The sequence below is a fragment of the Sinohyriopsis cumingii genome, unplaced genomic scaffold, assembly GCF_028554795.1.
Source record: "Sinohyriopsis cumingii isolate HCF-2022 unplaced genomic scaffold, ASM2855479v2 utg000069l, whole genome shotgun sequence".
NCBI lineage: Eukaryota > Metazoa > Mollusca > Bivalvia > Unionida > Unionidae > Sinohyriopsis > Sinohyriopsis cumingii.
In genome coordinates, this window is record NW_028315867.1 from 2,924,502 (window position 1) to 3,212,859 (window position 288,358).

Sequence of the window (288,358 nt, forward strand, 5' to 3'; positions counted from 1 at the left end):
ACTCTGAAGAGTGCCGTTTGTTTCATTATCGTATGTGAAGCTTAAACTTAAATCCTCTTCATCATCTCTTTTTCTTTTGTGGTTGTCTGTGGATCTGGTGTATTCGTCATACTCAGAGTGATGGAAGGATCGAAGGTGATTTATTAGAGCATAATTGCAATGGCAGTAGCTGGTACAGGAAAGTAACATTTTCATTGGCCAGAATGTTACCACGTGATCAAAATGAATTGCGTTCATTTCTGTATGAACTTTAAGGAGAACTACTTTTCAACTTCTATAAATAGAGTCACATGTACAGCGTAACATAAACACTGCCAGTGAAGGCAGACACGAAGTAAGCATTAAAGTAAAACAACATTCTTACATTTTTTTAATAAAAAAAATGAATAAATTTGGCTTCCATTGGTTGAAGGACTGGTATTATGATGACCTTATTACGATCAAGCAGGACAATATCAAGTGCTATATATAGCTACGTAACAGAAAAAAACCAAACATGTATTACTACGCTCAATTAAGATTTCTATTTTTTAATGATGCAAACAAAATAACATAACGAATAATTGAAATTTCAATTATAAGAGTTTAACATTGTTTTTTTCCGAGTTTATCGTGGTATAAACTGTCAGTTGTTGACGCACACAGTTTAAATAATGCCCTTCGGGCGTTATTTGCTGTGTGAATCGGCAACTGACAGTTTATACCACGATAAACTCAGAAAAAAAACAAAAAAAAAAAAACGTTAAACTCTTACTGAAGTTCCATATGAACGAACATTTTTGCTGCCTCATGTTAGCCTTTCACTGCAGACATCACAATTTGCCTTCGATTTGTCCACAGCATTTATAGTGAAAAAGTTCCAAATCTTGCTACTTAATTTTGGAGTAGACATTTTTCGATAAGTATTTTAACATATATATTTATTATTTATTAATTTTATTTTGAATACATAATAATTAAATTTTGTTAACATTTTTTTACAAATGGCATCTCTACACTCAAATATTTACTGGAAGCAGAAAAGTTACGCCACCTGGGGAATGCTAGTGAAATTACTAAAGGAAATTGAGTTAAATAAATTATCATCAATCATGATTCATGAAGTCCAATGGAATGTTAACTGTTTGTGTAATTATAATTTATTTTTAACTAAATTATTATGTATTAAAAAACTTTTTTTCAAGAGTTCGATATTTATTGAATTATTTTACTTGTAACCATTTGTGTATGTATTATTTGCCAAGGCGAATACTTCCGAATAGTACCGAAAAACGGCATATTCGGCCGAGGTGAATGTCCGAGGCAATTTCCGGTTAGGCCCTAGTTTCATAATAATAATAATAATTTTAATAATAATGATAATAATGATAATACTGATTGTAATAATAATATTAATACTACTGATAATAATTATGTGTATTTAGTATATAGCACCCAACCTTTAGAAACTCTTAAGTGCTTTAAAATATTAGTTAATACATAGAAACAAATGATGATTAAAAAGCAAACACCATGAAATTACAAAACAAAAACATGCTGACAATAATTAAGGAATTAAACATTATTAAGTCTTTAAGTCTGCACTTGTGGTTGAAAGAGGCGAGTTGTGAAAGTACTCTTGAATGAGATCACAGTGCCCTTGTGTCTAAGATCTATGGGCGAAACATTCCACATAGCTGGGCCCTTGGTATTCAGAAGAATGTTGTCCATATGACTTTGTTTTAACAGTGGGAACAATGAGAATGCAAGTATTGGAAGGGAAGCATACATTTCTAGTGTATTCATGGGTGAGGTGAGATAGGTATATTGGACTGGATCAAATCAACTAAATATAACATAGTGCACAGATTTTGTTTTTTTTTTTAAATTCTAGATCCTGTGGCTAGTGAATGGATAGCATGATGATTTGTGACTGAAAGCATGTTGATTAAAATCCTGCCATCAGATCAGCCAGTGTCAGTTACTCTAATTTGTCTTTAACCGATTCGGCTCTGATCCTGTCTGTAGGCGTGATGAGGCTGTACCCTACTTCAAAGCTCTGCGGCATCAAGGCCATTTAAGATACACCAACGTAGGTGGTATTAAAAAAAATGCAGACAGATATAGCTCTAAAATGATATCAAATAATCTGGAAGTTCTAGTTGCACTACAAAATACAAGAGAAAAACCTCATTTTTTGGACCCGGTTTTTTTTTCACCCAAAATTCGCTAGAGATTGGAATGCGATTTTGGATCCGGATTTTAGACCTTTGGCCGCAGATCTAAGGCATACCAGTCTTAACTGCACACAGACAGGTGAACCTTTGCAAACACTAGGATAAGGTGGGCATTTGGAATAAATTGTGGTCTCCATACGAAAATGATGGGTCCATTAAGCAAAAAAAAAAAAAGAAGAAAAAAACTCCAACTTTTACCCTTCTGCTCATGTGCAAGCAAAATAACCAATGGAAATGATGTTTCTAATACAACTAGGCATTATTCTCACGGAAAATCTGTTGAAAACCGCTGTATTACGATATATTCAGGAGTAGGCCCCCCTCCAAATGTCTTTCCTATGCACATTTCAGGCAAAAACGACAAAAACCTCTTCGGCTGAATGAGTTAAGGGAGGCACCTGGCTACAATATATTTGGTTCTACATAACCCACTTGTGTTGCTGTGCAATATAACACCAAACCATTTGTATTCTCAATTAAATTTTCAGCATATGACTGTCTTTGACATTCTTTAGCAGGTTACTGCCTGGAATATTTATTGGTAAACAACAAGGAAAAACTAAAAATAGAACTTTTTAACAGCAGTAGAAAGTTTAAATCGGGCAGAAGTAAAAATGTTTTGCATGGTAAGGTATCAGCAAACGGAAAGTCCTATTTTATGCATTCTACAATATGGATAAAGGTATTATCAACTATGGCATGTTTAATAGTAAATAATGCCCTTGATCCACCAAACATCCACCAAACATCGTATTTATAGACAGTTGTCCTCTGTACAAATATTATTTAAAGTTAAAATGAAATAAAAATAAAATCCTTATATGGATATGTTTATGAATTGAGTTTCACTTTACATTTTCCTTTCTGTTATACTTGGCGCTACATGATTAATTTAAGTGCTTGTAATGGCAATAATACTATTCTTGCTATACATGTACCATAACTTACTCAACAGTTTCACCGTTACTGCAATTGAGTTTTGTATTTTTCAGTTTATGTAAGCAACATTACTCTGGATCCTCCAGGGGACATTATTATCTTCCTTAATGGAACTGCCAAAAGCCTTATATGTAATGCAGGTCCCAGTAGACCACAGCCTGTCATACGATGGTGGCTAGATGGTAATGAGGTGACAAATCTCTCCATTACAAAGGTCACAGGAACTAGCACGCTATTCATTGCCTCTAGTGAACTTCGGCTCATCGTAGGCAAAGCACAACAAGGCAAGAATGTGTACTGTGATGCTAAAGTGAATGATCAAGCACATGCCATTGAATCAGTGAAGCCAGCAATAAATGTTTGGTGTAAGTAGCCAGCTTATTAATCTACTTTAAGAATTGTGTTGTTTGTATGTACATTACAGATATAATATTTCTGAAACAGATTTTTCTGAATTTCATTCTTTTAGAAAACTTGATCCACATTAGAGGAGTGAGTCAGGTGGTCCCCAGTTGCTTCACAGAGGTTCATTGCTAAAATATTTTGATCAGGGCTAAAACTAGGCTTTGAGACAAGTAGCAGCAGCACACCATAACTCAGTAAAGGATTGCCAAATATTTGTTAAGTCTTCCAGAAAAGGATCTAAATTGGCTTCATCAGTCATAGTGACTAAAATTAATCTTCTCAAATCAAGCACTTGTATCTTTCCAAACTGAACTCTTAACAAGATAGCATTCTAGGGGACAGTTTCATTACCAAAAACACAACGTACATTTTCACAGTCAAGAAGAAAATGGATGTGAACCTTGGGCTACAGGTTGCGCAGTATGTAAATATGCAATGACATGAGCATAGGCTTCTTTATAGGGCAGAGGGAAAGAAACACAAAATGCAATGCCATGGATTGTATATCTGGAACAATGTTCCCATTCTTATGAGAAATTGGACAACGTCCACAGTTGTGGCCTCAGAATTGTATTACATTTGAATGGGGACTTCATCCATAGAAAAAACAGGAAAAGATTTGTCATCTGATGGAAACAAAGACAAAATATTATGTACCTGAAGTTGACCAGAACATGGTTCCCTGCTACCCTTATTATATTAAACATTGTTTAATATTTAATATCTAATGTGTTTGATATCAAATGGTTGTAGTCTAGTAAATAGAGAATTTTCAACGCATGGAAAAAGCACCTAACTGCCAGGTAGCTTGTAGTGATGTCAAGCTCTCAACAAAAATATACAAGGCACCAGTTGCACAGGCTTTTATAAGTATAGGTCACATGGTCATGTGGTTAAAACTGGTTTTGTCTTATGATCTATAAATAGAGCCAGGTAGTCAATGCATTCAGAAATGTGCAACTTCAGTCCTACAGGCTTTTGGTCCAATATGGGAAAAGAATGGTTTATGACTCCCTAGCTTTCATCCTTGTCACAAGGCTTTCATTAGAGGAATGACTTCTAGACTGAAGTCATGTCATCAGTTAAATGTTGACCATAACATAACAACCTTCTATACAATGGCAGAAGTTCCCAAACAATTAAGTTCATTGCTACTCAAAAGACATGGGACAAAGATAAAGAAGATCAATAAAGATTTGTACAACTGTATTTTTTCTCAGTAGTGAAGAGGTATCAAATTGCTATGTAGTCAGTAACGTACGTAAGATGAACACACCCATGTGTCCTATTGTGTGGGGGTTAGGTTCTATTACCTTTCCTGCGTAAAAATACCTAGCAAAAGTGTTAGGTCATTTAGTTGCTTATCATATATCTCACATAAAAAAGTGCAGATTTTGTCCAGAAATTTCACAATTTGGAAGTCACTGCTGTGTAAAAGCTAGTATCCTATTATGTGAGCACCCTTTTTAACAGCATACATGTTGACAAGGTCTTATAAGTCGTTCAAAATAGACTCTTGAAAGATACCAGCTGGAACAAATGTACTACCTTTGTGTTAGAATAAATATTTACTCTGTTGCAATGGGTCTTAAACAATACTTATTTTGTCTATCAGGGAGAATTTTATCTACAGAAGTCCGAGGCAGCAATGGGCTCGCCGGTGTCTCCTACTGTGTCAAATTTGTATATGGAAAATTTTGAACTCTGTGCCATTTCCGCTGCAGCCCATCTTTCAGATGTGTGGTTTCATTATGTTGACGACACTTTAACAATGATGCATGAATTCAGTATTGAAGAATTTACAGAACATATCAATTCCATTTTCATCTAGAAATTATCCAGTTCACTTATGAAGTGGAAGAGAATATGAAGTTGCCATTTTTGGATACTTGTGTCCACATTTTAAATGAAGAGGTACCATTTACCGCAAACCGACCACACAGACCAGTATCTGAACTCCAGTTTCAACCACCATCTTGAACATAAGAGATCAGTGGTGAGAACTCTGCTGCATCAGGCGAACAGTATTGTTGGTGGTGAGGAGGACCAGGTGTCAGAGGTTGATCATATTAGGGTAGTTTTTGAGTTGGTGTTTAGAAAGATTAGATGTTTGTGTTTCCTGAAAAAGAACAGGGAAGAGAATAACATCTGAAGGAGAAAGGGGACAAATATGTAATGGTCCCTTTGATATATATATATATTCAGGTGGACTCAGCAAAAGATTACAAAAAGTCAGCTGAAAGCATTGAGCTAATGTGATCCACAAACCCTGTAACACCATCCGCTCAATCTTGGTAAATCCCAAAGACCACACTCCTTTGAATAAGAAGTGCTCAATCATCTTTAACCTTCAGTCCGCCTGTACAAAAACTTCCGCCCTGACTTTAACCAGATTCAAGGTGGAATTTTAAAGTGGATTTCACTTAAAGCCTAGATTCCACTTATTATAAATTTTAGGTGGGTTCAGGGCGGATTCAGGGTGGAATACAGCCCAAAATATGCAAATTAGTCCATCTCTTACTAGGTGGAATTTGTTTATTCCGCCTACTTGGTGGAATTGGTTTATTCCCGTCTACTAGGCGGAATCTGTTTATTCCACTTATTTAGCCTAGATTCCCCTTATTATCACTTTTAGGCAGGTTCAGGGTGGAATATTGCTTGAAATTACTGTTACTAGGCGGAATCTGTATTTCTGCCTAATTACATGGAATACCTGCAGAAACCCCATCCAATAATGAAAATGTCAAGGCAGATTTCAGACGGGTTTTTTAAGCATTTTCTGCCTAAACCATAAAAAATATACTTCAGATTTCTATTATGTATTAAACTGCCTAATGATTTTTAGATATTATTGGGAATCAATGACAAATATTCACAGTAATATTTAAAATGGATCATAAATTTTATTTTGACAGACATTATCAAATAAGATTTAGGTTTTACATGTCCTAAGGGGCAATGCCACTTTCTTTCTTGCATACAAAATCTAATCCAACATGGCATCCCTTAGTAATTTTCATTTCACTTTAAAGTTTGGTGAGATTTCACACACATTTTGACCAAAACTATCGTTGAAATTATGTTGAGGTCTCACTCAAATTTCTTTGAAATATTTGTGAGGTTTCACAAAAACAATTGACTAAAACTTTTGTAAGATTTGACTAAAATTTTGATCATTATATAGTATTTTACTGAATTTTTTTTTAGTGTTTCAGACGTTTCAGCAGGTTTCAAAGAAATAATGGATATGAATTAAACAGGACTTTATTATCCAAGGTGATATTTAAGTGTGCATTAAAACAGTTATACTGATGTTGTAATTATTTGACATCCAAGGCAAGAGAAATGGGAGTTAATACTAATAAAAATAATAATAATAATAATAATAATGACTTTATTTAGAGAAGGTAATTCAATTAGTTACATAACTAATCTACCTTGAGGCCTTCTATCTGTGATGTACAACATATACAGTATATACAACATGATATGAAGTATCTGACACTAAATAATTCAATGGTTTTAAAAATGAAAGTATCAAGCCTGGAACATATGCACAGGCATCTGTGAACACATTTAACATATATAACATATAAAATATTAATATGCATAGAAAAATTCAGCCGTGAAAATAATACAGAAATTACAGAAAAGCATCCATTTGAGACAATTTGATTATGAGAAGAAGAAAAGCTAGGAGCCTGATTTATGTCACTTGTAATGTAGACTGGATTTTTGATTGCACAAGCTATGATGCTGTTGTGGTCTCTCGAATTAGTCCTTGTTCCAAAAGCAGCCGTGACAAAGGTTTATCATGATATAATAACTCTTATTTTACACTGAATTCCAACACACCAAGAATATTTTGATAATATACACAATAATGCCTCACGAGATTGAAAGTAGATTCTACTTTTCGGCCAAGAAAATTCTGCAAAGATATGACTATCTTTGATAGACATGGATATCTGGCAACAATTCCCACCAGTGATCTACACGTTATCCCTCCTTAAATTCTGAAGTTAATCAGTTTGGAGTTGTATATTACATCGAAATCATCCCAATTCAATTCCTTATCCTATTTAGCATGTTAGCCGCTACTGTAAAGCTCTTTACGGCACAAAAAGCAAAATGCTTGTCCAGGCGTTCAGTTTTCATACAGATTGACCAGTTATGTTCCCATCAAATTTGCATTCAGGGTATTCTTATTGCCGCACATTTTTCAAATGGTTATTCAATCTCTTGTCCCACTCGAAAATTTGAATTGCCATGTTGAGTAAACATGCTGTTTCCCATCAGTTTCTGTTATGCGATGATTCATTGGGCAATTAAAACATTTTGACCAATCAGAAAGCTTTATACAACAATCCCCTGTTAAACATAAAATGGAACAAATACTTATTTGAAAGCTCGTTGTAGAATGGGACCGGATAGAGCATTATTTAAAAAAGAGTTTCGGAGATGATATTAAAAAATGGGTCCATATCAAGGAAATTCAGGTCAGGAGAAAAGCGAAATTATGTTTTAAAACGGAAAACAAGATGAAAACTTGTTTGAGGGCAGTTAAATCCAATTGAAGTTAAATAAAAATACAACAACAACAAAAAATTTGAAAAAGAAATTTAACAAGGAAAGCTGTGGAAAGAAGTTATAAATTGTGCCCAAAATAAACAATACAAATTTACAGCTATCAGACACAGGAAATATAAATGCTGCTGAAAATCATTCAAATTGTGCCAGAAACAATAAATTTTATTATATCTTATTAATATTTTTTATTGAACTGTCAGTGATATTACAATCACAAAATATGACTATATTTTCAGTCATTTAATTTTACAGACATACAAAAGCCAAGTCCTAATTATGCCTTTAACTGATGTAAATGACTAAGTTCTTCATTCCATATAGATGTTGGTTAGAAAATAAGCTAAGTCCAGATTCCTCCTTTCATATAATAGATGCCAGTGACTAAGTTCTAATTACACTTAGATGTGGGTGGAAAATCAACCAAGTCCAAAATTATGCCTAAAGATGAATTTATAGCAGGAATTTGACAAAAGTCCATCTTAGAGTTAGATGGACTCTAGATGGATTTGTCTTTGATTTCTCAAATTTTCCATGTCCGCTTTTGTATTAACCAGATTTTTTACATTTTAGGCAGATTCCACCTGGAGTCTGCTTAAGTTCCAGGTGGAATCTGCCTAATTATTTTGTACAGGCAGAAATCATTCCCCTGAAGACCATGTGATAAGGTTGAAAGCTTATACGGAGTCATAACCTATTACGCTACAGAAAGGTTTCTGTTCTTAGTTTCCTTATAGTTCATATGTCCTGTTTTCTTATACTATCAGGTACATATAAAATTCAAACACAGGAATGATAAATTAATTCATTGTTGTGGGGAATAATTGTTCATTCTTGTAAGGTGTAATTATTTAATTTTCAATAACTGGATATAGGTATCTCCTAATGTTGATTTACAGAGCAATATATCAAGGAAATAGGCATGTTGGTTATTGGGGTATGGATTTTTGGAGTCAAAAGTTGAATATTCTGTTTATAATGAAAAACAAATGTTGTTGTAGGGTTTGATGCCATTTTTCAGCATAAGATAGGAGATACATGGCAGCCAGTATAAATGGTGGAGGAATAACCCCAGAAAACCCCGGAAAGAACCACCGACCCATGAGAAGCAACTGGCAGTCTTTCTCGCATAACCCACTTTGGCGGAATCTGAGACCCGAACCGACACATTCATAGGTGAGAAGGCAACAATCTGTAACGGTGAATGCTTTAGACCACTCAGCCACTCAGCGCCCCACAGAAACAAATGACTATTAAATATATGTTACCATGTTTCTATAAAACCTGAACTTCCTTTGTAAGAAATGCTGTATCAGCTTTTATGACCTATGATTTATATTTAATTCACTTGATCATGGTTATTTTTGTGATGTATTTATTCTCAATTCTTATTTATACCCTGTACAGACCAGCCCTCCTTACCATCAGTTGAAGCATTTCAAGGTAATTTTCCTTGGCTAGAAAACCAAACTGGTACACTGCAATGTGTAATGGTAGACTTCGGCAGTCCAAAGGCTTCAGTAATGTGGAACAGTCCTAGGGGCACACTGGACATGTATGGTAACCTAGTGGTCAGAAATCTCAGCACCTATGATCATGGACAACAGGTGTATTGTCAAGCGCAGAACAACTTCACAAACATCAAGGGTTTAACGGTAGTGTCACCGACAATAGCACTTAATGTGGAATGTAAGATCTTATTTTATACCTTCGTTGTTACGACTGTATTAACATGAATTCACCCATTTATTATCAGCACAAATGTGTATTTAATCATTTAATATCCTTGAGTTTGCTTAATGTATCGTCTTGTCATACTGTAGATCATGTGTGCTATATCATAGCCCTTGTCCTTGTTCTGTTAATGTGCTATTTCAGCTTCTCTTATGTAACGACTGCTAATTTTCATCAGACTTAGTAAGAATGTTCCTTCAGACTTGTTTGAATACATTCTCCCATTATCTTGCGCTGGCAACATTAAAAATGTACAAGGGGTGATCTCTTTCAATCTTTTTCACTTGACTACATTTACTACCCATATCAACACATGCAGTAACACATCATGACATCACAGATAACATAATTTTAAGCAATGGAAAGGTATAACAACCAAGGCATCCATATATAATTCAAAGCAACTTCACTAAATATTCCATAGCGTGGTTGAATAAAATAAGTAATTTTTGTTTTGCAATAGTCAGAATCTTTCATTAGTACTCTTTTCAAATGAAATTTATGAAACTAAAGTCATGGACATGTTTTTAATCAATTTTGACAAGTTTAGTAGTATTGGGATTGGTATGTAGTTATTAACATCATCCTCAGAACCAGATTTGTGAATAGGCATTACTTTTGCAGTTTTCCATATTTTGGGGACAGATGAGGTTGCAATAAAGGTAAAACCTGTTATAATGCGATGCTGAGGGTCCAAAGAATAACATCGGGATCGCATACAAAAATGTTTCAAAAAACTTTCCCATAGATAATGTGCTTTGAAATTTTAATGTCATCAGTTTCAACTAACCTCTTGATCAGTAGTTTTGTTCACCGTGTTTACTTCCTCCAAACATTATACAGTGCCGACTGTATTAAAAAACCTTGTACATTATTTGAGCTTGATAGCTTTTCTTTATTTTGGTTAGCAAATACAACACTGCAATATGTTTTGGAAAATTTCGGAAGTTAAGGCAACATTAAACACAGTTATGGGATTAAAAATCTGCCTGGGATACAAATTATCAGCTTGTCCGAGAGCATGTATTTAGGATGTTAAAAAGGGAGGTCACCTTAAATAATAAAATGGGAGCCAAGCTGTCATTACATTATAAGCAGAATCGCGTTACAACGAATCACATTATAATGGGTTTTACCTGTATTTAGATTGATTTTGAATGCTATGCTGTGTGAAATAGCTGAGGCAGAAGTTTTAATGAGTTTTGTACCAATCTGATAAAGTCTTGTAGCTTTCTTGGTGTCAAGTTCAATGAGACACTTTTTAACAATGTTTATCGATACTGGTGGCATAGAGAAACATACCTCCTTAGAGATTTTACTGCTGCAGAACTTTTTCAGTTCATTAAAGTTGTTCTCAGTCACTGGTTCCTCTAACTTTGTGGTAATGTTGGTGGAAAATAAATCATTGAAAACATTGGCAATTTTGAGTACATGAAGACAAAACCAGTGTGAAATGCACTTGTATATTGACAAATTATGTTTTGGTAACCTTTGTTTAATAAAATCCACAATAAAATATTGCATCGGTCACATTCTGATATGAAAAACATTCTTTACAATATTCAATATCAGCATTAGCACATGGTTGCATAGTTGTTATTTACATGCTTCAAGTACATGTACTTAAATTGGCCTAGATTTTGGTCAGTCTGTCCCCATCTTATTGAGGCTATCAAGGTGATGGGGCTACTCGCAGGGAAATGAAAACCCGTCATCAAGCTGGTTTAAACAGTACATGTATTTAGTTACAGAAGTCATCGTGACAAGTACATAAAAGCGAACAAGAGATATGCGGCTGATATGATTAATGAAGGCATACTATTGTATACATTGACACATGTTAATGAGGTATTAAAGAAAATGATTCTTACAATACAATATTGTAACAATGTCAGCTCAAGTGGTGTACATTTAAAATACGTCCCAGAGATAACAAGTTATGAATTCTCTCAAAATACAAATACATGTAGCAGTAAAAGATTTTAATGTCAAATACATATATATGTAATTGAGATTATTATCTTTAGCATAATCAATGCATAAAATTACAATAAAACTTAATTTAATTTAATTTTAAATTAATTAAAATTAAATGTTGTTTTGCACAACAAGTGGGCATGGGAGATAACAAGAGTACATGCATTTCTGAACTTCATGCAAGCTTCTTTTGTTTGAGCCTTGATAGTTGTTCTCTCTGGAGAAGACGCTGCAACTTTTCCAAGTGACCATGCACATCTTCTGATATTACCAATGAGATTGATTGTGCAATTATTTTATCAAACCATAGCACATTGAAGAGGCCTCTGCATGAAACACATGGCAAAAAGGTAGTGTTTTTGATTTTTGTTAGCATCAGTATCAATTATGTTGTCTTCCATACCGTCTTTTAAAACGTAATCCATTTTTACTGCAGCAATAATGTCATCATCTGCTAGAGCTACTCAGCATTGTTCCTTGTCATCCGTTTCAATAGCCATCCGAACAAACTCATGCATCGGACTTCCAATAACTTCGTATAAGCCATCTTCTTCAAGACTATGTGTGATAGCTGATGGGAGAAACCATGAAATTCCTCGTTTTGGGGAAAGAAAGCATGCATAAAGCAGTTCTGTATGGTCTCTGGCATCACTAATCCCCAAGCCTTCCTCAAGTTGTACAGAGCCCCAAGCAACTCTTCCTTAAATTCTTGCTGATCAATTGCAGCCAGCTTTCATGGGCGAGAAGTTTTCGATAATGTAGTTTTAGATTCTGGATGATTCCTTGATCCATCGGCTGTATGAATGATGTGGTATTGGGCGGAAGAAAAATTAGTTGGACATGTTGGAGATCATTGGTGCACAGAACGATTATCCACAAACAAGGCAATTGTATTCCTTGCACTCTCATTTTTCTGTCAAGTTTCCTTATCCACTTCATAAAAATGTCTGACGTCATCCAAACTTTTGTGTTCACATAATAATCCACAGGAAGATGGTGCACATTTTTAAAACAGCAATGCTTCTTAGACTTGCCAGCAACTGGAAGTGGCATTTTATCATTGCTAATCATGTTCGATGTGACTAGAACAGAGTTGCGGTCTTTAGGCCGTTTCCCACCAACACATGGTTGACCTTTGATGCAGTATGTCTTATCTGGAGTACACTTAAAGAATAAAGCTGTTTCGTCCATATTGTATATATCCTCAGACTTATAATTCTGCAATATATCTTTAAGTTGGCCTTTCCATCCATCAAGCTATGATGTGTCTGCTGAGTTGGCTTCTCCACAAATCCTTTTGTATCCTATGTTATGACAAACTTTAACGCATTAACCCCTAGTGATGACTTAACTAGGCAGGAGGTAGTAGCTTACTGCCGAGCCTCTGTAGCATCATGGTCATGTATGATACACTATAGTGGGTGGTATTATAGAAAGGTAGACAGATGTAGCTCTACAATGATACCAAATAATCTGGAATATCTAGTTGCACTAGAAAATACAGATTAAAAAAACTCATTTTTTGGACCCAACATTTTTCTACCCAAAATTCGCCCATGGTCGGAATCTGATTTTGTGTCTGGATTTTAGACTTTTTGGTCTCAAATCTAAGGCAGTCTGGTATGAACTGCAAACAGACAGATGAGCCTTTGCAAAATGTAGGATAAGATGGGCATTTGGAATAAAGAGTGGTCTCGATACAAAAATAATGGCTCCGTTTAGCAAAAAAAGCAACAAAAAACTCCAAACTTTTACCCTTCTGCTCATGCGCGAGTCAAATAGCCAATGAAAAACGATGTTTCAAACACAGCTAGGCAGTATGTTATTGAAAGATCACTGGGGATTTGGTGTTTTCGGATCTATTCAGAAATAGCTTTCAAAATGTGTTTTCTACTCGATTTTCAGGCAGAAATGACAAAAACCTCCAAGGGTTAATGTGCTAAAGTGACTGAACCAACCACTTGTTGCAGCGAAGTTCTCCACACCAAGTTCTTTCACAAATTCTTTCACTTTTTCGATGATCATATCACGATCTATGGATAGGCTGGTATGTGCAATGTGGGTTTCATTGAATCATTTTGCTGTGGCCTCCTCCATTTCTTCAAATTTAGCAGTCTTCTGCTTCTTCCTTTGGGGAGCACAGTTACCTTCAACATAGTCTTTCTTTATAGACTCAGCAGCATTCATCCATCCTGACAGGGTGTTTGTGTTTAAGAGAAAAAATTTCACAGATATCTTTGCAAGATGCTTCACCCTCAACTTCCTTAACAGCCAGATATTTAGCTTCCAGAGACAGTAAATTTAATATGTGTTTTACACTGCCATTGGTAGCCATCATAAATGTAAATAAAGTTAAAAAGCAAACTTTCACAGCACAACAAACTTATTTTAATCACCGATCACTTTGGAAAATGCAAGAATCAATCAGATTTCATTGCTTTGTTTTAAGTCGACTTGAGAGGCCAACTTTATAGGACCAAACAAAAGTCTGTTTTTTATCAGACCATGACATTAAAGCCTGGCAGCAAGGACAACTAATTGTTAAATAAAGTACATATCAGAACTGGTTGCTTGCCGACATAAATGATTAGGTGGGAAAATTTAAGCCTGACGACAAGATCAACTAATTGTTGAACAAAGTATGTGTCGGAACTGGCAGCTTGTCGACATAAATGATTAGAAAACAAAGAAGTTAAGGCTGGGACCAAGGGCTTCTGTCAACATGTACATTTTGTTTTTTTATCTCAACATCAACATATGCATGACGATTTGGTAGTAATAGTGGGCCAAGGACCAGGACTTTGCTTTTGTGGTCAAAATAGGCGGCTTGTTAATATAAATGATGTCAATATAAGTGCATAGGATTGTACTTGTTATTTTATTTCTCCATACTTTATATTGTGCATGGTTTCCCACAGCCTTGAATTGATCTTGTGTTTTTATGGCATCTAGGATTTCATTAGTAAGCCAGTTAGGTTGGATTTCATTCTTTACTTGATGTTCTTTCAGCGGTGCATGCTCTGAGACTACATCTATAAAGAAATTAGTACACACCATCAGAGCTTCATTTTTCATCAAAACTTTGGACTATATTCCATGGAACTTTACATAGATCATCTAGAAATTGTTCTTTATTAAAAATTTTAAACAATCTGTAAGGAATAGTTTTGTGTGTATTTTTTCTATTTCTTGCATTTTATGTTACTTGTGAGAAAAGTAGGACAGTGGTCACTAAGACCAACATTCAGAACATTAGCATATGCCACTTTGTCTAGTAGGTTGGTATAAATGTGATCAATAAGAATGCTTGATTATTCTGTTACCCTTGTGTGTTCATGTACCAGCTGGACGAAGCCTAATGATTTAGTAAACTCCATCGAGTTGTTCCTTATTTGAATATTAAGTCCCAATTTACACTGGCTTGTATATATGTTTCTTTCTCCTGTGCAAGAACAACAGTTTCCATTTGTTTAAACAAGTTATGATTCCAAATTATATGGAGGAATGAAACCAACTAGGAAAGATTTTGTTTTATATTGAGAAATTTCCACTCAAATACTCTCAATTTCATGTGACTCAAAGTTAAGTTGCCTTTTTGCATTTACATCTTTCCTATTGTATACAACAAGATCTCCCCCTACTCTCTCTGTGTCCCAGCGTAATGTTTATTGTAGCCTTGATAGTGAAATAGATTATCATTGTGGTAATAGCATTTAATTTGGTTATATTGAGTCTTAAAATAAGTATATTATTTTCCTAGGAAGACAACATTACTTAATCTGGTCTTTTTTCCCCGCTATACCATGTACTTTTAAGTGACTGTCACGTGCCCCCTGTGGAATTATTACTAACATCATAAAGGACAAACAATTTAAAGATTAAATAGCTCCGAGCCCCCAGCCAGCAAGGCCGATGGTCTAGGTGACATATAACAATTTAATACACTATATCACGGTACAGTAAAACCTGTTATGAGAGACCGCCCCTTCTGCCAACCAAAAGCAGTCTCTCAAGACAGGTGGTCTCTCATAAGAGGTGTGTGAAAATGGACTGGTTTTCAGGGTCAATAGTTACCATTGTTGAAAGATAAATAATACCCATACTCACTGTACATGTATCATATTCTTTGTTCATAAATCTTGTTAAATATTGCATGCATTCCTATCAAAATATCTTTATATCATAAAGATATACATGTATCAAACAACGAGAATAAAATTTATATTTCAACATCACATTAATATGTAAAAAAAATGAACAGTTAGATATGATGTATATATCTTATTCTATACACTTATTCACTTGCTTTTTAAGAAATCCATTATACTTCTTTTTTGACATGTTTTACCCCCGCTGTCTGAACATGTACCTCCATTTCTGAGCAAAGAAGCAAAATTCGTTTCTAATGGACTCCTTGCCTTTGATTACATTTTGAACTTGCGTTTTACCGACGCTTAAGCTGACTAATATTTTTTTCATTTCTTTCAATGACATTAATCCTTTTTTCCAGTGTTAAAGTTTTTCTTTTTTTCAGCGGAGATTCTGCCATTGTTATTAGTGTTGATGTTATAAAGACTATCGGTTTTGATTAGGTTTTGGGGAATGTTGAATAAATATATATTATGTACCAAGGAATGAAACCAAAAGACATAGTTAACTCATCAAGAAACAATACATTTATTCTGAGACGAAGTTTAAATCAACAGCGTTATAGCTCGATAAACAAAGGTTGTGACCATCTGCACCCAGGTAAACAGATGATGGCTTGGTGAAACACTAACAAAAGAAATAAAAAATAATTAAAAAAACCCCCGGAAATGATTCTCACCTACTAGTATTAAAGACATTGAGCTCATTCACCCTCCAGGCATTATGGATTAACTGGAAAGACAAACGATGTACTGAAACCTACACTGAAGCCCTTTCAAACGATTTCTCACTGGGACATAAGGACTACAGGCGTTTTGTGAGTTTTCATAAAGATAAAGAAAAAATACAAACCTTTAAATTGACTGTGTATATCCATCATTACTCCCTTTGATGTTACTCTTACTGGCTATTCACATGACTTCAGCACTACAATGGCGGTTAGTGACATGTACTTTAGTCTGGTTTACTGCTGTTTACAAATGACACCGTACACTGGAGTTGTAAATTTCACAAAACTGGTACTGTAGCAAGACAAATTCTTTTAAATACTTGATTAGAGCAATCTTTGCTATTTATGCAGTCTTTGTTACAAAGGATTAAATGATGGTTAGAGGTGTTTATCTTGATATATGGTTGTTCATCTATATTGTTATTTAGTGTGCACTTTGTTTGCATACTACATTTATCCCAAGCTCTAGTGTTCACAAGGATTAAGTTAAGGTCAGTGGTGTCAATCTGTCTTTTTTTTTGGTGATGCGGTCGTTCATAGCAGTGTCAAAATGCATATTTTGCCAAGAAATCGCAGTCGCTGGTTGCGTTCAGCAGGTGGTCGTTCATAACAGAGCGTTTATATAGTAAAATCGATCCGTGCATTACGATTGTGGTCAGAAATGACAGGTGGTCGCTTATAGCAAAGGTCGTTCATGACAGGTTTTACTGTATTCAACAATTACAGGACATTTTTTTCAGTGCAGTTGCTTTCAGTTAATACAAGGCCTATTCAAATTTGCCAGTTATTTCATATTGTGAAATTAAAGGTGAGAGTGTTTCCCTTCCTTGTTCCTTCTATGTTACTTGCCTGCAACTTCCACCTTGTCGTTACTTCCGGTACCATTGTATCCATTCTCCCACCCTTCACCTTCACACAACTGCCTATTATTCTCCTGACCCTGCTCCTTCGCACAAACTTCCTATTCTCCCTTGCTCTCCATGTCTTCTCCTCTCGCTAATCTTCGAGTAGTGTCCTGATCCCACCCTGAAATCTTCCACAGAAGCTTTTGTTCCAAATCTTGTCCAAAGTTCCTTGAACTCCCATTTTTCTGCTCATTTATGAGTGCCCAATTTGCTCTCGGAGTACGTGATGTTTCTTTAGGCAAATCCAAAACTATACTGATCCCCCCAAAAGGAATGCAACAGTATGTCTACCTGCATGAAAAATCAGCCCCAAATTTGACTATCTTAGTTCTGATTGGATACCTGTGGTCTCTTTAAAAACTGTCTGGGATAGTAACACTGATATGTTATAATGTCAAGTTTTCCAGTATCTAAGCTTAGACCGACCAGTGACATCAATGACTGATGGCAAAAGAAACAGAGTTTCTCACCACTATGGCAAGGTTTTCTTTGAATTAACAGTGAACTTGCTTGTGAGACAAAGGCTAAGGCACAGACAGATGGTTTCAGAACTGGTCTAAAGTCGTAATATTATTTAACATGGATTAACATCACCCAAAGTACTTTGAATTATGAATTCTATCAGAAGACATTTGTAAACATGAGACAGGAATTGTTAGCAAATTTTCTCACAAAACGTGACACCACCATGCTGGAGAATACAATCAGGATTTTATTCACAGAAAATTTGCTCCTTCATGCAAATATATGTATTTTCACGTGATATGAATAGAATGAAATCCTAATGAGGTTACACGCTAACTATAGACATGAATATACAGCACGATATTCGATGATTCTGCTGGTCCAACTTAACATTTTTGGCAATCCTACTCATGATATCTGTACAGACATTTTCTGTGCCCTTAATATATCTGATCTGCATTCAGTACTGCTGTAAGAACAGTGACCACCTCATCAGGCGTCCATTTGTTAGCTTCACTTGTGTGAGATATGCGAGTGGCTGATGGTTGGTCTCTAATACAAACTTCGACCCATACAAATATCACTTGAACCATAATATACTGAATATGATTCCAAGGCATTCCCTCTCCAATACAGAGTAGTTTTTCTTGGCTGCAGACAGTTTCCGACTGCCATATGCGACAGGAAAAAGTATCCCCTCATATTCCTGTAGTAAGACTGCTCCAAGACCTGTATCACACCTGTGTCACACGCATCAGTGCATAACACAAATTCTTTGGATAAATCTGTTAGATGGACAACAGCATTGGTGGCCAGTCATAACTTCCCAAATTTTCTAAAACATACTGCAGTGTTATACTTGTTAATGAGTATATTTGATGTATGATGAAACCTGGTGAACAAAATAAACAATATACGATCAAGAGGTTAGTTAAAACTGATGATATTGAAATTTCAGAGGAAATTTTCTATGGGGAAGTTTTTCAACATTTTTTAATGTGATCCTGCTTATATTACGATGTTATTCTTTGGACCCTGAACATCACGTTATAACGGGTTTTACCTGATATAATAAAAAGGTTCCTGCATTTTTATGGGAAGATATGAACTAATTTTTTTTTGACTAATACTGTATTCCCAAGATCATGCAATATGACACAGAAAAACTTGTTCATATTTTCCCATACAATGCAGTAACCTTTTTATGTATGTCTTGTTTATTGAAATGGGAAATGCATAAAATAAGCACACAAGGAATAAGTATTGTTGTAAAGTTTGTTATCAGCAATATAATACTGACTCTTCCTCAGCAGGAACGATATCACAGCATGTAAACGGGGGGAAGATGATTAGTATAAAGTATCTGATTCTGTGAAATGGCTTTTGATCAAGGAAATTTGGAAGTACCTTGAAATGAATACATACTCCTTCGTATATTTGTATGCATTCACATTTTATTCTGTCCTCATTAATCATGCACAATGCATTCTTGCCATTTATCAGATAATTAATTCAATATACCCATGGAAAGCTTCATATATCTGTGGTTTGTTATATCATTTAATACCTTTAATTATACAAGGAAGATAACTTTGTTATGATAAACCCCTCAATAACAGCTACACTTACTTCTAGATTTAACAAAACTAGGTGCTAATTATTATGTTATGTGGATGTTGTATCCACTGAAAGAATGTTACAGTATGTAGTTTGTTCTAAATGAAATTGATGCTGACTAATGATGATTAATGTCCTCCATACTTAAATTACTACATATCTTGAAGGAATGGATATATTTTCACTAAAACATTTTTCAGCATATGTAGTTTGTATCAAAGAAAACTGATGCCTTTGTGACCTTCCAAGATTTGTTAAATCAGGTATTACCCGTAGTTACTTATTCTAAATCGATGACTATACCAGCCATCCAAAAGAAGAAAAATAAATGCTTTTGTATTTCATTTAGTTGTCAGGTCTCTCAGGTGCTCAACATGTTCACCACAAGAGTCATTTGGCATTTTGATATCCATCTAATCCCTTTTTATGCTGTTATTGATATTTTCTCACCAGTATTTGTTCATGTTTCATTTAGCTTTGTCTCATTGTGTTGAATTTGATGGTTTTTAATACATTGCCAGTCAAGCAGTGCTTTGTTGAGATATCTCTGCTAATATTGGTACATAATTCAAACAAGAAGTTAAAGGCTATTTAAATAAGATGGAATTGACCATTTTGAGTATTTTTCATGTTTCACTGATAATAATGAAGAAAAAGAAATTACACCTTTTTTGTTTCCTGGTCAAGTGAAAACCTTTTGAGGTATTTAAGCCATACCTGGTACACCTTTTTAACTGCATTAAACTGAATTGAAGCCTGTTTATTTGGTTTCTAGGAAGAGCATTTAGCTAGTGTGGCTGATCATTAAAGTTGTTTGAATGAGGTTTTAGCACTCAATTTAAAAATACCTTATAACTATGATTAAATCAAATTTTAATCCATGCTGACTTTTCATTAACAGACAGGCCTATTATTACTCTGAACCCTTCAGTACAGCCTTTGAGGATTAGGGAGGGGAGCAATCTGACAGTGACTTGCATGGCATCAGGAAACCCCCACCCCATTGTACAATGGAAGGACAGGAATCCCCCTGGCAACATTCTTCATATTCCTAGCATACTAAGAAACATCACAGGATCCTATACTTGTGTGGCCAGCAGCACCAGCACAAATTATAATCATGTTCTACTACAGAGAGAAGAATCAACCAGAGTAATTGTGGAACGTAAGTATATGTATACCCATTTCCCATTTGATTAGGCTATGAAGCAATTTTCAAAAAGACTGACACAGGATGCTTATTGCAACCGCCAATAATAACTCAATGGATAAACAAGCTGTTTCTTTTGTGCCTCTTCATTCATCTTCATGCCCTCACATTTTCTATATTTGATTTCTTCTCAAACAACACTTGACAGATTTTCACCAAATTGTACAAAGATATTGCTTGCATTAATACAATAATACTGTTTTGCATGAGGCAGCTGTAAACTCTTACCTTATATACTAGCGTATAAGCCCGTTCGCATATAAGCCGACCCCCAATCTGAACAGGTATAAAGACTAAAAAGTGCATGACCGGCACATAAGCCAACTTACAACTCCAAGACATCTCAAGATGCATGAGGTAAGTTCTATAATAATAATAATAACAATAATAATAATAAAGACTCTATTTAGAGAAGTTAGCTCAATTAGTTGCAGAACTAATCTACCTTGAGGCCTTCTATGTATTGTGTACAATATATACAATAAATACAACATGATGTGAAGAATCTGGCTTGACTCTAAATAATTAAGTAATTTTAAAATTCAAAGTATCAATCCTGGTACAGATGTTCAGGCATCAGTGAAAACATAAACATATATAAAACATAAAATATACCCCTGCATTGAAAAATTTAACTATGAAAATGATGTAAAATTACAGAAAAGCAGGCGGTATTTTTTGTACTAGAACTGTTCAGTTTACTAAAGATTTCATCCATTTAAGACATTGATTGTGAAAAGATGAAGTGCTAGGAGCCTGCCTTATGTCACTGGGAATGTTGTTCCATACCAGTGGACCAGAATATTGAACACATTTTTTTTAAAACAATTCCTTCTTTGACCTTGGTATAATGCAATTTTTTCTTCTTATGCACCTTAAATTTGGAATGCCATCAGCATCTCTTTGGTGATAGATATTGCTTAGATAGACAGGAATGTCTTTTCTAGATACTTTATACATCAATTTGGCCTTTCTAAGAAATATTCTTGCCTGTATTGTTAAAACCTTTATATTATTCATTGCATCCTGAAAATTGTCTATACTTTGATCTAGAATTAAATGGCAAGCCCTCTTTTGGAGTCTTAAAGTGTTGTTATGTTTGAATTAGAGGTATTACCCCAAATTACATTACAGTAGTCCAGATATGGCTGAATATAACTTTTATAAAAGATGACCCTATACTGAAGAGGAATGTATGTTTTGATTTCCTCAGTAGCCAAAGATAAGAATTAACATTTTTTGAAATATGTTTAACATTTCTGAAACATGTTTAATGTGATTAGACCAAGTAAGATTGTTATCTACAAATACACCGATAATTCTATCTGGAGAGGTCATATTGAGGCTCACGTTGAGAGCATCGTGTAAGTTATTTTCAAGTACGGTTTTGGTTCTACCAATCTCAGACAGTGTAGTATCTTCTGCATAGAGGTCAGTGGAAGAAATTGAAGTTCCAATCTTAAGAGGTAAATCATTGATAAATAGAATGAATAACAGAGGCCCAAGGATATAGCCTTGTGGTACTTCACAATTAATATTTTTACTTTCAGAAAGTTGACCATTTAATGATACTTTTTGCACTCTATCGGTTGTGTAAGAAGTAAACCAGTTTAGGGAGTTTTCACTGCATTGATAGATTTTTAGTTTTTGAAGCAAGATGTCATGTTCTACAACATCAAAAGCTTTACGAAAATCAACCATCATAGTGCCTACCATTTCTCCCTGATCTAATGCTTTCAGCCATTTATCAATCAAATGTGAATTCCTTTTTAATCTGTTCCAGGAACTGATGGAAAAATCCACTTGTCAAAAATGTTACTTAAAATAGGTTAAATTTAAATGTTTCACATTGTAGATAATACCCTCTAAATAGTCCATTTATCAACCAAAGATACAAGTGCAGTTTCACAGGAGTGATTCTGGCGAAAGCCAGACTGATTATCATGAATAAGATCATAAGTGTTCAGATAGTTGAGAAAAGAATCGTACATGTTTTTCTAGTAATTTGGAGAGACAAGGAAGGATAGAGATGGGTCTGTAGTTATTTACATCATCTTTTGTTCCTGCTTTATGCAATGGTATAACCTTGGCAGTTTTCCATGTTTGTGGAAATTTATTAGACCTAATACTTTCACTGCAAATGAAAAATATACTCTCAACAATTGCAGGTACAGCTACCTTTAGTAGCCTTGGTCCAATCATATCAAGTCCTGTAGCTTTACAATCATCCATTTTTTGAATATATTTCAACACAAATTCCGGAATCCATTTCAGGAATTTCAAACTTGATATTATTTGGTAGTTTTTTAGCACAAAAATGTTTGAGTTCCAGATGATCAGATGAAGTTCTGGGTTCTTTACGTTTTTCAGCAATTTGAACAAAAAAGTTGTTAAAAATATTTGAGATGTCAGTTGGATTATCAGTGTAAATGCCTCATGATTGAGGGATAAAATTTCAGCTTTACTCCTACATTGCCTGCACCAAACCCCGTAAACACTTTCCAGATAGCTTTGGGATTATTTTGGTTTTCATCAAGCACTTTTGTAATGTGTGCTTGTTTGGCTTGATGTATCATTTTATTAACTTTATTCCTCCAAACTCTATATTCAGTTTGATTTCCTACTGATTTTAGTTGGTCTCTTTGCTTTATTGCTTTATTGCTTAATTGCTTCTAATATTTCTGGGAAGATCCAGCCTGGCTGGTGGTCTTTCTTTAGCCTGTGTTTTTCTTAAAGAGGCATGCTAGATTACTATTCCAATGAACAGATCTGTCCAAGTATCTAAAGCATCATCAATATCTTCAAAGATTTGGACTGTATTCTATGTAATCTGTTTCAGATTTTCTAGGAATTTTACAGTATCAAAGTTTTGAAAGGATCTATAAGTAATGGATTTATAGATATTATTTTTTGTTGATTTGCCATTGACTTTACGTGTTAGAAAAATTGCAAAGTGGTCACTTATACCAATCTTTGGAACCATTACTTCCAAAACATTTTCTGTTGTATAAGTATAAATATGATCAACAATTGTTTTAGAGGTAGATGTTACTCTGGTAGGTTCATTTACTAGTTGCTCCATACCTAATGAAGCAATAAAATTCATCCAATTCACTCTAAATGCATTTATTTAGGCAAACTTGTATTTAAAAAATTACATGTATACTTATCTCGAGGTTGGCATGCATGGTTATTAAAAAGAAATGGTATAAACTTGTTTGAAAAGTAATTTATTTAATTTTCTGTTTTTTTATTGTTTTAATGTATTAACTTGCATATCTGCAAAGTACACAATTGTTTTATCTTCATGCCATAATTAATATTCTTGATAAGTAAGCACAAAAAGAAACCTAAGATATAACAAGAAGTCAATGACAACCACTGAATAGAGTGATTATATGCAAAGTGTACATAGGGTTTTACGTACCACCTATTTTTACTATAACTCCACTGAAGAACTTGCAACCCCGTTACATCTCCACTTCTCCGTTTATAGTGAAATCAGTCTTCATTTTCAGAGAGGGATTGCTTTTTGATACAACACTAAAGCTTTTATCTTCATGAAAGTAAATACAAGCAAACTTTGTTTATATCTGGAAAATGCTAGTCTTTGACTGCCAGAGTTAAAATTACAGTGATGATTTCAAATTTTGAACTACTGATGCATTATGGGATTCATAGAGTCCTCCTGAGGGGTCTTGAATATTTTTAAACAAACGGTCATTGTAAAATGGATTCAGTGCTAGTCAGCTTTTTGCTTAATCTGTGAAATGTATTCAGTGTAAAATTCTGTCTTTGATGTAATGATATAGTACTTTCAATATCTTTATAAATATAATTGTTATTTCAAGAATTAATGTAACTCCTTAAAGTGGCCTCGCACTCTGACCTCAGTCTGGGGGGAACAAACTCCAGTATCAAGTTACTGCAGTTTGGTATAGTTTTTGATGGACATGTGTTTATGTAATTAGAACAGAATAGCTAGATTGTGTGCAATTGGACAAAATGACTGCCCTAAGTTTCAAAAGACAAGGAGAGGACCTTATAGAAAGAAAAGAAAAGAAAAAGTAGTAGAAGATACTGGAAACTCAACACTGTAACCTAATGAAGTGGATCCAATGATGTTGGCACTGGATTATGCCATATAAATACCTCAGCCTGATCCACACCTCAGCCACCAGGCTAAACCTCTGACTGTAAGTACTGTTGAAATGATGTAACTCAAGAAAGAACATTTGGAACAGATTGTGACTTTCGTGCAAAAATTCTGTATGGTTAAGATCATAATACAAGTAAAAGAAAAAGTCAAATATTTGTATTACTTCATCCACTTTACAAATATTAATTTGGCAAAAGTTTTTAACTGTGCAATAATTCACTGAATGAAAATTCAATCCTTTCAAGAACTTTGATAGTACTGTCTGGCTTTCATTCATGTTCTGTTATTGTAAGAAGGTGCCATTACTATTATGTCTGCTGTATGTTTTAAATAATGGTTTTATTGTTAGCAGATTACTTGTGGTGCATGTTTGGTGAGACTTTGAGATAGTATTGTTTTAAATCAGTTTAGCAATAATAGTCGGCCAATATTTGCAAATAAATAAGAGCAAAAACTTCTTGTTAGTTGAGATTTAGCCATTACTTATCAATTTTCTATTTTCATTCATGAAATGTATATCAACATTGATGAAATTAATTTAATAAATTTCTTTCAGTTGAGCCATTTAATTGCTCCAGAATGTTTTGAAACTGAAAATAAGTCTCCTGATTTGAACATCTTCACCATGATGATTGTAAGTCAAATTACAATTTATGTTTGTAAGTTTTGACATTTCCAGGTTTACAGTAAATCTTTTGTGTAAACCAAACATTATATATTGCCCTGTATAAATTTGGAAACACTTTTAACATATGCTTTGTCCTTTGACGCTATATCTATTTACAACAAACACTTCATTAAAAAAGTAGGAACAAACAGAGTCTGACAAAAAGGTTGGAAAAAGAAGGAAAATACAAAAAATAGGATGGCTGGAAAGATAGTCTTGTAAATTGACCTTTTCATGGGTGTTTGTATTTTTTTTGGACATGCATGATTTCAATCATGACAGAACAACTTTCATTTGATATTTAAATTAAATAATATGAAGCATATAGACTGCTTCAAAATGAGCTCACAACTAATTAAAACAATTTTATAGTAATTAAATTATTTGCCAGCTTCTAATAAAACTATTTTTAAAAACTTATTTCAGATGCCAAATGATTCAAGATGTTGTGAGTCAGTACAAGGTATGTGTGCTGAAGATGAAACTCATGAGGAAGGGGAACTTTTTAGTTATGAGAATGCTTGCCACCAGGAATTTAAGCAACAATGAGGACAGACAGACCAAGAAACTGAGGAAGAAAAATACTGTGATTTGACATTAAGCCCAGATGATGGAATTCATTGTTTTGAAGATATATTTACTGAGGATATAGACAGTACTGAAGACGAAAACCAGTGTTTCACAGATGCCATTCCTGAAGAATCAATAAATAATATAATACCACTATATGAAGGTGCTGGCATTACAGTTGGTGCAGCCATGTTGCTTTTAGCAATTTTTGCAACAAAGCATAACCTTGTTGGTGATAGTATGCAACATTTACTGCAAATAATTGCATTTTTTCTGCCAAATGGACACAAGTTATGCACAAGTTTACACAGTTTTAAAATCTTCTTCAGAAATTAGAAAAACCCAATGAAATATCAATATTACTGTCCTTTCTGCCTTGGTGGTCCCAGTGATAATACAAAACTCCAACGTCCTAATGATGAATGCTCTAAAAGCCTTGAGAACATTAAAATTCCATACCTTTTAGAAATGACAGTGATTGATCAGCTAAAGACTTTTTTTGTCACAAGAGGGCTTTTTTGAATCCCATACAAATAGGTTTGAAAGACATTCTGTGAGTGGTAAAATTGGAGATATCTATGATGGAAATTTGTACAAAACGTATGTTGAAAATTCTGGACCTATAAGTAAACAAGAAAATGTATCCTTCACACTAAACATTGATGGTGCACCTGTGTTCCAAAGTAATAAGATGTCAATCTGGCCAATATTCCTCATTATAAATGAATTACCGTTTAAAATTAGGGCAAAAAGAAAACATGATCTTAGGATTTGGATACTCAACATTTAATAGTTTCTGTACATTTCAGCATTCAAGTGTCTTTGCATGTTATTATTAAATACATTAATCATGCAAATACAAAAAGATTTAACTGTGTCATTTATTTGAGACTTCTCAGTAGACTGGAATAAAATGAAGTGCGGAAATACGCCCCATGTTTTTTGTCAAAGTTTTATTTACACTTCATCAACAGCATGCAGATTTTCAAAGTTCAAAATTACATCTCATCTACCATATTGCAATTATCTAAGTTCCAAACTACGCCTTAACTAGTGAATTACAGTTTGCTAGGTGTCAAAATACGCCTTTCTTGCCAGTACAACAACATTGTTTTTGGAATACGCCTGTAATTTTCAAAATTCTTAGACAAATGATGCCTGTATTTCATACTAGTAGTATGCTTTTGGGTCTTATATGCCTGTAAAAGTTGCTTTACGCCTTTAAACTGAGCGTGTTGTGCCTTTTATACTGCTCCTGTACAGGCACAATACGCCCATACATTTTGTACAGGCGGTCATAAATGAATATTATTCTAGTGTGACTTCTAATACAGCTGCTACATTGTGCATCAATGCATCTTCAAGATGGCTCGCTATATTGACATTGTGCATTCACCATAAGACTTTATATGATATCTAGTTGGTACTAAATTTAGATTGTGCCAGTATGGCATTCAACATAGATACCATGGCAACCAGTTTGGAAATCTGTTATCATTACTCTTCAAAAATGGAAAGCCATGTCAACATGAGGTTGGCACCAGAAGTCTTCTTATAATGTCTTGTTTGTTCTAAATGAAAATTGTGCCAATCTTTCATTTAGTATGACCACACCATCATCTAATTTGAACACCGTGTTGGACTCTGAAAAATAACAGAGATGTTTGCAGCACTTCACAGTTAAATGGAAGAAATGGTCTCACCTTAACTACTAGAAATTCTTTTCAGCACTTAGAGTGTCATTCCTTTTGAGGAATTCTTGTTCTTGCATGTTCTCTCATTCAAACAACAGACAAGGCTTGTGTAATGTACCCCCCTCCCCAAGACTCTCAAATTCATGTGCTCATTTCTTTGTTTGCCACGTAAGGTATTGCTGTTTCAGGTAAAAACTTTGTGATTTTTCATATAATTTAGGTGATGCATATTTATAATGCATCTCTGGGCCATGTATGTTTTGCCATAAATATAGAGAGGGGGATTTAGGGTTAGGGTTAGATTTAGATGTTACAGAGTTGAACAGTGATCAGTACACATTCATTTTGTGTGCCTTGAATGCTCTGTTTAATATTCCTGGTGATACATACCTGTTACCAATAGATCCACAAACTGTTTCAGACAGAAATAATAAATATTGTTGTAGATCAATGCCCTCCCCTCCCATTTTCTGCACTGGCTGAAAAGGTCTTGTAGTCAGAATCAGTATCTCAAGTCAACAAGTTATTATGCTAAAAGGCAAAGAACTTACATTGCACCTAATTAATTCAGAGCAAGGAGACATTTTAGTTTTCGCTTGTGTTTTGCATTTTTTTATTTTATTTTCTTTCAATATTATATACAGTACCTATTCAGATTACTTACAAAAGCGGATCACACTTACACTTTGAGCATGGGTTTCTGACTCTGATAGTAAGCTCAGATATTAACTTCATAAGGTTTCCTTTATTGCAGATGCCCCAGATGTCAGAGTTAATATATCAGGATCTACTGTAGTTGGTTTTACTGCAGTCCTGATGTGTGCACCCAAAGGAGAACCACCACAGTATACATTTTATCAATGGATACATATAGTTGGACAGACAAAGGTCAGGAGGTTAGATGGAGTGAACACGGGTAGCCTCTCCACTCTTGCATTGTCTAACATCAGCATCCAAGATATGGGTACATACATTTGTACTGTAAACAACTCCATTACTAGCTCGGATGGACACATAAATCAGACGGGTGACACCAGTGTATATGTTCAAGGTAAGGTCTGTAATTTTTGTGGCAGTGTTAGTTCCATTCTTGGCTATCAGATGATTTGTAATATGTAGAAGAATGTAGCATACCAAAATCCAGACACTGCAACCTATGTCCTATAATTCTTTAATTATTCCATTAAAACATGTTTTGTTTTAATTTCAGAACCTCATCACTTATTTCTACCAAAATTGCATTTGTATCTTGGAATGAAGTTGCATAACATGAGAGTAAAAAAATGTTCAAAGATAAATTGTAACTCTTTTCTCTAATATCAGTCCGGATTAAGACCCAATCACTTCTGTGAACTGCTTTAATATCAATTGTAGCAAAGTGGCTGAAAACCCTTGGTGAAACTAAGTTTGTAGATAAAGTCTTCACAGATTTTAGAAAGGCATTTGACTTGGTAGAAAAATTCAAAATGTATAAACAGTAAGAAAACTTTGAGAAGTAAATGTTTTAAAACGTCATGGGATGCTCTCAGATGACCAGCTTGTACTATATGGTGTTGATGAGTATTCAATGTTAATTCCTCCTTAACTTCTAATCTTAATGATCTACTTCATTATCTGCAAAATGAGATTAAAACAACTGATTTATGTACCGATATGACTTCCCATGCATATTGACAATTTTTATAAGTTCTTTTTACCGTTTTTTGCTGAATCATATATTTAAAAACATTGAAAAATTAACTAGTCATGTTCAGAGTTAGATAATTACACTAACCTGGTCATCGATGGATAGTAAAAATATTGGGAAAATCTGCTGATTTTTTACAGTGCTTGAATTCAGAGTCAAAAAGACCCAGATATGTACATGTGGTCATTTATAGCAGTACATTAAGTAAACACTTTAGCTTTCATTATTGTCTTCATTTCCAAGTGTAGCAGAGTAAAGCAGAGTAAGCAGTGCATGTGACCTTGGAATCATGTTATGTTGAGACTTAGACTCGAATGAGTATTTTGGGTTCAACAGCAAACTGACGAAGATTGTAACGAGATTCAGGAGATTGCTAAAGTTGTTAGAACTGATAGTTTGGATGGGACAGTAGCCAAGTGTAAGAAAGTGTGTGATGCATAGCTTATTCCTTTGAATAAGACCTTGGATTAACAAAATTCAGACTCTGATGGACAAGCAAGAGCTATGTCAGTGTTATAAAGAATGTAGAAATTAAACTCAGTGGCAGCAAATAGTTCTTATAATTTGCATAGATTCCTGAGAGGAGACTGCAACATTTTTTTTTGTTGTTTGCTGGTGGAACTCTTATTTTTACCGAAATGGGAGTCCTGGACTCCTATTTAAAATCCTAATGAGACCTCTGGAAAACTTTTATTTTTTGGAACAGAGATATCCAAGAGAGAATACCCATGGGGCCATACCTGTGAGATGTTGAAAATTGCACAACCATAAAGAACATTAACTTGTTCAAGCTAGTTATGCATATGTGTTTCAGACAGCAGGCAATGAAAGGAGTTCTCAGCACAGAATAATATTCATACACAGAGGAGGAGGAGGAGAATCATATTAAATTCAAAAACAATTAACAGATTAATGCTCATAGGGAACATCAGAGAATCCCCATACAACATAATTACTTGTGTGTAGATCTTTAGCATGGCAACAAAAGAATAACTAGACAAACTTTCATATCTTGCAGATGTATTACTAAATGAAGTACATGCTATGTGCAAAAACCTAATTACATTAAACATAAGAGATTGACTGATCTGTGTAAACTCAATGCAAGATGGATACAATTTGTCTTGTTTGTACTTGGTTCTTCCGATGTATATTTTGATCATGGTGATATTTTCTGCAGACCTTTTGGCACTTAGTTCCAAGCCATCATTTGGTATTTATATTACAAACTGGATTACTATTATCTAGTACACAACATTTTGAAGCAGTGTCATTACCTAATGATGAAATTGATGAAAACGATGCTTGATGTCATTCTGATATATGGATTCTTTACTACACTACTAATCTGTTCAGTCCGATTCTTTTTTACCATCTCCTTTAGTTTTACTGGTACCAGTACTTTTATTAAAATTGTAATTTCTATTTTCTTGCAATCTAAATGTTTGTAATCAAGTATTATTGTCAAAAGGTAAAATGTGCTTAGTTTTGTTGTAAAATCTAAAAATATTAATTAACAAGGGACTAAAGTAAAAAGTGGGTCAACTTTATGTGTGCAGACATTATTGCCATATTACAGTGTTGTTAGAAACAACAGAATAGTTGTACAATATTATTTTGCAAAGTTGTAGAACCAGCACTTGTAAGAGTCATATTGTCACCACATATTCCATTTAAATAATTTAATTATTTTTGTATATTCCTATAAGTATTTTCCCAGCAGTATTAATTTTCTGATCTGATGTTATTCGTTTCTTGTGCAATTTTTACATATCAAGAATTCTCACAATATCATTAAAAAACAATATAATCTGCACCAAATTGAGTTGTTTGAGAAGAAATTCATTTTCTAACCCAAAAATCACTGAAGCTATGAGTTCTGGCATTAAAGTCTCACATTAAATAACATTTGAAGTAGCCATGATAGTAATTTTAGGATGCAACTGTTCTAATTTCACCTTGGTATATTCAAATCTTGAATGTGATGGAGGAACATGGCCCCAAAATAAACACATCAGTTTTAGAACCTGTTCATTGACTATGACTCAACTATTTAATCCAAGTCCAACTGAATTGTTAGAAATGTTTTAATTCTTTTGACAACATCGTTATTTGCTGTCAAATATGGAGTAAGCCTATGGTCTTTCTGCCATCCCAATCAAGACCCCACCACAGCCACATGACCATGCCCAATGATATCACAATAATAATCACAATAGAACTAGAGATGACATCTAAGTATTTTGATTTCAGCAGAGCCTTAACAGAGTGGAACAGTAAGAAAGAGTTACAGATGTTAGGGAGATATTTAGCAATAACTTTTCCTCCCACCACCACTTCTCATTGGAGATCATGCACACACAAAACTTCAAAAATCTAATTAATGTTATAAAAATGTTTGACTTGCTATATTTCTTTTGTTTTTTAAAACTTTATATTACTCTTGCAACAAGGATCAAAATAAGACATCGGTAACTGAAAGATATGTTCTTACAAGAGATGATATAGTGTAAAAGTAGGCAGAAATAATGTAACATCACTTCCACAGGCATTAATGGGTTTTATTTCCTGACAAATCATGTATTATAAGTTTACTCAAACATTTATTGAAAAATATAATAACAAGGAATCATAGCATCTGACCACACATTTAAAGCAATACAAGATTCAGCTACTATGCTAATCAAAAGCAGCATGCCTGAGAACAAAGAAAAATAGCAAGACATAGTGATCACTTTAGTAAACACACAGTTTAGTAAGGATACAAAATCATGATTTCTATATTTGAATAGAAATCCATATTATAAAATCTGTATTCTTGGATATTAGTAGGTATTAAGGGACTGATCAATGACATGTACAAATAATAAGCCACCTTGAAAATGTGTTATTTCACAGTATCCAAGACATACATGGCTGACAGATAAACAAACGAAAAGACAAAAGATTGATTATAATGAATGAATACAAATAAAAATATGCAGTAGATTATATGATCTATAAGAATTCAGTAGATTGCCTTCAGCCAGCTGTCGTTTAAATTGCTTCTGTCCCCAACCTAATATTAAGATTGCTTCTACCGCCCACTAACCCATAGCAAGAAATTATGTTAAAAAAATATGCTTCTGTAGGGGGCAGTGTTTTTCGATTAAAATACATCTGATGGTGGATCATCGTTTTTTTTAATTGCTTCTGTTGTGGGTTGGTTGAATTTGAAAGTGCCTTCCCCCAGGGGGTATATGTTTTACTGGAACAGCCCTAAGCAATATCTTTCACCAAAAGGATGATGATGGTACTTCAAATTTAAGGTCCAATAAGAAATAAAAATTACATTATACCAAGGCCAAAGAAAGAATTGTTTAAAACAAGTTTTCAATATACTGGTCCACTGGTATGGAACAACATTCCCAGTGACATAAGGGAGGCTCCTAGCATTTCATCTTTTCATAATCAATGTCTTAAATGGATGCAATCTTTAGAAAATTGAACAGTTCTAGTACAAAAAAATACCACCTGCTTTTCTGTAAGTTTGTATCATTTTCATAGTTGAATTTTTCAGTGCAGGATAATATTTTATGTTTTATATATGTTTATGTTTTCACAGATGCCTTTCCATGTGTTCCAGGCTTGATAATTTGAATTTTGATATTACCTAATTATTTAATGTCAAGCCAGTTTCTTCACATCATGTTGTATATACTGTATATATTGTACATAACATATAGAAGGCCTCAAGGCAGATTAGTTCTGTAACTAAATGAGATACCTTCTCTAAAAAAAGGTCTTTATTATCATTATTTTTATTATTACAGCAGCGATTCGTTATACAACCACAACTTAGGGAGAGAAAAAAAATCAGCTACTATTTAACAGCTCTGAAAAACCAATAATGGGGTATTTTTTATCAAGGTTAAAGCCAAAATTTCTAAAGTGCTTGTCCCAAGAATATTAGATGAACTTTCACATCAAAATAAACATATAATTGTTTATAACACTAAACATAAATATGAATACTTAGGTTTCATAATAAATAGTATAGATTTCATTGGAATATTCATTAAATTAATTATTTTTAGTAACAAATAAGTCTTTGAAATTGCTAAATACAATATGTCAATATAAATTTAAACAATGTCAGAGCAGCCCATAACCTTGATTTGACCCAGTGATTTCTGTGCTGCACGTGATATGTGGGTCAAACTTTGCTGCAAGTTGGAATAAAAAGAAAATGTACTGTGTAGCTGTACTGATTAGTAAATTTAAAGAGTTAAAACAAAAAGACTAATGTTTCTAAATGAGCCAAGAATAGATGAAAAGTTTAACTTAAAGTATCAAGAATCCTCCCTTTCAAAATATAAATCATCAGGAAAAGCATTAACTTCCTTTGCTTAACTTGCACTCTTCAGTCTGCATTGGTAGCGATACTTTGGTCTGATTTAATTGTTTATCCATCATCTTCTGTCCATGGTGGGTACCATCGTGAACTGGGCGTTGTACAGAAAAAAAGCAAACACAACACCCTTGGGTTGTGGGGTTTATTTTCCATTAAGGATACAAGACAAAATGAGAAACCAAAAGAAAAACCTACAATGAAAGGGAACAAATACTTGATATACGATACTAAAACAGGACAGAACAAATACTTAAATATACAATACTACAAATAAGACATATGATACACAACCCGCAGTCTGGTATTTCAAGATATAATGCAATAACACATAAATGACAACTTAACAGAAACGAAGACCCTAGACATTCAGATACTAAAATTCTCATGAATTGTATTCACCACCATAGATGTAGACAAAATTAATAAGATGTTGTTCATCCAGAGATGCTTCCACGAATGCCTAGGGCTTTTATTAGATGCCAGTCACTCTGCGTTATCATAACCTTCATGAGCCTTGTGTACTAATTGATCATTCATGCGTTCACTCATGACAGACACGCACCTGGGTCACACATGTCTAAATTGTTGACAGTGTCATTTCTTCAGTAAGTTTATTCTATGATTATTGCAAGAAAGATAAAAGTAAATATTTGATAGGATATGAATTTCAAAACTGTTGGAGTAGTTTTTTTTTACAAAGTTTGACTAGGGCATCCTAAAATTAGCTTGTATGCAAGTTTAATCCATGTGAACATTTTATAATTTCAGGACCTCCAGTTATTGGTGAAACAGACTTACCTTTTACAGGAGAGACTAACAAATTAGCAAGTATAGAGGTCCCTTTCTACAGCAATTCATCTGAAATGACAGTGAAGTTTAGTAAGCATTTGGATTCAGTTGAAATTTCCAATACATCAAATGTTTCCATTTACATCTCACCTTCAAATATCACACTGATGTTCTACACAAAGAAGGTGACAATACCTGGACATGTGGCAGTTCTTTTCTTCAGAAATGTGACAGACAGAGATTTTGATAACTACACACTTCAACTTTCCAATGAAAAGGGCAGTGTGACTATGGGATTTGATTTTGTTGCCTCAGGTAATTTTATTAACACATTATTCACCAGTGTATGTATGAATATTGCCCATGATTCCCCATGTTAGTATTTGAACATGACAAACCAGGTCAAGTAATAGCCTCAGATTGCCTGGGAAGTCTTGGTTCTTAAAATTATGGCATGTAAATTAGTCTCCATAATCAGTGGACGTGTTGGCATGTAAGAGTGGATTGCAAATGAAATGACAAGTTTAAATTCAGATTTTGGGCCTCATCACAACAGTGGTAGTAGTGGCCTATGTTGTTACCTTTGTCCTTCCAACCTGCATCATATCTTAAGATTTGCATATAGATATTTTTTACAAATATTTTTTTTTCGTATATCCAAGATGACTGATTTCCCCAATAACACTTGTAGCATACAGACAATGATATATTTTCCAGTTTACAAATTATTAATTGATTATTAACTTGAAATACATATTGTTAGTTTTTGTTAATCTCAAACTTCATCACCTACATATTTGGGGGATCCAGTTGAGAGCCCATGTTAAAATGTTGGGGAAGGAATTTTTTAAAATATTATTTACCAGACTTGCTACAGAATTGATGTTTGGAAGATTAAACTCACTCTTCAGCAAAACTTCCTCACACGCATCTCCTTTTTGTAAATTCACCTCACTTTCATAGGCTGATCACATAAATATACATGACTTATATATATCTATATTTTTAGTAACTCCTTTACATGACTTTATTTGATTTTTTTATCTTCATTCTTGGACATAAATTGTACAGAATATCTTTAGTTTTGCCTGCATGACCTGAGTCTCTTAAGAGTTTAGTAGTTAACATTGGATCTATAAATAGATGTTTACGGTATGTGTTGACAGTTATCAATAATAATCTTAATAATAAGACTTAATGGCACCTGTTGCTTAATTTCTCATTGGCTGATAGGGTTTCAATGTTTTTGGAAGAATTCAGCAAGTTCCTGTAGGTTGGGCTAGGTCACATGAATAGGCAAATTCAATGTAAAATGAGTATGTCCATCATGTGGAGTCTGTTGTGAATCATAGTCGCAATAGATTTGGTATATAAAGAGATAACTCAGTAATCAGTTTAATCCGATTTTTGGAGTCATTCAGACTTATTGTGTTCCTAGTTGTAAGTCTGCAGACATGTTTTATGTTGTACTCAGATATTATTCAAAAGTAAAAACATTTGTTTGGACTGTTGAGTGGAAATAGAAAGTGCTCATTATTTCCACTATAAAATTATTCTAGAATTGTAAATTACTCAGAATTATTTTGGACAATACAATCTTGACAATATCATGGTTCCTGAAGGACAAGTACATTTCCAGTTTTGAAATTTATAAGAAACTTTTCATTCATTTAGGACTTTCATAAATCTTTATAAGAATTAGTTTTTGAATTCACTTCATAATACTGTATATTTCTCTCACACTTTTCATTTATAACTTTGATAATTAAATTTTTTAATTTTATAAAAGTTTTTGGTGTTGCTTCATTCTTTTTCTTTGTTTCTGACCATAGAGTAATAACACATAAGAGAACTGTAGGATTGACCAATTCTGTTGCAGTAAATTACAGTTCTGTTATTTTGTAAACCACTTGACCCTCTCTGAAAACAATGCAATTCAGCAATGCATCATAGGGGTTTTATCATTGTTATCAAGGAAGTAAGGGAAATAACTTTAGAGAGACATGAATTGAATCTGGTAATTTATGACACTAGCAAATGGATGCATGTTCATGTTCCATTGACATCCATTTGAATTTGTTGCAATGCAATGGTAGTCGAGGTATGGCAAAGCATGTTTAAGTAGGTTTATGTGGGGGATATTTTCTTGAACGAAATGAAACATTGATTACAATTCCAATAGGCATAATATATTTTTATTCATTTCGTTAAAGAATAATATTTCCACTTAACCCGATTTCGGCATTCCCGACTTTCATCGTTTTCCAGCCAACTGAAATGTAGGCCAACAAAACTTGAAAACAGGTCCATTTCTTTTGTGAGAATTTGAATTTATTGAGAAAAGACATTAGAGTAAGTAAATTCTGACAAAAACATTATAACTTTACTTTGTAGAAAAGCGTTGTTATTGGTTGCCAGTTGTGTGTGATATTCCTGAAAATTTAACTTTTGTTACACTGTTAGTCATTGTCAAAACATGCTACATAGCATTGTTAGTTAGGCAGTAAGACCGGTCTAATCACCCCGAGCAGCAGAGAGGGCGATCAGACCACTTAAGGGAGTTGTCACCCTTGTGTTTGGACTAAAAAAAAAATAGTGACCCTTCATAGAGGTCAATACCATGTCTACGATTATTGTTTGTCCTAAACAGAATTGTAGATGCCCCCTCTCTGCTGCTATCCATGTTGTAAAAGAAATTTTAAGTTTGATGAATATTTTTCTTTTCATCTGAATCATGGGAATCTTCGGAATCTTCGGAATTTGTTCTATGTTTCAAGTAATATTCAAGTTCTGATGGTGGTTTTTCTATTTTTGGATTTATGTTCTTTCTGTGTTTATAATATATCATCAAACTTCTGTATCGATCTCCACCGCAATTTTTGCAAATCTGATATAATCCTCTAACGCCGTTGTTACATCCAACACAACTTCGTGGACCAGCATGAGGATTTTTCTTTATAAGATAATTATGTTTCTTGCAATATTCTCCACGGCATTTTTTATCACATTTGTTAGTGGTTCCTTGACGCAGCCACGCACAATTGTTCATTATATGAATGATATCTTTTTAATTAAATTTATTAATTTATCCAAATATTTTATCAAGACCCACATGATATCTTGTTCTTGGATCGTGTAAATTTATTGTTATAAATCCGTGCGGAGTAGCTTGCGCTCGTGAGAAGAAATTTTTGAATTTAATTATATCCATGTCACCACCACACCAAGTTTGATGAATATTTCTAAGTGTGTATGTGTCTATGCCATTAAACACAACTAAAATGTTGCAGTTGTCTCTAATCACCTTCGGAATTTGTGTATATCGTTGAGTAACATAGATCACATCTGTATTTTTATGTCTTCCTCGGGAAAATATTCTGGCTGGATTTGATTGTTTATCTAGCATCACATCGTCGTATACAACTAAATTATTAATAAATCCGTCTATGGAATCTACGGATGGTGCTTCATCAAACTCTATAACATCATTACCTTCATCCAGTAATCTTTGAAATCTTTTAACATCGTTGATCCCATCTCAAGTAATAATTGCGTCTTAATCATTGTGATGGAATTTGGTAATGCAGGATGGTTCTCACTGCCGTTGAATAAATAATCTAACTACAGTCGCAAATGTCTCGGCAACAATGGGGGTTGTGCATTTTATTTAATATCCTATTGTATCTTAAAAAATTCATCATCGAGGTGTCCGCGATCATCATCGAGGTGTCCGCAATCATGAGGGAACTTTCATAAATATGTTTTGGACAACAATTATTTTTTATGATGATAAATATTCTTCTAATGTTGGTATCGGTCGATTTCTTCTCGTAAGATACTCAACGAGTAATCGATATCTTGTTCCACCGCAATCTATACACAACGGAATTTTACCACGGACGCCTTTACCACAACTAATACATCTCTGAGGACCTTGCGAGTTATTTGATTTTCTTGATATTTTTTTATGATCACCACAAAAATCACCACGGCAGTTTCTTCCGCATAATTCTGTTGATCCTTGAAGAAGCCAAGCACATTTGTTGACCATCTTATATTTAAGATCCTATATATTTAATTGGAGATTAAAAATAACAATCAATTAAAGATATGGATATTAAGTATAATGAGCGAAAAAAAGTACGAGACAGAAATCAGCGGTAATACTATTAGTATTACAGACAAATTTCTAAATCAAAATTATTGTTGTCCCGAGAATGATCCAACATTCATAATAGAAACTCTATTCGACAATGTCACTGACTTTGACGCAAAAATCCTATCAGAGAGAAATTATCTCATGCTGCGTGATTATTACAGCATATTTCCCATATGTTCGTTAGATCAGTGTGTTTCAACAACAACGAAAAAATCAGCCATTGAATCATTCCAGAGTGGCGCTCATGAAAACTATTACTTACCAGGAATTATTATCCAGCATTTTAAAAACTTTTACTTATTCGCATCTGATGAGGATTTTGAGTCCATCGCGGATAAATTTGCCAATCAAACATCAGTCACAGAAATCATACCAAAATTTCGAAGCAGATATCCCGTGTTTGATATCGATTCGTTCTACGTGCTCCATCGAGAACATATCAATAAATACGACAAACAAGGAACGATAACAGAATCAGACGAGAAATTATCTACGGAGGAAATTATTGAACATTTTGCCAGATTATGCTGCTGTGACCGTGATAAAGTTTATCTAAATAATTATGTCGTCCAGATATATTAGATACGTTTTCCATTGTAAACCTGCTAAAATAGTCTCCATCAGCCTTTCGAAGGTGGAACCTGAATTGCATAATCCAAAAGGCATTACACGAAACTGATATAAGCCATTTGGTGTTATAAAAGCTGTTTTGGGTTTATCTTGTTCTTCCATTTCTACTTGCCAATATCCACTCATTAAATCAAGGGTAGAAAACCACGATACACCTGAAAGTCGGTCCAATGAATCATCTATACGTGGTAGAGGATACGCGTCCTTCACAGTCAGTTGATTGACTGCTCTATAGTCGACACAAAAACAAATCGTTCCATCCTTCTTACGCACTAGCACTATAGGAGAAGCCCAGGGGCTTAATGATGGCTCTATAATGCCTTGAGTTAACATAGTGTCAACATGGTCCTCAATTTCATCTCTTGAGTGAATCGAAATTCTTCGTAGCGGTTGTTTTACTGGTCTTGTGTCGCCTGTATTTATCTTGTGACATATTTGATTGGTTCTGCCAAGATCATCTTTTGATTTAGCAAATAAACCCGAGAACGTACATAGAAGTTGGTCAACTTTCTTGCATTGGGCCAATGTAAGACCCTTTTTCGTTTCTTGAGATAAAAACTTTTTCAGGTGTTCAGGCATTTGGAAGGTTTCTACTTGAGCCAATAATTCTCCAGAAACATCACCAACATCATCGTCATCCACCGGTACATAAAGACCCATAATAGTTCCAGCATGGACAACTTTTGTTTCGTCGGTAACGTTCATGACCCTTAGAGGAATGACATCGTCGGATGTAGCCCTAATAAGTACTTTTCCTACTAGAAGTTGCTTATTTTCAACAAATCGTCCCTCTGGTTCCACAACCCGATCGAACCGAACGCGTGGTTATCCTCTTCTGTTCGCAATTTGCAAGGAATGTTCATTTCGTGCCTTGCAGGGATCGATATTGTCTCTGATAACACAACTCTAGCGCACTCCATTGAAATTGATTTGATCACATCGTATGATAAAATGGCGTCCCCAATAGTTAAACTGTGATTCACAAAATCAATTTTGCTTCCTACCTTTTCTAGGAAATCCAATCCTAATACTCCTTCTGCTGTCAAGCCCATCGTTGCAACGATAACGCAATGCTCGTGACGTTTTCCTCCGAACGACAAGGTAAACTTTCCTTTCCCGACTAGTTCTGGCGGTTTCCCATCTGCACACAGAACATGCCCAGTAACCTCATGTAACCGAGGTTGATATTCCGGAGCCATCCTCTCATAGACACCCTTTGCTATCATGGTAACCGTAGCACCTGTGTCTATTAAGAAGTTGACACCCATTCCGTGTATAGATCCCGGAAGGTACATCCCAGCATCTTTCATCGTTGCCTGTCCAGTTATATTCCTAGGCCTGGAATCACGGTCCCACCCCTGGCCCTTGGGGTGGGCCCACCCTAGTTTTCCGACAGTTTGGGCTTGCTTTTTGGACAGTCTCTTTTGAAATGCCCTATTTCTCCACACTTGTAACAAGATCTTGCCTTCGTTTCGGTTTTCCCTGCAGATTTTGCCTTCAAATCCTTTAGTAATGTCTTGAGTTCCGCAACTTCTTTCTTAAGTTCCTGGATATCACTTAACCCTGCATCAGATATTGTAACGGTTCGTGCATATCTTCCCAAATCCTTTCGCTGAAGCTCGGCTCTATTAAAGGCTTCGAGTTCTACTCCAATCTGAATGGCTTCATCAAGGGTTTTAGGGCGTGCTTGCTGTATTCTTAACCTAAGTTCGCTGTCAGTTAAAGAATCGATAAATTGTTCCTTCGACAGTGTTTCGAGTAATTCTTCTGGCGCCTTTGGATATGCTTGGGAAGCGAGGCGGCGTATCGCTTGTCCCAATTCTGGAAGTGTTTCATGTTCCCTTCTAAGGCGGCTTTTTAGTTGTACTCGGTAAATTTCCGTTTGGTTTTTTGGCGCGAACCTTCTTTCTAGTGAATCCATGAGCCTGTCATAATCTGGAGTTCCAGATCCCAGTAGCTGTTGGGCCTGACCCCTGAGACTCACTGCTAGATAAAGCCCTTTCTCTTCTTGAGTCCATTTGTTTATCCTGGCACACGTACTAAAATGTGCTTGAAAGTCCATCAGTGGTGTGGAACCATCGAACGTTTGTGGCGTTACAAGTGGTTGTTTCAGTTTATTTTGTTCCGAAAATTCTAATCTTCTTTGGGGTGCTTCATTTCTTTCCCGGGGTCTCGATGGCGTTATTTGATGTTCAATACAGATAGTCCTACGTGTACTTTCTTCTATTTAATGTTCTAGTTGCCGAATTTCATGATTAATTCTTTCTTGTGCATCCATAATTGACGAGACTGTCTGTGATTGTGCCATTTTCATTTATTCTTAAGATTTTCCAGGGTTTGCAGCTACTTTATGAAAAAATGATCCCACCGCTGCCACCAAATTGTGTAGTATGCAACCCGGTCTAGATCTTACAATGGACTCTGTTCTACTAACCTAACTTCTAGATTTTCTCAGATTTTTCTATCCTCCCTATAACTTTTCCTGACAGTGACATATTACAATCTTTTCCAAGATCACAAGGTCATTAACCTTACATCTGAAGCCTATAACAGTATCACTGCCTAGAGAGCACGCACCAGTCAGCCTCTGTCCTTATCAGATCGTCTCTCCACTTTACGGCACCATTAGACAAACACACTGACCTAGTGTGACCTCTATCACTTAACAGGCTAGCTTTGGGAACTATTTACAAAGTCAGCAAAGATGCCTTGCTACAATCTTATAATTTATTAAATCTATCCTTTGTCTTAAAAATGTATCACCTGTAATCCACTTTTCTTGGTTTTGTAGCTTGACTGTCTTGAAATTAATAGGAGCATCAGTGTTCAGGGTGTTGGTAAACATATTTATCCATATTTCAAGACCATATGATGGGACAGCAAACAGATAATGGATATTTAGATGGCAAATTTTGAGACTTTTTTGCCCCAACCAGTGATTTGGAGAGAATACTAAGTTTCTATGGTTTGAGACGAATGATATGGAATATCGGAATTAATATTTTCACTATCAATATATGATCGATCATATTCCTCCAAATTCTCTTCTAAACAGTGTCCTCAATGATGACTATCAACTATTTTTTTCAAAAGATTTTTTTACTGAGTCTTTTAACATCTTAGTTAAGATTCTTTAAATACTTTTCTTTCTCAGCCATTTCAAATAGTTTAAGGCTATTCAGTGAGTATATTACTTTAAATTGTCTTTTGACGTGATCCTGAGGCCCAGGGTGGTTGAGTGGTCTAAGGTACTTACATCTCCATCTGCATGAGTTTGAGTTTCAGCTTTCTTCATGAATTCATCCTTCAACAAGCATACTGATTTTTCAGCATTCAGCATGACATAATTTACTGGAGTTATGCCCCTGATTGCTCATACTCCTTTATTTCCACAGCATAAATTTACAAATGAATATTGCATGTCAACCAGAATAATTATGTACCTATATATTAATGAGGTTTTCAATGCTATCGGTTTCTAGCATTTTGTGTCATCGCTTAGACGAGTTATATCTCCATATCACCCATTGTCCTAACTTGGGTTTCTGAGCACACGTACCACTGCTTAAGGCCCTCCAATCCAGATTGTAGTGACCCAGGGCCTGTTGTGATGACTCCAACACTGATAACTCAAGTTCATGTAAACATTTAGAATTTTCATTAGCACAGTATGGATACATTTGAACCATTTGACATATGGAGCAGTTTAAGCACATGGTTCATTCAATTTTGAGAAGTCCTTCAATTTGATGGTTTACCTTGAAAACCTTTGTTTTGAAACCAGCGGTTTTTGTCATGGAAATGTCATCAAATTTACTGAAAAACTCCAAATGTACTGGAGAATAAAACATTGAAACTAACTAAAATACTTTGCTTCTAAAATTATATTTTAAATATTTTTATCCACATATTTTCCAGAAATAAAACATGAAATAAACAACAAAAGGGAATAAAATCACATCTATCTATTTACTAGATGGAAGCGTGCTAATTTTTGGGGATGATATGCTGTTTGGTTCGGCTGTTGTATGCACTAATAAACAAAGTAATATCTGCAGAAATTTCAGTTTCCTTGAGAAAAGATAGTCCTTGATGACTGGAAATCCTTGAAATCTTGAAAAATCATTATGAAACAGTTTTCTGGGACTGTATGGACAATAAAACATGTTATCTAATCATGTTTGCTTTCAATATAACATTTGTTTCTTTAATATTTTGCAGCTCCACCTTCAGCACCCAAGAGATTTTTCTTCAGCCATATTGATGATGGCCTTCTTGTGTTTGGGATGGAGAAAGGATTTGATGGAGGTCATGAACAAACATTCATTGTGGAATATCAGCCATTTGGAATGCCTGAAGCAAAATGGTCTACTGTACTGAAGATTAATGAAACTGATTTAGACAGCCTATCCACAAATGGAATATACTATATTAAGATTCCAAAAATACAAGATGGCCAATACATATTTAGAGCCTATGCTGAAAATAAAATAGGAAGTAGTTCTGCCATTGACGGCGTGTATGCAGAGACAAAAGCAGGTTGGTATAATTTTTTTAGTTTTTATTTACAAATTATAGGTCATTTATAACTTTTATAATAACAATAATAATAATGAGGACTTTGTATAGCGCCTAATCTTTAAAAGCTATAAGTGCTTTACAACATTAGACAACACCTATAACATAAAAACGTATATAATGACATGATTACAAAAACAAACACCATGAAAGTAGAAAGCATGAAAAACATGCTGAAAATATTTAAGGTAGGAAACATTATTATATAACCAGATCAGCCCATTAGATACTTATCTCTTGAACAACATAATAGTAATGTGAATTTAATGTTCTGCTTTTTTTTCAACAGTCATTTCATTCTTTTAAATCTTTGTATATTTCTTTTAACAGTCAATTATTTTGCAATAGTAAAGAAATTCTTCATTCCAGATCAGTTATTTTGTATACTGTATAATCACCATTTTGAAACTGTCCTTGTCCTGTTGTTTTGATAAATGTTGATTGAGTTGAAGGTAGCCTGTGTCTGTTGTACTTTTTGTGATTGTAAACATGTGTTGACGTGTGTATCTGGTTACATCACACATTGCATTTCCCATCTATATACAGTAAATTTTTATCAACAGCAAATTTTTTTCGGTATCCTAAGTTAGTCATTTAGTTAATTGAGTTTAATAGATATTTATTTTTCTTCGAACAGATAATTAGTACACAGACAGAGCATACATTTCTAATTTCTTTTGTCACTTATGATTCATTATCAGTACTGTTATAAATCTCAAATTCTCAGGAAGACCAAAATGATACAGTGAACAATATAATATAACCTGAACAGAGTGTTTACCTTTATTACATGTATTATCCACTCCTGTTCTTGACTTTTTCTGTTTTTTCTTTGATTATATCTTAGTCTATTTCTTTGTCATCACACGCGCATAGGAAACCATAAATATCTGAACATAATAAAATTATTTCGATTTAAAAATATCACCACAACCATAAGAAATGGTTATGTCTTTAATCAACATAAGATACTTCACATCTAGTGGTGTTTTCATGTTTCTGGTGAGTTATATTTTACATGTGTTGTCTTCATATGCTTTCCTATTATTGTTGTTGTTGTTAGGTTTAACACCATTTTTCAGCACACAATAGGCTATACATGGTGGTCAGTATTAATGCAGGGATCGTCCTGGGCTTCGCCAGTGTCGCAAATTGCGATTTTTTTTCCTTATTGGCGACAAAAATATCCCATCTGGCAATTTTTTTGGCGACATACTTTTGGGTTATTTAATTTGTACATACAATCATGGATTTGGACTGGATAAATTAAAAGGGAGAACGAAAGGAAGCCACAAACTTGACTAAGCAATGCATTGGAATCAATCTGTTACACAAACGATCCTTTGTTCGTATTGACAACCCCATCTTTACAGTGCATTGTTACATCATAATCTGCTTATGCTGACATCTGGGCTGAGTACTGTATGCTGTGATACAATCATGCTACCGAACTATACCTAGAACTGACCGACTTCTGAAGACGCGAATAGAACAGATACAATTAATTGAATGGCTAATCCTTCTTTTTTTTTTTTTTGTTTTTTTTTTACATATACCAATACAATAGTTTTGCTGAAAATTCATAGAAAACTGATAACCTTTGAAGTACCGACTACTGTGTATAAATACAAAGCAAATGGAAAAAATCTCAATCACAATTATATCTGTCGCCAGTACAGCATTTTACTCATTGATCTTTTCCTTTTGCCATCAATCCATGTTACCGCTGCAGAGACTTAAATTCCGCAACAAGAAACAGCAAAAAAAAAAAAAAAAAAAAAAACGGTTTTGCATAATTAATAATAGTTATTTATTTCTCAAAATACAAGAGTGAAAGAATCCCTAAATTGGGTGTGAATTTATGCTTATATATACGATCCAATATTGCCAGGTGTTGACTCATATAAGTTTCATTCGTGGGAATGGAGATCCTATTTTGCTTGTCGAGAAAATTTATACAGCATTCAGTGATCATTCTTGGGATTTAGGAAGCAATTCACTACAAGTTTTGTGAAGCTAGCCATAAGGGGTTGGGGGGCTGCTGAGAGACTACTGGTGTCACCTGTCAGCACTGTAGACTGTAACATGGATTCAGTAAGATGAACCTCATAAAAACTGACATCAGAAATAAACTCTGCATCTCATCTTTCAAGAATTTAATGAGAATCAGCATGTACAGATGTGAAAATTTAGACTGAAACTACATTCAACAAGTGGGCAGCCCTAAAATCGCGACGGATCTTCATGTAACACTTTGTAACATTTTGTTAATGCTTGTTGTAATTAAAGTATTAACTAACCCATCTTTTGTAATTTTCATTGCCTGTTACATTAATAGACTAAATAAACACTTGAAAAAATGTGCACTACTTGTTCTGGCGACACTTTTTGAAAATTGGCGACAAAATATTGAGGTTGGCGATTTTTTTGGCGACAGCTTTTTAAAAGCCAGGACCATCCCTGTTAATGGTTGAGGAAGAACCCGAGAAAACACCAGGAAGAACCACTGACCCATTAAAAGCTACTGGCAAGCTTTCTCACATACCCACATTAGCCGAATCCTAGACTCGAACCCACGCAGACAGAGGTGAGATGGCAGTGATCCATAACGGAAAACGCTTTAGACTACTCGGCCACTCGTGACCCCCTTATGTTTTCCTAAGTTTTTGTGGTATTTATATTTTCAACATAAGCACTAGTGCCCATTACGAGTGCAATAAATAAATATTAATAAGTTATCTGCTTGCCAGACAGTTGATAGCAATTATTAAGTTACACTGGTCAACAGTGAAATCATTACTGACTTGAAAAGGCCCTAATCTGTAGTATTTTGGTGTGCCGAACACGAATATAACCGTGAAAAATTTGTATTGGCTCTCGTTTTGAAGATATTCATATACCTCATTTTCTATGTTTCACTGTGTAAATTTCTCCAGTAGGACTGCAGCAACATCCGGAATAATGATGTAACATTGCATAATACCATCATGCTCACATCATCCACAGTTGATTGCATCATTTTCTGATGCAATGCAATACTAATGCCATGCGGCTGCTGAAGTAAGTTGACGTCAGCAGTGTACTATACATGTGTAGGCCTATTATACTAATGCCAGGCGGCTGCTGAAGCTGACGTAAGCAGTGTACTATATAAAGCCCAATCAGATAGGTTCAGCATTTAAAATATTTTAGACGTTGTGCGAGACAGTTCAAGCTACTGTTACATAAAACTTATTATTTTATCCATTTACGTACAATAAAGAACAGTAATGCCTCGAAAGTGTGTTAATACCGCGGACAATTTTTGCTATATTTGTGGGGAAGTGACATTTGCCAACCAGAAGAAAAGTATCAATTCTCAAGTGAAGAAGGCATATCATCTTTACTTCGGATGCAAGGTTGGTGACCAAGACAAGCCTTGGGCTCCGCATATATGCTGTGCTACATGTACAACACAGCTTTCACAGTGGTTGAATTGCAAAAGGTCATCAATGCCGTTTGCAGTCCCAATGGTGTGGAGAGAGCCAAGCAACCACCTAAATGACTGTTACTTCTGCTTGGTTCCTCCTCTTTCCGGCGGAATAACGAAGCGAAAGAAGTCGAGAATAGTCTACCCAAACATTCCGTCTGCATTGAGACCAGTTCCACATGGTGAGGGACTTCCTATTCCAGAACCTCCAGCAGAATATTCTCTTGATTCATCTGACGAAGACAAAGGTGAGTCGACCTGTTCTTCTCCTGGTCCATCAGCATGCAGTGATCCAGATTTTCACTGTGGTGCATCATCAACCCCACACAGAATAACACAGGAAGAACTAAATGACCTGATTCGTGATTTGGACTTATCAAAGAACAAGGCAGAATTGCTAGGATCAAGACTCCAACAATGGAATCTTCTAGAAGAAGATGTCACAATTACTGCATATCGAAAGCGCCACCAGCAATTGGAGCCTTTCTTCAGAAAGGAAAGTAATCTGATATTCTGTTCCGATATTGAGGGCCTCATGAATGCTTTAAAAATCACTCATGACCCACAAGAATGGAGACTATTTGTGGACTCTTCGAAACTGAGTTTCAAGGCTGTGCTTTTGCACAATGGAAACATTTTTCCATCTATTCCAGTAGCGTATGCTGTCCACATGAAAGAGACATACGATAACTTAAGGCAGCTACTGAATTCCATTGAGTATAACAAGTACAGCTGGCACCTCTGTGGTGATTTGAAGGTAGTTGCCCTTTTAATGGGACTGCAGCAAGGATATACAAAATACATGTGTTTCTTATGCGAGTGGGATAGCCGAGCAAGGGAAATGCACTACATGAGGAAGGAATGGACTCACAGGCAGAATGTAGCCATTGGAGAGAAGAATATCCAACACCCAGCTCTGGTTGAGGCTCAGAAAATCTTGCTACCACCCCTTCACATCAAACTAGGTTTGATGAAGAACTTCGTGAAAGCCATTGACCGGACTTTGCCAGCATTCCGATACCTGCATGAAAAATTCCCTCGACTCAGCGAAGCAAAGATTAAAGAGGGAGTTTTTGTGGGTCCTCAGATTCGAGAGCTTTTCAAAGATGACCGGTTCAACAACTTGCTGGAAGGTGACGCGAAACAAGCATGGAATGCTTTTCGCCTAGTTTCTACAAACTTCCTCGGAAATGTTAGGGCAGAAAACTATAAGGAACTAGTAGAAGACATGTTGATGAAGTATAAGAAACTTGGCTGCAATATGTCTGTAAAGATTCACTTCCTTCATTCCCATTTGGATTTCTTTCCTAGCAACTGTGGTATTGTTAGTGATGAACACGGCGAACGTTTTCATCAAGATATCGCAACAATGGAACAAAGATACCAGGGAAAATGGTCCACTACAATGCTGGCTGACTACTGCTGGACACTCCTCAGAGATGCTCCCGAACAGCTGTACAAGAGACAGGCGAAGAAATCTAAGATGTAGTCAATGACTTGATTTTTTATAGGTAGGCTATTACAGTTGACCTTTTACTATTGGAATGCATTTCGTTATGTAAACATTAATTTCTTGCAGATTACAAAAAAACTAGAGCCAATTTTGCAATTTGACTGTCATATTCGTGTTCAGCACATAAAAATTGATAAGAATTGACTAATTTTATTTCAGTAACATGACTTTTGTAAAAATTTGTCGTCCAGTGTTACGGTTCCTAGGTTTCTCCAAAACAGTGTCAGGATAAGTAGAAGACTTAAAGGAGACCAGAAACCAATGGAAATATAGAATAATAATAAAAGTACTATAGCAGAAAACCTTATTCTGAAGTATCATCTGCGACTGTAATGCCAATATTTAAATATTGGCCTATCTTCTAGGAGCTGAATTTCCGTGACCTCGTATGCAAAATTTCCGCGCCTATTCGGTTACTTTTGGGATGTGACGTCATAGTAGCAACTCCAGCAGCCCAAGTGGGAGTTGCCAGAGTAAAAGACAATACCGTTTTGCGTTGCTTACAGGTGTAATAGAACATTAAGAAAAGCCTGTGGACATATTTTTTTTTTCTTTTCCGAAAGATAAAGGCATCATGAAAGAATGGGTACATTATTACAAACGAGTCGATTTCAAAGCAACACCATACAGCACTATGTGCTCGTTACATTTCTCAAAGGAATGTTATGAGAGGGATCATGAAAAAATAGCAGCTCAAAGATACGCAAATGCTAGGCCTAGACTAAAAGTTGGCGCTGTTCCAGACATACCTTTGGACATTTTAAATCCTGGGAAAAGAGTTAAACGTGTGAGTTACGAAAATAGGCAGAAGGACGAGTAAGTGACCACAAAATGCAAAATCAATCCATGTATCTTTTATCTAAAACAGCAGTGTTAAAAACAAATCTGATAGCCCGACACCCTGGGCCCCTTCTGGTTTTAGTTCCGGCCCATCCTGTATTCAAAGTGAGGTGCCCGTCAGGCTTGTCGAAACAAAACTTGTTTGCCTGAGGAAACTTTGATCGCACTGGTGAAATGAGTAAATGTATTTTCAAGATGTTGACATACATGCCTTAACACGGCACAATCTAAATCAAATCACCACTGTCATAGGTGAAATTTAGATTTGATTTTAATCAAACGGAAGCTTTGCTAAAAATAAGATTCTAAACCTGTCGTGTTTCGAGAAAACACAATTTTCAGTAATCTTTTAAAAATTAAATTTAAAAAAAAAAAATGCATTGTATACATGTAGTATGCATAAACGGTAATCTGTATTAATTGGAACTGATATAAAACTATTCCTTGGGCAGTTTAAAAAGGAGCGATTAAAAAAAAAGGTCAAAGTTTCACATTAACTGTCTGACAATAGAATGGTGGAGGGACTATTGACCCCCCCCCCCTTGCCCCAATGTGCGACCGCCCACTTGACGTGCCTTTCTCGCTGTGATACGCCTTATTATTCCCCCATGACAAGCCCCTTTTGCATATTCTGGTCAGTTCTGGCTAAATTGCAAAATAGCTAAAGTTTTGATTTAAGTACGCAAACAATAAAGCCGGTGTGACTAATGAACAGAATCCTTATCCTTACATTGATCTTGTGAAAAGGACTGCCCTTTGGACATACTTCAAAGAAACCATGTTCGACAGTGTGTGTATGTGTAAGCACCAGCAATTGATTACCAAATAAACGATGCCTATTTTGTTGTTACTTACGATGCCATAGACTTATTTTAACAGTTCAAATCTGCAGTCACAAGTTACCGTACATGTTGGCAACTGTTTTTCTCAAGTTTTATGCCCCACCTTATTTTCTTAGGTTTAAGTCTTAATGCATGTAACACTGTTTGCTGATTAAAATATTTATTCAGAATTAGTTCTTTAGGGCCACATATACTGCATGGTATATTTTGTTTTATTCCTTGTAATTTAATCATGGATATTAAACTTTTCATATATGGTAGAGGAATGTCAGGTGTTAACTGGCCGAGTTTCTTTGGCAGAAATAGAGATGCGATTTTGTTTGCAGAGAAAATTTCAACGTGATCATTCATTTAAGCTAATTGGTGACAATTTTATTGTTTTAATTATTTTTTTTTACTATAGTACTGTTGTCGTTGTTTAAAAAATCTGAAATTTACTTGAATAATGTTTAATCTTCACGTTCTATTTACTGAAGAAGAAAAAAAGAAGAAAAAAACTGTTGTATGATATTAATTATTTCGTCCAGTGCCGGGTTTAGACGTGTGTGCATGTGATTTGAATTTTTAACGTAGCTTTAACAATTTTTCAGTCATATCGCTACAATGTCAGCAGTGTGGCAGTTTAGACTGTGGATTGCATGCGTTATATTTAAAAATGGTTTGGGGTTGGGTTTTTTCTTCTGACAAATGAAAATTGACAGACATAATGTAATAATCAGGACTTCGCTGCGCAAAATTGAGAGATATTACGAGATCGGGATGTAGATGAGGAAATACACCCAAAATCGGGAGGTTTTTCTCCCGGCTTGAGAGTTGACAGGTATGAACTGTCCGGGCTTGTGGAATTTCATTCAGGACTTTAGTTTTTTTAAGTCACCAGCCCAGGGCCTGTGCCTAACAAATTTCTTTTAGTACTTACCAGTACAGTACATAAACTATTATATCAGACTGCAGATTCAACTTTTGAATGTGCAACCCAAATGTGGTCTCCTGTCTGCCTCGCTCGCCAATGTTTATGTTTGTATTTGAGGACTCACTAGTATAGCATCACGGTACCACGTGATCTGTCGTCTCATTAAAGCTCAGAAAAACTTGGCAATTTACGGAATCGTGGTATCTTCCACGCAATATAATCACTACCCGCTTGCGATATTTAATTTATAAACATTGTAGTCGAATTAAAATCTGTAGAGAATTACATACGTAAAAGGACAATTTTGATTTCTAGTCTCCTTTAAGAGAAAAAATCTTCATTGTAAAGCATTTCATTGTAGTAACATGTGACTTAGCTTTGTTTTCATTTAAATCGCTATTTTTTCCTGTATTTCTTAGTGTCTTATTTTTTCATCTGCTAGCAATTCTTCCATTTATTACTGTGGTGAGTGCCATTCTGTTTAATGATAGTGAGTGTTCTGCTACCTCCTACATAAGATTTTAATGCTACTAAATCAGTCAGCATAAGTACATGCAACTTTTATCAATAAAAAGAAAATAGTTTTTTTAAAATAGGTATTTGATTATTATACTGTTTGATATTTACAACTAACTATTGTAATTTGAATAATTTTTGTTACCAGTAGTTTGTTTGGGTTGGAATTCATTTTTCTCAAATTATTTAATTGTGATTATTTTCTCTGGAAATACAGAGTGCTCATATGAACTAATGTTGTTGGGCAGAGACATTCACAGGGATTTATAGTGAACCCAAACTTGGAATTATGTTACTGTGTTTCAACAAAAAGACTGTTGGCACATCAGCATTATACAGCTCATCACTGATACATCAAAACAAACGCTATGGACTTAATTTAGATTTCTACTAAAGTTTATTCAGAACTTTAAATTATTAGGACTTGTGTCTGTAATTCTAGGATTATATTGGTATGTATTTCACAATGCCATAAGTTCTGTTTTTCATTTTCACTTTGTATTATAGAGAAATAAATTATTTGTTGAATTTTACAAAGCTTGTTGCATTTTACTCTTTTCTGTTACTTATTTTAAGAGCATAGACTTGTAACATAAAATTGAACGCTTGTCTTTGGGATGCAGATTTCTCTATAACATTTCAGAAAGCTTTATTTTTTAAATTTATATTCACCGTGTTTTGGATATCTCTACGTGCCAAGTATTTTTTCACATTTTAGAAATCTTCAGTGTAACCAAAAAGCTTTTATGATATCACAAAATATTTTCAGCATGTTTTTTTTTTATGTTTTCTAATTTTATGGTGTCTGTTTTTGTAATCAAACCATTATATATGTTTTTTTATGTTATAGGTGTTGTCTAATGTTGTAAAGTGCTTAGAGCTTCTAAAGATTAGGCACTATACAAAGTCCTCATTATTGTTATTATTATTATTATCATCTAAAGTGAAGATCTTTATTTCAAATCCTACTCAGGAACAGTTAGACTCCTTGATAAAGGATGAATTACTCCAGCTGGCCAGATAATATTATCTTTCTAAGGCAAAGGCTTCTTTAACTAAGGAAGAAATACAAATAGTTTGGTCCAATATTTGATGGAAAATAATATTTGGGATAAAAGTGCTTTGGATTTGGTTAGTAAGTCTCCATCTGACTTAAAAGTTGGAATTTAAATTAAAATACAAGAATGAAATACAGTTAAGAAAGCTTAATCTTCAAGAAATTTGAATGCAATTAGATAAAGAGGAAACAGAGGAAAATTCAGTTCTAGAAGGAGAAAAGAAAGAAACAAATCCAAGTCCAATTGGAGAAAGAGGAGAGAGAGAGAGAGAAATGCAGTTACAGAAAGAAGAAAAACATGATTAGAGAAAGAGGAGAGAGAGAAAGGGAAAGAGAAACAGAAAAGGAAGAAAGGAATTTGTGTAGGTTAAAAGAATTAGATCTGTCAAGTGAAAATCACATTCCCACTTTTCACAGAAATTCAAGATTGATGTTACCAAGAATATTAGTTTATTACCCACTTTTAAGAAAAGGAAGTAGATAAACATTTTCCTCAGTTTACATAAAAACTGCTCAAAAGTTGAAATAGCCAAGATACCATTGGACTATTTTATTACAAAGTGCTTGTGATATCTATGCTTCGCCGTCAATACAACTAATTGCTGATCATGATCTGGTTAAAGAATGCATATTAAATGGTTATGATTTGGTATCTAAGGCTTATTGACAAAAGTTTAGGAAAAGAAACTGGACAAACTCGTCTCAAATTTGCAACAGAAAAAGAGCTATTTGATAGGTGATGCTTATCCAAGAATGTTGGCCAAGATTACAAAAATCTCGGACAACTCATTGTAATTGAAGAGTTTAAGAATTGCAATAGTAACATTACAATTTACCTTGATGAACATATGGTCAAAACTTTAGAAAATACTGCTTGTTCATCTGATGAGTATTCCTTAACTCATAAAGTAAGTCTTCCATTCAGCAGTTGTCTGGTAAAACACTATTTCAGTCTAACATGAGCACTTCTAAATTTCAAACTGGCACAACTTTTAGAAATCTCATTTCTCAGAGGTCAAGATCATGGTCATGGTCATGTATTGAAAGCAATACATTTTTTGGGGTCAAACAAAGTAATGTTTGATTTTATTATTTGAGAATCATGAACCATTCATGTCCATGGGTTCTATATCACTCATGGGTGATTTCTGCCAATCCTATTAATTTTAAAATTTTAAGTGACACAGAAGATTCTCAGAGTCTTTTATTATCTGGTACTTTGCCTTTTTCTGAAAAGTCTTCTTCTAATGAGAGTATTTTTATTAAGAGAGTAGAGGGCGGCTTTATTAATGTTCCTTTCCATTGTGTAAATTTGTCACCAGACTTAGTCTTAGGACCCATGACAGTTGGAACAGTGCCGTCTTTACCAATCAAGGGTATTCATTTATTATTAGGCATTGACATAGCAGGAGATAAGATAGTGGTTAATCCACTTGTAACTGACAAGCCTTGTTTGGATGAAAAAGGAATCAATGATTTATACCTGGCTTATACAGCTACTAGAACTATGGCAAAGAATGCTCATGAGAAAGATGTTGATGAGAAAGTATTCCTTTAGCTGACACTTGTATTGGTTGGGCTTTTGATGAGGTCACTTTTACTCCTCATTTGGATCAATCAGAAGGTGTTGATCACAGTGATCCTCTTGTAACTACTCACTCACTTTATTCCAATCAGGGTGACAGATGACAAGTACTTGTTATCAAACAGGAGAATGATCCTGACATCTCCTGTTTGTTTCAGAGGGCTATTAGCAAAACTGAATCCATAGAAGTTTGTTATTCTGTGCATCCATCCCTTATGAGAAAATGAAGACTATCTCAGGTACCTGCTGGTGATGAATGGTCAGTGAAAGTGAACTAACAAATTGTAGTTCCAAAATCATACAGACAGGAAATTCTCAGTTTGACTCGTGAAACTCCTTTGGATGGTCATTTAGGAATCAGACATATCATGAATCACTTTTATTAGCCAGAACTTAAACATAATGTTTGTAAATACTATGGATCTTGTCATACTTGGTAGGAAAACCCAATCAGAAGATACCTAAGGTTCATCTGCAGCCTATTCCTGCATTTGATGAACCATTTAGCAGAGTGGGGCCCCGATTGGCCTAGTGGTCTAAAGCGCTCTCCATTTCGGATCACTGCCATCTCACCTCTGCGTGGGTTCAAGTCTAGGATTCGGCCAATGTGGGTATGTGAGAAAGCTTGCCAGTAGCTTCTCGTGGGTCGGTGGTTCTTCCCAAGGTTTTCTCGGGTTCTTCCTCCACCATTACTACTGGCCGCCATGCATAACCTATCGTGTGCTGAAAAATGGCGTTAAACCCCACAACAACAACATTTAGCAGGATAATGGTAGATTGTGTCAGTCCATTACCTAACACCAAGTCAGGTAACCAATACCTTTAGACCATAATGTGTGTGTCATCAAGATTCCCAAATGTAATTCCATTGAGGAATATTAAACTAAAGCAATAGTAAAAGTTTGGATAAAGTTTTTTTTACTTATTTTGGAATTCCCAAATCTGTCCGATCTGATCAAGGGTCAGATTTTATGTCTGGAATTTTCCATCAAGTTATGTATGAGTTAGGCTGCCAATAATTCAATTCTGCCTGAAAGCTAAGGAACTTTAGAAAGATTTCATAAAACTGAGAAATATCATTCGGTCCTATTGTTATGATACTGGTAATGATTGGGATGAAGCTGTTCATTTACTGTTGTTTGCTGTTAGGGAATCAGTTAAAGAATCTTTAGGATTCAGTCCCTTTGTAATAGCTTTTAGACATTCTATCCATGGACCATTGTTGTTAAAAGAGAAACTTCTTTCAGATGACAATACAGAAATTAATTTTTCTGATTATGTTTTGAATTTTAAATACAAGTTGTCAAAGGTTTATGAGGTTGCAAGAACTAATCTGCACTCTACTCTGTAAGAGTGAAATGATTTATCAATCCTTTTGCTGTAACGATACACATATATTGATACAATAGATGGAGAATTGATACAAAACAGTACCGTACGTTTAGTGTTTAGCAGTCATGAATAATTATTATTAGTTTGCCTTGTTGTTCTTTAAGTAAAGAATTCATCTGAAACAGAATTTGCAGTCCTAGCCACTCATTTTTGTTAGTAAACATGAAAAAGAGCATTGAGAATACTCGCTTGTCATCAGCAAATTAACAAAGTGACAGGGCTTGTAAACTGCACCCCCCCCCATTCCATGCTAGGTATCTTAACCCAGAAGCATGTTCACCTTATAGGATACATTCCAGATGTGTTCCATGTGTATAATGAGGTACTTTACTCATCATTTAATAGCCACCTTTACATGAAGTTTCTACATTGAATTGTATCTTGTCTATTTTGGTCTATTTCAAAGCTACACTAACGGTGTGTCAAACAGTGAAATATGTTACAATGAATTATCATTGGTAGTTATTGCTTGTTCTGGTCCAGGTTAAATAATAACCACCAATCAGGAATTAGTGTAGCTTATTCCCTGCATGACAAACAGGAGATACTGGCATAGCAACAGAGAAACATTGCGCAAAAATCATCAATAATGATATGTAAAGTACTGAAACAGAGATGCTGTCAGTGTGTGTGATTGCATGAATGATGTAAAATTTGTATGAATTCACACACTTGGAGAACAGTGATGCATGAGAACTCCTGCAAATTAGTTGAAAGACCCACATATGAAATGTACTCAGCAAAGCATACAATTTTTATTTAACCTTGTCGCAACATCTGTTTTTCAGGTAGGCAACTGTTTACACATCTGGGTTATTCAAGCATGACATGAATTGTTGTTAAACTAAATTTGTCTGGCACACTGGCATACTATGGTGTGGTTTCAACCGTCCAAGAGGGAAGTTTTACAAATGCATGTTTAAAATGCTGGCTACCTGGAAAACCCAAAATGTCTAATTCCTGGCATGGTTTATTAAGTTTTCATTCAGCAGATACTGATAATGGTAATGATGATAATGATTTTTAAAGTTATGAAGTATGTCGGATTATTGGACCGGGGACATTTTTAATGGAGATACCACAGATGTATGTGTTAGATGGACAAAATAGATGGCATGATGGTCATTTCAAAATTAAATGTAGAAAGGGCAGAATACTGAGCCTAATTAAAATGCAGACAATTCAAAAGTAGAATGCATATTTCATTTTGTTTTATCAAGCAATTTAGCCCTGTGGATCATATGCTACAAAACCATATATCCATATTAGGTTATGATAAACCGAATAAACAAGAATAAAAAATGAAATTACCAGTAAGAAGTAAAGATATATGTTTGAATACCTCTGTCTGCACAAGCAGACTATGGCATCGATGGACTAAAAACCATAATACAGTATTATGAAACAGATAAGAAATCTGGGATAGTACATGTAGTTGGTAAACCACTAATTCAAGAAATTAAGTTTATGTTAGTGAACATTTTTATTTGGAAGCAGATGTATCCAAAAGATAATACATGTGAACTCTTGAAAATTGTACATAACAGCCACAAAGATGAGTTTCCAACATCTTCAAGCTGACAAAACTAGCTATGCATGTGGCTCTTTAGAAGAAGCAAAGAAAAATTACATTAATAAGGAACAGAATATACTCAGCAATAATTAAAAGATTAATGCTTATACAACCAGATTTGACACCTTTAAAGAGTTTGATTACACTACAGCTCTAAGAAAGTGGAGCAGGAAGAAAGAGATATTGAAGTGTTAGGCAAATACTGAACTATGAGCATTTCCTCCTCCACTTCCTTCTTTTCTACTCCCCACCTCTTTATTGCAGTGACAAAGGGTGAAGTCCCCCTTAAGATAAAATCATGGTATTATATCTCCTTAAATTGTACATGGGGAACACATTTGGAATTTTTCTTCTTATGCAGAGGTATTTGATCAGTGAGTCAAGGTACCAATGGAATAAATAAAATTAGCACAGAATCAGTAAAGGGGCAGATTTCAAACCACTTTAGTTTATCACCTTGTGTAAATTTTAAAAGAGAAATCATAGAATAGGACTAAGAATTGTTGCTATAATAATATTAATAATAATAATAATGCTTTATTTATAGAGGGTGACTCATTAGTCAAGGGCTATTCTCCCTTGAGGCCCTCTTAAGGAGAGTATAACAATGCACATTATAGGAAGATAGCAATAATTACTGTTTATTTTAACATGTTTAGTATTAAAATACTAAATTATATTATCTATTAGAAACACATACATGCACATGATATCTTTTCTTAAATACTCTAATATTTTCAGCAGATTTTACACATAGTGGAAGCTTGTTCTACATAACTTTCCCAGAGTATTAGAAGCTCTTTTTAAATTGCTCTTTTCTTGGTTTTGGTGGTAGAAGGTTTCCATGTGATATTGATCTTAACTAGTATTATGTTGAAAAAGGCCTGAATAAGTCCTGAAGATACTCTGGTGCAGTTCCATGTAGACATTTATATAAAAGAACTGCCTTGTGAAAATCTATCTTGTTATATATTGTGAACCATTTGAGTTCTGTAAATAATGTTTATGAGGGATGATCAATCGATGCATCTAAAATTATGCATGCTGCTCGTTTCTGAAGTTTATAAATCCTGTCAAGTTCAGATTTAGAACAGTTTCCCCATACATTTGAACAATAATCCATTGTTGGAAGAATGTTACAAAGATGGCGGCGCTATAACACTGTTGTCAAATGGCTGTGATAATGTTTTAAATGTTCTTAGTTATTATTTTAACCAATCCATTGAAATTTTAACTTAGACATGCAGTGTGAAGATTGTGGAACCTCTACTGGTCATTTGTGTCAGGGAGATTTATTTCTTTGTAAGAAATGTGAGCTTAAAAGATTTCCTAGGGTGACGAGAAGCATGGCAGCAGATTACCATCGACAGCGGTTCGTTGATAGCTCGTCAGTAATGGTGAATGAACTGCTTTGCTTTGTACAAAACAAAATTAACATCTTGCCATTTGATTATATTATGAAGCTGTGTGTGGACACATATTGTGACAGTGACATTGAGGCTGCTAAACAGACCCTGTTCTCAGTGGTGCAAACAGTTGAGAGAATGATAAAGAGAAAGGGTATGGATAAATCTATAAATAATATGAAAGATATTTTTAATTTATTTCTGTCCACAGACCCAAATGACATACCACATTTTTGTGCATTGGATCTATCAAAGTTGCCGCCTGTATCTTACAATTATGTGGACATGCCAATTTTATTAAAGGACTTGGAAAATGTGAAACATTCAGTGGACATACTTAAGTCAGTCCAGGTGGAAACGTTATGTGCAATGCAACATTTATGTGAACAAACCCATCCATTTTCAACAGTCAAAAGTACATTGCCTCCCCATGTTGACAATTCGAACACAGTTCAGTCTGACGTTGTACTTACTGAGAATTCATCTGCAAACCGAGGCTACAGTACAACAAATCATGAGCTGAAAAGTCAGCCATGTAGATCAACGAGGAATACTCCTGAACCCAGTCATCCAAAAGAAAGAACCGTTACTAGTAGCACACGCGAAGGTATGCTATGCACGGACTCAAACAGCATTGAGACTCGGGCTGGTGCAAACAAGACTTGCTCTGCTTTATGGGATACAACAGCAGAAATCAATTATAATAATACATCAGATGACGGTGAATTAAACCACAGCACAACTGCGTTAAAAATGGTCGCATGTTCAGAAGACACCAATGACCAGGACGATGATTTGAAAACGATAAAACTTTTGCTAAAGTCGCAAGTTCTCTGAGGAACAACGACCTCTATATGGCAGCATTTCAACATAAAACATCGCACACAAATCTGCATCAACGATGGCTTAATAAGTTTACGAATGTCCAATCCACGCACCAATTCTCAACAAGGCGTGGAAGTGTTATCATAGGAAAGGCAGCGTCTTCAAATTTGCGTACAGTGCGTCCAATGCGACAGCGATGCATATTCGTGACAAGACTTGCCCCCGAAATGCAGGAATCCGACATTTCCTCACATATCGAGCATCACTCTGGAGTTAAGCCCACATATGTGGAAAAGTTGCAAACGAAATTTAATACCTATGCCAGCTTCAAAATCACATGTGATAACCCTACGCACAATGCAATGGTGAACGTAGGTGCGTGGCCAAGAAACGCGTTAGTTAGAGACTACTATCAAATTCGTAATTGAACCATCATATCCACAAATCGGATTCAAATTATACATAATGGATACTTTACGCATTTCATTTTATAACTGTCGTTCATTAACAAGAAATATACAAAATGTAAGAACTTTATTGGATAGTTCTGATATTTGCTTTTTGCAAGAATTGTGGCTTCTCAACAGTGAGTTAGACTGTCTCTCATCCGTACATGACGAGTTCTATGGATCAGGGGAATCGCCAATCGAATCTTCTAACGATATTCATACAGGCAGACCTTACAGTGGTGTCAGGTACTGTACCATAGATCTCTCGCAAGTATTATAGAAGTACAACACCTCGATGATCCCAGATTAATAGGTATTAATATCCATACTGGGGATTCCTCTTTGCTTTTTGTCAATATCTATTTACCTTGTGATCTTGCGGAAAATTTTGGGGAATTTGAAAATTATTTGGGCAAAATTAATTCTATTGTAGAAAATTCTAATACTCAAAATGCTTATGTAGTAGGAGATTGGAATGCTAATACGCTCAAATCCACTCCCTTTGGAGATGAACTTCGTCTATTTTGTGACGAATATGGTTATCTCATATCGGACTTAAAACTAATCGTAGACCACACAACAAATTTTACTTACAGCAGTGATGCACACAATACAGTATCTTGGTTGGATCATTGTGTCTCTACACGATCTGCTCATTCCGCTATAACTGATATGAGAATACTTCACACCCTAGTAGGGTCCGACCATCGTCCTGCTTTAATGACTATAAAGACTGATCTACTTCCCAGATTTGATCCATGCCCCAGTGAACTCTTAAACTTTAAATACAACATCAATTGGTCAGACCTTACTTATGATGAAAAACTGAATTATACTCAGACATTTGCATTCTTATTAAGCAAGATTGAGATCCCACATTGTGTTGCGATCTGTAATGACCACGGCTGCACTAACCAGGTGCATATGAAACTGATAAATGGATTATACACTGATATAGTAAAAGCTTTGTCGAGCTCTGGTAATAACTTGACTAGTAAATCCAAACGCGGTCACCGGGTCATACCAGGCTAGAATGACTGTGTCAAAGAACTACATGAATTTGCACGAAATGCTTACCTTATGTGGCGTGATAATGGTAAACCTCGTCACGGCCATCTCAGTAACCAAATGCGTCAAACAAGAGCACAGTTTAAGTATGCTCTTAGATTATGTAAGATGGAGGAAGTAAAACATCAAGCAGACTCGTTAGCACAAAAATTTGAAAATGTCGACCAACGTAAATTCTGGAAGCAAGTTAAACAAAATACTATGACAACTTCCAATAAACTACCAATCTGCATTGATGGGAACCATGGTCAGAATAACATATGCAACATGTGGAAAAATCATTTTGAAGACTTACTCAATAGTGTTAAAAATGAATCGAATAAGAAGTGTGTGCTTTCAGTATTGAATAACCCTTCTGCTCCTACTGAGCAAATCACATTATCTGAGATCCAAAGTGCAATTACAAGACAAAAAGGTGGTAAATGTCCAGGATCAGATTTTTTATATGTGGAACATTTTAAATTTTCAGAAACTAGACTTCATGTGCTTTTGATGATTTTATTTAATTGTATGTTTGTGCATCACTTTGTACCAGATGATTTCACAAAAGTTACAATTATACCGCTACTAAAGAGCAAAATTGGTAACCTGTGGACAAAAATAACTACAGACCCATAGCTCTTATGACTATTATTTCAAAAATATTTGAATGCATCATACTGCAAAGATGTGTAGTCACAATCTCCGATAATCAGTTTGGTTTTAAAAAGCAGCATTCAACAGATTTATGCATATAAGTAGTGAAGGGGGTCACCCTAGCGACAATGGGAATTAGCATTACAGACCCCCCCTGGGTCACTCTAGCGACAATGGAAATTTAACATGGGGAAAAACCATGGGTCACTCTAGCGACAAGGGAAATTAACATGGGAATAAATCGTGGGTCTGTCTAGCGACAAGGGAAATTAACATGGGGAAAATTGTTGGGTCACTCTAGCGACAAGGGGAATTTAACATGGAACTATAGTGTGGGTCTGTCTAGCGACAAGGGAAATTAACATGAGGAATAGAGTTTGGGTCTGTCTAGGAAGGGGAATTGAACATGGGGAATAGAGTTTGGGCTTGTCTAGGGACAAGGGGAATTTAACATGGGATTTTTTTTTATAAATTTTTTTTAAAAAATGGGTAGGCAATCGAAAGTCAATCTCTTTTCGAGACCTATGAGTGGCCCTGAAAAGGGCCTTTGGGTTTCTTCTTCTTCTAATTTCTTCTATTTCTTCACCAACTTCTTATTTTCTGTCCTACACTCTTTCTCTTCTTTTCTTTCTTTTCTTCCTTTTTTTTCTCTTCTTTCTTCTTCTTCTCCTCCTCTTCTTTCTTCCTCTTCTCATTTTCTTCTTCTTTTTCAATTTTTTCATTCCATGCTCTTATCCTTATCCTTTCCTCTTCATCCTCCTTCTCCTCCTTTATTTCTTTCATCACATCACTTATCATGTCCTTTACTTTTCGTAAATTGTTAATCTCCATCTTCACTCAATGGGGACTATAAGAATAGTGATCTTCATTTAGCCTCACTAGCATTTGTTCCATCATGCCCAAATTGTCCAGGACGTCTTGTAATGTTTGCATTTTATCGAGGTGGTTTGAAGCCATCTTCTCTGTAGAATGGTTTGAACGACGAATACTCTGGGTTCTTATACAAAAAGCGCAGACGTGATGGAAAACATCCCCTATGACATAAATTTGATATTACCTAAATCATAACCAAACAATGCGCGCACGTGAAGGAAAACATACCCCTACTTTCTCATTTCATATAATCTACTATCCACATAAGTGAAGCAACATAACAAACCCCAAATCTACTATTTACACACTCAAATCATTAAAACAAAATCCATAATTTACTATCCACACAATCGTATGTGATCCATTACAAAACCCAAACTATACTCTCCACATACGCTAAGAAACAATAAACAAACCCATAATCTACTATTCACACAAACGTACGTGAGCGCTTACAAACACAAACACACAAACACAAACACATACACTCACACTATAAAAAAGAGTCAGTGTTTATATTCACACTACTCTACATACACACATTGGCAAATCGATTGTTATTTCTTTTCTAGAGTATTGGGTAGCCCTGAAAAGGGCTGTTTGTTTTTAACTCCAGATGCACCTATCTAATGCTGGCACCTTCTTGGCCTGGCGCCACACACACACATCTTCTTCCCCAGTCTCTTTTCACTCGTTTTGGGGGAAGAGCAGAGGCGGGATAAGTGGCTTCAGAATCCCAATTTTCTGTCTCTGGGATTCTGAAATTTCTTCTCTCCTTTTCCTCCTCTTCTTTTTTTCTTCTTTCCTCCTCCTCCTCTCTCATCCTTCCCTCTTCGACAATGGCCTCCGCGCCCAGTTCATTCAACAGGCGCCTGGCATATTCCAGGTGCATCTGGAGTTCTAGAAGCTTTACAATTCTGGTATTCATTCTCTTCATCAATCAACAAGGGTAGCTAGAGTGCTGAATGAGTTTCAATTTATACTGAAAGCGCGGACGTGATGGAAAACATCCCTCTATGACATAAAATTAATATTACCTAAATCATGACCAAACAACGCGCGGACCTAAAAGAAACACTCACTCACTTTTTTATACTACCCATCACTATTCTAAAAATTTTCATTAATCACTTCAATATACTACCCACATACGCAAAGCAATCCAATCAAACCCCAAATCTACTCTCCCCACACCTCTAACACCAAAAAGACATGATCTTAATCTACTATCCACACCAACGTACGTGAGCACTTACAAACACACAATCCTATACACAAACACATACCCTCTCACTATAAAAAAGAGTTAGTGTTTATATTCACACTACTCTACCTACACACATTGGCAAATCGATTGTTATTTCTTTTCTAGAGTATTGGGGTAGCCCTGAAAAGGGCTGTTGTTTTTTTTGTTTGCTATGGCAATCTTTTAGTTTCTAAGAATGCGACGTCCTTTGAGGATAGACTTTCTGACAATAGGTCTGCTTCTTTGGAAAGAGAAGAAGAACTCTTTGGTGTCAATACGACAATCGACAAAGCCTCTGTCAGGTTCAGGTTCCTGCTGCTGCTGCTGTTGTTGTTGTTGCTGTTGCTGCTGTCTCTGAAGTCTGTACTTCTCTGTCCATTCTTCTTTCTCCCTGTTCACTTCTTCTCTGAAGAGCTCTTCTATCAGGTCTTCAGTGACTTTTAACATTCTCACATTCTCTATCTCTTCTGGCTTCGGTATCAGACTGTGTCTGACCCTATGCAAATTCACGTAGGCTTCGTTTAGCTTAGCTAGTTTGGAGCACATCTTCGTAGGAGGATGAGTCGACAATGGATGGTTAGACTGGAAACTACCCCGGTTCTTAAAGTCAAAGCGCGGACGTGAAGGAAAACATCTCTCTACGGTTTTCGAGCCGCAACATTCAATGAGTGTCATGAGAGGGATAGAGAGAAGTCAAAGAGCATGAATCAACATTCTTATAGCCAAACAAAAGACAAAGGCATTTTTTTTTCAAAACACATCATTTTTTTTTATTCAAAATCACTTAACACTAACCAACAACTCTAACATTTTTAACAATAATCCAACAATATAACATCAAACATTTTTTTTCAAATGACAAACATTTTTTTTCAATTCACACTCTACTTTAAACAGGGTTGACAACGTTGTGAATGAAATTGTGATTTCCACTGTTGGAAGTCATTAGGCCATTGATGGACACTACGTTTCCTAGCTTGAGACAAAAGATAAGCATAATGGTCACAAAACCATCGATCTACTTTCACATCGTTTCTTGAAGAAGAACGAGGATCAAAATGAGTCACTAAATGTTCTAAGGAATAGCACAGGCTGCGATGAAGCAGAAAATACACACAGTACTGTCCACACACCAAGGAATCTGTGCCTTGTAATTTTACATTATTGAATCGGGTGGTCTGAGCATTTCTTCTCATAAAGTCAATGATATCGTCTTCCAAAGGGGGCAATCCGTACGAATCGAAATATTCCACACATCCTTCTTGAGGAAAGTAGACGGCTACCCAGTGGGTTCCTGGGAGATGACTGTCATCTGTGTTGATCACGTAAGCTAGATGGTCTTGAGGTTTGCGATGAGGGAGTTCATCTTTAGCACAGACGACAGGATTCCAAGAAGCCGTATACGAACTGTGGTTCAAAAGGTAATAAAGTTCCCAGGTATCCATGTTTTTTTCTTCTTCACAGGTAATGATAAGTCATCAATTCGATCCTGACCTTTTGCTTGAAAATGTCTGACAAGTAAAAGGCGTTTGGCTCCGACTTCTTATTCTGGTCAAAGAGAGATTCGATGCGACGGCGCTCCAGAGATGTTAATGGTGGAGAAGAATGTTTACCCAAGCCTTTATACCACTCGTTCAACACGAATTCTATCTCGATGACACCCCAAGCTTTGTCCAGATAGTCGTCCAATTTTTCTTCTTGGCTCAACATCAGACATTTGTCGTGTTGAATTTGACTGGGATGATCGTTTTGACATCCATAGCACTCTTCCTTGATCAATTCTTTCATTACATCTGTCAGGAATGTAGCAAAACAGGAGACTAAATGGGCTTCTTGTTCTGGCCATCTTGACTTCATCATGATCACTTCTTCATCTTGGGAATCTTCTTCTTCTTCCATGGTCTCCTCACATTTCATGTCCAAAGTTTCTTCACTAGGTAAAGAGGGATAACAGTCTTCCATAGCTTCTAATAATCTAGAATGACTTATCTCAAACTGTTGATTTCTATCGTATTATCAAAGTCTGCATACAGGATGACGTTCACTGTGTTCCCTGCATCTAGTGGACTCGCAAACTGAATTTCCACACGAATTTGGCCGGATTTTATAGGGTGGAAATGTCCCTCGTTGTTGCCTTGGTCTGGAGTGAAATCGAAAGCCCACAAAGCATAGCTTCCTGCATAATCCTCGTACATAATACCGTGACTGGTGTTGGTTCCTAACTGTCCGGTGGCTTCGTACAGTGACAAGTACGATCTCAAATGATTCCTGTCACCAAAGTTAGGCTCAAAAGGTCGGGTACACAAGGTCTTTCCATTGCGACTGACTTCAATCTTGGACACATTGTAATGATGAAAGTTGAAAGCATTTTCATGGTAGGCTCCGTTGAAGGCTGAATTTGTGACGATACCAACAACCAAACGCTTGGGTAACTGTCCTTGGAACAGATGATCTTCGATCATGGATTGCTGTCCAGCAGGAATGGTGAAGGTTTTCACTTCCACGCGACGTATCGGATACTTGGCGGTCGTTCTGCTCAACGTCTGACTGACGTCGTTTCCCACTTTAGGTAACACTTCCACACGACGCACGTAGAGTCTGGCTTCTTGGATGATGGTTTTGTAAGTGGAACCATCAGCAACAATCAAATGGAAAGCGGCACTGCTGCGATTCAGTCTCAGGCAAACATCCACCCCGTTCAGCAAATACTTTTCTTGTAACCACATGTCTAGATGCAAGCGATCCATCAGTTCTAAACTACGACTTAGATGAATTTTCGTTCGTCATTCTACAAATCCCGTTGTATTTGAAGCATCCCCAGCAAGTGTAAGGCCATTGAACTTAGTCGCTTTGGCAGGTTTCCATACCACGCAAGCATCCAGATGAGTGTTCTTGGCTTCTTTTCCGTACGTCAAGAGATTTTCCAGGTACACTCGATAAGGGTAAGTATCCATGCTGCTGCTGACCAGTTTGTTATTCAAGTACAAGTCCACTTCGCTAAACAAGGAATGCATGAAATTGTTGACGGGAGCTACTGCATCATCATTTTCTAGGTTAGCGTTGGGTGGTTCGATCACTTTCACTTTCAAGTATAGGTAACTGCTATTCAGATCGATGTAATCTTCGGGCTGTCCTTTGATTTCAAACTCGATGGGAGCGGAATCGGTCAATGAGGAGACGGGATGAAATTCCACCCACTGGGATTCTTGCATCGTCATCATGGTGGGGGGGGGCATGGCAAACGGATCCAGTTCCGACTTGGAACAAGCGCAAGATTCTCGGTGCATCATTTTGTTCTGTGTCTCAATAATCGAAAACGTCTAAGTCTCAAACGGTTCTTCTTTTCTTTGCCTTTCTCGCTTTAGAAGTGTGAAGTCTGGTGAAAGGGTGTTTTCTTCGTCGTCTCTTTCTGCCTTGTCCTTGCTGAATGCCTGACTCGGTAGCGTGCAGGGCATTTATATGTGTTTCTCGGCGGCCCAAAAGGTCTTTGCCCGTTTGCAGCAAGACATTTTTGCCTGCCCTCATGAAGGCTTCTTTAGGGTTTTGTTTGTCGATGATGACATTTTGGAGAAATTCTTTGCCTTGCATCAGTGCCGCATATTTCAAGGCGTGCAATCCGTGTGTCACCATCGGTTTCAACACAGGGGCCACCGAACGAAAGGCCGATTTTAACATATCTCCTAAACCGTATCCTCACTGTCGAGCAACCCCTCGGTACACTGGATACATGACTTGCCACTTGTGAGAGAACCGTTTTCGAAAATGGAGTTTCACCGTGACTTTTCCTTTGGTGAATGAAATATTTTGTCCCAGATCTCCTTTTATAGCAATGTTGACCGTGTCCAAATACGACTTGCTGACAGGCAAATAGTGAGGATGTACAAATTCGCTGTGGATGTGATAAGTGTTTCCACCTTCCTCGTCAGCGTTCGTGGCAGAATCCACTTTGAAAGGAATGACACGCAGTAATGGCACAGAGGTGTGTCCCACCACGTTGTACTCCACCACATCGGAATACACGAACATCAAATTCAGTCCTTGGTTCAGTTCTGCCGGGGCACGAAATAACTTGCTAAAAGACACATTGTCGTAAATGATTGGTAATTACTTTTTCTTGATCATGGCCATTCTCATGTCCATGTCTCCGCCCAACATGTCAAACAATAAAGGACAAAATAAAATGGACAGGATTTTACTCCTGTCAAATTTCATCAAGAAGCGACGAGCTGCTTTGTGGTATTCCGTGGTGACACTTTTTTTTTCACACTTTCCAAAGCTTTAAGAAACACGACATTAAACCTGGAGGCTATGGTGCTGACCAAATGTTGACCACTGAAATAATAGCCTGGAGGAATGAACAAGTGATAGGTGGTGTACTTTTGATTTTTTGTGCCAGGGGTTTACTTGTCATATTTGCGATAGGTATCCAAGCACTGTTGCAATGGTTCATCATGAACTTCCACATCAAAAAAATTTTGATTGCGAAGGACATTGAGGACTTGGGTCGGGTGAATGATTTCTACTAAAGCCACTTCCCAATGGGCTTCGTGATCTAATGGGATGGCCTGAGGTAATTTGGCCGTGTAACAGCACAACGTGTTGTTGGGAAACACCTCCATGGAACTGTCACTGGGTAAGGTTAAGTAAAATTGGTTTCGGTGACTCATAATTCCAGAGTTCTGTGGCTGTCCGAGGGGTTACTGGATGTCAGAGGCGTGTATCCACCTAAAATGGGGGTCGTTGTTGTTGTTATTGGAGTGGTGACTGGCACTGGCACTGGACACAAGGTTCCCGTTCGAGGAGAATTTCAGGGATGGATTAGGAAGCAGGTAACCGATGCAACTGCTCAATAAAATGGTCCACAATTGTTTGTCTCCTTGTTGCAAACTCAAATTGGCGATGGCTGCCCGATGACACAATACACCACGAACATTTGACAGAAAAAGACGATTTGCGTTTTAGGTACACGTTCTCTGCACCACACCCACAAGGGTTGTTTTTGCAAATCTTGTAGAGAAGAACTGGGTGAAGGAGTGGTTGACGTAGCTGCGTCTGTGTGAAAGGGCATGATGGTCACTTCTTTTTATAGTCGATGACTTGCGAAGCGTCGATCCAAGAATCAAAACTGGGTGGATATCCTTTCCAACGTACTTTGACTTCTTTGACACGTCATTTGCCTACTTTACGGGTTCTGTGTTCGAGAATGCTTTCGATGTCGTACACGTCGTCTTCCTTTTTGGTGACATGTTGTAACTCGGGCAAGTAAAACGTTCCTTTGAGCACTTCTCCATTCATGTCTTCCAATTTATAGACGGCAGGATGACGGCCATGCACTCGTCCAGTGACACAAAAAATTTGGTCGTCCAGTTAGGTAAGTAACCTTTGTCGAAAGTGTGTTTGGTTTTGCCAATGCGCACCCAATCTCCTACGGTCAACTCTCCACTTTTCTTGGGGACAGCCCTCGTCGGGGACGTACCAAACAGGCGCTCAAACACCAACACTTCGTTGTCGGGAGTCACTTCTTGCGGGGCACGTCCGATGCTTCGATGGTAAGATTGGTTGTACGCTTGCACCAGGTGTGGTAAGATGTCGATGTACTTCAGAGTGTGGTGATGCGTAAAATATTTCCACAAGCGTTTTTTCAAAGAGCGTTGAAAATGTTCCACGATGCTGGCTTTGGTTTCGAGATTCTCGGTGGTAAAAAAATGAATGTCACGTTTCTTTAATTCTTTTTGGAAAGCTTGGTTCAGAAATTCGGTGCCTTTGTCAGTTTGCCATCAAAGAGGGTGACGACCACTTTGTTTCAACACCCGTTGCAGGGCTTGCACTAACTCGCTGCTCGATTTGGAAGTCAAGGGCACGACCCAGGCAAATTTGGAAAAGACGTCGATGACACAAAACAAATATTTGTAGCCACGATTGTAGCTGGCCAAATGAGAGACATCAGCTAAATCGGCTTGCCATTGATGATCGATGCCTTCCACTCGGGTGCGACTTCTGGCAAACTTGCATCGAATGGGTTTGTGTAAAGTGTAGGTAGCTTGTTCTTGTAACCATCGTTGTACTTGAGGTAAACGGAGACTTTTCAGTCGAGTTTTGGCAGCACGATACAATTTTTGAACTCCTGCGTAACCTGCAGGATGGGAGGGATCGTAGTAAATGCTGGCTAAGACTCTTTCCATTCTTTTGTGTTTGTGTGTTAATAAGGCACCCACTCTTGGAGGATGCTACTCTTTTTCTCTTGGGGTACTTTCTTGGATTGCAATGCTTTGTGTGTGCGACCAGCAATAGGTGTCGCAGAGGAGGATGTCTGAGCGGGGGCATATCGGTTCTTGTTTCACTTCTGTCTTCACTTCTGTCTTCACTTTCTTTTTCTCTTGTGATGAGGAAGGGGTGGTCATCATCTTTTTAATCCATCCAATTCTGGAGGTAGGTGGTGTTGTTAACTTGCGTACTTTTGCTGGTGGAGTTTGAAACCCTTCTTCTTCTCCTTTTTCTGTCTTGGTCACTAGTAGTGGTGGTACTGGTACTGGTGATGGTGCTGGACTTTTCATCAAGGTCTTAAAATCTTTCAGAGTGGATAGAGCTGTTTCGTCAAAATCTTTCTGGTGAAAGAGTTGCAGTCGTTGCAAGAGTTGACCGTACTTTTGCGATTTTTCTGTTTCGGACAAATCTTGGCATCGATCAAGGACTGCAATTCGTGTTGTAACTGGGACATCTCGCTCAAATTGGGATTGGGAGGTAAATGCGGGGTGCGTTGTTCTTGCCAACGATGGTATTCCATCCATCGTTTGTAAGGCACTAAAGCTAGTTTTCGTCCTTCCATGGGGTTGTCAGGGGTCGATTTTGAGATCTTGGGACTTCCGAGGGCCTTTTTATCTTGCTCCCACCAGTCCTCCCAACATGGTTCCCAAGACTCCTTTCAGTAAGGGACCTAAAAGAGGGGTAAAATGCCTCCACGTTGGACCAACATCTTCTTCTTTTGACGAATGGGAATTTTCTTTTGAACCATTTGGCGAAGAACGTGACAATGTTTGCCAAAGCATTGTTTCTGGTGTTTGGACAAAGGAATCGTGCCTTTCAAGACGTTCAAACAGCATTCGCACATGGTATCGATGACCTCTTTGGAGGCTGATTGAATGAGTTTTTTTCGTAGAGGTGGAGAAGCTTTGGACAGGACAGATAACATGTCCCCATGTTTGACTAAACGTGGAGGTATTCCTTTTCTTTTCTTTCTTTGGGGCTATTTAGAAGAGGGATGTTTTCTGGAGGGTGACATCTTTGAGTCTTCAGCACCAAAAACACTGATACCCCGACTTGGTCACAGGCCTTTTTTATACTGGAACGCGTCGCCACTGATTGTCTTTACGTCGTATCAACTTCAGGACAGGCATGACACGTCATGCAGGGGTACGCAACGGACTAAATTGAGCCAGTTCTTGCTTGGACAAATCCAGTAAACTTTGTAACATGCCCGATCTTTCTTGGACTTTGATTTTGGGAGAAGGTACTTTGTGAGCAGCAGCCACTGCCACTAAATTGGAGGGTCCTGCCACTGGGGAAGTTCTTTTTGGGGTCATCAACGGAGATGTTCTTGGTGTGATCAACGTCTCCAAGTACTCTTCAGTTCTTGGTGTCATCAACGGAGAAGTGGATGAACGTGAGGCTGCCGGAGATGCAGTCACCGCCGTGGCAGGTCGTGGTTTGCAAGTGTAAGGTTGCGTCCTGGCCGAAGTGCCTCTCTTGCGACTAGTTTTCTTCTGTGGGCTTTTCTTTTTCTGGGGACTTTTTCTCTGTTTCTTTTTCTTGGGGCTTCTTTTCTTTTTCTGGGGTGGTGTGTGGTAAGAGGAGGGTCCCACCACTGGAGAAGTTCTCCTTGGGGACCTGGTCTTTTTCTTCTTCTTGGAGCTTCGTTTGAATTTTTTCTTGGGGGGAAGTTTGGGGGCATTAGGATCCCATCTTAAGAGAGAGCAAATGATGACCCCTCCTAGAGTACCGCTCCCTCCAGGTTTCAAAATGATTTGTTTTTTGGTTTGAGTGTCGATGCGGGGATCAGCCAGTTGGGTCAAAGCGACTTTGTTTCGATCAAAAAAGCGTTTGGTTTGATGAGGAATCTGAATGATTCCTTGGAGTAATTGACGTGCTGTCACCATGAACCATCGTAAGACTTCTTTGAGACTAGCTTCTAAGACACGAGCTCGTATTTGTGGATTTTTTTCTCGAGTGATGCCATACAAGGCATGAATCAATTTGACGGGAAGATGCGACTGACGGGACGTCATGTTCAAAATGTGTGTGAGACAGACGAAAAGGTTTTTCTAGATTTTTTTATGTGGTGTGAAATTAAGTCAAGGATGGTGACGTGTACAGGACAGGCCCTCCGTCTTGGCACCAGTGGTGAAACAAGTGGGTACAAAATCGCAAATCCTCGGGGGTCGTAGGTTTCAAATCGATGAGTAAATAGGCATGTGGAGTTTGAGTGGCATCGTCATACGCCTGAGTCAGCTAAGGCGTTCCTAACTGTTTGGCTAAGACTTGCACTTGCGATTTATCTCGAGGGCTTTTAAACAAGACCACGTAATGCGCATTGAGACTGATGGTGCGATGGGCTTTACTTTGTTGAAACAAATTTTGGGTGATGTAAATGACACTGGCATTACGGTGATGCCCTTTGCGCGTGAACCACAGTTTAATTTCTTCTTCGTCTTCTCCTAACATGCCCTCGAAAATGACCAGATGGGTTTGACGGGAGTCAGAGACGATGCCGTCGTCTTCTTTAGGAATGCCTTCCACAAACATGATGGAATCGCCTTGACTTTCTCGCAAGAGGCTGTACGCCGATTGCCACTCTTTGTAACACCAGACGATCTGTTGAGGTGGACGATCGATCAAATGATGTTTATGTTCGATCAAACATTTGACGAATTCGGTTTTGCCTGAACCGCTAGGTCAAGCAATGAGCATGTTAGAGGGATGGCGAAGATACAAAGCCTCCCAACTGGCACGATCTAAGTGTTCGTCGATGACTTTGACAGTGGAGGAAGAGGGAGCAGAGACAGCAGAAGTAGCCTTAGTGTTAGGAATGTCACTTCTGACACGAAAACAAACAAGACAAGAGTTTATATACTTTTTTCAGGACACGTTTATTGAATGTTTTAAACATGAATACGAAAGACAAAAATACATAAAAGCCAAAGGCTTAAGTACAAGGATAAAAGGCACATGATAACCATCAACGTGGAATAAAAACAAGTGTCTGTACAACATGTTTTGGGTAAAGTTCTGACCAGTTCTATAGAGGGCAAGGTCACACAAGTGTCCTCCCGAAAGGGTCTTTCAGGCCTGTCCACGACAGTTCTCTCCTGGGTGACGGGTTCTTCTGGGACCATCACTAACACAGGTTGAAAAGTAACTTTTTTCCTTGAACAACTCTCGTGCATACTGGGCCACTTCTTGGGTCCAAGCCTCAAAATCCCATTCTTTCCAGGCACGGACATCTGTCCAATGGGGATGTAAGTCACAAGCTACACACACATCGTCATACACGTCTTGGGTAGCTAAAAGTTGACGAATCTTGTTTTCCCGTAGAGGTCGAGAAGTATCCAGATGAAAACCTAAGGCTTTGAGCAAAAGGGGTTTTTCGTGACCATTTAAGGTCATGGGGGTATGGTAAGTACTGTTCGTAAAGAGTCCACAAAGAATCAGCTGGTAAACGAAATCCCAGAAAACAAGTCACTAAGACACACACTATGCGTCATCCCAAATTGAATGGATACAGTTCTTGTAATAATCGATGGTAATGATCCACGGTTTGAATATGGTCATTGAGTTCCTTCCACGGAATCTGTTCAATGATATGTGACATAATCCGTGGCATGGCAGCCTGACTTTATAGTGTCTTTGTTTCGGAAGCAATAAAGGTAATTTCTAACTAGACATCTTCGTTCTCCAGTAGGGAATTTAAATGTTACATACTGTAACCGAAACGTCTGAGTTTGTCTAGATGTTTCGTCTTCCGCTAAGCAGATTCCACGTAACATATATTGGTAATCCTTTAACTCATCTTCCTCAATAAGTTGCAGTAGGTGAATCTCGAAGTAACCAAAATTACGAACGTTTAGTTCATTCGCAAACTGAAAGTGTTCAACAAGGTCTGACCACTGAAACAATTTATGACGAATCAGTCCTCTTATACCATTCAGGTACCAGTGGTTAAAGATCTGGTGACGTAACGGATGCAATTGTTCTTTACGTTTGACTTGTATTTTGACCAGCTCTCGGTAAATCCTTTCTCTCAAGTCCATAGGCAAAGCACGAATGTTCTCTTGTAAAGTATCCATGAATAGGTCAGTCCGTACAATTCACAATCTTCTCCTAGAGCAAAAGTAATCCACATAGTGAGTAATTTCTGACCACTGCCATTCAGGGTAACGTCCAAGAATGTCATTGAACTCTTTTGATGTAAACGGTCTAGAGTGATATAATAGGACGAATGCACACTTTACCCAAAGAAATCTAACACACTGGTTGACTTTTTTCACTTTCCTCTTGTGAATTTCACGGCACAAAAGTTCTACAGTGACCCATTGAGATTTAACTCTGGCAAGTCCCTGCCAAACTTCCTTGGAAATCTTCTCTTGCAGTTCTTTAGGTAATGATTCAATATCGTTTTTGAAATCAAGTTTAAATACTGGTCTCAGTGATGTCCAACATTTGACTCCTAGCCAAACTGGTTTCTTCTTCGTCAGTGACATGGTAAGTTACTTTAATGTCTCGGTCCCACTAAGGGTAAGTAATGACAATTCAGTGACCATCGAGCATGTTCTACGTAGGCCGAATCTTGTGGTTCCCAGTGGTGAAGTGACACACCGCAACTGAAGCACTTGACTTTATCTCCTTCGCCCAAGTAGGAAAATCCGGCTCTGGCTAATTCTTCGGGGGTCGGTCCTCCCAGATACTTAGGCCATTTTCCTTTGAACGATTGAAGACGATTTTCAAAGTCACAGTATTCCGACAAACGCACAGGAAACTAATATTCGTCTTTCACAGGTTCGTTTCGATGAGGGTTGGGTGACATGAACAGGAGTTTGCTCAGGACTGGATGACACCCATGGGGGGGGGGTAGACGTGAAGGTGAACATTCCCCTTTAAAACGAAACCCAGTAAAATGTCCAAGAGGACGAGTGGCATCGCTTTCGCATCCCTCAGGTTTGACACGCACAGCATCCCTTTCCATGATAGGGGTAGTGACACTACAGTTCCCATGATGCTTTACGGCATCGCTAAGGTCACAACGTACAGCATCGTACCCATCGCAAGGCTCACAATCGCATTCCACTTCCGAAGCCCCACACTTGAATTGTGCCTTTCTAAACTTGTTTTGTGTTTCTCTGAAAGTATTCATCTTGTTCGCTCCGTCTTGGTAGTCCCAATGAACTATCGATCTTGCCTAGGGTTCCTTTTTATATACAGACCAATACCGACGTGTCCATACGATAAGGTGAAATGATTGGGAAGTCGAACTCGCTTCTGGTACACGATTTGATAGACTTTTTCCAAGGGCCGACTGACGATGTGATGAGTTGGTAAACGTACAATCTTGTTCGGTTGATAGGTGGTCACTTTAAAGTTTGCATCCTCTCCCGATTGCAAGGCTTCTTTCAATACCCCAAAGTTGACCACACGACTGGTACGATAATTCAGAGTCAGTCCTTTCACTTTGCACTTCGTGTGCACTTCTCCTTGTTTGTCCCGGTATTCGTAGCCGTAATTTTTGGGACCGCCACTGACGAAACTTAGAATATTGTCGTCGGGATGCTCGTCTGTCCAGGCTCCTAAACGGTCTCCTTCGATGTCAGGGTGCTGTTGACTCGGGTGATGAATGTAAATGCAACTGTTCATGTCAAAGTACCGGACGCGTTCCCCTAACAGTTCTAAAGCTTCGTACAATTTTAACCAAGCATGGGCTGTCGACGTAAGCCGCAGTGATGACATTTCCAAAAGGGTCGTCTTGTACAAAGTCCAGATCTTCTTCGTAATTGACCAAGATCAAATCCTCACGAACGACATCCACGTGTTTCATGAATGTGGTTTTATCATGAATCATCTGAAAGTAGCGGGAAGGTTCGGTCAAATATTCCGTCTTGGGTAAACACGGTCGTTGTGCCATTTTACCCCACAAGCAATTTAACATCACTTTGGCAAACGATCGCCTGCCTTCGTTTTTCTCAATGTGGTCTAAAGAGATGCCTTCTTGTTCATAGTATTTATCTTTGAATTGTATTTGGTCTTCGGGAGTGTGACACCAGGAAGGATAGCCGCTGGCTTCTTGCTTCAGTTTCAAAAAGGCATCCACGTAGTCAGCGAAAATGCCTTTCTGACTGGGGTCACCCTTGTGGTATTGTTGTGTCTTGGGGAAAGTGGCAAATTTCGTACACTTCTAACAGTTGGTATCCCATGTCCAGAGCTTTGAACAATTCCACGCTAACCCACGTCCCCGTCAAGGCCCGTTCTTCTTGGGTGTGATGGCAAGGCTGGTCTTGGTTGCACGTTTCGGCACAAGTACGGCACAAAGGAAACATCAGTTTGCCTTGGCAATGGTGAGGTAACACGGGATGGTACAAGTCCGTGGGCGGTAAAACTTTACACTTGATCAGACCTTCGTATTCTTGAATGTTTTTCAGGTCGATGTGTTCCATCAGCAATTGTGGGTGCCCTACAGGAAAGCGACAATATTTGCACATGTAGGGATACAGCGAACACACGTCCAAGTATTTGATTTCTTCTCCTTTCTCTTCGTCGGCTTGGTACAGCAAACAGGTGGCATTGGTCCTTCCTCCGTACAAACTATCCCTTGGGTTCAGCGGGTCCATGAACTGGTAACTTTCCACGAGTCGGTTAAATTCGGGATCTGTTTTCAAACGGTGATCGTACTCGTGTTCCCACATTTCCACCACTTGGTATCCTTCCTGTTCTAACTTTAGGCATCGCTGGCAAGTGTCCTGGTACAAGTCTTCCACGGTTCGTTGTAAAAACTGATTTTTAGTGCTACGATCAGGGTAACAGACGGGACATCCGTGAAATAAGCAACCGTTAAACTTGTACACGATCTTGGGGTTTTCTAAGTCCCAGCCATCGACCGAATACATTCCGATGGTCTTTTCACCCCCTCCATTGCGGGCATGCTGAATACATTTGTCTTCCTTGTCGCACAAGTAATGTAACCAGCGTAGGGCTTTGACCGAGTATTGACGTTTGACATAGTTGGTCGATTGAGGGCTGATGACAGCCACGGTGTTTTCAGGCATGAATCTTTAATGGTACACTAAGGAACACGCTTTGGCAATGGTGCAAGCTTCTTTCAAAGGATCGACCCCTCCGTGTTCCATGAACAGTTCTCGAAATTTTCCACAGCAACGTCGTAAAATGTCCACGTCGGAACGACAATACTTTAACATTTCTTCCTGAAAGTCAAAAGGGTCCGAGGCGTGAGCCTGGTACCAAGCGTAGAAAGCTTCTCGTTCGGTACACATGTTGTCGGGGTCGTAATAGTGAGCCTCAGGTAAATGGGGTAGAACGGCATGTTGATTGGCTTCCGTATTGAAAAAGTGTGGAAAGTATCTTTAGCCATTTCTGTCATTCCAAACGTTTTATGCATTCGGCTCAAAGGCATGGCCAAATAGTTCATCGAATCTTTAAACTGTACTTGTCCTACTTGCATGAAAATGATTTTGGCTCCGTTCAAAGTCACTTTAGGACGTTCGGTGCCTTGTTCCGTATAGTATCTCAAAAGAAACTGTCCATCGTATCCGGAGAAATTGTGTGCCATCACCGTGGCATGACGATGACAATCTCCGTAACGTTCGATGTCCTGTTGGCTCCACGTTTTGTCAATGGGGTCTAAGACCCATTGGGCAAAATCGGCTAACGTGTTCAGTCCTCGAAAGATTTGTTCACGCCCTCCAGGAATTTTGCTGCATTGAGGGCAATGACAGGTTCTTGAATGCACTTCTCGCACGCTCGATGAGCCATGCAGAAATTAGGAATGTGAATGCCAGTCTCTTGCATGCATTCGAAATCGAAAAAGATGAAATTGCCTTTCTTCTTGTGACCATCCTCTTTCTCTGGTGGGGGTTGGTATTTTTGCATGTAACATTGATGTTCCAAGTCCACGATGTGGTGACAAATGTGACATTTTTTCTTTCCTGAACATACGTTTGCCTTGGCATTATTGGTACGTATGCCTTGTCCACACGTAGGGCACAATCTCAGCAGTTGACAAGCACATTTCTGCTGTGAACCTTGCGTCTTCAAATGTTGTTGGTAACAGGTAGGGCTGACAAACGTGCGCAGACAAGTTGAACAAGGCACTGGTCCTTCGCTCAGACAGGGTTGAGAGGCCAAACATCCTGAGCATTTCAATCCACAATGCTTGTGTTGCTCTCGATTGTTATAAAATATGGTCACATTTTTCACAATAATAAACATATCCCAGGAATCCAGTGATACTGGTAATGGTATCGAAATGGTCATCGTGATAATAGACATGAATGTATTTTCCATCCTTAAAGTCTTTCCCTTGAAACAACAGAGGCCCGCGCACTTCTTGAGGGTACACTTTCAAGGTGTATCGTGGAGCTAGGACATCTTGCAATTTTTTGCATCTCAGGAATGCCACAGGGTGTGTCTTTGGACAGTCTGGCTTGTTGCAACAGGAGTTCTGCTTCATTTCATTGTTTGGCTCGATCGGATAGTTTTCCAGGCTCTTTTCCATTCTACCATGTCGTTCTTGTTGGCATAGGTTCGTCCCACCACGATGGCACAGGCTAAACACATCTGGTCTTGAGGGTTGTTAATTCGGACAAGACTTGTTTTGGCGTTGCGAAGCTCGTTCACCAATAACATCTTTTTGCGTCCAGTCCCTTGAGGAGGAGAGACGTGGGTCATGTCCAGTGTGGCTTTTCCATCGGTGATGTCAAACTGATCATTAGATTGTTGTACGTGTTGAATTTTGGCCATGATTTTGGAAGTGGTCAATTCTGCAGGGGTGCTAAACTCGATCCAAACAGGGGATTTCAAACCGTCGTGTTGTATGGAAAGTTTCAAGCGATCGTCTTCTTTGGGTTGACATTGTCGCTTGAGTGTGGTGAGCAAAGAATCCCCACTCCGGTGATGAACCCTTCTGCTTTCTCTAACGGTACTTCAGCCTTGAAATCTGTAAACTTCACCGTGTATTTGTAAGCCATGGTTCTAAATTTTCTAGAGGAGCGCTTTTCCGTCTCTCGAATGGAATAGTATTTTTCAGAGTTGACTAAGGGTGGCAAACTTTGCTTAGAGGGTTTGGATTCTGGTTCACTCATGTCCTCTTCAAAATCACTGGCATGAATTTGTGCCAAGACTTCAGCTCTGGTACGAGGCGATAGATCACGTTTCTGCCTCTTTCTTTCTTCTTTCTTCTCAAACGAATTGGATCGTTTCATCTTGAGTGCAAAACGTCAAATGACTCAAGTTTAAACACCATAGACTAATTTATAGTCATGGCAGACCAGCGTATATAAAAGTGTGTGTGTCTTGTCCTTTCACTATTCATTTCACTCTCAAACCGAGCACAACGATGGAAGAGACTACCCAGATGGAACGTTTCATCAGAGCTTTGCGAGGGGTCATTAGAAAATTCTCTTCAGACCAGCCGACGGACTACTCTCCTTCCTTTCGAGATAAAAGTCAAGATACTTGCTATATCTGTCAGAAGAAAGGGCATTGGTCTTCAGAGTGTCTAGACCATCAAAAAAGAGAAACGGGGGCTAGAAAAGACAAAAGTCAAGATACCTGTTATTATTGTCAAGAAAACGGACATTGGTCTCCAGATTGCCCAAAAAAGAAACAAGAGGAGTCAGAAGAAAAGAGGGATTCTTCAGAAGAAGAGAGGGATTCTTCAGAGGAAGAGAGGGATTCTTCAGAGGAAGAAAGCAGCCAGGTAAAGAAAAAGAAACAGGAGAAGAAAAGAAGAAGGGAAGAAAGTGAGGAGGAAGAAGAGGAAAAGCCTGTAAGGGTGAAGAAATTTAAAATACAGAGAGTAAACAATGAGACAGAAGAAGTTTATGAACTTTTTAAAGTGCTCTGTTGTGAATTGTGAATTGGATTATAACTATTGATAAAAGAATACATTAATTATATAAGGTAAGTGTCTTTGGGTTTTGATTTTAAAATAAGAACATACACTCGCGCACTCATATACACGTACTATAGGGGTAAAATGTTTTTTTTTTGTTTTTTTTTTGAGTTATTGGCAATTGAAATTGTTTTTCTTTTCGAGAGACGTGGGTGGCCCTGAAAAGGGCCTTTGGTTTTTTTTTGGTGTAGGGGTGAGTTTAAGCAATCAACTTTAACTGTCTTAAGCCTTTGCCACAGCCGAGGCCTACTTCTGGACTGCATACTGTTGATGATGATGATGATTTGGTTGAAATCACTAAGGGTGGTACGGTAGGCTTAGTCACAGGGTAGACGTGTTTAGCTCGGGTAGGTCGTATTCTCTTTGGTCATAATAAAGAAGTCTGATACATTTGTTTCAGACTTCTTAACTCAGCTAAAATGTCCAACAGTACCGTGACCGTTTGATTTTCACCCTCTTGTTTCTTTGCTGCTACTTCTTCTTCTTCTTGTTTTTTTTCTTACCTCTTCTTGTTGCTGCTGCTGTTGCTGTAGGAGAAAAGCTTGTTCCGCTTCCTTTTGTCGTTGTATAAATTTCTCCAATTCTTCTTTCTGTCTCTGTCTAAAATTCTCCACTTGCGGTAATGAAGAAGGAAACAAAGGTTCCGAACAAATTCTTGTGAGGTAAGAAAATCCACAAAATCCCAATTTACCTCTTCTGAAAGTAAGTCCGGGTTCCCTTGGGTGGTCTCCACTGCTGGTGCACCCCAATGAATCGTTTTCTGAGTTTCCGTCATGTTGAATCACTGTCTCGCATCGATTGACTACAAACAGGCGCTAGCGAATCTATATAGACCACGTGACATCACAGACTGTTCTCTTCGGATTGAATGTGGGCTGACTGAATTTTGTAACGCGTGTTTGGATTGGTGAATGAACTCAATCCGTTTCAATCCTTCCTCTACCTATAAATAAGCGCAGTTCACTGCATTGATTCACCTGTTCTCGTCGCCTCAAGATGTGGACCACAGTCGAATCATCAACCCTTGTGTCTTCAATGATGTTTAGGACGGACATGCTAATGTATGTCCGATCCAAGTGGACCGTTGTCCACAGGACAGACACCAGTCTGTGGATACATAGGATCTATGTAGAAAGACAAGGATGCCTCAAAAGAGTGCTGATTTACGGTCCTACAGTGAGGCGCAGCCTAAGGACAAGAAGAAGACCAATGCGGTGCCCTTTATGTTAATGGATACATTAACATAAACCCAAAGGCCCTTTTCAGGGCCACCCACATTTCTCGAAAAGAGATTGACTTTCGATTGCCTACCCTTTTTTTTAAAAAAATTTTAAAAAAAAAAAAATCCCATGTTAAATTCCCCTTGTCCCTAGACAAGCCCAAACTCTATTCCCCATGTTCAATTCCCCTTCCTAGACAGACCCAAACTCTATTCCTCATGTTAATTTCCCTTGTCGCTAGACAGACCCACACTATAGTTCCATGTTAAATTCCCCTTGTTGCTAGAGTGACCCAACAATTTTCCCCATGTTAATTTCCCTTGTCGCTAGACAGACCCACGATTTATTCCCATGTTAATTTCCCTTGTCGCTAGAGTGACCCATGTTTTTTCCCCATGTTAAATTTCCATTGTCGCTAGAGTGACCCAGGGGGGGTCTGTAATGCTAATTCCCATTGTCGCTAGGGTGACCCCCTTCACTACTCATATATACCTTTAAGGAAACTGTTAGCTATTATGTGGATCATTTCAGCCCAGTATTTGCATGTTTTTTAGACGCTAGCAAGGCATTTGATAGGGTCAATCACTGGACACTCTTTAGAAAGCTGATTGATATTAACATACCTGTCTACATAGTTCATGTTTTAGTTAACTGGTATGGCAATCAGTTGTATTGTGTACGATGGGGAAGTGTAATATCCAGCGCTTTCCATGTAACCAATGGGGTGAGGCAGGGGGGTATTCTCTCCCCTTTGTTATTTAATATATATATATATATAGACGAGTTAAATTGTAAGCTCGGTCAGTGTTGCGTGGGGTTACGTCTGCCACCAAATGCATTGTTTCTTAACAATTTCAGCTTTGCTGATGATATGTCATTGATAAGTCCATCTATCGCAGGTTTAAGGAAATTATTAAAGATATGTGAACAATACGTATTTGAGAATGACATAATCTATAATACAAAAAAATCAGTATGCATGGTCTTTCAGCCAACTTCTTTCAAATTACCATCTCCTCCCCCGGTATATCTTAATGGCAATGCTCTTACATATGTCAAAAGTTATACCTATGTGGGTCATATTTTGAAATCCAATCGGTCGGATAATGAAGATATGATGAGACATTACCGATCTTTGTGTACTCGAACAAACATGCTTCTACGTAAATTTAAGAAGTGTTCATTGAATATCAAAATTAGATTATTCAAATCTTTTTGCTGCACCATGTATTGTGCTCCTCTGTGGACAAACTTTAGTGAATCTATGAAAAGAAAACTAGTTATTGGTTATAATACTAGTCTTTGTTTTCTAATAGGTCTTCCTAGGTGGAATAGTGCCTCCAGCATGTTTGTAAATCATAATGTATTCAGCTTTGATGAAGTAATGAGAAAGTATGTTTTCTCAATGATGACAAGAATATCTAATAGTAAGAACTGTATATTGAAATCTCTTTGGAACCATGACATTCATTTAAATTCTCACATTATTAGTAGATGGAACAAATTAATATTTAAATGTGCCATTTAATTTCTTTCTTAACACTGCATGGCACAATTATTTTTGTTAAATGTATCTGTATACTTGTATGTATGAGATATATGTTCTTTTATGTTTACAATGTTTATTTTTAGTTTATAACTTTATTTTATATTTTAATTTAGAGGTATGGACTTTGTAGTCTGAAATAAAGAATTCTTATCTTATCTTATCTTATCTTATCTTACATGACTTTTAGTATTGATTTAAAGTTTCCATAGGTAAATATTTCTTGATTCTGCTGAGTAGGGCAATTTAGGATGACAGTGTTTTACAAAGCTTATCAAAATGGTCATTCCATAATAAATTATTATCTACAGTCACACCTACAAGCCTTTCATGTTTGACATTTTCTAATGGATGTTTATTTATTGCAAGAGATAGTTCTGGGTTCTCTGATTTGTTTAGCTTTTGTGACATCCCCGAAATCATACATTTTGTTTTACCCTCATTAATTACCATCCTATTTTGTTTTGCCCAGTTTTGGACTCGAATGAGGTCTGAGTTTAATCTCATTTGGATAACTTCAGTATCAGAAATAGATGTATACAAGGTTGCATCATCTGCAAACAAATCTGTATTTGTGGATTCATTATTTAATGGTAGATCATTGGTATAGGTAAGGAAGAGGAGAGGGCCAAAAACTGAGCCTTGAGGGACCCCTGAATGAATAGTGCAAGTTTGAGAGCTAATATTGCCAATGCTTACTTGTTGAGACCTTTGGTTTAGGTATGATCTAAACCAGTTTAAAGAAGTATTGTCGAACCTGTAACAGTTCAACTTTTGCAGCAGAATTTCATGATCAACAAGATCAAAGGCTTTCTTGAAGTCAAGGAAAACAATCCCAGTCATATGTCCATTATCCATTTCCTTCAGCCAAAGATCAATTAATTTGGTAAGTTCTGTTTGGCATGAGTGGTACTTTCTAAATCCTGATTGCTGTTTATGAAATAGAGAGTATATTTCAAAAAATATAGACCTGAATGGATATATGCTTTTCAAATAATTTTGACAATACAGGTAGAATTGATATTGGTCTGTAGTTCCCTGGATCCTCATTTTCTCCTTTTGTAAAGATAGGTGTAACCTTTGCACATTTCAGTGTTTAAATGTTACACCTATCTTTAAGAGTTTAATGAAGCCACCATTAAAAGGACTAAAACGTTGAATAAAATTCACTGACATCCAAGCAGTAGTCTGTGTGAAAGTGTTTTTGTTATCTTGTCATCGATGAGAATTGCATATAAATCTATGATAACTATATTCCAATGCATACTGGAAATACAACCAGGTTGTCAGCTTGCATAAAAGGGTACCTGCTACCTTCCAAAGACGGAAAGACCATCAAGTTGATATGTATATGTATCATATTGCAGGCTAAAACAATAAAAAAAAATAAAACACCAGACAAACAATTAAATTAAATCAAATATACGTAATAGACAGGTACAACTAAATCGATTGCATGATCAACCACACCTGGATTATGTGATATTTAACATGTAACAGACTTCAATTTCTAGAAGGCTGACCCCCATCTGGGAATCTGTTTTGCATCTTAGACTTATTACTGATGTATTGAGAAAGAATCGTCAGTCGTGCCTTAAAACAACATCAAGTTGTTTATGTTTTGTCCAGTTTGGGCTAATTATTTTATTTTCTTCAAATTATTTTGAATTGAAGTGATAGTTTTCCCTGGAAATATAGTGCTCTAAATTCTTTGACAAGGATATTTATCAAAATTTATACAAAATTTAAAAAATGCAATATTTGCAGGTTACAACAGACATCGTCATCTTCCATTTTTGACTTCATCAGGATTCGAACTCAATTTTATTCAGGACATTTTATTACTTTGCCTGCTATTTTTTATTTTTTGGATTATTTTGGGGTTTGATTCATAAAACCGTAAGTTCTTTATTCTCAATTTTTTACTTTATATCCTAGGGAAATAAATTATTTTTTAAATTTTACAGATCTTGTTGTCTTCACTTTTTATGTTTCTTTTTGTAAGAGTCTAGACTTGTAACACTGTCCAATATAGTGAGGATTTAAGTGATGGAATCCAATGAGACTGTAGCGACTTTGGAGTAACCAGCCTTTGGAATTCAGAAATTATGAATAATCTGGAGCAGAAACTTTCAATCTGCAACAACAAGAAAAGAACAAACTAAACAGCTGTTTCTTATTTCCAGATTTTCCTACATGAACAAATAAAATGAACCATGACATTGAAATTCTAGATTCCACACCTGTGAAACAGCATCAATACAGGATGAACCCTCTCAAAGAGGAATGTTGGAAAAAGGAAATTAAGTATTTGGCGGATAATGATATCATAGAACCAAGTAAAAATCACCATGTATACTTGTTCCAAAACCAGATAATACTTTCTGCATGTGTAATGATTATAGAATGCCGAACATTGTGACTAAAACAGATTTATTCCCATTGCCAAGAATCAATGACTGCATTGATACAATTTGGAAATGCAAAATATATCAGCAGATTTGACCTTCTAAAAGGATTTTTGCAAATTCCACTTATGGAAAGAGCAAAAGAGGTTTTAGCATGCATGACTCCCTCGATGGACTTGATCAATATAGTTATGCTGTATGGGAAGAAAGGTACACCTTGCACTTTTCAGTGTTTAATGAACATGTTTACATCTGGTCTAGATAATTACAATTCTTACATTGGTGATGTCATCGTCTACAAATGGCACCTGGAAAGATCTCTTAGAGGCAATTTGGAAATTCTTTGACAGACGACTCATTGATCCAAATTTGAAAGTTAATTTATCCAAAAGTGAGTTTTGCCATGCTTGTGTTACATTTCTAGGACATATCATGGGACATGGACAAGTTAAATCAATAGATGCTTTGGTCAAGGATCTCTCTGAATTCCCTGTGCTCATCAGTAAAAAGCAACTGATGTGATTTTGGGGTATGTCTGGATATTATAGGAAATGTTGTTCCAATTTTTCCATAATTGCTGAACCTGACAAATTTCTTGGAGTTTGTGTGGTATTGATTCTAGAAGCTAAAAATGAAGATCATCTAGTGTGCTGTTTTTCTAAAACAATCAAATAAGCACCAGAGAACTTATTCCACTATCGAGAAGGCATGTTTGGTTTTGTTACTTTGAAGTCTATATTAGTTCAGCTCCTTCATCTGAGTATTGTGTTTAATGATCACAACCTCCATATTTTCATTGGCAATATGAAAAACAAAAGTCAGAGATTGTTAAGGTAGAGTTTGATGTTGCAGAAATACAGTATTAACGTTAGGTACATTAAAGGAAAAGACAGTTTATTAGCAGATGCACCTTAACATATATAGAAATATTATACTGTTTCATATATACTTTGTCATAAGATTTCATCTCGTGTAATTTTTTTATCACATGTATTTTTTATTGTTTTTATTTAGTTATATGCTAGTGTAATGTAACATTGTATGTTGTCCTTAACTTAAAGCAACTAATACCTGGCTAAATTATTCTCTATAGAATCAATATGGGTTTATATCAGGATCATTATTAATAGAAGTACATATGTTTATTTGGGTTTGGGTCTAGGTTATTGGGATTCCCCTACAATTTACTTGAGGTACCTGACATTGTCCAGGTTATCTATTATAATTTTAGTAACAGACTTTTTAATAATAAATGACATTTTATTTTGTAAACATTAGGAACTTTCTAGAAGGTAATTTTCCATTATTATTTTTATTTAAAAAAAATAGAAAATGCTATTTGTGACCTAAGGTCAAGTAGAGGACTATACTATCTTGTCAGTGGAAAGATTACTCATTTGTTTTAAGATTAGCAGAATCACTTTGAATTATTGTTGTTACCAGGAAATACAGAGTGCTCATAACAAATAATATTCTTGGACAGAGACATTCACTGTGATTTATAGTGAATTCAAACTTGAAATTATATTACTGTGTTTCAACAAAGATTGTTGGCATGTCAACATTATACAGGTCATGACAGACACATCAGCACTTTAGCTTCAGACTTAATTTGTATTTCTACTAAAGTTTATTCAGAACTTTATATTATTAGAACTTGTGTCTGTAATTCTAGAAGTATTATGGGATTTAATTTGCAATACTGTAAGTTCATTTTTTTTCATTTTCACTTTGTATTCTAGGGAAACATGTTATTTGTTTGTTTTTACAAAGCTTGTTTCTTTTTATTCTTTTCTGTTACTTATTTTAAGAGCATTGGCTCATAACTCAAGAAGCAACTGTTTATGGGGTAATATGATCATTAAATATATCCAACAAATAATACAAATTAGCAAAATATCATATTCATACTTGTACTTTTTGATTATTAATACAAACTAAACTCCCAAGACTATTTCGTTGCAAACATCAGAATGTAAAACACTTCCTGGCCTTTCATCTGTTATGTATATTTAATTTACTTAGGTTGTTAGTTAGTTTGGTTTTATTTTTGTTTCTATTTCATTACATGCTACTGTAATGTAACATTGCATATTGGACATGACCTTGTCCAAGATCGAGTTCATTTCTGCTTGACCTGCTTGACTTTTTTATATTTTATTCTGTGTAAATAACTAATACATGGCCAAATTATTCTCTCTGTGTATAGGCTTAATATTGGGATCATTATTAACAGAAGAAGTAAATATATATAGTTCAGTCTAGGTTTAGGAATTTCTTGAGTGTAATCCAGGTTATGGTTTTTATTTTGTAAACATTAGGATCAGTCTAGAAGGTTAGTTTCCATTAGGTAATGTTTTATTTTTTTTTTTATAGAGAATGCTAATTGTGACCTGAGGTCAAATGGAGGATTATATAGTCATGTAGCTGAGAGAATTATTTCATCCATGCTTTAAGTCTTAGCACCATCAAATTGTATTAAATTATGCTGAGTTTTATTTCTTAAAATTCTTGAATTCAGGTGATTATTTTCTCTTTAAATACAAAAGTACTCTGATAAAATTCTTGCATTGAGACACTCACTGGAACTTAGAGTGAATTCAAAAATGGAATTATTGTGATTCAACAAAAGACTGTTGACACATCAACACTCTATAAGCTGTCACATGCACATAATTGTCTCCAGTTTGGATTTATTCAGGACTTTTACTGAATTTTATTCAGGACTTTAAATTACTAGGACTTGTTGCTGTAATTTTTGGATTATTTTAGGAGTTTAATTCACAGTACATCTAAGTTCTTTTTTCTCATTTTCAAATTGAATTTTAAGGAAATAAATTACTTGGTAAATTTTACAAAACTTGTTGTCTTTCACTCTTTTCTGCTACTCATTTCAAGACCATAGACTCATAACACATCAGATTTATTTAACCTTTATTATGACAATCTAAGCTTTAATTATGATCATTTTAACCTAATTAACTGCAGTATTTAATGCATCACTGTAATATTCATTATTCCAGTTACTTTGTTTAATTCACTTTTCAATTTATTTTGTTCTTTTTATATTTCAAATCTATAGATTCTCACACATAATCCTAAAATAATTTTAGTTCCTATTTTCATCTTAAAATTCCATTTTTTTTCTTCTTGCTTTCATCTGTTCTTGTTAACTTTAGCAATAAAAAAATTTTCAGTCATGTCGCTACAATGTCTGCAGTGTGGCAGTTTCTAGTGATGTCTAGCACTGGGGCTTCATGCCGCAGACATGTAGCATGATGTCCCACCCAGTCACATTATCCTGACACCAGGCTGACTGGTCCTAACACTAACCTCTTTATAAGTCTTTGGTATGACTTGGGTGGGGATCGAACCCATGACCTTCCACATCCGAGGCAGATGATCTAACCTCTAGGCCACCGGAGCAGTATACCAATAATGTATTACTAATCCTAGTGTTACTATTTATAATGCCCAGTTTAATTGAATGGTGGCTTTTTTATATATAAAAAGACCTTGAGGATAGTAGAATTGGTGACATTGTTTGTCTTTTTATTATTTACATTTGTTAATTGATGGATTTTTTAATAAAAAAATTATATTGTGTGAGCCAGTTAGCACATTAATTTCTTTTAATAAAAAAGTGAAGAAAAGGAAGTGTGGGTGTGTGGTCCAACACGTTTTATATAGGGTTAGGGTTAACCTTCTTTCTTCTGAAGGTAGGACTCCAATCAGATTTGGTTCTATCATGATACGCTTATAATATCATCGTCATTATAGACAGGTTAAATAATAAGTGAAATCCATGCATAGTAATGACATCATATTGTATCTGTTTTGCAGAACTTGATCTGGAGACCATAATTGCACAGCCGTTTTCTTTAAGTTCGGTACATTGGGGTTCAGTTTATATAGATTGCATTCTTAAATAGTACTAAGCACACTTAGTGAAATGGTCAGCTCCTGAGTTAAATGTAAATCTGGTACATAATATGAAGCCCATTTAGGCCTTTTTTATGATGATAAATTTGTTTCACTTACTAGAACCCAGTAGAACAAATTATATCATTGTTTTTTCTTTCATGAGACAATTATGATACTGTAATTACTAGTATTATATTGAACCTGCTGGTGGGCTCCAAGATGTAGAACATACCTGATGTCTAGTGGTTAGAGCATCCACCTCAGAAGCAGAAGGTTGTGGGTTGGAACCCCGGCCAAGTCATACCAAAGACTTACAAAAATGGTACATATAGATGCCATGCTAGATGCTCAGCAAGAGGTTAGTGTTAGGACTGGTCAGCCTGGTGTCAGGATAATGTGACTGGGCGAGGCATCATACTACATGTCTGCGGCATGATGCCCCAGTGCTAGACGTCACTATAAACTGCCACTACAGGCATCATAGCGATATGACTGAATTTTTTTTTAAAGCTACATTAAAAATCCTAATCACACACACACACCTAATGTGATATGAGGCAACAAATGGAGGCAGCCTTTTTGTTTTGTGATGTGGCCTGTAATGATGCTTATGCTGAAAAGGTCTTGGAGTTTTTAGAAGAGTTAGGTTTATATAAAAATTGATTTAATTTTCTATTTCATGAATTTTACATCTGTTTTCCTTTATCTTTGTGTAATAGGCTATTCAGATCACATACATACATACATACATACATACATACATACATATATACATACATACGTGCATGCATGCATACAATTCAGAGTGAAAAATGCACAAAAGAACAGATAAATTCACTGATTTCTTAATATATTTACTGATTACACGATTGATTTTCAGATCATCTTTCTGATGGAAATTTGCCAGTTGCAGCTATTACAGGGGGTATTATTGGACCAGCTATAATAGTGATTGCCATTGTTGTTGTAGCTATTATTGTAAAAAGACGGACACAAGAGCCTAAAATGAAAGGTAAGTGTCTTTTGAGTCATTTGCACTGTAATGAATTGATGAGGTTATGAAGACCGAACATCAGTAGCATCCAACTGAAAAGTCTGTAACAATAAATGCACTCCCCATTCAAAATATGTTTGTTAATTTTCAAACAAGAAATAAATTACCAATTGTAAGTCCACTTCTCAAAAGATTTACATAGCAGTCCCTGAGGATTTATCAATTTGCCACTTACTGTTCTGAGGAGTACCTTTTTAATGGTACAAACATTTAGGATGGCTTACTGATATGGAAAGGAAATAAGCTACATATATCTAATTAGACATTTTCAAGGTTAAAGTTACAGTAACCTTAATAAAACCAGTTTATTTCTTGATTGGTACTCACCAGAGTTAGCTAAGCCCTGCTAATACCTACACACAGGACTTTGCTGATGCAACTAATATGGTCCTTGCAATTTGTACAAAGGTTACTATGGAATACATGAGATAAAAAAAGTCAGGTCAGGACAGAGCAGGAGATTTTTTAAAATTCGGTCAGGAGATTTGACCTCAGAAGAGGGAGGTTTTCATCAGTCCCAATTAGCATTGACATGTACAAAAATGTTAACTATTGAACAAGTTTTGTGTGGGTTTTTTTTTTTTTAATAAATAAAACTTTGTCCTTGGTTGCAACCTCTGAAATTCCAATTTCCACCCATCACTGAATATTGTATGATACCTTGTTTGCTTGAATATTGGAGATTTAGCATTGGTACACTGAGACATTTCAACAAGCTTAAAACACAGGTCAAACTGGCCCAGTTTTATGACACTTTTTAGCCCTTGAGTAATCCAACCACAATCAGTTAACTTCTTTAAACTTATCTAAATTACCATATTTACCTTATATATTGGGAGACAATAAAATAAATCATTTATTTTCTTGTCACAGAACTTATGGTGTCCCAAGACTTAAGAAACAAAATAAAATTTGTGTTGAATTTGCCCACCCCCGCCCCACTTCACCTTGCAACAAAATAGAGAAACAAAACACTTATTTGATAATAAAATGAAAGAAACTAACCTTATATTGTTATCATTTATTCCTTTTTTTTTTATCAAGAACATTAAAAAGAATAAAATGTATCCACGAACTCCATATATGTAGCATAGGCATCCGATCTGTAGCATGTATCACTTATGTCAGATAACACACGATGTATTATTGTTCACTGATGTGAACATGGAGAAACAAATCATGTTTGGTTATACTCAAAGGTTTGAATATGTTATCCAACTGAAAATTGGATCCAACAAAATTGCAAACGAGAGGGAAATAATCATTTGACTGCTTGAAGGCATCTGGCAATCATGCATTACACGGTATTAGGTGAAAAATAGCCAAGATTGTATTTTATCCTGGTCATCTCTCACAAATAAAAATTATTATTTGAAAATATATTCACTTGTGTGCAAATTATGATCTTTTTGCTGTCATCGGTTACAGAAAGTATTATTAAAGCAAGTTATTGCTGTGTATACTATTTACCCACAGACATCAGTGCCCATTTGTATTAATTATAACTATTGATGCCAAGCAAATAGAAGCCGGGGTGTCAAATAAACACAAATGGCATTGAGCAGTAAACTCATTGTTTGAACTTACTGACAGGATATCAAAGACAAAGCTAATATTTATTACAAAGCAAGCCGACTTTGGAGGCTTTTCTGATTTTTGTTAAAAGGGTATTACAGAGGTTATTTTTTTACAAAGCAAGCCAATCTCAGAAGCCAACTTTGGATTCTTTTAAGTGTGCTGATTTTTATTTTTTTACACAATGTCAGCCAACATAGGGAAGCTAACTTTGGTTGCTTTTCACCGGTATGGACAGGAAGTTTGAAAATAAATTGAAACAATTGAATAATTTTTAAAGTGACACAACATAGTGCTTCATGCACAGACCTCAATGACCCAGAAGATTTGGAGAAAATAAAATTATTTGATGTATTCATGAAGGTCAGAAGAGAAGATGGTTATTTCACGAACAATAGATCATTATCTTGGATGAAATTCCATTTTACTTTGATCTCATTCCTAGACGGACTGTTGATAAGATATGGGTTAAAAGTGTGAGAATTCGAACAACTGGTGCAAAGTAAACAAAAATCTAACTTTACTCTCTGTAGTTTCCACTGCAGGATATGTTTTGCCTCCAAAGATAATTTTTTTACTGCATGAGAAAGCTAAATAAAATATTCATGCACTGAAAGAATTGATCGTATGTGTGCAGGAGTAGGGTGGAATTGATGAGATGATGCTGCAGTGGATTAAAGAGTTTTATCACAAGTACCGGTACACAGTTTTATATTTGTTTAAATAAAATTTCAGTTGGAGTGCATTTTCTGAAATGTAATTTTCGAATGATTTAAAAGGTGTTGCACAACTTACAACTTGAAGAAAAACGATGTGTCCATGAACCTACAGTGCAGAAAAAAAAATTCTATAATTAATTCATGGTGTCCAAACAATTATGGTGCCCCAACATATATGGTAAATATGGCATATCAAGTCAATGCATCAGTTGTCAGTGATTAAAATCAGCAATATGTATGACTTGGGTTCATTGTTTTCAGTGAGGGTTGGGATATTACTTGTGTACAAACTGCATTATGTTAACAATATAACTTTTTACCTATATGATATTTAGCATCATACCATTAAGTGTTAGATGCAAAGAGATTATGAGTTGAAGAGAAACAACGTAGGATGGCAATGTGTGTAATATCATAAATATCACATCAAGTCACTCACTTGAAATTAGAAGACATAAAACTGCAATATTCAAGTATCAAACACAATTTCAGAAAGGAGACAAATATTATTTGCAGTGGTAAAGAAGCAAAACAGAATATGCATAAAAAATAGAAAGTATAAATTTGAAAACCCTAACCCAGAATGAGTTATAGTATTTATTGTGCATTATAATAAAATATATACACACAATTATAGTAATGATATCCCTTCATAGATGTAGGTTTTTGGTATGGATTATATACCAAGTTTAGTTTTGAAATGTAAAAATGTACAAAAGTGTTGTGTGATCAGCAGTTTAAGTTTAAACTGTATAAATTTGGAATCTTGAGCAGTTGGCAGTAGTGATCCTGTAAAATAATAATGTATTTGGACAGTCTAGTTACACAGATGGAGGCATGGAGTTTAGATGGTTTTAAAATGATCTGCAGTTTTACCTCCATTCAGAGTTTCTGCTCTGCTATGTTAGAAACTTACCTCATAGTCAACCAAATTACCATAATAGTTTCCTATTCACCAACACTGTCTTCCATCTACCTGCAAGAAGATGTCTTGGATGCACCCACATTCTAATCGCTGACATCTTAATGACCATAACCTAGTCAGGAGAAGAGACAAGCAGAATGTCTGAGTAACAAAGGCCTTGTGAAGTGCAGAATGCTGGATTGACAACACGCTTATTGTCTCCAAGCTCATTATCTGATTCACTTAGCAGGTGAAAAGGGGCCCCAAAAACCTAATATTGCCAAATATAAACATCAGAATGTGAAATAGGCATTTGTCTAAGATCTATACAGGCAACTGAATACAATCAATATAAAGTCTGAGAATATCGAGGAAAACTGGGCATCCTGTAGAGACTCCCACATGTAAACATCAATATTGGTTTAATGAAAATTACGTTGTCATACAGAAACTTCTGAATGAGAAACGTATGTCACAGAAGGCCTGTTTAGAAGACAGTACTTCATCATCTAAGAAGGCACCTTTCAATAGCATCATGAGGACTGTCCAATACAAACTCAAGAGAGCAGAGTGTTGCAAGACTCATGGCTGAGTAGCTAGGTAGATGAGATTCAGTCTTGTGCAGATGAGAATGACATAAAGAAGTTCCATGATGCTTTGAAGACAATCTTTGGACCACAGCTGTCAGGACCAGACATATATACTGAATGCTGACAGTGCCATGCTGCCCAATAACAAAGAAAAGGTAATTAAAAGTTGGGCAGAACACTTCAGAACACTCGATCATCAGTCAACAGTCAGCGAGGAGGCAATCACTTGACATAACACTTGCTGATCCTCCAACTCTGATAGCAACTGTGAAAGCATTTGGCCTGTTGTTAGTTTTGCAAAGCACCTGGAGTAGATGCTATACCAAAAGTTTACTAAACAGGATGCTTGCACATGGCACAGAAACTGACCGAATTATTCCAGTCCATGTGGACTCTGGGGAACAATACCCCTGGAGTACAAGGATGCATCCATCATCGACTTGTACTTGCAGAAAGGCAACAGACAGTCTTGCAACAAACATTGTGGCATCTCCTTGCTATTGATAATGAGCAAAATCTTTGGCAGATTTCTGCTGAATCATCTTGGGCATCATATCAATCAAGGGCTTCTGCCAGGTAGTCAGTGGGCTTCAAGAAAGGATGAGAGATCACGGACATCATGTTTGCAGTATATCAACTCCAGGAGTAAGTCCAGGAACAGAACTCCAACCTGTGCATGACTTTCATCGACATGACAAATGCTCTGACACAGTCAATTATGGTAGCATTTGGAAGTTGATGACAAAATTGGGTTGCCCTGAGAAATTCATCTTGATGGTTCAGCACTTCCATGATGGCATGTTCGTTCATGTCATGGATGTTAGCATGCAACCTGAATCATTCACAAAAATGGAGTCAAGCAGACTACAGGCAAAGACAAAATTACAGGAAGTGACTGTTTGTGATTTCCTATTTGCAGATGACTGTTCCAGATCTGAATCTTACATGCAACACAGTATGGACCAGTTCTCTTCAACTTATGGCAATTATCAGTCTCATGGTCAGTATCATCAAGAACAGTAATGCACCAAAGTGCAACAGGAAAATCTTAAATGGAGTCTACTGTCACAGTAAAGGGTCAAATCCTCATGGCAGTTCATTTGATGATGAAAACCAGTACCAGGATTTCTAAAGCAAGTGTGGCATTTGGCTGACTACAGCATTCCCTCGAACCTGCTTATAACTTGTGAACCTGCTTATAGCATGGAGTCAGTCGTGGATCGCTGATAACAACGAGGATAATTTCGAGTATGCTACCGTCGCTGTGTGTAATTTTATTATGTAATCGGATAATTTTTCGTTCATGCAAGTACATATTTTTTTGCGATGATATTAAGCACACCTGCAATAGTTGTTGCTGCTGAAATACAAATAGTTACGGCTACTGGTGCCATCATTGTCACCGCTGATAATATAACACCGGTTCCAGCAACAACAGCGGATACTGAATAAACGATCACATCAACGATAACTAATCGTCATCGATATTTTTTTACTTTTACTGTATATTGTTCGACTTGATCTTTTAGCGCCGCCTGCCATTCACGCACTTGATTGTACCTGTATTGTGCACCATCCATATATTTTTATGCAGTAACCAGTTCAGGTGTTTCAGCTACAAATTCCAAACACCACCAGTAAGATGTTGCGATTAATTTCTTAGCTGCTTCCAAAATAAATATTTCTTCAGTTCCGCTATTTAATATAACACATACAACCCCGGAAAACCTATCCGTTGAATGACGCCATGGATACGTTGTAAATATTTCGAATTTTGCAGCACTGAACACAGACAACCTGTACACGCCAGTGACCGTTGCGGTATATTTGATAGTTTTATTTTGTTGCGACCACGTTGCAAATCCCGATGAAACCGTGTATACGATGTTTGTGATATGTCCGGGAGTTATTCCGGCTGAAATTTTAATCAGACTGGTTTCGTTAACGATATCAGGAATCCCCGCTACGATGTCTTGCTGTGTTTGTTTGATCGTGTCTAGGTTACTTTTGATATCAGAAAGTTTCATGCCGATGACGGGAGGAGTTCCAAAGAACTCATCTACAGATTCATCGGTTTTTTGAAAGTTTCTTTGAAGTCTTGTAAAAGCGTTTACGTGAACATCATACTCGGCCCGCAACGTGGATAGTTTACCATCTACGATGTCGACGTATTTTTTTGTTGCTGCGTCTTTGTCGGATGTTGGATCTCTTAAAACAACTATTTTATTTCCGTTCATGCTGAGTTCACCCGTCATTGTGTCGCTGGTGTTTTTCACGCGATTAGCAACGCTTCTTGCAATTTCATCTCTGATAGTTTTAAATGATATACTTGAATCCCTGATTCTGCCGCCGTCAGTAAACACGGGAATATTATCCTTAACTGCACCGACTACTCGTCGAACTATATCATTCCATCTGATGTTGCTCGTGTTTAGTTTACCATATAGATCTTGAAAAATAACAACCTCATCTGGATCAACTCCAGCCAGGCTCATGATATCAGCGAGTTCATCTTTATTTGCGTACTTCGACAGATCAACGTCGCCGGATGTTCTCTTAACGCGTGAGGATCTTCTTCCGTAAATATCAACCATTATAATAAGACCTGTTATTTAAAACGCTTTACGCGCAACGAATCGGTTACTTGTATAATCATGCACGACTTTATGTGGCGGTTTGGATGATTTTGATATAGCGTTAAGTACATTAATTACTTCACGGCCACATATTGGCGGATCTGTCATTGTTTATGTGGGTAGCATTGAATACCAAACTTGCGCGTGGAGTGGTGCGACATACTTGATAAATTCAACGGGTGGAGCTAATCCGTATGAATCGAAATAAACGATTCCACGTGGATCAACCGCGTATGATACACAATGAGTACCGGGTCCTAAATTCAAGTCGAGATTAATAATACCTGTTTCAAGTTTATTCGGTTGTTTTGGTAATTGATCTCGCATAAAAACACCTCTAAAGGCTTTTATTTTAAATCGTTTAGCAGCATCAAGTAAATCAAAATTTGATGCTGGAGTATCTAACGTGGAAGCCTCAGACCTCTTCCCCAACGAGATCCTGGTAATCTTAGACCGCGTCCCTTTTTTATGTATCCACTTCCAGTTGCTTTCTTTAGAGCCATTCCAGCAGCTGTTCCAACAGCACCTAATGCGGCTGCTTTTGCTACGGCTGGAGCAGCAGCAGCTATTAACGCTGGAATAGCCGCAAGAAGTGGAAATATCCCACTGGTTTTAACCATGTCTTTGATGGCGCTTGGAGAAAGATGAAATTGAACTCCAGTTTTTGATTCCAGGGCTTTATTGAAATGTTTAATCTGATTATTTGTCAATGATAATTTGTTTGGACCACCACCAATCTGATCTCGTTTTAGTGATATTTTAGCTCCGCATTTGTTGGCGTTTTTTGATTGAAGCTTTTTTACCTGACCAGGAGTCAGAGTAACATTAACATGACCATATGACGTTTTTATATAAAATATATTTTTCTAAATAACATGATTAAATATTTTCCACTGGTGCATCAACGACTCTCATTTGACCACTACCACCTTCAAGTAACATGGCTTTATCGCTAAGTATGACCGCGATTGCTCTGTAAGGACCACGAACAACTGGAGAACCAGCCGCGATTTCTGGCAGGGCATTAACACGAGCTCGAAAGTGTATATCAACGACAGATTGTTTGGATAAATCAAGATGTTCTAGTGAAAAATAATAAATCGGATATAAACCTGTAAAATCTAGTTGTGATATTTGCAAACCAGTATCTATATTTTGATCACGTCCCATGAATGACATTAAACGATGATATGCACGCGCTACGTGATTTTGATCAAAATTTAACAATATATCTTCAGCTGGTTCTTGATGTCCATTTATCCGTAAGGAAACTTCATTAACTCCAAGTTTGTCAAATATCATATGTGAACGTTCTTGATTATTTGTCCGAGCATTATCTTGCAGCGCAATAAAAATATGTCGCGGTGCAGAAACACCTTGCTGTGATGCTATATGCCATGTAAATAAACCAAAAACAGAACTCTGAATAGCATCTGTGGTTACTGTTAACCATGATAGTAATGATTTACCACCCTGATCCATAAAAGAAAGTGATTTTTGTTCCTCAGTAATTGATGGAGTCATTACTGGCATCCACAATGAAAGTTTTGATATATTTACTTTACCATCAGCAACACCAGCACCTCGCCAGATTGCATCATTATCATCACCTTTTCTTACGAGCACAATTGTATGTTTAGCTCCAAAGATGACCTTTCTAACATTTCTGCAAAATCCAAAGATGTGAGACAGTGGAATTGCACATGAAAAATTTCTATTATCTCCCAACAATGCTGATCGGCGTGTTGCAAACCCTAAGTTGTAAGTCGCATTAACACTTTTTATAATATCAAAAGCAGCACCTAGTCTGTCTGCGTGCTCAAAATCAGCTGTTTGTGGATCAGATGCAGTATCTCGTGGTGTCAGTAATTTAGTATACTGAACATGATCAGCGTGGTTAGTAATATCCTTAGCAAACATCACTGTTGGACCGGCTGATCTTGTAAAGTCGTCAGAATATCTCGCTAGACCAATTATTGTTGTAGCAACATCAACATCCTTCTGAATTGATTCAATCTTTTTTCCATCAATCATATACGTGGCGCTATCAAACAACGCCATAATCCCGTTGTTGACAAAACCAACACGCAAATTAGCAGCATATGGCGTATTAGCTACAACATTTGTTACAAGTCTACCTTCTACTTCAGTAAACGCCTCAGCGGGCAAGAAATATCTACTTGTATCATGAACCTGTAATTCGATTCTACCCCGCTGATTTGGTTGTATTGCGTCATAAGAATAAAACTGATAATCATGTACAGATTCATACTTAAGGACAGGTGCCTCCATATCAAATGCTGGGTCTGATTCGCGCTTGAACATTTTTATTATAATTACCATTTTTCCAAATGATAATCTAAATCATCGTCGACGAAGACCGCTTCCTGCTGTTAAATTTGCTGTTATATTTTTTTCTGCTTCTTCAGATATCGCCGCTAGTTTTTGATTTGCAGCCTGATTTATTATTTTACTTACGTCTGCTGGCATCACCTCAGTACTTGCCAGTTTCACTGATGGTTGTTGTTTTTGTCGCAATAATCATGCTAGTCTTTCTTCGATCACCGAGAACGCCTTACCAGCAACATTGACAATTGCACTAGGAGCTTTATCACGAACAATATCAATGGCTTTCATCGATAATTGTTTTGCAACGGGTGCTACTTTTGGAGCTATCCTTGTAAATAATCCCTGAATAACATCACCAAGTCCATCTCCGTACGTAGCTCTGTAGATTGTTAATCGTGAGTTTACCGCTCTCACCTGTACAGATTTACGATGATTAGTATGTATGATCATCTTATTTAATTTGCTATTTATCTAACAACTAGTCATCAACAAGTTCATCAATAAGTTCTCGGTAAACGCCGATATCCATGATACCACCTTGAAATAATCGCAGACAAATATCAGATGCTTCATTAATTATTTCTGGTGAATTATTTCCAGCACATTTTCCTCCTATGAGAACTTCTAACCGTGACACATCATTAATGATGTTATCAGGACAAACAAAATCATCTCCCAGACTACTCCCCCATACTTCTTTTTCTTTTTCTGATTTTTTAGGTGGTATCGCTCCAAACATTTCTTTAATTTTTGACATCATCGGTGAATAAGATTGTTTTTGTTCTGTTTATTGCAGAGGTGGAGGAAGTTGATACTGGGAGAGTTGTTCTTGTTCCTCTCTCTGTCTCTCTCTATAAAGTGTGTTTACTTCTTTATAAAGAGCTTTATATTTCGAATCATCCTCTCTAGCTTGTCCTTTATTTGCATGTATGCGATATATCCATCTAATAAAATTATCATTTTTTGTTTTTTTCATAAGGGGGGCTTAAAACAGCAGATTTGTTAGATATATAATCTAATATTTTTTCGGGTAATTTTTCTCTTTTAGTATTTCTAATATCTTCGACAAACCCTTCCTTAAAATTTGTAATTAATTTTATATTTTCCTTTATTGGCCAGGGTTCAGGTGTATGTTCTTTCTTCGCGCCGGTGACTTCAGTATAAAGTTTTCCAATACTTTCAAGTACTTCTTCGCCGACAGGTGGAGGTTGAGCTGCAGCTGTATCAATTGGAAGATCTCGTAAAATCTTCTTTGTTTGTTTAGTTCTTCTTGCTATTTTTTCGGTTTGTTCTGCTGTTTGTTTTGATACCGGAAGGAGATCTTCTTTGATGACTGTTGTAACTTTCTCAGTAGCTGCAGTGATGGGCTTAAACAGTTTTTTAGTGTCCTCTTCATATTCAACTCGTGCTTCTTGCTCCGCTTGTAGATTTTTTCTAAATGAATCTTGCACGGGAAGAAAGTTTTTAATTGCTTCTAGTCTCTCTCCTGCTATTTTTGCAGCATGAGATTCTGGATGTATCATTATTTTGATATAACAATCTTTTAATTAATAGCAGCAGAGAGGGCGCCTACCAACGTTGGTCGTCCGTGGAAATTAAACAAAAAATAAATAAACACGTAGAGTACTTCATTTTTCAGCTACCTTTTCAAACTAAGGTTTTATTGATGGGGTTGGTTTCAACAAAAAATAAAATCATTTCAAGGAAACGTTTATTTGTAAAAATCTGGACCTTTCTACAGATGATTTTATTTTGTTTGTTTTATTTGTTTGTTGGAATTCTATGGTCTGTTCGCCCTCTCTGCTGCTTACCTCATTGGTAAAAGTATTTCAGTATTAGTTCCAAAATCACTTACCAAGTCCAAAAAATATCAGTAAGTGTTATTCAAGATCATCCTTTAATAAGCTCCTAAATTTTAGTTTTAACATCCATTTTGAAAGGAACATGTCAAACGAATGGACTTCAGAGCTTTAAACAACAAAAAAAATCTGATGAAACTGATTAGGTACCTAATGAAATTTTGAAATAAAATAACTGCCATATTCTTTGAGAATGAAAATAATTAAATGTAACAACCTCTGAACAATTGGTGAATCTGATATGCGAGAGGAAAGAAAGAACCTAAGAATAACGAAAATTAGATTCACAAGCGTGCGTTTAATTTTATAATGTCATAACCCTATTGTCGATAAGTGACAGCACTGCATCGATTACAGCAATTTGGCAAGTGCAGCAATAAAAATGATCTTCAGATTTGTCATCTGAATCATTGGATGAAGCAACATTACAAAGTCATTTTTTTGACATATTTAAATAGTAAAAGTGAAACAGAATGCTATCGCCAATCTACAGTTCCGAAAACTGGCTAAATACAACACTCTTGAATTTACTCACCAACATGATAACTCCGTGACCTCAAATTATCTCTCGGGTTATCAGCGGTCAATGAAATTTACAGAATTAATGTGCTAAATTGTGACGGCTCAACTTTGAAAATTGTGCCAATTTTTTTTACGCAACTCTACAGTGGTTGTTTTGTGTTCTTGGGACTTAAATATGTTGTGTGTATATTTCGAGTTTGTAAACCAGTCTGCTGACCAGAAACAGGGAAGTAACCGCCTTTATTGATTCGATACCGAATTAAGTCTCTGTCACGGAATAAGTCTCTGTCGCGGAATATTTCATCTTCCATGGTTTGATTTGATTTCTTTTTAAGCAAGCAAAATCCACAAAGCTCATTTCTGTATAGAATGTTGGCATAATGGGATGCATCTCTTTCTCTCTCAAAGAAAAACAAATATTGTTTATATTTTTAAATTTGTATTTAGTAAGTAAATAACTGACAGCTATTTTCTTCTGGCAGCAGATTGTCATTGAAACAAATAATTGACAATTCTTTCAAAAACTCAATGCCAGAAGTTAATATTACAAGAGTTACTGAGACTATATTTGATGGTGCAGTCGGAAATAGCATTTACAAGTACTTGACATAAAGTATCTTGCTGTATTAAGTTTGTCAGTAAATAACATTGCAGTCAGCAATTACTAATTAATTTAAATTACAGGATTTTGCTGGATGGAATTCTTTATTCAGTCTTCCATATATGGTCTACGTTAAAGTTTATCCACTGTGCTGCTGCTTGATGAATGACTGCAGATGCACTCCTTCATTCTTTGCAATTGTATATAAATTCACAAAAGATGAAAAATGTGCATTTGTAGATGAAACCACATTGGTTCATGCATGTTTGATTCACATTTATACTGGGAAATTGTCTGATCATTTTGTAGCCTTACCTCTTGAAAATGTTGGTCTGGGTTTACTTATTAATTTTTTAAAAGATAAGAGCTGTATCATACTAAGACCTAATACTGTGTAAAGTGATTAATTAGTTCTGTAGTAAACTTTGTATGGGATGACTTTGATAATATACTGTGGAAAGTGATTGAATTAGTTCTGTAGTAAAGATTGTATGGGATGACTGATAATATACTGTGGAAAGTGAATTGGTTCAATAGTAAACATAGAATGGGATGAATGTGATAATATACTGGTTATGTGTGTTTGTAAGGACAAGTTTTTGTACAGTTTAAAACTGTTTTACCTGCAGATTGAAATATTTGTATTTTTAGGAACATAAACAGATTAAAGACAACCAATAGTTATTTTATGATTATAATCTATGTCACTCACTGACAAAATAGCCAATTCAGTGTGCAATCACTTAAAGAATTTATTTTATATGCAAAAAGCTCTTATGCAATTGTGGCTGAAGCGTGCACATTCTAAGCAAAGAAATATAGTGGTAGAATAAGGTTGGTTTGACATCACATTTTTGCAAAGGCATGATGTTCCAACATTTGGAAACAGTGATTGGGCCCCACTTTGCTTTCTTCTGTACTAAGTCACAGAGCAGCAGCATTTTTGCTAGATTCTAGGAATTGTCAGAAGATGCGTTTAAGGTGGCATCAGGTGGTCATGGTGGCATAACAGCAGGTGGGTGACTATCCATTATACCCCAGTTAGAGACAGGGTATGCCTTGGTGATAGATGAAAATATGGCTTCTTTAGACAGTGAAATGTTTGTGATTAGTTGAGTATTGTACATGCTCAGAGCTGGATAAACACAAAAGAGTAATTTACATCCTATAATATGAGCCCAGTCCATATATGTTACCTATAGAAAATATAGCCAGCCACAAGTCTCAGAATAACTGGCCCACTTTGCCGTCTTTTCACCTGCCTTGCTCTACCCACCATGAACATTTAGCCACTATGTATGTGTTGTCTGTAGTTGACTTCGAACTTTGATGATGCATGCAGACAAGCAAAGAGGTGACGCAAGTGATTTAGTCATGGTGGATAGAGACTTGTCTGGGTGGAAATACTAAAAAGTGATGTAAATGATAACAAGCATGATTCTGTACTCAGTGAAGGGGATAAACAGGCATCCTTAATGTTAATGTATCAAATGAAACCTTGCCAGCAGCAGCGCTGACATCACTCCAAATGGCATCATTGGAGATGTTTTTATGAAACAAGGTGACTTGGTTTAGCTCCAACCATCATCTTTCAAACATCTCTGCAAAACCCAAAGATGTGACTGAGGAGAATTGCTCATGTAAATCTCAGTTAAGCACCAGTGAGTTGTGTTTAACCCTGTGCAAAGCCAAGGTTGAAATCAGGATTAGGAAAGTGTAAATTTTCTACAGCTGCATCAGCATCACAAGTAGCATTTCAAGACCATCTGATTATATTTGGTCTTTGATTTGCATGATCTGTTGCATCTTTGGCAAACATCATTGCTGGTCTAGCTGTTCTCTGTAATCTTTGCTGTATGTGGCAAGTCTGAGAATCGCCATGGCCACGTCAACATTTTTAAGAATGGATTCTATTTCCTTAACATCAGTGGAATAAAATGTACTGTTAAACAACACCATGATAATGCTCTTAACAAGTCCCACTTGGGAACTGGCATCGTAATTGGCATTATTCTTTCATGCCAGTTTTCCTTCCACATCCAAATTCCTCACATGGAAGGAAAAACCTAGACATGCCTAGTTCTTGCAATTCTGTTTTTAAATGATTGGAAACTATGGCTGGATATGCATAATACTGAAAATCTCTTGCTTCAGTCTACAAACACAGGCACTCCTTGTCAGCTGCTGGATACAATAACTCTTTAAACTGAGCCATGGTGAAACCTCTAGTTTCCACGAATACATTATTGATTTTGTTTAATACCAAGTAAATCCAGTCTCCACTGCAAAATTTGCAACTGCTGAATCTGACAATCTCTGCGTGGCCTCGTTAACTACATGTGGCATTGATTCGGTCGATGGTAATGTAACTGGAACCACCTTTGATAGCAGTGCTCGTATTTACTAATTGTCATATTTGATCATGAAGCATCTGATCTGCCTGTGAGCTAGTTGTGCAGCATGTGATGACAAGGCTGTGAATGCTTTTGGTGCACTTGAAAATGATCCATGAACATCACCAAGCACAAGTTTCGCAATAGGTCACGTACACAGATTTTCTTGAATTAACTATGTGAATGGGTTTCATACATCTATGCATGACTGTCATTGTTGATGTTATTATTAAATGTTAAATGTCGATCTTTAATGAATGGTTGTATTGTCAATGTCTCGCCGCACAGATCCACTTTGTGCCCGTCTTAATCTACCAGGGAAAAATGAATTCGGGTCAGCTGATTATTATGGCATGGCAGATACACAGGTGCTGTGGCCATAAAGTTCGATAGTATGCCAGTTCGTGCCTGTGTCTGCTGAAAACACAAATGAATTGTTTGCAGCAGTCCACCAAACAGTTGGGATCATATATTAGGCAAACTGTTAGTGCGATCTTAAGTGTGTGTGAGTCCCCATCAGTTTCAGGTGCAGAACAAGTCACACTATATTCTGCTTTTGTGGTTGAGATGGCAATCATCAAGGTAACACTCTGGGTTGTATTTACAGCCACCTATTGCATCGAAGTACAGATTTCATGTAAAACATTAAGTGTCTCAACATGCACCATCTCAATTGTGTCAGAACTTGTCAATGTCTTAGGAATATACAGCATGAAAATCTTTAACATGTTCATGCATCAATGGACAATATGTGTCTCTGTCCATGAGATGATTAGTGGCTTCATTAATGACTTCAGGCGCATTGACACCCATATGAACTGACCTCTCAAATGTTTCCAATCGATCCATGAGGTTATTAAGGTCAGACAGTTCACCACCACTAAGCCCCTCATTGTTTCACTCCTTTCTCCATTCATTCTTGCATTTCTTTTTCTTGCCCATTCAAAATTTTACTTCTTTTTTAGCCCATTCAGATTTTTCTCCCACTGCAGGTGTGGGTTAGGTTTGCTGCTACCTGTGTCCTTTATCTGGTTTGGTTAGTCCATTTCCCTTTTGAGTTTTACTACCTGCTGGCCAAGACATGTAGATCTTCTACTTGTCTTGTTCTTTCTCTGAGTGTAATCATTCCAGCAGATAAGGAACTACCACTAGGATTTGTACTGGCACTTTGACATGTTAACCAGTATCAGTTGCAACAGCATGATGACCAAATGCATAAGTGTAATTCCATTGGGGAGCATCAGTTGCTTAGTATCCAATGGGAACAAACTCACTTTGGTACAGATTCATTACTCACCCATGTGATGGTTCTTGGATCAAATCATATTTGCTATGTGTGTGAATTCACAACAGTCTTGAATGCATTTCAAGTACAATTTGTGTTCTGTACAATCACCCGTGGGACACCTTTGGCCTTTTTGATGTTTTTGCAATACATCTGCTGTCTGATTACATTTGATAACATTTTGGGCCATATCCCAATATACTCTTCAATCAGCTTACCTGAGCATTTGTCTTTGAACTCGCCAACCACCTTTTTATCTTTGGCTCTAAACAACTGATGTTCTTTCAGATAATCGCTGGTATCAATCTCCTGTGCCAAACTGGGTTGTACCATGTCCATGTACACATCAGTGGTGATGTGCATCAGCAGTGAGTCAGAGTCGGTGTCTAGCATCTTGACCTGATTCTAAAAAAGCAGTTTGACATTGACTTAATGAAACTCGTGAATGAGCGGCTTCAACAAGTCCAGCACAGTCATCCCCACATAGATTAATTTTGTCAGTTTGAGTTTTTATTTTTTTACTGTGAATGGCAGCAAGTACACCATGAAAGATTTGTCTGGATTTGAATGCTGGGTCTGCAATGAGCCTTCGAAGTCTGTCTTACTCAATATTATCACTGGACAAAGTCAACTCAAACTCATTTATGCAGATTCTCCATAGTTTTCCTAAACATGGCATTGGCTGTGAGCTTGAAAAAGTTCTTTTCAGATTCATTGGAGGTCTTTGTGTGTAAGTCTGCATTCATCTGAACATATAGGGCCATCAAAGCTTGGTGGCAAAATCCAATCACTCGATGGATCATGGTAACATGCATACCCAATTGCAAGTACTACTGCAAATTTCACACTTGCAGTAAATAGTTGTATTACGTCTGAAGACAGGACCAGTTTATTACATTTAGTGTATTTGCAGCCAGACCAATCAATGATCAAGCACTAATTTGGGGAAAACCATGAACCAGGCACTACAGTGCTTCTGGGACTATCATATAATCATTTTGCAACTTGTGTAAATGCTCTGGATATTAAAGTTTACCTTCAAAGAATTATTCATGATCAGCATGGATGTTGTGAATGTGCATGTCTTTTTGTAGATCAATGTGTGAAGGATTGATCCACTGAAATCTGCAAATTGAAAGTGTCTGCATCTTGGCCTATTTGTACAAATTACTGGCATTGAACTAAATGATATGACTGTTGGGTTAAGCAGGGTTGGTGGCATGAGCATATATCTATGAACCACCATGAATATTCTGTCAAAAAGTGTGCATACAATAAACTAATGCTGTTCAGCGTCCTTGAGCAATTCCAGCTTGATTTTGGTCTTGGACAACAATGCATCCCATCCCATACCTGGTGATGACAAGTAATTGATGACATCGAGCTTGTAAAAGTGCATGATGGTGTCATGAAATGCCTCCAACATGTCAGCGACCAACAACACATCCATGCACAGATATAGATTGTGAAGTTTTTTCGCTTGAATGCAGACCTACATTTCTTTGCATGTTCATAGTCGGCAATGGAAATACCCACATGTGACAATGATGAATAAAATGCTTCAGTTGGTGGCAATTGAGTTTCAGCAAATTTACCACAGCCATTCTTATACTCATATGGTTAAACAAGTTTCCTCATGATCAAGTCTGTATTGGTGGTACAGTATTGATGAGTGATTTTGAAGTTCTCTACTGTCAGATTATTCACTAACTTCTCCAGGAACAAATTCATAGACTTTACCAAATTGACAACCTGCAATTGTCCCAACCTAAATATCATGTATTTTTCCTTGCTGTTTGAGATCATGCTGATTAGGGAATCTGATGCTGTTTGCATGATCAAGTGACCATCATACCCACACAGCTTATGAAGCAAGACAGGAATTCTGGTTTTGTTGGAATAAATTCTCAGCTGCAAATTACATGCTACCTCTGTATGCACCAGTGATGTGACAGTGATATCGAACTTTGGAGCCAGGACTTTTACTTTCATCATTGAATGGGCTTTGCTCCTTGTCTGTTGAAGAAGTTTGCTCTTTGTTAGTGTTTTTTCATAAATCCAGTCGCTTTAGTAGCTTGAGCATCTGCCTTAGATGTGGGAGGTTGCGGGTTCGAACCCTGACTGAGTCACACCAGAGACTTGCAAAAATGCTACTAGCAGCTGCCTTGCTTGTCACTTAGCATTATGAGGTTAGTGTAAGGACTGGTAGGCCTGGTGTCAGGATAATGTGACTGGGTGGGTCATAATGCACATGTCTGTGGCATGATGCTTCTGTGCTTGACATCACTATAAACTGCCACACTGCAGACATATAGCAATGTGACTGAAATATTGTTAAAGCTATATTGAAAATCCAAATCACACTCTCACAGATCCAGCAGTGAGTGGCTGCAGAAAGCTCATGAATATTATCACATCATAATTTTGCATGCTGGTGAATCGAGCTGCTGTCAAATCCATTTCTCTGTGAATTCGATCAATCTGAGGATTCACATCAACTTTTGTAGTTCATTCGCATTCTGGGCATGATAAAGGACTGTCAGCTTTGATTTGCCATTACATTGAACCTGCATCGAATTTGTTCTGTAACTTTCACTGTTTGGTAAATATCACATTCATTTTTGTCTTTGTCAGCAGAGCTGCTTTCTACTGAAACATTCAGGTATTCAGGATCTGCATAGTTGATATACAGGATTTTCTTCTTTCACTGTACTGTAGTAAATTTGACAGTGATTTGAACAGGCTTGGGCATGATTGTATGATATGGTTTTTCACTAATACACACAGTAAAAATTTTGACAGGGTGAGCAGTTCTTGAATGTTAAACATACGCATGCAATGTCAGCATGGATATTTCTTTCCCTTGCTCTTGCCGGTTAAGCAGCTGACCAAGATCCTTTATCCATACATAGTGCAATATCAATTCTATACCTAGTGTGATATCGATTCTAATGTTTTCATTTCACTCAGCAACAACAAGTAAATCTGAATTTGTTTGTGCTGATTATGGGGAGACAATGCCAGCAGATAAAAACTTTTGTCATAAGTGAATACATTAACAGCAATAATTGGGCTAAGTTTTTCAAATTTCTTGAGTGTGGCTGAAGTCTTTTGAATGGGAAACTCAATATTACCAAAGTTGAGTTTACCCTGATGTCAGATATTTTTGGGGTATGTCTTGGTGATCATTGACTGGCTGGTATAATGCTGGCAAAATTCAAAGAACGATTGTCAAAGTTTTTCACGTTAACTGACCTTGGTGGAACCTAGTTTGGTGTTCTTATGTAATGGATCCATGAAATTGGTGATACTGTGAGAGATTGATCTCTACCTGGCCAAATTCTTCGAGGATCCATACTGATGCTGCATTGGTGTATTTCTCCAGCATTTAGAGAATCTTTTCATTGCCTCTGCCAATTTCATTGCTGATGGTGCTGCTGTCTTTGTGGTTCAGGATTACAAAGACACCACTGTGAATCCATGGAGTAGTAGTTTTAAATCCACCTTTGCCATCACTAAGCGGCCTAAACAGCACTGAGGATAATGCCTGCTTTGACCCCAGTATCACCAAACTTTTGTAACACCGCTATGATTCCTGGAAACATAGTTGTCAATAATTATAGAGTATCTTTGCCTGTTGTATAGGTGGGTGGAATAATGACCATGTGATTTTCAAAAATGATCACTGTGATTCTGAAATTTGATCTCAGGCACTTGTCATTGCTGTGCTTTTGTACAAACATCCTCAGCCTTTTCAGCTGTGATAGCAGAGGCAGAATGTTTTTGTTACCATGAGCGCAAAGGTGGTTTTGTTCAGACAATAATGTCGGCTTTTCTTGAACCTCTGGTATTCGGATATTGTGCTCACATGCAAATTGCCTTACTTGTTTTACTGTTCTTGTTGCTGTTGCTGCTAGTGATTCAGCACAATAGTATGGGTCTCAATAATTCAAAATTGTCTGCTTTTTCATACAATTTGGTATTATGTGCCATGCTGTTGTGTGACCTGTTTTAGCTGTGGCACTGCTGGCATGTTTATACAAAGGGAAGGGCAAACTATCCTTTTAATTGGAAAAATTTTTCAGTGATTTTTTTTATATAGGTATTTTGTCAGGATAAAAAACTGATTGTTTCAATGCTGGTCATTATTTCCTTAATTTGTTTTATTGTGATATCTGCTTGGGCAGCCACAGGCATTTTTGATTTTTTTCTGTGAAATTTATAGTACTCATGAACAGATCGTCAATGCTGGCAAAGTTGATTATGTGATTTGACGCCGATGCCACATTTCAGGCAGGGTTGTGTCCCTAAGTCATCATATAATATATGTGTATGTGTTCACCAGTATTTATAATGGCATATTCTCCACAGAGTTCATAGTTTCCAAGGCAGGAAGTTTTGCATTTGTTGCATCCCAATGCCATGGAGCTTCTAAGTTACATACATGCTAGTGGTTTCTCTAATTGATGAAAACACTGCTGCATTGTCTGTTTTGTGTCGTTGTTAGCAGTACCCAATCTATTTTGAATATTTTCCTGTGACAAGGCAGCTTAAAGAATCAGTATATGCCTTGTGCATGAATAAAGTTCACTAGTACTTTAACAAATTAGCATACTTTTCATCACCTCTCAACCATCTAGATTTTTGTATATTTACCTCTTTAGCAGACACACATAAATATGTAAGCCAAGTTGGCTGCTTATTTGCAGCCCGAGTTATGCTTTTGATCTCCAATGCTCGTCTAACTATGACAGGCAGTCACCAACAAGCCAACCCATTTCCAAGCGTAACTCAAAGTAAATGTAAACCACATTACAGATTTAGCTTATGTGTGAATTTATAAATGCTAGGCTTGTGATAATTAGGTTCATGCCTTCTACCTTAAAAATTAGGGAGGTGTCAAAATACGAAACTATCGAATGAGACCTTAAGAATTCAATTATCAGTCTAATTAAGGGAAAATCTTCTTATTTTCAAAACTTTGGTCAATTCTAAATAAAACGCAACCTTAAGAAGTGTAAAATTCAAAATTGTTTGTTTCCTATGATTTATTGAATTTATCGATGACCAAAAGCTATCAAACAGAGCAACAGCTTTGAGACAGCTTCATACTTCATGCATTACTTTCCCCTCTGAAACATAATTTCCTTATAATACGTCAGTTTCATCATTTTTCATAGTACACCCTGTGTTGTTAGTGCCTGGTGATATCAGAGATATCTGAGAGCACAAATAATACAACTCTTCATGCAATCTGAAATAGTAATGAATAAAAGATGTAAAAGAAGCCAAGCTAAATTTCTTGTAAAATAACTGCAGAATGTACATGCTAAGTATTTAAAATAATAATAATGATGTACTGCATATATAAACTGACCAGAACTCTCTCACTGCTTTCATGAAGAAGGTCAAATCTATTCTAGAATATTGAAATCCAAGGTAGACTCTAAGGGAGGCAACTCATCAGGTAACATCAAATGTATGGACCAATCTTTGTAAACTGAACCACATCAGTTGGGAAACTTAAACAATGAAATTTTATATCCAGATTCATCCCATCTGGATATAAAACAATATACATGGATAATGTATTTTAAGAACACTAAGAAGGTCACCTTTGCATCATTTTCACACTGGCCGGCACATAATGTTGAAGTTGCTGCTATTTAGAAGTTTGTTTTGCTAGTGATTGTCACCTGCATACAATCGAATCTAAAGCAAACAGAAAATCATGCAAAGTAAAAAAGGGGAGGAGAAAACACACAATGTAAAAAGGGACATCCATTGAACATAACTCACCAAAAACTTCAATGAAACTGGTGCAGATATATTTGTTCCTGTGACAGCTCTACAACAATTGGTGTGTCTGACTCCCAATAAATGTTTGATATTCTGCTGTTAGCAATATCACTTTGGCAGGTGTGCTCTCATACACCTTGAGGCCTACAAGAAAAACTTCTTAGATGTAAGTCATTATAACTTAAATTTCTGTAAATAAGATGAAATTTATGTATTGAAACATTACATCATGAGTAGATATGGATGAAGAGCATAAAATGAAGGCAATCATCACAATATATGCCAGGATAGATTTCAAAAGGCAGTTATTTTATATAAATGTCTAAATGGAACTGCACCAGAGTATGTTCAGGACTAATTCAGGACTTTTTCAACACAGTACCACTTGAGATCAGTATCACATGGAAACCTTCTTGCACCAAAACCAAGTACAGAGCAATTTAAAAAGAGCTTCCAGTACTCTGGTACATTTCTGTGGAACAAGCTTCCAATACATGTAATATCTGCTGAAAATATTAGAGTAATTAAGAAGAGATATCATGAGCATGTATGTGCTTCTAATAGATAATGAAATTTTAGTATTTTAATAAGAAATATGTTAAAATAAACAGTAATTATTGCTATCTTCATATAATGTGCATTGTTATACTCTCCTTAAGAGGTCCTCAAGGGAGAATAGTCCTTGACTAATGAGTCACCCTCTATAAATAAAGCATTATTATTATTATTATTATTATTTTCACAGCCACACATCCAAATGGATCCACATTTCTTGGGTCGGAACCTATGGATAATAACTTGAAATCTATTGCACATGTTAGGTATCATTCACTGAATTTATGTCCTGAAGTATTTAAGATGTTCCTGCAATTATAGCAATTTTCATATTTTTTCAAATGGAAATGAGCTAAAATATAATGTTTCTTTGACATTTTACCAGTATTCTTCTATCATTTAACTTTCATTCAAGTGCTACCAAATTTTGCTGACGTCATAATATTCTCCATTCACAGCTTTTGAAGGAGAAGAAATGGACTCAACTGATGGGTGAGTTTGACTTGGGTTGGTTCTCAGATTCATAACTAAAATTAATTTCATAGTAATAAGACTCAGTTTATCATATTACCTCATGATAGTCAGTAATGCATTATGTTACAGTTGGTTCTGTCATATTATAGCTGATATTTCTGTCATATTATAGGTGATTATAACTTTGCCTAGCCAGTTATGAACTATATTTCTAGAAGTTATCACTTGATTTAAACCAATCACGGCGATGATTAATTTGAAAAAATGGCACATGAGTTGTAAGTATTGTATTTCAACATTCAGCAGAGATATGGCCCATAATTATTTGTTGAGGTGACATGTTTTGGCACATTATCTTTGCTGATTATTATTATTAACTTTACGGATTATAATTTGAATTTTATCCAAAAGGTTTTTTTAAAATTTTATACTGACATCATCTTCAATGAGTTAGGGTTAGGGTTTTCAATTTGGTAGAGTTATGTCATGATATTTAACGGAAGTAATATTCCTATTCATTATCATTCAGATAAATACTAATCTAAGCCGTGAGTACTATGAGTAATACAATCTATAAACAATTATTCATTTTCTTTTGTAAATAATGGTTTGTAAGTAAACCCTTACTGCTTATAGACTAGAAAAGCTCATAGGATGTGATAAAGTGTGATTCAAATCAGACCCCCCCCCCCAGTCCTACATGAAGATTGGATGAATACCAACAAGAGTTTGTGCCCCTTTGATCTTGTGGTTCAACAATCAAATAACAGCTTTCATATATTTTAAAGTGACACAATTCATTCTGAAAATATTACTAATTATAACCCTCCCCAAACACGAATTTGAAACTATTTATCAGTAGGCTACTAAAAATAACTGGACTGGGAACTCTAAAGGTCACAAAACATTAACTTTGATCAGTGTCTATCAGCTCTCCTTGGGATTGGAGATCTGCCTTTTAATCAGATTGGTATGTCCTGTTGTCTGTCAACTGTCAGTCATTTAGCACAGGCTGGTTATTGCTACTCCTCCTAAACTACATGGAGGATTGCCATGAAAATTTACACATGCCTCAATTCTTCTACCTAGTTGTTGTTGTGGGGTTTAATGCCATTTTTCAGCACACGATAGGCTATACATGGCTGCCAGTATTAATGGTGGAGGAAGAACCCGGGAAAACCCACCAACCCACGAGAAGCCTCTGGCAAGCTTTCTCACATACCCACATTGGCTGAATCCGAGACTCAAACCGGCGCAGACAGGTGAGATGGCACTGATCCGTAATTGAGAGTGCTTTGGACCACTCAGCCACTCGGGACCCCCTTCTACCTAGTGGGTCCTGAATCAAAGTAAAGTTTTCACTGGAAAATTCCTTATGGTGTATTTAGATTTGACATGACCTCCAATAATCAAAATCAGCAGTCATCTTGAAAATCTTGTTATATTTATTTGTCATAAATGACAAGATACATCAGCAGGAGGTTTTAACCAGATTCAGGCTTCTTATGGTGTTTGATTGGTCCTAAATTAAATGAATGCTGATCTGACATCCATGATAGACACTAAAGGATGATATCACTGCTTCTCCAGAAGGCCATTTCTAGGATCAGGTCAGCACCATTTTCATTTGAGAACAACTAAATGTCATAAGACTTTTTCCGGCAAAAATTCCATACTGATATAAGTTTCCATTCAAGAGACGTAGCTATAAAAAGATTCTCAAACTGGCTGTCACATCAGCACCATTTTTATTTAGGACTAGAAACCATAAAAAGTCTTACTTTTCTGTTCTTCTGGAGTAGTGATACGATTTTCAAGATGGCTCCTATGATACCCTTATTGGTAGTTAAATGTGTACCATTTGCATTTAGAATCAACAAAACACCATAAGAGTTCTTTATGGTGAAAATCCCATGTGAAGATAAGAGAAGTAGTGATATCAAAAATCCCAATACATAATGGGATGATATTTTGATGAATTGTTTACAGGCATCTGAACTGTTGTGTATCTTTAAGAATTATTTAGTGATAGACTTGCAAGGGTCTTATCAGTCTGGTTAAAATATGGCCTGCACCAACATAACTCCAATGTTGGATCTAGTTATTAGAATGGCTAAAATTACCGCCTGACTTTCACTTGATCTATCAAATGTCTGAAGTCTTGACTTAACTTTATGACTTGAGCCAAATCCTAATGTTTAGATCAACTGAGGTTGTTGATGTTCTGGTGTTAACAAAATTGTGAGTCTTGAAGCCAACAATTGATAAGAATCTTGATTTAATATAAATAGTAGTATGCCCTTAAGTCGTGTATTGGGATTGTGAAGCAGATTGTGTCAAATCTTTTATCAGCACTTTTGTTATGATATATTATGTTTTGTTTATAGTTGTGTATGTGTTTGTGATAAACATGTGCAAATATTCTATATTATGAATGGATATGTGTATATTTTATTATAAATGTGTGTCTGCATGTATTTTTATGTTTTATGCATGGTCACATATGCAAGTCACAGAATATACATGAATACTACCAGTACATTTCACTGAACCTTTCATTCCATAAGGAACTCCATGAAGTGATGGAGCAGCAGAGAGGGTGAACAGACCACTTAAGTTAGTGGTCACCCTTGTGTTTGGACCAAAAAAAATAGTGACCCTTCATAGAGGTCAATACCACGTCTACGATTATTGTTTGTCCCAAACAGAATTGTAGACGCCCCCTCTCTGCTGCTATCCATGTGGTAAAAGAAATTTAAGTTTGATGAAATATTTTTCTTTTCATCTGAATCATGGGAATCTTCGGAATCATGGGAATCTTCATCTGTTTCATCTTTATTTGTTCTATGTTTCAAGTAATATTCAATTTCTGATGGTGGTTTTTCTATTTTTGGATTTATGTTCTTTCTGTGTTTATAATATATCATCAAACTTCTGTATCGATCTCCACCGCAATTTTGGCAAATCTGATATAATCCTCTAACGCCATTGTTACAACCAACACAACTTCGTGGACCAGCATGAAGGTTTTTCTTTATAAGATAATTATGTTTCTTGCAATATTCTCCACGGCATTTTTTATTACATTTGTTAGTGGTTCCTTGACGCAGCCACGCACAGTTGTTCATTATATGAACGATATCTTTTTAATTAAATTTACACCTCTTCTGCTGATATTAATTAAAAGATTAATATATTATATTAAAAAAATAATGGTACATTCGGAATCTCATACTGCAAGAACAGCTCGAGAACGATTAGAAGCAAATAAAAAATTTCTTCCTGTCAGAGACTCATTCAGAAAAAATCTGCAAGCGCAGCAAGAAGCACAAGTTGAGTATGAAGAAGAAACTAAAAAACTATTTAAGCCCATCACTGCAGTCATCAAAGAAAATCTTCTTCCGGTATCAAAACAAACTGCAGCGCAGACTGAAAAAATAGCAAGAAGAACTAAACAGGCAAAGAAGATTTTACGAGACCTTCCAACTGACATAGCTGCAGCTCAACCTCCACCTGTTGGTGAGGAAATACTTGAAAGTATTGGAGAACTTCGTACTGAAGTTGCCGATGTGAGAAAAAAACTTGCATCTGAATCCAAATCAGCAGGAGAAAACTTAAAATTAATTGCAAGATTTAACGAAGGAGTTGTTGATATTATTAGAAATACTGAAAGAGAGAAATTACCTGAGATGATATTAAATAATATATCTGATAAATCTAGTATTTTAAAATCCCTTCATGAAAAAACAAATGATGATAATTTCATTAAATGGATATATCGCGTATATTACAACAAAAAACAAGCTAGAGGTTCAGAATTCAAAAGTCTTAATGAAGAAATAAAAAGACTTCATAGAGAGAGACTGGAACAACCAGAACAAGGAGAATTCTCCCAGTATCAGCTTCCTCCACCTCTGCAACAAATAGAACAACAGCAATCTTCTTCGCCGCAGCAAAGGTTGAAGTTGGAAATTAAAAGGGCTAAAGAGTCACTTAAAAAATCAACAGAAAAAATATCACCCTCCCGGAAGAAACTTCCTTCACCTTTACGTAAAATTTCTGCACCAGAAATAACATTTACACCGATAGATACACCACCTGGATTTTGAGGAAGTGACTCACCTGGCTCACCCCCCGGTCACCACTGAAGTACTTACTCCGGTAATGCAACCACCAGTATTTAAAACATCTCAAGATGAACCTAAAACAGGATCTGGTTTATGTCCTGATAATGTCATCAATGACTTGTCACGGTTAGAAGTTCTCATAGGAGGAAAACGTGCCGGAAACAATTCACCAGAAATAATTAATGAAGCAGCTGATATTTGTCGGCGACTATTTCAAGGTGGTATCATGGATATCGGAGTTTACCGAGAACTTATCGATGAACTTGTTGATGACTAGTTGTTAGATAAATGGTAAATAAAAATAAGATGATAATACATAATAATCATCGCAAATCTGTACAGGTCAGAGCGGTAAACTCACGATTACCAATGCATAGGGTTATTTATGGAGATGGACTTGGTGATGTTATTCAGGGTCTATTTAGAAGGATGGCTCCAAAAGCAATACCGATTGCAAAACAATTAGGTATGAAGGCTATTGAGGCTGTTCGTGAAAAAGCTCCTGGTGCAATTGTCAATGTTGCTGGTAAGGCGTTCTCGGCGATCAAAGAAAGACTAGCACGATTACTGCAACGAAAACAACAACCACCAGTAAAATTACCAAGTACTGAGGTGATGCCTGCAGATGTCAGCAAAATAATAAATCAAGCTGCAAATCAAAAACTAGCAGAATTATCTGAAGAAACGGAAAAAAATATAACAGCAAATTTAATAGCAGGAAGCGGTCTTCGTCGACGATGATCATCATTTGGAAAAATGATAATTATAATAAAATGTTTAAACGCATATCCGACCCAGCATTTGACATGGATACACCGGTCCTCAAAGATGAATTGGTGCGTGATTATCAATTTTATTCCTATGACGCAAGACAACCAAATGATCGGGGGAGAATCGAATTACAGGTTCACGATACAAGTAGATATTTTTTACCCGCTGAGGCGTTTATTGAGGTAGAAGGTAGACTTGTAACGAATGTTGTAGCTAATACGCCATATGCTGCCAATTTGCGTGTTGGTTTATTTACATGGAATATAACATCACAACAGGGTGTTTCTGCACCACGACATATTTTTATTGCGCTGCAAGATAATGCTCGGACGAATAATCAAGAATGTTCACATATGATATTTGATAACCTTGGAGTTAATGAAGTTTCCTTGCGGATAAATGGACATCAAGAACCGGCTGAGGATATATTGTTAAATTTTGATCAAAATCATGTAGCGCGTGCATATCATCATTTGATGTCATTTATGGGACGTGATCAAAATATAGATACCGGTTTGCAAATATCACAACTAGATTTTACAGGTCTATATCCGATTTATTATTTTTCGCTGGAGCATCTTGATTTATCCAAGCAATCTGTCGTTGATATACACCTTCGAGCTCATGTTACTAACCCTCCTCTGATATACCTGGTCCACCACTTGTTCGCGGCTTCTACAGAGCAATCGCGGTCATACTTAGCGATAAAGCCATGTTACTTGAAGGTGGTAGTGGTCGAATGAGATTCGTTGATGCACCAGTGGAAAATCTTTAATTATTCAGAAAAATATTATTTATATAAAAATGTCGTAGTGTCATGTTAATGTTACTCTGACTCCCGGTCAGGTAAAAAAGCTTCAATCAAAAACCGCCAACAAATGCGGAACTAAAATATCACTAAAACGAGATCAGATTAGTGGTGGTCCAAACAAATTATCGTTGACAAATAATCAGATTAAACATTTCAATAAAGCCCTAGAATCAAAAACTGGAGTTCAATTTCATCTGTCTCCGAGCGCCATCAAAGACATGGTTAAAATAGGTGGTATATTTCCACTTCTCGCGGCCATTCCGGCATTAATAGCTGCAGCTGCTCCAGCCGTAGCAAAAGCAGCCGCGTTAGGTGCTGTTGGAACAGCTGCTGGAATGGCACTAAAGAAAGCAACAGGAAATGGATACAAAAAAAAAGGGACGCGGCTTAAGATTGCCAGGATCTCGTTGGGGGAGAGGTTTAAGGCTTCCAGGATCACTTCGTTAGACGTTCCAGCATCAAATTTTGATTTACTTGATGCTGCTAAAAAATTAAAAATAAAAGCCTTTAGAGGTGTTTTTATGCGAGATCAATTACCGAAACAACCAAACAAACTTGAAACAGGTATTATTAATCTAGACTCGAATTCAGGACCCGGTACTCATTGGACCGCATACGCGGTTGATCCACGTGGAATCGTTTATTTTGATTCGTACGGGTTAGCTCCACCCGTTGAATTTATCAAGTATGTCGCACCACTTCAGGCAGGAACCTCTGGTTGTAAAGTTTGGTATTCAACGCTACCCACACAAACAATGACAGATCCGCCAATATGTGGCCGTGAAGTAATTAATGTACTCAACGCTATATCAAAATCATCCAAACCACCACATAAAGTTGTGCATGATTACACAAGTAACCGATTCGTTGCGCGTAAAGCGTTTTAAACAGATCTTGGATCCGAAGGATCTTATATAATGGTTGATATTTACGGAAGAAGATCTTCACGCGTTAAGAAAAAACCCGGCTATGTTGATCTGTCGAAGTATGTGACTAAAGATGACCTCGCTGATATCATGAACCTGGCTGGAGTTGACCCAGATGAGATTGTTATTTTTCAAGATCGATATGGTAAACTAAAAACGAGTAATATCAAATGGAATGATATAGTTCGACTTCGTGCAGTTACGGATAATATTCCCAATGTTTACTGACGGTGGTAGAATCAGTGATTCAAGTATATCGTTTGCAACAATTAGAGATGAAATTGCAAAAAGTGTTGCTAATCGCGTGAGAAACACCGGTGACACAATGACAGGTGAACTCAGCATGAACGGAATAAAATAGTAGTTTTAAGAGATCCAACATCTGACGAAGACGCAGCAACAAAAAAATACGTCGACAACGTGGATGGAAAACTATCCACGCTGCGGGCCGAGTATGACGTTCACGTGGGCGCGTTTACAACACTTTGAAGAAATTTTCAAAAAACCGACGAATCCATAAATAAATTCTTTGGAACTCCTCCCGTCATCGATATAAAACTTTCTGATATCAAAACTAACCTAGACACGATCAAACGAACACAGTTAGACATCATAGCGGGAATTCCTGAGATTATCAATAAAACCAATTTGATTAAAATTCCAGCTGGAATAACTCCCGGGCATATCACAAACATCGTATGCACGGTATCATCGGGATTTGCAACATGGTCGCAGCAAAATAATACAATCAAATATACCGCAACAGTCACTGGCGTGTACAGGCTGTCTGTGTTTAGTGCTGCAAAATTTGAAATATTTACAACGTTTCCATGGCGTCATTCCACCGACAGGTTTTCCGGGTTGTATCTGTTATATTAAATAGCGGAACCGAAGAAATTTTTATTCTGGAAGCAGCTGATAAGAAATTAACCGCAACATCTTACTGGTGGTGTTTGGAATTTGTAGCTGAAACACATCAATTCGTTACTGCATAAAAATATATATGGACGGTGCACAATACAGGTACAGTCAAGCACGTGAATGGCAGGCGGCGCTAAAAAATCAAGTTGATCAATATACAGTAAAAGTAAAAAAATATCGACGACGATTAGTTATCGTTGACGTGATTGTTTATTCAGTATCCGCTGTTGTTGCTGGAACTGGTGTCATATTATCAGCGGTGACAATGATGGCACCAGTAGCTGTAACTATTTGTATTTCAGCAGCAACAACTATTGCAGGTGTGCTTAATATCATCGCAAAAAAAATATGTACTTGCACGAACGAAAAATTATCCGATTACAAAATAAAATTACACACAGCGACGGTAGCATACTCAAAATTATCTTCGTTGTTATCAGCGAGTCTCAGCGATGGAATTATATCTGATTTCGAGTTTTCAATGATGACTAAAATATATGACGAAGGTATCGGTATTAAAGATACAAGTATTAATAATGACAGAATTGCTCCAGCAGATCGTGACCAACACAACTCCGCCAAAGATAACGATGATCTCGGTAAGTTCAACTAATCCTGAATTTAGTGTTAATTTTCCTACTGCAATTCCAGTAAAAGAAATAGCACTAGCGCAATTACGAGTATATTACAGCTGGCCAAATATCAGATCAAAATCATTTAATGGTAAACCAGCAAATAATTCGCTTGTATTTGCTAGTAAAAATAAACCCGATGGAACACCTGACTGGGTTGTTGTTGGAATACCAACTGGCAGTTACGAGATTGAAGAGATCAATGAGGAATTTAAACTTAGAATAAAATCAATAACGGGAAAAGAAGCAAAAATATTAATTAATGTTCATGAACCGACCCTGTCCTCGACGGTTGAAATACATTCTCCCGATTATGCCGTTGATATTTATCAGTCCACGATAAGATCCGTGCTAGGCTGGCCTGAAATATCACCACCGATAACACCGATACCATCAGAACCAAAAAAGTCTGATTATGTCACGGACAGTAAATCATACCACGGAGTTTTACCATTATACGAGGAAAATTTAATTCAGCTAAAAAAACCGCAACATTGGGTAGTATATTTGAATTTCACAGTAAGGATAATATTATATGTTTTTTTTACTCATGAAATAAATCTCCAAGAAGGAACAGCTAAATACTTTGATGTACGCCTAGATGAGATCAACGATTACTTCAAATTCATTGATCAAGAACATAAAATACAACTACATCGACTACGGCAACTTTTCCAAGAACATCTTTTTGATATAACTTCACGCAGTGGAATTATTAAACAAATTGAGATATTAAATCAGCTCGCATATGACATGGAATATTTTAACCAGTGATTAATTCAGGCGATAATTGATCATGTTGACAGCGATACAAATAAATATAAGCAACAATTTTTAGACTTCTTTAGAATACCAGAGGCGAATTTACCGAATTTTAAACTTCCTTGGTATAACGTAACCGAGTTAAGAAAATCTGTCAGTGATGTCATTGATGAGAACTTTCCTAAAATACTTGATGCATGGAGAAAAATAGCACCACCTCCAATTGTTCTTAGATATGATAATGATCCACATGGCGGCGGAAGACACGTATCTCCGGGAATCGTTAATATAACGCCGACGGTCGCGGTCAATCTGGTTTGTGACGTAATCGATGGCAGCTATCAAATAGATCTCGGAAGATCAAATCAGGCTCAACAAGGATACATCCTGTACACGTTCACACCACAAGTTTCCCCTGGAAGTTTAATCGTGCAAGAACCAACTAATCCTGTGTATCTACGGTGTCACAGTAATATGTTAACACGAATAAATTTTAAACTCACAGACCACCTTAATCGCTTAATTGACATACGTGGAGAAGAACTTGTGATAAATCTGTATGTGAAATCGTAGATCTTTGATCTTAATATTATGTAATGGAGGGTTTTTACACACGAGGATTTCATACTCAAATTTTCAGAAAAAAAAATAAATAAAATATTTTTTTATTACTAGTACAAATTAATCAGATTGTGTGTTTGGCACAAATTAATCAGTCTTGCAAAAAAAATATTTTTTTTTTCTGAAAATTTAATTCTAGCCCACACGTGGTCAGCGTTGACAGGGACCCCAGTTACCAAAACTTTCATTTTCATTATCACCAGTAACGGGGTTACTTTGGATCGTTTCATCAGTAACGGGATTACTTTGGATCGTTTCATCAGTAACGAAGTTACTCTGGATCGTCTCACGATCTAACAATTTTTCTTAATTGTCTTATACGAGTACTAATCGTTTTCTTTGCCTCGTACTCGTGGGATAATAGCGATTTAATTCTTTCTATGGCGGCAGAGAGAGGAAAGAACTCCTTCACGTGATCATCTTCTACGGTAGCTAGCGACTGAAACATTGCCGCCTGAATCCGTTTCATGAGCTTGTATTCAGATGATAGTGTGTGTGTTCCCTGGTTTTTACGTTCTTGTAAAATCTCAAAGTCAGAAACTATTTTTTTCAGGATATAGTTCATCAGATATATTAATTCCATCTTTTTTCAATTTTTTAATAGCAACAATTACATCATTGATATTTTCATGGTTCATTATATAATATATAAATCTTTAAAATAAAAAAAATTATCCCTAGAACCCCTATCGAGTCTTTAGCGAGTTCGTCGGGATGTTTCAAGGACAGCACAACATATACAATGAATGAAGAGCCCCTATCGAGTGTATTAGCGAGCTCAGATTATGAATGAAGAGCCCCTATCGAGTGTATTAGCGAGCTCAGATTATGCATTGGACGGCACAAACATATAACTTAATTAAGGAAATGGATATATACAATGAAATGGATATATACAATGAATGAAGGACGGCACAAACATATACGCTCAGCAAAATCCCACCCACAATAATTAATCCAGTGGGTGATACGAAAATATGTATCAACCACCAGTCAATATGATGGTTGAATTTTGCTGAGCGGGGGGTTTTACGGTTCCCTCATTATTATAAAAATCGCAATTTTGCGCACCACCGACAAATTGTCAGCCATGGGGATTCGATCCTGGACCGCGAGCGTCACAGTCCAAATACCATACTGATTGAGCTATCGAACCTTGTTACGAACATATGTTTCGGAAGTTAATATATAGCTAAGGAACCAATATTTACACTAAAACAGAGGTTTCTGAATAATAACAGTTTCTGTATTTATAACAACAGTTTCTGAATATAAAACAGCGTTTTTCCTAAGCAGACTGCGAATCAATAATGACAGCAGTCCTAAGCGGCATGAACACACCTGCAGATCGATTTATACCATAACAACGGTTTCTGTTCTGTACCTGTATTACAGCTTCCTTCTGGATCAATAACATTGTCATGATTTCTCGTAATGTTGTATGATGGGAAATATTTAAAAACCATAAATAATATTTCTACGAGTAATTAATTACGACGTAATTAGTTAAATTGACTAATTACGATCATAAAAAAATCAAAAATCTACGAAGAAAACTATATATTACAAAGTAATCTCCCTTTTATATAATCAAAAATTCAGTAGTATACAATCAGACAGTACTGGGCCCCCCTCAAATAATAAATGGTTTTGATAGTTTATCTCGTTAACAATACTGAAAGATAATTTTCTGTTTATATTTTTTCGAGAAAGTAGATCTGGTTATATTTTCTGCGACGTATTTTACCACACGCGAGTCAATATCAAAATATTTAGCAGCTGAACGCATCGAACGAAATATTATTTCTTCACCAGTTTCTGTATTTGTAGAATTTACCGCCCTTCTAGAAACTGTCTTACATCTTCCAGTATTACCACGTGCAGAGTTCTCGCTTTGCGTGATAGCTTGTAAATTGGATAGGGAGTTATTTTGAGGATCCCCGTCAATATGATCAATAACAAGACCATCTTTGATCACTCCAAAGAAACATTCGTAGATGAAACGATGACAATAATAATGTTTCTTCCTAACAGAATACATTAGATAACCAGCATTAGTAACATTACCAACTGGTCTCTTCAACCTACAATTTCTGATGATACCATTAATATTTGATTCATAGTTTGTTATGACAGGATGTGGGACAAATTTATTTTGCTCCATTATAATAATACTATTTGTTTAAATCATTGTTTGTCTGAAATCTTGATATATATAATCCTCCACGGATTTTATAGCGTTTTCACCATTATTATCTTTTTTGTCATAATATCTTCTAAGTTCTCTGAACCGTTTTCCACCGCACTTTCCACATAATCCTGTTTTTCCTCGCACTCCAATACCACACCGCAGACATGGTATTGGTCCTAGACTTCCTCGTCGTATGTTTTGTGAGTGCATCCAACAAAATTCCTTTCTGCAGGATTTGTTGCATCGATTTACTGAGCCGATCATCAACCATCTGCATTGAGACATTGTATATATAATATTTTTTATTTTAAATATTTGTTTTAATTATATGAACGAGTTTGAGAGATTATCCCAAACTAGGCCTGTTAAATATAAATTCAACCTCGACAGATTATCTTCTGACTTGCCAGTGCGAGATTTGGTTGATCCGAAAAATAAAAGTTTGATCTCGAAAATTCACGACGCCAAGAAGGAATTTTACACGGATGGTGCATCTCATACATGGTCAACGTTCAAGATTATACGCCTTGACGGAGTCAAGGAAGCTGTCACGGACGCCACAATGAACGACAAGCGAGCGGCAACTATCATTAACTACATCGCTGAATACGAGGGTAATCAAAAATATTTCTTCAGAGTAAAATGTATTGTATTAACAGAAACAGGTAGTTGGATTATCCGTGACAAATATGATCCTGTCCTTGGTAATAATAAAACTGTCATATTAAGTAAAAATTCCAGACCGGGTCTACTGACGGGTATTGACAAACCGTATTATGAGCGAGCGTATCCTGTAACAGCGGTTATTTATGGAATCTATAAGATAAATAAAAAACCCAATGTTGATAAACTAGCGCCGATGAAATTTTCAAGGTTAAATTGTGTAGCCGAACGAGTAATAGAACACTTTACAAACGCGATGCGTGGAAATGGATTAACTGATTTAAGGCGTGAAAAAATAAACTCATGGGCTGATCCAGTTAAGGATACTGGTGCTACAATAAAAGATGTTGCTGAACTAGGAAAACTATTAAAATTTCCAATAACCGTAGCGACAATAACGGGAGAAATTCTGTACGAATCTAAATATAAATCGAAAGGAGCTCCAATAAATATTATCGATCATAACGCGCACGCATGGACTAACGCAGTAACAATATTTCCACGTGATCGAACTGTTAGATTTTACCCCTCAGATACGAGCATGTTTGATTTTATTAAAGAAATAAGTAAAACCGATCCTGTATCGGTATGGTTATTTAAAAGTAATGAGGAAGGTGAATTTGATCAGTTTGTCAAACCAAACGGTGAAATATATCGAACAGAATCCCTCCATGACGAGATGAAAAATCTCGCGAAGTTTTTAGAGTGCAAGCACGCGGAAAATACTGACAAATTACTAATTGTTTTACCGTTCCATCTGTTGCGGCTCATTTTGCCAGAGAAAAAAATTCATGGAAACCAACACGATTTGATTTACTCGAGGACGTACGCGCAAGTTGCGTCGAATACGGACATGGCGGATTATGGAATACCAAATATAATTACAATGATGTTATTTCGGTTGATATGGTTGCATGTTATCCAGGAAGTTTTCTGGGATACGGAGATTGTTCTGTGTAGTTTGAAAGATTTGGTCACCCAACAAACGAGATGACGCGAGTGGCAATTAATGGACCATTACCTGGTTTTGATCTGACTGGATTTGCTTGTATTGAATCATTCGAGTTTAACGAAAATCTTCACAAGATTTGTTTGGTTTGGTAGACATTTTTGTGAAAAACGTTGGGCACCTATAGTTTTATTACGATATATGCTAGATTGTATGATACTGACATCGTTGGTGGTCAGTGAGGCGATTATATCATATCATGCACAGACGAAAGTTTGGTTGCCCATGTCAGATTCTGAAGTTATTAGCGAGTTTAAGGAAAAATATCCTGATGTTTCCGAAGATGATATTCCTAATAAACTCAAAACCGCAAAAGATCTCGGTAGAAAAATTATAGGTAAATTTACTCAAGGTGGTGCATATGATTATAAAAGACATCACGCACGATTAATTTTAGATGATGCCGAGTACGATTTTATAATCGCTGATACAACAGCGAGAAATATATTTGTAAATCGAGGTGTTTATTTATCCGACGGAACAAAATTGGGCACGATCGTTAGTTACATAAATGACGTCTCCCCACAATATACTCATCTAAGATCTTCCATGTTGGCTTATGTTTCCATAAATTTATTATCGATGATTAATAGATTTTCTGAGACCGCAGTCAGAGTCGCAACAGACTCATTTTATATTTCAAGTAAATATTTAGAACCTGTTATGAAATTTACAAGTAATGATGAACGATGGGGTTCGTGGAGAATAAAAAAAGAACTATTACACAATTACACAGAATCAGCAGATGTTCCAATGAGAGATTTTTATCGTAAGGGTAATAAAATATCAGAAATGTCGAAAGCGCCATCGTTGAGTGATCCAATAACCAGATATAAGACAGTATATCTCAATGGACCTGGTGGATGCGGCAAAACGACTCGAGCGATTAATGTTTTTAGAAATTCAGATATAATCGTGCTGACACCCACACATAGACTTGCACGTGAGATGAAACAGCGGCAGGTACAATCGTGTACGTATCATAGTTTCTTTCGGTGGCGCGGGGAGACATGGACTTCTGAACGGATGGGAGAAAAATATATACCTAAAATAATTATTTGGGACGAGATATGTACAGTGTCATTGGATACATTAAAAATGTTTCTTGATTGGTTGTTGACGAAAAATACCGCTATAATAATGTGTGGCGATCATGGTCAACCGCCGCCTTTTGTTGGACCATCTCCACATGATTGGTTAAAAAATTTCGTTGATTATTACGAAGAAATAGATGATGATCATAGAGCTCTTGATGCAGATTTGAGGGAGTTTAAAAAATTAATCAGATTACAATCAAACAAAATTCAGTGTGAAATAATACGTGGAGTGATCTCAGAGACCTCAATGAGTGATTTTTTAAATTTATGTAGACCCACCGATTTGATCTTAGCAAGTAGAAAAATAATCAGAGACGCTTTACAACAACAGTTATTTCAACTACATAAAGAAAAATACTCAGAATTACCCGTACCGTTGTGTTATAGACCATCAGATACACGAAAACAGAATATTAATGTTGATATTCCAGGACCCTTGACAGAGTCAAGGAAACAAAATCTCGTATTAAATGATATTGTCGCCGTTGATATCAGTGTGGTCGAAGATGCATTACACGCTGACAAATCTCCATGGGTGTTGGGATACGCTATGACGATCCACTCGTCTCAGGGATTAACTATTTCTGATACACGAGTCTGGATTGTAGACGATCGCATCGAGTGGTCAAATTTAGTTTATTTAGCGGTATCGAGGGTCAGAAAAATATCTCAATTACGTAGAATTATAATTCCTGAAATTATTGATAAATTTAACATCATCGATGATGATATAATAAGAAAAAAATTAATCGGATACAAACAATCTGATAAAAAAAATAAACGTGACTTTGATCTTGATGTTGAATTTATTATTGAGTTAAAACAGCAGCAGAATAATCATTGCGCCAGTTGCAATTGTATAATGCTGTGGAGGTATTCAAGTAATGATTCAAGACAATTTACCGTAGATAGAAAAATAATAGTCGCGGTCATATACGAGAAAATACCATGTTGACCTGTCTTGAGTGTAATCGACGTAGAGGCGCCAGCGCCTTGGGTGCTAGTTAAGTCATCGAAATCACTCAAGTGATTTTGGCGGTAGTTGTGTATCCTCGGGGATTATTTGTAGTTGTTCATGTACAAATCCACGCTGAGGAGCAGCAGAATCTAATCTGTAGATTGCAGGTCTACCTGAGGATCTTGTCACGGTAGATATTTTGTGTGTGGTAACACTCCAAATAGGATCAGTCGCTCTCGCTTTACCACCTTCAAGTTCACCAGGCTCATATAAATATCTAACTGTAACATCACCCAATATTTTTTATTTTTCAACATCTTTTCGTTGTGTTGGTATATTTTTTTTTTTGTTTTTGTAATTGCATTAATGGGTTTCATGTTGGTTGTTCGTGTGATCTCATTATTTAATGCAGCTATCACGCTTGGTAATCTTGCAACCCATTCGCGAGATCTTTTATCCTGAATAAATTCCCTCGCGTATTGATATCCAAATAACCACTCAGCGAGTGTTCGATTAAATCGCTCAACAAGTGCTTGATCACGGTGAATTGCAGTATGCCCTCGTCGTATTTTGGTATTATGTCATTTCATCAGCGATGATACTGGACCAAGAAATTCCTTACCAGGATCAACCTGCAATAATTGTGGCCATCGCAGACCACCTTGTGGTCCGAGTCCTCGCTGATAAATTCGTTCAAACGCGTCGGCTACTTCAGACGATGTTTTTGCTGATAGCGGCTCTGCTTCTTTATATCTACTTGCAACATCAACTACGGTTAACGCGTATTTGTACGTTTTTCTACGCACAGTATCATGCGGTAAAAACAGAATATCAGCTTGATGAACTTCATTAGGAACACTGACATCGAAATACGCGTACTGAATTCGTTTAGGATGTGGTAGATAAATTTGCCATATTGCTTGTTTGGATAACCACGTTTTAGCAGTAGTATATTTAACCGCTGCTGCATCAGCAAGTTTACCAATTGCTACTTTGCCTCTCCAGTATCCTCTTGGTGAATAATAAATCGATTCCATTATTAATTACCAGCCCCAAGCGCTAATTTACCTTTCATCGAGGATCTTACTAACCAATTAGCTAATGATTCTCTAATATTTTTATTTTTTATAGAATTTAATGCATGAATTAATTTCACATCTGCAATATGTCTATCTTGTAGATTTTGACTTTCATAAGCTACATCATGAGCATGACAAGCTCGATCAATAGCGTTTATTGGTTCCTCGCCTGGTTTTGGTTGATCTTGATTATCAAGCCTGATATCAAGTCTGGTACCAGGACCGCAATAATTATATCCCGGTAAATGTTTTTCTCCACTGTATTTAGCCCATGGAGCACCTGGAAACTTTGACATCAAATTAGTAATATCACCACCGCGCTTATTAGGTAAAAACGAAAATTTCTTTCTACCGCATACAGAACATTTTCCACCATACGCTATTTTTTTATTTTTTGTTGTAACCGTAGCTAAATCAGTAGTTGGAGTTTTAACTCTGCAACGTAAGCAATATAAATTCATGACATAATATATATATATATATATATATATATATATATATATATATATATATATATATATATATATGGATATAATTGATTTCTCAGCAACAAGAAAACGAGAGCCAGTTAAACACCATCCTGCGCTACCGAATTCCATCAGAATGATTATCATAGGACCATCTGGATCGGGTAAGACGCAGTTATTACTTAATCTGATAATGAGATGGTTGAAATGGGATAAATTATATTTAGTAGCACCATCCGCTGATGATCAACGATGTTATGATGTACTTAAAGATTTCAATGAAAACGCGCGATTACTGGATGAAGGTAATGATGTTATAGAGTTTATAACCGATATTGATGAAGCACCATCCGTAGATTCCATAGACGGATTTATTAATAATTTAGTTGTATACGACGATGTGATGCTAGATAAACAATCAAATCCAGCCAGAATATTTTCCCGAGGAAGACATAAAAATACAGACGTGATCTATGTTACTCAACGATATACACAAATTCCGAAAGTGATCAGAGACAACTGCAACATTTTAGTTGTGTTTAATGGCGTAGACACACACACACTTAGAAATATTCATCAAACTTGGTGTGGTGGTGACATGGATATAATTAAATTCAAAAATTTCTTCTCACGAGCGCAAGCTACTCCACATGGATTTATAACAATAAATTTACATGATCCAAGAACAAGATATTGTGTGGGTCTTGATAAAATATTTGGGTAACAGGGGTGATGATAAAATTAAATTAAATTAAACAGATATCATTAATATAATGAACAACTGTGCGTGGCTGCGTCAAGGAACCACTAACAAATGTAATAAAAAATGCCGTGGAGAATATTGCAAGAAATATAATTATCTTATAAAGAAAAACCTTCATGCTGGTCCACGAGGTTGTGTTGGTTGTAACAACGGCGTTAGAGGATTATATCAGATTTGCAAAAATTGCGGTGGAGATCGATACAGAAGTTTGATGATATATTATAAACACAGAAAGAACATAAATCCAAAAATAGAAAAACCACCATCAGAAATTGAATATTACTTGAAACATAGAACAAATAAAGATGAAACAGATGAAGATTCCCATGATTCCGAAGATTCCCATGATTCAGATGAAAAGAAAAATATTTCATCAAACTTAAATTTCTTTTACAACATGGATAGCAGCAGAGAGGGGGCGTCTACAATTCTGTTTGGGACAAACAATAATCGTAGACGTGGTATTGACCTCTATGAAGGGTCACTATTTTTTTTTTTGGTCCAAACACAAGGGTGACCACTCCCTTAAGTGGTCTGTTCACCCTCTCTGCTGCTGATGGAGATGTCATTATGGAATGGTCAGTATGCAAGCCCAGAATGATCGTGAGTTCATGGTTTTGAATGCCATTTAGATTTGTTTCTGATCTAATTGGTGTGGGCAGTTCATTCCATTGAATAGCAATTGAGTAAGCAAATGATGTTTTAAAAGTCTTTGTTTTATGGAAATGATGTGTTGTAATGATCATTTGTGATTAATCTTAATTTAGGTCCTTTGCACTGACTTTATTCTGACTTAAAATGAAATATACTACTCATATAGTGTGGACGAAGTTCATTCTTTACTTTGAACATTAATATGGACTTTTGGTAGTTTTCTCTATATTCAAATTTCAGCCATTTCAGTTTTGAAAATAGAATTATAGCAGCAGGGAGGGTTAACAGACCACTTTTTAGAAGAGGCCATTCACGAAAATAAATTTTCCAATGTAAACAAAAATACAAGATCAGTAATGCCAAACCGTGGCTTTGAACCGACTGAGGTCTCTAATTGGGTTATTTTATCTTTGATACTTGTGTTTTTGCATGTTTGTTTACTTACCCGGACACTCGCTATTGGTCATCACCCTCCCTGTTGTTGTCTCTCTCAACCAAAAATTTTGTCGAGACCTACACGATAGTGCGACCGAGGATCATGCAAAGTTATCATGATAATTCCATGAGGAATTGCTTGATTGCGCAAGAAGAAATTTCTGAATTTAATCATCCATATCCCCTGAACACCAAGTCTGATGAATGTTTTGCAGAGTATGTGTATTGACTCCATTAAATGCAACTAAAAGATTGTAGTTATCTCTGATCACTTTAGGCATTTGTGTATATCGTTGTGTAACATAAATAATATCTGTATTTTTATGTCATCCTCAGGAAAATATTTGAGTTGGATTTTTTGTATTATCCAACATCACATCATTGTATACTACGACATTATTAATACATCTATCGAGATCAGCTACGGATGGGGCTTCATCAATATTGGTTATAAAATCAATAATGTCATTACTGTGTTCATTTGATCATCTACAGTTTTTGCCACTAAATACAACTTATCCAATTTGAGCCATCTCATTATTAGATTGAGCAACAATTGTGTCTTACCAGACCCAGATGGACCTATGATAATTGCTGTTAGAATTTGGTAGTGCTGGATGATGCTTGACTGGCTCTTGCTTTCATGTCACTGAGAAATCAGTGATATTCATGTTGTACAAATATAATAAATAATATTAATTTATATTATGTTCGATGCAGAGCATCCACCCTCACATGTGGATTAACAAAAATAATAATAAAAATAAATAGTGTGCGCTTAAGGTGAGTGTGTAAAATGTGGTACAGGCAGATACAGATTTATTTTGTCTCGTATGAGGATATTGCTGCTTCACTGGGAAAATTACCATGGGCTAAGAATCCTGGTGAAAAGCATCTTCCTGTATATAATTATTGTATTCCCGGAACTTGACTTGATGAACGAGACCAACCAAGACCTGGAGATTAGCTAATAAATGTGATTGATCAAGCATGCCATGTTCATGATGTTGCATATAAAAATCCAGATTTGCAACAGCGACATATTGTAGATGTGAAGTTGATTCACTCATTATATTCCATTAAAAGTAAATCTGTCAGAAAAATTTGCTAATTTTTGTTAAGATCTGGGATGAAAGGTAAACTAGTGCTAGGGGCTGGTAATTCATTGGCCGATTATTATGATAGAAATGTAATTGATTTATTATAGCCCAAGATGATAGTGGAGTGATAGAACAGTGATTAGCAAACTTGCTGATGCAGCAGGTGTCACATGTTCTGTTGCCGCAGATTGGTTAGCACGACATTTAATATGGCAAATTTATCTACCACCACCTAAAATAATTCAGTACACACATTTTGATGTTACTACTCCCAGTGAGGTTGATCAGGCAGATATTTTGTTTTTACCATATGATATATTATTGGTATATGTCAGTAGCACCAAATACAAATATGCATTGACTGTTGTTAGATATAAAGAAGCTGAGCCGCTATCAATAAATTAGCAACTGAAGTTGAATCTGCTTTTGAACGAATTTATCAATGAGGACCCAGATCATAAGGTGGTCTACAGTGGCCACAGTTGCTACAGGTTGATTCTGGCAAAGAATTTCTTGGTGCAGTAACATTGATGATGAAAAAACATAACGTCAAAATCAGATTAGGACATGCCGCAATTCATCATGATCAGGCAGTCATTGAGTGATTTAGTTGAACACTTGCTGAACGATTGTTTGGATATCAATACATGCAGGAAATATCCCTTAACAAAGTTCAAAAAGATAGGAGATCTCGTGAATGGGAACCTGCAAGACTACCAAGTGTAATAGCTGCGGTAAATAGTGAAATTGCTCATGGGACTTCTATGAAACCCATAAGCATGATCACAACAAAAACATATACCAGTACAATGACATGACTCTTTCTCAAAACAACCAGTACTAGGTGATGCCACTGTAAGATATTTATATGAACCTGGTGAACTTAAAGGGGGTGAAAAAAGAGGAACTGATCCTATTTGGAGTGTGACCACACATACAATTTCCAGCGTGGCAAGATCAATGGGTAGAGCTGCAATTTACAAACTAGATTCAACTGCTCCTCAGCATTGATATGTATGCAAGCAATTACTTGTACAAATAATTCCTGAGGATATACACTCAAGACTTGTCAACGTCACATTTTCATGGCTGAGACTACCATTGATTCTATCCACAGTAAACTGTCTTGGATTATTATTCGAATACTGCCACAACATTACTGTGTTACAGCTAACATAATGGTTATTTTGTTGTTGTTTCAGTATCATGAAAAATTGAATATCAAGATCAAAGTCACACTTACTTTTTTGTCATATCGTTGATAACCAGCTAATTTGTTCCTTACGATATATTCGCAATTACTAACAGTGGTTTCCTGAGTCATTGCATAGTCCATGATAACCCTCCGTAGCTGAGATATTCTTCTAACTCTTTACTCTGCTAGATAAACTAAATTTTGACCATTCAGTATGATCATCGACGGTCCAGATATTTGTATCAGAAATATTTAATCCTTGTGATGAATGAATTGTTATAGCATATCCGAGAGTCCATGGAGTTTTGTCCATATTTAACGCACTCACAACAGCACTCACAGGAACTAAAACATTTAGTTCAAGAGTTTGTTTCTCTGACGATCCTGAATTTTAACATCTGTATTTTGTAGTAGAGTATTTTCTGGGTGATAGCAAAATTGTACAGGTAGATTTGAACATTTTTCATTATGTAACAGAAATAATTGTCATTGAAATTTATTACGAACTATCTTTTTACTTACAGCTATTAAATCATCTGGTCTCCACATGTTCCTAAAATCATTCATAGGAGTTTCTGGAATTATTTCACACATTATTTCACACTGCATTTTATCTGGTTGCATTCTGATTAATGTTTTTAACTCTCTGAATTCTGGAACATGCGCTCTATGATCATTAGTTATTTCTTCATAATAATCCACAAACGTTTTCAACCATCCCTGTGGAGATGATCCAGTAAAAAGTGGTGGTTGACCATGATCACCACAACAGTGTTTCGATTTAACAACCAATCAGGAAATAGTTTTAACATATCTAGCGACACTGTGCATAATTCATCCCAAATATTGATCTTAAGAATGTATTTTTCATCCATTCATTTCATGCATCTCCTTTCCATCCCAAAAAGAATGTGATCAGTTTGAGATTTAACTCCACATTCACTCATTTCTCTGGCGAGTCTATGTGTAGGTGTCAAAACAACCATGTCAAGATTTCCTGAACAGTTGTTCAGGAATAATTCAGTCGCACTTGTTGTTTTACTGGAACTACCACACTTGTTAAGATAAACTGTTTTATGTCTAGCTATGGGATCATGATGATGATGCTGATGATATTTGATTATTCTTGTGGTATATATCCTTGGATTCAATGTGAGCTTATTCTGAAAAACTAAGTATCTTTTCTCGCTTTATTCTCCATTTGCCCCATGTTGCATCAGTAGCTTTAACAAATCTGTATATTTTTTTATCAATTTAAAATGAATCTGTTGGGACTCGAACTGCGATATCAGGAAATCTGTTTATCATCTATAATAAATTTATTAAAACCATCAATATAGCTCACAATTGTACCTAATTTAGTTCCATCCAGCAAGTGGCATTATTCCGGCATATAAATGTGCCTTTCTGTGTTGTAACGGTAATTATAAAATCAAATTCAGCATCATCAATGATTAGTCGACAACAATGTCGTTTATGATTACATGAACCACCCTGAGTAAATTTACTAATTATTTTTCAGCCGAGATCTTTTGCAAGTTTACTTTCATATTCAATTTCATCGGGATTACACTCAAAGATGTCATAAAGAATAGATCTTTCAACAGCAGGCAGCCAGACTTGTTTCTCTGGACGATATGATATTATTACTTCACTTACAACCAATGACGTTAAAATTCCATCATCAAGCATATATCATAATAGCACTATTGGAGCCCAACATTTTTCTGAAAAATGACAAACAAACATAAACAATAGGATGGAGATTTTGCATGAGAGAAAATGATTCAATACATGCAATTCCAGTTAAATCAAAATATGGTAAATGTCCATTTACCGCAACTATGGTCATCTCATGTGTTGGATGTCCAAATTGCTTAAAGTATTCAGAACACTCTCCCATTCCATGAAAACTTCCAGGATAACATGCAACCATATCAACTGAGATAACATCTCCAGAATTGTATTTGGTATTCCACAATCTGCTGTGCCCATATTTCACACAACCGTGTTGGACATCTTAAAGAAATTCTGATCTTGTCGGTTTCCATGAATTTTTCTCCTGAGAAAAGTGAACAGCAACTGAGGGAATTGTAAAACAATTGCAGAATAATTGTTAAGCATCATCGGTACATTTTGACGCAAGATTTTTTCATTTCCAAGTGGAAAACTCAGCTCAATAAATGTCTTCATTAGCTTGTACAAACTGATCATAATTTCCATATTCGGAACTTTGAAACAATCATTAAGATACAGGATCGCTTTTACAAAACTATCACCATCATAAAATTCAACAGTTCTGTTGTGGAAATATCGTTACTTCGCTCTTCCACACATGCGCGTTATGATTATTGATCTCCATCAAAGCTCCTTTCATTTTATACTTCAATTCGTACAAAATCTCACTGGTTATTGTTTTCATCCTTATTATGGAAATTTTTATTTCTTTTCAAACTCAGCAACATCGTTGATCACATTGCCATGTTCCTTGATACACTCAGCCCATCCATTGATTTTTTTACATCATAATCCCGTTAAGCCATTTCCACGTATCATGTTTTGCTACACAATTTAAGTTTAGAAAATTCATTAGTTTGAGATCGTCAGTGCTAGGTTTATCATTCAGTGGAAATATTGCATAAACACCTGCAGCCACAGGATACGCTCGTTCATAATATGGCTTGTCAATACCAGTTAACGCTCCTGGTTTGGAATTTTTACTTAATGTTAGAATATCTTAAGCATGATATAATCAAACAGGGTCACGTTTGTCATGACTAATCCAAGTATCGTCTGTCTCCACGATAAACTTTATTACAATATTGTATATTTGTTCGTCAGGATAATTAATAATTGTCACTGCTCATTGGTCATTTATTGTAGCATCAATGCCAGGCATAATTCTGAATGTTGACCACACATGAGCTGCACCATCATTGCAAAACTCTTTATTGGCTTCATGGATATGATTGATTAGAGATTAGAGAGTCAGTAAAAGCATGCGAAGAGGGAACCTAGGACCAGAAGCATGTTAAAAAGGTGTTGTTGGGGTTAGAGGAGAAACGCAGTTGTGCATCCAAATTGTGGTAAAAAATACAGAGCTAAAACGATATTATGATTTAAAAAATAATGTCGGCAACAGCATCAGTGACAAAGTCATCAGAATAAAAAATGCTGAAGACTATCTCGCCAGATTTTCATGTTAGTAATAAAATAGTTTATACATATATTATTATTATATAAATGGAGCAAAATAAATTTGTAAAACATCCCATCATCAAGAATTATGAGGCATCTCATGATGGTGTAATTAGGAAGTGTCAGCTAAAAAAAAAACAGTCAGTTTTGTCACCAGTGCTGGTTATCTCGTGTTTGGCGTTGGGGAAAAAGTATCACTGTCATAAATTTATATATGAATGTTTTCATGGAGTAATAGAAAGCAGCCTTTTTGGGGGGGGTCATATCAACAGCTTAAAACTCGATAATTCTTTGAGTAATTTCCGGGTCATTACACAAAGTCAGAATTGTAAATTTGGAGGAACCATTGGTAATGATAATACCACAAGATCAGTTATACATGTAAATATAGAGGCAGGCGAAGAAATAGAATTTCATTCGATATATACAGTTGCCAAATATTTCGATATTTACAGTGCTTCAGTAAAATGTGTCACAAATAAAATAATAAGATCAACATTTTCAAAGAAATACCAACAGCAAAGAATATTTGAGTACACTTTTGACAATTAAGACCTCAATTTTGTTGTAGTTATATTGCAATGAAGGGAGATAACTCTGTCAGGTAAAAGATAGAGCGATTAAAGAATTATCTCACTTGTATTTTACAATAGTATTCACTTATAAATTAAATAATTTTTTGGGGTGTAATTTTTTCCAATCTTGTCAAATAATATAAGCGAATTGGTATTTTCAAAGAAATTGTCTCACTTCTGAAGTATAAATGTTATGTAAGACAGAGAAATTCAATGTCAATGACTTTGTCATTGTGACTAAGTTAATGACAGTCAAGGGATATAATTCTGTCAGGTAAAAGTAGAGCCTGTATCTTATAAACAATTTTTATTTACTAATGATTAATGGGTTTTTTGATTGTTTTTTTTAAGAAGCATTATCCTTGTTTTTCTAAATCTGTCTGGTTTCTTGCTTCGTCTAGATTTTGTCAACAATAATAATTAAGAAAAAAGAAAAATACAAAAGAGAATAAGCCGCACCTATTGTGTGAGCTACTTTTGGATTTCAAAGTATTGGTCAGCTTATATGGTATATAACAAAACAAAAAAAAAATTAATTTTGGTTTCTGCCTGATTATGTTGGAAATTCAACAGAAAAATATAATGGTAACTGAAAATTCATGTACACTTTCTAACCATGTCACTATGTGTTATTTCGCATTTTCCCATGGTTGATTTTGGGGGAGGTGTGGACAACAATTTCAGTCATCAGCATAAATCTGTTGATCAAAAAGAAGGACCCCCTCCAGAAATAAACTGCACCAAAAAGATAAAAACTCTTCATGATTGGTGCCGATCAGGCATAAGAAAAGCTTCATAAAAGGACCCCATGGAACAGCAAATACTAGCAAATGAAGGGACCCTGTGGAATGTTGACCGCTCATCATTGCTACTGTTTATTTTTTGTTTTAATTGTGATTCAGATTTATTTTTGTTTTTATTCAGAATCAGAAATATGTTTATTTTAAATAAATATTTATTATATAACGAATTCCAAAAAAATTAATTCAATTCTTTCTGCGATTAAAACATTACATGATAAAGGTATAGAAATTTCTGATAAACTTGATCCAGAAAAAATTGTGTATGATTTTGAATCACTGCAGGAATAAAGATACCAGGGTAAATATACATTACCATCTGACTACTGGTTCATTAAAATAATCCAACAGTCAATGACACAAGTTAAGCAATTCATTTCACTTGCATACGCGACTGAGAAAATTAGATCAGAGTTGTCTCATGAATATGAAACAAAAAAGATTACAAATGCATGTGTAAGACAGTTGAGAAAGATGATGTGTGATCGTGAAACGATCCATTGTGAAAGCTGTGACAAAGTCACTAGTGATTTTGAAAGTAGTGATAATGTCACTGGTAACAGCTAAACAAAGTGAAAGTATGAAACTGGTGACAACGTCGATGATGAAGTCATTGGGGAATAATTCATTTCTGACTATAGTAAAAAAAAATATATTTTTTATTCTGAATCAAAATATTTATTTAGAATCAGATTATAATATTTTTTCAATTCTGAATTAGATTATTTTTTAAAGCTTATCAAATTTAAGGCACGAATGTGCATAATTCTGAATTTGAACTCTATCACACACAATCGTAATAATATGTTCTCATTGCTGTTCATTGAACTGTTCCTGCACTAACAAAATATTTTCGTCGCCATATTCATCAATAATTATATTAGCACTAAATTTTTCTGTCTTGACTTTGTCAATGGGGGACAGTGACAAGATTGTTCTGACAGCACTTTCAAGTACCTGTTTGTTGTGTACAAAAACTCTTTTGTGCTGGTACATTATATATATATATATATATATATATATATATATATATATATATATATATATATATATATATATATATATATATATATATAAAGAGAGAGAGAGAGAGAGATAGATATGTATGCCACATAAATAATTGTTTGTAGAACTTTGACTCAACCATATTGTACAAAATCCTCTACGATGAAGATCTATGATCTCACATACAAATTTATATTTAAAAATTATCCTCTTAAATCAAACAAGTATCCAAGCTGGTCAGTAAGTTCAAAATGTATCCATGATAATAGCCAATTATGACATCACAGATAATCTAGATTAATGGGTTCTAATACAATAAAAAATCCAGGAGGTGCTTGAAGTGTGAATGTATATAAAATGTATCCCTGCTGGGCCTGACTGGATTTTTCAAGATCTGCTTGGCAACTTCTATCGATAGCATCACATGCAAGATTGACTGCGATCATTGATGTAATGTTTACAATACCTGATGATATGTGATGATCTCCACCATATGGATCATTGTTGCACCTTAGGATATTTGCCAGTGAGGTCATTTTTCTCCACGCATGAACAACCTGTGCATAGTATTAATCAATGATATCAGTGACAGTCCTTTTTATTAATGGCTCAGGAAATTCAGGATTGGGTATAAAATATCTACTTTATAATATTTATTTGGGTATTTTTTGGTGTTCAAGAAACAAATTCTTAACACCATCGTCGGCAGTCACTGTTTCGACGATGACCTGATTAACAAAATGGCGATCTCATCTAACTTGGTTTAGATGTTGTATTATTTCAATGATCTGTTTGCATGTATCATCATTGTAATGATGTGTTATACTGGAAAATAAATTTAGTAGATCGCCCTCTACACATTGGTACTCAGATCTGATTGCATCAGAAAATAATTTAATAAATTTTGCGTCCGTGATCATAATTCTTTAACTGTCAAGATCATATATATCCCTTGATAATTTAGGAAGCCTTTCACCATCAGATACAATAAAATATTGTTTTTTGCTCTTTACCCATGCTTCATGTGTTTCCATGGAAGATTTTTTTGATACTATGGAAGTTTAAAAAATATTCGTTTGATCATGAAGAAGTTTACACACTGAGGTTCTGGTCGCAGCTGATAATGTTGGTTCATGAACAGTGGTAGCTTTTTTGGACTCTTTCTTTTTTCTTTTTTTTTTTCCTCTAATAGATTTGATTCTGCATTGGAACTCATCGTTGATATGTTCAATCTGATAACTGCCCATCGGTATAGTCACAACATTCCAGTCTGGGGTTCCAGAAAGGTTTATTGTTATACACAAATACCAGTGAATTATTTGCTTGCAACCCACCGAATGGTTTTGATCTAATATTTGGCCAACTATGATATACTCGCAATTGTGCCTGTGCTGTTTCCTTCACTCCAATCACATTTGGAAAGCTAACGCTGAACTCTCAATTGGTTGAGCATGCTGATATCATCATGGTTTTCAATGATGTCATTGTTGACGATATTATTTGTTAATTCCTGATTCTAAATTCTTTTTTTTTTTTTTTTATATTAGGGGTCTAATATCGATTTTTGTAGATTCAGACACAGTCATTGCCTGATAGTAAATCTCTTATTTCTGTGAACTCTTGATCTGATATGAGACTTGATGATATCAACAAAGATATTTTGGAGTATGCACGTGTTGCCGTGTGAAACTTTTTTTTTGTATACTTGTGTAATTTATCAACCGCGCACTTGGATATTTTTTTTTTTTTTTGCAATGATATTAAGAATACCAGCAATTCCTGCTGCAACTGAAAACCAATTCCTATCGCTGGTGTTATAACGTATGTGGCTGTCAAAGCGCTGATGACCGTTACTGTTCCAGCGATGACCACATATGCAGAGTATACAATTATATCAGTAACAATGACACATCTGCAGTATTTGTATTTGTACTCGATTATATTTTTCATGTGGGCATGCCACAAACACACTTGCTTGTATCTGAAATGTTGAATGTCGATTGGGGAGTTCATTATATATTAAGTAGGTTATAGTTTAGTGACTAATTCAAGACACCAATAATACAACACATGGTTGCCTTTTGCTGCAGGGTCCACCACAAACGTTTCCTTGCGGTTTTGCTCTAATATAGATCCAGAGGATCCAGTTAGTGGATAACACCATGAAATTGTGGAAGATATTGTAACTGTTGTAATGCCGAGAACTGAGAACCTGTACATGCTAGTAACCTCAGCACGATGTTTAATGGATTTATCGAGTGGTGTCCATAATGCTGATCCAGACACTACTATGTATGTTGCACCATTGGTAATACTTTTAATGTCAGAGAGATTATTGTCGATGACTGATGGATTTATATAAAAAAGATTTACAAATGCGGCTACATGATTAGAAAACTCAGCTAAATGTGGTCATTGCATCATGTCAATCTAAAATTCTGTATGCTGTACCATCTTCTTGCAAAAGTCTACCTTCTACTTCAGTAAATGCCTCAGTACATAAGAAATATCTACTTGTATCCTGAACTTGCAGCTCAATTCATGTACGCTAATTTGGTTATCGTGCATCATAAGAATAATATTGATAATCATGCACTGATTGATCCATGAGAACTTGTGTGTCAACATCGAATGCAGGATCAGATATATGTTGGAACATCTTTATTATATTTGCTATCGTCTAACACAACCAGTTCCTGCTATCAGACTTGCAGTTATATTGTTTTCTTTTTCTGATAGGGGTACACCAGCCAACTCTGCTAGTTTTTGACTTGCAGCTTGATTTATTATTTTACTAACAATAGCAGGCATGACTTCATTGCTGGGTAATTTTACTGATTTCGGTTTTCGTCGTATTAATTGTGCTGATGTATCCTTGATTAAATAATAATAATAATAATAATGACCTTATTTAAAGAGGGTAACTCAATTAGCTACAAACTAATCTACCTTGAGGCCCTCATACAAAGGAATTCATTTATTTAAGCTGCATCTCTGAAGCCACTGGATATATTGGGTTTGGAAGAAGGAAATAGAGTGGGCATTTCGATTGCTGAGAATGCTTTACTAGCGACATCACCAACAGCACCAATACCTTTATCACGAACAATGTCAATAGCTGTCATTCCCAGTTGCTTTGCAATCTGTATTGCTTTTAAGGTTATCCTTCTGAATAGGCCCTGAACAACATCACCGAGTACATCTCCGTAGATTGCTTTATACATCTGTAATCGTGAATGTATCACCCTGACCATTACAGGTCCACATTGAGCATTATATATGATCATCTTATTTTCTTGTCACTGATGTAACTACATACCCTTATTCTTTGTGGTAGTCATCAATGATTTCATCAATGAGGGACCGATAAACATTAAAGTCCATGATACCACCTGTAAATAATCTCTGACAAATAGCAGCTGCTTCAATAATGATTTCTGGGAATTATTACTGGCTCATTTTCCTGCAGTGAGGATTTCTAGTCTGTCCACATCTGCAAGGACATTATTGGTGCATGGAGTAATAAGACCTCTTCCCCTGGCCAGGAGCGATGAGACCACTTCCAGTTGTTTCTTCATCCTCAATTCAAGATGGACTGAATGGCGATTTGTCTGGCAATATTATATCTCTGGGTAATGGCGCTCTTTTAACCTCTTCGACTTGTTTCTCAATATTTGCAAATTCAGCCTTATATTTATCAGTGATTCTAGATATACCACGGGACTTTAAAAATACAAAAGGAACTCATTTTTTTTTCTGAAACACTGGTGGTGTTTGGGTCTAATAATTCATCACAATCTGGATATCCTGCTGTGGCAACTGCTATAGTTCTTTCTCGAAGTAGTCTATGACCTTCTTTGGTAAATGCGGCTGGTAGTTTTGGTATTGGTTTTGGCATAACAGGATCCCTTACATTGCCAACCTCCTCATGGACTTTGTCAATACTCTCAAGTACGTCTTGTATTTCTTCTTGTTACTGTGGCTGAGCTGCAGCTATTTCAGCTGGAAGTTCTTGTAGAAGCTTTTTTGTTATTTTAGTTCTTTCAACTCTTTTTCCAGTTGCTTAAGTGGTTTGCTTTAATGTAGGAAGAAGACCTTCATTAGCCTTTGTAACTGTTTAAATAACTGTTCTGCACCTTCTGTACATTCCACCTGAGATTCCTGTTGCACTTGTATTTGTTGTTTGACAGAATCACAGACGGGGAGATATTTCTTAATTGCTTCTAGTCACAGTCGAGCTAGTTCAGCTGTGTGAGATTCCTTGGTTAGCATTATTATTGATAAAATAATGATTTAATTAAGCCACACACATAGCAGCAGGGAGGGGATGACCACCAGTGTACATCATGACAGATTGTCTGAACAAATGGAGGTGTTCCAACGAAAAGTAATAGAATAAATACAATGTCGAGAAATCCCACTGGGATATTTGCAAACCGGAGTTGACATTCTGATCACACCCCATTATTTCTGCAGACTATGATATGTCAGTGCAACTTTGTTTTGGTCAAAATTAATTATTATGTCTTCTGATGGTTCTTGATGTCCATTTATCCTCAGTGAAATCATAGACACTGCTAATCTATCAAACAGCACTGGGTTCGCGTTCTGATCGTTATACCTGGTGGCATGCTGAAATGCCATGAATATATGTCCTGGTGCTGAAATTCTGTGCCGTGATGCGATCTGTCATGAAAATGTTCCTGCTGCGCCTGGAGCTGTGTCTGTGATCACTGTCAGCCATGACAGTGTTGATTTACCACCATTATCCATGAATGATAACAATCGCGCTTCTTTCATCACTGATTAACCACTGTAGCAAAGGTTTCGTAATTTTCCAAATGCTTGTCTGAAGTATTGATGTCTTCTTAAGACATGCTATTTTAATGCAGTTGTGCTATGATTTAATTTGCCATCATGTGAAATATTATTATTATGGGTTTCAGCAGTTGTACCACAGACAGCAGAGAAGGCCTTGTTTACACCAGTCTGAATTTCTTTGCTGTTGGAGTCCATGCATTACATATTGTTATCTACATTCCAAGTAATGGTTCTTTCTGTTGAATGACTGTGTCAGAGTTTTTGGTTGTTGGCATACAGGATTGATTTAAAAACTCTGCATTTGTTTTGGTGTAGCCTCGGTTTACTGTTGAATTATTATCGTATCTAGTACAGTGTCAGATGGAACTGTGTTTGAAGGCTGAACATGAGGCAGTTTTATTTGTAATTGACAAAGATGACGGAGTTTACTGATGATGCATTGCTCGTATTGGGTTTGCTTATGATGCATTGTACTTATACGGTGTAGCATTGGTAGATCCAAGGCATAAAAGCCTGATATGCCATAGGATCTGTGGATAGAATTTCATTTAATAGAACTTTCATATTATTTGCAGATTTATCAATATGGTTCTGCTGAATCATTCTGTTGTCTATTTGTACCAGTGAAAATATGGTCTGTTTTGCTGCCTCTATATCACTGTCACAGTCTGAGTCCACACACAGATTTACAAAATTATTACATGGCAAAGAGTTGGTTTTATTCAGTTCACTCGCCATTACTGAATGGCTATCTATAAGGGGCCCCTACTGGCCGAGTGGTCTAAAGCGCCCTCCATCACAGATCACTGCCATCTCACCTCTGTCTGCGTGGGTTCGAGTCTAGGATTTGGCCAATGTGAGAAAGCTTGCCAGTAGCTTCTCTTGGGTCGGTGGTTTTTCCCAGGGGTTTTCTGGGTTCCTCCTCCACCATTAATACTGGCTGCCATATATAGCCTATCGTGTGCTGAAAAATGGCGTTAAACCGAACAACAACAACAACTGAATGGCTATCAATGGACTGCTAACATTGGTAATCAACAACAATATTTGAAGGGTATCTCTCTGCCATTGGAAATTTTTTTCTTGGAATAAATCCACTGACCTGAATGAGCAGTAGAATTCCACAATCGTTGCATCTAACTTAAAATATCCCAGGATAGCTTAAAATAACAACTAAAAAGATATCAAACATTGGGAGAGTTACTCTGTCACAGAGATTTATAGTAATATTCCTGTCAAATATATAACTGTGATCCATGCTTTTCTTTCCAATCAGCAGTTTCTGTATTGGTGTGAATTTGCGTTCACAAATTGATATGCCAACTTAACTACCCAGACAAGTGATTGCGGCCAACTTGGTCCTTTCGTTTGGCAGATTCATCTTTTTTTGCCTTCTATTAGTTTTCTGCCAGAACTTAAATTGACAAGAGACTTGTCTTGCTAGTAATCATGTCCCAGACTCCATTATTAAAGTGATATACATTGAAATGTTATTATTTCATTAAGACAATTTGGAAATGAAAAAGATGATTAGGAAACAACCAATTTCTATAGCTCCAAGCATATGTCTAGACCATGTTCATACTCCTTCCCCTTTCCCATGGGTTACTTTAAAGGGTTCTGATCCCAATGCTAGGATCATATTTTGACTTTTCAAATGACTTGTTCTTTACTGCAATATATTTATTATGGTTAGGAGCTTTGTTTAATAGTAGCTCTCTTTTTCTAAAATATTTTCAACATTAATCCATCAGAATGATAATTCATGTTTCATTTTACTGCCTCACTGGTTGTAGAAAACAAAAGCACTATTCTTGTAACTTTATGAATTGAAAAAGTAGAAGAAAGAAAGAAAAAAAAACAATGTTAGTGATAGTTCCTTTCACGTTATCAAAAATGTGCACTTATATTGCTAAAGAAAATACTTTTTGCTCAGAATTGTACAATTGTACAATTTGGGAGTATTAATTTCACAACAAAAATTCACAGGTTCATTGTATAGAGCACAATTTTAGAGCAGTAGTTGATACAAGGATAATTATCGTATTGCTTCCTACTTTGTCAAAATATTCTCAAATTAATTTACTGTTGGTATTGCAAGTATTTGTAGCTTAAGACATCATATATCCAAAAACAGAAGAATTAATCCAATAGCCTATCACCCATAGTATGTTATCTATTATCACAAATCTTTCCAGATAAATATTATCATCACTCCTTCAAAACAAATTAGAATTCTTAAAAAAATATTATGCACCTTGAGGTCTTGTGTGAGATCTAAATGATATGATATCTCAGAGACATTTAGAATAGCTAATATTCTGACTGTCTTAAAAATCATTTTGAAAGATTTGGAGGATTGTCATTAAACTAAGACAGAGAATCAATCCTGTGTCTAGTTTATGTCTATGTTATAGTTATTTGTTTTGCTTTACATTTTGTTTTACAAATATGACTTAATGATGTAAGGCAATAAAAAATAAAAAAGTATATATGTGCTTGCAGATCTTAATTATTATAATTGCAGAAAACATCAAGTGAGTGGTGAGTATTGTTCTTTTCTAAGTTTCTTTGATTAAAATTAAATGTGAAGTAGTTTTTTTTTTTCTAAATCCTTTGTACACGTTTGCTAGATTACTGAATTATTATTATTTGGTATGACTTTTATTTTATGAGTGCACAAACATACTCTAATAATAATAATGAATAATGTCCCTCAAAATGTCATGTGTCACTCAGTATTCATATATCGTGATCTGTCATTATTCACCTGATGTACATTGTGGTCTTAGATATGTTAGGAAAATTGTTCTGAATACAGAATACAAAGACTTTCAATTCAAAAGAATGTCAAAAAAATTAGTTTAAAGTTGTTTTTTTTTAAGGACATTTGTTTTATTCACTGGAAGTAATTTTAAAGCAAATATATATTTACCAACTTGTTTGATATATCTCAAATGGTTAACTGCAATTCTGTTTGTGTAGACTTGTATCTATAGCCTTATCTAGCTTATTGTGATGTTGAATTTATTATTATATAGATACTATATTTTTCCTACATTGATACTGGATATGTTGTACAAAAAGGATGATTTTTGAAACAGTGTCAAAGCTAGGAGTTAAAATATATGATTGTTTTATGGAGAAGGTTTTCATTTAAAATAATTATTATATACCAAAATCACACATGAATCGAAGCTTAGAAGATTGAACTCAGCTGATCATAAAAAATATCAGTGATTGTAAGTGATTGTAGAGAGTGGCAAGTTTGTGAAGGCCTACTGTGTTGCAGCAAATTGCATTTGTGATGTTTTGTAAACCATTTTACCCTATCACAAAACAAGCCTAATTAGGTAAATGCATCCAACTGGATTTTGAAAATTGTTAGCAAGGTAGTACAGGGGAGCAGCAGGGAGGGCAGACAGACCTAGGGTTCCCGACGAAAAATAAACCTTCCACAGAAAACTCTCTCGTAGAAAGGTTCTATTTACCGAATAAAGGCTTCCTGGGGAAGTTTACTCGATACTGAACCCTGTTCCATCAATAAAAACCTAAGTCTGAAGATTTTAGCTGAAAAAAAAGTATTCTACGTGAATTTTAATTTTTTTTTTTTTGTTTATTGCCATACGACCGACCATAGGTAGGGCCCTCCCTGCTGCTATTGTCATTTGCACAAAGATTATATTAGAGTTTACATCAATAATGACATAATCATGGATGTTGGAAAATCATTGAGGACAAGAATATCAAGAGAGCGACAGGAAACTCTGAAGAAATATATACCAATAAAAGAAGCGGTTAAGCAGAAAATACGTGCCGTCGAAGATGCAAAACAAGGATTTACTGAGTCAACCGAATTATTATTTAAACCAATTACCGAGACCACTGAAAAGATTATTTTGGATGATACAAAAGATATTGAGGATAAGAAACATGGTATTCTTCCTATATTGAAAAAAATTGAAGAACAAACACGACCTCGGCCTGTACCTGTCGAAGCAGGACCCAGTGGAATTAGAAAGAAACCTGAACAGGAAATTCCAACCGCAGACGAAGAAGAGGATGTATATGAGGAGGATAAAACAGAACAAATTTCTACTAGAGTTCCTTTTATTGAAAAGTTTACCGAAGAAGTTATCAATAAAATAAGATCAATCAGAAATGACGATGATCTTGCTAGGTTTGCTGTGGAAAATCTTAAAAAACAAAAAAACGATATTAAAATCCGATTATAAACCAGCAGCTCGTAAACTTTGGTTTAGATGGGTATTTAATGTGCATCACAATACCAATAAGGCCATGACAACCGATCCAAAGTTTGTTAATTACATGGATGCAGTAAACAAGTATACTGCAAGATTAAAACAATCTCAACCTGTGTAGCAGGTTCGACCTATGCAACAACCAGAGCCCGCTGATGTATTCAAAGCGGATGTTTCTAAATTTCTCAAAAATCGTGATAGAATAATTGAGCTTGCTGCACATGATTATGATAAAAGAGATAAATATCTACTGCTAGAGTATATCAATATGGATCCAGAAGATTGGACTGCCACATTATATTGCAAATATTATAATAAAGACTTTGATAATAATGATCCGGATTATCGACTTTTCATCAAGGAGGTCAATAAGGAAAAATGAACGCCGGAGGGAGAAATATATGAAGAAGCTGAAAAATTTGTTGCCCCACCGGAAAAATCTAACTTAGCGGGGGGAAATGTTAGTAGGATATTTAATAAAGACACCCTCAAAGAGCTTGAAGGTGAAGAAAGAGCTACCGAAATATCCGCATTTGAGTATAAAAATCGAGGAAAATATTAATACCAAAATATTCTGAGATTACTGAGGATAACTGGATTCCTGCTGTGTATTTTGTTCACAAGAAATCTAATGTTGATCTAAATGATCCGGAGTATAAATCTTTTAGAGAATATGTGTATAAAATACGAACGCGAAAGCCTGTAACAGGTAGTGGATACAATACTATTAGTCCCGATAGCGTTGTTAACGATGCATCTCGGTTAGAGGTTTTAATTGGAGGAATGAGAGCCGGAAATAATTCTCATGAAATAATCAATGAAGCAACCGATATCTGTAGAAGATTATTTCAGGGTGGTATCATCGACGCATCTATTTACCGCGATTTCATCGATGAGATCGTTGATTATTACAGCGATTAAACAAATCAAATAATAAATAAAAGTGATTATCCATAAATATAATCAGCGACCAGTACAGATTCACGTGGTCAACTCGCGGTTACCCGTATACAAATACAATTACGGGTCAGGATTGGGTGATCTCTTCACCAGGATAGCTCCTAAGGTTGGATCTATTGCTAAACAATTATCAGCGAAAGCAATAGGTGTCATTCGTGATAAGGTCTTCAGTGCTGTTGGTGATGCCGCTAGCAAAGGTTTTGATGCCATCAAGGAAAAATTATCAAATTTGGTGCAAAAAAAAAACACCGGCAAAATTACCTATTACCGCTGAGATGCTCGCCGAGGTTAGTAAAGTAGTAAATGATGCAGCTAATCAAAAATTAGCAGAGTTAGCGCAACAAGAGGCTCTGATACAATCATTAGAACAACCTCAAGATGTAGTTAGCACCAGCTCATACGGAGGTAATATTCGTTTTAGGCGATAAATATTTTTATTAATAAAATGTTTTCACCGACATCCAATGATGCTTTCAACATGGATGAGCCAGTGAGAAAAGATTTCTCTGTTCAGGATTATCAATTTTACTCATATGACGCGGTGACACCAAATAGCAGCAGCAGAATTGAATTGCAAGTACAAGATACAACGCGTTATTTTCTTCCTTGCGAGGCTTATATTGAGGTTGTTGGTGAGATCGTCAAATTAGCTGATGGTACCACGTATGCCACGGGTAACAATATTGGATTTGTTAACAACGGTATCATGACATTATTTAAGAGCGCCGCATATATGATCGATGGAAGGGAAATTGACTCAATCAATGATAACGTTGATGTGGCAACAACAATTATTGGCCTGGCAAGATATTCAGATGATTTTACCAGATCGGCTGGTCCTAGTATGATGTTTACTAAGGATAATTCAAATAGTGCTGAACCAAATATGTTTACTAAGATACAAATGAATCGTGATGCATCGACTGATGCTGTGGATGGAACAGTACCACGACCAGGTGCTGCTTTTACAAATCTTCATAATACCGTTAGCACTTACAACCTCGGATATGCTGCGCGTAAATCTATGCTAGATGGTGATCGTCGAAGATTTTCATGCGCGATTCCATTATCTCACATTTTTGGTTTTTGCAGATACTTCAGAAAGGTTATTTTTGGAGCTAAACACACAATTGTCTTTTATCGAAAGGGTGACAGTAACGATGCTATCTGGAGGGGGGCTGGTGTTGACGACGGCAAGGTTGTACTAACCAAACTAACCTTGTGGATGCCATCGATGACACCATCAGCGAGCGAAGAAGGAAAATTACTATCATTTATGAATCAGGGTGGTAAGTCAGTAATGTCCTGGTTGACAACATTTACGGATAGCATTCAAAGTAACATCAACGGTAATTTTACCTGGCATATAGCATCACAACAGGGTGTTTCTGCACCAAGACACATCTGTGTGGCTCTTCAAGCGGCTAATCGATTGGGTAGTCAAGAACGAACTCACATGGTTTTTGATCATTTTAATGCCAGCGAGATCTCACTGCGAATAAACGGACATCAAGAACCAATCGAGGAAATTTCATTAGATTACACAGGTAATTATGTGGCGCGTGGTTATCATCGATTATGGAGCTTTATGGGGCGAGATCAAAATATAGACACCGGTCTGCAGATATCTCAGTTGGATTTTAAATCATTTTACCCCATCTATTATTTTTCGTTAGAGCATATGGATTTGATAAAACAGTCTGTTGTTGATATACATTTTAAAGCAAGAATAACCAACGCAGGTGCTGTTCAATTTAGAGCAATCGCTGTTATATTCAGCGACAGGACCATGATTCTTGAGGGTATTGTTGGTCGCATGAGGATCATGGACGCTCCTGTGGAGATAATGTAATTTAAATCAACCGGTTTATTTATAAAATGTATGAGCACGTTAGCGTAACTCTGACTTCGGGTCAGATAAAAAAATTACAATCGAGTATCACAAAAACCTGCGGGACAAAATTAACGTTGAAACATGATTAAATTCAAGGTGGACCAAATAAGCTATCTCTAACCAAAAAGCAGCTAGCACATTTCAGTAAGGCTAAATCAGGTAACAAAGGAATTCAGGTTAATTTATCCGCTGGTGCCATTAAAGATATGGTAAAAACAGGTGGATTTTTCCCACTGTTAGCTGCGATACCAGCGCTAATCGCAGCAAAGGCCGCTGCGTTACACGCGATAGCCGCCGCGGCTGCACCAGCTACAGCAAAAGCCGTTGCATTGGGCGCTGTTGGATCATTAGGAGGATTAGCCGTAAATAAGATAGTCGGTGGAAAATACAGCAAAAAAATAGGTCGAGGTTATCGTCTACCGGGAACACCCCCTTCATGGTACGGGAAAGGTCTTCGATTAGTAAAATAACACCGATGTCAAATTTTGATTTAATTGACGCCACTAAAAAACAAAAAATAAGATTTTTCAGAGGTGTATTTATGCGAGATCAATTACCAGTTCGTCCCAACAAATATGAAACGGGAATTAAAAATCTCGATAAAAACACCGGACCAGGTACTCACTGGGTTGCTTACGCGATAAATCCACACGAGGTTATCTACGCCGACTCATATGGATTAGCTCCGCCTCTTGAGTTTCTTAATTAGATATCTCAGTTAAATATACCAGCATGGTATTCTACGTTACCAACACAAGCACTAACTGATTCTCCGATCTGCGGTGATGAGGCGATTAATATACTCGATGCGATATCTAAATCTAACAAACCATACCATAAAACAGTCCACGAGTACGTCAAATAAATTTGATCAATCGGGTATAAATAATGGTTGATATTTTTGGTAGATCTCTCTCATCGCGATCAATAAAAAAAACACCCGTCGATGTTGATTTATCTAAATATGCAACAAAAGATTACATAAATAATCTTTTGTCGATGGCAGGAGCAGATCCTGACGAGGTTGTTATTTTTCAGGATCAGCATGGAAAATTAAAAACCAGCAACGTTAAGATAGGCGATATAATCAAACGAGATGAATACAGTACTCACGTAGGTGATTTTAATACTGCTGGGGAAGATTTTAAAATAATTGATGACCCCATCAAAAAAGTTAATGAAAATGCTCGCGATATTAATGCAAAATTTGATAATCATGTAAAAATCACAGGCGATACAATGTTAGGAGAACTTAACATGGGCAAAAACAAAATATCTTCACTAGGAGATCCAACAGCAGGCGAGGATGCTGTAACAAAAAAGTACGTCGATGATGTAAATTTAAAATTAGGTATTTTACGTGAAGAGCATGATCAGCATTTAAGTGCATTCGCAGCTTTCACAAGTTTTAGAAGAAATACTTTAGACCTAAACAAAATAACTCTCGAATTTTTTGGTAGTAAATCACCTGCAATCAGTATAAAATACTCAGAAATTAAAAAATTATTTGATGAAGTGGTTCGTGTGGTATCATCGTCTACATTTGTAACGTGGACAAGAACAGATAATAAAATAAAATATACTCCAGCTGTTACCGGCATATACATATTAACAGTGATTAGTCCAATGAAATTTAGAGTAATTATAGCTGGACTATCAATTGAATTGCCTCACCCGGTAACAGTTGAATTACAAAAAGATACTGAAGCAGTATTTGAATTACAGCCAATTGATGGTGCTTTATCTAGAACAAATTATTCGTACGTGTTGGAGTTTGTATTTAAAACATCCTAATTAATATAAAATGAGTGCATCAAAATACCGATACGATCAGGCTCGTGCGTGGCAGGAGTCTCTGAAGGGTATAATCGATATTTATCAAACAAAAATAAAAAAATACCAGCACAGATTAGTCATAATCGATGTTACTGTTTACTCTGTATCTGCCATTGTTGTCGGTACCGGAATAATATTATCCGCGTTAACAATGATAGCGCCGGCAGCGATAACCATCGTTGTTTCTGTGACTACCACGTTATCCGGTGTGTTTGGTATAATAGCCAAAAAATATCTTCATGTACCAGCGCAAAATTAACCGAATACAAAGATAAATTAAACACAGCGACGGCGGCGTATTCAAGATTATCCTCGATGTTATCAGAAAGTCTCAATGACGGTATTGTATCTGATACAGAGTTCGCACTGATGACTAAGATTTACAATCAAACGATTAAAGATGTCAATATAAATAATGACAGAATTACTGACGCAGATAGCGACAAACACAACTCCGCAAAAGACAACGATGATCTCGGCGAGCTCGACTAAGCCCGAGTTCAGTATTATTTTTCCAACACCTATTTCTATTAGTGAAATATCACTAGCGCAGTTGAGAGTTTATTACAGCTGGCCTAATATCAGATCCAAATCATTTGGAAATTTACAGTCGAATAATTAATTTGTTTTTGCTAATAAAAATAAACCCCAATGGAACACCTGATTGGAACGTAGTTGGATTACCAACAGGCAGTTATCAGATTGAGCAAATCAGCGACGAATTAACATGGAGAATAAAAAATATAACCGGAGAGGATCCTGGAATAAAGATATCTGGGCACGAGCCAACACTGGCCTCGGTTATCGAAGTGAGCTCAAATTACAGCGTAGATAACTACGCGAGTTCAATAAGAATCATACTAGGTTGGCCTGAGGTTGCGCCGCCAACACCACCAGCACCACCAGAACCCAAGAGAGAAGATTTTATCACAGATCGACAGACTTCAATACCAACTGTTTTTGATGATGTAATGAGTAGAGGAGTTTCTGATAAACATTTTAGATACTACACACATCATCCTAAATTGGATGGTAGAACAATAGAATGGACTTTTTATTCCGGAATAATAAGATATCCGGATGGAGGCATGAGTTCTAGTTGGATAGAACTTTACATCAATGATAATAATATAACAAAATTTGAAAATGTTAATAGAATGTTTAATAAACACAGTGAAAAATATCGCAGTGAATTAGATCATTTGAAACGACATTTTAATGAGTGTATTTTTGATGTATCAATTTCATGTAATGAAATTATTAAAAGTATTGAAATAGTGAATTATTTAACGTCTATCTTAGAAAAATTTCACCGATTATTAATTCAGATGATAATTGATGATAAAACAGGTAATAAAGAAAATTTTATGAGAGCATTTCGGATAACTGAGGCTGAGTTGCCAAATTATAAATTACCCAACTATAACGCAGATGAATTAAAAAAATCTCTCACTGATACCATTGATGAAATGTTTCCCAAACTACACGCTGCGTGGAGAAAAAAATTACCACCACCATCTATTCTTAAGCGCAATAATGCACCAGATGGTACCGGACGGCATATTTCGCCTGATGTGGTAAATATAACAAATGTTGTCGCGGTTAATCTTAATTGTGATATAGTCGAGAACAGCTACAGCGCAGATGCATCTGTGTCTGATCAGGCAAAACGGGGGTTTGTTTTATATTCGTTTTCACCAGCATCTCCACCTGGATTTTTACTTGTGCAAGAACCGATCAATCCTGTGTACTTGAGGTGTCACAATAATCTGCTGTCGAGAGTGAATTTCTCACTAACAGACCAATCTGGGAATTTGTTAGATATACGTGGCGAGACTCTGAGCATAAATCTGCTAATAAAGTCTTAATTTTGTTATTATGGCAACAAAAAAATAATTTTATTTTATATTTTTGTTTTTTCCTGAAGATTTTGAAAAATTCGGCCGTTTTGGTGAAAAAATCGACCATTTTACATGATTTTGTCAAAGAAAAATCCACAATTTTGCTAATTTCGTCATGTCAAACCTCAAGCGGTTCTCTAATTGATTTATCGATAAATCATCAAAAATCAACAAAATTAGCTCAAAAATCAACAATTACTGATGGTTTTTTGATAAATTCCTGGTGGTTTGGGGTTAATTTTGACGTTTTTTCGCATTTTATCGATAAGTCAATTAGAGAACCGCTTGAGGTTTGACCTGACAAAACTCTGCATTTTGATAATTTTTCTTTGACAAAGTCATGTAAAATGGTCGATTTTTTCACCAAAATGGTTGATTTTCTTAAAATTATTCAGAAAAAATATTCAGAAATAAAATAAAATTATTCAAAAATAAATTATTCAGAAATTAACTTTCGCAGCTGCCTCACACGTGTATCAATCATTTTTTTAGATTCATACGCGTCAGACAATGCTGATCGAATTTTCTCAATGGCACGCGCCAACGGGGTAAAATCTGATATTTGTGCATCATGGAGATTAATCAGCGATTTGTGCATCGCACATCGAATTATCTGTATGAATCTGTATTCGGAGGACAGCGTGTATCGGCCTTGTTTGTTTTGAATCAATGTTTCAAAATCCATTGTAATTTTGTCGGCGTCTAAATCATCCGATAAAGGAATTTCTTTGATTCGAAGTACCTCAATAGCTTTGATTATTTGTTAATATTTTCTTGGTTCATATTTATATTACCTCAATTCTAAATGTGCGAAAAAAAAAATAATTTTTTAAATAGTATTCGTCTGAGTCATATACATAAGATCTTTATTCAGAATCTAATATTCATCTAAATCTAATATCAGAGGAAAATGACTAAATTTGACCCATACTCCAAATCGATACGAGAAGGTTGATTTGGTTATTCTTTCTGCAACCATACGTACTGATGCAGAATGAATGCCAACATATTTTCCAGCAGAGTTCATTGATTTAAAATACAATTCCTCACCAGTCTTCACGTTGATTGATTTGACTGCCTTAGAAACTTTGCGTCCACCTACATCACCGTTTTGTAAATTTTCGCTTGGCGTTATCGCCTGAAGGTTATTTATGGAATTATTGAGTTTATCTCCATCAATATGGTCAACTACAAGACCATCTCTTATTGGTCCATGAAAACATTCGTCAATAAACCTATGGTTAAAATGATTTCTTGGACCTCCGGCATTAAATCTCAGGTAACCAAATTTATCAGTGTTACCGACTGGTTTCTTTATTTTAACATGTCTAACAACACCATCGCGTGATGCTTCATAATTATCAATGATTGGATGCTTCTTGAAGATGGTACTCATTATATAATATTCCATTTGTCTAAATCAAAGTTTGTCCGAAAATCTATCTAGATAATCTTCCTCGCACTTGATAGCGAGATCACTATCGGAAGATTTTTTATCATAATATCGCTTGAGTTCTCCATATTTTTTCCCACCGCAATCTGAACAAATACGCGTTTTCCCTCGTATTCCGACGTGATATCTGATACATCTGGTTGGACCAACTCCACCTCGTTTCATATAAGCTAAATGTATTCCACAGTATTCTTTTCTACATGACCTGTTGCAACAATTTAACGAGCCGACCATCGACCATTTGCAATTGTTCATTTTATTTATTAAACATTTGTCTAAAACATAATAATGAAAATATTCGACCTCGATGATATCGAGTATGTTGTTCCTGAGGTAGATATCGCCAAGAAAGAATTCTACGATGATGGAGCGGCTCATGTGTGGTCCACATGGAGGACAAACGACATAGACAATACAATGAACGATACAAGAGCTAAAAAATTAATTAATTTACTAGGTGATGACAAATACATACTCAGAATCAAATTCATTGTATACAACGAAAATGACGTGTGGATTACTCGAGACAAGCGCGATCCTGTAATTAGCGGGAAAAAATCTGTAACGGTGAGTAAAAAATCTAAGCCAGGATTATTGACCGCCATAGACAAACCATATTATATGCGAGCTTATCCTGTCACAGCGGTTGTTTTTGGTGTATATAAATTAAATAAACCCACCGTTGAGAATCTTGCCAAGATGAAGATGTCTACGAGGATAAATTGCGTAGCTGAGCGAATAATAGAGCATTTTAGAAACGCGAAACGCGGGAATGGGTTAACCGATCTGCGGCGAGAAAAAATTAATGCTTGGTCAGAATCTGTGGCTGATGGTGCATCAATTGACGATCTTGCTGTGTTATCGGCAAAATTAAAATTTCCCATCACGGTAAAAACAATATCAGGCGAGATTTTATATTCATCCACATATGAATCAAGAGGAGAACCCATAGAAATAATTGATCATAATTCACATGCATGGAGCAGCGCGGTAACACTTTTTCCTTGAGAGCGCGTTGTTAAATTTTACAGCAGATATATTTTTGATTTTATTCATGAAATAAGTAAATCTGGCCCGGTATCTATTTGGTTGTTTTCTAGTGATCAGAAATACGATCAGTTCGTACGGCCTAACGGAGAATTATATCGAAGTGAATCTTTACATGATTCGATGACAGCAATGGTAAAAAATACTCTGCGGATGAAAATGTGTTGGTTAGTTGTTTCACGATTCCATCTATTGTTGCTCACGCAGCGAAAGAGAAAAATTCATGGAAGCCAACTCGACGTGAGTTTCTTAAAGATATTCAGTAGAGCTGTATCGAATACGGTCATGGTGGTTTATGGAATACTGAGTATAATCTTATGAAGATGATTTCATTTGACATGATATCGTGTTATCCTGGTAGTTTTCTCGGATTAGACGAGTGCAGTAAATATTTTACTCAATTTGGCTATCCCCGCGATGAGATGACCAGAATATCTATTAATGGACCATTGCCAGGTTTTCCCCTGACAGGATTCGCTCGTGTTGTATCGTTTAAATTTAATGATGGTTTGCATAAGATATGTTACGTTTGGTTTGGTAAGCATTTTTCAGAACAAAAATGGGTTCCAATTGTTTTATTGAGATATATGCTAGATTCTGCGATGTTGACATCGTTGACGGTCAGCGAGTCTATTGTATCATATAAAAAACAAAATGACGTTTGGCTACCAACTGAACATGACGACGCGAAGGATTTAGGCAAAAACATAATCGGAAAATTTACTCAGGGTGGTTCGTGCGATCATCAGCGACATCATTGCAGATTGATCATGGACGAAGCTGAATTTGATTTTATAATCGCTGATACCGCTGAGCGAGGTCTATTTTGTAACAGAGAAAATGTTTATTTATCATACGGAACAAAATTAGGTACTGTAGTTAGCTATCTCGAGGGAAAGTCACCGCAGTATACTCATTTAAGATCGTCAGTGTTGGCGTACGCGAGTATAAAACTGCTATCGATGATAAACAGATTCCCTAATGACGCTGTTAGGGTAGCTACTGATTCATTTTATGTTAATGAAAAATTTCTACCAGAGTTGGAAAAATTAACCGGCAATGGATCATGGGGTACATGGCGAGTAAAGGACGAACATATTTTATGGTATTGTAAAAACGCCGATGTACCTGTTGAGGATAATTATTATTCTGATAGTATATCAGAAATTTCGACAGCAGCATCTGTATATGATCCTGTATCGATATACAAGACAGTCTACGTGAATGGAGCGGGTGGATCAGGCAAAACGACCAGAATTATAGAATTATTTAAAAATTCTAACGTAATTGTATTGACACCGACACATAGATTAGCGCGAGAGATGAGACAGCGCGGCGTCAACTCATGTACGTACCACATTTTTTTCAAATACAATGGTGGTACATGGAATCCTTCGCGAATGGGAGATAAATACGTGAATAGAGTAATTATATGGGATGAAATTTGTACTGTATTCGTTAAAACGTTAAAAATGTTTTTGGATTGGTTGCTAACAAAAAACAGAGCGGTAATTATGTGCGGCGCTCACGGCCAACCCAATCCTATTGATGGAGAATCACCTCATGAATAGCTAAAGAATTTTGTTGATTATTATGAGGAAGTTAACACCGATTACAGATCTCTTGATGGTCGGTTGAGCGAATTTCAGAGATTAATTCGATTACAACCAAATAAAATTCACTGCAGTTTGATGCGAGAAATAATTCCAAAAACATCCATGGAAGATTTCTTATCAACGTGGACTCCAAATGATTTGATTGTGGCTAGCAGAAAAATAATACGTGACGTACTTCAGCAAAGATTATTTAAATTACATCAAGAAAAGTTTCCGCTGATGCCAGTACCGTTATGTTACAGACCAGCCGATACCAGATTGCAGAATATTGACGTTAATATACCAGGACAAGGAAAGCAGAATCTTGTATTGAATGATATTGTCACTGTTGATATTGATTTTGTCAATGATATGTTGAATGCAGAAAAATCTCCGTGGACGTTAGGATATGCCATGACAATTCATTCTTCGCAGGGATTAACTATAACCGATATTCAAGTTTGGATTGTTGACGATTACATAGAATGGTCTAATTTAGTGTATTTAGCCGTATCTAGAGTCAGAAAAATAAATCAGCTAGGACGGATTGTTTTCGATAGAATAAATATTAACGATGAAATTGACGAGTATGTGATTAAAAAAAATTGATCAGCTATAAACAAACCGATAAAAAAAATAATCGTGAATTCGATTTAGATGTGGAATTTATTTTATCGCTGAAAGAGAAACAAAAAAAATCATTGTGTCGGTTGTAATTGCATAATGACGTGGAGTTATCAAAAAAATGATTCCAGATAATTTACCGTAGACAGAATAAATAATGATTTAGGCCACAATCGCGATAATGTTACGCTGACTTGTTTAGAGTGTAACCGACGCGGTGTTGATTATCTAAGTGACTGAGGCGGTAATTGAGTATCAGCTGGTATTACTTGTAATTGCTCGCAAGTAAAACCTCGTTGAGGTGCTAACGAATCGAGCATGTAAATTGCTGGTCTACCTGATGATTTTGTGATTTTGTCACTGATACTATCTTATGTGTCGTCGTGCTCCAGATTGGATCCGTCGCTCTTTTTCTGCCACCCTCAGACTCACCTGGTTTGTATAAATATCTGACGATGACACTACCAAGAACAGGTTGAGCTGAAAAATCACGTCGTTTTATCGGTATAAAATCTTTCTGTATGGCAATTGCTGGTTTCATCGATATAGCACTCGTTGTTTCGTTATTTATCGCAGAAATGACACTGGGTAGCCTGACAACCCAATCATTAGATCGTTTATCTTGAATAAATTCCATCGCATACTGATAACCAAATAACCGCTCAGCTAATGTTTTGTTGAATCTCTCCACAATTGCCTGATCATTGTGAATATTAACTTTACCGCGTCTTATTTTTGTATTTTTTGAGGTGATGTCACTTCCGTGGAATTTTTTTTTAAGTTGATGAGGTAAATCTAAACTTTTTTATGCCGCATTTTTCACATTTACCGGTAGCTGCTGATCTGTTATTGCGAGTAACAACCGTAGTTAGCTCTACCGTTGGTGTGCGTGTTTTACATTTGACACAATATAGATCCATAATATGTATTATATCATGAATGTAATTGATTTTTCAGCTACAAAAAAAATCCGTTCCTGTCAAGCATCATGCTGCATTGCCCAATTCAATTAGAATGATAATAATAGGTCCATCTGGTAGTGGAAAAACACAATTATTGTTGAATCTGATAATGAGATGGCTAAAATGGAAGAAATTGTATTTGGTTGCACCATCTGTGGATGATCAGCGTTGTTATCAGGTATTGAAAGAATTTAATGAAAATGCAGCGTTGCTAAATGACGGTGAAAACATAATTGAATGTATCACCGACATCGAGGAGGCTCCCTCTGTTGATCTAGATGGGTCGATCAATAATTTAGTTGTCTACGACGACTTGATGCTCGATAAACAAACTAATCCTGCTAGAATATTCTCCCGTGGTCGACACAAAAACACTGATGTCATTTATGTAACTCAGAGGTATACTCAGATACCTAAAGTGATCAGAGATAATTGTAATATTTTGGTTATTTTTAACGGCGTTCATGCTCATACATTAAGAAATATTCATCAAACCTGGTGCGGTGGCGACATGGATATAAAAAAATTTCTTCTCACGAGCTCAAGCTACACCTCATGGATTTGTAACGGTAAATTTATGTGATCCCATGTCAAGATATCGAATAGGTTTGGATAAAATCTTTTAACGCCGACTGGCATAATCTTTGTGCAAATGAGAATAGCAGCAGGGAGGGCCCTACCTATGGTCGGTCGTATGGCAATAAACAAAAAAAAAATTAAAATTCACGTAGAATATTTTTTTTCAGCTAAAATCTTCAGACTTAGATTTTTATTGATGGAATCAGTATCGAGTAAACGTCCCCAGGAAGCCTTTATTCGGTAAATAGAACCTTTCTACGAGAGAGTTTTCTGTGGAAGGTTTATTCTCTGTCGGGAACCCTAGGTCTGTCTGCCCTCCCTGCTGCTCAGGGGAGATAACTTATAAAGGCACAGACATTGGTGGGTTACATTTCTTAAGCAAAATCATAACGCAGATTCCATATATTTCTTCAGTCTCACAAAGCGCTTATTTTTCTTGCTGTTAAACCTCAAAACAATATGTAATATGAAAGTTTCTCACCAAATGCCCCAACTCCTCCTTCCAAGCCTTAAAATGATGGTTTTATCTGCAACTACTCCAAATGGGCTAAAGGTCAGGACCTGAAATGTTATTTGATGGGCTAGCAGAGACCACCACATGTACCCTACTCAGTCACAGTGGGATACATTTTTATTTGAAAAATATGCATAGCTGTGTATGAAGACCCACAGTGGATGTGAGTGTCTGCTGCTGGGAATAACAAAGCCATGCAAGGTAACTTGTGTCCAGACAAATTGTATGGTACTGTACACCAACAAATACTTTGAAATTTGTTCATGTGCACAGGGGACATATACAGATATGTGGCTGTGCCAGGTATGCAGTAATGATTGGGCAAAATACAAACTGTGATGCAAGGAAATAAAGCCAGGATGCAGTTTAAGCTGGTGATGGCTGAGCTGCTTATATGTGATTAGTACGAGGCCATTATGGGAATGCCCATCCAGTGACAGCCATTATACAAAGTCTTTATGAACTATCCCTGCAAATCTGGTTACTCTGAGAAATAGTAATTTAAACTGTGTCATGTAAAAGGGATGGGTGGAATACCTTCATAATCCTGCCAGATGTAAGGGCATAACAGAAATCCAGCACAAAAAACTAGGTATATTATGTAGGGGTTCTTAGTGGGGAAAATGACTAAGAGCTGGACCCCAAGCTCATGGAGCAGTTAATGCTAACAGCTGGGACGTGCTTTATCAACCAAGAAAAGCAAGTTTAGATTGTCAAAGCCTTTACTGGAATTTTTAAGGTTAAACAAATTGTTAGGAATTCTGGAATTAATTCAAAACAAGAAAGCAGTTACCTCTACAGGATGAAGTGCTGGTAACTGCTTGTGTGCATTCCAGACAATATATTCTTCCCACAGGGAGGTCTGATTCCTTTACAGTGGATTCCAGTACATATAGGGAACTTTTCTGGTGTGCACAATAATTCCCATATATGTATTGAAATGCAGCTGTATTGATAGATAGATAGATAGAAGCAAGGAATTTACGAGAATTGAACACACTTTTTAAATTGATTATAATCCACAGGTAGCATAACTAGTGTTGGCTGATTTTTATATATGCTGTGTTTTTATCAAAATTTTTTAAATGTCTGCATGTTGGTTTTACAATTTAGGAGACAGAAGTCTTGAATATTTGCCTACATTATTACTATTTAACAGACAGTCTTAGCCTTATGTGCATAGTCATACAAGTCACAGTTTATAATAATAATAATAATAATAATAATAATGCTCTATTTATAGAGGGTGACTTATTAGTCAAGGACTATTCTCCCTTGAGGCCCTCTTAAGGAGAGTATAACAATGCACATTATATGAAGATAGCAATAATTAGTGTTTATTTTGACATGTTTCGTATTAAAATACTAAATTCCATTATCTATTAGAAACACATACATGTTCATGATATCTCTTCTTAAATACTCTAACTGCTCTGGTGGCCTAGTGATTAGAATGTCTGCTTCGAATGGGGGAGGTCGTGGGTTTGATCCCCGGCCAAGTCATACCAAAGACTTAACAAAAATGGTACTAACAGCTGCCTCGCTTGGTGCTCAGCATTAAGAGGTTAGTGTTAGGATTGGTCGGCCTGGTGTCAGGATAATGTGACTGGGTGGGACATCATGCTACATGTCTGTGACATGGTGCCCCAGTGCTAGACATCACTATAAACTGCCACACTGCAGACGTCGTAGCGATATGCCTGAAATTGTTTTAAAGCTACATTAAAAATCCACATCACACACACACTCTTAAATACTCTAATATTTTCAGTAGATTTTACATGTAGTGGAAGCTTGTTCCACAGAACTGTACCAGAGTATTGGAAGCTCTTTTTAAATTGCTCTATTCTTGGTTTTGGTTCTAGAAGGTTTCCATGTGATATTGATCTCAACTGGTATTGTGTTGAAAAAGGCCTGAATAAGCCCTGAAGATACTCTGGTGCAGTTCCATGTAGACATTTATATAAAAGAACTACCACGTGAAAATCTATCATGTCATATATTGTGAACTATTTGAGGTCTGTAAATAAAGCTTTTGTGGGATGATCAATAGATGCAGCAGCAGAGAGGGCGAACAGACCATAGAATTCCGACAAACAAATAAAACAAACAAAATAAAATCATCTGTAGAAAGGTCCAGATTTTTACAAGTAAACGTTTCCTTGAGATGATTTTATTTTTGTTGAAACCAACCCCATCAATAAAACCTTAGTTCGAAAAGGTAGCTGAAAAATAAAGTACTGTACGTGTGTATTTACTTTTTGTTTAATTTCCACGGACGACCAACATTGGTAGACGCCCTCTCTGCTGCTATTAATTAAAAAATTGTTATATTAAAAATAATGGTACATCCAGAATCTCATACTGCAAGAATAGCACGAGAGAGACTTGAAGCAATTAAAAAATTTCTTCCCGTGCGAGAAAAAATCTACAAGCGCAGCAAGAAGCACGAGTTGAATACGAAGAGGACACTAAAAAACTGTTTAAGCCCGTCACTGCAGCTACTGAGAAATTTACAACAGTCATCAAAGAAGATTTTCTTCCGGTGTCAAAACAAACAGCAGAACAAACCGAAAAAATAGCAAGAAGAACTAAACAGACAAAGAAGATTTTACGAGATCTTCCACCTGGCATAGCTAGGGAAATAACTGCGGCTCAACCTCCACCTGTTGGTGAGGAAATACTTGAAGAAATTGGAAAACTTCGTGCTGAAGTCGCCGACGTGCACAAAGAACATACACCTGAACCCGAACTAGTAGAAGTAAACGCAGAATTGATTGCAAAATTCAAAGAAGGAGTTGTTGAAGAAATTAGAAATACTAAACAGAACAATTACCCGAGGTAATATTAAATATTATATTTAATAAATCTAGTATTTTTAAACCTCGTCATGAAAAAGTAAGTGATGATAATATTATTAGATATATATATTGCGTATATTATAACAAAAAACAAGCTAGAGGTCAAAAATATGAAATTATTGATGAAGAAGTAAAAAGACTTTATAGAGAGAGACTGAAACAACAAGAACAACTATCCCAGTATCAACTTCCTCCACCTTTACAACGTAAAAAAAATTCTGCGCCGGCAATGACATATTCACCGGTAGAATTACCACGTGGATTTCGAAAAAGTGACTCCCCGGTCACCACTGAGTCAATGCAACCACCAGTATTTAAAACACCTCAAGAAGAACCTAAAACAGGATCTGGTTTATGTCCTGATAATATTATTAATGATGTGTCACGGTTACAAATTCTCATAGGAGGAAAACGTGCCAGAAATAATTCACCAGAAATAATTAATGAAGGATCTGATATTTGTCGGCGATTATTTCAAGGTGGTATCGTGGATATCGGCGTTTACCGAGAACTTATCGATGAACTTGTTGATGACTAGTTGTTAGATAAATAGCAAATTAAATAAGATGATCATACATGATAATCATCGTAAACCCGTGCAGGTCAGAGCTGTAAACTCACGATTACCAATCTACAGAGCTACTTACGGAGACGGACTTGGTGATGTTATTCAGGGATTATTTACAAGGATAGCTCCAAAAGCAGTATCTGTTGCAAAACAATTATCGATGAAAGCTATCGATATTGTTCGTGATAAAACTCCTGGAGCAATTGTCAATGTTGCTGGTAAGGTTTCTCGGCAATCAAAGAAAGACTAGCACGATTATTGCGACGAAAACAACAACCGGTAAAATTACCACGTACTGAGGTGATGCCAGAAGACGTAAGTAAAATACTAAATCAGGCTGCAAATCAAAAACTAGCGGCGATATCTGAAGAAGCAGAAAAAAATATAACAGCAAATTTAATAGGAAGCGGTCTTCGTCGACGATGATTTAGATCGTCATTTGAAAAATGGTAATTATAATAAAAATGTTCAAGCGCGAATCAGACCCAGCATTTGATATGGAGGCACCTGTCCTTAAGTATAAATCTGTACGTGATTTTCAGTTTTATTCTTATGACGCAATACAACCAAATCAGCGGGGGAGAATAGATTTACATGTTCATGATACAAGTAGATATTTCTTACCCGCTGAGGCCTTTATGGAAGTAGAAGGTAGACTTGTAACGAATGTTGTAGCTAATGCGCCATATGCTGCTAATTTGCGTGTTGGTTTTGTCAACAACGGGATTATGGCGTTGTTTGATAGCGCCACATACATGATTGATGGAAAAAATATTGAATCGATTCAGAAGGATGTTGATGTTGCTACAACAATAATTGGTCTAGCGAGATATTCTGACGACTTTACAAGATCAGCCGGTCCAACAGTGATGTTTGCTAAGGATATTACTAACCACGCTGATCATGTTCAGTATACTAAATTACTGACACCAAAAAATACTTAAGTTGATCCACAACCGGCTGACTTTGAGCACACAGACAGACCAGGTGCTAATTTTGATATTATAAAAAGTGTTAATGCGACTTGCAACTTAGGGTTTGCAGCACGTCGATCAGCGCTATCAAGAAATGATAGAAATTTTTCATGTGCAATTCCACTGTCTCACATCTTTGGATTTTGTAGAAATGTTAGAAAGGTCATCTTTGGAGCTAAACACATAATTGTGCTGGTAAGAAAAGGTGATGATAATGATGCAGTCTGGCGAGGTGCTGGTGTTGCTGATGGTAAAGTGAATATATCAAAACTTTCACTGTGGATGCCAGTAATGACTCCATCAATTACTGAGGAACAAAAATCACTTTCTTTTATGGATCAGGGTGGTAAATCATTACTATCATGGTTAACAGTAACCACAGATGCTATTCAGAGTTCTGTTTTTGGTTTATTTACATGGCATATAGCATCACAGCAAGGTGTTTCTGCACCGCGACATATTTTTATTGCGCTGCAAGATAATGCTCGGACAAATAATCAAGAACGTTCACATATGATATTTGACAAACTTGGAGTTAATGAAGTTTCCTTACGGATAAATGGACATCAAGAACCAGCTGAAGATATATTGTTAAATTTTGATCAAAATCACGTAGCGCGTGTATATCATCGTTTAATGTCATTCATGGGACGTGATCAAAATATAGATACTGATTTGCAAATATCACAACTAGATTTTACAAATCTATATCCGATTTATTATTTTTCACTAGAACATCTTGATTTATCCAAACAATCTGTCGTTGATATACACTTTCGAGCTCGTGTTAATGCCCTGCCAGAAATCGCGGCTGGTCCACCAGTTGTTTATGGTCCTTACAGAGCAATCGCGGTCATACTTATCGATAAAGCCATGTTACTTGAAGGTGGTAGTGGTCGGATGAGGGTCGTTGATGCACCAGTGGAAAATATTTAATCGTGTTATTTAGAAAAATATATTTTATATAAAAATGTCGTATGGTCATGTTAATGCTACTCTGACTCCTGGTCAGGTAAAAAAGCTTCAATCAAAAAACGCCAACAAATGCGGAACTAAAATGTCACTAAAACGAGATCAGATTGGTGATGGTCCAGACAAATTATCGTTGACAAATAATCAGATTAAATATTTCAATAAAGCCCTAGAATCAAAAACTGGAGTTCAATTTCATCTTTCTCCGAGCGCCATCAAGGACATGGTTAAAACGGGTGGTATATTTCCACTTCTTGCGGCTATTCCAGCGTTAATAGCTGATGCTGCTCCAGCCGTAGCAAAAGCAGCCGCGTTAGGTGCTGTTCGAACAGCTGCTGGAATGGCTCTAAAGAAAGCAACTGGAAATGGATACAAAAAAAGGGACGCGGTCTAAGATTACCAGGATCTCGTTGGGGAAGAGGTCTGAGGCTTCCACGTTAGATGTTCCAGCATCAAATTTTGATTTACTTGATGTTGCTAAAAATTTAAAAATAAAAAACTTCAGAGGTGTTTTTTATGCGAGATCAATTACCAAAACAACCGAATAAACTTGAAACAGGTATTATTAATCTAGACTCGAATTCAGGACCCGGTACTCATTGGGTATCATACGCGGTTGATCCACGTGGAATCGTTTATTTTGATTCGTACGGGTTAGCTCCACCCGTTGAATTTATCAAGTTTGTCGCACCACTCCACGCAAGAACCTCTGGTTCAAAAGTTTGGTATTCAACGCTACCCACACAAACAATGACAGATCCGCCAATATGTGGCCGTGAAGTAATTAATGTACTTAACGCTATTTCAAAATCATCCAAACCGCCACATAAAGTCGTGCATGATTATACAAGCAACCGATTCGTTGCGCGTAAAACGTTTTAAACAACAGGTCTTATTATAATGGTTGATATTTACGGAAGAAGATCTTACCGCGTTAAGAGAAAATCCGGCGATGTTGATCTGTCGAAGTATGCGACTAAAGATGAACTTGCTGATATCATGAACCTGGCTGGAGTTGACCCAGATGAAGTTGTTATTTTTCAAGATCGATATGGTAAACTAAAAACGAGCAATATCAGATGGAATGATATAGTTCGACGAGTACTCGGTGCAGTTACAGATAATATTCCTGTGTTTACTGACAAGGCAGAATCAGGGATTCAAGTATGTCGTTTGCAACCATCAGAGATGAAATTGCAAGAAGCGTTGCTAATCGTGTGAGAAACACCGGTGACACAATGACGGGTGAACTTAGCATGAACGGAAATAAGATAGTAGTTTTAAGAGATCCAACATCCGACGAAGACGCAGCAACAAAAAAAAATACGTCGACAACGTAGATGGTAAATTATCCACGCTGCGGGCTGAGTATGACGTTCACGTGGGCGCTTTTGCAAGATTTCGCAGAAACCATCAAAGAACCGCAGAAGAATTATTCGGCACTCCGCACAACATTGACATAAAACTCGTTGATATCAAAACTAACCTAGACACGATCAAACAAACACAGCAAGATATCAAGAACAACATTGACACGATCGAACAAACACAGCAAGACGTCGTAGCGGGGATTCCTGAGATCGTTAACAAAACCGGTCTGATTAAAATTTCAGCTGGAATAACTCCCGGACATATCACAAACATCGTATACACAGTATCATCGGGATTTGCAACATGGTCGCAGCAAGATAAAACTATCAAATATACCGCAACAGTCACTGGCGTGTACAGGCTGTCCGTGTTCAGTGCTGCAAAATTTGAAATATTTACAACGTATCTATGGCGTCATTCAACGGATAGGTTTTCCGGGGTTCTGTCTGTTATATTAAATAGCGGAACCGAAGAAATATTTATGCTGGAAGCAGCTGATAAGACATTAAACGCAACATCTTACTGGTGGTGTTTGGAATTTGTAGCTGAAACATCTCAATTGGTTACTGCATAAAAATATATGGACGGTGCACAATACAGATACAGTCAAGCGCGTGAATGGCAGGCGGCGCTAAAAGATCAAGTCGAACAATATACAGTAAAAGTAAAAAAAATATCGACGACGATTTGTTATCGTTGATGTGATTGTTTATTCAGTATCCGCTGTTGTTCCTGGAACTGGTGTAATATTATCAGCGGTGACAATGATGGCACCAGTAGCCGTAACTATTTGTATTTCAGCAGCAACAACTATTGCAGGTGTGCTTAATATCATCGCCAAAAAAATATGTACTTGCACGAACGAAAAATTATCCGATTACATAATAAAATTACACACAGCGACGGTAGCATACTCGAAATTGTCCTCGTTGTTATCAGCTAGTCTCAGTGATGGAATTATATCTGATTTCGAGTTTTCAATGATGACTAAAATATATCATGAATGTATCAGTATTAAAGATGCAAGTATTAATAATGACAGAATTACTCCAGCAGATCGTGACTAACACAACTCCGCCAAAGATAACGATGATCTCGGTAAGTTCATCTGATCCTGAATTTAGTATTAACTTTCCTACTGCAATTCCAGTAAAGGAAATAGCATTAGCTCAATTACGAGTATATTACAGCTGGCCAAATATCAGATCAAAATCATTTAATGGTACACCAGCAAATAATTCACTTGTATTTGCTAACAAGAACAAACCAGATGGTACTCCTGACTGGATAGATGTTGGAATACCCACTGGTAGTTATGAGATTGAAGATATCAATGAGGAATTTCAACGTAGAATAAAATCAATAACCGGAAAAGAAGCAAAAATATCAATCAACGTTCATGAACCGACGCTGTCCTCGACGGTTGAAATACATTCTCCTGATTATGTCGTTGATATTTATCAATCCACGATAAGATCCGTGCTAGGTTGGCCGGATGTTCCCCCGGTGTATGAAGGACCACCAGAACCAACTCGGGATGATTTTACATCATCGAAAAGTTTTCATCATAATATTAAAATGAATTATACAAGTTTCTGGTGGAACATAGAAAAACGTGTATGGGATAAACGGGATCAATTTCGTGTCAATAATATTGGTGAGTACTATTGGCTCTTACACAAAGTTGATGGTGGTAATTCATTTTACGATATAAATATCAGTAATGTCATTAGTATCATAAATTCAGAGCATAAAGAACAACTAGACAATTTACGTGATAGTTTTCGAGAATATTTGTCTGATTTGACATCTACGCGTGAAGAAATTATTAAACGAGTAGAAATTTTAAATAATATAGCTGATACTATTGAATATTTTCATAACAGAATCATAAACCTGGTTTTTGAATCATCAGGCGATCATAGAAGGTTTTTTGCAACCAAATACAAAATACCCGAAGCTGACATTGCAACGTTTAAGTTTCCTGATTATAATCCAGATGGATAAAGAAAATCTGTCAATGATGTCATTGATGAATATTTTCCAAAAATACTCGATGCGTGGAGAAAACTAGCACCACATCCAACTGTTCTCAGACATAATAATGATCCACATGGCGGCGGCAGACACGTATCTCCGGGAATCGTTAATATAACCAGCACGATCGTGGTCAATCTGGTTTGTGACGTAGTCGATGGCAGCTATCAAATAGATCTCGGAAAATCAAATCAGGCTCAACAAGGATATAATTTATATACATTTACACCACAAGTTTCCCCTGGAAGTTTAATCGTGCAAGAACCAACTAATCCCGTGTATCTGCGGTGTCACAATAATATGTTAACACGAATAAATTTTAAGCTCACAGACCACCTTAATCGCTTAATTGACATACGTGGAGAAGAGCTTGTAATAAATCTGTATGTGAAATCTTAATTAATCAAGTAAATATTATATAATGTACCAGCACGTGAAGGTGTTTATACACGACAAAGAAGTACTTGAAAATGTCATCAGAACAGCGTTTTCACAAAACACAGAACAATTTAACGTTAATTTAGTTATTGATGAATACGGAAGTGAGGATTTCTTATTAACACAAGAACAGTTAGATGAGCTCCGTCAAAAACGTATTATCGAGATCATTTGTAGCAGAGATCAGATTATAAATTATTCACACTCCTGTATTAAAGTCGATCAACTTAAAAAAATAATATTCCAGAATAAATAAAATAAGGAGTGGATCAGAAATATTTTATTTTATTTTATTTTATCAGAAATATTTTATTTTATTTTATCAGAAATAATTTATTTTATCAGAAATATTTTATTTTATTTTACCAGAAATAATTTATTTTATCAGAAATATTTTATTTTTTCTGAATTTCAGTGAAAAATCAACAAATTTCGTGTTTCTGAGGGGTATTTTACCCATCTTGGGTGATTTTGTCTATTAGATCGTCGGGTAAAGTTGCCTGATTCGCTAATTGATTTTAATTCAATAAAATATCAAAACCAGTAAATCAGTAAAAAAAAATTACATATTTTTTGAGGTAATTTTACTGATATTTGAGTTAATTTTACTGATATTTGAGCTAATTTTACCGATTTTTTGTAATTTTTACTGGTTTTTACTGGTTTTGGTATTTTATTCAATTAAAATCAATTAGAGAATCAAGCTAATTCAGAAAATAAATAATAAATCTGAGTACCAACTAACCCATCAGAGTTATAAATTTGATTGATTTGCATGATTCTGTGTACCAACTAACCCATCAGTTTCAGAAAAAATAAAATATTTCAGAATAAATATAATCTCAGAAAAAATAAAATATTTCAGAATAAATAAAATATTTCAGAAAAAAATAAAATATTTCAGATTAAATATAATCTCAGAATAAATATATGATATTTTAGACAGGGTTGCTTTGGTCGTTATCTGCTGACATCATTTTTCTTAAGTATCTTATGCGGGTACTGATTGTTTTATTCGTTTCGTACTCGCTGGATAATCCCAATCTGACCTTTTCTACGGTACCAGAAAGAGGAACAAATTTATTTACTTGATCATCGCTCACCATAGCCAGTGATTGAAACAGAGCTGCCTGAATCCGCTTTATGAACTTATATTGAGATGATAGAACGTACTTATTTTCATTCTTAAGCTCTTCTAACGTTTCAAAATCAGATATTATTTTTTCAGGATTTAGTTCATCAGATATATTAATTCCGTTTTTTTCAAGTTTTTTGATAGCAGAAATAATGTCTTTGATATTTTCATGGTTCACTATATAATATATAAATCTTTAAAATAAAAAACATTATCCCATAGCGAGTTCGTCGGGATGGCACAACAACAGCCTCATTAAACTCGCAGATTGCCACCGCATTCTACTAAGTTTACAGGATACACAGAACACAACATATATTTACAACCCAGAACTCGTAGATTGCCACCGCATTCTATCAAGTTAAACGGGTATACGAAACACTACCGCCTGTGAGAGCCCCTAACCCGTCAAACAACGGACTAGAGACCCAAGAGGGTAAAGATAATCCTCATTAAACTCGTAGATTACCACCGCATTCTACTAAGTTTAGAGGACACACAGAACGTATATTTACAACCCAGAACTCATAGCTTGCCACCGCATTCTACCAAAGTTCAACGGGCACAAGAAATCCCATAACTCCTAGTCTGCCACCGCAGCCTAGCAAGTTCAGGGATACATATAAAGCCAGTACAACTTCATAACTCCTAGTCTGCCAGCGCACACTAGCAAGTTTAGAGGCAAAACACAGCGTATGAGGCCAGTATATATAGTGGAGAAACCTGGAAAAACCCATGATTGGGGGATTTTTCTTGGGTTTTCCCCTGCAGAGGATCTGCTATTACACAATGAACACGGTCAAGGGGAAGTAACTCAGTTACATGAATATGCTCAACGGAGTTATCCCCCTTCAGGTAAGTAGTCTGCTCGTATACTATAGACCCAAATACTAAATAATGTGGTGATGATAGTTAACAATATTGGAAGCTGATTTTCTGCTTACATTTTTTTGAGAAAGAAGATCTGGTTATATTTTCTGCGATAAATTGTACCAAACGCGGATTAATATTAAAGTATTTCGCAGCCGCGTTCATAGACTGAAATGTAATTTCTTCACCGGTTTCTATGTTTGTAGACATTACTACCCTCTTTCCGATTGTTTTACATCTTCCAGTATTACCAAGTGCAGAATTCTCGCTTTGTGTGACAACTCGAAGGTTGGATAAACTATTGTTCTGAGGATCCCCGTCAATATGATCGATGACAAGACCGTCTTTGATCAACCCCTTGTGACATTCGAATACGAAACGGTGACATAGATAGGGCTTTTCTCCTCCAGCGTTGAACCTTAGATAGCCAGTATTAGAAACATTACCAACTGGTTTCTTCAACCTGCAGTGTCTGATGACACCATTAATATCTGATTCATAGTTTGTTATTGTGGGATGTGGGACAAATATATTTTGCTCCATTTATACAATAATATTATTTGTTTAAATCATTGTCTGAAATCTTGATATATAATCCTCCACGGATTTTATAGCGTTTTCACCATTATTATTTTTTTTTGTCATAATATCTCTGAACCGTTTTCCACCGCACTTTCCACATCATTCTATTTTGCCTCGTACCCCAACACCACATCACAGACACGGTATTGGTCCTAGACTTCTCGTCGTATATTTTGTAAGTGCATCCAACAAAATTCACCGCTACAGGATTTGTTACATCGATTTACTGAACCGATCATCAACCATCTGCATTGAGACATTGTACATATAATATTTTTTATTTAAATATTTGTTTTAATTATATGAACTAGTTTGAGAAATTATCCCAAACTAGGCCTGTTAAGTATAAATTCAACCTCGACAGATTATCTTCTGACTTACCAGTACGAGATCTGGTTGATCCGAAAAATAAAAGTTTGATCTCGAAAATTCACGACGCCAAGAAAGAATTTTACACGGATGGTGCATCTCATACATGGTCAACGTTCAAGATTATTCGCAATACTGTCAAGGACGCCACAATGAATGACAAGCGAGCGGCAACTATCATTAACTACATCGCTGAATACGAGGGCAATCAAAAATATTTCTTCAGAGTAAAATTTATTGTACTAACAGAAACAGGTAGTTGGATTATTCGTGACAAATATGATCCTGTCATTGGTAATAATAAAATTGCCATATTAAGTAAAAATTCCAGACCGGGTCTATTGACGGGTATTGATAAACCGTATTATGAGCGAGCGTATCCTGTAATAGCAGTTATTTATGGAATCTATGAGATAAATAAAAAATCCAACGTTGATAAACTGCCACCCATGAAATTTTCAAGGTTAAATTGTGTAGCCGAACGAGTAATAGAACACTTTACAAACGCGATGCGTGGAAATGGATTAACTAATTTAAGACGTAAAAAAAATAAACTCGTGGGCTGATTCAGTTAAGGATACCGGTGCTACAGTAAAAGATGTTCCTGAATTAGGAAAAATATTAAAATTTCCTATAACCGTAGCGACAATAACGGGAGTACTGTACGAATCCAAATATAAATCGAAAGGAGCTTCAATAAATATTATTGATCATAACGCGCATGCATGGACCAGCGCAGTAACAATATTTCCGCATGATCGAACTGTTAGATTTTACACACAGATATGGGGGCAGACATGTTTGATTTTATTAACGAAATAAGTAAAAACGATCCTGTATCAGTATGGTTATTTAAAAGTAATGAGGAAGGTGAATTTGATCAGTTTGTCAGACCAAATGGTGAAATATATCGAACAGAATCTCTCCATGACGAGATGAAAAATCTCGCGGAAAAGTTTTTAGAGTGCAAGCACTCCATGGAAAATACTGACAAATTACTAACTGTTTTACCGTTCCGTCTGTTGCGGCTCATTTCGCTAGAGAAAGAAATTCATGGAAACCAACACGATTTGATTTACTCGAGGATATACGCGCAAGTTGCGTCGAGTACGGATATGGCGGATTGTAGAATACCAAATATAATTACAATGATGTCATTTCGGTTGATATGGTTGCATGTTATCCGGGAAGTTTTCTAGGATACGGAGATTGTTCTGTGTACTTTAAAAGATTTGGTCACCCTACAAACGAGATGACGCGAGTGGCAATTAATGGACCATTACCTGATTTTGATCTGACTGGATTTGCTTGTGTTGAATCATTCGAATTTAATGAAAATCTTCACAAGATGTGTTATGTTTGGTTTGGCAGACATTTTTGTGAAAAACGCTGGGTTCCTATAGTTTTATTACGATATATGCTAGATTGTGCGATACTGACATCGTTGGTTGTCAGTGAGGCAATTATATCATATCACGCACAGACCGAAGTTTGGTTGCCCATGCCAGATTCTATCAGCGCTGATGAAGTTATTAGCGAGTTTAAGGAAAAATGTCCTGATGTTTCCGAAGATGATATTATCAAAGAAGCTCCTAAAACTCTCGAGATTAAACTTAAAACCGCAAAAGATCTCGGTAGAAAAATTATAGGTAAATTTACTCAAGGTGGTGCATATGATCATAGAAGACATCACGCACGATTAATTCTAGATGATGCCGAGTACGATTTTATAATCGCTGATACAACAGCGAGAAATATATTTGTAAATCGAGAAAGTGTTTATTTATCCGACGGAACAAAATTGGGCACGATCGTTAGTTACATAAATGACGTCTCCCCACAGTATATTCATCTAAGATCTTCCATGCTGGCTTATGTTTCTATAAATTTATTATCGGTGATTAATAGATTTCCTGAGACCGCAGTCAGAGTCGCAACAGATTCGTTTTATATTTCGAGTAAATATTTAGAATCTGTTATGAAATTTACAAGTAATGATGAACGATGGAGTTCGTGGAGAATAAAAAAAGAACTATTACACAATTACACAGAATCAGCAGATGTTCCAATGAGAGATTTTTATAGTAAGTGTAATAAAATATCAGAAATGTCGAAAGCGCCATCGTTGAGTGATCCAGTAACTAGATATAAGACAGTATATCTCAATGGACCTGGTGGATGCGGCAAAACGACTCGAGCAATTAATGTTTTTAGAAATTCAGACATGATCGTGCTGATACCCACACATAGACTTGCACGCGAGATGAAACAACGGCAAGTACAATCGTGCACGTATCATAGTTTCTTTCGATGGCGCGGGGATACATGGACTCCTGAACGAATGGGAGAAAAATATATACCTAAAAATAATTATTTGGGACGAGATATGCACGGTGTCATTGGATACATTAAAAACGTTTCTTGATTGGTTGCTGACGAAAAATACCGCTATAATAATGTGTGGCGATCATGGTCAGCCGCCGCCTTTTGTTGGACCATCTCCACATGATTGGTTAAAACATTTCGTTGATTATTACGAAGAAATAGATGATGATCATAGAGCTCTCGATGCAAATTTAAAGGAGTTTAAAAAATTAATCAGATTACAATCAAACAAAATTCAGTGTGAAATAATACGCGGAATAATCTCAGAGACCTAAATGAGTAATTTTTTAAATTTATGGAGACCCAACGATTTGATAGTAGCAAGCAGAAAAATAATCCGAGACGCTTTACAACAGCAGTTATTTCAGCTGCATAAAGAAAAATATTCAGAATTACCCGTACCGTTATGTTATAGACCATCAGATACACGAAAACAGAATATTAATGTTGATATTCCGGGACAGACTGAGAAACAGAATCTCGTATTAAATGATATTGTCGCCGTTGATATCAGTGTAGTCGAAGATGCATTACACGCTGACAAATCTCCGTGGGTATTGGGATACGCTATGACGATCCACTCGTCTCAGGGATTAACTATTTCTGATACACGAGTTTGGATTGTAGACGATCACGTCGAGTGGTCAAATTTAACTTATTTAGCGGTATCGAGGGTCAGAAAGATATCTCAATTACGTAGAATTATAATTCCTGAAATCGTTGATAAATTTAACATCATCGATGATGATATAATAAGAAAAAAATTAATCGGATACAAACAATCTGATAAAAAAAATAAACGTGACTTTGATCTTGATGTTGAATTTATTATTGAGTTAAAACAGCAGCAGAATAATCATTGCGCAAGTTGCAATTGTATAATGTTGTGGAGGTATTCGAGTAATGATTCAAGACAATTTACCGTAGATAGAAAAGATAATAGTCGCGGTCATACACGGGAAAATGTGATGCTGACCTGTCTCGAATGTAATCGACGTAGAGGCGCCAGCGCCTTGGGTGCTAGTTAAGTGATCGCGGTAGTAGTTGTGTATCCTCGGGGATTTTTTGTAGTTGTTCAGGTGTAAATCCACGTTGAGGAGCAGCCGAATCTAATCTGTAGATTGCAGGTCTACCTGAGGATCTTGTCACGGTGGGTATTTTGTGTGTGGTAACACTCCAAATAGGATCAGTCGATCTTTTTTTACCACCTTCAAGTTCACCAGGCTCATATAAATATCTAACTGTAACATCACCCAATATTTTTTGTTTTTCAATATCTTTTCGTTGTGTTGGTATATTTTTTTTGTAATTGCATTAATGGGTTTCATGTTGGTTGCTCGTGTAATCTCATTATTTAATGCAGCTATCACGCTTGATAATCTTGCAACCCATTCGCGAGATCTTTTATCTTGAATAAATTCCTTCCCGTATTGATATCCAAATAACCGCTCAGCGAGTGTTCGATTAAATCGCTCAACAATTGCCTGAACACGGTGAATTGCAGTATGCCCTCGTCGTATTTTGGTATTATGTTGTTATGTTGTTTCATCAACGATGATACTGGACCAAGAAATTCCTTACCAGGATCAACCTGTAATAATTGTGGCCATCGCAGACCACCTCGTTGATAAATTCGTTCAAATGCATCGGCTACTTCAGATGATGTTTTCATTGATAGCGGCTCTACCTCTTTATATCTACTTGTAACATCAACTACGGTTAACGCGTACTTGTACGTTTTTCTACGTACATTATCATGTGGTAAAAACAGAATATCAGTTTGATGAACTTCATTAGGAACACTGACATCGAAATACGCGTACTGAATTCGTTTCGGTGGTGGTAGATAAATTTGCCATATTCCTTGTTTGGATAACCACGTTTTAGCAGTAGAATGTTTAACCGCTGCTGCATCAGCAAGTTTACTAATTGCTGCTCTGCCTCTCCAGTATCGTCTTGGTGAATAATAAATTAATTCCATTATATATTACCAGACCCTAATACGAGTTTACTTTTTTCATCGCAGATCTTACCAACCAATTAGCTAACTTTTCTTTGATATTTTTATTTTTTATAGAATCTAGCGCGTGAATTAATTTCACATCCGCAATATGTCTATCTTGTAGATTTTTACTTTTATAAGCTACATCATGAGCGTGACAAGCTCGATCAATAGCGTTTATTGGTTCCTCGCCTGGTTTTGGTTGATCTTGATTATCAAGTCTGATATCAAGTCTGGTACCAGGACCGCAATAATTATATCCTGGTAGATGTTTTTCTCCGCTGTATTTAGCCCATGGAGTACCTGGAAACTTTGACATCAAATTAGCAATATCACCACCGCGCCTATTAGGTAAAAACGAAAATTTTTTTCTACCGCACACAGAACATTTTCCACCATACGCTATTTTTTTATTTTTTGTTGTAACCGTAGTTAAATCAGTAGTTGGAGTTTTAACTCTACAGCGTAAGCAATATAAACTCATGTTATAATATATATGGATAAGCAGCAGAGAGACTGAGCCCGCCAACTATTTCGTCAAACAGAACCTTCTATCGAAAACACTCTTGACAGAAGTATTGTCTTCACAAAATAAACCCTTCTAGTCAGAAAACACTGGTAAATAGGCTTTCTTCGCTGACCAGAAGGGTTATCTCATGAAAAATATCTACCTATATAACTACTTCTCGATACAAGGGTCTACTAGACGAAACATTCGGTGTTGTTTCAGTCTCTCTGCTGCTCAAAATGCAAGCATTTTTAATACAAAGTATTTCTAATCCTAAAGGATTTCTGTGAATTAAAAAATTATAAAATCAATAATAATGTCAAATATCGGAGAAGCATATAGTGTTAGATTAGTGCGAGAGCGATTAGAAGCAATTAAAAAATTTCTTCCTGTCCGCGATCGTTTTAGAGAAAAACTTCAACAACGACAGCAAGCACAAGTTCAATTTGCTATAGGTACAGAACAGTTATTTAAACCCGTTACAACAGCTACTGAAAAGGCTGTGGCGGTCACTGAAAGAGCTTTATTGGGAGATATTACGGAAGAGGAAAGAAAAAAGGTATTCTTCTAACACTAAAACAAACCGCTGAGCAAACTGAAAAAATTGCGAGAACTAAACAAACAAAAAAGATTTTACAAAAACTTCCAACTGATATAGCTCAACCTCCACCCACCGCTAAAGAAGGTACTGAAGTCGCCAAAGCTGCTGCGCCCAAAGCAGCAAAGGAAATTGTTGAACTAACTGCAAAATTTGATCCGGGTTTTATTAAAACCCTTAAAAACACACCAGAAGAAAAATTACCTGAAGTGATATTAGCTGGTTTATATAGCAAAGAAAACGTTTTAAACAAGAAATATGAGTTCACGAATGATACAAATTTTGTTAAATGGGCGTATCGTGTATACTACGACAAGAAAACGGTCAAATCTAACGATTCAAAATTTGCAAAACTTATAAATGCAATGCAGGAGATTGACAAAAGTAGACGACAAGGACTTCCACCTCCCCCCTATTCACCGCCATTGGAGGATCGTCCAGATGAAAAAGATGATGATGTTCTCGAAGATCTTGGCCTCTATGAAGCTACTGGTAGTGGTCTTGGTGGTCACATTACTTGTCCTGATAATATCATCAATGATGTATCACGATTAGAAGTTCTCATCGGAGGCAGACGAGCTGGAAATAACTCACCAGAAATAATTAATGAAGCAGCTGATATCTGTCAGCGATTATTTCAGGGTGGTATCATGGATGTTCACGCGTATCGAGAACTTATCGATGAAATCATTGACTGAAATCATCGAGTTAGATAAAAAAATAAATAATAATGATCATACATAACGCTCACCGTGGACCCGTCGTGGTCAGGGTAATAAATTCACGACTACCTGTTTATAGAGCAATTTACGGAGACGGACTAGGTGATGTTATTCAAGGTTTATTCAGAAGACTAGCACCCAAGGCAGCGCCGATTGCAAAACAACTATCAATGAAAGCTATTGATGTTATTAAAGATAAAGCTCCTGGTGCTATCGGTAATATTGCCAACAAGGCATTTACTGCAATCAAGGAAAGATTAGCGCGATTACGCAGACCAGTCAAATTACCAGCCACCGCAGAGATGCCTGCAGATATCAGTAAAGTAATAAATCAAGCTGCAAATAAAAAACTAGCAGAGATACTGGATCAACCAATAAATACAAGTATGATATCAGGAAGTGGTTTTCGTTTTAGATGACTGTGATTTACTATAAAATGTTTAAACGCGTGTCTGATCCAGCTTACGATATGGATGCACCAGTACTCAAGGATGAGTCTGTGCGCAATTATCAGTACTATTCTTATGAAGCACGAGAACCAAATCAGCGGGGCAGAATTGAATTACAAGTGCAGGATACAAGTAGATATTTCTTGCCCGCGGAAGCATTTATTGAAGTTACAGGTGAAATCGTAAAAAATGTCGCTAATACACCATATGCAGCTGATGTCCAAGTTGGCTTTGTAAATAATGGCATCATGGCACTATTTTCCAGCGCCAGATATCTCATAGACGGCAGAGAAATTGAGACAATTCAAGATAATGTTGATGTTGCTACGACAGTTATTGGGCTGGCAAGATATTCAGATGATTACACTAGATCAGCTGGTTCAACTATGATGTTCGCCAAAGACAATTCTAACTTTCCTCATGGAAGACCTAGCATCGTAAGGCGACCACAAAACAATGCCAAAAATGCTAATGTCGATGTGGAAAATTTATCCTTTCCCAACCCTGAATACAACTTAGGGTTTGGAACACGAAAATTAATGTTGAAAGGTGATAATAGAGAATTTTCATGTGCGATTCCACTGTCTCACATCTTTGGATTTTGTAGAAATGTCAGAAAGGCCATTTTTGGAGCCAAACACACAGTTGTACTTGTGAGAAAAGGTGATGACAATGATGCTATCTGGCGAGCAGCTGGCGCTGCTGACGGTAAAGTAAATATAAAAAGACTTGCTCTGTGGATGCCGGTGATGACTCCGTCACTCGCTGAAGAAAGCGGTTAATTTCTTTTATGGATCAAGGTGGTAAATCAATACTGTCGTGGCTAACAACAACCACTGACGTTAATCAAAATTATGTTGATGGGCTATTCACGTGGCATATATCATCACAGCAAGGTGTTGCGGCACCAAGACATGTCTTTGTTGCGTTTCAACTTAATTTACGATTAAACAATCAAGAACGTTCTCATATGATATTTGATCAACTTGGTATCACTGCAGTATCCTTGCGAATAAACGGACATCAAGAACCATCCGGGGATATAATATTGAATTTTGGCACTAATAATGTAGCACATGTATATCACACGTGATCAAAATATTGATACTGGTTTGCAAATATCACAGTTGGATTTTACGAGTATATATCCGATTTATTACTTTTCGTTGGAGCATCTTGATTTAGCTAAACAATCTGTTGTTGATTTACACCTCAGAGCTAACGTAAACTCAGGTAACCCTTACAGAGCAATCGCGGTCATACTCTTTGGACGAATGAGAGTCCTTGATGCCCCAGTGGAAAATATGTAACATTGCTAGCAGCAATATGTAAACAATTAGATCAATCTCGTATTAAATAAAATGTCATACAGTCATGTTAATGTCACTCTGACTCCTGGTCAGGTGAAGAAATTACAATCGAAGAACGCGAGCACATGTTGGACAAAAATAACACTAAAACACGATCAGCTAATGGGCGGTCCAAACAAACTGTCATTAACTAAAACCCAACTAAAACATTTCAATAAAGCAAATCAAGCAACGACTGGAACTCAACTTGATTTCTCTCCTGCAGCTGTCAAAGATATGGTTAAAACCGGCGGTATATTTCCTCTTCTCGCCGCGATACCAGCACTGATAGCTGCTGCTGATCCCGCAGTCGCAAAAGCAGCCGCGTTAGGTGCTGTTGGAACAGCTGCTAGAATGGTTCTAAAGAAAGCAACAGGAAATGGATACAAAAAAAAGGGACGCGGTCTAAAACTTCCAGGAAATCCTCCATCATGGTACCCAAAACGGTTCTAAAAACACAAAGTGTTTTGAAAAACGCTAGCGTAAAAACACAAAGTGTTTTCACACCAATGTTGAAGCTTCCAGCTTCTAATTTTGATTTGCTTGATGCTGTTAAACAATTAAATGTAAAGAACTTCAGAGGCGTCTTTATGCGAGATCAATTACCAGCACGCCCGAATAATCCAGAAACCGGAATTATTAATCTTGATAACAATGATGGTCCAGGAACTCACTGGGTTGCTTACGCGATCGATACACGTGGAATTATCTATTTTGATTCGTACGGGCTAGCACCGCCAATTGAGTTTCTTCGATATACAAAAAAACATCCCCCTGACAGGGAAAGTTTGGTATTCAACGTTACCAACACAAACACTGACCGATCCTCCGATATGTGGCCGTGAAGTATTAAATGTTCTTGATGCAATCTCGAAATCAAAGATTTCTCCTCACAAAGTCGTGCATGAATGCACGTTGAAATCACAGATGTGATTTCCAAATTTAAACAACCACATAACTAATAATGGTTGATATTTACGGAAGATCAAGCAGAACAAAGGAAGAAAAAAAGATATCGATTTATCAAAGTATGCGACCAAAGATGAAATCGATAATCTTTTAAATCTAACCGGAATAGACCCAGATGAGGTTGTAATTTTTCAAGATCGACATGGCAAGCTAAAAACCAGTAACATTAAGTGGAATGACATAATTCGCAGGGTTATTGGAGCTACCACGGACAACATCGTTGTATTCACTGACTGCGGCAGAATCAGAGATTCGTCAATATCAATCACGGCGCTTCGAGATGATGCACGAAAAGTCGCAGGGGAACGTGTAGCGAAGACCGGTGATACAATGACAGGTGAACTCAATCTCGGCAACAACAAAATAACCGCGTTAGTGATTCCAACTTCGCCGGAAGATGCCGCAAACAAACAATATGTTGACACCATTGACGGTAAACTAACCACGTTGCGGGCTGAGTATGATGTTCACGTGGGCACGTTTACAAGATTTCGCAGAAGTTATCAAAAAACTGATGAGGTCATAGATAAATTCTTCGGCACTCCGCTCATCGCTGACATGACACTTTCTGACATCAAACAAAAACTTACTGGTAACGCCAGCGAAGTCAACGCGATTAATACCCGGTTAGGTGTAGTTAGAACAGATATAAGTATTTCAGATCAAATCGCGTTGATACAACAAACACAGCAAAACATTGTAGCGGGAATTCCTGAGATCGTTAACAAAACCAGTGTGATTAAAGTCCCCACTGGAGTTACTTCTGGGCATATCACCAACATCGTATATACAGTATCATCGGGATTCGCAACATGGTCCAAACAAAATAATACTATCAAATATACAGCAACAGCCACTGGCGTGTATAGACTGTCTGTATTCAGTGCCGCTAAGTTTGAGATCTTCACAACATATCCCTGGAGACATTCCACTGACAAATATTCCGGGGTTGTGACTATCATATTAAACAAGGAAACCGAAGAAACGTTTATACTGGAAGCCGCAACAAGAAATTAACCGCAACATCTTACTGGTGGTGTTTGGAATTTGTAGCTGAAACGCCTCGATTGGTTACCGCGTAAAATAATAAAATGTCATCAACGACAACTCTAATGACAGAGTCATTAAGTGCGCAGCAATATAGATATGATCAAGTACGCGAATGGCAGTCAGAGTTAAAAAACACTATTGACAAATGTGCAGCAAAGATAAAAAAATACAAACGGCGTGTAACTGTATTAGACACAATAGTGTATTCGGTACCCGCGGTAGTTGCATCTACTGGGGTGCTATTATCAGCGCTGACACCAGTGACAACTGTAATCGCGATTACAATTACAGTTTCAACATCAACGACAATTGCAGGAGTTGCTAATATTATTGCGAAAAAAATATCCTCGTGTGCGCTAACAAAATTACACGAGTATGAAAAGTTAAACAGCGCGGCCACAAGCACCTACTCGAAATTGTCGTCGTTGATATCATCCAGCCTTGACGATACAGTTATATCCGATTCCGAATTCACGTTGATGTCCAGCGCATACAACGATTACGAAAACACAAAGAACTTTGATTTGAAAACGATGAAGATAAATAATGACGGAGATACTTCAAGAGATAGCCGCAAATACAGCTCCGGTAAAAACATCAATGATAACAATATCTTCGACGCAACCAGAGTTTAATATTAATTTTCCAACTGCAATTCCAGCAAAAGAAATCGCACTGGCACAATTACGAGTATATCACAGTTGGCCCAACATCAGGTCGACATCATTTCACGGACAGTTGCCAGATAATTCATTTGTATTTTCGTATCAGAATAACCCCGACGGTACTCCAGACTGGGACGTCATTCATTTACCAACAGGGTCTTTTCAGATAGAAGAAATCAACAAAGAAATACAGCGTCAAATAAAGCGTATCACGGGAAAAGAAGCAAAAATATCAGTAAGTTCTCACGAGCCAACGTTGTCAACGATCATCGAAGTCGCTTCACCGGGTTACGCCGTAGACATTTATAACAGTTCAATCAGAACAGTATTAGGATGGCCTGAAAATCCACCACCGACACCACCGATACCACCAGAACCAAAAAAGTCTGATTATATCACTGACGCGCAGTCATATCACGGAATTACACCGTCATACAAAGAACATCTGGATAATATAAAAGGTGCACCGGTGAATGTGAGTTTTCTCTTCTACGACAAGAACATCATTTCGTGGAATTCTGGAGCAGTAGGTTCTGATCCTTTTACTTCTATGACACTAAGCATTATGATTAAATATTTTGAAGAAGTTAATCAATTACATAAAACACAACTAGCGCATCTACGGCAACGCTTCCAAGAACATCTTTTTGATATAAGTTCACGCAGCGAAATTATTAAACGAATTGAGATATTAAATCAGATTGCCGCGGATATGGAATATCTTAACCAGCGATTCGTTCAGGCAATAATTGATTACACTGATCCCGTCGGCCAGACCGATAAACGAAGATTTCTAGCTGCATATTCACTGACCGAAGCCACGTTGCCGAATTTTAAATTTCCAGGATACGTTTCCCCGGTCATCTTGAAAAATTTTTTTTACTGATATCGTCGATGAGTACTTCGATGACATACTTGACCAGCACAAAAAAATACTGCCACCGCCAACTATCCTCAGACATGACAATTCCACAGCCAGTGATGGCAGACATATTTCTCCGGGAATCGTAAATATCACTGAAGTGGTCTCGGTCAATCTTGTGTGTGACGCAATTGATGGCACAACAGTATCAAATCAAGCCCAGCAAGGGTTTATATTATATTCATTTACTCCTGAAGAACCACCTGGGGTTTTGATTGTACAAGAGCCAATCAATCCAGTATTTCTGCAGTGTTTAAGTCCAACGCTGACAAGGATGAATTTTAAAGTCACTGACCAACAGGGTAGACTTTTGGACCTGAGAAATGAAACTATTAGTATTAATTTGCTGGTAAAGTCCTAGGGTGTTTTACACTCCAAGAATTTTCAAATCGTGAAACGATTTTCAATTAATAATACCATATTATAATAATGTCCAAAAAATCTTCGATTTTCAATACAAAGCATTTTCCAAAGACTTCCCAGAAATGCAAAGCATTTCCGAAAAAATATGATGATGATGAAATTGTCTCTGACATTTGCACCGACAGTGATCTCTCTGACAGTGGTTTTATTGTTAGTGACAGTGATCTCTCTGGCAGTGATTTTATTGTTAGTGACAGTGATGAAAATGTCTCTGACATTTCCACTGACAGTGACGACACCGACAGTAATGTCGGCAACAATAACAGTGCCATCACTGTCAGTGACAACGTCACTGTCACAATAAATTATATTAAATGATAAAAAATTATAGCATGTATCAGCACGTGAAATGTTTCACACACGACAAACAAGTACTTGAAGAATATATCAAAAAAGTATTCAGCGTAACGTCGTTGATAGGTGAAGTTAAAATAGTTATTGATAAATACGGTAATGATGATTTTTTACTGACAGAATCACAGTTGAAACAACTACAAGAGAATCATATCACAATGATCATGTGTTTTCCAGACCAAATCATGAATTATGCTCACTCGTGTATTCCACAGGATCATCTTGATAAGATATTGCAGTAAAAACGCTAGCGTTTTCAAATACTTTATTCTGGGGTATTTACTAGTAAATCGGACGGTAAAAAAAGTAATATTTCTTTTTACTTTCGATTTCACTTCCAAGTATTTTACTTCGTCAAGGATGACAGCGTCAATGACGAAATCAAGGTGAGGTATTTACTTCCTCGTCTCTGACTTCTGAAAATCCTAAGGGATTTTTAATGCAAGCATTTTCAAGGGACATACAATAATTTAATTTTCTAATCCGATTATTTATTATCTTTTTAGTTTCATACTCGGCTGCCAATGCCAGCCTGATCTTTTCAATTGCACGAGACAATGGAACAAATTCATTTATTTGTGCTTCTTATACGCTGGCCAGCGATTTATACAAATTATTTTGAATCATCTTTATGAATCGATATTGAGCAGGAAGAATATAACGCCCTGCGCATTTAGATTCATATAACGATTCAAAATCAGACAGAATGGTTTCAGGATTTAGTGATATATTAAATCCTTGTTTTTCTAATTTTTTAATAGCATCAATCACATTATTGATATTTTCGTGATTCATATTTATATATATTTTTATATATTTAAAATTAAAAAAAATCACATCTCCTTGAGCTTCTAGCTTATCATATGATAGGCTACCAAACTCAGGAGCGGAAACACGACCCCCAATGAGCTCCTAACCTGTCAAATAACAGTCTAGAAAGCCCAGAGGGTGTGTTTGCGAACGACGAGACATTCCCTATTTGTGAACCCCTAGCTTACCATTTGATATGCTAGCAAGGTTCATATAGGGACAACACATAACATGTAACTTATCCTAGTACTTAATTCTAACTTATCCTAGTACTTAATTCTAACTTATCCTAGGGACGGTACAAACACATAGTAAATTACAGTAGAAGCATATTTACAGCAATTGTATTTACAGCAGAAGCATATTTACAGCAGTTATATTTACAATTATATAACTTATCCTAGGGACGGTACAAACATATAACTTATTTCTAACTTATCCTAGGACGGTACAAACATATAGACAACACAGACAGATGCGGGGTTATATTCTATGTCCAACAAAGTTGCACCCCCCTCCCCAAAATCAATCCCGTTGGGTGGTAAAAGACCACCCCTGACGGGGCGATAACGGAGAAAGTTGTGCAACTTCGTTGGGTTTCGAAACCCCGTATATTATTCGGACGATATTGTATATAAACCGACTGATACCTGGAAGTTCAGAAATAGCTCAGCTTGACTTGTTTAAAATGTTTTTTTCTTAAATATGATCGTGTGGAAAATACAGATGAACCATAAACCCGAACAAGTGTAATAAAATAGTGATGTTGTCTGTAAAAAAAAGATAAATACGAGTTTGTCCCTGACAAAGTCAGGGATAAAATCATTCTTGACGCTGTCACCTTGATAAAATCAAGGGTGATAAAATGAAGGGAAGTTATTTACTTCCTTGTGCAGAAAACCGTCTGCTGTTACCTGTAAAATAATATACTCTGTAGTGGTAACAGACAGTTAACAAATTCTGAATTGAATTTTAAACATTGAATTTAAGCTCTGATTTATGAAAATACTGGCAAACGCGAGACTGTGACGCATTGTGTATACAGTTGGATGTTAAAAAAAATACCGCACTGGATAAATTTACCTGTCAAAGAGTGTTGCGCAACACTTCCTGACAAGGGGAAATAATTACATCATTGACTTTCACGCAGTCGCTGTAGAGTTATCTCCGTTTGGAAAATCCTCGGATTATAGTAAATTACCTAACAATAATGAAAAATAATTTTCTGCTTATTATATGTTTTTGACAACGCGGATTTATATACATTTTCTGCGACTTTTCGTACTGAAGCCACACAAATATCAAAATGCTTACTGGCTGCATTCATCGAATGAAATGTTTTTTGTTCTTTTTTATTTAAATTTATGGAAACAACCTTCTTGGCGTATTTACTATAACAACCAGTATTACCAGCCCTACAATTTTCGCTCTGCGTCACAGCTCTCAGATTGGATAAATTATTATTAAGTTTCTGTCCATCAATGTGTTCAATTACAAGGCCGCCTTTGATCTTTCCAAAGAAACACTCGTGCACAAACCTATGATTATAATAATGTTTCTTTCCAGCCCTAAACATTAAATAACCAGCATTATTAACAACACCAACTGTTTTTTTCAATCTACAGTGTCTCACTATTCCCTCGCGAGATGCTTCATAATTCTTAATGGTTGGATGTGGGACAAATTCTTGATTCATTTATATAATAATATATTTGTCTAATTTATAATTTGTCTGAGAACTTAGTTATATAATCACTCTCGGATTTCAGCGCATCTCCATTATTTTTTTTTTATTTTTTGTATCGCTTGAGTTCACGGTATCGCTTTCCTCCGCATCCCGCACATAACTGTGTTTTACTCCTGACCCCAATGCCACATCGAAGACACGGTATCGGTCCTGTACTTCCTTGTTTGATGCTTTGTATGTGTTCACCGCAGAATTCCTTCCTGCAGGGCTTATTAAAGACTGTTACGGATCCAACTTTTAACCACTTGCAGTTATTCATTTGTATATATAATATTTCTTATTTAAATATTTGTCTTAAATATAATATGAAGGAGTTATTTGGCGCCGGGAGATTCGATATTGACAGACTAAACAGAGACTCACGACGACGGAATCTAACTGATCTATTTAATAGTATCAGGGATGCCAAAAAAGAATTCCGCGACGACGGCGCTTCTCATGTATGGTCGTCATTTAAAATTATCCGCGATATTGACGAAATCATCGATGCTACAATGACTGATGCCCGAGCAAAAACAATTATTGATTACCTCGCTGATGGATATCAAAGTGATGAACATCAACGCGGTAAGAAATATTTTTTCAGAATAAAATTTATTGTGCAAACAGATTCCGATACGTGGATTATCCGTGACAAACTCGACCCTGTTCTTGCTAACGGAAAGACTATTCTGTTAAGTAGAGATTCCAAACCAGGAATGCTGACCGGGATTGATAAACCGTATTACGCTCGAGCGTATCCTGTGACCGCAGTCATTTATGGAATCTATCTGGTAAAGAAACCAAAAGTTGATAAACTCGCCCCGATGAAAATGACTTCGTCAACATTGACAAAGTCAATGACTACGTTAAATTGTGTAGCCGAGCGAGTAATGGAACATTTTAAAAACGCAAAACGAGGAAACGGTTTAACCGATCTGCAACGTGAAAAAATAACAGCATGGACTGAGCATGTCAAGGATACTGGAGCATCAATAAATGATGTTGCTGTGCTATCAAGTAAATTAAAATTTTCAATAACAGTAAAAACACTAACTGGGGAAATATTATATAATTCGAAGCATTATAAAAATTCAGGATCACCGATTGAAATTATTGATCATAACTCTCACGCCTGGACTGATGCAGTTACAATATTTCCACGAGATCGTGTTGTAAAACTTTACTCGGAAAACATATGCGATGTTATTTACACACTGAGTAAAACCGACCCTGTGTCAGTGTGGTTATTTAAGAGTTCTGAAGATGGCGAATATGATCAATTTGTAAAACCCAACGGTGAATTATACCTGACGGAGTCGTTGAAACAACAAATGAAAAAACTCGCAGAGAAATATGTGAAAGAAAACATTGAGCAGTTATTGGTTAATTGTTTTACAGTTCCAAGTGTTGCCGCTCACGCCGCAAGAGAAAGAAATTCGTGGAGACCAACCCGAAGTCAGTTTCTTTCGGATATACAATTAAGTTGTGTCAAGTATGGGCATGGCGGGTTGTGGAATACCTGTTATGACTACCGGGATATGATTTCTGTGGATATGATTGCTTGCTACCCAGGAAGCTTTCTCGGGATGGGCGAGTGTCGCGAATACTTTAAGCGATTTGGACATCCCACGAACTCGATGACACGAGTTGCTATAAACGGTCCTTTACCCGACTTTGACCTGACAGGATTTGCTCGTGTGACTTCGTTTGAATTCGCCGCGAGACTTCATCCGTGCTGTTATGTTTGGTTTGGCAGACACTTCAGTGAAAAGCGCTGGGTACCAATAGTGTTATTGCGATAGATGCGCGACAGCCGAATACTGGTATCGTTCACTGTCAGTGAAGCAATCATATCATATCGACCGCAGACCTCAGTTTGGTTGCCAACACCGGAGCGTGTCAGTGTAGATGAAGTTATTAGCGAGTATGCACGAGAGAGTCCAAATACTCCCATGGATGTCATTGTCGGTGAGGCTCCTAAAGTTCTCAAGATCAAACTCGGTAATAGCGAAAACATAGCAAAAGATCTCGGACGAAGAATAATTGGTAAATTTACTCAAGGTGCTGCATATGATCACAAACTACATCACTCGCGACTGATTATCGATGATGCTGAATTGGATTTTATAATTGCTGACGCTGTTGCGAGAAATATATTTTGTAATCGGGAGGATGTGTTCTTGTCCGACGGAAAAAAGTTGGGCACAGTTGTAAGTTATATCGACGGAGAATCACCTCAGTACACACATCTAAGATATTCAATGCTGGCTTATGTTTCTATAAATTTGCTGTCAATGATAAATCGATTTCCTGACACCGCAGTTAGAGTTGCAACGGATTCATTTTATATCAATAAAAAATATTCAGAATCACTGGCTTTTACAATGAAATCCCCAGAATTTTCGGATGAATGGAGTTCGTGGAGAATAAAAGCGGAGATGTTATATGAATATTGTGAATCCGCTGATGTTGCAATTAAGGATGATTATTGTAAATCAGAAATGTCAGAAATGTCGAACGCACCATCTGTGTATGATCCAATCACTAGACACAAAACCGTTTATTTAAACGGGCCGGGTGGGTCTGGTAAGACAACTCGAGCGATTGAATTATTTGGAAAATCGGATATGATTGTGCTAACACCTACACACAGGCTTGCCAGGGAGATGAAACAACGAGGAGTCAATTCTTGTACTTATCACAGCTTTTTCAAATACAGCGACGGTGTGTGGACGTCAGATCGAATGGGAACAAAATATATTCCCGAGAAAATAATTTGGGATGAGATATGTACGGTGCCCTTGGAAACATTAAGAACATTTCTTGATTGGCTGCTAACGAAAAATACTGCAGTGATTATGTGCGGCGATCACGGTCAACCACCTCCGTTTGTCGGCGCATCTCCACATGATTGGTTAAAAGATTTTGTTCATTATTATGAACAAGTGTCTGATGATCATAGAGCACTTGATGCAACGTTGAAAGAATTTAAAACATTAATCAGATTACAACCGAATAAAATTCAATGTGAAATTATGCGCAAGATGATTCCTGAAACTTCGATGAGCAACTTTTGGAGCTCGTGGAAACCAGACGATTTGATAGTGGCAAGTAGAAAGATAGAGACACACTTCAACAGCAGTTATTTCAATTACAGCAAGAAAAGTTTCCAATGCTGCCAGTGCCGTTATATTATAGACCAGCTGATATGCGGTTACAGAATATAGATGTTGATATACCAGGGCGCCTGACTGCGTCAGAGTCAAGGAAACAGAATTTAGTATTGAATGATATTGTGTTAGTTGATATTAATGCTGTCAAAGATGCACTAAATATGAATAAATCCCCGTGGACGCTAGGATACGCAATGACAATTCATTCATCTCAAGGACTAACTATCAGTGATACAACTGTCTGGATTGTTGATGATCGAATCGAATGGTCAAACTTAGTCTACCTAGCTGTATCCAGAGTCAGAAGAATATCTCAACTGCGAAGAATTGTCTTGGAAGATTCAATAGCTGATAAAGTTAATAATGAAAACAAACGCATCACCGATGGTGATGTAATAAGAAAAAAACTATGTGGTTACAAACAGAGTGACAAAAAAAATAATCGCGACTTTGATCTTGATGTTGAATTTATTATTGAGTTAAAACAACAGCAGAATAATCACTGCGCAAGCTGTAATTGTATAATGCTATGGCAGTATTCGAATAAAAATTCAAGACAATTTACCGTAGACAGAAAAGATAACAATCGCGGTCATACACATGATAATATCATGTTGACCTGTCTTGAGTGCAGTCGACGTCGGGGTGCTAGTTAAGTGATCGCGGTGGTAATTGTGTGCCCTCAGGAATCACCTGTAATTGCTCACGTGTGAATCCACGTTGAGGAGCAGTTGAATCCAGCCTGTAGATTGCTGGTCTACCAGTGGATCTTGTTATGTTAGATATCTTGTGTGTGGTAACACTCCAAATAGGATCAGTCGCTCTTCGTTTACCACCTTCATGTTCACCTGGTTCATATAAATATCTAACTGTAACATTACCCAGTATTGGCTGCGCTGAAGAATCACGTCGTACGGGTATATGTTTTTTTGTGATCGCGATGGCAGGTTTCATGTTGGTTGTTCGTGTAATCTCATTATTTAGCGCAGCTATCACGCTTGGCAATCTTGCAACCCATTCGCGCGATCTCGTATCCTGAATAAATTCCTTCGCGTATTGATATCCAAATAACCGCTCAGCAAGTGTTCGATTGAATCGCTCAACAATTGCCTGATCGCGATGAATTTCAGTATGTCCTCGTCTGATGGTGACGTTATGTTGTTTCATCAGTGATGATACTGCACCCTGAAATTCTTTGCCAGGATCAACTTGTAATAGATTTGGCCAACGTAGACCACGTTGATAAATTCGTTTAAATGCAGAAGCAACCTCAGATGCTGTTTTAGTCGTTAACGGTTCAGCATCTTTGTATCTACTTGCGACATCAACTACAGTTAACGCGTACTTGTATGTACGTCTTCGGATAGTATCATGTGGCAGAAATAATATATCAGCCTGATGACCCTCATTTGGCATACTAACATCAAAATGTGCAAAGTGAATTTGTTTAGGACACGGCAGATAAATTTGCCATATTGCCTGTCGGGATAACCAATTTTTAGCAGTAACTTTTGTAACTTTTGCTGCTTCAGCGAGTTTACTAATTGCTGTGCTACCTCTCCAATATCCGCTTGGGGAATAATAAATTGACTCCATTATATACCAGTACTTAGCGCTAATTTACCTTTCATTGCGGATTTTATCAACCAGGATGCTAACTTTTCTTTGAAAGATTTATCAGTGATGGCATTTAATGCATGAATTAATTTCACATCCGCGAGATGGCACTGTTGCAAATCCTTACTTCGGTAAGCTACATCATGAGCATGACACGCCTTATCAAAAGCGTTTATCGGATACTCACCTGGATTTGGCTGATCCTGAGCATCAAGTCTGATATCAAGTCGGGTTCCAGGACCACAGTAATTATATCCTGGAAGATGTTTTTCTCCTGGGTATTTAGCCCACGGAGTCCCTGGTAACTTGGCTAACTTGGCTGCGATATCACCTCCTTTTTTTAAAATAAATTTAAACTTTTTTGTGCCACATCGTTCACACTTGCCTGTAAGCGCTTGTCGATTATTTTTTGTTGTAATTGTTGTCATATCCGCAGTTGGGGTACGTGCTCGGCATTTCACACAATATAAATCCATATTATTTTTATGATATATCTAATGGAGATTACTGACTTTTCTGCGTCAAAGCGACGAGAGCCAATCAAACATAACTCAGTGCTACCAAATTCAATTCGAATGATTATTATAGGCCCATCTGGGTCGGGTAAGACGCAGTTGTTACTTAATTTAATAATGAAGTGGATGAAGTGGGATAAGTTTTATTTGATAGCACCATCGGTGGATGATCAACGGTGTTATAGCGTACTGAAGGATTACAACGAAAGTGCAAAATCGATAAGTGAAGAAGATGTTATTGAATTTATAACTGATATTGATGAAGCACCGAGTATCGATGATATTGATGGGAGTATTGATAATTTTGTTGTGTATGACGATATCATGTTGGACAAACAAACAAACCCTGCCAGGATATTTTCACGTGGACGACACAAAAATGTAGATGTGATTTATGTAACTCAACGTTATACACAAATTCCGAAAGTGATCAGAGATAAATGTAACATTCTTGCGGTATTTAACGGCGTTGATGCACACACGTTACGAAATATTCATCAGACTTGGTGCAGCGGCGACATGGACATAAATAAATTCAGAAATTTCTTTAGTCGTGCTCAGGCAAAACCACACAGATTTGTAACGATAAATTTACATGATCCTCGGACACGGTATCGAGTTGGGTTAGATACAATTTTTAACTAGAAATGCAAGCATTAAAAATTCTAGAATTTTGAGCAGCAGAGAGACTGAAACAACACCGAATGTTTCGTCTAGTAGACCCTTGTATCGAGAAGTAGTTATATAGATAGATATTTTTCATGAGATAACCCTTCTGGTCAGCGAAGAAAGCCTATTTATCAGTGTTTTCTGACTAGAAGGGTTTATTTTGTGAAGACAATACTTCTGTCAAGAGTGTTTTCGATAGAAGGTTCTGTTTGATGAAATAGTTGGTGGGCTCAGTCTCTCTGCTGCTGGATATAATTGATTTCTCGGTGACAAGAAGACGAGAACCTGTTAAGCATCATCCTGCGCTACCGAATTCCATCAGAATGATTATCATAGGACCATCTGGATCGGGTAAGACGCAATTATTACTTAATCTGATAATGAGATGGTTGAAATGGGATAAATTGTATTTGGTAGCACCATCCGCTGATGATCAACGATGTTATGATGTACTTAAAGATTTCAATGAAAACGCAAAATTACTGGACGAAGGTAATGATGTTATAGAGTTTATAACCGATATTGATGAAGCACCATCCGTAGATGTTTTAGACGGATTTATTAATAATTTAGTTGTATACGACGATGTGATGCTAGATAAACAATCAAATCCAGCCAGAATATTTTCCCGAGGTAGACATAAAAATACAGATGTGATCTATGTTACTCAACGGTATACACAAATACCAAAAGTGATCAGGGACAACTGCAATATTTTAGTTGTGTTTAATGGTGTGGACACACACACACTTAGAAATATTCATCAAACTTGGTGTGGTGGTGACATGGATATAATTAAATTCAGAAATTTCTTCTCACGAGCGCAAGCTACTCCGCATGGATTTATAACAATAAATTTACATGATCCAAGAACAAGATATCGTGTGGGTCTTGATAAAATCTTTTAACGTTTCTGATGAGCAGCAGAGAGGGCGCCTACCAATGTTGGTCATCCGTGGAAATTAAACAAAAAGTAAATAAACACGTAGAGTACTTTATTTTTCAGCTACCTTTTCGAACTAAGGTTTTATTGATGGGGTTGGTTTCAACAAAAAATAAAACATCTCAATGAAACGTTTATTTGTAAAAATCTGGATCTTTCTACGAGATGATTTTATTTTGTTTGTTTTATTTGTTTGTCGGAATTCTATGGTCTGTTCGCCCTCTCTGCTGCTGATGCATCTAAAATTATGTGTGCTGCTCATTTCTGAAGTTTATAAATCCTGTCAAGCTCAAATTTAGCACAGTTTCCCCATACATTTCCCTCAAACATGTTTATGTCACACATGCTTGATTTTATTGATCGACAATTTTGGAATAGAATACATTGGCTGGCTTAAAAATAACACTAGTAATTTATAATCAGTATGGTCATAGTAAAATATGTATGACATGACTGTGTGGGGGTGGTGGCCATTCTGCACTTTTATACTCCATCTTCGAATTAATTATCGTATGACAAATTTTTTATTGTAGGCAGGCTTGCCAAAGCATGGGTTTTCATCTACAATAATTTTAAAAAGCATTCAGACATTTTGGGGTGGCCACGTAAATAATGGGTTAGCCAAAGAGCGGAGGGGTAGACTGCATACTCATATTGCTTCAGGCTGCATTGAAAATAATTCTGGCTCTGTGGCAACTAAAAGTTGTTGCCAACCTGAGTTTCTTCTAGTTTGGCACAACCCCAAGCATGGGACACAAATCTTAACTTTCAAGAATAGAGTGGAAATAAAGCATGACTTGATACATGAGTTTTAAACACTTCACTGCATGATAACAGCAAACATGCTTGAAAAGCTAATCTATTGTGTTACGTTACATCATTAACATTGGTGGATCTTAAGCTGGCTGTTGTCTCTTTTTTTGTGCACTTCACATTACACTGTAACCCTTTTGTGACTTAAATCGCAGTGTGGTGATAGGCTGCACTCAAACATATTTAACTGCCATCAGCCAGATGCCAAAGATAACAATCCCAACAGTTGACATTGCCAGCAGCACGAATGCATAGACCCAAGAACACCCAACACACATACTTGCAGTATAAATTTCACAGCATTCTTTTTTAATAAAATATATCCTGCTGCAGCCAGGTTAGCTTCATGAGGGAGTCTCTGCCCATCCGACAAAGCTTATTGTTTCAGGCATGAAAAGAAATAAATTTGTACATTGTAACCTCCAACAAAAGAAGCAAAAACAAAACAAAAGTAGATATTCAACTTGCAAATGATCTGTAATGAAAAACTTAAAGGAATAATGAAGTTAGGTTATAAACCTAAATGCATTTCTAAAGTTATCTTGCAGCTGGGACAGTTAAAAATGTAATATTATATGTTGTGTTTCTGGAGAGATTGTTATTTTGACCTCTATTCCACTAATAATTAAATCTTCAATATAGGATTAAAGGAGAATCCAGTATATGACTCCTCAGAATCTGGTCATGTAGTGCAAGAATATGCTGTTGTTGTCAAACCCAAGAAACTGTTTGGTCATGCAGAGGATCCAAGCAAACTGTATGCCCAAGTTGACAAGAGCAATGCAAATAAGGGGAAAAGTGAGTTTATATTTTTATTTTATGCAAGTTTCCACAAGTTATTTATTTTCAAATGTATTATGTGGATTGAGTTGCATTTTCAAAGCCTTTCAAATTTAGTCCTTGATCATATTTCTTCAAATATATAGTCAAACCTGTCTTAACAGTCACCTTTACTCAGCAGTCACCTGTTCACAATGGCTATTAGGAGAAATGTTGGTAACTTTTCCTTAATGCTGGAATTACACCCCTTGCATGAATGGTGTCATTGACATTCTTATTGAAAATGGTGAATATCTTACCACCAGTATAATCCACATCCTCATTCTTTTTCTACTCCATTTTATAGCTATATCACGTAAATATTATGAATGATAACATTTCAGTAATTTCTTTTACATGAAAGAAACTTAGATTTTATTGTGATATCTGATACACGTTCATTGATCTTCAATCCATATCAGGTTCAGAGTTGAAGGCCATGATGAAGAGCTTTGAAATGATCTTACAAGGATCATGTAAACATGTTAAATCACAACACATGATTGGTTTGTTTACATATTTTATGTTCAAATTTCTAAAGAATATCAATACTCAGAAGTTTTTGAGAATAAATAACCCTTGTTGGCTTTTTGGAAATTCTTTAAAGCAATCATCTGTCCCTTCAAGGGACCCTTGTTGTACAATGTATGCATACTGTTATTCCAGGCATCATGAAATCTGTTGAGAGGATGTATCTTGATGAGAACTATACCTTCATCACAAAAGTAAATCACTGTGACCCATATTTCATGAGCATTGATGGGGGGGGGCGAGTTGACCTGGGTGGGGAATACAACGACCGTGCTTCCCTTCCCAAGAGACTGTACACAATCAAACTCAAGAGATTTAAAATTTACATCATCCAGGACAGAACAACGCTTGTATCGAGTGTGTCCTCCTTTATCATTGTAATATAATTGCTCAGTCTCGTGAGTACAGTCCTGCTGTTTAGACATCAATGTTGTGTGTCATAATATTGATGAGTAATTGTGCCTAAACAACAGGACTGTACTCGCTAGGCCAAGGATTGCATTCCAATATAAAAAAATTCATTTGAATAGGATCAAGCCACCCTTTTCGGGGGATCGTCCCCCCCCACCCCCTGGAGACTGGACGTCCGCTTGAAGTAATAAATTTAAAGGTTATAATTCTAATAACAATGATTGGATAAAATAAGTGTAAGTGACTCCTTATGGGGAAGATAGAACATTTTAGTCAGCAATGCGTCAACAAGTAATTGGACACACGCCAACAGAATTAGAAAGGGAAGTGGCCCTGTTCCATGTGGCATATACAACATTGGCATTTTGTGGAAAAATACCTTTATGTACACATGGTGATAGAAAAGTAAGATTCATGTAATGTTGCAAATATTCTAAATTAAGCACGAAAAACAAAATTCAGACAATAATATGTAATTCCTGTTTGAAATATCAATCTGCAAAATATATAAATCATGGCAATATCTGCTTGTCAGAGAATGCATAAGACAAATATTTTGAGCTTATCCAGATAAAATTTCCATGGCTATGATCAAATAAGCAATTCAATGACCTCTGTGCAGCACTTGGTTCTCAATGATCAGGTAGTTGCTAAATATTACACTCAAAAAGAAATACAACAATCAGTTATTGAACCTGATAGCATAGCTGTCTGCGAAGATTACAAATTCAAGAAAGAAAAGTGGTGGATATCAGCTACTGAAATCGTTAAAGCTACGTTAAAAATCCAAATCATGCACTCACTTAATGGGCAAAAACTGGCCACTGAGCTATCTATATTCTTATTTGCGATGCCATGGGTGTCTTCTATTGATAGAGTGGCATACGTGTACTTGACATGGTATTTTGAGATGGAAGAACCTAGACAGATTAATAATGGCAAAATGAATGATGCTAATGCAGCAGTTCTTTTACTGCTTCTCCTGCCAAGCAAAAGATATTGCAAAATAAAGTTTATTACTATCATTAAATCCAGTTAATGGTTCATCCAAGACAAGATTGATTCAGTACATGAGGAACATAGAAATGACCTACCTTTTTTTACCATAACATCTTGAGTCAAAGCCAGGATCACTTTCTGGCATAGACCAAGTTTATTACAACAGGGGATATCTGGCAACTGCTGTTATATATGGGATCAGCCTGCTTAGTGGCCACAGCTCAGCAGGCAACAAAATATCTTTGGGCTGAATTGTGCAGAGACCTTTCTTGGAAAAGACACATACACAAGATAGTGTAAAAGGGGAACAGTAACCATGGTTTCCTGCACCGTGACCTCCAAATCAACAATGAGGAAGAAAAATGTGCAGCATATTTCATGCTGGTTTGACCAGGCCTTGAGCACTGGTCAACTGTGGAACCCACTTAATAAAGATCTAATATATAAGATAGAGAGGGTTCATAGGAGAGGTGCTAGATTCACCACAAATAGATACCAAGAATGCAAGCAGTGTTAATGCAATGTTGAACCATCTCCTTCTTTCACCTCCATTGGGAATCACTCGAATCCAGATGAACCAAGACCCAGCTGACCATGTTATACAAGATAGTGAACAATCGAGTGGACGTAGCAGCTGAGAGATACCTGACCCTAGTCTATAGCCAGTCCAGGGCAAACCACATGAATAAGTTCCAATTAAAGTCAGCATCAACAAATTGTTTCAAGTTCAGCTTCTTCCCACATACAATAGGGACTTGGAACAAATTACCATCAATAATTGCAGAAGCTCCTGACTTGGTGTCCCACAAGCAGGAGTTTTCCAAAATCACATTCTGATAAACTAGTTAGTTACAGGTAAGACCAAGAGATTCTCAGGGCTATACCAGTTGAGGTTAATTATCTCATCACCACTACGGTAGCCTGATTGGTCTGAGTATGAAGGGACGAAAACTTACACTGACACTCTTTTTTTATATTTTTGCCTTTCCTATCATTACTCTTCTGATTGTCCTATCACTACCATCTTTTTGGAAGCATACAACGTTACATTACAATAATATGTAACGGAATAAAAAAAATTAAAACTAACAACCAAACAATTAAATCAAATATACATAACATCGGTGTTAAACACTTCCACCACTACCTATATGGAACACACTTTACTGTCAGAACTGACCATGACATGCTGACTTGGCTTTTTTTGTTTCAAAAATCCAAATTTTCAAATAAACTGCTAGATGGTTGCAAGTACTCGTCACTTAACAATTTCAAAATTGTGTATCATACAGCCATAGTCACAGCAGATGGTTCGTCAAGTCAAGCTTACATATCATGTGATGACTACGCACCAATAACTGGAGGATTCATTTATGTAAATAACTAATAATAGCTTCATTATTCTCTATGTGTATGAGTGTATTATCAAGATTATTATTCAGATAAACAAGAAGGAGTAAATATGTTGATTTGGCACAGGGTTTTATAGATTCCTAAGTGAATTTTATAGTTTATTGTGTTGTAAATAAAACAAGGTTCAGTCAATCATTTTGAAGGTTATTTTCCATTAGGCAATGGTTGTTTTTAGAAAATGCTAATTGTGACCTGAGGTCAAGCAGAGAACAACTATCGTGTGACTGAGGATTTTACCAGTTGTGCTTTAACATCTGGTACTTTAAGTTGTATTATATTGTGACTGGGGGCCCCGACTGCTCGAGTGGTCTAAAGCGCTCTCCATTAAGGATCACTGCCATCTCACCTGTCTGCTCAGGTTCAAGTCTCGGATTCAGCCAATGTGGGTATGTGAGAAAGCTTGCCAGTAGCTTCTCGTGGGTCGGTGGTTCTTTCTGGGGTTTTCCCGGGTTCTTCCTCCACCATTACTACTGGCCGCCATGTATAGCCTATTGTGTGCTGAAAAATGGCGTTAAACCCTACAACAACAACAACAACAAAAATGTTGTAACCAGTTTGGGTTGAATTTTATTTTCTTCAAATTCAAGTGATTATTTTCTCTGGAAATACAAAAGTGTTCTAATAAAATTCTTGGATAAAGACATTCACTGGAATTGATACTGAATTCAAACCTGGAATAATATTTCTGTGATTCAACAGGAGACTGTTCACACATCAGCATTTTGTAGGCTATAACAGTCATATCATTGTCTTCAATTCTGGATCTCTTTGGGACTTGAACTGAGTTTTATTCAGGACTTTAAATTCTTGGATTTTTGGGGGGATTTAATTCGCAATGCTGTAAATTCTTTTTTCTCATTTTCACTTTGCTTTCTAGGGAAATAAATTGTTTGTTAAATTTTACAAACCTTGTTGTCTTCCACTCTTTTCTGTTACTTATTTTAAGAGCATAGACATGTATCACCATCAACAATTTCAATAACTCTCACAGATATAATAATAATTTTAAAATAGTAATAATAATAATAACAATTATTATTATTATTTAACAAGGAGAGCTAATTTAGAATACAGATGTATCTGGTCTCACTTGAGGCTGCCTGCTGCTTTCCGTCAGTATAAATGCATGAATCTAACTAACAAAATGTGTTACGGATAAGTAGAGTCAAAATATTTAAAAAAAAGAATAAACGATCAGATGATGCAGCTTTACATTAAATAAATTATATTGAAATGCATGTAAACAATTAATTAAAAGCCAGGACTTCAGTATGGAAACTGGATATAACTTGTTATGATAAGTACCTTTTTATATCAGGTAATCAGGAACATACTTCATAGTTGTCTGTGTTCAACATATGTTCTTTGTTATTTTTTTTACTATTTTCTCTTGACTATTGCAGCAGCACCAGAAGAAAAGCCAGTAAAATCTTCCATAGGTATGTCGGTTTAAATACAAATCTATTTAATAGTGAATATATTTACTGCATGATACATTTAAGAGAGCTATGATTGACTCTATTGCCTTAAACTAAGTAAGAGAAAAGAGCTAGAACCAACAAGTTTCTTAAATTCAACAAATAATTTATTTCCCTATAATGCAAAGTGAAAATTTAAAAGGAACTTTAAATATTATGAATTAAATTCCAAATAGTCTTGAAAGTTTTATCACTGGTCCAAAAGAATGGAGTGTTCCAAATGAATTCTTTTGGTTGTCCAAAATAAATTCCAATCTTCAGATCTGCTGTAATGCCAGTAGTTTAAAAATGTTTTGATAAGCTAATAGTCTTAATGTATTACAATGATATAATCCAGAATGTCTTTGAATAAATTCACAATAATTAAAAAACAGTGATTTATTCTGAAAAGTCAATGATCATTTTGTAATTCCATTGAAATGGTCAAATGATGAATCCTCCAGTTATTGGTGCGTAATCATCACATGATATGTAAGCTTGACTTGACAAACCATCTGCATTGCTGTGACTATGGCTGTATGATACACAATTTTGAAATTGTTAAGTGATGAATACTTGCAACCATCTAGCAGTTTATTTGAAAATTTGGATTTTTGAAACAAAAAAGCCAAGTCAGCATGTCATGGTCAGTTCTGACAGTAAAGTGTGGTCCATATAGGTAGTGGTGGAAGTGTTTAAAACCGATGTTATGTATATTTGATTTAATTGTTTGGTTGTTAATTTTAATTTTTTTTATTCATTTCTGCTTGACCTGATTGACTTTTTTTATTTCATTTATGCAAACAACTAATAATAGCTTAATTATTCTCTATATGTATGAGTGTATTATCAGGATTATTATTCAGATAAACAAAAAGGAGTAAATATGTTGATTTGGCACAGGGTTGTATAGATTTCTATGTGAATTTTATAGTTTATTGTGTTGTAAATAAAACAAGGTTCATTACCCGGTAGATCATTTTGAAGGTTATTTTCCATTTGGTAGTGTTTGCTTTAGAAAATGCTAATTGTGACCTGAGGTCAAGCAGAGAATTATATTATATTGTGACTGTGAGGATTTTACCAGTTGGGCTTTAACATCTGACACTTTAAGTTGTATTATGTTGTGACCAGTTTGGGCTGAATTTTATTTTCTTCAAATTATTGAATTCAAGTGATTATTTCTCTTGAAATACAAAAGTGTTCTGATAAAATTCTTGGATAAAGACATTCACTGGAATTTATACTGAATTCAAACTTGGAATAATATTTCTGTGATTCAACAGGAGACTGTTCACACATCAGCATCTTGTAGGCTATAACAGTCATGTCATCGCCCTCAATTTTGGAACTCTTTGGGACTTGAACTGAGCTTTATTCAGGACTTTAAATTACTGTAAATTCTTTTTTCTCATTTTCACTTTGCATTCTAGGGAAATAAATTGTTTGTTGAATTTTACAAATCTTGTTGTCTTTCCTCTTTTGTATTTTAAGATCACCATCAACAATTGCAAGAACTCTCACAGATATAATAATAATCTAACGAGGAGAGCTAATTAGAATACAGATGTATCTAGTCTCACTTGAGGCTGCCTGCTGCTTTCCAATGGCATAAATGCATGAATCTCATTAACAGAATGTTAAGGATAAGTAATGTCACAATATTTTAAAAAAGAATAAACAATCAGATGATGCAGCTTTACATTAAATAAATTATATTGAAACAAAAGACAGATTAGCATGCATAGAGACATGACAGTTGGATTAGAAATACGATTTTACAAAATATTATGAAATGTAATCAATTAAAACACAAGATTTAAGTATTTGGGGTATTTTCTATAATACTTTCAAAAGAAATCGTTGATCTAAGTAAATTTTTTGTGGGCAAATAATTCCTTATCTTTGTTCCAGAATATTTAGGACTACATAAAAATCGTTCAATTTTGGGGTTTGGTAATTTCAAAAATTGCAAATGTTGTAAAAGCTTGCTGGAATTACTTTCAGTATGTTCTTGGAGGTGTATGTTGTCATTTAATTTCATATTGCATTTAATACAATCTGTGTTTTGATTATTAATTGTACCATAAACATTAACATAAGGAATATCATGTGTAGATGAGTCATCAGGGCAGTTACATATTTGATAAGTAATAATAATAATAATAATGTTCTATTTATAGAGGATGACTCATTAGTCAAGGATTATTCTTCCTTGAGACCCTCTTAAGGAGAGTATAACAATGCACATTGTATGAAGAAATAAATACTTTTTATTTTAACATGCTTAGTATAAAAATACTAAATTCCATTATCTATTAGAAGCACATACATGCTCATGATATCTCTTCTTAAATTCTCTAATATTTTCAGCAGATTTTACATGTAGTGGAAGCTTATTCCACAGAACTGTACCAAAGTATTGGAAACTCTTTTTAAATTGCTCTGTTCTTGGGTTTGGTTCTAGAAGGTTTCCATGTGATATTGATTTCAACTGGTATTGTGTTGAAAAAGGCCTGAATAATTCCTGAAGATACTCTGGTGCAGTTCCATGTAGACATTTATATACAAGAACTGCCTTGTGAAAATCTATCCTGTCATATATTGTGGACCATTTGAGTTCTGTAAATAATGCTTTTGAGGGATGATCAACAGATGCATCTAAAATTACATGTGCTGCTCATTTCTGAAGTTTATAAATCCTGTCAAGCTCAGTTTTAGCACAGTTTCCCCATACATTAGAACAATAATCCATTGTTGGAAGAATATATGACTTGTAGTAGAGATTGCGAGTTTCTATAGGTAAATATTTCTTGATTCTGCTGAGAAGGGCAATTTTGGATGACAGTGTTTTGCAAAGCTTATCAATATGGTCATTCCATAATAAATTATTATCTACAGACACATCTACAAGCCTTTCATGTTTGACATTTTCTAATGGATGATTATTTATTGCAAGAGATAGTTTTGGGTTCCCTGACTTGTGTAGCTTTTGTGATGTCTCCAAAGTCATACATTTTTTTTTACCTTCATTAATTACCACCCTATTTTTTTGTGCCCAGTTATGGACTCTAATAAGGTCTGAGTTTAATTTTGTTTGGATAACTTCAGTATCAGAACTAGATGTATACAAGGTTGCATCATCTGCAAACAAATCTGTATTTGTGGATTCATTATTTAATGGTAGATCATTGATATAGATAAGGAAGAGGAGAGGGCCCAAAACTGAGCCTTGAGGGACCCCTGAATGAATAGTGCAAGTTTGAGAGCTAATATTGCCAATGCTTACTTGTTGAGACCTTTGGTTTAGGTATGATCTAAACCAGTTTAAAGAAGGATTGTCAAACCTGAAACAGTTCAACTTTTGCAGCAGAAATTCATGATCAACAAGATCAAGGGCTTTCTTGAAGTCAAGGAATACAATCCCAGTCATATGTCCATTATCCATTTCCTTAAGTCAAAGATCAATTAATTTGGTAAGTTCTGTTTGGCACGAGTGGTACTTTCTAAATCCTGATTGCGCTTTATGAAATAGTATGTTTCGAAAAATTTATAGACCTGAATGGCTACATGCTTTTCAGATAGTTTCGACAATACAGGTAGAATTGATATTGATCTGTAATTTCCTGGATCCTCCTTTTCTCCTTTCTTAAAGATAGGTGTAACCTTTGCACATTTCAGTGTTTCTGGAAAATGACCACTTATTATATTTAAGTTTATGATATGCGTTAGCAACTTTGTTATTACTGGTGCAGCAATTTTAAGAATTTGTGGACCAGTACCATTCAGTTCAGAGGAATTATTAATATTCACCTTAATTAGCATATCAAAAACATCAGCTTCACTAACATTAGCTATTGAAAAATAATTATCATCAGGAATTTTAGCTCTTATAAATAATAGAAGAGCATCAGGTTCAACTGGGATGTTAGTCTGGTTCTGAATACTGTTACGGGAGATGCTTATGAAGAAATTGTTGAACATTTCACAATGTCTTGTACAGATGTTGCTATAGTCAAGTAGTCAAATAGACATGTATCAGTATCTTCAATCCCAAAACTTCTCAGGAGCTTCGACTGCCACCAGCATGGCACAAGAAAAAATGGTGGATGCCCATGTTTATGGCCATACTGAACTATGTTCAACAATTCATATAGGCATGGTGGGCTCTGGAACAGCCTTGGCAGTTAAAATCTGATGGAAATGGGAGAATGGGCACCATACTTTAAAAAATATGGTCACTAAAGCAATGAAATGATACATGTGGCTATTAATGGACTCTAGATCTCATGAGAACATGCAGCTGCATTCTTGGACCTTTGCCCCCTGACAGTCAGCAAGTCTGACATGGATATCCATAATGAATGCAGCTGGGGTTCCATTGTGATACTGTAGTTTATGGTCAAGGCAGCCATGCCTGCACACCAGGGTACTTGAGGCCATCATCTCCTATGTAAAGCAAACAAAGGTTTGGCTATTGGAAGACAAGGAAACATGACATATTATCATTGGTACATGTACAGCAGTTAGCGCTAACAGCTGATAGCTCATGACATGTCACATAGTCATCGACTCAGAGCAATTGAACTTTCTAATGTGCATCTGCCGTGAGACCAGCTTGGTTGTCAGCATTACTGGGGCACATCATATGCCATGATGGCAGGGTGTTGTGAAACATGCATCTGAGCAGTTGAAGTAACTCTGTAAAGGGATCCAAGGATAGATTTAAAATCACCAGTTTGATATGGTGCCACTATCCCTGACAAGTTTAAGTTGACAAATAGAAAAAGAGTGTACCCCTATGGATACGCAAGCTGATGGCAAATGTTTGATGAGACACTGTTGTTCCCCATAAGTACCTTTTACTTGTGTCTGTCCTTCAAGGGAATCTATATCTGCGAGCAGATGCTCTTATACTCACATACATATTTGATATGTTCCACAGCACTGCCATGCAAATATACATAGTAGACCCTGAACATTGCTTCTCAGCCCTGGGAATGGCTTAAGATGTGCTTTATCACAAAGTTTGTGTTGGAGTTGTTGATAGATATTGAGTAACACAGGTTTATGCAGCATTGAATTCACAATGGGATTTTGATGACAAGCCACCAATACCCCCATGCAAATAACCCAATATTGGATGAGTATGGCCCAGCCATCCTGAAAAGTTCTATAATATACATTGACATAAACTCCTATGCATAGGTATATTGATGTAGCTCATGTCTGTGGTTTCAGTTGATTGATCCTGTAAACAAAGACATTTACAAGTATGACAGTAACAGGAATTTTGGAGACTTCTTTGAAGTTGACCTGGAGTAGCCATTTGAGCTTCATAGCAGCCACAGTGATTATCCATTAGCACTGGAAGCATTGTTGATGTCACATGATTGGTTGTTCTTTATTAAAGCTGGATCATACATGCTGCCAGATGCAAGTTTACATAATGTATCAGGCTAGTCCACAGAATGTTAAAATTTCACCAGAGCATTTGGCCCCATATAAATGAAATAAATAAAAACCAGCAAGTGTCAAAGAACTTCATCAACTAAACTAACCTTAACCCTTGCCATGTTCTGCAAGTCTAATGTTGTGTTCGGCATGGCTATGGAGAATCTTCAGAAACAGGTTCATGTTGACTATTCTAGAATAGTGAGTCAGATAACTTTTGAAGGCTCATTTTTGACACAGCATTTGAATCATGCAAAATACTTGATGGCAGGCTTGTAGCTGTGCAGTGTGAAAATGAAAACTAAAACTGACATAACCAGTATATGTGTGTGCATCAGTGTTAGATCTTTCTAAGCTCTTGATGTATGAATTATTTTACATTATCAAATCATGATACTGCGACAAAGTAAAAATGCTACACATGTATAAGACTTTACTGTTACTGCATGTAACTGCCAATGATGTCTGTGCAGAAATGAATAGTTATGTAAGACAGCTTGATAGGCACAATGGGATGTAACACTGAAAATGCTCACCTTTATAGATCACTAACATCCTACCTTTGCCCATGTGAATTTGAGTCTCAGGCTCTGCCAGCATGGGTATGTGAGAAAACTTGCCAATAGCTTCCCATTTGTCAGTTTTATCCAGGGTTCTCCTGGGCTCTTCCCCAATGAAATATACTGTTCATGATGTATAACCAGCCTACCATTGCAGAAAAATGTCATTAAAAACCCATAACAACAAGTAACTGACCTAAATTTCATCGTTAAACTGTATTCATGTTACATAGCAGTTAATGATCACTTCTGCTTTAAGATATATATATTTAGACTATTCAGCAAAAATGTAGCATGTAGCAAAGTTTACATCAGTATTATGCTTTCATTAAACATTTAGGTACAAAACATTTAAATGGGTTCCCAGGGATCATAATACACATTAGGTATTTTTACACTTTGAGCAGCTTCTGTGACATCATGCTTTTAAAGAAAGATACAAGGCTAGATATTATAAGCCCCTTCAGAAAGAAGCACAGAACAATATTGATACAAAGAAAAGGAAGAGAATATGCTCAGAAATAGTTAACAGATTATGCAACTAGAGGTGATGTCTGTCAAAGATGTTGATTTCAGCAGAGCTCTAAGAAAGTGGAGCAGGAAGAGAGACATATATTAAAGTTCAGATAGATATTGATCTATTGACCATTTCTTCCTCCCCCTTTTTTCTTCGATAAAGAGGGAGGTCTCTCTTAAAATAAAATCATGTTATCATCTCTCCTTATATTGTACATGGGGAACAAATATGGAATTTCTCTTTTTTATGCAGAGATATTTAACCCATGAATTAAAGTGCTGATGTAATAAATATAATTAGCATAGAATGAGACATGGGGCAGATTTTAAACTGCTCAAGTTGATCAACTTATGTAAGTTTAAAAAAAAATTAGCAGTGTGTGTAGTCAATAGTTTTCCTTCACTGAAAAATACAAGTACCTGTGGCTGCTTCAGTTTTTTGCATCAGCAGGAAGTACAATGTGATAGATTAGTTGGTATTCGACCTTATTCCCATACCCGAATTTGTTCTAGATGAGATTTTCTTTGCATGAGGAAATTGCATTATTTCATCTGTTTTGAAGATAACTGTCTTCCATGTGTTACTGACACATGAAATTGGTAATAAGATGTTTTCAAATCATTCATGTTGTACAAAAACAGAGGGAGTTAAATGGAACCACAATTAAATGGCCTAAAACATTGGATAAAACTCACTGCCACCAACAGGTAGTCTGTTTGAAAGTATTGTTTTTATCTTCTCATCAGTGAGAATTGTATATAAATATATGATAAATATATGTCTATATGTAGTCTGCATACTAGAAATAGGACCAGAATGTGAATATACATGAAAGGGCACCTGCTACCTTCCAGAGATGGAAAGACCATCACGTTCATATGTGTATTGATATGTATCATATTGCAGGCTCTGTATCATGAATTGTATTAATATGCAGCACAGGTATATCATTTCACCCCTAATATCTGGACATGGTCATGGACAGCATGGAATTTGTCCATGGAATAAGGGTGAGCAGCAAAATATAGACCAGAATTGTGTAAACAATTGCACAGCTTGTTTCATTTAAATCCTTTAAAAGAATGTACATGCAGTATGTTTAACCTAGATAGATGTTAATGAAGTAGAAAAATATTAGTAGATGTATTCAATATATTACTTACAATACACTGGTATTTTTATATCATAATTGTGTAGATGTGCTTTAATACTAATTTTGGTTTACTTTGGTTTAGTATTTTCCCCTTAATTATTACAGCAGCACGAAAAGGAAAGCCAGTAAAAACTTCCAGAGGTATGTCTGTTTAAATACACATCTATTTAAAAGTGAATATATTTACTGAATGGTTTATAGTTTGTATCAACCAAATAGAAGAGAGCCCACAATCCACATACAAGTATTTTCAAGTTTTCAACCTTAAGGCACAGGAGTGTTCTCTTCGAAGTGAATTATTAAACCTGGCTGTACATGTTCTGAGATTACCTCAGAAACCTTGGACAAATGTTCATTGGAAAAACCTTGGAGTATTGTTTGCTGACTTTCTGAGGTAGTAGACCAAGGACAAAAATTTTCTATACCAATGTCCAGGGTTTTTATTCTCAAACATTTTTTGTAACCAATACTCCGAGGTTTCCAAGGTTTTCAAGCATTCTGAGAATTTCTAGAACGTATCATCTGAGAATTCCTAGGACATATCATCCAAGGATTCCTCTAACATGTCCCTGGCATAAAACATCAGACCAACAATAACGAAGCAAATATTACAGAATACATTTTATTTTTAATTGTTCAGCACGTACAAATAAAAATGCCCATAAGGTTTCTTTAGTGCAAAATTGTCCATTTAAATTTTGAAAATCCATCTATTTGTATACTAGTTTCTGTATGGTTTTAGCACTTCATTGATTGTCTTGTTCGTCATCACCTCTTTGATATTCTGCCATTTCTTTTGGATCAGTTCTGTAAAAAAAAAAAAATATTGGTTGAAAATATAAAATGTGATGAATTAATAAAACAAACAGTACGCATATAAAATAGCCGTTATTGGCTGCCTTAAATTTACAAAACATATTTGCAATCCTTTAGTTCTGAAAACAAGGTATTAAACCTGAAAATGCTATATTTCTATAAGGGACTGTTCTTTGAATTTGGGGCCATAATTCTAAATAGTTTATAGCAAATGCAGTCAAGATTATATTCAGTTCCTGTCTCAATGCCTGACAAGTACAAACTAATGTATTCAATCAGTTATAAGATACGTGTGCATCACTTTAAAGATATTATTAAAGTTATTCAGAATTACTGTCTTATTATTTCATTGTATTGTAATCAACCCTTAAAGATATGAAACCTCTTGGAGCATTGTTAATCTTTCTAAGGTTTAATATCTTGAAAATAAAGGTAATTTATACAAAAGCGAAAATCTTCATGAGAAAAAGTTCTTTATTGACACTCAGTCTTCAAAATAAGTACAAAACAAGTATTCAGCCTTTAAACCCTACATCCCCCACCCCTGGTTTTCTTCAAGTCCAGCTTGGATGGCATCCTCTTCTTAACTTGTTTTGGTCCCATGATAACATGCACCTTCACTTATAGTATGGTCTGTGTTTTTCTTATCTCACTGTGCGAGAGTTATCAAGGGAGAGATTATGTAGTTGATATAAATTCATGCCAAATGTTATAATAGAACAACTTGAATTATTAATCTGTTTTTAGGGGATGTTTATGAAAATACTCCTTTGCCCTTAAAAAGTTCAGCAGAAAATGTGTATGAGAATCCAGGACATTTAGCAGCAGATGCCAACTTCAGTGAGAATGTTTATGAAAATCCAAAAGCGTCTGCATCCAGACGTCAATTGGTAGGTAAAGTAAGCAAAAGTTTTCTTTAATAATAATAATAAATAATAATAATAATAATGACTTTATTTAATGTGGGTAACACAATTAGCTAAGAACTAATCTACCTTGAGGCCCTCATACAGAGGAATTTATTTATTTTAGCTGCATCTCTGAAGCCACTGGGTTTGGAAGAAGGAAATAGAGTGGGAATTCTAATCTCAACTGGAATACTATTCCAGAGCAAAGTTCCACAGTATTGGAAACCTTTTTTGAATAATTCGTTATTTGGTTTGGAAATGCTATACTGTTTGGTAGACATTGATCACAGCTGGGAAGTGTTACCAGATAGCCTATACTGGAATAGTGATTGTAAATATTCAGGAGCACTATTATGGATATTCTGTACATGAATATTGGCTTTTCTTAAATAGATTCAGTCTTTAATAGGTAATATTTTTAACTTACCAGCTACATTTTCCTTGCTTTCTTTCTGGATTGATATTAGCCCAAATGCTCTTTTTTGAAGATGTGCCAGCTTTGCTATGTTTTTATCATTTGAATTACCCCATACTGTATTACAGTAGTCCAAATAGGGTTGTATGTAACTGTTATAAAATAGTTTTCTGTGCCTTTCAGGGAAAAAATGTCTTATCCTACTAAGAAACCATAAACTTGAATTAACTTTTTTACTTATAGGTTTAATATGTTCATTCCATGATAGGGTATTATCTGCCAAAACACCAAGTAGTCTATCATGACAGACCATTTGCACATTTTTATCCTTCCATGTCAGACATAGTTCATTAATTGTTATCAAAATTTGTTCTTTTTTTTGTTGATATAAGTAATATTTTAGTTTTACCAGTATTTACCACCATGCCATTGCATGTGCACCGGTTATCCAGTTTGTTTAGGGCATTCTGTAAAGAAATTTCCATTTCATGCTTTGTGTTGTCATCTGTATAGATATCTGTAGATGATATTGAGTCCCTTAGTAAAAGTGGTAGGTCATTAATAAATAAAATAAATAGTAATGGACTTTGAATTGAGCCTCGTGGTACTCCATATCTAATTGATCCAGGTTCAGACAGAACATTATTATGTAAACATGTTGTGTTCTCTCACTTAAGTAAGAAGTAAACCATCTAATTGTTCTTTCATCACACTGGTAGATTTTCAGTTTCTTCAAAAGGATTTCATGATCCACCATGTCAAAAGCTTGACCTGAAATCTACAAATACAGATCTTATTATTCAACCTTGGTCAAGTGCTTGAAGCCATTCATCAGTTAGGAAGATCAAGTCAGTCTCACATGAATTTTTCTTTCTAAAGCCTGACTGATTAGGGTGCAACAGCAAGTGTTTGGTTAAATATGACATGAATGAGTTATGTACATATTTTTCACTCAATTTTGATAAGTTTGCTATTATTGAGATTGGTCAGTAGTTATCAGCGTCATCCTTAGAACCAGATTTGTGAATAGAAGTTACTTTTGCAGTTTTCTATATTTTGGGGACAGATGAGGTTGCAATATTTAAATTCATTATGAATGTAATGCTATCTACAATAGCAGAGGCAGAAGATTTAATGAGTTATGGACAAATCTGATCAAGTTGTGTAGCTTTCTTGGTATCAAGATCACTGAGATATTTTTTGACAAAGATTTTTATACTGGTGAGATAGAAAAAACATCGCCCTTTAGAGATTTTGCTGCTGCAGAACTTTTTCAGTTCATTAATGTTGTTTTCTATCATGGGAACTTTTAACTTTGATGTGAAAAAAAACCATTGAAAACATTTGCAGTGTCAGTGTCATCAGTGACTATGGTGTCATTTACCAGAAGTGAGTGAATTTTATTTGTCTGATCTGTGTGTTCCTCCACGAGGTCATTGAAGACTTTCCAAATGGAGTTTGTGTTGCTGTTTTTGTTTTCAAGCAGTGATTGATAATACGGTTTTTTTTAGCTTTTTAATCATATTTGTTATTTTATTTCTCCATACTTTATATTGTGCATGGTTTCTCATAGCCTTGAATTGGTCGCGTGTTTTCATAGCATCTAGGATTTCAGTAGTAAGCGAATTAAGTTGTATTTCATTCTTTACTTGATGTACCTTCATTGGTGCATTCATCCATATTTCTTATGTAGACTTGCTGTCAGTCTACACCCTCAGAGCTTCATCTATGTCAGATTTACACCTTGTCATGGGCTGCATAGTTCATTAAGTAAAATAATTAATTTTTGAAATAGCAAAAACAAAAGGTTTTTCTAAATAACATCATAATTAATTTTCAGTTGTTAATATGTTGCTAATATTTGAAAACTTCAACTTCAAAAGAAGCACATTTATTTGATAAACAGAGTAACATAAACAGAGTCAGTGTGAATGATGAGTTGTTCCAAGCCACATGAAAACCCTTGGTGGGCCGCATGAAAGCCCTTTGCGAGCCGCATGTGGCCGGTGGGCCATAGTTTGCCCACCCCTGATCTATATCATCTAACTTTTGGATTATACTCCATGGAACTTTATATAGGTCATTGAGAAATTGTTCTTCATTAAAAAATTTGAATGATCTGTAAGTGATAGTTTTGCATATACTTATTTCTCTTGAATTTAACCATTCTTGTCAAAAACGTAGGATAGTGGTCACTAAGACCAACATTTGGTATATTAACACAAGCCACATTGTCTGGTAGGTTATTATAAATGTGATCAATAAGAGTGCTTGATATTTATGTTACCCTTGTGGGCTCATTTACCAGCTGGTCTTGGCCTAATGATTCAATGAATTCCATCCACTTGTTCCTTATTTGAGTATTGAGAAGGTCCTTATTTATTCCTGAGTATATGTTTCTTTCTCCTGTGCTAGAACATTTTCCATTTGTTTCAAAAAGTTATCATTCCAAATTGCTTTGGAGGAAGGTGGTCTAGAAATGAAACCAACTAGGAGTAATTTTGCATTATTTTGAAAAATTTCCACCCAGATACTCTCAATTTCATATGACTACATGTCAAGTCGCCTTTCTACATTTACATCTTCCCTAATGTATACAAGACCTCCCCCTTCTGTCTCTCTGTCCCTGCGTAATGGTTTATTGACAGTGAAATAGATTGTCATTGTGGTTAGCATTTAATTTGGTTTCAGTGAGGCCTAAAACATGTATATTATTTTCCATGGAAGACAACATTAGCTTAATCTGGTCTATTTTTCCCACTATACCTTGTACATTTAAGTGACCTGTGTTAAAACCTTTTGTATTTAGTTTTATATCAATAATATATATGTCATCATGCAATGGTGTACTCACTGAAATTGTCTCCATACTACTTTTATCATTCTGACATCCTGTTTCCATATTTAAATGTTCGTATATATTAGCATCTTCAGAGTCACATACAGACCCTGAAAATCCATTAACTTTTGCATATTGTCCATAGAATAGTTAGAGTCAAGAGTCTCACTAAGTACATTTAGATTTGTTATAAATGAAGCACTGGCATTCTCCTCTTTGCCAGCTTCCTAGTATGTATAATACATTGATTGACAGAGTCTTTGTTTTGTCCCAGTTGATGGCATCTGAAACACTTTCAATTTCTTGTGTATGTTAGAACTGGTACTATTTCAAAAAGACAAACCTGTTCGGTGGCCTAGTGGTTAGAGCATCCACGTCGGATGCAGTAAGTCATTGGTTTGATCCCCGGCCGAGTCATACCAGAGACATACAAAAATGCTACTGACAGCTGCCTCGCTTTGCGTTCAGCATTAAGAGGTTTGTGTTAGGACTGGTTGGCCTGGTGTCAGGATAATGTGACCGGGTGGGACATCATGCAGCAGCAGAGGGGGCGAATCGGACATTTTGTCCAATCGTTATTTGGCTTAATTATTACTTTCTGCACTCAACGATCTAGTGTCGTCAGCGCCTGGTAAAAAAAAAACGACGACGTCGTTGGGGGATCGTCGCGTCGTCATTTGGTTTAATTAACACCTTCTGCGCGCCGATCCCCAGCGTCGTCAGCGTCCGGTAAGCACATCGACGACCGCGTCGATGTCATCGCCCCCTCTGCTGCTAAGTGGTTATTTGCAATGAAAATTATTTACAACTAACCGAATATTTGGTCAAGTCCGATACGATATCGTGTCCGAGGATCATGTAAATTTATCGTTATGAATCCATGTGGGGTCGACTGAGCATGACTAAAAAAGTTTCGAAAAACATTAAAGTCCATGTCACCGCCGCACCATGTCTGCCAAATATTTCGTAGCGTGTGTGTATCAACGCCGTTGAATACAGCAAGAATATTGCAGTTATCTCTGATTACTTTTGGAATCTGAGTGTATCGTTGAGTGACATATATCACGTCAGTGTTTTTATGCCTGCCTCTGGAAAATATCCTAGCTGGGTTCTTTTGATTGTCTAACATAACATCATCGTACACGACTAGATTGTTAACGTCGCCATCAATATCATCAATACCCGGTGCATCATTGATATCCGTAATAAACTCAATAACATTCTTTTTAGCGATCGCTGATGCATTCTCGTTGAAATCTTTCAACACCTCGTAGCATCGTTGATCATCTACGCTAGGAGCAACCAAATACAACTTATCCCACTTCATCCATCTCATTATTAAATTGAGTAACAATTGCGTCTTGCCGGATCCAGATGGTCCGATGATAATCATCCGGATCGAGTTTGGTAACGCTGCAACATGCTTAACTGGTTCTCTTGTTTTAGTCGCCGAAAAATCAATTATATTCATATCTCTATACATAAATTATGGATCTATATTGTGTGAAGTGTAGAGTGCGTACTGGCACAAATGATATGACAACCGTTACGACAAGAAATAACAGATCGGCGCTTACTGGTAAGTGTGTACAATGCGGTACAAAGAAATTTAGATTTATTTCTATTAGACCCGGAGATGTTTTAAAAAAAAGCGAGGAGGTGACATCGCAGCCAAATTGGCAAAACTCCCCGGAACACCGTGGGCAAAGTATCCAGGAGAAAAACACCTCCCAGGATATAACTACTGTGGCCCCGGAACACGATTAGATATTAGACTCGATGATCAAAATCAGCCCAAACCCGGTGAGTATCCAATAAACGCTATCGATAAGGCGTGTCATGCTCATGATGTTGCTTACAAAAGTAGCGATCTGCAACAGCGTCATATCGCGGACGTAAAATTAATTCACGCGCTAAATGCTATTCCTGATAAATCCGTCAAAGAAAAATTGGCCTCATGGTTGGTAAAATCGGCTATGAAAGGTAAATTAATGATTGGCGCTGGTAATTAATAACAATCATCCAAGAAAAACGATGGATTCCATCTATTATTCTCCGAGAGGATACTGGAAGGGGAAGGCCGCAATTGGTAAGCTTGCAAGCGCTGCAAAGGTAACAAAGACCACTGCGGCTAATTGGTTATCCAAACAGGCTATATGGCAAATCTATCTACCACCGCCTAAACAAATCAACTTCTCGCGCTTTGATGTCAGCGTACCTAATGAAGTTCATCAGGCTGATATACTATTTCTGCCGCATGACAACGGTTACAAATACGCGCTAACCGTAGTTGATGTTGCGAGTCGATACAAACAAGCGGAACCGTTGAAAACAAAGTCAGCAACTGAAGTAGCCGATGCGTTTGAGCGGATTTATCGAAGAGGTCCTCTGCGCTGGCCAAATCTATTACAAGTTGATCCTGGTAGTGAATTTCGCGGCGCTGTTTTATCAACGCTGAAACATCATAGCGTCGCGATACGACGAGGTCATACTGCGCTACATCGTGATCAGGCAATTGTTGAACGATTCAATCGGACTCTCGCTGAACGGTTATTTGGATATCAATACGCGAAGGAATTCATCCAAGAAAAACGATCTCGTGAATGGGTTAAAAGGTTGCCAGGTGTAATTGCAGCGTTAAATAACGAGATTACCCAAGTAATCAACATGAAGCCCAGCGACGCGATTAAATACGAGTATATACCCGGAAAATTAAAAATAAATAGCGTTTCTAAGCCGATTCTTGGCGATGTCACTGTTAGATATCTATATGAACCAGGAGAGCTTGAAGGCGGTAAAAAAAGGGCTACCGATCCTATTTGGAGTGTTACCACACATAACATATCAACGATAACACGATCAACTGGTAGACCACCGATCTATAGACTGGATTCAACTGCTCCTCAGCGCGGATTTACACGCGAGCAACTACAAGTGATACCTAACGATACTCAATTACCCCCGCGTGGTCTTAACTAGCGCCGTTGCGTCTATTACACTCAAGACAGGTCAACCTCACATTGTTTTTGACATGACCGAGACTGTTATCGATCCTATCCACGGTAAATTGGCGAGTGTCTTTATCCGAATAACGCCAACTCATTATACAATTGCAACTCGCGCAGTGATTATTCTGTTGTTGTCGTAGCGAGATTATTAATTCGGCATCAATATCAAAACGCCGCTGTTTTTTTTATCCTGTTGGCGGTAACCCGAGAGTTTTCTATCAATGACGCTTGCATCGATGGTGACTTTGTCGCCGGCTTCGTCGGTGGCTTCGTCAATAACAATTCTTCGAAGCTGATTTATCCTTCGTACTCTGGACACTGCAAGATAGACTAGATTCGACCATTCGATGCGATTATCAACTATCCAAACAATTGTGTCCGTGATGGTTAGTCCCTGCGAGGAATGTATTGTTGTTGCGTATCCTAGCGTCCACGGGGATTTATCAGCACGTAGCGCGTCCTCGACGACGCTGATATCAACGAGCACGATATCATTCAGCACGAGAATTTGTTTTTCTGTCCGGCCTGGAATTTCAACTTCAATGTTCTGCCGCCGTGTGTCCACGGGTCTATAACATAACGGCACTGGACGCGTTGGAAACTTTTCCTTATGCAACGTAAACAACTTCCGCTGAAGTGTGTCTCTGACTATCTTTCTACTCGCTACAATCAAATCGTTTGGTCTCCATGTTTCCCAGAATTCATTTAACGGCGTTTCCGGAATCACCTCGCGAATTATTTCACATTGAATTCTATCCGGCTGTAATCTGATTAATTTCTTAACCTCGCGCAGTTGTTCATCAAGTGCTCGGTAATCAGTATCGGTTTCTTCATAATAGTCCACAAAACCCCTTAACCAATCATGTGGACCCTCGCCGACAAATGGTGGTGGTTGGCCATGGTCCCCACACATGATTACCGCTGTATTCGCGCGCAGCAACCACTCAAGAAACATTTGTAAAGTATCTAACGAAACAGTACATATCTCATCCCAGATGATAATGTCGGGAATAAATTTTTCACCCATTCGATCAGGAGTCCACTCACCGCCGCTGTATCGAAAGAAGCTGTGATAAGTAACGGCGTCAACATTTCGTTGTTTTATCTCTCGCGCTAGTCTATGAGTCGGTGTAAGCACGATTATACTTGCCCGCGTTCGAAATAATTCAATTGCCCGAGTCGTCTTTCCTGACCCGCCACAGCCGCTTAAATAAACCGTCTTGTGTCTACAAATTGGATCAGAACACGATGGTGCATTAGACCATTCTGACAATTTATCACCGCGTAAGTAGTTGTTCTCAACGGTGACATCTGCTGACGGGAAATAATCGCGTCGTATTTCATTTTTAATTCTCCATGTACCCCAACTCTCGTCCGGACTAGTAAACTCGGCTACGTTTCCCTTATACGCTACGTCAACATAAAACGAATCAACGGCTACTCTAACCGCGGTATCGGGGAATCTATTTATCATCGAGAATAAATTGATAGCGGCATATCCCAGCATAGACGCCCTCAAATGTGGATACGCCGGGCTGTCTCCATCGCTGTAGGTAACAACTGTACCCAACCTCGTTCCATTGGACAAGAAAGCTGTTTTGCAGTTCACGTATCTATTTTTTGCCACTGTGTCCTTGATTACGAAATCATATTCTGCGTCATCTATAATCAGCCGTGAGCAATATCGTTTGTAGTCGTGGTTTTTTCCACCTTGTGTGAACTTACCAATTATTCTTCTACCGAGATCTTTTGCCTCGCGGTTTCGTTGGTTAAATATCCTCCTGGACCATTCGATGATATATTCCTCGTCGGCATCAATGTTTTTTCTGGACTCGTCAATTATGCTATCTAGACGCTCCGGTTCTGGTAACCAGACTTCAGTCTGTGCCCGGTATGATATAATCGCGTCACTGACAATCAACGAAACTAGCATGCTACAATCAATCATATACCGTAGCAGCGCTATTGGCAGCCATCTCTTTTCAGCCATGTGTCTACCGATCCAAATATAGCAACAGCGATGGAGTCCTGCCGCGAATTCAAATGATACTATGCGAGCGAATCCGGTTAAATCAAAATCAGGCAGTGGTCCATTAATAGCAACACGAGTCATTTCATGACTGGGGTGTCCAAATCGTCTAAAGTACTCAGCGGCGGATCCATACCCGAGAAAACTCGCTGGATAACAGGCAACCATATCAACCGAGATCATAGCGTCGCGGTTGTATTCAGTGTTCCATAGTCCACCGTGATAGTATTCCAAACAACTGGATTGTACATCCGGTAGAAATTCCCTGCGCGTTGGTCTCCACGCATTTTTCCTTGCTGCAACATGAGCTACAACCGATGGAATCGTAAAACAATTTGTTAGCAGTTGTTCATCATGCTCCTCAAATTCTATGGCGGTTTTTTTCATCCTGTTGTGAAATGCTTCAGTGCGATATAATTCACCGTTTGGTCTTACAAACTGATCAAAGGTATCCGCATCGTTTTCAGCGCTGCGAAGTAACCACATTGATACAGGGTCGTTTTTACACAAGTAGGCAATAGCATCAAATAGTTTCCTCTCCGCGAGAAAACCGTCCTTGGAGAATTGTTCTCCCAGGAATTCTTCGGGTATATACTTTACTGTTCTATCCCGTGGAAATATTGTGATCACGGGCGTCCATGCGTGTTCGTTATGATCAATAATTTTGATTGGGGCTCCCTTCGATTTATACTTCGATTCGTATAATACTTCACCGGTTATCGTTGTAACGGTTATTGGAAATCTCAGCGATGTTTCTAATCTCGCTATGTCGCTGATGGTTGCTCCACGCTCTTTTACGGTTAGTTCCCACTGGTTGATTTTGCTACGTCGTAAATCAGTCAATTTGTTTCCTCGACATGCATTTGTAAAATGCTCTATTATTCGTTCTGCTACACAATTTATCCCAGTTGACTGTTTCATCGGTTTCAGTTTTCCGATATCAGGTTTCTTATTTAACGGGTATATTCCATAAACAACTGCTGTTTCAGGATACGCTCGTTCATAGTATGGTTTGTCAATTCCGGTTAACAACCCCGGCTTGGAGTCGCGGCTGACAGTGACTGTTTTCTTGTCGCTGAGAACTGGTTCAAATTTATCACGCATGATCCAATCGCCTGATTCCACCCGGACAATGAATTTTACTCTGAAGAAATACTTTTTACCGTCAAGTTGTGATATTATCATTGCTGCGCGGTTATCGTTCATGGTAGCATCAACAACGCCATCAATTCGAAATGTTGACCAACTATGAGATGCACCATCACGTTTGAATTCATTGATACAATCGCGTATTTTATTCAACAGGGTTCTATCGTTTATTAACGCTTTTGGTGTGTCCTTGAGGACTCTATCGAGATTGAACTTAATATTTTTCCGGGGCTTAATTGCTGCCAATCTCTCGAACTCATCCATATAATTAAAACAAGTATTTAAATGAAAGAATATAGTATAATGAATAAATGCAAATGGTTGATGATTGGGTCGACAACCCCGTGCAATAAATCATGTAGAGGTGAATTCTGCGGATATCATTTACAAAGCGTTCGTAATGGCTCTCTTGGCCCCCTACCGTGCTTGGTTTGCCACGTCGGTGTAAGAGGAAAATCGCAGTTGTGTATCAATTGTGGCGGAAAGCGATACAGGGAACTAAAACGCTATTATGACAAGCGAATTAAAAACGCCGTCATTGACCCCACCGCAGACTTCGTCATCAAAACTCCTCAGGACTACATTGCAAGGTTTATAATTAAACCAAATAATAAATTAGACAAGTAGTATTATTATACAAATGGACCAAGAGTTCAGACCTCACCCTGTGTTTGTTAATTACGAGGCATCTCGCGACGGTATTGTTAGAAACCGCAGACTGAAGAAGCCGGTTGGTACCGTAAATAATCACGGATACTTGCGATTTAATGCTGGGAAAAAAATCTGTCTTATTCACAGGATGGTGTATGAAGCGTTTAACGGACTGATCAACGACGGTCTCGTTATTGATCACATTGATGGATGTCCTCAAAATAACAGACTGTGTAATCTAAGAGCTGTTACACCGAGTCAAAATTCCAAATTTGGAAAAACAGGAGGGATGAGAAAGGCAAAACCCGTAAAGTCATTTGATACAATAACGCACGAGGAAAAAATATTTCGCTCTATGAATGCGGCTGGTAAATACTTCGATATTTGTAGTAAATCAGTTCTAGATGTTGCGGAGAATATAACTAAAACAGCGATCTCAAAAAAGACGGGTCACAGAATTCGATTTTCATATATAACATCAAAGGGAGATAACTCGTTTTGTGATAGCGTCGCATGACAAGAGTTACGTCCCTTGAAGTCTAATTAATGTTGCGTCCCTTCAAGTCCAATTAATGTTGCGATTAATTAATCATTTTACGATGAAAACTAATGAAATACACGCTATTATCTAACAGCTGTATTCTTTTTTTTAATGTTTTATTTGAGTATTTGGTTTCATTTAAATGCCGTGAAACACCATTAATAAGTATTTAAGGATTCAAACGATTCAAGGGAATTCAAATTAACACACACCTTGTGACTGACGCCGCTGTATTAGTCACTTTATATACAAGATGACTCGTTATAAGCCTGGGGCTTTCGAAAGCCAATTCAACTAATCAAAACTAACCCACGCTCTTGACCCGGGCGTGTGGTTGTCTTTTGTTCACAATCATGCAACCGGGTTAATTTAATTGGGTTGCTTTTGATTGGTTGAATTGGCCGTAGAGTTCCGCCCCGCCGTTTTATGTTTGTGCTGTCTTGTGCCGTCCCATCATCCATCAATCATTTCATTGTAAATATATTCATCCTTAATTAAGTACATGTAGTGATGTCCCCCAAGCATATCTTCTGGGCGGTCTACGATGACGTTTGTCACCCTAGGCCTCCCTCCCGGAGATGTATGCTTTGGGGTTCCAAGATGTGAATGTCCTTAATTAAGTATATGTATATGCCTGCAATCTGCCACAACACTCGAGTGGGGATCTACGGCATTGTACTGTCCATGTATGCCTGCAATCTGCCACAACACTCGAGTGGAGATCTACGGCATTGTACTGTCCATACAAAAAACGGGGTCAAAAATGGCCCCAATAATTTTATTAAAATTTTTGATATTAGAAATAAGATGTTTTATAAGAATAATGAATATCGAAGACATCAATAATATATTAACTGAGATTTCAAAATTAAAAAATCAAGGAATTGAATTATCTGATGGTCTCGACAGTGAAAAAATATTATCCGATTATGAGATTATTAACGAACAGTCGAAACGGGGGCGTTTTACCCTGGCCCGCGAGTATTTTTTTATAAAACGATTACAACATACGATTAATGAGAACCTGTACCACAATGACGCAAATGCATTCATTGGACTATTTACTGCCGTTGAAATAATACGAAAAAAACTCGGACGTGTTTATGAACGACGCCGGGAGATTTCTAGTAAGATCAAAAACATTAGAAGGATTATAGACGAAAACTCCGTGGAGCCCCCGATGGTACACTCGGCGGAAAATTAGAAAATTGCGGATCAATTTACAATAATGGTAGGTGAATCACTTACTACTCGGCTAGCCAGAGAGCGACTAGCAGCGCTTAGAAAGTTTATACCGTTACGAGACAGAGTGAGAGAGAAACTTCAAACGCGACAACAAATGCAAACTGATTTTGCTGTTGGAAGTGAACAGTTATTTGCCCCGGTAACTAAAGCGACTAAGGATGTTACGGCGGCAACTGTACCCGTTCTTGGTGCGCTTGAAAAGATAGCGGCTCAGACCGAACAAACAAAAAGGTCTTTAGAAACACTTCCTGCAAAAATAGCGGCTGCTACAACACGGAGGCCGCCACCACTCGCTATAACCGAACCACAAGAACCTTATGTTACAATGGCCGACGAGGAAGAACTAGGCGCTACTGCGAAAGAACCAGAAGAAGAAATACCAGAAGAAGAAATACCAGAAGAAGAAATACCGGAAGAAAAAGAGGGGAATATACCCCGTATTGTACTCAAGAAGAGCACAATAGATAAAATTAGAGGCTTCAGCAACAGGGAAGAATTAATTAATTTTACTGCCAACAATTTTGCTAAGAACATACGAGATAAGAAGCATATCAATAGCGGTTACGAGAAAAATATAAAGTCGTTAAAGGACTGGGCAAGAATAGTGTATTTAGCGAGTAAACATAAAGATGCATTACCACATCGTAGTAAATCCGATTACGACGCATTCCACAAGGAAGTTAAGAGTATAACACCAAAAAAAGGAAAAGGATACTCTGTTGGTAAAGAATCCTACGGCGTTACCTGTCCTAATAGTGTTCTCAGTGATATATCACGGCTGGAAGTACTAATCGGAGGAAAACGAGCCGGAAATAACTCTACGGAAATAATCAATGAGGCCGCTGATATTTGCAAGCGGTTATTTGCAGGCGGTATTATGGACATTAATGTATATCGAACGCTCATAGACGAACTCGTGGATGATTAATTGGAAAACTGGTGTTTTTAATAAGGATGATCATACACTACAACCATGATAAACCAGTACTCGTCTACGTGGTAAACTCGCGATTGCCTGTTTACCGCGCGTACTATGGAGATGGTCTCGGTAGCACCATTGCGGGGTTATTTACAAGAATGGCTCCAAAAGTAGCGCCGTTAGCCAAACAATTAGGAATGAAGGCTATTGATGTTATTCGTGATAAGGGAATCAGCGCTATTGGAGATGTTGCCGGAAAGGCGCTTTCAGCCGCGCGGGACAAACTAATGTCGTTGGTGAGGAGAAAAAAACAGAAACCACCGGTGATGCCATCAACGACAGTGATGCCTGCAAATGTCAGTAAAGTAATAAATAACGCCGTGGAAGAAAAACTAGAGTCGTTGGCGACGACTTCGCCATCCGCCGATGCGGCAACCAACGCGCTCATGAACGCGATAGCGGGAAGTGGTTTAAATTCAAAGAATTTACGACGAAAAAATCGCAATTGAAAACATCAACATGATAAATAATAGAATGTTTGCGCGTACCGCTGATCCCGCGTTTGATATGGACGCCCCAGTACGCAGGGATGATTCTGTCCGTGATTATCAATATTATTCTTATTATGCAGCGCAACCTGACCTACGATCGCGAATTGAACTTCAAGTCCAAGATACCAGTAAATACTTTCTGCCGTGTGAAGCGTTTATCGAAATCGAGGGAGAACTCGTGACAAATGCCGCCGATAATGCACCATACGCAGATGACCATCGTGTTCGAGTTGGCTTCGTCAACAACGGTATCATGGCGTTATTTGAGAGCGCCAGATATCTTATTGACGGGCGAGAAATTGAATCAATAGAACGCGAGGTTGATGTTGCAACGACGATAATTGGGTTAGCGAGGTATTCAGATGATTATACAAGATCGGCGGGCCCATCTATGATGTTTGCGAAGGACTCCACCGATAACGCTGATCATCTTCAGTACATTAACGTGCTGGTGGAAAGAGATACCGCATTTGACCCACAAGCTGAAGCAGCCAATCCAGACCGCAGAGCAAGACCAGGCGCTGAGTTCAATATCATAAAAAGTACTAACGATAATTTTAATCTAGGATTTGCAACACGAGTAGGAATGTTGCAAAGACCACGCCGAAAGTTTTCATGCGCGATTCCACTCCATCACATATTTGGATTCTGCAGAAATGTCAGAAAAGTTGTCTATGGGGCTAAGCATACAATTGCCCTGACGCGAAGGGGCGATGATAACAATGCAATATGGCATGCTGCTGGCGTCGCTGCCGGTAAAGTCATTTTAACTAAAATGGCATTGTGGATGCCGGTGCTGACTCCATCAGTTACCACGGAAGCACGATTGTTAGCATTTATGGAACAGGGAGGGAAATCGCTGTTGAGTTGGCTAACGGTAACAACTGATGCTAAAGAGGATAACGTCGCCGATACGTTTACATGGCACCTAGCATCAAAACAGGGTGTTTCAGCCCCGCGTCATATATTCATAGCGCTACAGAATAGGGAACGATTGGGTAATCAAGAACGCAGCCATATGATATTTGATCGATTAGGAGTCATGGAGGTTTCGCTGAGAATAAACGGACAACAGGAACCATCCGAGGATATACAGCTTAATTACGGTGATAACCATGTCGCACGTGTGTATCATCGATTGCTGTCATATATGGGTCGTGATCAAAACGTCGACACTGGTTTGCAAATATCACAACTTGATTTTAAAAACCTGTATCCGATTTATTACTTTTCGTTGGAACATCTTGATTTAACGAGACAATCCGTCGTTGATATACACTTCCGAGCTCGTATAGCCCCAGCTGGTGTTAATTACAGAGCGGTCGCTGTCATTCTCAGCGATAAATCAATGCTGCTAGAAGGTGTTGGTGGACGAATGAGAATCGTTGATGCGCCAGTGGAAAACATGTAATTGAAAGCACAAAACGCGTTTACAATAAAATGTCGTATAGTGTCGTCAGTGTAGAGTTGACTGATGGTCAAGTCAAGAAATTACGATCAAAGTCGGCTAAACAATGCGGGACCACAATAACGCTGAAGCCGTCACAGATGGCAGGTGGTAATCATAAGATATCGTTGACGGCGCGTCAAAGAAAACATTTCAATGATGCGATGAAGAATAAAAAGGGTGTTCAAATAGATTTCTCGGCCGCAGCGATCAAAGACATGGAAAAGACCGGTGGGATATTTCCGTTGTTAGCCGCGATTCCGGCATTGATTGCCGCGGCCGCACCAGCAGTGGCTAAGGCGGCGGCGTTAGGAGCCGTTGGTACCGCGGCGGGGATGGCATTGAAGAAGGCAACCGGGAAAGGCTACAAAAAAAAACGACCCGTGGCCGGAAAGGGTCTAAGACTACCGGGAACCCCGTATTCATGGTACTCGGGAAAGGGTCTAAGACTACCGGGAACCGTTTATTGACTCGGGAGTTAATGACTCCTGAGTCTATGACTCCCATGTCTAATTTTGATTTAATAGACGCCGCAAACGCGCTAGCGATAAAAAACTTCAGAGGTGTTTTCATGAGGGATCAATTACCGGCGGCACCAAGGAATATTGAAACCGGTATAATTAACCTCGATGGGTCCTCCGGAGCGGGAACTCATTGGGTTGCATACGCGATTGATCCGCGTGCAATCGTCTATTTTGATTCATACGGGTTAGCCCCGCCGAAAGAGTTCATGCGGTATATCCGGGCGTGTTCAGCCCGGGCGTGTTCAGCCCGGGTTTTTTATTCCACGCTGCCAACACAGCAGTTAAGTGACCCACCGATATGTGGCCGTGAGGTATTGAACGTACTTGCGGCGATTTCATCATCGCGAAAACCACCTCATGTGGTTGTAAACGAATACACTAGTGGGGTCGTAGAAGCTCAACGGATTTTAGAGAATAACATTTACAATAATAATGATTGATATCTGGGGGCGACCGGTTTCGGCGCTGAAAGAATCCACGGAAACGGCCGCAACCGATGACATAAAAAAACTAATTGAGGATGAAATCGCTGATACGTTGAATTTAACAAGTGTTGACCCAGGTGAAATAGTTGTATTTCAAGACCGCCAGGGTAAATTGAAATCCGGTAATGTGTCACTGAATGACGTTTTAATACGACAGCGTGATACCGACGAGGGCGCTATCGCGTTGTATACCGCCGACGGACGACTCAGACCGGGTGGACATATATCAGCGGTGACGGATAGGGTAACATTAGTCCAGGACGGTTTTACAAGGTTAGATAGATCGGTGACCGAACTTGACGCGCAGGTGAAAAAATCTGCCACCGAGGTGAAAAAATCTGTCACCGATATACAACTCACTACCGCTAGTTTTTTTGGAACCCCGACGGTAACCGAACCGAATCTTGCAACAATAAAAAATACTATTTTGGAGTTTACGACGCTGTCGGGCCAATTTACCTCGTTACGAAAAAATGTTAACAGGATCGATGACAACTTTGATAAATTCCTTGGTAAAAAAAATGCCAAACCGGATGAAATCACAATAACTATAAATGATATCACTGCGTATGGACAGGAAATAAAAACAATCAAAACTGATGTTGCAACAAACAAAAGGAGTGTAGACGCGCATGAACGGGAAATAGAAATAATCGGCGCTAATGTTGCAACGATCATAAATAATGTAGACTCGCATGGACGGAAAATAGAAACAATCAAAACTGATGTTACAACGATCATAAATAATATGGACACGCATACACAGGAAATAGGAACAATCAAAACTGATATTGAAGCGAACAAAAAGGGTGTGGACGCGCATACACAGGAAATAGGAACAATCAAAACTGATGTCGAAGCGAACAAAAAAAATGTAGACGCGTATTGGCGGGGAATAGGATTAATCAAAACTGATGTTGCAGCGAACAAAAAAGGTATAGACGTACATACATATGAAATAGGAACAATCAAACTTGATGTTGCAGCAAACAAAAAAAGTATGACCGAGAATACACGGGAAATAGAAACAATCAAAACTAATGTTGCAGCGAACAAGAATAATATAGACGCGCATTGGCAGGAAGTAGGAATAATCAGAACTGATGTTGAAGCGATTAAAGACGGACTACCGAGAGTAGCAGAGCAATTCGAAAAAATAAAAACCCCTCATGAAAACATCATCAACACAGTATACACAATTCGGCATGGATCATTCGATTGGACTCCTACACAGAATACAGTAAATATCACCGCAACTGTTAAGGGTATTTATCGATTGACACTGGTTTCAATGATGCAGTTTAATATATTATCGTCGAGTTCATCCGGGTTTAACAATACAATATCAACAATTATAGACAAGAACGCAACTGAACTGTTTACAATTTATGCCGTTGATAGAAATCTAGCCGGGGCAAACATTACATGGTATGTGGAATTTGTAGCGAATCTAAGTAATTAAAAACACTAGCTCTTTTAAAATAAAAATGACCACCAAGGAAATTGAATCAGAGGTATCACCTACGTCACATCAATATCGATTCGATACCGCAAAAGAATTTTCCGCGAACTTGAAAACGCTTTCCGAACAATACCGTGCAAAAATAAAAAAATACCGTCGTAAAATAACCGCCATCGACGCGGTCGTGTACTCAGTGTCGGGCATAGTAGCTGGCGCCGGTGTTATTTTATCCACGGTAACCACGATAGCCCCGATCGCTGTTCCAATCGCTGTTTCCGCGATGACAACAGTTGCTGGAGTCGCCAACGCAATCGCTAGGAAGATATCATCGTGTTTTCAGAAAAAACTCGACGAGTATACAGTAAAACATCAAATAGTATCCGACGCGTACTCGAAATTATCCGGGTTGATCTCGTTATCGATTGATAATTTGTTCGTATCCGATGTTGAATTCTCCACGATGGTCCAGTTGTATAGCTCCGCGATGTCAAAAATCGAGGATTTTCAACTGGAAGCCGGAACCACCTGGTTGTTGAAATTAGACACTAAAAACAACGAATAATAATAATGTCGCTGAACCCCGAAGGGGTTCAATTACTTCAGCGGATCGCGGAGAACACCACTCCAGTACAAACAAATATGATATCGATAACATCAACGAAACCCGAATTTAGTGTGAACTTTCCATCACCGGTTCCAGTAAAGGAAATAGCGCTGGCAAAATTGCGAGTATATCACAGTTGGCCTAATATCCGAGCGGATGCATTTAACGGACAACAACCTAATAACTCGCTGGTTTTTGCACGGACAAATAAACCCGATGGGACCCCAGACTGGGAGGAGGTTACAATACCAACTGGGTCATACCAAATAGAACAAATCAATAAAGAATTTCAACGCAGGATAAAATCGATCACAGGAAAAGAATCAAAAATCGCTATTACGGTTCATGAACCGACGTTATCGTCGACGATTGAAATAAATACACCGGGGTATATGGTTGATATCTATAACAGTTCAATAAGAACCATACTAGGTTGGCCTAAGAATCCACCTCATGAAAACCCCGCGGACAAGCAATCGTATCATGAGATTAATCCCAGTTATCGAGATGTTTTGTTTATTATGAAAAACGCGTCACCCCCCGACTGGTTTACATTTCAAGACAGGAATACCATGTATTGGTTTTTTCAGTACGATGAAACTCCTAAATCGCACGTCAATGCCGAACTTAATTTAAATGATATCGATAGGTTTTTTATCGAGATTAATCGTATTTACCAATCACAACTAGAACAGCTACGGGAAACAAAAGCACAAAAACACGTTGAGGTGTTAAATCAACTTATATCAGACATGGAATATATCAATGAACGAATCGTCGGGGTAATATCCGCTAGCAGAACTGATAATAAACAAAAATTCCTAACCGAGTATAATATCGCAGAAGCCGATTTACCCGATTTTAAGTTTCCAAGATACAACGCGCCAGAACTAAGAAAGTCTCTTAATGATATTATCAGTCCATCAACTTATATCCTCAGACACGATAACGGGGATGATGGTAGGCATATTGCTCCATACAACGTAAATATCGCATCGGTGATAGCAATCAATCTAGTGTGTGATGTTATCGAAGGGAGTTACCAGGTAGATACCAATCAATCAAATCAAGCTCAACAGGGATATATCCTTTATTCATTTTCACCAACAGCCCCTCCGGGATTTTTAATCGTTGAGAATCCGATTAATCCGGTCTATATGCGATGCCATGATCGGTTTTTAACGAGAATTAATTTTAAACTCACCGATCAGTCAAATAACCTAATTGATCTACAGGAGGAGGAGTTAGTGATCACTCTGTTTGTAAGATCATTGTAAATAACCACTTAGCAGCAGAGGGGGCGATGACATCGACGCGATCGTCGATGTGCTTACCGGACGCTGACGACGCTGGGGATCGACGCGCAGAAGGTGTTAATTAAACCAAATGACGACGCGACGATCCCCCAACGACGACGTCGTTTTTTTTTTACCAGGCGCTGACGACACCGGATCCGCTGAGTGCAGAAAGTAATAATTAAGCAAAATGACGATTGGACAAAATGTCCGATTCGCCCCCTCTGCTGCTCATGCTACATGTCTGCGGCATGATGCCCCAGTGCTAGACATCACTATAAACTGCTACATTGCAGACATCATAGCGATACGACTGAAATATTTTTAAAGCTACATTAAAAATCAAAATCACATCTCATTGCATCACATCACATCGCATCAAAAAGACAACAAGACCTAGATAATCACAAAATCCATTTGGTTTAAGATCACTCCAGAGAAGCTAATCCCTACTTCGTATGTTTTGTGTAGAGACCCCCCCATCATCACATACTGAAATACTTTGAACTTCAAGTTGATATAATTTCAAATGAAGAGAAAGAATTTTACGTTCCAGACAGTATTAATAGAGACCTTCTCAGTGATCAAATAAAAGTGAATTGGATGAATTTTATTGCTTCGTTAGGTATGGAGCAACTAGTAAACGAACCTACCAGAGTAACATCTACCTCTAAAACACTTATCAATCATATTTATACCAATACAAAAGAAAATGTTTTGGAAGTAATGGTTCCAAAGATTTGTATAAGTGACCACTTTGCAATTTTTCTAACATGAAAAGTCGATAGCAAATCAAAACAAAATAATATTCATAAATCCATTACTTTTAGATCTTTTCCAAACTTCGATACTGTTGAATTCCTGGAAGATCTGAAACAGATTCCATGGAATACAGTCCATATCTTATTGATATTGATGATGTTTTAGATACTTGGGCAGATCTGTTCGTTGGAATAGTCATCTAACATGCCCCTTTAAGAAAAACACAGGATAAAGAAAGACCACCAGCCAGACTGGATCTCCCCAGAAATTTTATATGCAATAAAGCAAGGAGACCAACTAAAATCAGTAGGAAATCAAGCTGAATATAGAGTTTGGAGGAATAAATTTAATGAAGCCAAACAAGCACACTAGAAAAAAGTGCTGGATGAAAACCAAAATAACCTGAAAACTATCTGGAAGGTTTTTTACAGAGTTTGGTGCAGGAAAATGTAAGTGTAAAACTGAAATTTTATCCCTCAATCATGAGGGCATTTATACCGACAATCCAACTGACATTTCAGATATTTTTAATTACTACTTTGTACAAATTGCTGAAAAATATAAAGAACCCAGAACTTCATCTGATTATCTGGAACTCAACATTTTTGTGCTAAAAAACTACCAAACAATATAAAGTTTGAAATTCATGAAATGAGTCCAGAATTTGGGTTCAAATGTATTTGAAAAATGGATAATTGTAACGCTACTGGGCTTGATATGATTGGATCAAGGCTACTAAAGGTAGCTGCACCTGCAGTATTGGAGAGTATAGTGATTTGATGTAATGTGATTTTGATTTTTTTAATGTAGCTTTAATAATTTTTCAGTCATATCGCTATGATGTCTGCAGTGAACCGTTTATAGTGATGTCTAGCACTGGGGCATCATGCCGCAGACATGTAGCATGATATCCCACCCAGTCACATTACCCTGACACCAGGCCGACTAGTCCTAACATTAACCTCTTAATGCTGAACGCCAAGCGAAGCAGCTGTTAGTACCATTTTGTAAGTCTCTGGTATGACTCGACTGGGGATCAAACCCACGACCTCCCGCATCCGAGGCGGATGCTCTAACCACTAGGCCATCAGAGCGGTTTTGGAGAGTATAGCTTTCATTTGAAATTAAAGCATTAGGTCTAATAAATTTACACAAACATGGAACACTGACAAGTTTTCACCATTGCATAAAGCTGGAACAAAAGATAATGTTATTAGCTACAGACCCATTTCTATCCTTCTTTGTCTCTCAAGATTACTAGAAACATGTACATGATTCTTTTCTCAACTATTTGAACACTTACAATCTTATTCATGATAATCGACTGCTCTAGTGGTAGAGCGTCTGCCTCGGATGCAGGAGGTCGCTGGTTCAAACCCTGGTCGAGTCATACCAAAGACTTTTAAAAATTGTACTCGCTTTACACTCAGCATTAAGAGGTTAGTTTTAGAACTGGTTGGCCTTGTGTCAGGGTAATGTGACTGGGTGGGATATCATGCATGATGTTCCAGTGCTAAATATCACTATAAACTGTCACACTGCAGACATCGTAGCAGTATTACTAAAACAATGTTAAAGCTACAATAAAAATTTAAATCAAACATACACATTTATGATAATCAGTTCAACAGAATCACTCCTGTGAAACCACACTTGTATCTTTGATTGATAAATGGCTGAAAGCATTAGATCAAATACAAATGGTAGGCATTATTATGGTTGATTTTCGCAAAGCTTTTGGTCCTCTAGACCATGAAATTTTGCTTGAAAGACTAAAAATCTATCAATCCAGTGAAAACTCCCTAAACTGGTTTACTTCTTACTTAACCAATAGAGTACAAAAAGCATCTTTAAATGGTCAACTTTCTCAAAGTAAAAATATTAATTGTGGAGTATAGTAACTAAGGACGGCACAAACAGATAGTACTTATCCTAACGGAGTCATTTTCTACACTCAACAGCGGGGCAATACCATCCCGAAAATCAACCCCTGGATGGACGCAAAAAGCATCCGCCATATATATATATTACTAAGAGTCACTAGCAAAGTTTTTTATTGCTGTCTTTTTTCACAGGTTGGCGATGTATTCAAGTTCAAAAGTGATTTGTAAATACCTTTTTTTTCTCCCATCATTACAAAATGTCCTTGGTCTCATTGTGCTTTCCATGTTTACCTTTGTGTATAGCATTAAGATATTTAGCTTTCTGGCCTGCAGTGAAAGGTTGTAAGCGTACGTTTTCATCCATGTTAGTATGTACAGTGTGTGTGTGTTATTACTTATTGCTCAGATTACATGGTTTAGGTACAATTTTTTATGTTTTCATCACTGCATTTGCAAATGCATGTATTAAATATTTGATTTTGCAAGGTTTTTAATTGAAATACCCTAGTTTATGCAAAGAACGTAAATGTTTCAAGTTACTCATAAAGGTTATACTTTGCTGTTGTTTCTTGATGGTTCATCAACTGTTTGTTTGAATTTAAATCATATATTTGTGTAATGCACCCATTAATAATAATAATAATAATAATAATGACCTTATTTAAAGAGGGTTTTCTAAGAACCCCTTTAATTTATAAGACGAAATACATCTAGAGAAAGTTCAACATCATTAAGAAAATATACTACTTGAAAGTGAGATTACATCAACTGTGCAAAGTTATGTGTAGTTGGTCCTAAAGGAAAATGGTGCCCATTTTGACATTTATTTGAACATGTAGTATGGACATCATGGTGGCCATCTTGAAAGTCATGTTATCACTGATCATCCCAATGAAATTTTCACTGTTATGTCTAGTCCTAAATGAAAATTATACTCAGCTGACAACAGTTGTGACTATCTTAAAAATCTTATTGCTTCTCTTCCTAGATATATGTTCATATCAAAATGGAGTTTTAACTAAAAGTCTCCTTATGATGTCTGTTTGTGCCCTATAGACATCCAGTATTGTTGGCAGAGTGAAAATTTTGATATAACTTATTGTGAATTGATGGGTAGTGTATTCATGGTATTTTTACCACACGACTTATGTTGCATCTGCTTGGTACATACTAAACAAAAATGATGTCAATCAGACATCCAACATGGTCATCAATCTTATCATCACTATAATGGTCACAACATATTGAGTTTTCATCGAAAGACTTATAATGTATACTTGTTCAAAAATGAAAATAATGACGATCTGATGATGAACTATATATGATCGCTTTTAAGTAGATTTGACTATAAGTAGACCCACTCACCCCCATTTCAGGGCTGCAGAAAGGGAATTATTATATGACCCTCCTACAAGTGAAGGTGCGTTTTGCAAGACAAATCCATATGCAAGGGGTGTCATGTGGTCAGTGAGTAAACAAGTCAAACTGGATATATCGATAGACAGATAGGACAAATACAGACAAAACAAATGTAGAATAAATACATTTGTATTAATGTGTTGAGTATGCACAAATAAATTGACAATTTATAATTTGTCAATCTTCATGTAATTAAATCCCTATCCATTTAGACAATAAATCCCTGCATTGAATTATGTCATATACGGGTATATAATCTTAATCCATAATGATGCAATTTACAATACCTTGTTATATATTAATTCCAAAAGTATTATAATCAAGAGAGTAAAGTCCATATTTATGTAATTCACAGTCTCCTGCAGTTGTCACTCTGATATCATTTGGCTCAAAGCCCAATAATAGTCATCATCATCGGAGTTACCAGCTAAGTTTCTGAATTCCTCCACTGGCATCTGCTCGACCTGATCATCCAACTTGGATTCTTCATCTCCAATTCTGAGTCTTTGACTTTACTGTCATCTGTTGGAACTTCATGTTGGTCTTGTCTCGAAAGAAATTACTGAATAGTTTGTCATTCTCCGTCTCATCCACTTCCTTGGGATTACCACATTTCTTACATGATTTGACCACCATCTCATTTAGAATTTCCTCCCACGCAATACACTACCACTGAGTTACTAACTCAATTCATGGATGCTTCACATTTCCTGCCTTTGTAATTTCTTTGGGCCCATCTGTAATCTGCTTGTGCCACTGTTAAAGCATATTTGCCTTCAACGCCTTGTTTAGGCAAACATCCAGTGTTTGTAGCATTGATGTGGTGCTGCCAGGAATCATAGGTTGTTATGTTTGATATCAGCGCAAATTCTAGTACACAGACTGTATCAAATGCACCTGAAACACACTGCTTTTTGGACCCACTTATTCAAACCAAACTCCCAATTTAGGGGCTTTTTATTATTATAATTTTTTTAAGATGTCTGACACTATCAACTAGATCTGACTTTTTCTTGTGCCAGAAACTCACACCAAATTCATGCTCAGCAGCACCAGTATTGTTTTTCTCTGCAAAGTCTATAACTTTTAACTCAAATGCACCATCATATGCATTATGTTTTTCTTTTCCCCATATTTGGGGAAGGTCCCTATATTTAACATTTCATGATGTATGATATTTAACTGACAAAGTACACTGTAATTGACAGAGCATTTACTATTCATAAACTTTATGTACATACTGGTTGAGCACGGGGTCTGTAAGAGAAACCTTGATCGTATAGTAATTGAAATAGCAAACAAAAAAGTGCTGCAACTGAATAGATGTAAGTTGCATGGTAGGATCAAAAGGGACTAAGCATGGCACTGAACTAAAATCAAATTCATGGCACACTAGTTGTAGACTTTACAAAAGATAGTGCTGCCGATTGTCCACTGGGGAAAACAAAGCAGTGCTGTTTTTACACTCTAAAGGAATTAGGTCATATTTATCAAATTATCAACTCTATCAAAACACTAGGTCAGTTGCCCATCATAGGACAGGAATTAAAAAAATATTGCGATGAGCAAGTTTGAACCTAAAAATGAATACGTTGGCAAGCTGGTTATTTGCATGTCTCCTTCGTTTAAAATTGGTGGTTATTTATTTTGGCAATCCAAGCCAGTTACCATAATGTTTTAATCCTGAAACTGGCATGAGTAAGAGGGAATTTTGCCTTGTGGCTGAGTGCTTTGATGTTTATTTCCCTTGTACTCCATAATATTAGCATGATTACTGTACCTGTATAAACAGTTATGGTCACTTATATTTAAGCAAACTAAAACCGAATTTTGACAGTATTACAGTTACCTTAAAAGCATTATTTCTGAAACGTCCTTATTGTATTTTTGTTACATCCGTTGATTAGTAGTACAAAAATGTTGGTGTCCCAAGACATAATACATGAAACAATTGCTATTGTTTCATGACCCAACATTTATAGGTCTTAAAAGATTACTTTCGAAAATAATTATCAGTGTCCCAAAACATATGATAAGTCAGATTTTTATCTCTCTTATAACATGACCCCTACTCTGTATTAATAGGTTTTAGTAAAAATGTTTGACTCACATGTGAGTATATACGGTACAGTGTGGCTGGTTTGGTGGCCATCTTGAAATTTTATATGGCTGCTTGCATGGTGCATTTAATATAAATGTACTGACTTTTAGCCAGAATCAGCTTCATACCCATGCAACACATCATGTATATTGAGCTGATCCATCACCTACAAGGGACTATACCCTGCACTCATTATTGACTATATTTTTCCACATTAGAAATGTTTGCATGGATATAGCAGGTTTGGTTTGAAGTTTGGCATGAAGGGGTTATCTTTGTTGTTAGTATGAAGGTGCACTTGTTATTATCTCGAATGATTTAAAAGACAGTCAGACAAGACAATGATTGGCTATATAATGCATATGGTTTCTCTAAACAAGTAGAAACAAAGTTATAATAATTACCTTTATGGGGGTGTCAGTTATGACAATTGATACCACTAGTTGAATCAGTCTGACGGACAAACATGGTGGATGTGCAAGGCCTTTGATCATTATTTATAATTAAGTACACAGATTAAGCAGATAGTGAAGGTGCTGAATGAAAGGAGGAATAACAGACTGTGGTACATCAAAATCGATTGAGGTAACTGAGTCAGGGTGAAGAGTGGGGGCTAGGACAAGAAATTGGAGAAGCACCTTAACTGACAGACTGGTTAACATATATCAGGATCATCAAGTTGTAAATTTTTATATATGATTAAAGAATTGATGGAACAATTAATCAAGTTTGATTTGTGTATAAACAGAAAAATAGTCTTTTTCAATTATTAGACACAGTACTGGTGTTACTTTTAATGATTGGAATATGAAAAAGAAATAATCAGATTTAACACATATAAAAAATAATTGTTTTTCCTGATAATATCGCTTTCAAAATTCTTTGAATAAAAATAACAGTATGGACAGATTATAAGGTACAAATGGTTACATAGATGGACAGATGAATTGATGGCAGAATCAGAAGATATTATGACACTTGAGTAGTTACATCAAGCAGCATTACATCCTATGAATAAATAAAATTGTTAAAAGGCCTTATTTGAGCCCTTGGAATGTGCATGTCATTGATTCAACATTTTAACAAAGAGGAGGTGGTGAAGATAATCTGCGATCTTCCCCATATATATGGGTTATGGTTATCATTATAATAATAATATAATAATAATGCTTTATTTATAGAGGGTGACTCATTCAAGGACTATTCTCCCTTGAGCTTTCTTAAGGAGAGTATAATAATGCACATTATATGAAAATAGCAATAATTACTGGTTTTTTTTAACATGTTTAGTATTAAAATACTAAATTCCATTATCTATTAGAAACACATACATGCTCATATCTTTTCTTAAATACTGTAATATTTTCAGCAGATTTTACATGTAGTGGAAGCTTGTTCCACAGACCTGTACCAAAGTATTGGAAACTCTTTTTAAATTGATCCGTACTTGGTTTTGGTATATGAAGCTTTCCATGTGATATTGATCTTGTCACGGAATGGTGTAAATGTTGTTAATTAAATACATGTACTCGGGTTTCGTTTCTTTTCTCTGTACAACGATACCCGAGGGTGATTATAATATGGTCTATGTATTTTGAAATCGTGAGTACGATTCGTCCTGTGCCACACGTGCAGGGAGCCTTTGATAAAGAATAACGAAAATTCTAAAGGTATAAATACGTTACTACATGTAAAGGACCTTTACAATACTAATGGTTTTGTCAGCAAGCGGCCTGCTTAAAGGATTTGCACAACTCCAGCTGTAGGGCTGAGTGTTTTGATGGTAGGAATATCCGGGGTGTCCGGTGTTGTCAGAGGGTAGAAACGTCCGTGTGTCCGGAGCGTTTAAGGTGCTGGAGCGTCTAATGTCTAGCGTCCGGAATGTCCAGAGGGACTAAGGTGACCCAGCTGTAGAGCCGTCAAAAGACCAGGGGGTCCGGAGGGTCTAATATTTCAAGTGTCCGGAGGGTCTAATGTTTCAAGTGATCATAGTATTCCGAGGGTCCGGAGTCTATATTGGTTGTGAAATTGATTCGGAGGAGCTGTGGAGCGGATATGGTGCACGGGTGACGGAGTGCATCTCCACACATGTATTTTTAGCTGTATGCTAATTTTGGGTTAGTAAGACCCAGTGTATTATTCAGGACTGGAAGGATAGATTGTATATCCGTTCTTGTTTAGTGACACAATTTCGCTACCTGAGCGAATACATTTTTTTTACTATGTGTAAAGACTTACATTGTTTACTATTTGAGTGAACTATATTCATCTTTCCATTATTGAATCATTTATGAAATCATTTATCCTGTATTTTAGGGTTACTGAACTAAATTTATTTGTATATTTTTTCCATCTTTGAAACTGTGCGTTTTTTTGTTAAATAGATCCAATATTTGGATTATAAATACGCACACATCTTCATAATCCACTACTCATATAAATCGCCACATTAAACCATATATCTGTGTCGTCAAAACGTGTTCTGTTGTTAATCCGAAATATTCCACCCGGTTATCTTGTTACAGATCTCAACTGGTATTGTGTTGAAAAAGGCTTGAAGAAGTCCTGAAGATACTCTGGCGCAGTTCCATGTAGACATTTATATAAAAGAACTGCCTTGTGAAAATCTATCCTGTCATATATTGTGAACCATTTGTGTTCTGTAAACAATGCTTTTGAGGGATGATCAACAGATGCTTCTAAAATTATACGTGCTGCTTGTTTCTGAAGTTTATAAATCCTGTCAAGCTCAGATTTAGCAGTTTCCCCACACATTAGAACAATAATCCATTGTTGGAAGAATATATGATTTGTAGTAGAGATTGTGAGTTTCCATAGGTAAATATTTCTTGATTCTGCTGAGAAGGGCAATTCTGGATGATAGTGTTTTACAAAGCTTATCAATATGGTCATTCTATAATAAATTATTATCTATGGACACACCTACAAGCCTTTCGTGTTTGACATTTTCTAATGGATGACTTGTGTTGGTTTTGTGATGTCCCCAAAACAATACATTTTGTTTTACCTTCATTTAAAAATTACCATCCTATTTTGTTGTGCCCAGTTTGGGACTCTAATAAGGTCTGAGTTTAATCTTGTTTGGATAACTTCAGTATCAGAACTAGATGTATACAAGGTTGCATCATCTGCAAACAAATCTGTATTTGTGGATTCATTATTTAATGGTAGATCATTGATATAGATAAGGAAGAGGAGAGGGCCCAAAACTGAGCCTTGAGGGACTCCTGAATGAATAGTGCGAGTTTGAGAGCTAATATTGACAGTGCTTACTTGTTGAGACCTTTGGTTTAGGTATGATCTAAACCAGTGTAAGGAAGCACTGTTGAACCTATAACAGTTCAATTTTTGCAGCAGAATTTCATGATCAAAATAGAGCAAAGGCTTTCTTGAAGTCAAGGAAAACAATCCAAGTCTTCTGTTCATTATCCATTTCCATCAGCCAAAAATCAATTAATTTGAAAAGTTCTTTTTGGCACGAGTGGTACTTTCTAAATCTTGATTGCGCTTTATGAAATAGTGAGTACATTTCAAAAAATGTATAGACCTGAATGGCTACATGCTTATCAAATAATTTTGACAATACAGGTAGAATTGATATTGGTCTGTAATTCCCTGGATTCCCCTTTTCTCCTTTCTTAAAGATAGGTGTAACCTTTGCACATTTCAGTGTTTCTGGAAAATGACCACTAATAATACTTAAGTTTATGATATGCATTAGTGACTTTGTTATTACTGGTGCAATTTTAAGAATTTGTGGACCAATACCATCTAATCCAGAGGATCTATTAATATTAACCATAATTAGCATATCAAAAACATCAGCTTCACTAACATTAGCTATTGAAAAATAATTATCATCAGGAATTTTAGCTATTGTAAATAAAAGAGGAGCATTAAGTTCAATTGGGATCTTAGTCTGGTTCTGAATACTGTTACTGGAGATGCTTATGAAGAAATTGTTGAACATTTCCACAATGTCTTGTACAGCTGTTGCTATATCATCACTTTGCTTAAGTCTGGGGGAAGACAACAGTTCTTGAGTGGGTTCAGCTTTTTTAGATGCTTCCACAATGTGTTGGTACTCTTACTTTCATTAATAGCCTGTTTATAGTAGTTCTCTTATGCATTATCTATCAGGTGCTAAGTTTTATTCCTCCACTTTCTATAGCTTTTCATGTCTTTTTCCTTGTGGAAATTATCTCTTAGGTGCCTAGCCTCATTGGTTTCAGGGATAATCCACTTGGGTATAATCTGGTGTTTAACCCTTTTTGTTTTAATTGGGGCATGCTTGTTTAAGGCTGTGTTGAACATCTAATACCATTTGTCTAAGGCAGTGTTGACATCAGCTATATTGCAGACTTATTGGAATGGTTTGCAAACTAAATCATTTAAGAACATTTCCTCATCAAACTGCATGAAGTCCATATATTGTATTTAGATGTGTTCGCCACTTTTTGATGATTTCGGAACATGTTATACAGACTTGGTAGTGGTCACTCAGTGCATACACTGGCACATTAATTTCACTTATATTTTCAGGTTTATTAGCATAGACATGATCAATGATAGTAGCACTTTTATCTGATACTCTGGTTGGGGTGTTAATTAATTGAGTAAATTTCTAAGTTTCAAAGCTACTTATCCATGTTAATGGTGGAGGAGTTTTCATGTAGTCAATGTTAAAATCACCTAATATGATAGTTCCTAAATCTTCCTTTAGTAATGCTTTTTGAATTTGCACCTCAAATCTATCAATCCAATCAGCTGTGAAACTAGGTGGCCTGTAAACTTAACATAAGAGTATTGGCTTTGATTGGACAAGGGTTACTTCGATCCAGATACTCTCTACCCCAGTAGGCTCTAGATCAACACGTCTGTTATAACTAATGGAGCTGTCTACATAGAGAAGAATACCCCCACCTCCCATGGATTCTCTATCTTTTCTTTCAAAGTTGAAGCCCTGTATTTGGAGAGCCAAATCATCAGTCTCATCAAAGGTTTCCCATAGACCTAGAATATTGACTGATCTAGTTTGCTGTAATATTAACTTTATCTCATTCAGTTTAGGAAGGATGTGTTGAATATTTAGGTTGATTACTTGCAGACCTATTTTGAGGAGGCCAAATACATGACAATTTTGATCAGAGGATTGATTTTCAGACAAGGTAGTATGCCATGTATTGTTTTTAGACTTGATAGATTTCTTTTCATGGCCTTGATTATTTACATAAACACATGAAGAAGGTAACATACAAGATCCATCTGTTGTACCATGACCACATGTAGTGGACACATGAGAATGTTCAATATGAGACTGATTTACATACATACAAGAATACATTGGTATATTAGACACTTTGGGGCCTCAGAGGTAAAAGTAACTTGAACAGTGTCACATAGTTGTTTACAAGTTGACAAGTTGCACTTTGTACACAAATCAGATAGTGCCTGAAACCTGTTTATAGAATTATAATTATTACATTGAAAAGTATACACATATTCTAATGCATTTTGTTGCTGGATATGTGTTGCACAGGCCTGTACATCATAGCCTTCTACCTTTTGGTATGTGAACAAATTTTGCATATGTCCTAGTTCGTTACAAAGATGGCAACAAATCTGTTTTCCATGCAGACACCACTGTGTTACATGACCGTGCTCTCTACAATACAAGCAGTTGTCTGACTCATGCCTAACCCCTTTTATAAGTCTTACGTACTGGTCTATATTCCTAAGGAGCATGGCAGTACCTCTGTTGGACAAGTGGATTTGGTCTCGCTGGTATAATTGTTGGTTCACTCGATTGTCTTTGAAGAAGGTCTTGTATTGCAGAACAAAGAGTATTTGGAAATTTTCACACAACATACTTAGGGTGTCATTTAGTTGAGTCATAAGTGCATCCCTTCTTGGAAGTAGACCTGAGATGATTATTTTTACACTCTGTGTTTTTGGACCTGATGGCATACAACAAGCTTTCATAATCATCCTCAGTGCCCTTCAAAGATTGGCCATTACTGTAATTATTGCCACCAATGAGAAGAATTACAGTATGATATGGTGACATGTCCATTTCCAATATTTTTTCTGTAATAGTATTAACAGTTGCATGTCTATGGATTTTTACATCAGTTTTATATAACCCTCTTGTTCTTACTCCTTTGATTATTGATGATCCTATGAGAAGAGATTTGTCTTTAACTATGTTGCTGATTTTGACAAGTGGGGGATTCAGATGCATTGCTTGGAGTTCTTGATTTCCATGACTAGACTGACTGAGAGTTTGGTGACTGCTGTATTTAGTATTTATATTTAATTTAGCAAGTAATCACAAAAACCTAAGAATTTCTTAAAACAGGGCACTAAAACCAAATGCGCATTCATTTAATTTAGTCCTTCTTACCATCGCTTAGGAGGGAGGCATTGTCATCGTAGGCCATGGAGCTTATACAGGTGCCGCCTGTATAGCAAAATCCATTTTGCTGATCCTGTATTAGGCAAAACATAAAATCTAAGACAATATTGAAAAGATGGGGCAAGCTGAGATAGGTTTATCCAGGAGATGATAATTCATGGTGTTATTGCCCAGATCGAGTAATTAATAAAATAATGTATGAAATTAATAATGAAATAACAGAGATCTCAGCAGAGATATGGAATAGAATAATGTGAGCCTGCAATGTTAAAATACTGTAATAAATTTGGAGCATGCGCATTTGGTTATAGCACACCATATTAAGGAATTCTTTGATTTGTGTAATTACTTGTGTGATTAATGGAATTCAGCACAATGGAAATATTCCTAGCCTGAAATAATTAGCCAATTATTAGGAGCAAACATCACGGAGTGAAATGTTAGTGAGTTTCCATGATGCCATGGTTCACTAGTATTGAATTCAGGTCCAAACCGAATGAGTGTTCCTGGAATAATAAAATCCCTACCAAAATATAGTGGTGTACATTGGTGGTGTGACTGCAGTGGCAGTATTTACAGTAGGAAACTGGTAAATTACACAATGAAACCAAATTTGAAGGTTCTTGGCAGATACCGTTTATGTTGCCATGCAGTTATACTGTATGCTAGTGCCTGGAAACCATAGTTTGACTGGCCTAAGTTTAAATAGTTCAATGTGTTAAGGGACAGTTGCATAGTTTCTACGGCGAGAACTGCTGGCGGTACAGAAACCTAAGAAAGAGAGACTGTGCAGGTGTGTGGTTGGTGGATATTTGGCAGGTTGTTAGATCTCTGGTCTTGCCTTGATTAGAGTAAACGTTATGTATAGAATAGACATGTCGGGCTTTCTAATCTACAACTGAAGTTGTATGGAAGTCTTTGGAAATTTGGGGTAAACTTATGACTTCTAGCAAGAATCATGCCAGGGTTTTTACACTGCTCAGTCAAGTAAGGACCCCTAGCTTGTAACAATATAATCATTATAATTTAATCAGTTACATAACTAAAATTAAATTGTTAAAAGTTCCAGACCCCCATATCCTAAGGAGAAATTGTATAATTAGAGAAATTACTAATTAAATTTCCTTGGAGTCCCTCAGACGTTTCACCTCAACAGGAAAACATAGACTAGCTAATATTGCAAGGGAAATTATTTTAAAACACTGAATTTCTTCTGGGAAAACACACCCTCTTGTTTAGCTTAGCCAGTCAGGATTACTACTTTAACTGCCAATTTTTTTTTATCACTGCTATAGAATTCAGAATTATCCTTTCTAGTCTGCCTTTATTAATAATGATTCTGGGAAATATCATTTTATAACACCTATTTCAAATAAACCACAACTTCCTACAATTTCCCCATGATTCTTCTCAAGTCCTCTCCTTGACCGCTACACGATCTTACACTGACAGATCTGTCAACCCAGTATTTAATGGACTCTAGTTAAAATTCATTTCATGCCTCCAAGCAAGATAGGCTAAAGATTACTAGCTACCAAGTTTATTGCAGGTATAACCCATACATGATTCTTAATGTTTACATGTCATGCTGACTATGACAGAATGTACTGGGATAATATTCTACAGTCAGATTAGTCCACAAAATTTTATCCCATCACAGACAGCTTCTCACATTTTAACTAATTAAAAGAGAGGAAAAATTATATGAGTCATAATTATAAATGTTAGCTCTTTTGCAATAAAATCTTTCTTCTTAATTCACATGGCATGACGAATGGATTCCTCAATACAAAACCTATGAAAATCTAATTTGATTTAAGATAGATTTGGACATAAACTAGCTTGAACTCGTCTTTTGTTTCATTTTTTTTTTATTACTATCCTGGCTATATGTATAAGGACATACTGTAGTCCTGTTTAAGAAAGTCAGAGAAAATAGTGTACATTGCGAGTTAAGTTTTTAATTTTCAGCTAATTGTGTACCACACAAGTCCCATCTCCACTACCGCTGTCCTATTTTTCAATTCTTTTTGGATAATAATTTGTCCCCAATGAATGCTTTTCAGAATTTAAGTTTATTCCCATTATTTACTTAACCTATCTTTTAAATTTATACTAACAGCCCAATAAATGCAAATAAATTCAATCATTTCAGGTTAGCAAGGATGGTTTACTGTATGCTGACCTGAAGCTTGGTCCTCCTACAACCCAGTTTGGCATGGCTGTCATCCATGGCTTGGATAACCGTACAGAATATGCAGAGATAGCTTATGACAGGAAGGGTGAACCTCTTCCTGAGAGTGATGAGGAGAAGGAAAGTGGTGGGGCAAGGAAGAATGATGGTGCAAAGATGAAAACAGATGAGTGATATCAGCACCATTTATGGTCTGAAAGGCATGATGATGATTTATCTTGTTGAAATATCTCCAGAGTTACCAAGGATGAAACATTCCATTTTCTGTCTGCATTAAATGTCACAAAGCACATTTAGTGCAGAAATTAGTTATATTCTTACACCTTGCTTATGTTGGTGCAGTAATTCTTTGCACTCAATAAGAATGTTTTTGTTTGATTTTATTAACATGTTTTATACTTATCATTTGAAATGGAAGTCTGCTGGCATATATCTTAATTGACATCTTTGAAAATAACACTTTTTCCACGACTGAGTGGAATCATATACATTCATCATTAACTTTAACATTTTCAATGATAAACCGATATTATCCATTTATTGTTACAGTAAGAATTTCAATATCAAGTGCTCCAAGGAAAAAGATAACGACCAGTCATTGATGCAGATGCTGTTTAGAAATTATCTGTCTCATTTTACTTTAAACTGTGGTATGTATCTAACTATACATATTGGATTTTGAGACCAAACACAGTGACATAATTCCATTGCAAGGAAAGCGTGGGCATATGCTTCAAGCTCAGGTGAAATGTTTGGTAGAATGATGATAATGGTAATTCATCTCCATTATTGGGTCATTCCGTCAAACTGATGAAGGTTAGCTGTCATGGTCAGAAAACTGTTCAGTGCATATTTTTCAATCCTTTTCTTTTTCTAGTTATTTGTGATTTCTTTATCATCTTGATTCAGTTGGTCTCTGGTGGTTCAGAACATTTGGAACCAGTTAATTTTGTTTCACTGCTAATTTTGATGTGCATAAATACATATTATATTTACAAAATATATTGAATGTGCTTTTGTTTGATCTTTATAAAACGATGCATTTTTAAATTTTTAAGCTGTTACAGCTGATATGACAAAATACAATCTTTAGCACTACTAGTCAGCCTGTTTTCTGTTGCGTGACATCTGTTGTGTCCAACCACATGTTAGCACAAGTTTTTAAATCTCCTAAACTACTTTGAGGGTCGCCATGAAACTTTGCTCATGCATTTATCCCATGGTCAATTGAGTCCTAAATGAAAATGGTGCTGCCCATATCAAATGTGGCCACCACAGTGGGAAACTTGCAAATAATATTATCACTACTTCTGAACAGAAAGTCATATCATCATGGGGTTGATACAAGACTACTTCTGATGACATCTAGTTAGATCTAAATAAAAATGGTGATGATCTGTTCTGCAAATATGGCTGCAATCATGGCCATTTTGAAAATCTTGTTATTGCTATTCCTAATTAATGGTCATGATCACATGGGGTGTCACAAAAAGATGTTTAATGATGTCTTGTTAGTCTATGGTAAAAGTTTTGCCTATCTTACTTCTAATATGGCTGCCACATTGGCTAATTTTAAAATCTTTTTATTGCTGAAAAATGCCAGGTATAGTTTCAACACTCAGCAGTTAAAAATAAATAATCTTCATTCAATTTGGCCAATATAGCATCAATCCCTTCATGGGGCTGTTGTTATTGTCAGCCTTTCTTATTGTGAGTCCTTTGACCAAGTACGGACTTTAACTTCACTGGTCTCTTGTATAGGGATTTTGAGACCAAACCACTAATATAGATTTTCATTCCAAGGAAGACACCTGCATATCCTATAAAGTCATATGAAATGTTTAACTGGGTAATTCCATCCAACTAATGAGGGTTAGTTGTCATGCTTGCAAAAGTATTTGATGCATATTTTTCCTTTCATTTTTATTTTCTTCTTGCTGTTTGTAGTTTTTTTTTGTCATCTTGATTCAGTAAGTCTACAATAGTTCAGAAGATATGGAATCATTTATTTTGTTTCACTGCAGAACTTGGTGTGCCTGCATAACTATTATATTGTTACAATTAGTGTTGCATCAGTCCTTTCATGGGACTATTATTGCAATCAATGGAACAGGACTATTGTCACAATCAGTAGAACAGGACTATTGTTATAATCGGCCTTTTCTATTGTATTTTATATCATGTATGAGCCTTTCAAAGTAAATCTGCAAGCTGTTATTTCATAGTTTCAAAAGGTGTATTTTCTACCTGGGAATTTGTAATGCTTATAAATCCTATATTTTGTCTGAGACAGTTTAATTATTATTAGACATAAACAGTATTAGCTATTTTTTGCTTTATAAATTCTTCTTCTGGTTACACATTTTCTGTGTTCTGTTGTTTACATCATCTTCATCCTAATCCCACATCCCAGTATTCAATGAAATTGTTCTATCATGTGCTACTTATCATCATTGTTTACTTAAAAAAGAATGAGTTTCAATGCATACTTACTAAATGTGTCTTAAGGAAGTGTTATATTGTTAATATTTTTCTGGTGGAGGGAACAAAATCATTATACTTATTGAGAAGATGGAAAAGCTGATCATTTGCTGTAAATCCAGCTAATTGAGGGTGTGTCCACAACATAAGTGTGGTAAAATCATACCTGTATTTGAAAAGTAACTGATCCATCATATATACAGTAGTTCTAACCCAGATATATTATTTTTGGTTTTGAATTTTTAATGGCAATCTAATACATTGGCTGTATCATGTCAGTGAGATGGGGACTACATGCCTTTCCCAAGGGCACACCGAGGCAGCCAACCAGGCTGGCCTGGATGGGTATGAAACCCATGACCCATTGATTACACGTCGACCCAAGCTGTACCAATTTAGCCACTGCAGCTCCTAACACTAGCATGGTGGGGGTATGGGCACAAGTCTGGACACAGTAAATTGATAAATTATATACTTTCATTAGTGTTTGGTGTTTTCCAACCTATGATTTCATGGATTCACATCATTTTGGCATGGTTTCGTTTTCATTAGGCAAAGTATTCCAAAAATGTCGTTTGTAACGGAAGAAGTATTTATGGTATGTTATTGTGTCTGGACTTGAAGATAAGGTATATGAAATTTGTTATTGAAGTTACATTTTAATGTTCAGCTACCACATTGTTTGGATTAATTTTGTTTGATTAATTACGTCTTTAGATGTACCTGTGTATTCAGTTGACATGGCTAAGACTATATGACATCTTTAGCGGCATAAAATAATTTATCATAGTATCAGTAAAATTCATGTATTTAACTAAAATGTATTTATTAATATATTAAACTTATATATATATAGAGAGAGAGAGAGAGAGAGAGACTATATCATGCATCATGAAAATTGTATCAGTTCACTATATGAACACTGGCCATAAAGCCAAGTGAGCTTTGCTATGATCTGTCAACAATTGCATGTCACCCCCCTGAAGTCTATATTTCTATCTGAAAATTTGAAGTTATATCATCAAAATGAGTTTGATAATATGCAGGATCCATCCATATTGATGACATAATATTGTATCTGTGTGGTTAACCTTGCTACCACCATAACCCTAATTCTATAGATTCAGAGACTACATTTCTCATCCAGTTTTGTTATAGGTTGATGTCATCAACAACAAAATTTCACATTTGATTTTATCTCAGATATCCCCAGTTTTCTTTTGGTGTCATGCTTGCCATTAACTATTTTTACACTACGTGAAAGTGCATTTTGATATTTTGATTTAATCTGTCAGTAAGTCTATCCATGCATCTGTCTGTCCCAAGAAGCTATTTGGCGAGATTGCGCAAACCATTCAGTTAAGATACATGAAATTTGTAATCATATGTAGATGATCCGATTACATCTGACTGATTAGAGCTACATGTGTGCATTTAGAATATTCTTCTTAATTTAGAGATATACTTATGACCAATGACTATTTTATTTTAGTAATAAATCAGTTGAGTAATTAATTTTTTATATCTGCTTTTATAGATCTTGCAGGGAGGGAAAGTTTTTGTTTCAAAATGAAATGTTGAAATAGAAGCCATACTGAGTTTAAACTGTTACTGTAGCATACCAAGTCACTTCACCATGAACTACAATAAGAAGATGTATTTATTTATCTTTAGATGTTTTAAAACTGATACAAAGTAAACTTAATTTTTGTATCCAAATAGAACCCTAGTAACTGAAACATGTGGCTACTGGTCAATACTCATTCTGTAATTGTTATCTGAATGCAGTTTCTATTGTAGTAAATTTTCATATAAAGTTCATAATTTGTTTGATAACATTTGTGATGTAAAAGTCATTTGAATCCTATTTTTAAATAAGCATACAATTTTATGATTAAACTTAATTTCTATTTTTTATAAAATGATTACTGGTATAATTATATTTTTGTATCAGCAGATGATAAATAAAATTTTATATAGTACAACTGTTTATATGCATTATGCTTAGATCTCTAATTTGCTTTCTTTCTGTATATTTGTGCATCTCTTTTCATCTGCCATGCTTTTATTAAACTCAAAAACAGAAGTCTGGACATCTGTCAAAAAAATCTGATTTAATGAACAAAATATGACATATGATCTTGCCCAATCCAGAATCGCTCTATGAAGCCATTGCAACGGTGATTTGATATAATGTTCCTGTGACGCTCAAACTGATGCTGACAAAAACATGGAGCAGCACACAAACAGGTGTTACTCATGCGAAAGCAGCATGCAGATTTATCCATGAACAGCAGTGTTAAGATCTTTTATGATGAGGATCTGATCGGACAGCACCATAGCCCAGTAGACCATACGCGATATCTCTCTTTTCTCATAATGGAAAATTTAAAGGATCAAGAGGATGCCATCACGAAAGCATTCCATCTCAACATAGACATCTTGCAATCATTAGGGAATGATCTCGTGCTGCTTATGGTGGCACAGCAGAAAGAGCTCTGCAACAATGCATGCTCAACATTGTCTTCAATAAAGATCTCATTTTCAAGCATGTCATCTCTTACCTGCCTCAGGAACTAATTAAACTGATACATGGACAACAAAGCATCATTTTATATTAAAAAAATACATTTGACACTCCACATTTTTATCGCTTCTATTTTTCTTTCTTGTTATTCATCACGTCTTATATCTAAATTGCCTTCGCTATTATCAGATTTATCACCATTGTGTTGAACAATGGAGTATCCGATGGGAACAACTCCTCGGTGAGCTTCAAACACTTTCGGATCCATTCCTCTGACACTTTTGATGCTTTCTATCATGTGCTCCTTCCAACACTGCAATGCCACACAAAATGCTGATGTCACAATAAACGCTCTCCATATCTCTTCCCTAATCTCCAATCCTTGGATGTCGACTCTAACACCCACCTGGAAAACTTGCTGTAGATTTAGAAGGGGCATATATTCTTGTCTCCTTACTCTAATCTCAGGAAAATTCATCACACTCTCACAGACCTTTCATCAGAATAATAGCAAAGAAATTAATAGGTCAACGCATGCACTCACATCTATATATATATATACCATACGAGCTTGTTCTGTAATAATTGTGCTATAATAATAATATTATTAACGAGTTCTAATACACATACACATGCCTAATTGTTAACTTTTCAATATAGTAAACTATCATCATTAATAGCAAACATGCGCATTAGTAGTGAATGGGGATACTAGAGCCTCAATGGGAATTAGCATTACAGACCCCCCTTGGGAACATATAGCCTCAATGGAAATTTAACATGGAGAAAAATCGTGGGAACATATAGCCTCAAGGGAATTTAACATGGAGAAAAATCGTGGGACGATATAGCCTCAAGAGGAATTGAACATGGGAATAGGGGACTGTATAGCATCAAAGGAATTTAAACAGGGTGGGACTGTATAGCGTCAAGGGAAATTGAACATGGGATTTTTTTTTTTTTTAAAATTTAAAAAAATAAAAAAAATGAAAAAAGGGGTAGGCAATTGAAAGTCATTCTCTTTTCGAGAAATGTGGGTGGCCCTGAAAAGGGCCTTTGGGTTTATGTTAATATTAATATTAACATAGATGGCATCTGTCACATCTTCTTCTTCTTCTTCTTAAACTCCTTCCAACTGCAGGTCCATACACAAGTACCCTCTTGAGACATCCTTGTCTTTCTATGTAAACTCTTCTCATCCATAGACTAGTATCTGTCCTATCAACAACAGTCCACTTGGACCGGACATACATGAGCATGTCCGTCCTAAACATCATTGAAGACACAAAGGTGGATGATTCAACTGTGGTCCACATCTTGAGGCGATGAGAACAGGTGAATCAATGCAGTGAACTGCGCTTATTTATAGGTAGAGAAAGGATTGAAACGGATTGAGTTCATTCACCAATCCGAACACGCGTTACAAAATTCAGTCAGCCCGCATCCAATCCGAAGAGAGCAGTCTGTGACGTCACGTGGTCTATATAGATTCGTTAGCGCTTGTGTGCAGTCAATCTATGCGACAGTGATTCAACATGACGGAAACTCAGAAAACCATCCATTGGGGTGCACCAGCAGTGGAGACCGCCCAAGGGAACCCGGACTTACTTTCAGAAGAGGTAAACTGGGATTTTGTGGATTTTCTTACCTCGCAAGAATTTGTTTCGGAACCTTCGTTACATTCTTCATTACCGCAAGTGGAGAATTTTAGACAGAAACAGAAAGAAGAATTGGAGAAATTTATACAACGACAAAAAGGAAGCGGAACAAGCTTTTCTCCTGCAGCAACAGCAACAGCAACAAGAAGAAGAGATAAGAAAAAAACAACAACAAGAAGAAGTAGCAGCAGCAAAGAAACAAGAGGGTGAAAATCAAACGGTCACGGTACTGTTGGACATTTTAGCGGAGTTAAGAAGTCTGAAACAAATGTATCAGACTTCTTTATTACGACCGAAGAGAATACGACCTTCCCGAGCTAAACATGTTAACCCTGTGACTAAGCCTACCGTACCACCCTTAGTGATTTCAACCCAATCATCATCATCAACATTACGCAGTCCAGAAGTAGGCCTTGGCCGTGGCAAAGGCTTAAGGCAGATAAAGTTGATTGCTTAAACTCACCCTACACCAAAAAAAGCCCTTTTCAGGGCCACCCACATTTCTCGAAAAGAGATAGCCTTTCAATTTGCCAATAACTCAAAAAAAAAAAATAAATAACCATTTTACCCCCATAGTACGTGTCTTTGTATGAGTGCGTGAGTGTACGTTCTTATTTTAAAATCAAAACTCAAAGACACTTACCTTATATAATTAATTTATTCTGTTATCCATTGTTACAATCCAATTCACAATTCACATCAGAACACTTTAAAAAAAGTTCATTGACTTCTTCTTTCTCCTTGTTTAGTCTCTCTGTTTTTTAATTTCTTCACCGTCACGGGCTTTTCCTCTTCTTCCTCCTCACTTTCTTCCCTTCTTTTCTTCTCCTGTTTCTTTTTCTTCACCTGTCTGCTTTCTTCCTCTGCAGAATCCCTCTCTTCTTCCCAATAATCCCTGTCTTCTTCTGAAGAATCCCTCTTTTCTTCTGACTCCTCTTGTTTCTTTTTTGGGCAATCTGGAGACCAATGTCCTTTTTCTTGACAATAATAACAGGTATCTTGACTTCTGTCTTTTTAGCCCCTTTTTTTTTTCTTTTTCGACGGTCTGGACACTCTGAAGACCAATGCCCTTTCTTCTGACAGATATAGCAAGTATCTTGACTTTTATCTCGAAAGGAAGGAGAGTAGTCCGTCGGCAGTAGTAAATAGGGTCACTATAGCCTCAATGGGAATTAGCATTACAGACCCACCTACCCGGGTCACTATAGCCTCAATGGAAATTTAACATGGAGAAAAATCGTGGGTCACTATAGCCTCAAGGGGAATTTAACATGGGGAAATAGTCTTGGGTCACTCTAGCCTCAAGGGGAATTGAACATGGGAAAAAGTCTTGGGTCACTCTAGCCTCAAGGGGAATTGAATATGGGGGAATAAAGTGTGGGTCTATTTAGGGACAAGTTGGGAATTGAACATCGGATTTGTTTTTTGGGTTTTTTTACATTTTAAAAAAGGGGTAGGCAATTGAAAAGTCATTCTCTTTTCGAGAAATATGGGTGGCCCTGAAAAGGGCCTTTGGGTTTCTTCTTCTTCTTCTAACTCCTTAACTTCTTCCACCAAGTCCTCACTTTTTCCATTATTCCTTTCTTCTTCTTTTTCTCCTCTGGCATCCAGTCTGGATGGCCCAAGGCTCTAAACTTTTCCTGGACTTTGACCCAATTCTGATTTAGCCTTTCAAAATCAGCCTGTTTCTTTTTGTTTTCCTTATCTTCTCTTTCTTTATTCCATCTCTCTTTAATCTTCTTTACCTCCACCTCCATCACTTTTCTCATCAACTCCTCTCCTTTCCTCAGTCTTTCCTTACCTCTCTCCACAAAAGAGCACTCTGTCCCATGAGACATTTTTTCAAGAAAGCACCTGACTTTGCTTGCATTGTCAAGTGCTTCCTTTAGGCTTCCCACTCTGACATAGGTGGGATTTATCATACCTCTCAATCTCTTTTCCTCCTCTTCTATCATTCCTGCTATCACTTCTTTTGCTATGTTTAGACATTTAGCGTAGTCCAGGTACTCTGCTATCTTCCATTCTTTTTCTAGTCTCTCCACTACATAGATACCATCCATTATCCAATTGTATATATGTACCAAATTGTTGAACAACTCACTTGCAACCACCATCTTCGTTTTTATTATTCCGTAGGATGGTTCGAACATGAAACCTTGTGGGTTCTTATAGTGAAAGCGCGGACGTGATGGAAAACATCACCTCTAAAACATAAAATTGATCTTACCTAGATCATGACCAAAACATCGCGCGGACGTGAAGGAAAACATCCCCCACTTTTCTCATTTCATATAATAAAACCCAAACTATACTCTCCACATACGCTAAGAAACAATAAAGAAACCCATAATCTACTATTCACACAATCGTACGTGAGCACTTACAAACACACAATCCTATACACAAACACATACCCTCACATTTTAAAAAATGAGTTAGTGTTTATATTCACACTACCCTACCTACACACATTGGCAAATTGATGGTTATTTCTTTTCTAGAGTATTGGGGTAGCCCTGAAAAGAGCTGTTTTTTTTTTTAACTTCATGGACACCTGGTTAATGGTGGCACCTTCCAGGCCTGGCGCCACATACACATCTTGTTCTCCAGTTACTTTTTACTTTTTTGGGGGAGAGAGCAGAGGGAGGATATGTGGCTTCAGAATCCCAATTTTCTGTTTCTGGGATTCTGAAATGTCTTCTTCCCTCCTCTTCTTTGTTTCTTCTCTCCTCTTCCTCTTCTTTGTATCTTCTCTCCGCCTCTTCTTTGCATCTTCTCTCCTCCTCTTCTTTGTTTCTTCTTTCCTCCTCCTCTCTCATCCTTCCCTCTTCCACAATGGCTTCCGCGGCCAGTTCATTTAGTATGCGCCTGGCATATTCCAGATGCACATGAAGTTCCAACAGTTTCGCCAGTCTCGTGTTCATTCTGGTGTTGATCAATCAACAAGGGTAGCTGGACTGCTGAACGAGTTTCAATTTATACTAAAAGTGCGGACGTGAAGGAAAACATCCACCAAAAAACATAAAATTGATCTTACCTAGATCATGACCAAAAAAAAAAACAACGCGAGGACCTAAAAGAAACACTCACTCACTTTTTTATGCTACCCATTACTATTGTAAAAAATTTTCATTAATCACTTCAATAGACAATCCACATACGCAAAGCAATCCAATCTAACCCCAAATCTACACCTCAAACACCAAAAAAAAAAAACAAAAAAAAAAAAACATCATCTTAATCTACTATCCACACCAACGTACGTGAGCAATTACAAACACACAATCCTATACACAAACACATACCCTCACATTTTAAAAAAAGAGTTAGTGTTTATATTCACACTACTCTACCTACACACATCGGCAAATGGATTGTTATTTCTTTTCTAGAGTATTGGGGTAGCCCTGAAAAGGGCTGTTATTTTGGGGTGGTTTTTTTGTTTGCTATGGCAATCTTTTAGTTTCTAAGAATGCGATGTCCTCTGAGGATAGACTTTCTGACGATAGGTCTGCTTCTTCGGAAAGAGCAGAAGAACTCTTTGGTGTCGATGAGGCAATCGACAAAGCCTCTGTCAGGTTCAGGTTGTTGTTGCTGCTGCTGCTGCTGCTGCTGCTGTTGTTGTTGTTGCTGTTGCTGCTGTCTCTGAAGTCTGTACTTCTCTGTCCATTCTTCTTTCTCCCTGTTCACTTCTTCTCTGAAGAGCTCTTCTATCAGGTCTTCAGTGACTTTTAGCATTCTCACATTCTCTATCTCTTCTGGCTTCGGTATCAGACTGTGTCTGACCCTGTGCAAATTCACGTAGGCTTCGTTGAGCTTAGCTAGTTTGGAGCACATCTTCGTAGGAGGATGAGTCGACAATGGATGTTTAGACTGGAAACTGCCCCGGTTCTTAAAGTCAAAGCGCGGACGTGAAGGAAAACATCCCCATCACGGTTTTTCAGTCGCAACGTTCAATGAGTGTCATGAGAGGGATAGTAAGAAATTATAGAGCATCAATCAAACATTCTTATAGCCAAACAAAAAAAAGACAAAGGCATTTTTTTCAAAACACAACATTTTTTATTCAAAAATCACTTAACACTAACCAACAACAACTCTAACATATTTTAAACAATAATCCAACATTATAACATCAAACATTTTTTTCAATTTACAGTCTACTTTAAACAGGGTTGACAACGTTGTGAATGAAATTGTGATTTCCACTGTTGGAAATCATTAGGCCATTGATGGACACTACGTTTCCTAGCTTGAGACAAAAGATAAGCATAATGGTCACAAAACCATCGATCTACTTTCACATCGTTTCTAGAAGAAGAACGAGGATCAAAATGAGTCAATAAATGTTCTAAGGAATAGCCCAGGCTCCGATGATGCAGAAAATACACACAATATTGTCCACACACCAAGGAATCTGTGCCTTGTAATTTCACGTTATTGAATCGGGTGGTCTGAGCATTTCTTCTCATAAAGTCGATGATATCGTCTTCCAAAGGGGGCAATCCGTACGAATCAAAATATTCCACACATCCTTCTTGAGGAAAGTAAACGGCTACCCAGTGGGTTCCTGGGAGATGACTGTCGTCCGTGTTGATGACATAAGCTTGATGGTCTTGAGGTTTGCGATGAGGGAGTTCATCTTTAGCACAGACGACAGGATTCCAAGAAGCCGTATACGAACTGTGGTTCAAAAGGTAATAAAGTTCCCAGGTATCCATTGATTTGTGTGTGGGTTTTTTTTTTCTTCTTCTTCACAGGTAATAATAAGTCATCAATTCGATCCTGACTTTCTGCTTGAAAATGTCTGACAAATAACCATTTCTTCGTTTCGTGTCCTCACTCTGATTCAGGAGAGCTTCGATACGATGGATCTCTTGAGTGGTTAATGGTGGACAAGAATGTTCACGCAAGTCTTTATACCACTGGTGCCACACGTCTTCGTCCGAGATGAGACTCCAAGCTTCGTCCAGATACTCGTCCAATTTTTCTTCTTGACACAACATCAGGCATTTATCGTGTTGAATTTGACTGGGATGATCGTTTTGACATCCATAGCAATTTTTCTTGATCAATTCTGTCATTTTTTCCGCCAAGTGTTTGGCAAAACAGCAGACTAAATGGGCTTCTTGTTCTGGCCATCTTGACTTCATTATGATCACTTCTTCTTTTTCCATGGTCTCCTCACATTCCATCTTTAAAGTTTCTCCACTAGGTAAAGAGGGATAACATTCTTCCATGGCTTCTAGTAATCTAGAATGACTTCTCTCAAACTGTTGATTTCTATGGTATTATCGAGTTCGGCATACAGGATGACGTTCAACGTTACATCATCATCAGCGATTCTGTTTGCAACTGAATTTCCACACGAATCTGGCCGGATTTTATAGGGTGGAAATGTCCCTCGTCGCTGCCTTGGTCTGGAGTGAAATCAAAAGCCCACAAAGCATAGCCTCCTGCATAATCCTCGTACGTAATGCCGTGACTGGTGTTGGTTCCTAACTGTCTGGTGGCTTCGTACAGGGACAAGTACGATCTCAAGTAATTCTTCTTCTCAAAGTTAGGTTCGAAAGGTCGGGTACACAAGGTCTTGCCATCGCGACTGATTTCAATCTTGGACACGTTGAAGTGTCGAAAGTTGAAAGGATTTTTATCGATAGCTCCGTTGAAGGTTTCATTCTCGACCATACCAACGATTAAACGTTTGGGTAGTTGTCCTTGGAACAGATGATCTTCGATCATGGATCGCTGTCCCCTAGGAATGGTGAAAGTTTTCACTTCCACGCGTCGGATCGGATACTTGGCGGTCGTTCTGCTCAACGTCTGACTGATGTCGTTACCTAGGTAACACTTCCCCACGGCGTACGTAGAGTCTGGCTTCTTGGATTTTGGTTTTGTACTCGTCAGCATTAGCCAATAAATGGAAAGCGGTAGTGCTCCGATTGAGTCTCAGGCGGACATCCACCCCGTTCAGCAAATACTTTTCTTGCAACCACATGTCCAGATGTAAACGATCCATCAGTTCTAAACTTTGGTCGGTTCCCGTGATTCTCTTTCTTCGTTCTACAAATCCCTCATTGATGTTTGCTTTTGATTTGGGGTCTTCACCAAGATTTGTTTCGTCAAATTGCTCCGCTTCGTCAGGTTCCCATAGCACACAAGCATTGAGTCCACTCCGCTAAACAAGGAATGCATGAAATTGTTGACTGGAGCTACTTTCTCGTCACCGTCTATATCACCTCCATTCTTATCTAGAACTTTGACTTTCAGGTACAAGTAACTGCTACTCAGATCGATGAAATCTTCGGGTTCTCCCTTGATTCCAAACTCGATGGGAACAGAATCGGTCAATTAGGAAACGGGATGAAATTCCACCCATTGGGATTCTTGCATGGTCATCATGGTAGGGGGCATGGCAAGCAGATCCAGTTCCGTCTTGGAACAAGCGCATGACTCTCGGTGCATCATTTTTTTTTTCTCTTTCTCAATAATCGAAAACGTCTAAGTCTCGAACGGTTCTTCTTTTCTTGATCTTTCTCGCTTGAAGTCTGGTGAAAGAGTGTTTTCTTCGTCGTCTCTTTCTGCCTTGTCCTTGCTGAATGCCTGACTCGGTAGCGTGCAGGGCATTTATAGGTGTGTCTCGGCGGCCCAAAAGGTCTTTACCCGTTTGCAGCAAAACATTTTTGCCTGCCCTCATGAAGGCTTCTTTAGGGTTTTGTTTGTCGATGATGACATTTTGGAGAAATTCTTTGCCTTGCGTCAGTGCCGCATCTTTCAAGGCGTGCAATCCGCATGTCACCATCGGTTTTAACACTGGGGCCACCGAACGAAAGGCCGATTTTAACATATCTCCTAAACCGTGTCCTCGCTGTCGTGCAACCCCTCGGTACACTGGATACATGACTTACGAGTCGTGCGAAAACCGTTTTCGAAAATGGAGTTTCACCGTGACTTTTCCTTTGGTGAATGGAATATTTTGTCCCAAATCTCCTTTTATACCAATGTTGACCGTGTCCAAATAAGACTTGCTGACCGGCAAATGATGAGGATGGACAAATTCGCGGTGGACGTGGTAAGTGTTCCCACCTTCCTGGTCACTGGTTGTGGTACTATCCACTTTGAAAGGAATGACACGCAGTAACGGTACGGAGGTGTGTCCCACCACATTGTACTCCACCACATCAGAGTACACAAACATCAAATTCAGTCCTTGATTCAGTTCTACCGGGGCACGAAATAACTTGGCAAAAGACTCGTTGTCGTAAACGATGGGTAATTCCTTTTTGTTGAGCATGGTCATTCTGATGTTGATGTCTCCGCCCAACATGTCAAACAATTCAGGACAAAATAAGAAAGACAGGATTTTACCCCCTCAGGAAATTTCATCAGGAAGCGACGAGCTGTTTTGTGGTATTCCAGGGTGACGACACCTTTTTTGGCATCCTCCATAGCTTTCAGAAGCACGGCATTAAACCTGGTGACTATGGTGTTGACCAAATGTTCACCACTAAAATAATAGCCTGCGGGAATGGACAAGTGATAGGTGGTGTACTTTTGATTTTTTGTGCCAGGGGTTTTTATGTTATATTTGCCATAGGTATCCAAGTACTGTTGCACTCGCTCGTCATGAACTTCCACATCAAATTTATTTTGATTGGGAAGGACATTGAGGACTTGGGTTGGGTGAATCATTTCCACTAAAGCCACTTCCCAATGGGTTTCGTGATCTAATTGGATGGCCTGATGTAATTTGGCCGTGTAACAGCACAACATGTTGTGGGGAAACAACTCCATGGAACTGTCACTGGGTAAGGTTAAGTAAAATTGGTTTTGGTGGCTCATAATTCCAGAGTTCTGTGGCTGTCCGAGGGGTTATTACTGGACGTCAGAGTCGTGTCTCCACCCAAAATGGGGTTCTGGTTGTGGTTGTTGTTGGAGTGGTGACTGGCACTGGCACTGGACACAAGGTTCCCGTGGTTCCCGTTGGAAGAGAATTTCAGGGAGGGATTAGGAAGCATGTAACCGATGAAACTGCTCAATAAAATGGTTCACAATTGTTTGTCTCCTTGTTGCAAACTCAAATTGGCGATGGCTGCCCCGATGACACAATACACCACGAAGATTTGGCAGAAAAAGACGACCTGCGTTTTAGGCACACGTTCTCCACACTACACCCACAAGGGTTGTTTTTGTAAATCTTGCACAGAAGAACTAGGTGAAGGAGGAGTGGTCGACGTAGCTGCGTCTGTGTGAAACGGCATGATGGTTACTTCTTTTTATAGTCGATGACTTGCGAAGCGTCGATCCAAGAATCAAAACTGGGTGGATATCCTTTTCAACGTACTTTGACTTCTTTGACACGTCGTTTGCCCACTTTACGGGTTCTGCGTTCGAGAATGCTTTCGATGTCGTACACGTCGTCTTCTTTTTTGGTGACACGTTGTAACTCGGGCAAATAAAACGTTTCTTTGAGCACTTCTCCGTTCATGTCTTCCAATTTATAGACGGCAGGATGACGGCCATGCACTCGTCCAGTGGCGCGAAACAATTCGGTCGTCCAGTTAGGTAAGTAACCTTTGTCGAAAGTGCGTTTGGTTTTGCCAATGCGCACCCAATCTCAAACGGCCAAGTCTCCACTTTTCTTGGGGACAGCCCTCGTCGGGGACGTACCAAACAGGCGCTCAAACACCAACACTTCGTTGTCGGGAGTCACGTCTTGCGGGGCACGTCCGATGCTTCGATGGTAAGATTGGTTGTACGCTTGCACCAGGTGCGGTAAGATGTCGATGTACTTCAGAGTGTGGTCATGCGTAAAATATTTCCACATGCGTTCTTTCAAAGTGCGTTGAAAACGTTCCACGATGCTGGCTTTGGTTTCGAGATTCTCGGTGGTAAAAAAATGAATGTCACGTTTCTTTAATTCTTTTTGGAAAGCTTGGTTCAGAAATTCATTGAATTTGTCCGTTTGCCATCGAAGAGGGTGACGACCACTTTGTTTCAACACTCGTTGCAGGGCTCGCACTAACTCGCTGCTCGATTTGGAAGTCAAGGGCACGACCCAGGCAAATTTGGAAAAGACGTCGATGACACAAAACAAATATTTGTAGCCACGATTGTAACTGGCCAAATGAGAGACATCGGCTAAATCGGCTTGCCATTGATGATCGATGCCTTCCACTCGGGTGCGACTTCTGGCAAACTTGCGTCGAATGGGTTTGTGTAAAGTGTAGGTAGCTTGTTCTTGTAACCATCGTTGCACTTGAGGTAAACGGAGACTTTTCAGTCGCGTTTTGGCAGCACGATACAATTTTTGAACTCCTGCGTAACCTGCAGGATGCGAGGGATCGTAGTAAATGCTGGCTAAGACTTTTTCCATTCTTTTTTAATAAGACACCCACTCTTGGAGGATTCTACTCTTTTTCTCTTGGGGTACTTTCTTGGATTGCAATGCTTTGCGTGTGCGACCGGCAATAGGTGTTGAAGAGGAGGATGTCTGAGCGGGGGATATCGGTTCTTGTTTCACTTCTGTCTTCAATTCTGTCTTCACTTTCTTTTTCTCTTGTGATGAAGAAGGGGTGGCCATCATCTTTTTAATCCATCCAATTCTGGAGGTAGGTGGTGTTGTTAACTTACGTACTTTTTCTGGTGGAGTTTGAAACCCTTCTTCTTCTTCTTCTTTTCCTTTTTCTGTCTTGGTCACTGGTACTGGTACTGGTACTGGTACTGGTGATGGTGCTGGACTTTTCATCAAGGTCTTAAAATCTTTCAGAGTGGGTAGAGCTGTTTCGTCTAAAGCTTTATGGTGAAAGAGTTGCAGTCGTTGTAAAAGTTGACCGTACTTTTGCGATTTTTCTGTTTCGGACAAATCTTGGCGATCCATCAAGGACTGCAATTCGTGTTGTAACTGGGACATCTCGCTCAAATTGGGATTGGGAGGTAAATGCGGGGTGCGTTGTTCTTGCCACCGATGGTATTCCATCCATCGTTTGTAAGGCACTAAAGCTAGTTTTCGTCCTTTTATTGGGTTGTCAGGGGTCGATTCTGAGATCTTGGGACTTCCGACGGCCTTTTTATCTTGCTCCCACCAGTCCTCCCAACATGGTTCCCAAGACTCCTTTCAGTATGGGGCCTAACAAGAGAGGCAAAATGCCTCCACGTTTTACCAACATCTTTTTCTTTTGACGAATGGGAATTTTCTTTTGAACCATTTGGCGAAGAACGTGACGATGTTTGCTTAAGCATTGTTTCTGGTGTTTGGACAGAGGGATTGTGCCTTTCAAGACGTTCAAACAACATTCGCACACGGTACTGATGACCTCTTTGGAGGCCGATTGAATGAGTTCTTTTCGTAGAGGTGGAGAAGCTTTGGGCAGGACAGGTAACATGTCCCCATGTTTGACAAAACGTGGTGGTAGTCCTTTTCTTTTCTTTCCTTGGGGTTTTCTGGAGGGTAACATCTTTGAGTCTTCAGGAGCACCAAAAAAAACACTGATACCCCCGACTTGGTCACAAGTCTTTTTTATACTGGAACGCGTCGCCACTGATTGTCTTTACGTCGTATCAGTTTGAGGACAGGCATGACACGTCGTAGAGGGGTACGCAACGGACTATATCGAGCCAGTTCTTGCTTGGACAAATCCAGTAAACTTTGTAACATGCCCGATCTTTCATGGACTTTGATTTTGGGAGAAGGTACTTTGTGAGCAGCAGCCACTGCCACTAAATTGGAGGGTCCTGCCACTGGGGATGTTCTTTTTGGGGTCATCAACGGAGAAGTTCTTGGTGTGATCAACGTCTCCAAGTACTCTTCAGTTCTTGGTGTCATTACTAGAGAAGTGGATGAACGTGAGGCTGCCGGAGACCGTGTCACTGCCGTGGCAGGTCGTGGTTTGCGAGTGTAAGGTTGCGTTCTGGCCGAAGAAGAAGAAGTACCTCTCTTGCGACTAGTTTTCTTCTGTGGGATTTTCTTTTTCTGGGGACTTTTTCTCTGTTTCTTTTTCTGGGGGCTTCTTTTCTTTTTCCGGGGTGATGGTGTCTGGTCAGAGGAGGGTCCCGCCACTGGAGAAGTTTTTCTTCTTGGGGACCTGGTCTTTTTCTTCTTGGGGATTCGTTTGACTCTTTTCTTGGGGATAACTTTGGGGGCATTAGGATCCCATCTTAAGAGTGAGCGAATGATGACCCCTCCTAGAGTACCGCTCCCTCCAGGTTTCAAAATGATTTGTTTTTCGTTTGAGTGTCGATGCGGGGATCGGCCAGTTGGACCAAAGCGACTTTGTTTCGATCGAAAAAGCGTTTGGTTTGATGAGGAATCTGAATGATTCCTTGGAGTATTTGACGTGCCGTCACCGTGAACCATCGTAAGACTTCTTTGAGACTAGCTTCTAAGACACGAGCTCGTATTTGTGGATTTTTTTTCTCGACTGATGCCATACAAGGCACGAATCAATTTGACCGGAAGATGCGACTGAAGGGACGTTATGTTCACACTGTGTGTGAGACAGACGAAAAGGGTCTGAGCTTTTTATAGATTTTTTTTATGTGGAGTGAAGTTAAGTCGAGGACGGAGACGTGTACAGGACAGGCCCTCCGTCTTGGCACCAGTGGTGAAACAAGTGGGTACGAAATCGCAAATCCTCGGGGGTCGTAGGTTTCAAATCGACGAGTAAATAGGCGTGTGGCGTTTGAGTGGCATCGTCGTACGCCTGAGTCAGCCAAGGCGTTCCTAACTGTTTGGCTAAGACTTGCACTTGCGATTTATCTCGAGGGCTTTTAAACAAGACCACATAATGCGCATTGAGACTGATGGTGCGATGGGCTTTACTTTGTTGAAACAAATTTTGGGTGATGTAAACGACACTGGCATTACGGTGATGCCCTTTGCGCGTGAACCACAGTTTAATTTCTTCTTCGTCTTCTCCTAACATGTCCTCGAAAATGACCAGATGGGTTTGACGGGAGTCAGAGACGATGCCGTCGTCTTCTTTAGGAATGCCTTCCACAAACACGATGGAATCGCTTTGACTTTCTCGCAAGAGGCTGTACGCCGATTGCCACTCTTTGTAACACCAGACGATCCGCTGAGGTGGACGATCGATCAAATGATGTTTATGTTCGAGCAAACGTTTGACGAATTCGGTTTTGCCTGAACCGCTAGGTCCAGCAATGAGCATGTTAAAGGGATGGCGAAGATACAAAGCCTCCCAACTGGCACGATCTAAGTGTTCGTCGATGACTTTGACAGTACAGGAAGAGGGAGCAGAGACAACAGAGGTAGCCATAGTGTGAGAAATGTCACTTGTGACACGAAAACAAACAAGACAAGAGTTTATATAATTTTTTTCAGAACACGTTTATTGAATGTTTTCAAACATGAATACGAAAGACAAAAATACATAAAAGCCAAAGGCTTAAGTACAAGGATAAAAGGCACATGATAACCATTAACGTGGAATAAAAACAAGTGTCTGTACAACAACATGTTTTGGGTAATGTTCTAACCAGTTCTATAGTAGGGGGTAAGGTCACACAAGTGTCCTCCCGAAAGGGTCTTTCAGGCCTGTCCACGACAGTCCCGTCCTGGGTGATGGGTTCTTCTGGCACCGTCACTAACACGGGTTGAAAAGTAACTTTTTTCCTTGAACAACTCTCGTGCATACTGGCCACTTCTTGGATCCAAGCCTCAAAATCCCATTCTTTACAGGCACGGACATCTGTCCAATGGGGATGTAAGTCACAAGCTACACACACATCGTCATACACGTCTTGGGTAGCTAAAAGTTGACGAATCTTTTTTTCCTGTTGAGGTCGAGAAGTATCCAGATGAAAACGCAAGGCTTTGAACAAAAGGAGTTTTTCGTGACCATTTAAGGCCATTGAGGTGGCAAGTACTGATCGTAAAGAGTCCACAAGGAATCGGCTGGTAAACGAAATCCCAGAAAACAAGTCACTAAGACACACACCACTTGTCGACCCAAATTGAATGGATACAGTTCTTGTAATAATCGATGGTAATAATCCACGGTTTGAATATGGTCATTGAGTTCCTTCCACGGAATCTGTTGGATTACATGCGATAAAAGTCGTGGCATGGCAGCCTGTTTTTATAGTCTCTTTGTTTCGGAAACAATACACGTACTTTCTAGCCAGACATCTTCGTTCTCCAGTAGGGAATTTAAATGTTGCATACTGTAACCGAAACGTCAGACTTCGTTTAGAAGTTTCCTCTTCCGCTAAGTAGATTCCACGTAAAATATGTATGTAATCCTTTACCTTGTCTTCCTCAATGTGTTGTACTAGGTGAATCTCGAAGTAACCAAAATGATCAACACGTGGATCATCGGGGGCCTGGAAGCATGGAACAAGGTCTGACCACTGAAACAATTTCTGACGAATCAGTTCTCTTATACCATTCAGGTACTAGTGCTTAAAGATCTGGTGACGTAACGGATGCAATTGTTCTTTACGTTTGACTTGTATTTTGACCAGCTCTCGGTAAATGCGTTCTCTCAACTCCACAGGCAAAGCACGAATGTTCTCGTGTAAAGTATCCATGAACAGATTATGGTAAGTTACTTCAATGTCTCGGTCCCACTAAGGGTAAGTAATGACAATTCGGTGACCATCGAGCATGTTCTACGTAGGCCGAATCTTGCGGTTCCCAGTAATGAAGTGACACACCGCAACTGAAGCACATGACTTTATCTCTTTCGCCCAAGTAGAAAAATCCGGCTCTGGCTAATTCTTCGGGGGTCGGGCCTCCCAGATACTTAGGCCATTTTCCTTTGAACGATTGAAGATGATTTTCAAAGTCGCAGTATTCTGACAAACGCACAGGAAACGAATATTCATCTTTCACAGGTTCGTTTCGATGAGGGTTGGGTGACATGAACAGGAGTTTGCTCAGGGCTGGATGACATCCGTAGGGGGGTAGGCGTGAAGGTGAACATTCCTCTTTAAAACGAAACCCAGTAAAATGTCCAAGAGGACGAGCGGCATCGCTTTCGCGTCCCTCAGGTTTGACACGCACATCATCCCTTTCCATGATAGGGGTAGTGAGAACAAAGTTCCCATGATGCATTACGGCATCGCTAAGGTCACAACGTACAGCATCGTACCCATCGCAAGGCTCACAATCGCATTCCACTTCCGAAGCCTCACACTTGAATTGTGCCTTTCTAAACAACTTGTTTTGTGTTTCTCTGAAAGTATTCATCTTGTTCGCTCGGTCTTGGTAGTCACAATGAACTATCGATCTTGACCATAGCCCCTTTTTATACTAGTCGCAATGCAGTCTCCAGCTTGTACATCCTTCCTTTTTTACGTTTTTTATGTCTTGTTTTGGAAGGTACCGTCTCTAAGGTACCGTCATAATTGTACCGTAGTGTGATGGGCGGAAAGGCCATATGAAGGTAAGGGCGGTGCGGACACCATCGAGTATGTTCGAGAATAGCTGAATCTTTATAGATACATAGATCCATTCGTAACTTCAGTCCGCAAGCGAAACACTGTACCTCGTATCCCAATCATGACTCAGGTCACAAGTAGACAAATCCTGTTCTAGCTAAAACATGCGAAGAAGGTAATCCTTCCCTATCCGTAGGCCATTTCTGAAACGTGTCCAATCGACGGGCACAATCACAATAGTCAGGTAAGAAGACTGGAAAATAGTAGGGTTTGAACTTGGAGTTCTCATCGGGTTTCTCACTCGATTCTTGCTGTGGCGAAGTCATCTATCTGGTGGGTCACTATCCTCTTACAACCAATGTTTTATACCAACGTGTCCATACGGCAAATTTAACTGGTTGGGTAGTCGCACTTGCTTCTGGTACACGATTTGATAGACTTTTTCCAAGGATCGACTGACGATGTGGTGAGTGGGTAAACGTACAATCTTGTTCGGTTGGTAGGTGGTCACTTTAAAGTTCCCATCCTCTCCCGATTGCAAGGCTTCTTTCAATACCCCAAAATTGACCACACGACTGGTACGATAATTCATAGTCAGTCCTTTCACTTTGCACGTCGTGTGCACTTCTCCTTGTTTGTCCCGGTATACGTAGCCATAATTTTTGGGACCTCCATTGACGAAACTTAGAATCTTGTCGTCGGGATGCTCGTCTGTCCAGGCTCCTAAACGGTCTCCTTCGATGTTAGGGTGCTGTTGACTCGGGTGATGGATGTAAATGCAACTGTCCGTGTCAAAGTACAGGACGCGTTCTCCTAACAGTTCTAAAGTTTCGTACAATTTTAAGCGAGCATGGGCTGTCACGTAAGCCGCAATGATGACATTTCCAAAAGGGTCGTCTTGTACAAAGTCCAGATCTTCTTCGTAATTGACCAAGATCAAATCCTCGCGAACGACGTCCACGTGTTTCATGTATTTGGTTTTGTCGTGAATCATCTGGAAGTAGTGGGAAGGTTCTGTCAAATATTCCGTCTTGGGTAAACACGGTCGTTGTGCCATTTTACCCCACAAGCAATTTAACATCACTTTGGCAAACGATCGCCTGCCTTCGTTTTTCTCGATGTGGTCTAAAGTGATGCCTTCTTGTTCATAGTATTTCTCTTTGAATTGTATTTGGTCTTCGGGAGTGTGACACCAGGACGGATAGCCGCTGGCTTCTTGTTTCAGTTTCAAAACGGCATCCACGTAGTCAGCGAAAATGCCTTTCTGCGTGGGATCACCCTTGTGGTACTGTTGTGTCTTGGGAAAGTGGCAAATTTCGTACACTTCTAACAGTTGGTATCCCATGTCCAGAGCTTTGAACAATTCTACGCTGACCCAGGTTCCCGTCAAGGCCCGTTCTTCCTGGGTGTGTTGACAAGGTTGGTCTTGGTTGCACGTTTCGGCACAAGTACGGCACAATGGAAACATCAGTTTGCCTTGACAATGTTGAGGTAAGACGGGATGGTATAGGTTCGTGTGCTGCAAAAACTTTACACTTGATCAAGCCTTCGTATTGTCGAATGTTTTTCAGGTCGATGTGTTCCGTTAACAATTGTGGGTGCCCTACAGGAAAGAGACAATATTTGTACACGTAGGGATACAGCGAACACACGTCCAAGTATTTGATTTCTTCTCCTTTCTCTTCGTCGGTTTGGTACAGCAAACAGGTGGCATTGGTCCTTCCTCCGTGCAAACTATCCCTCGTGTTCAGGGGGTCCATGAACTGGTAACTTTCCACGAGTCGTTTAAACTCGGGATCGGTTTTCATACGGTGATCGTACTCGTGTTCCCACATTTCCACCACTTGGTATCCTTCCTGTTCTAACTTTAGGCGTCGCTGACAAGTGTCCTGGTACAAGTCTTCCATGGTTCGTTGCAAAAACTGATTTTTAGTGCCACGGTCAGGGTACCAGACGGGACATCCGTGAAATAAGCAACCGTTAAACTCGTACACGATCTTGGGGTTTTCTAAGTCCCAGCCATCGACCGAATACGTTCCGATGGTCTTCTCGCCCCCTGCGTTGCGGGCATGCTGAATCCACTTGTCTTCCTTGTCGCACAAGTAATGTAACCAACGTAGGGCTTTGACCGAGTATTGACGTTTGACAAAGTTGGTCGTTTGAGGGCTGATGACAGCCACGGTGTTTTCAGGCATGAATCGTTGTCGATACACTAAGGAACACGCTTTGGCAATGGTGCAAGCTTCTTTCAAAGGATCGACCCCTCCGTGTTCCATGAACAGTTCTCGAAATTTTCCACAGCAACGCCGTAAAATGTCCACGTCGGAACGACAATACTTTAGCATTTCTTCCTGAAAGTCGAAAGGGTCCGAGGCGTGAGTCTGGCAACAAGGGTAGAAAGCTTCTCCTTGTTCGGTACGCATGTTGTCGGGGTCGTAATAGTGAGCCTCAGGTAAATGGGGTAGAACGGCGTGTTGATTGGCTTCCGTATTGAAAAAGTGTGGAAAGTACCCTTTAGCCATTTCTGTCATTCCAAACGTTTTAGGCATTCGACTCAAAGGCATGGCCAAATAGCTCATCGAATCTTTAAACTGTACTTGTCCCACTTGCATGGAAATGATTTTGGCTCCGTTCAAAGTCACTTTAGGACGCTCGGTGCCTTGTTCCGTATAGTATCTCAAAAGAAACTGTCCATCGTATCCGGAGAAATTGTGAGCCATCACTGTGGCATGACGATGACAATCTCCGTAACGTTCGATGTCCTGTTGGCTCCACGTCTTGTCGACGGGGTCTAAGACCCATTGTGCAAAATCGGCTAACGTGTTCGGTCCCCGAAAGATTTTTTCACGCCCTCCAGGAATCTTGCTGCAGTGAGGGCAATGACTGAAAATAGGTTCTTGAATGCACTTCTCGCACGCTCGATGAGCCACGCAGAAATTAGAAATGTGAATGCCGGTCTCTTGCATGCATTCGAAATCGAAAAAGATGAAATTGCCTTTCTTCTTGTGACCGTCCTCTTTGTCTGGTGGAGGTTGGTGTTTTTGCACGTAGCATTGGTGTTCCAAGTCCACGATGTGGTGACAAATGTGACATTTTTTCTTTCCTAGACATACGTGTGCCTTGGCAGTATTGGTACATATGCCTTATCCACACGTAGGGCACAATCTCAGGAGTTGACAAGCACATTTCTGATGTGAACCTTGCGTCTTCAGATGTTGTTGGTAACAGGTAGGGCTGACAAATGTGCGCAGACAAGTTGAACAAGGCACTGGTCCTTCGCTCAGACAGGGTGGAGAGGCCAAACATCCTGAGCATTTCGATCCACAATGTTTGTGTTGCTCTCGATTATTATAACCACGGTCACATTTTTCACAGTAATAAACATATCCCAGGAATCCGGTGATGGTGGTAATGGTATCGAAATGTTCATCGTGATAATAGACATGAATGTATTTTCCGTCCTTAAAGTCTTGGCCTCGAAACAACAGAGGTCCGCGATTTTATTGAGGGTGCACTTTCAAGGTGTATCGTGGAGCTAGGGCATCTTGCAATTTTTGCAACTCAGGAATGCCACAGGGTGAGACTTTGGACAGGCCAGCTTGTTGCAACATTAGTTCTTCTTCGTTTCGTTGTTTGGCTCGGTCCGATTGTCGAATAGTTTTCCAGGCTCTTTTCCATTCTATCGTATCGTTCTTGTTGGCATAGGTTCGTACCACCACGATGGCACGGGCTAAACACATCTGGTCTTTAGGGTTGTGAATTTGGACGAGGCTACGCTTAATGCTGCGAAGCTCGTTCACCAATAAGACCTTTTTGCGTCCTGTCCCTTGAGGAGGAGAGACGTGGGTCATGTCCAGTGTGGCTTTTCCATCGGTGATGTCAAACTGGTCATTAGATTGTTGTACGTGTTGAATCTTGTCCATGACTTTGGAAGCGGTCAATTCTGCAGGGGTGCTAAACTCGATCCAAACAGGGGATTTCAAACCGTCGTGTTGTATGGAAAGTCTCAAGCGATCGTCTTCTTTGGGTTGACATTGTCGCTTGAGTGAGGTGAGCAAAGAATCCCACACCCCAGTGATAAACCTTTCTGCTTTCTTCAATGGTATGTCGGACTTGAAATCTTTAAACTTCACCGTGTAGGTGTAAGCCGTGGTTCTAAATTTTTTTAGAGGAGCGCTTTTCCGTCTCTCGAATGGAATAGTATTTTTCAGGGTTGACTAAGGGTGGTGAACTTGGTTTAGAGGGTTCGGATTCTGGTTCACTCATGTCCTCTTCAAAATCACTGGCATGAATTTGTGCCAAGATTTCAGCCCTGGTACGAGGCGATAGATCACGTTTCTGCCTCTTACTTTCTTCTTCTTTCTTCTAGAATGAATAGGATCGTTTCATCTTGAGTGCAAAACGTCAAATGACTCAAGTTTAAACACCACAGACTAATTCATAGTCATGGCAGACCAGCGTATATAAAAGGGTGTGTGTCTTGTCCCTTCACTATTCATTTCACTCTCAAGCCGAGCACAACGATGGAAGAGACTACCCAAATCGAACGTTTCGTCAGAGCTTTGCGAGGGGTCATTAGAAAATTCTCTTCAGACCAACCCACGGACTACTCTGATTCCTTTCGAGATAAAAGTCAAGATACTTGCTATATCTGTCAGAAGAAAGGGCATTGGTCTTCAGAGTGTCCAGACCGTCAAAAAAGAAAAAAAAGGGGCTAAAAAACACAAAAGTAAAGATACCTGTTATTATTGTCAAGAAAAAGGACATTGGTCTCCAGATTGCCCAAAAGAGAAACAAGAGGAATCAGAAGAAAAGAGGATTTCTTCAGAAGAAGAGAGGGATTCTTCAGAGGAAGAGAGGGATTCTTCAGAGGAAGAAGAGGAAGAAAGAAGACAATTCTGTTTACAAGAGGCAAAGAAACAGGAGAAGAAAAGAAGAAGGGAAGAAAATGAGGAGAAAGAAGAGGAAAAGACGGTGAAGAAATTCAAAAAAACAGAGAGACTAAACAAGGAGAAATAAGTCAATGAACTTTATATTAAAGTGTTCTGTTGTGAATTGTGAATTGGATTGTAACAATGGAGAAAAGAATAAATTAATTATATAAGGTAAGTGTCTTTGAGTTTTGATTTTAAAATAAGAACGGACATTCACGCACTCATACACAAACACGTACTATAGGGGTGAAATGTTTTTTTTTGTTTTTTTTGAAGTTATTGGCAAATTGAAAGGCTATCTCTTTTCGAGAAATGTGGGTGACCCTGAAAAGGGCCTTTTATTGGTGTAGGGGTGAGCTTAAGCAATCAACTTTAACTGCCTTAAGCCTTTGCCACGGCCGAGGCCTACTTCTGGATTGCGTACTGTTGATGATGATTGGGTTGAAATCACTAAGGGTGGTACGGTAGGCTTAGTCACAGGGTTGACGTGTTTAGCTCGGGAAGGTCGTATTCTCTTCGGTCGTAATAAAGAAGTCTGATACATTTGTTTCAGACTTCTTAACTCCGCTAAAATGTCCAACAGTACCGTGACCGTTTGATTTTCACCCTCTTGTTTCTTTGCTCTACTTCTTCTTGCTGTTGTTGCTGTTGCTGTTGTGTTTTTTTTTTTTTTTTTTACCTCTTCTTCTTGCTGCTGTTGCTGTAGGAGAAAAGCTTGTTCCGCTTCCTTTTGTCGTTGTATAAATTTCTCCAATTCTTCCTTCTGTCTCTGTCTAAAATTCTCCACTTGCGGTAATGAAGAAGGTAACGATGGTTCCGGAACAAATTCTTGCGAGGTAAGAAAATCCACAAAATCCCAATTCACCTCTTCTGAAAGTAAGTCCGCGTTCCCTTGGGCAGTCTCCCCTGCTGGTGCACCCCAATGGATCGTTTTCTGAGTTTCCGTCATGTTGAATCACTGTCGCATAGATTGACTGCACACAAGCGCTAACGAATCTATATAGACCCGTGACGTCACAGACTGCTCTCTTCAGATTGGATGCGGGCTGACTGAATTTTGTAACGCGTGTTTGGATTGGTGAATGAACTCAATCCGTTTCAATCCTTCCTCTACCTATAAATAAGCGCAGTTCACTGCATTGATTCACCTGTTCTCGTCGCTTCAAGATGTGGACCACAGTCGAATCATCCACCCTTGTGTCTTCAATGATGTTTAGGACGGACATGCTAATGTATGTCCGATCCAAGTGGACCGTTGTCGACAAGTCAGACACCAGTCTGTGGATACGAACAGTGTACGGAGAAAGACAAGGTTGCCTCAAGAGGACACTGATTTATGGCCCTCGAATAAGACGCCGCTTGAGGACAAGAAGATGCCGCAGAGGCCCTTTATGTTAATGGATACATTAACATAAACCCAAAGGCCCTTTTCAGGGCCACCCATATTTCTCGAAAAGAGAATGACTTTCAATTGCCTACCCCTTTTTATTTTTTATTTTTTATTTTTATTTTTAAAAAAAAATTTTAAAAAAATCCCATGTTCAATTATCATTGTCCCTAGATAGACCCACACTTTATTCCCCCATCTTCAATTCCCCTTCACGCTAGAGTTGCCCACGATTTTTTCTCCATGTTAAATTCCCCTTGTCGCTAGAGTGACCCAACAATTTTTCCCATGTTAATTTCCCTTGTCGCTAGACAGACCCACGATTTATTCCCATGTTAAATTCACATTGTCGCTAGTGACCCACGATTTTTCCCCATGTTAAATTTCCATTGTCGCTAGAGTGACCCAGGGGTCTCTGTAATGCTAATTTCCATTGTCGCTAGGGTGACCCACTTCACTACTGCCGATTTTGCCCAATGGGTTTTAGACCCCATCGACAAGACGTGGAGCCAAGAGGACATCGAACGTTACGGAGATTGTCATCGTCATGCCACGGTGATGGCTCACAATTTCTCTGGATACGATGGACAGTTTCTTCTCAGATACTGTACGGAACATGGCACCGAGCGTCCTAAAGTGACTTTGAACGGAGCCAAAATCATTTTCATGCAAGTGGGACAAGCACAGTTTAACGATTTCGATGAGTTACTTGGCCATGCCTTTGAGCCGAATGCCTAAAACGTTTGGATTGACAGAAATGGCTGAAGGGTACTTTCCACACTTTTTCAATACGGAAGCCAATCAACATGCCGTTCTACCCCATTTACCTGAGGCTCACTATTACGACCCCGACAACATGCGTACCGAACAACGAGAAGCTTTCTACGCTTGGTACCAGGCTCACGCCTCCGACCCTTTCGACTTTCAGGAAGAAATGCTAAAGTATTGTCGTTCTGACGTGGACATTTTACGGCGTTGCTGTGGAAAATTTCGAGAACTGTTCATGGAACACGGAGGGGTCGATCCTTTGAAAGAAGCTTGCACCATTGCCAAAGCGTGTTCCTTAGTGTATCGACAACAATTCATGCCTGAAAACACCGTAGCTGTCATCAGCCCTCAAACGACCCACTATGTCAAACGTCAATATCAGTCAAAGCCCTACGTTGGTTACATTACTTGTGCGACAAGGAAGTCAAATGGATTCAGCATGCCCGCAACGGAGGGGGTGAAAAGACCATCGGAACGTATTCGGTCGATGGCTGGGACTTAGAAAACCCCAAGATCGTGTACGAGTTTAATGGTTGCTTATTTCACGGATGTCCCGTCTGTTACCCTGACCGTAGCACTAAAAATCAGTTTTACAACGAACTATCGAAGACTTGTACCAGGACACTTGTCAGCGGCGCCTAAAGTTAGAACAGGATGGATACCAAGTGGTGGAAATGTGGGAACACGAGTACGATCACCGTATGAAAACCAATCCCGAGTTTAAATGCCTCGTGGAAAGTTACCAGTTCATGGACCCCCTGAACACGAGGGATAGTTTGTACGGAGGAAGGACCAATGCCACCTGTTTGCTGTACCAAGCCGACGAAGAGAAAGGAGAAGAAATCAAATACTTGGACGTGTGTTCGCTGTATCCCTACGTGTGCAAATGTTGTCGCTTTCCTGTAGGGCACCCGCAATTGTTCACGGAACACATCGACCTGAAAAACATTCGACAATACGAAGGCTTGATCAAGTGTAAAGTTTTGCCTCCCACGGACGTGTACCATCCCGTCTTACCTCACCATTGCCAAGGCAAACTGATGTTTCCATTGTGCCGTACTTGTGCCGAAACGTGCAACCAAGACCAACCTTGTCAGCACACCCAGGAAGAACAGGCCTTGACGGGAACCTGGGTCAGCGTAGAATTGTTCAAAGCTCTGGACATGGGATACCAACTGTTAGAAGTGTACGAAATTTGCCACTTTCCCAAGACAGAACAATACCACAAGGGTGATCCCAGTCAGAACGGCATGTTCGCTGACTACGTGGATGCCTTTTTGAAACTGAAACAAGAAGCCAGCGGCTATCCTTCCTGGTGTCACACTTCCGAAGACCAAATTCAATTCAAAGAGAAATACTATGAACAAGAAGGCATCTCTTTAGACCACATCGAGAAAAACGAAGGCAGGCGATTGTTTGCCAAAGTGATGTTAAATTGCTTGTGGGGTAAAATGGCACAACGACCGTGTTTACCCAAGACGGAATATTTGACAGAACCTTCCCGCTACTTCCAGATGATTCACGACAAAACCAAATACATGAAACACGTGGACGTCGTTCGCGAGGATTTGATCTTGGTCAATTACGAAGAAGATCTGGACTTTGTACAAGACGACCCTTTTGGAAATGTCATCATTGCGGCTTACGTGACAGCTCATGCTCGCTTAAAATTGTACGAAGCTTTAGAACTGTTAGGGGAACGCGTCCTGTACTTTGACAATTACAGTGACATTTACATCCATCACCCGAGTCAACAGCACCCTGAGATCGAAGGAGACCGTTTAGGAGCCTGGACAGACGAGCATCCCGACGACAAGATTCTAAGTTTCGTCAGTGGCGGTCCCAAAAATTACGGCTACGAATACCGGGACAAAGAAGGAGAAGTGCACACGACGTGCAAAGTGAAAGGACTGACTCTGAACTATCGTACCAGTCGTGTGGTCGACTTTGGGGTATTGAAAGAAGCCTTGCAATCGGGAGAGGATGGAAACTTTAAAGTGACCACCTACCAACCGAACAAGATTGTACGTTTACCCACTCACCGCATCGTCAGTCGACCCTTGGAAAAAGTCTATCAAATCGTGTAACAGAAGCGAGTTCGACTTCCCAATCATTTCACCTTTCCGTATGGACACGTCGGTATTGGTCTCTATATGAAAAGGAACACTAGGCAAGATCGATAGTTCATTGGGACTACCAAGACCGAGCGAACAAGATGAATACTTTCAGAGAAACACAAAACAAGTTGTTTAGAAAGGCACAATTCAAGTATGAGGCTTCGGAAGTGGAATGCGATTGTGAGCCTTGCGATGGGTACGATGCTGTACGTTGTGACCTTAGCGATTCCGTAAAGCATCATGGGAACTTTAGTGTCACTACCCCTATTATGGAAAGGGATGCTGTGCGTGTCAAACCTGAGGGATGCAAAAGTGATGCCGCTCGTCCTCTTGGACATTTTACTGGGTTTCGTTTTAAAGCGGAATATTCACCTTCACGTCTACCCCCCTACGGATGTCATCCAGCCCTGAGCAAACTCCTGTTCATGTCACCCAACCCTCATCGAAACGAACCTGTGAAAGACGAATATTCGTTTCCTGTGCGTTTGTCGGAATACTGCGACTTTGAAAATCGTCTTCAATCGTTCAAAGGAAAATGGCCTAAGTATCTGGGAGGACCAACCTCCGAAGAATTAGCCAGACCCGGATTTTTCTACTTGGGCGAAGGAGATAAAGTCAAGTGCTTCAGTTGCGGTGTGTCACTTCATTACTGGGAACCGCAAGATTCGGCCTACGTAGAACATGCTCGATGGTCACCGAATTGTCATTACTTACCCTTAGTGGGACCGAGACATTGAAGTAACTTACCATAATCTGTTCATGGATACTTTACACGGGAACATTCGCGCTTTGCCTGTGGAGTTGAGAGAACACATTTACCGAAAGCTGGTCAAAATACAAATGAAACATAAAGAACAATTGCATCCGTTACGTCACCGGTGTTTGAACCACTGGTACCTGAATGCTATACAAGGACTGATTCAGTTGAATGTGTTCCATTGGACAGACATTGATCAACGACCTCCTGGTTATGAAATGAATTGGTTTGGTATGGATGATTCTATCTACTACATTGTAAACGTACTGGATCCAATTCCAGAGGAAGAGTTAACGAATTATCAACATCTTTTACGCAATGTCAACTTAGTGAAAGAGGAAACTTCTGAACGAATTTTAATGTGTAGATTAGTGATGAAACGATTTAGATTCGAGAATGAATTAAAACCATGTCTGTGCAAACAGTACATTTCTTGTGTCAGACAAAAGAGGATTTAGTATGATCTATTCATGGATACTTTGCTAGAGAACATTCGTGCTTTGCCTGTGGAGTTGAGAGAACGCATTTACCGAGAACTGATCAAAATACATGTGAAACGCAAACGTAAAGTTATTCATCCGTTTTTAAATTATGCTCTGTTCCAAAGTATAAGAAGACTGATTATGAGTGGATATTAAATCAGGCACAAAGGTAAACGAGGCTATTGGACACCACCCAAGGATTCCAAAAACAGTGTATATACTTATGGATACTTTACAAGAGAACATTTTGGGCTTGCCTGTGGAGTTAAGAGAAAGGATTTACCGAGAGTTGGTGAAAATACAAGTCAAACGTAAAGAACAATTGCATCCGTTACGTCACCAGATCTTTAACCACTGGTACCTGAATGGTATAAGAGGACTGATTCGTCAGAAATTTTTTCAGTGGTCAGACCTTGTTGAACACTTTCAGTTTGTGAATGATGATGAACTAGACGTTCGTAATTTTGGTTACTTCGAGATTCACTTACTGCAACGTATTGAGGAAGACGAGTTAAAGGATTATCATCATTTGTTACATGGAATCTGCTTAGCGAAAGACGAAACATCTAGACAAGCTCTGACGTTTCGGTTACAGTATGTAACATTTAAATTCCCTACTGGAGAACGAACATGTCTAGTTAGAAATTACCCTTATTGCTTCCGAAACAAAGAGACTATAAAATCAGGTTGCCATGCCACGGATTATGTCACATATTATTGAACAGATTCCGTGGAAGGAACTCTATGACCATATTCAAACCGTGGATCATTACCATTGATTATTACAAGAACTGTATCCATTCAATTTGGGTCGACAAGTGGTGTGTGTCTTAGTGACTTGTTTTCTGGGATTTCGTTTACCAGCCGATTACTTGTGGACTCTTTACGATCAGTACTTACCACCTCAATGGCCTTAAATGGTCACGAAAGACTCCTTTTGCTCAAAGCATTGCGTTTTCATCTGGATACTTCTCGACCTCTGCGGGAAAAAAAGATTCGTCAACTTTTAGCTACCCAAGACGTGTATGACGACGTGTGTGTAGCTTGTGACTTACATCCCCATTGGACAGATGTCCGTGCCTGGAAAGAATGGGATTTTGAGGCTTGGACCCAAGAAGCGGCCCAGTATGCACGAGAGTTGTTCAAGGAAAAAAGTTACTTTTCAACCCGTGTTAGTGGCGGTGCCAGAAGAACCCGTCACCCAGGACGGGACTGTCGTGGACAGGCCTGAAAGACCCTTTCGGGAGGACACTTGTGTGACCTTACCCCCTACTATAGAACTGGTTAGAACATTACCCAAAACATGTTGTTGTACAGACACTTGTGTTTATTTTACGTTAATGGTTATCATGTGCCTTTTATCCTTGTACTTAAGCCTTTGGCTTTTATGTATTTTTGTCTTTCGTATTCGTGTTTGAAAAAAACATTCAATAAACGTGTTCTGAAAAAAGTATATAAACTCTTGTCTTGTTTGTTTTCGTGTCACAAGTGACATTTCTCACACTATGGCTACCTCTGCTGTCTCTGCTCCCTCTTCCTCTACTGTCAAAGTCATCGACGAACACTTAGATCGTGCCAGTTGGGAGGCTTTGTATCTTCGCCATCCTTTTAACATGCTCATTGCTGGACCTAGCGGTTCAGGCAAAACCGAATTCGTCAAACGTTTGATCGAACATAAACATCATTTGATCGATCGGCCACCTCAACGGATCGTGTGGTGTTACAAAGAGTGGCAATCGGCGTACAGCCTCTTGCGAGAAAGTCAAAGCGATTCCATCGTGTTTGTGGAAGGCATTCCTAAAGAAGACGACGGCATCGTCTCTGACTCCCGTCTAACCCATTTGGTCGTTTTTGACGACATGTTAGGAGAAGACGAAGAAGAAATTAAACTGTGGTTCACGCGCAAAGGGCATCACCGTAATGCCAGTGTCGTTTACATCACCCAAAATTTGTTTCAACAAAGTAAAGCCCATCGCACCATCAGTCTCAATGCGCATTATGTGGTCTTGTTTAAAAGCCCTCGAGATAAATCGCAAGTGCAAGTCTTAGCCAAACAGTTAGGAACGCCTTGGCTGACTCAGGCGTACGACGATGCCACTCAAACGCCACACGCCTATTTACTCGTCGATTTGAAACCGACAACCCCCGAGGATTTGCGATTTCGTACCCACTTGTTTCACCACTGGTGTCAAGACGGAGGGCCTGTCCTGTACACGTCTCCGTCCTCGATTTAATTTCACTCCACAAAAAAAATCTATAAAAACCTCAGACCCTTTTCGTCTGTCTCACACAGGGTCAACATGACGTCCTTTCAGTCGCATCTTCCCGTCAAATTGATTCGTGCCTTGTATGGCATCAGTCTAGAAAAAAATCCACAAATACGAGCTCGTGTCTTAGAAGCTACTTTCAAAGAAGTCTTACGATGGTTCACGGTGACGGCACGTCAAATACTCCAAGGAATCATTCAGATTCCTCATCAAACCAAACGCTTTTTCGATCGAAACAAAGTCGCATTTGTCAAACTGGCCGATCCCCGCATCGACACTCAAACCAAAAAACAAATCATTTTGAAACCTGGAGGGAGCGGTACTCTAGGAGGGGTCATCATTCGCTCTCTCTTAAGATGGGATCCTAATGCCCCCAAAATTATACCCAAGAAAAAAGTCCAACGAAGCCCCAAGAAGAAAAAGAAAAAGACCAGGTCCCCAAGAAGAAGAACTTCTCCAGTGTCGGGACCCTTCTCTTACCAGACATCACCCCGGAAAAAGAAAAGAAGCCCCCAGTAAAAGAAAAGTCCACAAAAGAAAACTAGTCGCAAGAGAGGCACTTCGGCCAGGACGCAACTTTACACTCGCAAACCACGACCTGCCACGGCGGTGACCGCGTCTCCGGCAGCCTCACGTTCATCCACTTCTCCGTTGATGACACCAAGAACTGAAGAGTACTTGGAGACGTTGATCACACCAAGAACTTCTCCGTTGATGACCCCAAAAAGAACTTCCCCAGTGGCAGGACCCTCCAATTTAGTGGCAGTGGCTGCTGCTCACAAAGTACCTTCTCCCAAAATCAAAGTCCAAGAAAAATCGGGCATGTTACAAAGTTTACTGGATTTGTCCAAGCAAGAACTGGCTCGATTTAGTCCGTTACGTACCCCTGCACGACGTGTCATGCCTGTCCTCAAACTGATACGACGTAAAGACAATCAGTGGCGACGCGTTCCAGTATAAAAAAGGTGTGTGATCAAGTCGGGGGTATCAGTGTTTTTTGGTGCTCCTAAAGATTCAAAGATGTCACCCTCCAGAAAACGCCAAGGAGAGAAAAGGAAAGGACTGCCTCCTCGTTTAGTCAAACATGGGGACATGTTATCTGTCCTGTCCAAAGCTTCTCCACCTCTACGAAAAAAACTCATTCAATCGGCCTCCAAAGAGGTCATCGATACCGTGTGCGAATGTTGTTTGAACGTCTTGAAAGGCACGATCCCTTTGTCCAAACACCAGAAACAATGCTTAGGCAAACATCGTCACGTTCTTCGCCAAATGGTTCATAACTAGTTTTAAAAGCAGTGTTGGTTTGTCCTTTTTTCGGATCTGCAATGTTTTGAAGTTTGAAAAGATCCATCTGATCAAACATTTTATGTGATATAACTCACACCGTAAAGCATTTCTCTAAACATATGGTGCCAGTTTATTTAAACATGTAGATTAGTCTGCTAACTAATAACATGAACAATATAAGGCAAAATTCATATTTGAAAAAGCACGTATTTTGTCTTGGAAATCGGTCATATACAGTTGCGATAAATAGCCAATAATGAAAGTACTCATATGCTATTCTTATACGGAAGTCATTTTTTTAAGAACATTCACAAATTAGCATGAGTCGAAATAATGAGTTGATAACAAAATGAAATAAGCAACATTTTATTGCTATATTTTTTTATTGTCTAATGAACCAAACAAGTTTAATCCATATACATGTGAGCGTAAAACGTACTTTGGTGAAAAAAGCATAATGATTACGCCAAAAGCGTACTGTTAATGGCTGACATATGCATTTGTTTAAAAGTCCTCATTAATAAAGTTCTGAAATCCTCCATTGTATTGGTCTAGTCATTGTAAATATCGTCTGACTCTTTTTCCTTGCCCCCTACTACCTCAGATGCAGGTTCGAATCCTGGCCAGCTCATACCAAAGACTTACAAAATGGTACTAGCAGCTTCCTCTCTTGGTGCTTAGCATAAAGAGGTCAGTGTTTGGAATGGTCGGCTCGGTGTCAGGATAATGTGATTGGTTGGGACATGATGTTACATGTTTGCAAAACATCACTATAACCTGCCACACTGCAGACATCGTAGCGATAAGACTAAAAGCTATGTTAAAAATCCAAATCACACATATACTCACATAAGACCAACAAGTAGATCTCTGCAGAACCAGCTATGTCAGAGGAAGAAAAAGCAGAGCTCTACTTGTTGGTCTACATTGTCATATGCGGATGCTTATTTAGCGATAGAGCTTGAGCTTTCTAAGTAACACTTTGATTATACAATTTGTGAAATATATATATATATATATTGTTGGAGCTGAACAAGATCAAATAGCCACCTCTGTTACTTATGACTGAACCACACTTGTGGCACTATCAAAGGGTGGTCACATGGGAAAATAAGCTATGGGATTAAGGTCAGTTATTTACTGGAAGAGTCAGACCTCTGCTTGACACTGACACTGAACAATACACATATTCAAGGCCCAGTCATCAGAATTTACAACTTTAAAACAAAGTGACTGCTGCCTTATCAAGCACTGGCAGAAAACTCGTATACGGTAAATGGGTACCCTAGGTTCATTTTATCACCTGGGTAAGTATGAACGGGTATCAGGGGACAGCTTTCAGAGATCTCGGAAACGCTTAATTACGCATATCTGGACGCCAAGTTTTGATCTGGGAAGCAGAAGATCACTGAAGCAGGAGTCCTCCGTACGCATGTACTAGGTGTGCGGCAAAATTCAAAGACTTGCCAGTCCTGCTTCAGCCACCTGCTTTGTGGGAAAATGTGCTGATCAGTAGCTGTGCTGATATTTACAATGACAGAATTCAGTGCCTGAAAGACCCCTTGATGTACATACATGTTGTCATTATAAGAGTTCATCAAAAAGAACACGATGCAATAGCTGGGCGGCAAGTTCAAAGGCTTTGACTAGCGCCCCGGGTAGTAAAATGTATTGATATTTACAGTGATTTTATTCAGAGTCAGAAAGACCCAGAGATATACATGTGGTCATTTATAAAAGTACATCAAATAAACAACTTTAGCTTTCGTTATTGTGTTCATTTCCGAATGTATCGGAAAAAGTAGTGCACAAGAATCAATACATGTTGAGACTTAGACAAAATGCCATTTGTAAATTTTGATAAGTATTGTGGGGTTAACGGCAAACTTACGAGGATTGTAATGAGATTCAGAAGAGCGCTAAAGCTGCTAGAATCAATAGTTCGGATATGACAGTATTTTCCAAACGTGGTAATCCGCGTGTTAAACGAAAACATTTATAATAAAATGTTCAAGCGCATGTCCGACACAGCATTTGACATGGAAGCACCTGTCCTTAAAGACGAGTCTGTACGTGATTATCAGTTTTATTCTTATGATGCACAATTACCAGATCAACGTGGAAGAATTGAACTACAAGTTCATGACACAAGTAGATATTTTATACCCGCTGAGACTTTTATTGAGGTAGAAGGTATAATTGTAAGAACAAACGATGCTAATTACGCAGATGCAGTACAAGTTGGTTTTGTCAACAATGTTATTTTGGCATTATTTGATAGCGCCACATATATGACTGATGGAAAAAAAGATTGACTCGATTCAGAAAGATGTCGACTTTGCTACAACAATAATAGGATTGGCAAGATATTCTGATGATTATACAAGATCAGCAGGTCCCACAATGATGTTTGTAACAGATAATACTGGTCACCCCGATGAGAATCCATATAATATAAGATGACCAAGAAATTTTACAGGAAACGCTGACGTTGATGTGGCGCCAGTAGTTCATGGTTCTAATCCAAATTTCAGCTTGGGATTTGCAGCGCGTAAAAATTTGTTGCTAGGAGGTAATAAAAGTTTTCATGTACAATTCCACTATTGCATATTTTTGGATTTTGTAGGAATGTTAGAAAAGTTATTTTCGGAGCTAGACACACGATTGTTTTTGTAAGAAAGGGTGATAATAACGATGCAATCTGGAGACCTGCTGGTGATGCTGGTAAAGTAGTATTAAAAATAATTTCCTTGTGGATGCCGGTGATGACTCCAACGATCGCAGAAGAACAAAAATTACTTTCTTTTGTGGACACAGGTAAAATTGTCATGGCAACTGAGGTGGCTGTAAAAGCTCTTGAGACAGTACCTGTTGATATTGTTGGCCATGTTCAAGCAGCTCAACCACCACCCCAGCAACCTCCTCAGCCACAACCTGAAGTTCAACCACAACTTATACCAAGAGCAAGAACCAAGAGAATATAAAATTTCACGCCTGACTAGGAAAACTAGGAAACAAAAACAAAAAGAAATGAAGTCGAAACTTAAAGAGGTTCAGCGAGCAAGGAAACAAAAAGAAGAAGAATTGGAATTTGAAGAAATTATATGAAGGAGGGACTTACGTTCACCAAGTGAAAAAGAAGCAAATGAAACAACTCGAAGTGGTCTGAGCGATTGGGTTACTCGAGGAAGTGGCCTTATTACCTCATGTCCCAATAATGTCCTCGCCGATGTTGAACGATTAGAAATTCTGATTGGCGGAAGACGAGCCGGTAATAATTCTCCAGAAATCATAAATCAAGCATCTGATATTTGTCAACGATTATTTACAGTCGGTATCATGGACATTATGGTTTATCTGTCCCTCATCGATGAAATCGCCGATGATAACCACAGTGATTGAGGATATGCAATTAGATCAGTGACAAGAAAATAAGATGATCATACATAATGTCCCACGTGGACCTGTAATGGTCACGGTGATAAATTCACGATTACCTACGTATAAAGGGATCTTTAGTGATGGAATCGGTGATGTTGTTCATGGTCAATATAGAAGGATAGCCTCAAAATAATAAAGGTACTGGTGCTGTTGGTGATGTTGTCAGCAATGCATTCTCATCAATCACAGATAGATTAGCACAATTAATACGACGAAAACCACGGCCAATACAATTACCCAGCACTGAAGTTATGCCTTCAAACTTCAATTTCAGGATACAAGCATATATTTCTTACCTACTGAAGCATGTATTGAAGTAGAAGGTAGACGTTTACAAGCAGATGGTACAGGAATCAGAATTGGTGATCGACCAGTGTTTGTTAACAATGGCATTATGGCGTTATTTAAAAGTTCTAAATACACGATTGACGGAAGACCCATTGAATCATGCCTCCACGACGATACTTGGCCTTGCAAGATACAGCGATGATTACTCAAGATCAGCTGGTCCGTCAACGATGTTTGCAAAGGATACAACTGAGCATCGAGAAAGAAGACAGTATGATATAAGACGACCAAACAAAAAGCAACGACAACGCTGACGCTGATGTGTGGCCTGTGGTTCATGATGCTAATCCAGAATTCAACCTAGGATTTGTGTCACCTAGGTTAATGTTAAATGATGAAGAAGAATTTGCATGTGTGATTCCACTATCACATACATTTGGATTTTGTAGACATATCAGAAAGGTTATTTTCGGAGCCAAGCATACAGCTGTGCTTGTTAGTAAAGACAATGACAATGATGCAATCTGGCGACCAGGCGCAGTTGGTGATTGTATAGCAAGACTAATAAAACGTTCGTTGTGGATGCCATTAATGACTCCATCAATCGACAAAGACCAACGGTTACTCTATTTTATGAGTCAAGGTGGTAAATCAACATTGACATGGTTGACAATGACAACAGACAGCATTTCAAGTGAAGTTGCTGATTTATTTGCATGGCACATAGCATCACAGCAGGGTGTTTCTGCACAGTGACATATGTTCATCGCATTTCAGGAAAATGCATGAGAAAACACAAAAACACGAAATTTAATGGCATCTGACACACTTGGAGTTTCTGAGGTTTCTTTAAGGATAAATAGACATCAGGAACCATCAGAAGGAGTATTACTGAGTTTTGATCGCAACCATGTAGCACGTGCTGATCATCATTGATGACATTTATGGGGCGTGATCAGAATTTTGTTTCTGGTTCGCAGATATCTCAGTGTGATTTTACAATTCTGTATCAAATCTATTACTTTTCGTTGGAACATTTAGATTTATTCAGGCAATCTGTCGTTGATATACATTTCCAATTTCGTGTAGCACGATCACCGCCAAGAACACCTGGTCCACCAGTTATTCCCGGTGGTTACAGAGCAAGCGCTGTTATACTCTCAGATAAAATAATGCTGCTTGAAGGAGTTGTTGGACGAAAGAGAGTTATTGATGCACCAGTGAGAGGCATGAAATTAAATCGCTCATGATATAATGTCATATGATCATGTTTGTATCAGTCTGCCTCCTGGTCAGATTAAAAGACTACAATCAATATCAAAAGAGAACTGCGGAATAAAAGTATCACTCAAAAGAACAAATTTGCAGTTGGTTCAAATAAACTATCACTGACAGAACGTCAACTCAGGCACTTCGATAAAGCCAAACACTCAAAGACTGGCGTACGACTTAATCTTTTTGCGGGTGCCATGAAGGACGCAGTAAAGACGGGTGGTATATTTCCACTTCTTGCAGCTATACCAGCGTTAATAGCCGCTACATCCCCAGCTGTTGCAAAAGCAGCTGCACTTGGTGCTGTTTGATCTGCTGCTGGGATGGCATTAAAGAAAGCAACAGGTCATGGAATAAAAACTCCCAGAAAAGGAAAAGGTCTAAGACTGCCAGGAATTCCCCATTCGTGGTACGAAAAATGTGTAAGACTCCCCGAGACACCTCGTTAGATGCGAAGTGTCTCCTTCCTATGTCAAATTATGATTCACTTGATGGTTCTAAAAATTAAAACAAAAACTTTCAGAGGTGCTTTTATGCGTCATCAATTACCAGGACAACCAAACAATGTTGAAACCGGTATCATTACTCTCGATGAAGTTCTGGAAAAGGTATTCATTGGTTTGCATACACGATTGATCCACGTTCAATTATTTATGTCGAGTCGTATGGGTTGCCGCCACCAAAAGATTTTTAAAATATGTCAGTGGACTTCAAAACACTCCAATCTGGAATTCAACATTACCAGCACAGACAATAACTGATCCGCCAATACGCTGTGTCATCATCAGCAGCACCACCGCATAAAGTTGTGCACGAGTATACAAGTAGACGGTATAGCCATCCACCGTTGTTGTAAACAGATCTTAAAGTATAATGGTAATTATTTACTGAAGTTCTATTCTGAGTAAGACTCAGGGAAAACCTCAAGGCGACTTATCTAAATACGCAACCATTGACAAGGTCAAGGATGAACTCGCTAATCTTTTGACTCTCGCAAACGTCGACCAAAATGAAATCGTTGTTTTTCAGGATATACAAGGAAGACTAAAGACGATTAATATCCCGTAGACAGATATTATTCTGCGGGTTCCATAACTTAGTTGTGTTTGCTAAAAACGGTAAAATTAAAAACAGAGAGGAATCAGTTCTAACACTCATGGGAGAGATTGCTGGATGCATCAGAAGAATTTTCGATATTATATATGGCGAACTTAACATGAGTAAAAGTACAATTATTAATGTGAGAGAAAAAAATCAGACGATGATATGGTAACAAAAAGATACGTAGACAGCAACAACAACACGATAAGAAATGAGATCAGTAAATATATTACTAAAGCCGGTGATACAATGACTGGCCATCTAAATATGGCTAGTAATATCATTGCTTATTTAAGAGAACCATTAATAGACGATAAAGCTGCAGAAGAGATACATGAATAACAGCAACATTCCGATGATGACATGGTTAATGAGAAGCAATGATGGATTGACCACATTTAGATCTGAATGTTGTAATCATGTACAATCGTTTATAAATCTTCGCAAAAAAATTAATGGAATCGTTGGTGATTTCTTTGAAAAGCCAATATTTACGTTTTCTTTCTGGTATATTCTCTCCTTTTAGAAATAAGAATTAAATTTCACAATACATCACTAAAGAAGTTCATTGACTTCTTCTTTTCTTTTCATTCTCTCCGTTTGAATTTCTTCACTGACAATATTTTGTCCTCTTTTTCCCGCGGTTTCTTCTCGTCTTCTTTTCTTATCTTTCTGGACTGATATGGGTTCTTCCTTTTCGGAGAGTACCTCTTCTTAATGTTCAGAAGCCCTCTCCTCCTCCTCCTCCACCTCTTGTTTCTCGGATAGGTTCTCTTTTCTCTTAGGGAAGTCTGAAGACCAATGTCCTTTCTCCTGACAATGATAAGAGGTATCTTGACATTTGTTTCTCTTTATGCCTTTCTTACATCGTCATATTTGGAACCACTCTTCTCTACTCCTCTTGTTTCTTTGTCGTTGCGGACATTCTGAAGACCGATGTCCTTTCTTCTGACAGTAATATCAAGTGTATCTACTTTTACCACATAAAGAGGGAGAGTAGTCCTTTGCGTCTCTGAAGAAAATCTTCGTTTGACGCCTCGCGAAGCTTTATTCAGATGTTCGATCTGTGTTGGCTCTGTCATTTTTTGAATGAT